Source organism: Cryptomeria japonica, chromosome 5, assembly GCF_030272615.1.
Source record: "Cryptomeria japonica chromosome 5, Sugi_1.0, whole genome shotgun sequence".
Taxonomy (NCBI): domain Eukaryota; kingdom Viridiplantae; phylum Streptophyta; class Pinopsida; order Cupressales; family Cupressaceae; genus Cryptomeria; species Cryptomeria japonica.
Window position 1 is genome coordinate 223,401,599 of NC_081409.1, and position 282,398 is coordinate 223,683,996.

Below are 282,398 nucleotides of genomic sequence, written 5' to 3' on the forward strand. Positions count from 1 at the left end.
CAAGCTCATATCTGTGTATAGAGGAGATGAACATGTTCAAAGAGAAAAAGTGGATAGTCTAAGAGGACAACTTGAATCTATGAGGATGAATGAAGGTGAGAACATAACCTAGTATAGTACAAGACTAAAAGAGATTGTCAATCAAATCAAAGGAGCAGGTGGAACCATTGAAGAAAAGGATATAACAAGTTGTTAAGAACCCTTCTACCAGCTTATGCAATTCGAGTCTCTACAATCAATGAATTGAGGTCTATACCTAATATGCCAGTTTCTTTAGATGCTACTATTGGTAAGATACATGCATTTGAGCTAAGTAACTTTGATAACAGTGGGTCATCGGTAAATAAAGTTGAATCTGCATTTAGTTCTTTTCATCTTGATAAATCTAATGATTACAATGAAAGAAAGTATAAGTACTCTGAAGGAGATCATAGTGGAGCAAGTGAAAGATTTTGCAAGAACATGGAGGAAGTACACTTGAACTGTATGAGGAAATCAGAAAGCAAGAAGAGTTTGAAGCACTATTAGCCAGAAGGTTACCGAGAGGCAAAGGTAAGTATAAAGGAAAACTACCTTTGAAATGTTTCAATTGTGATAAGATAGGACATATGGCTTCTAACTGTCCTGACAAAGATTCTACTAAAAAGAGAGATTACCGAGATGATAGATAGAAAGATAATCATTACAGAGGACACTGAGACTTCAGAAGAAGAGATAGAAAGTCATGCTTAATAGCCAATGATGAATCCAATGATGATAAATCAGATGAAACTGATACAGAGGAAGTAGTTTATGTGGCTATCAAGGATGGATTAGATGAAGAAAGGTATGAAGAAAAAGCCCTTATATCTCACATTAATACTAATGATTCTTGGATCATAGATAGTGGATGCTCACATCACATGACAGGTGATAAACACAAGTTTGTTATGTTAGAAGACTATGATGGAGGCTATGTAAGATTTGGTAATGATGCACCATGTCCAGTAAGAAGTAAAGGATCCATAATACTTCTTGACAATGCAAGATGCAATGATGTTTATTGGGTTGAAGGTTTGAAATACAATTTGTTAAGTGTAGCACAACTAAACAATACAGGATATCGAATAGAATTTTTGAAAGGAATAGTCAAAGTTCATGACAAGCATGGAAAGTTAGCTGCTACCGAGACACAAACAAAAGGTAACACATTTCACCTTGATTCAATTAGGAATAAATGTATGTATGCAAAGATAGATGATACCTGGTTATGGCATAAAAGGTTTTGTCATGTAAATTTTGATAATCTGATCAAAATAAGCAAGAAGCACTGAGTAAGAGGTCTACCAAGTTTGGAAAAACCTGAGAATGGTATGTGTCGAGGATGCCAGATGGGTAAAATGGCAAGATCAAGTTTTACAAGTAAGTCTTACACTTCTAAGGGAATTTTAGATCTTGTGCATACTGATCTTTGTGGTCCTATGAAAGTTGAAAGTTATTATGGTGATAAATACTTCATATTATTTGTGGATGATTACTCAAGGATGATGTCAGTAATGTTTTTAAAAGAAAAATCAGAAGATTTTCAAATGTTTAAATGGTACAAGGCAAGAGTTGAAAATGAAACAGGAAGACAACTGAAATGTCTTAGATCAAATAGAGGAGGAGAATTCACATCTGATGAGTTCAACTTATTCTGCAATGATCATGGTATAAAAAGACAAGTCTCTGCATCGAGAACTCCACAGCAAAATGGAATAGCTGAGAGAAGAAACAGATCTATTGTGGATTGTGCCAGAACCCTGATGATTGAAAAAAAAGTGCCACAAACATTTTGGAGAGAAGCAATAAGCACTGTAGTTTACACCCTGAACCGAGTACAACTGAAGAAAGGTACTTTGAAGACACCATATGAAATCTGGTATGACAAGAAACCTAATGTAAGTTATTTTAAAATCTTTGGAAGTAGATGCTATGTACACAAGGATGATAGAAATGACAAGTTTGATCAGAAAAGTGAAGAAGGAACATTTCTTGGTTATTCTTCTAAAAGTAAAGCATTTAAATGTCTGATCAAATCATCTAACAAAATAGTAGAAAGTGCAAATGTGAAAATTGATGAATTTGCAGAAAGAAATGATGAAGAAAATTCCAAGGAACCAGAAGATTATGATGAATTTGTCTATGTTCAACCAACAAGTCCTACTGAGAAACATTCAGAAGGAAATGAAGAAAATATCCAGTTACCGAGTGATGAAGAAGATCATACAGAGCCTACCGAGCCTATATTAGCCAAGTATGTCAGAAGACATCATGCACCAAGTCAGATTATAGGAGATAAGGATGATCTAGTGATGACAAGGAACAAACTGAGACAGAACACATGTCTGATATCTTAATTTGAACCGAGAATAGTGAAAGAGGCATTTAAAAATGAAGATTGGATAAATGCTATGACAGAAGAGATTTATCAAATCAAGAAGAATGACACATGGACACTAGTCCCAAGACCGAAGGACAAAAATGTAATCAGTACAAAATGGATTTTCAGAAACAAGCTGAATGAAAAAGGAGAGGTCATTCAAAATAAAGCAAGACTAGTTTGCAAAGGTTATGTCCAAGAAGAAGGAATTGACTATGGAGAGACTTTTGCACCTGTGGCTAGACTTGAAGGAGTAAGAACATTGTTGGCATATGCTGCTTATAAGAATTTCAAGGTATATCAAATGGATGTCAAATCTGCATTTCTGAATGGTATATTAGAAGAAGAAGTTTTTATTGAACAACCTGAAGGATTTGCTGAAGACAATAATAAAGATCAGGTATGTAAATTGAACAAAGCTTTATATGGTCTGAAACAAGCACCTAGAGCATGGTATGAAAGATTGCACTCTTATTTGATTAAGATTGGTTTTATAAGAACAACTGAGAACAACAATATTTACATGAAGAATGATGAAAATGGAATACTGATCTCAGCCATATTTGTTGATGATATTATATTTTGTGGAAATGACTCTCTATGTAAGAACTTTGGAAATGAAATGAGCAAAGAATTTGAGATGTCATTAATCGGTGAGATAGAGTATTTTATAGGTTTACAGATACTGCAAATGAAAGATGAAATTTTCATTACTCAATCCAAGTACATAAAGGAAATCTTGAAGAAATTTGGAATGGAGGATTCAAAACTAGTAAGTACTCCTATGACTACCAACTGTAAACTATCAAAGAATGATGAATCTACATCTGTTGATGAGACACTTTACCGCTCCATGATTGGAAAGTTGCAATATGTTGTTCACAACAAGCTAGATATAGCACATGCAGTAGGTATAGTTGCAAGATTCTCTGCAGATCCTAAGGAAACACACATGACAACAATCAAGAGAATTTTTAGATACTTGAAAGGCACTAAAGATTATGCCTTAGTATATCAGAAAAGAAATGATTTTGATTTAAAAGTTTATACTGATGCTGATTGGGCATGCAACATTGATGACAGAAAAAGCACAAGTGGAGGAGCTTTCTTTTTAGGAGAAAGACTAGTGAGTTGGCTTAGCAAGAAACAAGGATGTGTTTCATAGTCAACAGCAGAAGCTGAATACATTGCTGCAGCATTGAATTGTACCAACATAGCATGGATCAAACAACTATTGGAAGGTATAAATGAGAAAGTTACCGAGCCAATAAATATATTCTATGACAATACTAGTGTCATTAACATTTCAAAGAATCCTGTTATGCACTCTAAGACAAAGCACATCTCTATCAAATATCATTATCTTAGAGAAAAAAGTGGTGTTGGAGTATGTTAGCACAAAGGAACAAATAGTAGATATCTTCACCAAGCCACTAACAAGGGACACTTTTGAGTATCTCAGAGGTAAATTAGGGGTCCTACCCCTATCTTCTACTCACTGACCGAGTTCGGTGAAAGCATCAATTTGATGACTCTACAGAATATCTTTTAGGAGTTGATGTTGATTTACACACTTTAGGATGTTTTCTAAAGGTGTGCAGGAAACAATACAGGAAATAATACAGAGAATAGGAATTGAAGACATAAATACTCTGACTAAGACTAAAGTTGACACATAACAACAGGAAATCACTTCATACAGGAAGAAATTAAGTTTTAGTTCTTTACTTTTTGGCATTGTTGTCAAAGCGGGAGAAGACTGGAAGAGAAGATTGGAGAAAAGCATAAAAGAAAGAGGAGAAGACTAATGTATGGGGGATAATTATGATGATAGAAGGAGAGAATTTCAGCATAGTAATCCGAATCAATTAGGTCAAATCAATTGGTTTTGCCATCAATGCCAAAGGGGGAAATTATTGGCATTTGGCATTATAACAGACAATGGGAGATTGTTGGCATTTCAATAAGGATATTGAGAAGGTTGTTGATGATTATGTATATAACTGACTAAGGATGTTTACTGTCTTAATATTATTATTTTGTCATTGATGTCAAGAAATTGATTTTCTAATTCAGTATGATGTTGCCATATCTTGAGAAGTATGATTTGATGAGTATAAAGATGTCGGTAAAAGACACAGAAAGAATATGATGAATAAGGGGAGAAATAAGTTATTCAATGGGCAAATATTACTGAGCTAGACAATGATGAGATCATGATGATTAGATTGTTTTGATATCCTACATATGTTATTGATTGAAAGGTTAATACTATACTATGTTACCGAGCAAAGAACCTAGTCGGTAAACCCTAAGGTTATCGCTATCAGTTAATGAAGGCAGAATGTATACCGAGTGAAGTTTAGTATTCACTGAGTTGTAACTGAGTTGTAACCGAGCTGTAATAGAATACATTAAATGATTACATGCATTATTTAATAAAGGAAGCCGATGAGCTAGCTATGATTAAATGATTGGTATGGCGTGAATGAAGTTTGTTAAAGAATCTATGGCAAAGGAAAATCAACAGGAAGATCTACAGCTTAGATTGAACCGCAATACCCTAGCAGAAGTTCCAAGAAATGTATGCAAGTTTCGAGGCAGGGTAAAACATTTTTCAGATCGAAGGATACATTGAACCTGGTCAAAGTTTGAAGATCTGATGGCTATGATTGATCATGGGAAATGTGATCAAGGAGATTAAGCGGTTGGTGAATTGTTTATAAACAGGGAACTATTGATGAACAATGTATGCGAGCAAGTGTATGCACAGGGATGCTACATAGTGATTACTAAACATAGAAGCTTGAAGACCTATTTTGAATAACATAGTATAGAGCCCAGCAGATGGACAAGATTAGTTCTATGTCTATATTGTATTGAGCAAATAAGAATCTGCTTTAGCATTTTAGATGTGAAGTTGCAGATAGATTTTTATTACTGTTATTTGTGAAAGTGACAGAAAATCTCTTAACCGAGTGGACTTAACAGTCTTATTTGTAAAACCCTCTAGCAAGGTGACATTCTGATTGAGTGTTTGAAATCCATTAACAAGGTCACTTCTAACAAGGTGAAGATCCTAACAGATCTGAGGGAAATCCCTTAACTGGGTCACATCTAGCAATGTGTTTGTAATCTTTAACAGGATTTGCTTTTAACCGAGCATACTCTAGAAGAGTATATTTCTTAGTGGGTCTGAAATCCCACAGTGGTTTTTCCCTATTTGGGTTTCCATGTTAAATCTGGTGTTATGAGTGTTATGATGTTTATATACTTTTGAGTTTTCATGTTTATCAGTTTTGGTTATATTACTGAAGTATATATTACGGAGGTTGAATCTGATGTTTTTATGAAAGATTAAGTTTGTATGATTTACCCCCCCCCTCTCATCTTATTAGCTTGACATCTGTACTTATCTTTAAGTATCAAAACTATCAATTAGCTCAACAACAAACCACTACAATGAATGAAGAAGCCACATATATTGATTACAACAAATTTGGTCCAAGGGAAGAGACATGGTTTTGTGATACATAAGGTATTTTTCATATTGTATTAGTTGTAAAATTAGGGTTTTACCAATTAAGTTAATAAAACAATGAGTCTTACCTAAGGAACCAATACATTGAAAAAGGGGTAAATCCTGTAAGGAAAGCAAGTGTGGAAATTCACTTCCCTAATGTCAATTTGTAAGGGAGAATAGACTAGTGTATACAATTTTTCAACATTTACAGAATATGGCACAAGCATGAGCATACACAAATAAACAACATAGAGATATAACACATAGAGTTAACTTGGGAAAACCCTTTTGGGAGAAAAACCCACCAGCAACAGATAATCGACTTTATTAACAGTATGTCAAAAACAATACAATAAATTCCAGTCTGCAGACTTCCTTCACTCTATCATACAATAGTTCCATATTAACATACAATAATTAGATCACACAACAGTTACAGAACGCTTAATAGCTATCGTAACTTGTAACCCTACATTCAATTCACATTTAGCTTCAAATACCAAACTTTTTGATGGTTCATCTGAGCAACTGCACCAACGGCTTGACATCTAACTGTCTGCCTGCGTCAGTCTGCATTCATGGAAAATCAATTATCTCACATGCAACAAGGAGTCGGGTTGGTTTGTATTCAAATACACCATCAGTCGCATCCTTAGTATCTGAGAGTTAACCTTTTTGGATCTTGGTTTGATCTCGCTCCCACAGTTGGTCTCTGCTCCGTCGACCATCGGTATAGCTTTCAAACAGTAAAGAAGATCACTCAATGATACCCGACCACCAAAGGCGACTCCATTGAGTCATTGGTAAAACATGTAAATTGTTACTCCGATCTTCGATAGACAAGAGCGGTCTCATCGGCTTATCGGATCAAGCACTATGAGGTTACTCTGATCTTCGATAACAAAGAGCGGTCTCATCGGCTCATCGGATCAAGCACTGTGAGGTTACTTTGATCTTCGATAACAAAGAGTGGTCTCATCGGCTCATCGGATCAAGCCCAAAAATGCTATCCCGATGAGCGAAGCACTCCGAGACAGAACAAGACGGACTTATCGGGACTTTGACATAGCCTTCAACATATTAACCTGATAGTCGATATTGACCTGAATGCCTAAGGCGACTTCATCAGGTATCGGCTTAACTCCAAACCGGAACCCCCAATATCTGATGTCAACTTAGACTGCCTAAGACAGCTCCATTGGATCATCAACACAACTCCGATGCAGTCTTCCACTCTTCTGTTCCATCGATGTAGGCTATCCCAATGAACCAGCACATGTCAAGTGAATTAGAGGCACATTTCCAACAAACTCCCACTTGATGAGGAATTCACTGGACTGAATACCATTTCAGACATTATTGAGAGATATGGGTATGAAGACCCATAGAATTTGAACACCACCTGAAGTTGTACGTGCTCACTGGTTTCGTCAAGGCATCTGCAACATTTTCCAGAGTGTCTACCTTGTTAAGATAAACTTTTCCATCTTCCACCATGTCATGAATGAAGTGATACTGAACATCAACATGCTTTGATCTGGCATGGAAAGTGGGATTCTTCGCCAAACATATGGCACTATGATTGTCACTCCAGATTTCAACTTGCCCTGTATCAAAACCAATATCTGAACTCAAATGCTTAAGCCGGACTGCTTCTTTACAAGTATGTATGGCTGCCATGTATTTTGCCTCTGTAGTGGACAAAGCGACTACAGCTTGCCGCTTGCTCATCCAACTAATTGTTCCACCATTCAAGACAAAAATATATACACTAGTGGATCTCCTGTTGTCAATATCCTCTACCCAATCAAAATCCGTATAACCATGAATGCTGAGAGTTCTCTTTGAATCCTTCAGATTACCATGATAACACAATGCAAAGTCTGAAGTACCCTTTAGGTATCTGAACACTCTATTTACAGCATCCCAGTGCAGCTTTCCTGGATTCGACATAAACCTACTAAGTACTTCCACTGGTTGGGCTATATCTGGTCTTGTATAGATCATATAATACATCAGACTACCTATAGAACTTGCATAAGGTACACTTTTCATGTCTTCAATCTCTTTTGGAGATTTCAGATTGTCAAACATAGAAAACTTAGTTCCCTGCAAGATGGGAACAACCTATGGTTTACAATCAGACATATGAAATCTGTCAAAAACATTGGTTATATACTTCCTCTGGCTAAGCCAAAGTTTCCTCTTAGATCTATCTCTTTTTATTTCCATTCCCAGAATGTAATTTGCTGGTCCTAAATCCTTCATTTCAAATTACATAGAAAGCTGAGATTTTAAATTTGAGATCATACCTTTTGTGTTTCCTATGAACAACATGTCATCTACATACAAAGCTATGATAAGGATCCTATCACCATCAGTTTTGTAGTAAACACAATGATCAACTTTTGATCTCACAAATCCCAAGGACAAAAAAAATGTATCATACTTTTGATACCACATTCTGGGAGACTGTTTTAAACCATACAGAGACTTCTTGAGTTTTCATACTAGATGTCCTTTACCTTTTTCCACAAAGTGCTCAGGCTGGGACATATAAATTTCTTCTTCAAGATCACCATGAAGAAATGTTGTCTTCACATCCATCTGCTCAATCTCCCAATCATATGTTGTTGCAAGTGACAAGATAAATCTAATAGATGTCAGCTTAGCTACAAGAGAGAATATTTCCCTATAGTCAATACCTTCTTTTTGCGATTACCCCTTTGCAACCAGTCTTGCTTTGTACTTGTCAATGTTTCCATCTGGACCATACTTCTTTTTAAACACCTATTTGCAGCCTACAGGCTTTCTGCCTTTAGGCAATGGCACCAAATCCCAAGTTTCATTTTTATCCAATGATGACATTTCATCATTCATGGCTTCCAACCAGGAATCTGAATCAGACATTTCAATTGCTTCTTTGACAGTCCTAGGCTCATCAGTATCTGCAAGTAAAGCATAAGCACAATTAACATTCAACATAGAATGAATGTACATATTAGGTGTCTACCTATTAGGTTGTCGCCTCTCTCGAGTAGATATTCTCAACTCTAGTGTTGGGGCTTCTTGAGGTTCCATAGGAGGCTCATCATTGCGTTCTTCTTCAGAACTACTTGAACTATGTGAACTATCCTCATCTTCAAGTATCTCTAGAGACTCTTCTTTGGATGGAGGAATTTCAACCTCAGCTTCTCCTTTCTTTTCTATATTATGATCTAGTGACATAGGCTTCAGCTCATGAAAAATCACACTTCTGCTATATACAACCTTACCAGCCACTAGATTCCAAAGTTTGTATCCTTTCACACCAACTCCATAGCCAATGAAGATAGATTTCACCACTTTGTTGTCCAATTTAGATCTATTAACATCAGGCATATGAGCATATGCCTCTACACCAAAAATATGAAGGTTCCTTAAAGAAGGTTTCTTACCAGACCATGCTTCAATAGGTGTTTTGTCAGCCAATGCTGAAGTAGGAGAACGATTCAGCAGGTAACATGAGCATGAACTGCTTCGGCCTACAATTTTTGTTCCAGCCCAACTCCGCTCAACATGCTTCTTGCTTTCTCCATTAGGGACCGATTCAACCTTTATGCAACTCCATTCTACTATGAAGTGTAAGGTACAATCTTATGTCTCTTAATTCCATGATCAACACAGTACTTGTCAAAATCTGCATTACAAAATTCACCACCATTGTTTGTTCTTAAACATTTAATCTTTCTCCCAGTCTGATTTTCAACAAGGTTCTTAAACTCCTTAAACTGACTGGACACTTCTGATTTACTTTTAAGAAAGTACACAAATGCCCTTCTTGAATAATCATCTACAAAAGATACATAGTATTTAGAATTAGACAAAGAAGGTACATCCACTACACCAAACACATCAAAGTGAATATAATCCAAAATATCAGAAGACTTATGAGAACTGGAATAAAACTGAACTCGGTTATGTTTTCCATATATGCAGTGTTCACAGAAATTGAACTCAAAACTACAATCATCCAAACCTTCAACAAGATTCTTATTTATCAAGACTTTTAATCCTTTTTGACCTATGTGTCCTAACCTACTATGCCAAAGCATTGTTTTCTCAGTAGAAAGTTTAGCTTCCAATGAATTAGCATTATGCATCATTACAATTGTCTTAACTGACTTTTTAGAGGCCATATTACAACATATAGGTTCAACATTTAACTTATATAAAGTACCAAAATGATCACACTTTGCCAATACAATGGAACCCCTAGTCATCTTGCAACCACCAGAAACAAAAGTAACTTGTACTCTAGCATCATTAAGTTTACTTACAGACAAAAGACTTATTGCTAGACTTGGTATATGAAGAACTCCATTGATTCCCTTCACTCTTCTGTCTGGGAATTGAATTTTAATTCTGCCTCTCCCTACAATCTCCAATGTAGAATTACTAGCCAAATATAACTTTCCACCAGCATACGGTTCATATTTCGAGAACCACTCCTTATGGGAGGTCATGTGAAAAGATGCACCATAATCTACTAACCAGGTGTCATCTGAGGTAGGTACTGCCAGGGCTGCTACAAATGCATCTGCATCACTTTGAGAAGATTCTGTGTCAGAATACTTCTTCTTCTTCTCCTCCTCCTTGCAATCCTTTCGAATATGCCCTTTCTGCCCATAGTTCCAACACTTCACCTTTGACTTCTTGTCTAGAGATTTAAATCTCTCTTGAGACTTGGACTTATTGCCTTTCTTCTTGTCTTTGTCCTTCGGTCTGCCTCGAATAGAGAGTGCATATTTTGTCATCTCAGAAGACTTCTTTCTCATTTCTTCTGACAAAAGAGTATTTACCACAGTATCCATCTTGAACTGGGTCGTAGTACTACCGATAGCCATCACCAAGTGTTCCCAAGAGTTAGGCAATGAATACAATAGCAGCATGAAACATTCTTCTTCTTGGATGGAGACACCAACAGAAATTACCTGTGCAAGAACCATATTGAATGCATTTAAGTGATCTTCCAATGGTGTTCCTGCATCCATCTTTAGAGATTACAATTTATTCCTCAAGGAAAGTTTATTCACCAAGGATTTGCCTTGATAAATATCTCCTAACTTATTCCAGAGAAGATGTGCAATCTTCTCCTCATGGACGTCTAATAGAACAGAATCAACAAGACATAGCCTGATTAGACCCCTTGCCTTTTGGTTTGCTAAATCCCAATCTTCTTGCTTCATGCCTAAAGGCTTAGAATTTGTAGTCACAGAACCCCAGAGATCTCTATCAACCAACAAGTATTCCATCTTGAGTTTCCATAGTTTAAAACTGGAACCATTAAACTTCTCCATGTCTATGTGCCCCGAGGTGCTTGCCATCTCAAACTATAAAACAAGTAGACACTCTGCATGACTCCAATTGAAACAGAACTGACACAAAAAACCAATCCTACCCAACAAGATTAACAAAATGGGCTAAGCTCTGATACCACTTGTAAGGAAAGCAAGTGTAGAAATTCACTTCCCTAATGTCAATTTGCAAGGGACAATAGACTAGTGTATACAATTTTTCAACATTTATAGAATATGGCACAAGCATGAGCATACACAAATAACAACATAGAGATATAACACATAGAGTTAACGTGGGAAAACCCTTTCGGGAGAAAAACCCACCAACAACAGATAATCAACTTTATTAACAATATGTCAAAAATAATACAATAAAGTCCAGTGTGTAGACTTCCTTCACTTTGTCATACAATCGTTCCAGATTAACATACAACACTCAGATCACACAATAGTTATAGAAAACTCAATAGCTATCATAACTTATAACCCTACATTCAGTTCACATTTGGCTTCAAATACCAAACTGGTCGACGGTTCATCTGAGTAACTGCACCAATGGCTTGAAGTCTAACCGTCTGCCTACATCGGTCTGCATTCATGGAAAATCAATTATCCCACATGCAGCAAGGAGTTGAGTCAGTTCGTATTCAAATACACCGTTAGTCGCATCCTTAGTGTCTAAGAGTTAGCCTTTTTGGATCTCGGTTCGATCTCGCTCCCGCAGTCGGTCTCCGCTCCATTGGGTCATCGCTAAAACATGTAAACTCTTACTCCGATCTCTGATAGACAAGAGTGGTCTCATCGGCTCATCTTACCAAGCATTGCAAGGTTACTCTGATCTCCGATAATAGAGAGCGGTCTCATCAGCCCATCAGATCAAGCACTGCGAGGTTACTTCGATCTCCGATAACAGAGAGCGATCTCATCGACTTATCGGATCAAGCCCAAAAATTCTATCCTGATGAGCGAAGCACTCTGAGACAGAACAAGATAGACTTATCGGGACTTCAGCATAGCCTTCAACATATTAACCCGATATCTGATATCGACCCAAACGCCTAAGGCGACTTCATCGGGTATCGGCTTAACTCCAGACCGGAACCCCCAATAGCCGATGTCAACTCGGACAACCTAAGATAGCTCCATTGGATCATCAACACAACTCTGATGTAGTCTTCCACTCTATTGTTCCATCGGTGTAGGCTAGCCCGATCAACCCGAACATGTCAAGTGAATTAGAGGCACATTTCCAACAAATCCAATAGATCTAGCTACAATTGAATTAGAAAAAGGGGCTAAAATACAAATTAGATTTACTTGTTTTGTTTACTACCCCCTTTTAGTTGAAATTGGATTGAATTGGAAGGTTTATGATGAATTAATAGATAATTGAAATGAAACGAAAATAATTAAATACTACGAGTATCAAACAGAGCCACATACAAGAATCTAAGTGGAAGAAGATAATCAAGACTTGTTCTTGAAAGTTTGAGTTGATTTTCTAGGATTGGGTAGGTAGGTCACCCTAATCCTTTAATTCTAAGGCAGACAGGTAGGATCTATTTTGGATTAGTTAGATGCACTATATTTAGTGTTGAAAGCTCAAGAAAAATTTATGGGACCGAGTAGGTATATAGATTTCCCTAGTCCTTCGCCTTTCGTTCTGTTGAAATTTGAACATATTTGTCATCGTCAACTCTGTCAAAATTTTTGATTACAACTCTTTAGTCAATTCCCTACACATAGAAAAAGAGGGAAAATGTTGTGGATTGGGATTTGCCTTAGGTCAAACCCTAGTTTAGGAATTAACCTTGAATCGAATAATGTAAATACTAAAGTAAATTCTAGGAGATATACCTCAAATCTGCATGGTTGATGAGAAGATTGATGATACAATGCTCTTTATATATGATCACAATGGTTGAGTGTAACAACATGAAAAACATATGAACATGAAAGACTTAATCAAGCACACATGCTTGCATGAAGATTGATGTAATTTTTCTCCATAATGCTTGAAAGATAAAAAAAGTCTTCAATGCCAGAAAATGCTTGATGATGAATGTTTGACAGATGCATGAATGATGAGCTATGATAGTGGATGGAGTCTTCTATAGGTCTAAAATGAATTGATAGGATGCATTTATATAGGGTTCCCTGGGTGAATTTACTGATCAGGTCAACCTCCAATGATAAAATTGAGGAACGGGGAACAAAATCCACTAGGGAGGGGGAGTGTCAACCAATTTTTAAAATGGGTCATGATTAAGGGGGACAAGGGAACCATGGTTCCATAGTACTAAAGGAACATAATGGACCACTAAGATGGGGGGTGAATTAGTGGTAATAAAAAATTTAACTTTCTAAATGATTAAAACAGTAATAATAGTAATCTAAAACTATGAGCACAGATATTCAAGCACATTAACACACACACATAAAATGCAAGCCAGTAACACAAGATGTACAAGAAAAACCCACAGTGGGGAAAAACCTTGGTGAGAAATGTTGTTGGAGTCTTCTTCTCCAATCCAACCTCACAAATAAAACCTATTACAATGTTTAGGGCACCAACCCAATGAGCACCAACCCCTGAAGTTTATGGGCACCAACCCCTAAAGTTTATGAGCACCAACCCCTGAAGTTTATGAGGACCAACCCAAAGGAGTACCAACCCCAAGCTTTACGAGCACCTACCCCTACTCTGAGCATCCACTCAAAGATTTACAATGACTCAATAAATGAATTGATACAATGAAAAGCCTTGTTACAAAAGAGTTTTGTAAAACCTTACTATTTTGTTGTTGGCTCACTGTGTTATCTGCACATGAGATTGTGACTCTTCCCTACTCTCAATCTCTATTCTCTACACTCTGTCTTTTGCTATCAACCTCTTCTGCCAACCTTTTGTTCTCTTCTCTTCTTTGCACATTGCTCTTTGGATGTAGCTCAGTCAATCTTCTTTCTCTTCCTCTCACAGTGTAAATAACCCACTGTGTAATTGGCCTCGACTTTGAACTATGTCTGGTTGTTTGTCTCTTCTATTCACGACTGCATTATACTATCCCTGCTTGGTTCAATCCTCTTTCTTTGCACTTCTCTAAGTGACTACCTTGTTATTTCTGCTTCTCATCAACTTTCCTTTGCTTCTTTTTGGATCTTTCCTCACTGTTGCACACTTCACTATTCGATTGCTTCTTTGCAAATTTTTCTCTACCCCTTTCTCTTTTCTACAACTACTTCTCTGTCTCACTCTACTCTCTAACAACTCTACCATAGTTTTCCAACATTATCTAAATGCACTTAACTCATTTTTTTATCACAGGTGTTGGTGTAAATAATTATTCATCATGGATATTATTACACTTACTTAAGTTTACTTAGGATAATGCATTTCATAGTATTTTGGATATGAGACACTTGGGTGTTTGTGTCACATTGGGATAGTGTGTGTAGGAGAAATTCCACCTCTTATGGTGTTGATCTTGTTATTACACTATCATATCCACTTATTGTGGAGTGATAATTCCACCTTCGGTGGGTGATCCACCTCATGTGGAATATTATATTATTTCTCCTACCTACCCACACCTATTTCCTACCTACCCTTGTTTCTCATTAAGCCACTTGTCATATTTGTGTGCTCATACATCCATATGGCCTTGCCTATATAAGCAGGCCTCTATTCATTGTATTGGTTAATCCAGTTGATCATTTTTATATTGATGAGAATACAGTTTGTTCTTGTCATTCTATTGTCTCTTTTATGCTTTTCATTGTGCCCTTGATCTTGGCAAAATCCAACATGGTATCAGAGCTATTGGGGCTTCGTTGATCAGTTTTTGGAGACATCGTGGAAGGCTTCTATTTTCGGATTTGGGGATCTTCATTTTTTGGAGGCATCATACAACGATTTGGACATCACCGTTGAATCCGGGAGGCCATTTCCATAAATTTCGACTATAAAGTCGACCTATTTTGGTGAGGAAATTTTTTTTTCCAATTTTGCTACATAGTACGGATTTTCGGATTTATTATTAATTTTTCAAAAAAAAAAAAAAAATTCTTTTTTCTGAAATTTTTTTCAAAAATTAGAAAAATCAAAAAAAAATCCGAAATCGAAAAAAAAAGGGAAAAAAAAAAAAAAAAAAAAGGTGCATTTGTTTGGGGGTCTGCAGACCCCCCTCGTACACAGTACCTACCGTGCAGGATTGTGCAGGTACCCTACACGCAGACCCGTACTCTGTCCCCGCAGACTCGTACCTTCCTGCAGTGCCCGTACCCGTGCCGCAGACTGTCCTCCCGCGAGCCGCCGCCGGCGCCTCCTCCGCAGCGCCGCTGTCCGCTCCCGGCCTCGGCTCCTCCTCCGGCTCCGCCCGTCCGCTCCCGGTCACCGCCACTGCGCCTCCCGTGCAGCACAACCCCGCCTCCAAGCCACCCTCGGCTTCCAGGCCCACCTCTACGTCGCCTTCGGCTCCGACAGTCAACGAAGACCGGTGGCCGCGTCCGCCACGTGGCAGGCGGCCACTGGCCCGCGGGTTAAACCTGACACGTCGGCTTTTCCGTACAGTGACACGCAGAAAACCGTACAGACAGTCAGCCATTCCATACGCCACATCAACCGTACGGACGCGCACGTCACCTGTTGAATCAGCTCGCACAGTCAACATTTCCGTACAGTACGGAATACCCAGTCAGTAGGCCACATAATCTGTCCGTACAGTACGGACGCCCAGTCAGCAGGGAGGCGAAGTTTTCGTGACGGTCATACGGCCGTCAAATTTAACACAGTGTTTTTCTGATGTCAGCACCACATCAGCATTTTTTGAAAATTTTTAAACCCCTCTCCATTGGGCTTTTCAGTTTTGTAGTCCAACTTTGGAAGGCCATATCTTGCTCATTTTTGCTCCTTTTTTGGTGCAATTTTTTTTGAAATGGGCTAAAATTTCATGATCTTCACAGTGGTGTGGTTATTTTCTGATTTTGATGCACAGGTTTTTCGGAATTTTCGGATTCTCTCAGCTGTACCTGTCCAATCCTCAATTCTGCAACTTCAAAGGCCTCGTTTGAGCTCATACGACCTCCTTTTCAGGTGCCGTTTTTTTTTAAAGTGCTTATTTTTTCGTCTACTTTCATAATCTATGATCAGATTTCAGAGATTTTGAGTGATAATTGTACTTTCAGATATTGGTCTTATTTGGCCTATTAGGTACTTGTAAATTACTTGGATCTTAGTTAGATCTCTTGCATTATCAGTTTGAGTCTCTTTTGGCCTTCTTGAGGCAGTTGTAAAATTGTAAATCAGAAGTCCACTTTGCCATTTTTTGCAAGTGGCCCATTGTATACGCACTACTTATAAAGTGCCAAAATCATCACATTTGGGGGGGGTTCTTTGATTGAGTGAATTTGGGGGGGTGTCTTGTGTGATTGTGCCTCTCTTGTTCTCTTTCCATTCTTGTTGCAATGAGTCCTAATAAGTTTCCACCATTAACTCCACATAATTATGCATCATGGAAAATTAAAGTATGGAGTAAACTAATGGAAAAGGGTCTCACACACTACATAGATGGAACAATAACAGCACCACCTGATCCTAAGGCTGATCCTAATGCTCAATTGGAATGGCTCACTAAGAATTGCATGGCTCTTGGAACCTTACGCAAGTATGTATCAGATGACCTCATTTTCCACATTGAGAAGTGTAAAACAATTAAAGAGGCTTGGGATATGTTTCAGAAATTGTATGGACAAGTTGATGAAATCAGAGGCTATCAGATTGATAATGAGCTCACCAACTTAGATCCCAAGAATTTTGATACAATGCAAGATTATGTAACCAAAGCAAATGAGCTAAGAGCAAAGCTAAAGGATTGTGGAATAGACAAAAAGGATGCTCAATTGATATTCAACTTGTTGGACAAGCTTGCACCAGAATATGCAGCCTTTGTATCTAGCTTCCAAACTCATCGTTTGATAGTGGGGAGTTCTTATGTTATGCCTTCTTTTGAAGCTTTCACAGAAATGTTGATATTAGAACAATCTAAGTTGTTGAACATGGGGTTTCTCAAGTCTTCAAAGTCCAAGGCTTTGGTAGCAAATCAAGGAAGTCAAGGCAAAAATTCCAAAAAGAAGAAGAAGCAATCTAAGTCTCAACCACAACAGGAAAAAGGACAATCATCCTCTCCATCACAAGGTAATCTTCAATCCTCTTCCAAGAAGGGGACACCACCTAAGAAGGATAAACCAACTTGTGCATATTACAAAAAGTATGGTCATGATGAGCATCGATGCCACGCAAAGCAAGTTGATGAGTTAACCAATCTTCTCAAGAAAAACAACATCAACTTGCCATCCGCCTACACAAAGAAGGATTCATCTTCTTCTTCTTCCTCACAGTCTAAGGGAAAAGGGCAAGCATTTGTGGCTACAACAGGTTCTTCACAGCAATGGATACTTGACTCGGGTGCCTCATATCACATGGGTTCTACAAAGGAGCAGTTTTCTTCATTAGAGCCATCTAAGGTACCTCACATTTACATAGGTGATGATACACAAGTAGAGGTTGAAGGGAAAGGTTCCGTTGACATGGATGATGGAACATTTGAGAATGTTCTCTATGTTCCTAACTTGTCTACCAACCTTCTCTCCATCTACCAAATCACTCACTATGGGAATGGGAAAAAGGTTGAGTTTACACCAGATTCAGTTGTGGTAAAGGAACTTGATGATGATGCCTTGGTAGCAGTGGGACAAGTCAATGACAACTCAAGGCTTTATTCATTTTCCCACTTTGTGCCACGTTCACCTTCTAGGGCCTTGCTTACTCATTCAAATTCAGAAAGTAAGCTATGGCATGAGCGGTTTGGTCACCTCAACTACCGCTATCTACAGCAGCTCAGCACTAAAGACATGGTCACAGGTCTTCCTCGAATCAGCTTTTCAGAGGGTGTATGTTCATGTTGTTCCATGGGCAAGCATCCCGAAGAGAAATTTGATAAAGAGAAAACTTGGAGAGCTTTGGAAGTTCTTCAACTTGTTCACAGTGATGTAGCAGGTCCATTTCCAGCACCTTCATTTAGTAAGGCCCGCTATGTTCTTACCTTCATTGATGACTACTCCCGCTTCACTTGGGTCTACTTTCTCATTCATAAGAGTGAAGTATTTGACAGATTTCAGGACTTCAAGACTCGTGTGGAAAAGCAATCAGGGAAAGTGGTCAAGATTCTTCGTACAGATAATGGCAGGGAATATGTGAACAAGAGACTTGAGGATTTTTGTACATTTGAGGGGATTGATCTTCAGCATTCTGTTGCATACACTCCACAGCAGAACGGGGTTGCAGAACGCAAGAATCGAACTCTCAAAGAAATGGCTAGCTGTATGATTCATGCACGTTCTCTTGATCCTGCCTTTTGGGCAGAGGCTATCAGTTGTGCCACACACATCCAGAATCGGGTTCCTCACAAAGCTTTACAAGGTATTACTCCTTTTGAAGCTTGGGCTGGTAGGAAACCGATTGTGAGACATTTCAGAGTCTTTGGGTGTCCAGCATGGGCTCGCATACCTCCACAGAAATGCAAGGCATTGGAACCACAGAGTCGGCCTTGCATATTTGTTGGATATCCTGAGGGTGTTAAGGCATACAGATTGATGGATCCAGAGACACATGAGGTATTTATTGAGAGGAGTGTTCACTTTGAGGAAAGCTCTCCTAGCTTAGCCTCTCTACCTCCTCCACCTTCCTCCATTGTGGATAGTGATGTTAGTGATTCAGATGATGAGACTCCCTCAACTTCGACTCGCAGGGTCACACCTCCACAGGGTCCACTTGCAGTTGAGGTGCCTCGTTCTCCACCTCCACCTAGACCTCGTTGGGCTCGACAGACACTTGAGTCCGCGGGTTCTCTTGTTGGGGATCCTTCTGATACACGGAGAACTCGATCACAACATCAGGATCTTCCACATGCATTCATTGCTACCGCTTCCGATCCATAGACATTTAGGGAAGCATCAGGGGTTCCTGAGTGGGACCAAGCTATGGAGGAAGAGTATAGTTCCTTGATGAGGAACAACACATGGGATCTAGTCCATCTCCCTAAGGGGAGAAAGATGGTTTGATGTAAGTGGATCTATCAGACCAAGTTTGCAGTGGATGGTAGTGTGGATAAGTATAAGGCTCGGCTTGTTGCCAAAGGTTTCTCGCAGGTTGCAGGTGTTGACTATACTGAGACCTTTGCACCCGTAGCTAAGATGAACTCCATTCATTTGACACTTGCTATAGCTGCAGCTCATGGTTGGGCTGTACATCAGATGGATGTGAAGAGTGCCTTTCTTCATGGTGACCTTGATGAGGAGATTTATATGGAGCAGCCACAGGGTTTCATCCAGGATACTTCCTTGGTTTGCCAACTAAGGAAATCTATCTATGGCCTTAAGCAGGCCCCCAGGGCTTGGTATGCCAAGATGGATTCCTTTCTTCTCTCCGCAGGTTTCACCCGGTGTCATTCTGATCCGAATGTCTACATTTTGCGACAGGATGACTCTCACTTGATACTTGTGCTCTATGTTGATGACTTGATCATTACAGGGAGTACTTCATCCATCATTAGCAGGGTCAAATCTGCTTTGCATGACAGATTTTCTATGACTGACTTGGGTCTTTTGCACTACTTTCTCGGGATAGAGATTTCACAGTCATCTTCCGGGATTACTCTATCGCAGCCCAAGTATGCTCTTGATCTACTTGCACGCTTTCATATGGCTGATTGTAAGCCTGCCCCGACTCCTTTTCTTTCAGGAGTCAAGCTTGAGGCTCAGTGTTCTTCTCCACTAGTTGATGCCACTTTGTATCGTCAGCTTGTGGGTAGTCTCATCTACTTGACTCATACACGCCCTGATATTTCATTTGCAGTTGGCATGGTTTCCCGCTTCATGCAGGAACCACATGAGCTTCATTGGAAAGTTGCCAAACGCATTCTACATTACATCCAGGGTACACATCACTATGGGATTCACTATGCAGCAGGCACAGGACTTCGCTTGGTTGGTTACACAGACTCCGATTGGGCTGGCGATCTAGTTGATCGTAAGTCTACTTCTGGTTACAGTTTTCACCTTGGTTCGGGCCCCATTTGTTGGCAGAGCAAGAAGCAACATGCTATTGCTCTCTCTTCAACTGAGGCTGAGTATCGAGGCGCTGTTAATGCAGCGACTGAGACCATTTGGCTCCAGCAGATTCTCACAGAGTTTGGATTCCCTACTCCACGGCCGACAGTCCTACATTGCGACAATCAGAGTGCCATTGCTATCTCGAAGAACCCGGTCCAGCACCAGCGGACCAAACGCATCAAGATTCATATGCACTATATCCGAGAGCTCATCCAAGAGCAGGTCATTGATTTGCAGTATTGTTCTACAGCAGAGCAGGTTGCTGACATATTCACCAAACCTTTCACCGAGAGTAAGTTCCAGCCGTTGCGAGCTCTCTTGGGGGTGCGGGATATGTCATTAAGGGGGGTCAGTTGACTTCTCCTTCCTCTCTTATGGGGGGGACTTTTTCCTCTTTGAGGTTTTGTCCTTCTTCCTTGAGATTCTTTTGTTCATTCATCTCTCTTTTGGGGGGGAGTTTTTTTCCCACTGGGTTTTCTCCCTTTCTCCGTTTGTGAGAGATTGCATTGCATTGGTTTGCATGCATTTGCATTTGTGCATGGGTACCTAACATGGCCTCATAGCCGGGACCCATCTTGCATTGCTTAGTTGCATTGTAGACTTAAGTGCATTCCCCTAAGTTGCACTTAAGGGGGGGTGTTGGTGTAAATAATTATTCATCATGGATATTATTACACTTACTTAAGTTTACTTAGGATAATGCATTTCATAGTATTTTGGATATGAGACACTTGGGTGTTTGTGTCACATTGGGATATTGTGTGTAGGAGAAATTCCACCTCTTGTGGTGTTGATCTTGTTATTACACTATCATATCCACTTATTGTGGAGTGATAATTCCACCTTCGGTGGGTGATCCACCTCATGTGGAATATTATATTATTTCTCCTACCTACCCACACCTATTTCCTACCTACCCTTGTTTCTCATTGAGCCACTTGTCATATTTGTGTGCTCATGCATCCATATGGCCTTGCCTATATAAGAAGGCCTCTATTCATTGTATTGGTTAATCCAGTTGATCATTTTTATATTGATGAGAATACAGTTTGTTCTTGTCATTCTATTGTCTCTTTTATGCTTTTCATTGTGCCCTTGATCTTGGCAAAATCCAACAATAGGCCACAAGTCTACCTCTATCTGTTTCAACAAACCAACTACCTCAATCAAATCACATTTATTTCCCTACTCAATCAACTCTGCATCAAAGCATGTTTTCCCTCCAAATCTGCATTTTAAAAAGTAATTAATTTTGTCTCTTTGAGATCTGATTTGTAGAAGATTGAATTTTTCTTTCTTGGATCGAACATCTGCATTAAATGAATCTTCTCTGATTTCTTGAATGTTCTCTATACTAGGTTGATATGTTTTTCAAACTCAAACTTTCTAACATATTTTATTCAACCTCTATCGATCAACTCGAGCCCTAAAACCATTTGCAACTAATTCACAATTAATGAAATCTTCATCTTCTTGCATAAATTTGATCGAATACACCTGCCTTATTAAATGAACTCTCCAGTCGGTTACTAAATCTTCACAACTGAGATGGCAAGCAAATATATCATCAAGGTCTTCTCATTGGACCTCTAGATTTCTCAATCAGCTTTGATCAACTATCTGCGTAAGAAATTTATCTATCAGGCTACATACATAGCGTCAACATCTCCCTTCAAAGTCATATAGTCAACTACAATCAACCTTCCATGTGGACCTTTGTGCCTATCGGTCTGCCAACGTGTTCATAAAGTCATCTTCAACTGATCATACCATCTTTAAACTTTGTCGTTGCGGGATTGCAGAATGCACATCATTTCCTTTTTATTATTTCCCTGCAAGGTCCTCTTTTCATCCTTTTACTTTGTGTAGGATAGCGGGATTTACCTTCAGTTTCTTCTTTTGTCACCCCACAAGGTTTTCTTCTTTGACTCTTCTCGGTGTGGGATATCGGGGTCCGTCTCTCCCTTCATCCTATGTTACCCCATTAGATCACCATATAAGTGGAAATAGATTTGTAATGTGTGCTTCACTTCATCGACATACTTCTATGTCATTAGGTCAACCTTGGTCAACAACCCACATGGATAAATCACCAATCGGGTCCCATTAGATTCTTTAAAATATTCTTAGATGGTCAAAAAACTCACCAAGGATTTTATCATTGAGACTTGTTCTCCTATCACAACGAAGAAGAATTCCTATCGCTATAGCATCCATGATCTGTAAGGGACACTTTGGTGTCATGGAAAAGTGCCATGTTACACTGAAAAAGGTTACCTTAATGGCATGAGATTTTGTGCTCACAACAACCATGAACCCTTTCGCAGTTTCTCTGGCTGGTGATCCTATGTCGTTGTGACAACTGCAATGTCACAATGATAAAACCTTTATCACCATGACTCCAATCGGATGGTGAAGGGAAATAAAGGTCTTTCCAAAAGGCCTTCTCTCACCAAAATCCACCACACCATAAAAGCGGCCCCACACAAACATATCATTGCACAGGTGGACTAATGAACGCGAGCCAACAGGATGACGTGGAGCAAAATGGTGAAATCACATCTCTCTCTATGTGGGCCCTAGTGATTACACTTACTTCTCCAAGTGGACTAATGAATGCTAATGTGACAGTAAATGTGTCACATCAGAACCCTTTAGACTCCCTTGTGGGCCCCATTTTGATATAGCATAGACTAGCCGGTAAGATGGAAACTTTGTCATGCAAACAAAAGAACCTACACTGAAATACAAATTATATCGCCAAAACATAATTCTTATCATACCAAAAAAAAGAAAGGTGTCGGCAAGACACCGTTGCGGTCACACTAACATGCGAAATCTTTTTGCCCAGATCACAAGCTCATCACACCGAAAGAACTTATTTCGGTGTAATAGGGGCAACCAAAGGGAGAAATGGTCTTTCTGAAAGGGCAAGTCATGCCAAAAAGTCCTTTCTGCTAGTCCATCACCACGAGGCCCACACAACGAGAGACCCAACCAACCACCAACACAAAAGAAACACGGAGCACGAAGGAGAAAGGGCTCGCACAACCAATGCAAACTAGCCAACTGCTGACATGTGCACACAGCGAACACTTAAGCAAGGTGGGATTGACCAAGACCCCACCAAAGGGAGAGCATGTCTCAGAGACATCAAAGACCCCCTAAGCATAAAGTGAGTCTTGGTGAAAGGCAAACTCACACTGAAATCAAGATACATCGGCCAAACATCCACTTCGTCTCACTAAAAAGGAAACCCTATCAGTATAGCATATAAATGATTGCATAGCCTGAAATGAGTCACAACAATAGACCAAGACACACTGAAATAGATGATGTCGCTGAGACAGAAACACAATCATGTTGAAAAATAGCCAAACAATAGATATTTAACATTTCTCGACTTGTAACTTGCAGAGATCAAATTTGATGAATCCAACACATCATGAGGTCGATGTAAAATATGATTCCAACATTAAAGGACATGATTTTACCATGATTACCTCTACAATCCATGAAATATACTACATATTTATTCTTCTGTAACCTACAACTATATAGTGATAATGCTCTCTACATATCAATGAAATCTACTACAATCCATGAAATCTACACTTGCTCTCTGTGTAACCAATCTGACCCTCTTTGCATCTTTGAGGAATCTGATCTTCATCTTCTTGTGAGGTACATATCATGATGCATCTTCACCAATAATGACTTGAGCACAATCATCTATGCATGCCTATACATTGAGACTCCTGAACTATTGACATCAATCATCTTATTTGCAACCTGCAACCTTTCTTATATTTGCAACCTATAACTTCATCAAATCAATCCATGCACACACACATGTTGACATTAATGACAACCTCAATGCCAACAATCTCCCCCTTTGCCATTGATGTCAACACCAATCATCACTCTCCCCCTTTGACAATAATGACAAAGGGGTTGGCTACCTGTAAAAATCTATTTGAGATGTGCAAGGAAATGGCCAAGAGTGAATACCAAATAATAAACCTACTTATATGCAAATAGCATTCTCCCCCTTATATGTACATCCCTTACTAAAACCTTTTCAATCTAGACATAGCCTCTTATGACTCGACCTATGAAGAACCAATTCAAAAATATCCTATGACTTTGTAGAGCTGAACAAGGTGAACCATTATTATAATATATGTTGGACAAGATCCAACAATACAAAAATAAACTTTGATCAAGTCTGCTCAACTCCCCATGTGGTCCACTGCCAACATATGCATTTTGTTGACCTTGAATTGGAAATAATTTGTCTCCCTCTAAGAACCAAAACCAATACACTCCAACTATTCTACTTTCTTCCATCTGTCTTCTTGCTAACCTCTCCTCTAGACTACACATTCACCTTGTTATGCATGCACTCTCAACACTACTTCTTTGTTCTACATGCCTATTGCAATATTTTTCTTGTTATAGTCATATGTAATCTTTTAATATAGATCATCTTCACATTGAGAGTTTCCTTCTAACAAACTTCTGCACTTGTAGCCATGCTCAACCTTATTTATGTGAGTGTGCAACCACAAATAGATACCATTTCATAGAGGTCAATAAACCAACAATGTTAAAGTTTGATGTGCTATCAAGGCATAAACTTCAGCAATTCAAACAACTATAGAAAATTTAAAAACCTTTTAACTAACTCAATCATCAATTATGATATCTACCATCTCATCTTCTTCCTTGATGTATTCTTCTTAGATTTGGCCTTCCTCATAACCATAGCATCATGTCCATACACTAGTCCTTTTCAAAATTTTGGGGGTGAATGATGTGATCAATTTGTTTCTCCCTAAGGTCCATCTCCTTAATCTTGAGGAGATATCACTTGTGCATGGAATTCACAATGCCTACTCATGAACACATTCTTGCCATTCTCATTTCCTTGGCTGCACTTTCTCCTCCGTATTTGCTTAATCTCCCTATGTCTCTTGTTTGCGACATTTGGAGAAACATTTATTATCTTCCTTTTCTTGACCACCTTTGTTTTTCAATATTTTATTGTGTGGCCAAAATTGTTGCAGCTTTAGAAAACAATGTTCTTGCTAAACAAAGGAGTAGAGGGTTTCCTACTGAATTGATTTCTCCTCCTTCTCCAATCCATACCTTTTTGATTGGCTGATGGAACAAATGAACTTCTTGATAAACCAGATACCCTTTTATTTTTGTTCCATGCATATCCATGTCTCTCATAAGTTCTTCCTACTCTTTCATTATGACCATAACCATTATGCCTCACATTTTTGTTAAAAAGGGAAGAGCAGGGTCTCCCATATGACTGAAAAAATTTCTTTCTACATTCATGACTTCTATGACCAAGTCCATTACATTGATAACATATAACATTTACATTTCTTGGAGCAACAATAGAATTCTTTCTTACACAACTAGATGAAGGCATATGCATGGACCTACATTCTAAAAGCCTATGTTCATATGCATTACATCTTTGACACTTTATATTTTTGCTTCCAGAGAATATAACTTGACCTCTCCTAGATCTTTTCTACATTCACTTACTCTATGTGAATATCCCTTGCATGAAAAACAATAACCAAAGAAAAGGGACTTGTGACTTACAAATTTATTTTTCCACAAATGTGGAGATCTTGCAGGCATGTTTGCTCCATTTCTTCTTCTTTTTTTGTTTGCCTTGGGTTGAGAGTTTGCAACAGTCCTTCCATCTAATCCCTCCAGTCTCCAAACTTGATTAGTTTTGTGAGAAACAACATATTCCAGTCTTCTTCCAGCAAGAGGTCTTCTAAACTTTATTCTTGTGTCCTTATTTTGGATGAAGCCATCTTCAATCATCTTATCTTTTCCTTTTGGATCATCATAATTCTTTCTTGTAGAAACAACCTTCATCTTCATGTTTCCAACAGTTGTAGTCAGATCTATCTTCTTTCTTGGGATATTCCTGACCGTAACGGTTTGTCTGTTACCATTATCACTTGAAGAAGAAAAGTGTATTTCTTTCTTGGATGAGTCCTTGCTGGTAGAACATTGGCCTTTCTCATATCCAATGCCATTTATATCCTTTGAATGCATTTTTTTTCTCAACATCTTATCCAAAGCCTCAGTGCTACCTCCATATTTGATTCTCATCTTGAGCTCATCTTGGCACTTCTCCAGCTCTATTGTTAGCTTTTATATTTCATCCTTTAGAGTTTGACACTCCTTTTTTTTTGTCTCAACTTCTGATTCTAACTCCTTACATCTACACTTCTTAGTATCAAAATCTAATTTTCATTCTTCATTTATCCTTTTAGGTTCTTCCAATTTAGCCTTCAAATTAGCAATAGTTTTCTCTGACTCATGGAGACACTTATTCAACCGGTCTTTTTATTCAACATCAACATTATTATACTTTTTTTATTCTTTTCTCACTCTTCTGAGTTCTTCAAGTGCACTCACAAGTTCACCTTCAAGGTCTACCTCAGATTCAACTTCATCTTCCTCTTCATTGCTGCCAAAAGGGTCATGTCAGTTGGATTGAGATGCACTATCACAGCTTGATGTTTGTTCCTCACTTCATACCTCTTGATCCATGAGTATATGAGTTACCCTTTCATCTTCACTGTAGCTAAAATCTGATCTTCGCTTATCATCTGCACATTTCTCTTCTCCTTTATCTTCTTCATTCCATAATCAGATTCAATAGTGCTTTACTCTTCTCCATAGATTTTCTTCAGTCTGTCCCATATTCATTTTGCAGATTTACTTTTCTTAACCTTTGAAGACACTATATCAGACAAATCGTTGAGTATGACCTTCTTAGCTTCATCATTGCATTCATATTGTCTTTTAGCTTTAGGTTTAGCAGGAGAACCCATAGATCTAGAGTATCAATTCTTTACTAACATCCAAATATCATAACCTAGGGAGGACAGATAGACTTCCATTTTAGAACTCCAAATTAAATAGTTTGTGCCATCAAACCTTGGTACACTAGAAGAGGATGACTCATACATCACCATTGTGTTCACACACCAGAATTTACCCAAGATAGAGAAAGCTTATCTAACCAGGAACCTAGGCTCTGATACCAATTGAAGGAACACAATAGACCACTAAGAGAGGGAGTGAATCACTGGTAACAAAAACTTTAACTTTCTAAATGATTAAAATATTAATAACAGTAAGCTAAAACTATGAGAAGAGATATTCAAGCACATTAACACACATACATAAAATGCAATCCCATAACACAAGATGTACGAGGAAAACCCAGGGTAGGGGAAAAACCTCAGTGAGAAATGTTGTTGGGGTCTTCTGCTTCAATCTAACCTCACAAATAAAACCGATTACAATATTTAGGGCACCAACCCAAAGGAGCACCAACCCTTGGCTTTATGAGAACCTACTCAAAGGAGCACCTACCCCTACTCTTAGAATCCACTCAAAGATTTACAATGACTCAATAAATGAATTGATACAATGAAAATCCTTGTTAAAAAAGGATTTGTAACACCTTACTATTTTGTTGTTGGCTCACTATGTTATCTACACTTGAGATTGTGACTCTTCCCTGCTCTCAATCTCTATTCTTTGCACTCTCTCTTCTGCTATCAACCCCTTTTGCCAACCTTATGTTCTCTTCTCTTATTTGCACACTGCTCTCTTGTTGCAAGTCAGTCAATCTTCTTTCTCTACCTCTCATAGTGTAAATAACCTACTTTGTAATTTTCCTCGACTTTGCACTCTGTCTGGTTGTTGGTTTCTTCTCTGCACGACTACATTCTACCATCCCAGCTTGGTTTAGTTCTCTTTCTCTGATCTTATTTGAATGAATACCTTATTGTTTCTGCTTCTCAAAAACTCTCCTCTTCTCTGTTCTGGATCTTTCCTCATTGTTGTACTCTTCACTATTCGACTACTTCTCTGCAAATTTTTCTCTGCCCCTTTCTCTTTTCTGCAGCTGCTTCTCTATCTCACTCTAATCTCCAACAAATCTACCACACTTTTCTAACATTATTTGAATGCACTTAACTCTTTTTTTTTTTTTATCACAGTCTACATGTCAACCTTTATCTCTTTTTCAACAAGCAAACTACCTGTCAAATCACATTTACTGCTTTGCTCAATCAACTCTACATCAGAGAATGTTTTCCCTCCAAATCTGCATTTTAAAATTAATTCATTTTGTCTCTCTGAGATCTTATTTGTAGCAAATTGGATTTTTCTTTCTTGGATCGAACATATGCATTAAATGACTCCTTTGATTTCCTAAATGTTCTATGTCCTAGGTTGCTATTTTTTGTAAACTCAATCTATCTAATGCATTTCATTTTGCCTCTATTGATCACCTCAAGCCCTTTAACCATCTGCAATTGATTCGCCATTAATGAAATCTTCATCTTCTTGCATAGATTTGATCGACTACACCTACCTTCTTAAATGAAATCTCTAGTCAGTTACCAAATTTTCACAACTGAGACAACAAACAAATGTATCATTAAGGTCTTCTCATTGGACGTCTAGATTGCTCAGTCAACTTCAATCAACTATTTGGATAAGCAATTTATCTATCAAGCTACATACGTGGTGTCAGCATCTGCCTTCAAAGTCATATGGTCAACTACAGTCAACTTGAGTCCTTTGTGTCTTTCGAGCACCCAACGTGTCCACAAAGTCATCTTCAACTAATCATACCATCCTTAAACTCTGTTGTTGTGAGATAGCAGAATGTGCATCATCTCCTTTTTATACTTGCCCCACAAGGTCCTCTTTTCATCCTTCTGATTGATGCAGGATAGAAAGATTTACCATCAATTTCTTCTTTTGTCACCCTATTAGGTTTTCTTTCTTCTGCTCTTCTCGGTGCAGGATAGCAGGGTCCATCTCTCCCTTCATCTTGAGTTACCCTGCTAGATCACCATACAAGTGTACATAGATTTTTCCTATGTGTTCCACATCCTCAACATCCTTCTATCTCATCTGGTCAACCTTGGTTAGCAACCCACGTGGACAAATCACCAATCGAGTCCCATTGGATTCATTAAAATCTTCTCAAATGGTCAAAAATTCATCAAGGGTTTTATCACTGAGACTTGTTCTCCTATCACAGTGAACCAGAATTCCTATCGCTATAGCTTCCATGGTCTACAAGGCCCACTTTGGTGTCATGGTAAAGTGGCATGTTACACTGAAAAAGGTTACCTTATCGACATGAGATTTCGTACTCACAACGACCATGAACCCTTTCACAATTTCTCTAACTGGTGAGCCTATGTCATTGTGACAACTGCAATGTCACAATGACAAAACCTTTATCACCATGACTCCAATCGGCTGGTGAAGGGAAATCAAGGTCTTGCCAAAAGGCCTTCTCTCACCAAAATCCACCATACCATTAAAAATGGCCCCACATGAACATATCATTGCACAAGTGGACTAATGAACGCGAGCCAGTAGGATGACGTGGAGAAAAATGGCGAGATCACATCTCTCTCTCTGTGGGCCCCAATGATTACACTTACTTCTCCATGTGGACTAATGAATGCTGATGTAACAATAAACGTGTCACATCAAAGCCCTTTAGACTCCCTTGTGAGCCCCGTTTTGATATAGCATAGACTAGCCAGTAAGATGGAAACTTTGTCATGTGGATAGAAGAACTTACATCGAAATACAAAGTATATCGCCAAAACATAATTTTTATCATGCCAAAAAAAAGAAAGGTGTCGGCAAGACACCGTTGCGATCACATCGACATGAGGAATCTTGTCACCCAGACCATGAGTTCATCATACCAAAAGAAGGTATTTCAGTGTAATTCAAAGGGGCAACCAAAGGGAGAAAGGGTCTTGCTGAAAGGGCAATTCATGCCAAAAAGTCATTTCTATCAACCACCAGCGCGAGGCCCACACAATAGGAGACCCAACCAACCACCACCACGAAGTACAAAGGAGAAGGGGCCCGCACAACCAACACAGACCAACTAGCCACCAACATGTGCATATAGCGAACACCTAGGCAATGTGGGCCCAACCAAGACCCCACCAAAGGGAGTGCATATCGCCAAGACATCAAAGATCTCCTAAGCATAACATGGGTCTTGCTGAAAGGCAAAATCACACCAAATTCTAGATACATCGGCCAAACATCCACTTCATCTCACCAAAAAGGGCACCCTGTCGGTATATCATATACATGACTGCATAGCCCAAAATGAGTCCTGGTGATAGACCAAGTCACACCGAAATAGATGACATCGCTAAGATAGAAACACAATAATTCTGAAAATAGCCAAACAATAGAAATTTAATATTTCTCAACTTGTAACTTGTAGAGATCAAATCCAATGAATCCAACACATCATGAGGTCGATGTAAAATATGAATCCAATGCTAAAGAACATGAATTTCACACATGATCACCTCTGCAATCCATGAAATCTACTACATATCTATTCTTCTGCAACCTACAACTGCATAGCGATAACTTGTGTTATGCGCATATCATTGCAACATAGTGCGACTAACACGATGTGTTATGCATTTCTACATCTACACTTGTCCTATGTGCTGCCAATTTGATCCTCTCTACATCTTTAACAAATTTGATCTTCATCTTCTTGTGAGGCACATATCATGATGCATCTTCACTAGTACTGACCTGAGCACAATCATCTTTGCATGCCTATATATTGGGACTCCTTAATTGTTGACATAAATCATCTTGTCTACAACCTGCAACCTTGTTGATATCTACAACTGATATTTTCATCAAATTAATCCATCCACACACACATGTTGAAATCAATGACAACCTCAATACCAACAGGAAGTCAATAAATAAGGGGGACACAAACATGAGATGGAGTCCACCTAGCCATGTAAACTAATGACATCAAAGCTAGAATAAAATGGGGCCAAAATGGGCCTAAGGGAATGGATATAGGACACACTAAGGTAGTAAGACAAATATGAGGTGTAAATTGTACCAATTGCAACTTATGGTGCTGCATTTATCCCCCAATTTAACAAGAGGATGAACCTATGCAAATACTCATGGTAAAGTAGAAAGAGAGAGAGAGGATAAACTAGGAGCAAGATCAAAGGGAGATAAGACATCACTAATTTTGAGGAACCAAGCCCGCAATCTTAGGATCTTAACTCACATAATCACATGCAAATACAAAAAGAACAAAACAAATACAAAAGACACACATCACAAAGGGGTTAGTATTAAAAATAAAATCTCCAAGTCAACTAGTTGAAGACACCTCAATAATAAAAATGTCTCAGTTACTAATCTCATTCTTGGAATGCCATCACAATAACACAAGTGGTCACATGAAAATAGAAAGAGCATGCATCGAATGATGAACCATGATCGAACAAATAGAAAAGCTATGAGCTCATGGGGAGGAGAAAGAAGAGAACATGGATGCCACAAGCTAGCAAGTTGCATTATGCTACGTGATCCATGAAAAGAAAAGCAAGAGAGACTGTGAAATCCACAAGCTAGAAAGTTATGTTGTGCTAGGTGACCCATGGGACTGAATACCCACTAGACAACATGTTGTGTTATGTGATTTATATAGATGAGGAGAGTAAAAAACGTATAGCAAGTTGTGTTATGCAAGTTCCACTCAAACTAAAAATGTCGCACAATGAGTAAAGGATGGCTGAATGAAATGAAAGAAGAGATTGATTAGATTGAGAAGAATCAAACATGGGAACTAATCCCCAAACCAACAGATAAGAATGTTATAGGAACAAAGTGGGTGCTCCAAAACAAATTGAATGAAGAAGGATAAATGGCAAGAAACAAAGCTAGATTGGTTTGCAAAGGATATTCTCAAGCTGAAGGTATTGATTTTGAGGAGACTTTTGCTTTGATGGCTAGGAAGGAGGAAGTTACAATGTTTCTTGCATTTTCATCTCAAAAGAGCTTTGAAATGTATCAGATGGATGTCATGTATGTTAGTATTAACCGGTGACTGAGAGGGGGGTGAATCAGTCAGAACAATTTATACACAATTCAAACTAACCGGTTTGCAACTATCCTTCCAAATTAACTTAAAAATTACATTAACCATGAAAGAAAAGAACATCAAAGAAAAGAGATTTGTATACACAAATAAGAATCACATAACACTAGCAATTACACATGGAAACCCTCGGTTGGAGGGAAAAAACCACGATCGAGATAACCCGCAATCTCTTTTACTATAGTGAAAAAGAGTGCCCTGTTAAGAGCTTACAATTAGTTCCTTCTAAGAACATCACCCTGTTAGAAGTGACTGGTATCCGGTTAAGAATACCTTAGAACTTGTTAAAGTTCACCTTGCTAAAGGATTTTACAACTTCATATTAGAAGTGACTCTATTAAGAGATTTTACATAAAGAATCGGTTAAGGTTCACCTTGTTAAGGGATTTACAATGTTGCAATTGTTAGAAGGAAACAAAGATGATTGATCTGTCTGTTGACACTACTATTGTCTCATAGATCCACTTTGCATTCTTTGTTCTTCTAATCAGTGTCGGCTTCATCGATTCATACCTCCATCCCTTGCACTCTATTCTCTACACCTTTTACTCTCTCATAGATATTTTTCACATCAATAATAACACAATCAACATGAATGATGTGAGTATATTATCCTTTAGTTCTGGCACCAAATTTCCCTCCAAAAATAAAATGCAAAAATCTTTTATCGCGCCTCAAATTTCTCTCCAAAAATCATTCTGGGAATATCAGTTAAGACAACAGTTCATACCGAAAAGTTCGTCAATGGAAAAGGGAAGACTATCGGTTCAACTGGATGTTATCTAGATGTTTCCAAGTTTGTCGGTTTAGACTCTTGTGATGTCGGTTGTTGCCTATGTACCGGTCCAATTCTACCTAATCGATTACCTCATGTATATCGATCTATTTTCTACTTAGCCGATTGACCTTTTGTGTACCGATCTATTCACTGCTTAGCCGGTTGACCTCCTGTGTGCCGATATACTCACTGCTTAGCTGGTTAACCCCTGTATACTGGTCTACTCTCTGCTTAGATGGTTAACCCCTGCATACTGGTCTACTCACTGCTAATAGGAATAAGGACACTTGTTCTTTACTGGTTACCCTTTACTCCTTTACTGATGGATTGTGGAGACTTAGAAGATGATGTTGCCAACAATGACAACCATTTCACCGGTCATACAAAATGCATCATAATGCCAACAAACTCCCCCTTTGGCATTGGTGGCAAACACTGCAAAAAATGTGTCGGTTCTGACCCCTATTTCTAACCCCTTTTCATCTACCTCATAATATACAAACTATAAAAACTCCCCCTTTTGACATCAATGGAAAAGAATATACAAAAGGATTCATGAAAGTAAAGAAAAAATTTCTTTAAAATTTTCTTGAGTTGCTTGCAAAGAGGATTCCCATGAAGGCTTCACCTGTTTCATGGTGTTGAATTGTCCATGCAAAACTATAACAAAATCCTCCATATCATCGACTGTCTTACAGTCAAGTGCACTTATGAGGCACACTGCTTCTTTAACATTCCTTTGCATGAAATCAATAATCGATGCCAGGTATCACTGTAGCTCTAACAAGTTAAGAGCTCCTTTTTCCTCTTCTTCTTTCAACTTTTTGATTTCATGATTTAGTTGTTTGACCTTTCCACTAAAGGTCGTTGCTGAGCTTGTAAGAGGATCAAAAGAACCTATCAGATCTTGGATTTCCCTTTGAGTATGAGCTCTTTTATCTTCAAGGTCTTTGATTAAATCAGTAAAGCTTGATGATTTAACCAATAATCGGCCAACTTCGTGTAGTATAGTTTTGACCTCTTCAGTGTGGTTGGAGAGAGCAACTTTGCTAACTGATATTTGTTCCATTAGTTTTTCTCCTCTTATTGTTTCATACTCTCTTACTACAACCTTCTCTAGATCAGTTGCCTCTAAACCGATTGCTTTTACAAGAGTGCCCAACTGATCAATGATGGGTGTATTATCATAAACAACAATGTCAAGGATGAGGTCAGACAGATTTGTCTTGGTAGAATTGAGAATTATTGCTTTCTTTTTCTTTGTTTCAAGTTTTGTCTTTTCATCTTGAATTCTTGGTTTCTCAAAGAATTTCATCAATTGTTTAGGGGTCATCTTCTTTATGTTGATGACAGAGTCTTCCTCTTCTTCCTCCTTTGTTTCATCTTCCTTTTCTTCAGCCTCAACCTCAAAGCTGGCTGCGGTGGTGAGTTTTGCTTTCTTCTTTTCACTCTCTTTTTCTAAATCTAACTTCCTCTTTACCAGAGGAGTGTCCATCATTGTTTTCTTACTTTCTACTTTCTTTTCTTCCTCTGCACCTTTTTCTGACAAAAGAGGTTCATTGTCAATAGAATTTATTGTCACTAAAGTTCTGTGAAGTTTATCTTCATAAGGTATATCTTCAATTGTCACTTTATCTTCACTGGGATGCTTAGTTTGATCAACTCCCTTTATCGGTGTAAAATCAATATCAATAATTGATTTGGCTTTGACCGGTTGCTTAACATCCTTTGTCAGATTAGGAATATTTGACACAACATTTCCTATGATATCATCAACTGTGAAAATGTAAAAACCTTCAGTAGAGTCTTTTTCTTTACCTTTCCCTTTGTCAAGGGAAGCTGCACCTTGGTCCTGTTTGGTTCCCTTTGCTATTTCTTCTTCAACTTTCTTTTATTGGCTCATGATTATTTTCCACAGTGCAACACTCTCTTCATTTACAACTTTAATTTCTCCTACAACCACTCTCCCTGTTCTATTCCTTATTTTAAAATGTTGAATACATGCTTCAGCCACTAGTGAAGCTTGATCAAAGTCTAAATCATGTTGCACTTCCATGAGTGCTTTTATCATGTTCTCTTTCTCGATGGCTAGGGCTGTTTTCCATCTCCCTTCAATTTGATTCTACAAATCTGATGGAATTATTCCATATAATTTACTGGGAGTTCTACAAAACTTGTGCAAGTTCCAGATAAGTGCTTATTCAATTTTTCTTTTGTCCCATTCATTACAGAGGGAATATGTTCTCCCAATGCCAGATAGACCTCCATACTCTTTGATCCCATGGACCAATTCATCAACAGTTGGAGTTGTTTTTCTTCCACTTCTTCTGACTTCTTTTATTTCCATATCTGATTGGATGTCAGTGTTATCACCCTCCTTTTCATCCTTCTTGGGCTTCTTTTCAACCTTTGTGTCAACTTTCCCTTCACTCTTTTTCTTTCTTGCATAAGTTACTCCTACCAGTCTACCTTTACTTGGGGAAGATGCAGGAGTATCTGTATCCTTTTCCTTTGTGTATGGTGTGGCTTGCGAGATGCAGTACCCTTGGGTTTTGTCTTTGACATTTTCTTCTTTTCTCCTATTGTTCTTCATCTTTATTTTATTTGGCCCCTATTTTTTCACTAGTACTGGTGGAAGCAGTGGCACCGGATGCTTCACCTCCATATTTTTTGTCTAGGGTATCAATCATTTTTCTTACTCTCCTTTGTATGATTGGCTTCTTAAGTTCCTGTTTTATTTTGGAGCTTGCCTCCTCACAAGTTCCAAATCTCTTTGCTTTCCTTTCTACTGGTTTAGATAGTAACATGTTTGCATAAACTTTAATAATGTCTGCCCCAACCTCATAACCCATAGCAGATACCCAAAAGGTTCTAGGTTGAACCACTTGAATAATGCAACAATCAGTTTCTAGAAGAAAGCAAATGTTGTCCTTGTACCTCAGAACTATACTAGTTGGGAATCTTTCTCTTTTGTGCATTCTGATATGAAATTCCTTAAAATATCCCCACATTATTTCTCCAAACCTGTCTTCTAAATCCCTAATCATTTCACCTATCTGAACCATGATAGGTTTTTCTTCAAACCATACTATATTACCCTTACCGGGAAAGAATTTTTGCACATAGAAAAATATACATACCAGTAATGAGCCATATTTGAATGATTGCTTCTTGTCCTTCTTAATTCACTTCATGTTCACTAGAAATTGACTTCTGATCATCTCACAAATATCATATGTTGCATCCTCCTTGATGATTTGGTAGGCTACATGTATAGCACCGCTCGACACACTGTTCATGCGGCTTGATTGATAGACCCTATAACCCAGCACTCCAAAAGCAAACCTTACTTCTCTATCCTCAATGTGAGCAATTGTCATTGCTCTCCTATCACATCAGGATTGAGTTAGCCAAGGGACTTCAGTGGAAGATATTGTTCTTAGGGTTAGTGCTTCACTGGTTGCGCTAAACCTTGTCACTCTTTGAATCACATCCTTTCTGATCTTGATCGGTGCTTCAGCTTCCAACCATAAAAAATGATCATGTACTCTTCTTAATACATACCTAACCCAATCGACATGAAATTGATCAGGAAAATCAACAATATTTGACAAACCCTTGGTCTTCAGATGCGAATATTCTACCTTCAACAAATCATGATCACAGAACCCTATGAATTTATTTTGAATGAATTTGTCTCCAAGTTCTTCAAGCTTGCAATGGATGAAGAAGCTAATATCTTCAACGAATAACACACTGGAGAGCATAGAGGATAGGGCACCGATCATGTCGATCTCTCCAACCTCATTAGATGCAGCTTGAACTTGGATTGTGGTTCTTTAATTGCTTCAATCAACACAGGAGTCGACACAGAAGTTGCCATGATGACCTCCAAATAAAATTTTCACGAACAGGGTTTGAATACCTTCTCCTCTAGGATTTCCACTCACCACTATCACACTGCTTGATCTCTTCGCACAAATATCACTAGCAAGATTTTGATTGCCTTAGGTCACTCAAGAGCTCAAGAATGTTCACAAGAAAGCAAGGTAAATGAAATGTATTGTCATTTCCTTATTTATCCATTGAGGTTTATCGGTGCTTCGATACAATGGCTAGTTTGAACAATTTGCAACTTAAGATACACTGATTTACTTTTTCCTAGTTGCTTGTTACCGATATCGGTACACAAACAACATGTATACTAACCCGCAAGACATTTATCAAATAAGAGCTTTAAACAAACTTTTATGCATCTCAACTATGCAAATAGACATAACCTCATATCAGTCGAGGGGATTCAATAATGATCTTACCATATGTTCTCCTCCTGAGCATCGGTATGCCTAGTTTGAAGAGGATATGTCATCATCGGTGGATGATGACTTAGTTTGAGAAGGATTCTCTCCTTCTTTTCTTTCTTCCTTCTTAATCAATGTCTTTTTCATTTCATTCCTCACCTCTTCACCGTCTTCTTTCCTTTCAAATAATTTTGCCCTTTCTTCTTGCCAAACTGGTTCCTATCTTCAAACCAGTTGTAGGATTGGTTGATGCATCCTTTGGCTAAGTGAACGATCTTATGGCAATTGAAACATGCCATACCAATTGTCCTCCATGGCCCTACATTATTTCTGTAACCCATTCTCATTTTGCAATTTGTTGCACCATGACCAAAATTACCACAAGTGGAACAGGTGGCATTGAAATGATTACTCCTTTTATTAGGTTTAGCTAGTTTGAATGGTGAACTTGATGCATTTGACTTGAACATGCATTCTTCAGCTTTGTGTCCATATTTATTGCATGTAAAGAAATATCCATTAAAGCTTCTTCTATTAGACATGCTACTAGATCGAGATCTACACTTATAAGCAGTGTGACCATACTTGTGATAGTTATAGTGATAATCCTCAAATATGAAAGACTTCTTTTGACTGACTGGTTGATTTCTATAGACATCAGACTTATGACTCGGTTTACCACAATGATTGCAAGAAGGTTTAGAAAACTTCATACCTTTCATTCCTAAATTGTTCCTTTTATTATTCTTCATCCTTTTGGATTTAGATGATTCTCCAATTTCCATAGGACCTGTACTAGAGTATCCAAGACCAGTTGTCTCCTTTTTTCTCCTCTGAGCTTTTAATTGTTCATCTATCTTCTCAGAGCTTTCATTGAATTTTCTCCGCTTTTCATTTCTCTCATTTGCATCTTTCAACTCATTTTTGAGTTGTTCAATCTTTTTCATCATCTTTTCCTTTTCCTCTACTTTGTCATGCAGATGCTCATGCATGGCTTCATTCTCCTGAGTGAGAATTTTGATTTCTTCATCTTTTTCAATGATTGTATTATTCTCTCTTAGGGCTTCTTTAGCAAGCCTTTTGGATTTTTCAGATTTTGATACAACTTCTTCTACATCTCTTTTTCTTTCATCTGCTATACTACTGGCTTCTCGTATTTCAGTCATTCTCAGGGCGTGACTTTCATGCTCTCTTTTCAGATCTATGATTTCTTCAGTAAGCTTCTTGTTCTTTTCCATTAGTTCTGAGACTGCTTCTTCTGCTTCTTCAGATCCACTCTGCTTAGAGAGCTAATCTATGACATCTCGACTCTCACTTATTTGTAGAGATAGTTCCTTCCTCTTAGCAAGTGATTTTCTCAGTCTCTCCTTCAGCTGAGCAATCACTTCATTAGCTTCATCAATCTGCTTCTAATACTGGTATTCCTCCATGATCTTTTTCCTCAAGCTGTCAAACTTTTCTTTAGAGGACCCTGGCTCTAATACCAATTGTTAGTATTAACTGATGACTGAGAGGGGGGGTGAATCAATCATAATAGTTTATACACAATTCAAACTTTCAAACTAACTGGTCTGCAACTATCCTTCCAAATTAACTTAAACATTACATTAACCATGAAAGAAAATAACATAAAAGAAAAGAGATTTGCATACACAAATAAGCATCACATAACACCATAAATTATACGTGGAAACCCTTGGTTGGAGGGAAAAAAACACGGTGGAGATAACCCACAATCTCTTTTACTGCAGTGAAAAAGAGTGCCATGTTAAGAGCTTACAATCAGTTCCTTCTGAGAATATCAACCTGTTAGAAGTGATTGGTTTCCGGTTAAGAATACCTTAGAACTTGTTAAAGTTCACCTTGCTAAAGGATTTTACAGCTTCATATTAGAAGTGACTCTGTTAAGAGATTTTACATAAAGAACTGGTTAAGGTTCACCCTGTTAAGGGATTTACAATGTTGCAATTGTTAGAAGGCAACAAAGATGATTGATCTGTCTATTGACACTACTACTGTCTCATAGATCCACTTTGCATTCTTTGTTCTTTTGATTGGTGTCAGCTTCACCAATTCATACCTATATCCCCTACACTTTGTTCTCTACACCTTTTACTCTCTCACAGATATTTTTCACATCAACAATAACACAATCAACATGAATGATGTGAGTATATTAGCCTTTAGTTCTGGTGCCAACTTTCCCTCCAAAAATCAAATTTAAAAATCTGTTATCATGCCTCAAATTGCTCTCCAAAAATCATTCCAGGAATATAGGTTAAGACAACAGTTCATACCGAAAATTTCACAGGTGGAAAAGGGAAGACTACCGGTTTAACTAGATGTTATCTGGATGTTTCCAAGTTTGTCGATTCAGCCTCCTGTGATGCCAGTTGTCGCCTATGTACCGGTCCAATTCTACCTAACCAGTTACTTCCTGTATACTAGTCTATTTTCTACTTAGCCGATTGACCTCCTGTGTAATGATCTATTCACTACTTAGCTAGTTGACCTCCTGTGTGCTAGTCTACTCACTGCTTAGCCGGTTAACCCATGTATACCGGTCTATATGCTTAGCCGATTAACCCCTGTATACTGGTCTACTCACTTCTTAGTTGGTTAACCCCTGTATATCGGTCTACTCACTGCTTAGTCGGTCAACACCTGTATATCAGTCTACTCACCGCCGATAGGAATAAGGACTCTTGTTCTTTAACACTTACCCTTTACTCCTTTACCGATGAACTATGGAGACTTAGAAGATGATGTTGCCAACAATGACAACCATTTCACCAGTCATACAAAATGCATCATAATGCCAACAATGTAAACATTCTTGAATGAAGATTTAGAGGAAGAAGTCTACATAGAGTAGTTGGATGGCTTGTAGTTGATAGAGGAACCAAAAATAGTGTGCAGAATAAAAAATGCATTGTATGGCCTCAATCAAGCTCCTAAGGCTTGGTATGCAAGGTTGGTTAGGTACTTACTTCAACAAGGCTTCAAGAAAGGTACAACAAATATCAATCTTTACTTTAAGGTTGAGGAAGAAAATATTTTGATAGTGTAAATGTTGATGACATTATCTTTGGTGGAGATGATGGTGTATGTAAGAAATTTATAGAGGAAATAGAGAAATAATTTGAGATGTCAATGATTGGTTAATTATCTTTCTCTCTCAGACTTTGTGTTGCTTAGCTAGATGATGGTATCTTTATTTCTCAGGATAAGTATGTTAAAGAGGTGTTAAAAAGTTTGGTATGGAGAATTCCAAACCAATGAATACCCCCATGGCTATCAATTACCAATTGAGTAAGGATGATGAGTCTCTAGGACCTACTCAAACTCACTATAGGTATAAGATTGGAGGACTGTTATACTTGACTACTTGTAGACCTGATATTATGCATACGGTGTGTATGGTCGCCAAATTTCAAGCTAATCTTAATAAATCTCATTAAAAAACTGTTAAAACAACATTCAAATATGTGAAAGGGACTCCAGATTATTGTTTGTGGTACAAGAAGGATAGTGATTTCTCTTTGAAGGATTATATTGATGTTGATTGAGATAGTTGTGTAGATGAAAAAACAAGTACTAGTGGTAGTACATTTTTCTTGGGAGACATTAGTTTCTTGGTTAAGTAAGAAACAAGATTCAACATCCTTATCAACAATAGATCTTGAGTATAATGATGCAACATCCTATTGCACTTAGGTGATGTGGATGAAGCAAACATAAAAAGATATCAAGGAGATGTATGATGTGTCCATACCTATTATGTGTGATAATACAAGTGCTATAAACATATCAAATAATTTGGTGATGCATTTAAGGTCTAAACACATTTCTATTCGGTATCATTTTCTAAGAGAGAAAGAAGTTAGATTAAAATATGTTCCCATAAAGAATCATACTGCAAATATATTTACTAAGGAACTTTCAAAGGACAATTTTGAGTATCTCAAGTAGAAATTAGGGGTCATTGCACCTCCTCCTAATTAGGTGCATAAGTTGGTGCATCTATCTAGGAGGAGAAATTCAAGGTATATCCTTTATTTGTGTTTTCTACTCTTAGGGATAACATTTAGCGTATAAGTATGTAAGAAGAAAAGAAAACAGAAAGGGAGAGATAGTGCAGATGAATAAGAATGTAGAATCAAGTGAAGACATGTGCCATTTGTCCTTTATGTCAAAGGGGGATATAATACAAATACAAAGAGAAATAATATCAAGAGAATATAGATACAAAGAAAGATACTGTATAGTTGACTATTTTTGTCAAAAAGAGAGAGGATATAGAAAGGGAGAAGTACAATTGAGAAAGATATTGTAGATAATCTAAATTAAATTATATGTGTGTTTCCACCAATGAAAAAGGGGGATATTGTTGACAGTTTTTGTCATTGATCTCAACTTGTAGCTCATGTGGTGTCATTCGGTATGATGATAGTCAAAGTATGGGGAGATTATTGAAAGTTGTTGTTGGGTGTTGTCATATGGATAATGGTTGTAGATGCCTAGTGTTATGGATGTCCACCATCCTAGTGTCTGATGTCTATATTCAGTATGTTTTACTGATGTTGATAATGTGCTTGTTGGAAAAGATGGTATAATGTTGATCATATATTATTGAGATGAGGATTAGATGCATTAAGATGGGGATTAGAAGAATGGAAATGATATCATATTTATATGTGAGTATGAAGTACTAAGATGAAGATTAGAAGCATGGCAATAAAGTGGATGTGCTTGTGATGATCTTGTGTATGCTAGAAGATGTTAGTTTATGATGTTTTCAAGATATTTTGTTATTTAAAAGATTGATGAAGTAAGTAATTATAGGAATATATGTTGAAGATAGTTTGGGAGAATGCTTTGCACTGTTCTGGATTCCTTTATATTTGATGATATGGTCTTGTGGACTTGAACATAATATGTATGCTCTATGGACGTTGCACTCCTATATTTTTATGTCCACGGTGTTGTAACTGATGTGGTTGGTAATTGTAGTTTGTTGGTAGTCTAGTTGTCTGGTAGATTGGTCCAAAAAAATATGTGCATTTCTTTTCATCGATGTTTTTATTGATTCATCTTAGAGGACATTCCTGTAATGTTTGTGTTGTGTCATATATCAAGTTTTAGGTGTGGAAGTGTTATGGAAGAATAGATAATGATGTATTGTGTCTTCTAGCCTTCTAGAATGAAGTGTTTTGTATTTGTTTGTGTCACGCCAACATATTTTGATGTGATAATGAGAAATAATTATTTGGAAATTTTGTTGGGTTTTCAAGGAACGTCCTTATGTTCTTCACATGATGTTGTATGATCTTTTTGGTGCTACATTATGTTTGGTGTTATTTGTTCAAAGTAATTGCTCGGTTTTAACTGACATAATTTGTTCTCTTGCTTGCACTATGTCCTTAAGGGTCTATTCCTACATTAGAGATTGTGTTAAGAAGTATTTGGGTCCTACTTTTTCTTTTGAAGATCCACATTGAGTTAATTCATTTGGAAGATATGTTTTTGGGTCGATTGGTTATTTGCTACATGGTTTATGTACATGGTACCTTGTTGTATACTTTGGAGGACGTGTGCCTACATGTGTGATGTTTGGGACCACTTAGAAAGATGTAAAATGATTTTTTAAAGTCCTATATATCTCTTGGATTCAACCACTTTCACTATAATTATGTCTCGTGGCCGACTTGATCAGACTTATTCTTGTCCCTTGTTTTGGCCAACTTAATTTATCTAGTTTTTTATATTCCAGATCATTTACAAATATTTACTCATACAAGCATCAACATGAGACCATTAAAAGCATTTAAGAGAACAAAAATGACACTAATATTTTCTCATTTCGAACAACCACAATCATGACACTAATATTTAGCTCATTTCGAGCAACCACACTAGAATCAACCTATGGAAGACCAAGAGTCACAAATTAGAATCCACTTATTAGAAGCCACCTAAAAACTAGAAGCCAACTATGGAAGGCTAAGAGTCACAACTTTTAAATCCATATTATATGTCCCTTTGGGATTTGAACTTTGATCTCTGCAATGAGAACTCAATGCTTTAACCAATTGAGCTCAATCCCTTGGACAACTTAATTTATATTTTGTAATGAAGACAATGATATATATAGAAGATCAAATCAATGTGAATGTGTGATGTGAATGTATAAATTAGGGTTCTTACATGATCATATCAATTGTAGAGTATGTGATGCAAGGTTGAGGTAGACAAAGTGTGCGATGAATATTTTTGAAATTGGTCCCTTAAGACAAAGATTCAAGGGCAGCTTCATGCCTGGAGATTGCTGGAGGCAATATGTTGAAGGCTTATTCATCTTGATTCATATATTTATCTACCTTGATCAAAGGTAGTGAGTCTCCTTAGTAAAATATTTGTATCTTACCCTGAGATAATGTGTTTCAATTTGTAAGTCCCTTGTATCTTGCGTTGGGGTGGTGGGTCTCAACCTACAAGTCCTTATGAGAAGTGAGCTTCCTTGGCAATGTGCCTAAAATAAATATTGTAATCTTGTTCATATATTGTTAGTTAATCTCAACATGGGTTTTCCCTCTTTGAGTTTTCCACGTAAATCTAGTGTTTTGTTGTGTATGGTGTACATTGCTTATCTTTTATTATTGCCAATAAGATTGATATTATGTTAATATTGATTTGTGGCATAAAGTTAAGTGATTGATCAAGACCAATTCACCCTCTTCTTAGTCTTGGGGTGTCTTTAACAATCTTTAGAAAAATTAGAATTCATAAGAGTTGGTGTTGTTGCTAAGGATTATTTTATGCTTTCAAATCTTCTTTACCCCTTTCGTGTCCAACTCAAAGGTGTATTCTCCTTCAACATAGATGTTAGTGGCTTCAATAAATCAACAATATCAAGTATAAACCTTTGAACCAAGTTGATTCTACCAAGGAAAATTTGTAGGCCCTTCTTAAGAGCTAATAGAGGTAAATCCAATATAGGTCTTGTTCTTTTAGGATCAATGCTGGCACCATGCTTGGAGATCACATGACTAAGGATTTTACCTTCATGAAAAACTAAAATACATTTTTGGGTGTTTAATGATACACTATATTGTGTGCACCTTTCTAAAACCTTCTTCAAATGGGAAAAATGTTTCTTATCATCCTTAGAAAAAAATAAAAAAATTTATCTAAATAAACCAACTCTATCTTATGCATTGAACCCTTAAAATCCATATCCATGACTCTTTGAAAAGTTTCTCCAATATTGGACAAATCAAAAGGCATCTTCTTGTAAGTCATTCTTCCCCATTTGGTGGTAAAAACTATCTTATATTAGTCTAATTACTTGAACAAAATTTGATTATAACCAGAATATCTATCAAGTAAAGAAAGCCTCTCAAAATTTGAAAGAACTTGTTAGATTCGTTCAATGGAAGAAATCAAGTAATGGTCTTGAGTGAGACTTTGTCAAGGTCCTTGAAATCTACACACAATCTAATTTCTCCACTCTTTTTACTTATAGGTACTAAGTTGGAGACCCAAGAAGTATGTTTGATTGGAAATGTAATGCTATCCTCTATCAACCTGCTCAACTTCTTTTTCATATGTGGTTCATGCTTGGGATTAAGGGGTCTTTATTTTTTCCTTATTGGTTTTGCACTAGGTTCAAACTCAATAGTGTATTGGACAATTTTGAGGTAAAAACCTTTTAAATTGGAGTATTCCAAAGAAAAAATATCACCAAATTCTTGACAAGGCAATTTGAAATCTTCTTTTTCTCCATAGGTACATACCTTTCCTAGCTTGAGAAGCTTACCTTTGATGATTTTTACCTCTTCACAATACTCTTCTTTGAATTGTATGTTGTATTTTTCTTTTCTCACTTGGTCATTGAGTTGAAAATGGAATCTAAGGTGACTAATCCCCTTGGCAACTTGTTTCTTTTCATTAGTTGATTTAATCTTCATATTTTTGTTGCAATTTTCCTTGATTCCCAACTATAATCTCAACTTCTTCTTGGAATAAATTCATTATTTGTTCATTGTCAAACACTTGCTAATGAACATTTTTATCATGTATAGAAGGTCTTACTTCTACCTTAACATATTGTTGTGTCTTACTATTGTTGATGTAACTTGGCATGTCGTATTGGGTCCCTATTGCAGCTAACCTATCAACATCTTTATTATGATTTTTAGGTATGAAAAAAATTTAAAAGCATTCAATTCCTCAATTATATCCCATACCCTATTCTTATAAGACTTTAAAGCATCATTCCTTGTAACATGAAGGTCTCTTACCTAATTTACAATGAGTTCACTATACCCAAATACCTGAATACATTTGAATTTTCTCTCTTTCCCATTCCAAGCCATGGATCAAAGATTCATACCTTGCTATATTGCACTTTTAGGAGATAAAATAATTGCACCTCCACCTTCAGCTAGATTCATACCTTCATGAGATAAAATAATTGCACCTCCACTAGCACCATTTTTGCTCCTTAAGACAACAAAATACATCTTCAAATCTCCATTAACTTGTTGTTTAGATTGTTGTTCATCACTTTTTCAATGTTAGGCATCACCAAATTAGTTTCATGCATTAAATATACTTCGAAACCTACGTGTTCCACTTGTTGCTTTTTATTTTTTGACCATCTTTAGCTACCAACTCATCCAACAATATATCAAGTATGTCCTCTATTAGGGTGTTATGTTCTTGGGCTACAGATTTCTCTTCATGGTCAAACATTGTGTAGTTATAATTAAAAACACTTGGCACATATGTTTCAATATTGTCTTTTCCTATAGGTTCTAATTTATAGTCACTTTAGTGTCATACCTAGTTCTAAACATCATATGTGGCCAATCTAAAGATAGAAAACCACCAGTTTTAGCAATGAAATCCCTGAATAGACAAAGGGAAAATTCTTGTGGTAGCTCTACATAGATGAAATGGAGAAGTTTTGGCATGCATGTAAGGTAAGAATCAACCCTTTAATTAGTCTAATTGTGTTATCAAAGGTACCATAAATCCCTTTTCAAGTGGTTGATAATCTAAACCAGTTTGTCTATGATTTGTTTATGCATCACAAAACTACTTGCACCTGAGTCAGTCATATATTTGTGTACTAGATGATCACCAACGATCAAAGAGACATGAAAAGGGGATGGTTTGAACTCTTTTGTTTGTTATCAAACACTAGTCTTGGAAGTATTTGTGAGCACTACCTTACCTTAGGTTGTTCTTTGAATGACTCATTAGATGCACTTAGACTTGACACGATAGATTGGAGAAGAGATTTTTATCTTGGGATATTAAATGGGGAAACACTAACCTTTGGAGCAATAAGTCTTGCCATGATCTGATTTCTTGGCAAGATATGCATATTTTTTCTAATAGATGGACAAACAACCTCAGGAATTGCATTAGGCACTTGGTGTGCTTTGAGAGGACCTTTATTAGCATGTTATTCTATATCAATATATCTTTTCTTACTTCTTGTGTTGGTTACATTAAGTCGAATTTACCCCACAAAAATCTTCAACTTGCCAATTCAAGAGAGTTGTTGTTGGAGATTGTGGTGATTGATATTTATGTGTTGTCATTGATGTCAAACCTCAGTGGTGTGTTGTCATTAATGTAGAGTGTATACAAGTGTTAAGGATATAGTAAATATGGTTGATGATCATTCTATCAGATGTGTGTTGTCATTGATGTTCTTGGTTGGATGTCCACACTCATGGTGTTGATGTCTATATTTAGTATGATGTTTTTGATGATGTGTTGAGGAACATTAATGGTGATGAAGTTCATGATCGGATGTCATGACTTGTTTGTTAGCTGAGATGTTATTATAATGATATCATATTAAAATGAGGATTAGAAGCATTAAGATGATCATTAAAAGTATTACGATGAGGATTAGAAGCATGGTGTTCAAGTGCATATGTTGTTGATGATCTTTTACATGCTACAAGATACTGTTGTATCTCTCTTGTTGCTCCTAATAGAGAAAATGGTGCTGCAAAGGTGATTTGATCTCTACAAATTGAAGAAGTGTGAAAATGTAGGAAAGTGTCATGAAGACTATCTAGAAGAGTGCTCTGCATTCCTTTGCATTTGAAGATATGCTCTTGTGGTTTGGAGTCTAACTTACATGTTTTAGGGATGTTACACTCCTATCTTTCAGATCATTAGTGTTGTCGTAGAGGTTCTTCCGTAAATGCAGTTGCAAGTTGGTTGATTATTAGGACTAGTCTAGAAAATGCTTTGCATTTCTCTGCATTGTTGTTTTTTTATACTGTGTGTGTGAAAAGTGGATCGTATATGTATCTGGAATACACAACACTTCAATTAAGTCATTAGATTAGTAAATCAATCAACAATGAACAATAAACCATCACAAAGCGACCTATTGCTTCTAGTAGATGAGAGTTTAGTCTTGCTCTCAGATTTTTATATGCAATACCAGTGACTCGACAACACCTAAATGAAGGATTTAATTTGTATGAGCATTAAATTGAGCTAAAATGGATGCAAGATATGCAAGATTAATAAATATTAGGCTAACATGATTCAACTATGAATGAATATTTAAGCTAAATGATTTAACTAATATGCAAATATTATCAATATGAAATTTTAATGAACCTAGAGCAAAAACAACATAATAACAATATATTCTCCAGGGTCCCTGATTAGGAGATCAAAGCTTGAATTTATACAAAATTCAGAAAGAAACCAACGGCTGAGATCAAATGCTGATGAATGGTCAAGATTTTCCAAGAAGAAGCACAATCCAGGTGAATTGATGTGATTGGCTGCTTTTCTCATTTTTAAAGGAAAATGAACTAACATTAAGATAAAATCAGAAAAAAATTGATTTATTCTCTATTTCATTCAATTTTAAGATTTAATTGTTTTAATTGCTTTCTTTGAGATTTTTCTCAATTTATTAGATTTTCAAGACTATCTCCATTTGATTTCTTTTATCAATTTTTAATTCTTTTTTTCCAATTAATTCTTTTTTTGATGATTTAATGGCAAATTGATTTATTTAATTAAATATACTAGGATATTTAAAAAAATAAATAGGATAATTGTTCAAAATGATTTACTTGAAATGATCAATTAATTAAATATTTATTTAATTAATTCTGAGTGATTAATTTGCCATGTGACATTGATGATTTAAGAAATTAATTGTGTGCTCAAGATTGATTTTAATTGCCTTTGGTTAGGACCTTGGTGATGTTGTCGAGAGTAGGGGCCCATGGTTTAGATGACCATATTTAGGGTATTACATTTTCCCCTCTTTGAATTAATGTTGAGCAGTGCATTGGTTCATAGTTGATGTCTAAGAGATACCAGTTATGAACTTGATTGATCATGAAACAAATGAAGAGCGAGGTATTTAGTTTTTTTTTAAGCGATGAAATTGAACAGACTGATTGAAAGCAATAGTGATCCTGAACTTGATTGAACTAGGACCAATGAAGAGAAAATATACCGAACTTGATGGATCAAGAAGCAGATCTTACTGATCTAGAACTTGATTGAACTAGACACAGTGAGCGAAGATAAAACCGATCTTGAACTTGATGGATCAAGACACGACGAGTGAAGATAAACTGTCCAGCTTGATTTGGTGCAATGAAAATGAACACCTGCTTAGATTGAGCGTGTGATCAAAGATACTCTTTAAACCCTTGATTGAGTTTAAACGAATAATCAGCCTAATGAAAAGTGATGAAACTAATTAACGTTAAGAGAATAATTTAGATGAAGACATATTAGCTTGATTTGATGTGATGAAACTAATATGCCCCTAGAGATTGATTTGACTCAGATGATCAAGAAATCTCAACTTGAAATGAAGCGATGAAGTTGAGATGCCCCTAGTGATAAGGTCTTGTTTGATTTTTTGTAAAGATTAGTTGCTCGACTTGTAATGAAGATTTTGAAAGAAATTCTCGACTTTGAGGATGTGATCACTGATGATGATGATGTCATGAGTATGCCCCCTCGGGAGCGAAATCGAAAGATCCGCAAGTTGCGCAGTGATTTTAAGCAATTTGATAAAAAGATTAAGCGATTAATGATTTGAGCACAAAGAATGATTCAGAGGGCCATTTGAAGATTTAGCATTGATTGATGAGAAATTAAGCACAAATTGAAGAAAGGAATGAGTAGTTGATGAAATTGCTAAGTGGTCAACGTCATAAAATTTTGACTAGATAATTGATGTCAGATTTTGATTTCGATCCCAAAAATGGACTCAGGCCAGTCGATTTAGCTTAGGGTACAAGTTTTACGTCCATTGGAGCAAGTTGAAAAATTAGGGTTTGGGCTATATAAGGGGTTCATGTGTCATTATCAATTCATTTTCACCTCCTAAAGTTTGAAATTTGAAAAGCTCTTTGCGAAGAAAAATGGCTATTCCAATCTAGGAGCATCGATTTGAGTGCCAAAGATGACATAATTGACCACAGAACTATGACCCAGCGGTAAGTGATCAATCTTAAGCCTTTGCATTTCATAAATTTTGAATTTTTGTTGAATTTTTTGCATTTTATTTTCGTTCAAAGTCATTTGTATCATTTTGTCATGCAGTGAGACAATGTTTCTCGTACGACAAATTGTCCTCCGTTTGTTTTGTCGTATGGTCTTATAGGGTTTGTCATCTAGTTTCATCCCATGATTCATACGAGATTGTTCTTGGTTGCCCATTGTATCGTGCGATAGTATAAGTTTTATCATATGGGAATTTTTACTCGTGCGGATTGTAATCTTTACTCGTACGAGTTTCTGCTTGTTCAATGAAAACTCATATGAAAAACAACAAGCATTTTTCAAGGTCTAAACATCAATTTTTTATTTGGTATTTTGTGTATTTGGATTTGCGAGTATTTGTAACACATTTTGAGTGCAATTTGGATCACCTACTGACAATTTGTATGTTTGATTTTGAAGATTCAGTTGCCGATTTTGGGTACTTTTTAGAGATGTTGGATATCCATGTGAATCACAGAATGTTGACTGTGTTTGTTGAGCATTTCTATCTAGAGCATAACACCTTCCATCTACCAGTTGGAGAGATGATGATTACACGGGAGGATATGTACAGGATTCTGAGGATTTCACTTGTTGGAGACAAGGCCGACTATGATTCTACTCAGGGACCAAGTGTCTTAGCATTGAGACGGATATTTCATGATGAGACCATTCTAGAGCGCACCATCACTTGGGATGATATGATGAGTAGATACGGTGATCAGTATCCTCTGGCATGCATTTTAGCAGGTATTATCGATTGTTTTGTTATGCTTGATAGAGGAAAGCAAGGTTTTCTTTGTGGTTGGGTGAGGATACTTGAGAGACTATTGACTCATCTTGAGAGATTAGGGTGGGGATCATGTTTGTTTGCCCATATGTATCATGAGATGCATGAGATATCCTATAGAGGGGTGAATAATATGGCAACAGGTGTTTTGGTTTTGTAGACTTGGGCCTGGGAGCATATCCTAGTTTGTAGGCCGATTCTAGAGGATGCGCGAGAGGATGGTCAGCCCATTGTGTATAGATATTTAGGATATGTTACTCAGCCCCATCTGGGCAAGATGGATTATTGGAGGAGACAGCTGGATGATTTGATCATGGCAGTGTGGAGACCGTATAGGGGTCTGGAGTTGTGGGATGATTGGAGAGTTCAGAGGAAGGACATGTTCATGAATCGACCTCTCATTGGCCGATTAGTGTCTATCATTGAGCAGTTTGTAGTATCCAGAGTGATGAAGCAGTATGGGAGACCACAGGGTATATCTCAGGAGTTTACAACTTATGCCTGGTATGGAGATGAGGAGAGACAAGGATGGACCCTAAGACTATCATATGTGTTGAGCATGTAGGGCTAGTGGGGTTACAACAACAGAGATGAGATTACTTAGAGGATGTTGCAGATGCAGGGGTATTGCCCGAGTACAGAGATTGGTTCCAAAGACATCCTTTTCCTCAGTTTATGGATCCCAGAGAAAATGCACCTCTTATAGAGGAGGTTGAGGATGAGGCACCACCATACGCATAGGTACTAGGTTAGGTACAAAGATGCGGGAAGGTACAGGGACATAGAGTGGAGGTACCTAGATGGGCAGGAGGTGATCCTGAGGCTAGTAGCAGCAGAGTACTAGCTGGAGCTAGACAACGATAGAGAGGGGAGGATGGGTCTCTAGGGGTTGTTGGGGTTGAGGCTCGTGGTGCCAGGGCAGTAGAGGGTGGAGGTGAGGAGGAGAGAGAATCTCCTAGGTAGGTGAGGTAGCGAAGGGATGAGTAGGGAGGCGGAGAGGCTCTGAGAGAGCAGGGGGTCCCAGATGTGGTATGGTCTCTGAGGAATAGATTGATAGGTTTACAGTCATAGTTGATAGTGGCGTAGATGCAGCTTGCAAAGCAAGACCAACAGCTTAGTGAGGTCAGAGCAGAGCATGATGCTCTCCAGGGAGAGGTGTTACATCAGACGAGTCGGGCAGCTTACTATGTTGCAGCTTACAATGTAGCAATCCCAGTAGCACAACAGGTTGTTCCATATTCTCAGTATATGGCTCGATCGAAGGGAGCTAGGGCACCCAGACATGACGTTGGTCAGCAGGCACCACCTCCTCCACCTGGCGATGAGGGAGAGGAAGAGAGATAGCTTTGTTATATCTCCTAGATTTTGTTATGTACCCCATTTTTGTAGCCTATACGATTCTTGCTCTGATGAAACATTGTATATGACAGTTGATATCACTTGTACATTGAGACACTGAGATTATGATGATATATATACGAGCTCTTGATTTGATTTCATCATACTTGTGTTGATTGATTATGATATGTTTTTTCTATATGCTTTATTCTATATGTATGCATATTCTTTTCAATGTGGATGTATGTAATGGAGATGAATATGGATGTTTGTTTGTTTGTTTGTTTGTATTTTATTTCTTTTCATATGCAAATAAATGATGAAAATGAGTAACTAGTAATGCAAATGTTTATTTTTCTTCATGCAATAATATGAATGCAAATAAGTAATAATGAAATGTATGGATCTATATAAGATGCTCATGTATGCAGATAACATCTCAATACACAAGTACTCGATCAAAGAAATGATGATGAAACAGAGGCCACTTAGCTAAGAAATAATGATTGCTTCAAACTCTCATTCAAAAGATAAAGAGATCATTGTTATCATGTTGAAATCACTTGAAATGCATAAAATTTAGAATGAATGCAACCTAAACCTAGTCATTGGATTTGTAATGCTTAATTTTCATCATTGAGCGTTTTACAAACATAGTAGGCAAAATAGAGTTCCTTTCTTTTCATATGCAATATTAATTATCTTGTCTGCAATGACCCTTTGTTCGTTCATATCCTTGGATAGATTACGCATGCATCCGGATTGCACATTAAAGAAATTCCCTCAAATAGACAAAGAAATGAATCCAACCTCCCTGTAGCATACAAATAAGCAAAGTCGAGGTATGTGTGGTGAATTCACCTTGATGTGAAGGCAATTATCACAGACACCCAGCTAATTAGATGTTTCCAGATCATCAGATTCATTCCTACAAGAAGAAAACTAAGAAAAGTATTATGCCCCCAATCCTTGCTTGTCTTAGTCAAGATAGACTTCCTCGAGTTACTCAGAGGGAATAATAATTGAAAGCCAATATAAAAGACAACACACAAAGAAAATTTCATGTGTATCTCAAACAGTTTAGTGATTGTTTTTAGTAGTCTTCTTTTGCTTGTTTACTCAGTGATAAAACTCTTTAGTATTTAGGAGACAGGTGAATGACTCAAAGTGGATGACTGGGTACCACTGATAGAAAGATGACTTGGTTGATACTTCTTAGGACATGTAAATTGCTCGGTCAATTACCCTAAGACTATGACATTGATTAGTTTCAAGCCATGAGGGTTCCAAAAGAACCAGGATGTGACAAAAGCGACAAAAAGATATGTACAAGCAAAAGCCAAGATGCAAGAAAGTGGGAATGAAAATGGGAAATACCAAATTTACATTAATAGATGGAGTGATTGAGTACAAGAGGTTCCTATTTACCAGGTTTTCACCTACTTGGCAAATATTCTTTTTCTTTCTTCTTTTTTTTTGGACATTTTATGATTTTTATGATTTTTTCCAAGACATTTTAACTGTACAGGTTGCTGGAGTAGAGATTTATAAGTGAAGAATTTCTTCAAGTGGATGGTGTTGATTGGTTCATAGAGTTGTTTTCCTTCCGATGTTGAGATTTGATAGGTACCAGAGCCAAAGACTGCAGTAACAATGTAGGGACCCAGCCAGTTGGGTTCAAACTTCTCTTTGTTGTCTCGAAACTGTTGATTTTTAGGATTTTCTCTCAAAACAAGGTCACCAACCTGAAATTATCTTTATCAAACTTTCTTTTTATAACCTCTAGACATTCTCTTTTGATACACTCTCAGATGATCAAATGCTAGTTGTCGACGTTCATCCAACAACTCGAGTTCTTGCAATCTAGATTTTTGTAGTCTTCATCAATAACAAGACCTTGCAAAGAAACTCTTAAAGATGGTATTTCCACCTCAATAGGTAAGACTGCTTCGGACCCATACACCAAAGAAAAAGGTGTAGCCCCAGTATGTGTTCTGATACTTGTTCTATAAGCCCATAATGCAGGATTGAGCTGCAAATGCCAATCATTTCCAGATTTATTTACTGTTTTGTGTAAGATAGTCAACAAATTTTTGTTGGATGCTTCAGCTTGTCCATTACCTTGAGGGTAGTATATGGATGACCAATGTTGTTTGATTTTGAATTTTTCACAGAGCTCATCTAGATATTTTGTTTTTAACTGTCCTCCATTGTTAGTCACAATGGAAGAAGGTATCCCATATTTGTAGATGATATAGTTAAGGATGAACAAAGCTACTTGTTTATCGGTTGCTTTGATTAGCGGAACCACTTCCACCCACTTAGTGAAGTACTCAGTGGCAGTTATAATAAACTTGTGTCCGTTAGATGATGCGGAATATATTTGGCCAATGAGATCAAACGCCCATTGTTGAAAAGGCCAATGTGTAATGAAAGGTATGATATCCCTTGCTGGAGCATGTATGAGATTCCCATGTAGCTGACATTTCTCACAAGTCTTAGCAAATTTTATAGCATCTTTCTCCATATCTGGCTAGTAGTAGCCAACCCTTAGTAGTTTTTGAGCTAAAGTTAGACCGTTTGAATGAGATCCACAAATACCTTCATGGACTTCGGATAATGCATGTTGGGACTCTTTAGTTTCTAGACACCTAAGCAAAGGACTATCCAAACCTTGCCTAAATAGATCATTAGTGATGATGACGTACTGTGAAGCATTTCGGATAAGGTTCATTTTTCTCATTACGGGTAAGATTAGCAGGGATAATTTGGTTACGCAAGTAAGAGTAAATGTGGTTGTAGTGAGATGAGTCATGTCCAATAATAGAACAGATCACCTAAGACTCAGGAGAATCATAACCAGGACAATGTAACTCTTCCACCAGGAATTCAAAGCAAAAATTAGATTCTTGTAGCTGTGGTATAGATGCCAAGGTGGCCATAGCATCTGATGCTCTATTTGTTGATCTGGGAATCTGCTGAAATGATACAAAGGTAAAGTATTTCTTGAGATCATCAACCATTCTCTTATAAGGCATCAATTTCTCATCTCTAGTCTGATATATATCATTTATTTGGTTGATAATCAGCTGGGAGTCTCCATAGATGTGCAATTCAACAACCTTCCATTTGATAGCCAGCTTGATCCCAATTACCAAAGCTTCATATTCTACAATGTTGTTTGTGCAAGGGAAGAGAATCTTGTAAGCCTTTGGGATTGAATATTTTTTAGGAGTAATAAAAAGTATTCCAACACTAGAACCATGTTGAGTGAAAGATCCATCAAAGAACATCTTCCATGATCGTTGAGTAAGGTGTATGATGGATTCATCTGAAAATTCCATGTGCAAAGGTTGATTGTTTTCAAGTGGAGCATCAACAAGTTGATCTGTAATGACCTATCTTTTGATGGCTTTGCGTTTCACATATTCAATATCAAATTTTGTAAGAACCATGACCCATTTAGCAAATCTTCATATAAGTGTTGCTTTGCTGAGAAGGTATTTGAGCGAATCAATCTTAGCCACCAACTTAATAGAATGTGCTAACATGTAGTGTCTTAATTTTTGTGATGCAAAGATTAATGCCAAACAAGCTTTTTCTATGATAGTATAGTTCATCTCATATGACACCAAGGTCCTGCTGATATTATATATATCTCATTCTTTTTTATTTTCATGTTGTTGTGCCAGAAGTGCCCCTAGTGATGTATCTGTAGTTGATATGTATAGAATCAATGGTTTACCTTGAATTAGCAGCATCAATATAGGTGGATTAGAAAGATAGTCCTTCATTTGTTTTAGATGTTCACAATCTTCATCCCAGTTGTATTTGACTCCTTTTCCTAATGCCTTTGTGAATGGTTGAGCTTTATCTGCTAGCTGAGAAATAAAGTGTCTTATTGATTGGAGACGTCCTTGTAAACTTCTCATTTGACTGATATTCTTTGGAGGTGCCATTTCCTGTATGGCTTGGACCTTCTCAGGATCAACCTCAATTCCTTTCTTTGAAATAATGTAACCAATCAATTTCCCTGATGTCACTCCGAATGCACACTTTTTAGGATTTAGCCTGAGCTTGAATCTTTCCATTCTATCTAGTATGAGGCCCAGTTCTTGAATATGTGTGGATCTCTTCATGGTTTTTACTAGGGTGTCATCAACATAATCTTCCATATTTTTGTGCATCATATCATGGAAGATGGTGGTTACTGCTCTTTGGTAAGTTGCTCCTGCATTCTTTAGTCCAAATGGCATGACGTTCCAACAGAAGGTTTCCCATGCATAGGTGAAGGCTATCTTTTCTTGATCCTCAGGAGCTATTTTTGATTTAATTATAACCGGAGAATCCATCCATTAATGAGTACATCTCATATTCAACAGTCATATCCACTATTATCAATGTTGGGCAATGGAAAATCATCTTTCGGACATTCTTTGTTGAGACCCCTGAAGTTTGTGCAAACCCTAATATATTTGTCTACCTTTGATATAGGTACTATGTTTGATATACATTATGCATAGTCTATAACTCTGATAAATCCAGCTTTTAGCAATTTTTCTAGCTCAGCCTTGACTAGCAGTGCCACATGAGGATGCATCTTACGGAGTTTTTGCTTGACTGGTTTAACTCCTAGTGTAATAGAGGGATGATGCATGATGAGATCGGGATCTAGGCCTAGCATATCAGAGTATGTCCATGCAAAGTTGATCTTCTTTTCTGAAAAGAGGTTGCTGAAATCTTTTAACTCTTCTGCTGATAGTGATTGAGCTAAATGGATGATATGTGGTGTCTCTTGACTTCCAATATTTACTGGTTGAGTTGATTCAATCAATATTGAAGACCTTTCTTGGAAGTGACTTGGCAGCATATCAAGTATCTCACCCTTAGGTGCCTCAGAGAGGTTTTCACCCTTAGGTATTTCTTTTATTTTTACTATTTTTTATTTTGACACCGCCACAGTGTGGTTTTCGCCATCATATCTCTTATTTTTCATTTTTTTTTTAAATTTTTGCGACTAAGATGCTTGACACTTGTTGTTGCCATGTTCCCACTTTGTTCACTGGTGGAGGAGTCCATTTGTTCAACTACATTAAGATAGCAGGCTAATGTGTAGTCATTGGTATATTCAAAGGTTGGTTGTGAAGAGTACAGTCAATCAGTTCAGGATGTACCAAGGATAAAGTTTTAACAGGTTCAAAGGAGTTCACGGTATTATCATCATAACCTCGAGCCGACAAGTCGAGTTTCATAAGACTACCTTGTGTAAGTGTCTCAAGACCAGGAAGAGTTACAACACAATTATCGAAGTGCATGTTAATATTTAGTATCAGGGTTAGCAAACAGAATCTCGACATTCATGACAGAGTAGGATGGTTTGATGTCGAATAGGTATTGTCATAAATAGAGCTTATGTCAGAGTGATCAGAGTCATAAGATGAAGTTTTTGACTCTTCTTCAAGTGATATAGTAAAAGTATGTATAGTATCAATACCTACATCTTTGATGCTGCAAGTTCCTTCGTGATTTGGCTCATTGATTACTTGTATTTGACATACATGTTGACAAGACTGTGATGACTTTGTTAGTCTTTTTCATTTGTTCCATTCAGCTTCCTCTAGACTAATGACTGGCCCTACTTCTGTAGCTTCTAATTCTTCTCTTGTAATTCCACACCTAATCTATTTTATCTTATTAGAGGAAAATATAATAGGTGAATAATTTTCTTGTGTTCTTTCTTCTTTCAGCTGTTGTTCATAGCCTCCTTGTCCTTTTAGTCTGATTTCCTCTTTTTCCTTTTGCAGCTTTGAGCATATTATCTCTTGTGCTTCATCTATGATATCACTAGATTCTTGAGGAGTTTCTATAGTAGATGTATCTGAGAGATGATCTGGAACCCATTCATACTCATTTAAGTCAGTTTATGAATCATCTATTTGCGTTCTACCTATATATGTGACCAGAATGTTCAGTGGTGCAGAAAACTCTTTAATTCCTTCGATTTCTTCTCTCATGTCTTATGGGATTTCTACTCCTTGTAGTGTTATTGTTGATACAATCAGAACATGAGTATCGACTACTTCTCTCTTGATTGCCAATTCTTCTTGTTCATTTTCATACTCTTCCTGAGTTTGCTAAGTATTGATTTCCTGTGATGTTGAAGGTAGTATCTTTTTTCTCCACTTAAGTTGATGATGAGAAGTATGTTTCTGATTTGATGAATTTCTTGGATTGTATCCAAGTCCAACTTTATCATTTGTAGACTTAGTTTGTAGCTGAATAGGTTCCACAATACCTTCTTGACGCTTGCCTAGAGGACCGGTACCTGAATATCCCATGTGTTGAATCATCTTGTATCCTGGACCATATTGTGTCGGGGAAATTTCACAATGTTGTATTTCTTTGTTTTGACTATCTTCTTTGAAAAGCCATTTGAGAACAACATCCTCTTCTATTTCATCTACAAGGGAAGTAGAGGACTGTACAAAGAGCACATCATAAATGACATTTGGAGTTGAAGTTTGTGGCTTCATAACCTCTTATGGTTTTCCTGACTGTCTTGGCAATGGAGGAAGAGACATTAGTGAAAGTACAGGTTCTATTTTGTACCCATCCATGCTAGTATCTGTGATTTTCAATTTATTGTCTAAATCTTTCATCAAATTTTCTAAACTTTCAGCTGTAGAGGTTTCTCTGTTATGAGAAACAAAAGCATCAGTACTATGTGTTAATGCATTATAGGTATAGCTTGTATCAGCAGGAATACTGACTTCAACTCCATTATAAGGAAATTTCAAGAACTGATGATGTGTAGATAGTAATGCCTTCATTTCATGAATCCATGGCATGCCCAGTAAGATGTTGTATAAAAGAGGAAGGTCCAACACCTAAAAGATAACATCTCTTTCCACAGGTCCTACCCTGATCGGTAATAGTACCAAACCTTTAGAGTTTCTTTCTTCTTCATCATAAGCTTTGATTGTTATTTTCTTTGTTAGATCAATGACATTTTCAAAAAATCCCAATTGTGTCAATAGATTGTAGGTACAAATATTCAACCCAGCGCCTCCATCTATCAAAACACATTTGACTCGTTGTTTGTGGATCATAGCTTCGATGTGTAATGGCTGGTTATGCGGGTGATTCAATCAGTTACCATCTTCTTCAAAGAAAGTGAGATAATGAGGCGAAGTCAGGTGACCCACCATGGATTGAAACCGATCGACATCTAAATCTTTTGGGACATTAGTAGTGAGTAAAGCTTTGTCAAGGATCTCTCTATGAGCATAAGAGATCTTAAGCAGTTCAAAAATGGATATTTGAGCGTTAGTTCTTTTCAATTTTTCAACAATGATATAACCAGGAGAGGATTATGAAGCTAGTTGTTTAGATTTAGTTGTGATTGTATCGGGTTGTTTGTTTGAAGAAGTTGATAGGTTTGATGTTGTTTGAGCAGGAGTTGAGGGACTAGCTCCTTGGAGAGTAACCTTCTTTTGAGTGCGGGTCACAACATTTGCATTTTGTGCTTTATTTTGTTTATCTTTGATTATGATCACATTGCAATATTCAGGTTGGGAAGATTTAATTATGTTGATCACATTGTCATTGTTAGTGTAGGTGTAATTGACTTTGGCACCTCCCTTTGATTTTTAGGAATCACCTTGTTCATAAGCAGGTAAAGGATCTTTAAAAGCTTTGTGATCAGCATTAGTCATGTGATTTCCAACAATAATTTTTCCAGCATCGATGAGGTCTTGAATCTCATGTTTGATTTTCATGCAATTGTTTGTTGTATGACCCTTGTTTCGATGATATTCACAGTATCCATTTTCCCTCCACCATTTGGGTTTAACTTCTGGATCATATGGTCTAGAGTTGTTTGGTAATGTTATCAAATCATTTGCCAATAAAGTTTTAAAAGTTGATTCATATGATTCGTCTAGAGGAGTGAAATCATGTTTAGGCTTTGAAAGCCAAGGTTTCTCTTTAAACCACTCTTTTGATTTCTTCAGAGGATTTTATGATGCAGTTTCAACTGCTTTGAGTGCTTGTGTGCCACTAGCTAGGTTAAATATTGTGGATTTTGATTTTGCTTTAACAGTGTCTACCACTCCATCATTAACAACGTTTCTATTGTTATCATTTTTCGTATTTCCAATATTTGTTCTTTTCTTTGGAACTAGAACCTTGTTGTGTTTCTTTCCAAAGTGAGATATCTCCTTTCTTTATAAGCACGTCTTCCATTTTGAGGGCACTATCTACCATTTTGTTGAATGAAGGGTACACTTGAATTTGGATATTGTATTTGAATTCAAGGATCAAGTTATTGACAAAGATATCCATCTTCCCATAATCTGGAATAGGCCGCGAATATCTAGAGAACATCTTTCTCCAACGTTGAAGAAAAGTGAGAAATGGCTCTCTTGTTTTCTCTTTGGTATTGCAAAGCTCTATCATAGTGACTGGATGGCGAATGTTATAGGAGTATTATTGTAGAAACAATTCGATTAATTCCTCAAAAAATTTGATTCCCATAGGTAGGCTTGAAAACCATTCCATAGCTTGTCAAACTTAGGAATCTCCACATAAAGCACAAAATTCTCTGACATCGTCTTGAGGATCTGCATTTCCATCATATTTGTCAAACTTAGGAATCTCCACTCTTGAAGGAAATGGAGGCATGTAGAGATTTTTGTTGAATGTAAATGGGCATATTGTGTCCATAGAATATTGCTTTGATGATTTATCCTTGTTTTTCAGTTCTGTGATTTCAGTCTGTAACGCTTGTAATTGCTTGTTTACCAGCACTAAAGGTGTCTCTTCTTCTTTAGTGATGAGGGTTTTAATGTCATAATCAATAAGAAGTTTGGCACCTTGCTTTTCTAGCTCTAGAAAATGCTCTTCCTTTTCTCTAGACATGATGATCTTCATCATCTTTCGAAAATGTTTATCATTTAGACATTTATTTATAACAGTTTATGTAGGTTGAGAGGATTTAGAATCGCTTGATGAGGAATCACTGTTAGTAGCATGGGTGCTGAGGTTGTCATAAGTGTCGTGTTTAGCAACTTGTATTTCTTGCCTTGCTCCAGACATGGTGGGAGATAAGGGTTGATAAAAAATTGGTAGATTTGATGATGAAGCCTTATTAGAGACGGGCTCTTCTACAAACAATGGATTGTCGTTTGATGAAAAGGATGGTCCTTTACCTTTGTTAATTTTCTTGTGAGAAATTCTGGTTTGAACAAGCATTTATGACTGATATAACCGAGAGCTAGATGTGATGCAGAAGTCAAGATCAAATTGCAGCTAGTTGTTCATTTAACGTAGTGATTGAGAGAAGTGACTAAGACTCAATCTGGTTTCAAGAAAGATCTATCCTGTATAAGACGTGATCTAAGAAACTTAGGTTTGATAAGTAGTTGATTGAACTAGCTGAAAGGTGATCGACAAAATCGTGCAACACAATGGCAGGGGTACGCTATCAAGATTGTTTACGCTCAGGATTATGATGACCAGTTTTATGCTCATTGTAGATTGATTTAGGCAAGTTTGACTGTTCAAGACTGACAGAATCGGGAATTCGTACAACAGAGTTTTCAAACCCAGATGACAGTTTAGCAGTTCCTGGACGATAAAGACAGTTCCTTGTACGAGTTGCTTCCTAAACGTGTATGACATTTGGTGGCCTCCAGATGACAATCTATTGAGTATGAGTTGTATTCATATGACAGTATGTTAAAGGCCAGCTGACAATTTTTTAGACCTTGTACGACAGTTTATAAAGAGCCAGACGACAAACTGAGAGGATCAATTAAGTCTCATACGACAATACTTATGTAGCAGGATGACAATTTAGCATACTCGTACAACAGAGTTCTAGACATAGACAAGATTCTGACAGACAGAGTTTCAATGACTGACAAAGACCAGTTTTTTATAAGGATTAAGTTATTGATGACCGACAAAGACCAGTTTTGGACACAGACATATTTTGATCACTAAGTTTTTGATATTTTTGATTTGTTTTCTCCAGTTTCAGTATTTCAGTTTCATTTTCAGGGATGAAAACACCATAAACACGCAAGATGTATAATAACTTCAATCACATCATGCTAACCCTACGAAAGTTGACTTAGAGAAGAAAATCTTTTCTTATTGACTTAGGTACACACCCAATAGCTAATCAGAATACGGTTACTGAGTCTCACGCAATGGATTCTCAATGTCGTATTAGCCGACTCCAAATGCTAATGGGGGCACGATATGGCTAGTGTCTTGGGAGAGTTACTATCTCTCTTGCACAAAGATTATCCCCCTTTCAGAGGTGAATCGGGTAGCCTCTATCTTATAGTTCTTAGTCAGGAATTCCGTTCAAAATTACCCCTTGAAGTCACACAAGCATGATTGAGGCCTATAGCCCAACAAGGTACCGAAACAAGTTGTAGTCACATAAACGTGATTGAGATCGTGAGGCCCTACAAAATGCTCGATATGAGAGATCTCAAAGAGAAAACTCAAATAATCCCGTCCTCTGAGACTTTAATCACCAGAGGCCTATTTATTATAGTGAGTTGGAATGCTCAGGTCCAGCTATACTCACTTGGGTCGTTCTCATAGGGTGATTACTTTTCCCACTGTGACAGACCCACTAAAGGTACACAAATCTCAAAACTTAGAAAAAGCTTCAGGGGTCTATATTTCTGATTGTCTATAAAAGACAAGAGCATACTCTCCTACCTCTCAGATTTTTCTTCAAGCACAAAAGACAAATTTGTTCATTAACCAGATAGAAATTTAAGTGCCTAAAAAAATGAACTTTAAGGAATACACGATGTTTGGGCGATTCTTTTTAGGCAACCTACAAGAACAACGCATTAGTAGTCATTTTTCTTTTGATTCTTTGACAGGCGTATGTTCGACTGATGTATTCTTTGACAATCGTTCTGCAAAAAACCAGTTAGGTTGTGAAAAATCTCAGCAGACAGAAGACAAACCAAGGTTAGCGTCAGCATCAGTAAAATCCAAATTTTATTCACGAAAAACCCTGAAAAGTATTTTTTTTTTGAAACAATAAAACATAAATTCGTACAACAGTCTATACCCTCTCGTACGAGTATTCCCACCAACCCGAATGACAAAACACATAATCAAATATGCAAAGCAGAAACTTGTATGAGTATTCTTGCTGATCCGAATGATAAAAAACTGAAATACATAGAAGCTTGTACGATGCTTGGTAAATACTCATACGACCTTTTGTAGAGGCTTGTACGGACGAAACCTGAGAAATAAAAAGAAGATTTTGAGGCCGAAAGATTGAATTCTGAGCTCCACGGTGGGCACCGAAAATGTGTGTGAAAAGTGGATTGTATCTGTATCTAGAATACACAACACTTCAATTAAGTCATTAGATGCATGGTTAGTAAATCAATCAACAATGAACAATAAACCATCACAAAGTGACCTATTGCCTTCTAGTAGATGTGAGTTTAGTCTTGCTCTCATATTTTTATATGCAATACCAGTGACTAGACAACACCTAAATGAAGGATTTAATATGTATGAGCATGAAATTGAGCTAAAATGGATGCAAGATTAAGATAGATAAATGCAAGATATGCAAGATTGATGAATATTAGGCTAACATGATTAAGCTATGAATGAATATTTAAGCTAAATGATTTAACAAATATGAAATAAATAATATGCAAATATTCTCAATATGAAATATTAATGAACCTAGAGCAAAACCAACATAATAACAATATATTCTCCAGGATCCCTGATTAGGAGATAAGAGCCCGAATTTATAGAAAATTCAGAAAGAAACTAACGGCTGAGATCAAATGTTGATAAGCGGTCAAGATTTTCCAAGAAGAAGCACAATCCAGGTGAATTGATGTGATTGGCTGCTTTTTTTCATTTTTAAAGGAAATTGAACTAAAATTAAGATAAAATCGGAAAAAATTGATTTATTCTCTATTTCATTCAATTTTGAGATTTAATTGTTTTAATTGCTTTCTTTGAGATTTTTCTCAATTTATTAGATTTTCAAGATTATCTCCATTTGATTTCTTTTCTCAATTTTTAATTCTTTTTTTCCAATTAATTCCTTTTTTTATTATTTAATGGCAAATTGATTTATTTAATTAAATATACTAGGATATTTAATAAAATAAATAGGATAATTGTTCAAAATAATTTACTTGAAATGATCAATTAATTAAATATTTATTTAATCAATTCAGAGTGATTAATTTGCCATGTGACACTGATGATTTAAGAAATTAATTGTGTGCTCAAGATTGATTTTAATTGCCTTTAAGTAGGACCTTGGTGATGTTGTCGAGATTAGGGGCCCATGGTTTAGATGACCATTTTTAGGGTATTACATATACTACAACTTGGTGGACATGTTTATATTGTCTGTGTAGCGTCTCAATTCAAATTTTAGATTTTAGTGTCTCAGTTATATCTCATGACTGAATTTTTTGGGCTTCCAAGTATGAATAGCTCTATAATAGTTTGGTTGCACCAACTTGTTTTAGCATAACAATGTGAAAAAAAGTATTTGTAAATGTAGTTGAATGTTCATGGAATGTCTCTACTTGGACTACATGCCAATGGTTCATCTTCTTGATGCCACATTTTGTTTGGAGTTAGTTTTTAGGGTGTTTTGTGGTTGTTTGGAAGACTGGTCTTATTCTCCTACTTGTGCTATGCATTTTGGGGTATGTTCTAGCATGGAAGGTAGTGTTGAGTTGTGTTTGGGCCCCACTATGTTTTGGTTTGAGTTTAATTATGTAAATTCATGTGGTTGTTGTGTTTTTGGGCTGAGTGGTTTTGTGCTACACATTGCTTTGTTGTTGACTTAGGAGGATTTGTGCCAGGATGTTTGATGTTTTGGGTTCAATGGAAAGATGCAAAATTTTGTTTTAGGTCCACTTTTATCTCTTGGTTTGGACCACTTTCACCACAATGTATATTTGAGGTCTACTTATTAGGGTCATTATCGGTCCCATGTTCTAGCTGACCTAATTTGATGTTTTCTCTGCTTGCAGATAGTATATAAGACCAAATCAATTATAAGGGTGTAGATTGATATTGATTGTGAAAGACGTGAAGTTGAGGTAGTAAAAGTGTGTGGTGGAAGTATTGGAGCTGAAATATCTAATGGTTGCTTGAAGTAGCATGTCAAGAGCACCTACATTCTAAGGAGGTTGTTGGAGTTTGTGGGTTGAAATCTTATTCTTTGTAATTTAAATCTTCATCGTATCATGCTCTAAGATATTGATTATTTTAGTAGGCCCTTTGTATCTTTCTTGGAGGTAATGAGCTTCTTTAGCAAGTCTCTTAGGGATTAGTGTGACTCCTTAGGTAGTGAACCTTAAAACAAATTATAATTCTTGTTTCATATATATTGAGATATAGCTCTCATCATCGTTTTTCCCTTCTTAGGTTTTTCATGTAAATTTGGTGTTCTCTTGTGCATTGGTGTTCATTTCTTTATCTTTCATTACTATTGATATGTTTAAGGATATTGAATTTGAATTGAGCTAAAGGATTTAAGTTTTAAGGATATTGATTCACCCCCCCCCCCCCCGCCGCTCTCGGTATCCAAGTGTGTTTAACAATTGGTATAAGACAAAAGTTCCTCTAAAGTAAGCTTAACCAATTGAGGAAGGTCTGGGATGGCACAAGATGGATCATACAAGATACCTAAGTTTTATGGGACAAACTACACCTTTTGGAAAGTAATAATGGAAGAACATTTGTCCTCTTTAGGGTTTGGAGTTTGGAACTTAGTTAGGGATGGCTATACTCCTCCTACTATTCCTCCAATGGATTCAAGTGAGATTAGATTGTAAGAAAACAATGGCAAAGAAAGTAATGCAATCATGAGTGGTTTGGTAGATTTAGAACTAATGAAGGTGATTCATTGTGCCACTATTAAGGAGGTTTGAGAAAACCTTAACAACATTTATGAGGGAGGTGATAAAGTAAAGTAGATCAAGATGCAAAACTTCGAGTGCAAATTTAAAAATTTGAGGATGTTTGAGGATGAATATTTTGAAGTGGTAAATGAAATCAAAGGTATTGGTGGAGAATTGAAAGAAGATGTTGTGAGAAAGGTATTTATATATCTTCCTAAATCTTATGGTCATAAGGTATCTGTTATTGAGGAAATCAAGGCCTTTGAAAGTTGATGAGAAAAGGAGTGGTGTTGAAAAAAGTAAGAAGTATAGTACCCTGGAAGTTGACACATTTCCTACTAGCCAAGCCTAGTAGTCAAATTCCCCTCCCATCGCCTTTACATTCTCCTCCTCTTCTCCTACTCGATTCTTGATTGATTCAATGCCCTTCATTCCTATAGTCTCTTTCCACACTCATTCTATGTTATCACTATTTCAAATTTTGATAAAAACCTCACATCTCAATCCATTCATCATGACTTCTATCTCCATCCAACTCCTCTCCCTTTTTCCCATCACTTGAGGGCTTATTCTTTGTGCAACCCTTAGTTCCTCTTATGGTCTTCTCCACTTCATGTAGCCTTACAATGTATTCTTATCTTTGCATCCTAATTCATCCTCTATCTATTCCCTTGGCTAGATGTAATGACTTCTTCCTTCTTGATTTGGTTTCATCTTTTTTTCCTCCTCTAGTTTCTCCAACTCCCCTAACTACCACGAGCCATCTCTCCCAAAACTGACCAAATTAAAAAAGTTAAATGAAGAAAACAAAATATTTTGATGCTCATGCATCATATACATACATACATACATACATGTATGTACACACACACACACACACACACACACACACACACACACACACACACACACACACACACACACACATATATATACATACATTTATATCTGTATATCTTTATATATATATATATATATATATATATATATATGTATATGTATATGCATATACATATACATATATACATGTATATATATACATATATATCTATATAGACATATACATATACATATACATGTACATGCATGCATATATGTACATATACATATACATGTATATATGTATATGTATATATGTGTGTGTGTGTGCGTATATGTGTGTGTATATATATACACACACACACATATATACATACATGCATACATACATACACACACACACATATATAATATGTATATGTATATATATTCATATGTATGTATGTATGTGTAATATGGTGAAATGTGGGAACGAGAGATCAAGAGGAAAACTACCCTTTCCCTCTAAGGAGAGATGAGAGTTTCACTATGGATTTCCCTTCAAACACTTTTCACCCTGTTACATTGGAAGAGGAGAGGAGAATTCACTAGATTCAACCTTCAAAGAAGAAGATAGAATTCTGAGTGAAATGGGAATGATGAGCTAATCCCCTCTTCCTATTTGAAATGGAAAGGAATTGATTGAATTGTGTAGTGTAAAAGTGACAAAGAACTGATTATAACTTAATATCAGAATATGGGATGAAGTTGTGCCCCTGGATCTAGTAGTAATATGTCGAGACAAAGTCGCCCTGCGAATTTGACGAAGTTGCCCAAACCGTGGCGGGAATGTATACTATCCTCCGAAAAATCCGCGAAACGAAAAGGGTTTTTCCGCCTCTACAAATGGAGACTGAATCCGAAAGTACAACTGTGCACCTGCAACCTACACACATAAAAGAGAGGAAAATGGGTTGGGATTGGGGATTTGCCTATAGGTCAAACCCCATTTTTGGAATTAACCAAGTAATGAAAGAAAGTACTTGCAAGTAGATGTAAATGAAATACTGCATTGCAAATCACCTCAAGGGAGGTTGTGATAGCAATTTTGATAGAAATGCTTGTGTGGAATTGAATGTTGGAATCAATCTCCTCTTCAATGCTTGAATCCTTGACTTGAATGCAACACCTAGCCTCAAAGGGAGACTTGACAATGCTCAATGTTGGAAAAAAATGCTTGAATGATTGATCTCATGTAAACTTCCCCACTCATCCCACTTTTCCAACTTACCAAAATGAGAGGGAAAATGCAACTTAAATACTTGTCAATTAGGGTTAATGGAACTAATTTTCGTCGTAGGCCGACATCGAGGAAGTTTCCCGCTCACTGCACAACCTACAATGCATGCTCTAGGAAAGGTCATGCCCTAAAATAGGGCAGGAACAAGGGCGCCACACTCCTGTCCTACCCCTTTCTCCAGGGCAGAGTGCAAATAGGGTGGTGCAGAGGCCAAGGGAGAAGTAGATTGCAAGGGTTGAGCAGTCTTCGGTCTCCGATCAGGCTAGAGGATTCGATCTCGCGTGCGTGAGGACCCTAATGCAGTCGAAAATTGCTAGGGTCACACTTTTATGACACTACTGTATGTATATGTATATGTATATGTATATGTATGTGTGTGTATGCATATGCATATACATATGCATACATACATACATACATACATACATACATACATACATAAATATCTACATACATGCATATATATATGTATGCATGTATGTATGTACATACATACATACATACATACATACATACATACATACATATATATATACACACACACACATACACACACACACATATACATGTGTGTATATGTATACATATGTATGTGTGTGTGTGTGTGTGTGTACATACATACACACATGTATACATACATACATATATATGTACACACACACACACACATACATACATACATACATACATACATACATGTATATATGTATGCGTGTGTGTTTGTGTGAACATGTGGGGTTCAATAAGTATTACAACGTGTGTACTAGTTTCTTCATTGAATGCATATAAAGGTAGTTCTAAAAGATCAATAACAAGGACATAAGAATGCAAAACAAGCTCAAACGAGACATTATGAGGCCCGATGTTTCCTAATGTTAAATCACAAACCTAATGTTTCCTTTTGTTTCCCATGTTCATGATGATAAATGGCCCATCTTGACTCTTTCAACCCTCCTTGTGAATTGGAAACCACTGATCTATCACATTAAAGACTTCATGAAGCTTCACCACTATTGTAGCTCTCAATTGGTGTTGGAAAGTTGAACAATACAACTAGGGTTTCCCTTTGCATGATAACTAGCCTATGGTTGATAAACTAATTCAAGTTACGTATTTTTGCAAACAAAACCTAATCCTCATGTTGAGCTAGGTTACAATAACAAGTTTGTTTGAATAAAAAGCTTCCCTCCAAAGCTCCAAAAAGCTCAATGTGGCCTCTTTGCAAATTTGACTAATTCACCTAAACTCAAAGCCATAAAATAAAAGGGATGCAATGTGGACAATTACTTGAGGAAATTAAGAGAATAATTTCAAGAACATGAAATAAATACATGAGAATTTGTGACTCATCAATGAGAATAAAACATTAACCATTTAGATTGAAAAGATAAACACGGAAACACTAGCTATGGATTATCTTTCAAATACGAAACTCGAAATCTAATGAGGATTTTCGTCCTTAAAATATCTTAGAACACATGGGTTTAATCCAATAGCATGATGGTATAAAAAATCTTCAATATATCCATAAATGAGACACTAAACCTCTTTTTATAGCTTTGGAGGGAAAAAATGAAATAATAAAAAACAACTTGTTTTCCATCCAAAAGCCTTTTTGAAATACTAAAATGACTTTCATGTGCAAGTTCCTCTTTACTTTTTCCGAAGCTCTACATTTTAGAGGACATAAAGCAACTTAATAAATTATAAGACTCAAGTAAATAATTTAATGTTAAACATTACAAAATTTAGTGTATATTTTAAATACTACATCTGAGTTGCGAAAATAACTACCAAGACATTGGAATCCAATTTTGATCATGCCATGATGTAACTAAAGTAGTAGGACAATGGCGGGTACCAACTCAAAGAATTACTAAAAATAGGCATTGCTCTCCAAGAAGTTTGGAGAACATCCTAAGAATCTAAAAATGCTTCTAAAAGCATAAATATAATTTATTGTCCCAAGTAAGCTCAATGCCATCAATAGAAACCATGAAAGATTAAATTTATGCTCTCCAAGAACTTTGAAATTCTCTCTAACACACCTAGAAGTTCATGTGAAAGCTCACAAAACAACATTTCGAAAAATTAGAACATGGCAACTATAGAAGTTTATGATTGTTATAGTTTGTTCTTTATTACCATTCTAAGTTCAGTTACCATTAACAAAACATGGAAAGGAATAAAATTATTTAAATTTTATTACTACTATTTGACTATTTTAGTTTATTCGTCCATGTAGCTAAGCTTTAGGATATCTATCTTTGAATTACATCTTGTGTGCTTTAGTAGCTTATATTTTCCCGTGCTTTCATAAGAGTTTTTAAATACTTTATAGCTAGTATTTTTCTTTCCAACATACGCATCTTTTATTTCAATTTAGCATAAATGAGGTTATTTGAAGTCCTATAAATAGCTTTGAACACCACATTGGTTGACATAATAATTAATTGAATAAGGTACAATACTATTGACAACTCATATTAGTCATGTGAAGAACACAAATTTGGATTGAGAAAATAATTTCCTTTAGTAAAATGATGTTTGATAGAGGCAAGTGATTACATCCTTCCTTTGTAGGGTTGACTTGCATTGTATTAAAATTTTGTTTCACAACCATTCTAATGATCCAAATTGTTGTATTGATGAAGATTGCATCAACATAAGTGAATGTAAGGTATGTTGGTCACTTGTTGTCTAGAGGTGACCAAAATTGAATATAAAGATTTCCTTTCTAATGATATAGCTCTCGTAGTGTGGACGATGATGTATCTAAGTTGGAGTGTTACACTTGACCCCAACATATAACTTGCAATAATGTTGAGCGATGAACTTTTCAAGTTGGTGATTTGCTAGCAACTCATATTTCATAAATGCACGAGGTTCATTATTTTAGTTTGAGCTACTAGAGGATGGGCTTCCTTTTGCACGTCAACATGATGAAGAGGTATATTTGTTGTTACCATGTGAATTAGAGGTATTTCTCTATTGACTTATTTCACTCAAGGAGGTCAACATGCATGAAAATACATAGTTTAAATGTTAGGGCTGATCTATGTTTTCAAAACTTGCCCCCAAATGCTAAGGAAATAAATGATGCAATGCATGGTGATGGGGTGGTCTATTACTTGTGGTTGTCATGCAATACCAAGATTGATGATGGAGTTAGTCTTCATGTTCTTAGAGGTAATCAGAAGTTTTCGCTTAATAAAAGAAGGCTACACTCGCTAAAACTATGTGAAGAACATAAATTTGGATTGAGGGAAATTAGTTCCTTTGCAAAATGGTGTTTGATAGAGGCAATTGATTCCATCCATCTTCTATAGGGTTCACCCATATTGTGTTAAAAAAAAATTCACAACCATTCTTTATTGCCCCTGTGTTGTCATGTTAATTGTATGTGAGTTTGTCATGTACATATTTTGTTGGCATTCGTATGTTAGTCTCAATATTTGCTTTTTCCAAATCTTTGGGTCACCTAGAGATTCACATGATGCTTGTAGGAGGCATCCATCCTAATCAAAGCCATTGCTGGGACTCAAATTTTATGTGTTATTTTTTTCTTGAGTCCCTTTGTTGTTGGCCCTTGTTGAGGTTTTAAAATCTCCACTAGTTCCTGACAAAGTTTTCATGACCCTGTTGGTGTCCAACAAGCCTTTTGAAACTTTTGAAGTTAACAAGGAGGGTGCTTGTGTTTGTTGGTTTAGTTGGGTTTTAAGGTGCTTCAAGAACCACTTATGGCTCGTGCACCATAGAGGAGGCCTAATATTCAACAAAAGGGAGCTCACGATAAGGAGGAAAATAAAGTTTGAACAAGTCTGTGGTGCCAAATGCTTTGTGCACCTACACACCATAATGGTGATATCTAATCTAACTGACATGTCGTGATTGCAATCACCCACCTCCTAGAAGTTATTGTCAATGCTATTGTTCAATTTGAGATACCATTTTTAGGCAAGAGTACATTTGGGATGTGGATCTCCTTGGTGGTATAGTGCTGCAAACTATGGCTTGATGTCTTGCAACTAATATAAAGAAGGTTGTGGTCATTTTTAGTAGAGATTTGTTGACACGTGGTTTGCAAAAATCAGTGTGGCCACTAAGACTATTTAGAGCACAAACTTCAGCAATATAGACCATTTTGAGTGGATTTCATGTTCTTCAAAGACATACACAAATGCTTTATGTGACAAGTGTATATGAATGTCTCCATGGATGCTTATAGATCTTCAAGGGACTTTTCTCAGTTAGAGCTTCTCTTACCACACTTGTTGATACAATTGTAACATGAAATTGGTGAATGTAACAATATTCTCAATATTTTTTTGTCACCCAGGGTATCCCCGCGACTCAGCCCAGTGACACTGGTTTCCCATTATGGGGCTAGCTGAGGCGAGACTAGTCCCTGGAGATGAGCTAAGCAGCCCGTCAGCCAAGCCCATCGGTTGAATCCAAGCCCCAAAGTCGAACCCGAGACCAATGGGGAGCAAACCCACGGTCCAAGCCAACTCTGCTACCTGTCTAGGCTAACAATATTCTCAATATTACAAGCTTTGTAATGGCCTTTTTTGTGTGTCTTGAATGGATTTATGCAATATATTTATGGATGATTATGTTTTGTACATTGATGACATAAAATATCATCTTTGTCTTTTCAATTTGCTATTCAATTTTTATCTATGTTTATATACCTAATGAATAGGGAATCATGCACCAATCTCACATTATCAAACAAAACATAAATTGGTAGTGTAGGAATAGGAGTGGTTTTATACATCCATGACTTAGTAATATAACTAAAGATTTATCTTCAAGAGAGTTGCTCAACGAACCTATGTCATGTGGGTTATTCTTCCACAATCATTAATTATATAGGAGTTTTGAGATAGTTGTAATTCCTTCAATGATAAAATTCAGGACCAAATCTATAGTAGATTAGGTTTGACTATTGATTAGTTGATTGTCCATTTGTTTAACTAAAATATTTATTAAGGTGGTTGGTGTAATTAAGGTATTTTAACTTGGTTATTTTCCCCCTAGGTCCTAATTACACCTCACTTAAGCTTACAAACGAAACCACATAGGAGTAGTTGGAGCATCTCCACTTTAGGTGGCAATATCATGTTATCATTCCCACTTTATGTGGTGTCTCCACCTTTAGGTCCTTAATCACATTATCATATCCACCTTTCATGGTTGCACTTGTCCACCTTTAGTGGTGTTATCACAATATCACTTTTTCACTTTAAGTGGGATGATAGGTTATAATTTTTGTCTCACGTCATAAGATTATGACACTTACCAAATCTTATAAACTCCCATGTTCTCACCTTGACTATATAACCAAGGGGTCTCCTATGCACATTCATTGCATATCCAATTGATCCATTTTGTATTGCATCATTGATGAAACTACATTTTATTCTTGTCACATTATTTCTCTCGTGTTATTGTGCTTTCCATTAGGCCTCTAGATCTTGGGTGGCTACCTTCATAGCCAAATCTTACAAAAAAATACCCCTAGGAACACTCAGCTGAGTTTATGATGAGCTTGAAGAGCCAAAGATGAAACCCACTCTTGTAGAGTTTGACCTTTAACCCTCCACAACATGTGGATAACTTGTTTTCACTTCATGACAACTCTGACCTTGTGAGTGAGATTTAGTTCTAGGAAGTGGAACAACAATTTTGGGACCCAATAGCTCTTAGAAATTTCTTTAAAATATTAGAACAAAGAGAACATACAAGGTATAGCCAATTCCCTTGATCAATTTTTATCTATTGACAATGTCATGAAATCTATGAAATATTTGGTTTTTGCTAGATTTTGAGTCTTGATTTTTATAAGGTGTTGCTAAACATCATAAAAGGTGTCCCAAACTTAATGTTTAGGAGCAAGGAATCCATTATAGGTCCTTGCAAGTTTGCCTATGTTGCCTTAAAGATGGATAATTCCCCTATCCATGTTAATGTATCTAGGTAGATTTCCCATTCATACTAAGATATCCAAGAGGAACACCATATTCAAACAAGAAGTATCATGAATCTTTTCGAGCATGAAAAGGGTATTAGAGTGTTGTTAAATAGCTCTCTAATATAAGAAATGAAGGAAGGATTTGGACACTGTAGTTGTGGGTCACATAGGGGGTGTGCAAGAGTCTCTCTTTAAGAAGAGAAAACTAGATGTTGCGATAAAGTGTCCTTTTGGTTGAACCTTTAATAAAGGTAGGATGACCCATTTGGGTGAGACCTTGTCTCCGGTTCGAAGGTTTTTTTGGGCGAGATTGACCCATTTGAATTTTTGTCTCCACTTAAAAGATTTTTTTGAGCTTTTCAACCTCTGTGATTGTTGTTATGGTTCTCCCTTTGTTACAGCCTTGCAATTTGTTGCTTAGGAGCTTAATTGATTTTAAGGCTCATTTCATTGTTGGTTCTAATCTCATATTGTCCCTTTTCTCAATGTCCAAATTTTAAGATCCTTTCAAAACCCTCTTTGGATTCATAGCTCCAATTGAAAATGTTCATCTAATAAAAAGAACTAAAGCTAATACCACCTTGTTATATGTTTACCACAAACCTTTTCTTTTCTTTTATCTCATATACAAAAAGACAATCTTTATGGAGGCCTGGCACCAGCAATGTTGGACCTTATACAAGAATCTATTTGTATGGAAGACGAATTTCAAAAGCACATGGTGTTCCCAGCCATACAAAATCAACCATATCTCGCTGGGTTTGCGTACCCAGAGATCCTTTAGACCAGCACTCTGTGCCCTAGTTCTAGTATCGGAGATTCTAGATTTGAATTCTCAATCTTTAGTGTCAATTTTCAATGATGTTTTTTTTTATCTAAAAATAATAATGTGAACAAAGAATCTTGAATCTTGATGTGTTTGTTATTTCGAATTTTAAATTTTTAAGATTCATTTCTTTAATTTCCTATATTTAATGCTTTATAAAAACTAAATGCATTTTGCGGGACCCCTACTCACATCCATGCACTGGAATTCAGAAGTACCCCCAACATAAACACTAATAACTAGGGAAATAGCTTTGCGCTTCAATAACACTCAACTATTTCCATTGATTTTTAAACAAGAGCAATTGGGTTGGTAGTGAAATCAGACTCGATCTCCCTCTTGTAACATTTTCATCAATTAATTATACTTCGCATCTCTATAAAAAACTTTAACATATAGCATTTTTGAATTCTAAAATGGTTGGGTCAAGCAAGGCGAAAAAAAAATTGATTTATGGTGTTCCTTTTCATAAAAAATAAAAATAAATAAATAAAAAAATTTAAATGTGGTGAGTTAGAGAGGGACGATTGATGAAGAAACTTAAAAAATTATAAATGCCACAGAAAACCAAGAGAACTGTGGCAGTGAATTGCTTTCTTCAACCAAATAAAGTATTTAGATGCACAATAAGTGGACCTCAGCAAACTCTTAAAGAGGGACACAATACTCCTCAAAGAGCATCCTTCCACATTATTCATTTTTTGATGTGTTCTGCTTTGACACAGGAAAAATGATCTATGCATTGTTTCTTTTAACTTAAGAGAAATTTATACACATCCATCATAGACATCAGCTCTGAACCACACAATATGGAGCAGCAGATAAGCATTATGGTAAATGATTGTTTTTATATGCAATAAGCTCTTTAATACTCAATTCTATCTCCTCTTCCAAATACTTTGTGAAACATTTTTTACAATTTTTTGTTATCTTTTCATGAGCCAGGGTGCTTTTTTGCCACGCAATCCCCAAGTAAATCTTACAATCTGATGTTGGGGGATCAACTGATATGTTTTCAACTTCTCTGCGTACATGTACCTGCATGAAACCAAGATGAAATCCGATTTAGAATAGTTAAAGAAATTTGGAAGTTCAGTAAGTATACACATACACATGCGCAGCATACACATGCACATGCGCATGCGCATATACATACACATACACATACAATTTATCATAGGAATATTCCCAAACATTAAAGTGGCTAATGCACAAGAGCAGGTGATTTCACTGCCATTAAATCTTACTAACATAATAAACAATTTGAACCTAGAAAGTGCGAATTGTGCTGCTTATAAACATGGGAATCATAATAACATGGAAAAGTCAAGAGACCATATTATTCCCAAACATTGAAGTGGTTAATGCACAAGAGCAGGTGATTTCACTGACATTAAAACCTTACTGGCATAATAAACAATTTGAAACTAGAAAGTGCGAATTGTGCTGCTTCATAAACATGGGAATCATAATAATATGGAAAAGTCAAGAGACCATATAAAGTTGCAGCTAGGAAGCCTTCATTATAAAAAAAAAAAAGATAATATGGAAAAGTCAAGAGACCATTTAAAGCTGCAGCTAGGAAGCCTTCTTTTAAAAAAAAAAAGTTTTTAACGGAAAATATTTGTAAATAATACATTCATTAACTGTCTCGAGGGAATGTACTCCTTTATAGAAATGTGTTTTATACTCCACTTCACTTAAATAGAATACTCATGTAGGAGCATCCATAGTGTAGGGGCTATCAACCAAAAATATGTTTTCTTTTTAATTTCCTATAGTTTAGTTGAATAAATGTTGAAGGTGACTAATTTGAAACAATAAGGCCAAATATTTTAATAAAGTTTTTTCTCACTTTGTAATGTTGCTGTCTTGTTGTAATTTGGATTCATTTTAGTGACATTTACAAGGCAAATTAGTCGAAAAAAAAAGCTTTTCGTGAGAATCAGACCTCGAATTTGACGGTCAATATAGCCGTTTTTTCACATCTAGACCGCATATGACATTTAAAAAATTTATTGGACCGTATACATTGACATGCTATATTTTCATAGAACTGTATATATGACACATCAAATTATTAATAAACCGTAAAAAATTATAATAGGCAAATATATATTATATAGCATTATAATTTTTAATATTGATATATATCATTTTAGAATGTTTATGATAAAAATATAAATTTATTTAGAATGTTTTGAAATGGTAGAATATAATTCTTTCTAATTTAATTAAAAAAAGATTTTTGGGTATGAATTTAGAAACTTATTTTGTAAATTTAAGATTTTTACATATATTACTAATTTATAATTGTTTTCTAAATTTTTACATTCTTTTTATCTATATAAGATATCCATGCAATACCAATAATGAAAGGACAAGATTTTTCTTTTCAAAAAACAAATAAAATTTATGTTTGCAATTGTACTATTGTTTGTTAAGTTCGAGAGAAAATAATATATCGAATACTTTGTTTGAAGAAATGGAATTTGATTCTTTTTATATGTCAATAATTATGCTCTTATTTGTTTACACAACATACACCTTGAACAATTAGTTTTTTTTACATCTAATATTTATTTAAAACGTCACATGAAAGGCATTGCAGTGACCAAACCATCATTAAAAATTCATATGACAGGCAAGAGTGACCTTCAAATTCCAGACCTGATGACAACTTAACTACTAGAATCTTGTCATAATGCATAAAATTCAAAATGGGCACCCAAAGTCAAGTGGCCAACTTGTCATAACTCCTAGAATCTTGTAATAATGCATAAATTTCAAAATGGGCACCCAAAGTCAAGTGGCTTTGCTTTTTCTATTTCGGGTCCCAAGTAGAGTTATGGGGAAGTGGCCAACTTGTCATAACTCCTAGAATCTTGTAATAATGCATAAATTTCAAAATGGGCACCCAAAGTCAAGTGGCTTTGCTTTTTCTATTTCGGGTCCCAAGTAGAGTTATGGGAAGTCATAACTAACTCTGATTAAGTATAGAGTTATGTGGAGTCATAACTAACTCTTGATTTAGCATGTCAATGGAGGTAGGAAGGAAAATGATTTATGGAGAATTAAAAACCATTTTCTTCAGCTTTTGGGCATCTTCCAATCTTGGTGTGAGTTTTGGTGAGTCAATGTGCACACAAAATTGGCATGAATTGCAACTTTAAAAGTTAAAATCTACAACTTCTCTTTTTGGGTGTGGGATTTTTGGGTGGTATTCTACCCTTGGTTTTGGGAAACCAAAGTTGTTTTCCCCCTCATTTTTCTCTCCAAATCGAGGCCTTGAATTGACAATGGGAGTCTTTTGCAAGTTGCAGATTCGGGAAGCCTATTTTGCAACAAAAGACCAAGAAGGAAATTATTTTCCCTTGGTAGTTCTTTGACCAAGAAGAAGGAAATTGTTTTTCCTTAGTAGTCTTTTTTTCTTATGGCTGATTTTAAATCAAATTTGTATCAGATTTCAAATTGCTATGTATGCCTATGAGGTTGCAATTCAATGTGATACCATATTTGCTATGTAATAGCTCAATTTCAGGAGCATTCAAATAGTAAATAAGAGACTTGTTTTGTAGATTTGTCTTCCATTTCTTTGCTAGTTACATTTGAATGTTGTGGTAAGATAGAGGAGCACCCTACATCACATAGTTGAAAATCTCAGACTCGACAAGGCCCAAAAATGTGACTTTTCAAAAATTCGACAACTTAAAAAATTGCTTAATTTTCTTTTTTTCTGCAAAATTCAATGAGAAGATGCATCCAATACTTGTGATGAGTTACAAGGTGTGGAGTAAGTTGAGGTGGCGCCTAGTCATCTTCAACCCAATCACTTCATTCCAAGTCAAGGTGTCCAAATTCAGTGTACTTGACTCATCCAACAAGGAGGATAACTACCACATGTGGAGACACAAAGTTCGATGAACTTAACCTCATCATTCATTGGTCAAACATTCAAGGAAGGACATGTGTCTTATTTATTGTAATTTTATCATTGGCTAAGCATTAAATGTTATAAAAATAGTAAATTGTTTTTGTAAAACTAGAAGTAAATACTACATCAAAACATTTTACATCTTCCTCTTCCCAACTCTAGTAAAAACTAGGGGATAGGTAGAACTAGAGGGTCTAGTCCTAGAAGTCCATTGTGGTTCCCTCACCTTAAAATGAGGTTGAGGGTAGCCCCCCTCATAGGGGTCTGAGGGTGAGAGAGAGGTAGAGAGATAGGTCTAGATCTTGGGGGAGAGAGGAGACAGTGATATAGAGCGCAGTAGAGAGAGGGGATAAAGGAAGAGTGAGTGAGAGAGAGAGAGAGAGAGAGAGAATTCTAATAAAAGGTTATTGATTACTGAAACTTGACTAAGTCTGAAAATTTATAAGATCTTCTACAACATAGAATTTGCATTATAACTCCTAGAGATCTGAAACCATTCTCAAACATATTGCCAATATATACATGAAATATAACTTAAAGTATTAGTCACATTTAATTAAATGTTATATTTCATGTATATATTATGATGAAGAGAATGAGACTGGCTTGAAAAAAAAAATTAGATAATATTTTGATGCATTTGGGCCTCTTTTTTTTTTTTTATGTAGAAGAGTTTTTGCCAAAGAATCACGGAGTTTTTGTGAAAAACTCTACGAGTTTTCTCTCCAAGTTTTTAGCTGAAAAACTCGCTGAATACTCTGAGAGTCTTGCATCATTGCTACATCACATACCTGACAAACTCTACAATCACAGCCTTCGGATAACACCATCTACCAGTTTCACTATGTAGTTCATTTAGGTTGGTTCTTAGTTTAGAAATCATGATTTTCTTTTAAAGGCTAACAAGCTTGTCTTAAAATTTAATTAGAAGTAAGCACAATCTTGTTAGAAAAATGTATCAACTAGACAACATGCAGATCCAGCATTGCAGAACCTTCACAAGCTGCAAAATGAAACTATAGAAACCATGTCAATATTTTTATTATGTTTTATTTTTCAATTGGGAAACACTTTTTATGTTTGGTGGAGAAACTTTAACTTAGTACATTTCACATTTCATGATATTACACATCCCATGCTTGATTTAAGTAAGCACAATCTTGTTAGAAAAATGTATCAACTAGACAACATGCAGATCCAGCATTGCAGAAAGACCTTCACAAGCTGCAAAATTACAACCTATAGAAACCATGTCAATATTTTTATTCTATTTTATTTTTCAAATGGCAAACCCTTTTTATGTTTGGTGGAGAAACTTTAATTTAGTACGTTTCACATTTCATGATATTACACGTCCCATGGTTGATTTTCTTATAAAGGCTAACAAGCTTGTCTTTAAATTTAATTAGAAGTAAGCACAATCTTGTTAGAAAAATGTATCAACTAGACAACATGCAGATCCAGCATTGCAGAAAGACCTTCACAAGCTGCAAAATGATGACAACCTATAGAAACCATGCCAATATTTTTATTCTATTCTATTTTTCAATTGGCAAACCCTTTTTATGTTTGGTGGAGAAACTTAACTTGGTACATTTCACATTTCATGATATTACACGTCCCATGGAGAATTGAACCAGACATACCTGTGGAAGTGACATGCTCCAACCAACAAGCCATCACCTTGAAGATATTCCATCATCATTGTTTTGAAGCAGCTTGACCATACGATTCTTTCAATCAAAGAAAATATGTATTTTATGAGTATTACACTGCGTTTTAGACTTTGGATGACCTAGGAAAAACATTCATTTATTGTCACCATATATTATGACTTTAAAAAAACAGTTGTAGTTGCACTCACCTATATGATAAACTTGGTTGTATAAATATAGTAGTACTCTTATTACTGTAGTTTCAACTGGCAAACCCTTCTCCTATTTTGTGGAAAACAATTAACCAAGTACATTCCACATTTCATAACATTACATGTCCCATGAAGAATTGAACCTGATGGACCTGTGGGAGTGACATGCTCCCACCAACAAACCATCACCTTGTGGGCATTCTATCGTCATTGTTATGAAGCAGCTTGACCATACGATTCTTACAACCAAAGCAAACATAGTATTTATGAGTATCACACTGCATTTTAGACTTTCCATGACCTAGAAAAAACACTTGTTTACTGTTACCATATCTTGTATTATGACTTTAAAAAAGGTTATTGTAGTTGCACTTACCTATATAATGAACTTGGTTGTATTTAATAATAGTCTTACTACTAGCAATTTCCCCCTTATTTTTTCATCATTTGTAATTTTACCCTAGCAGAAATTTAATGAAAACCACAAATTTGCAATATAAATAGCGATATCCACACAATTATTGCAAAACAATAGTAATCAATTAAACACACAAACACACCAATGATCCAACACACACACATGGAATTACACAGCACATGGATTTAGATCTAAACACTAAATGTTGATTATCCTCACTCGATTACACTCGATTACAGCAATAGCATTACGTTGATATAATTCTGAATACAACAATATAACACACACAAATGACTCACTAAACTCCCTATAATGCATTGAAGCTCCAATGCACTCACTGAGTGAGAATGCCCTCCAATAGCTAAAGGGTAAGTTTCATAAATGAGTTTTATGTTTTTGGGCTCAAGAAGGAACTTGATAATCATGTCATTCCATCAATTGAGCTACCTCCCTTGGATAAGAAGGGAAGTCAATTTTGGTTCTTGAAGAGATCGTTGACATCAAGAAATGGAAACTTAGAAACATAACCATAATAGAATATTTAATCCGTTGGAATGACTTTTCACTTGAGGATGCCAATTGGGAAGGAGAGCAGATTCTGGAGCATCCCAATTTACAATTGCTACAACAGGGAATGGAAACTCAAAAACATAAGCATAGGATTTGTATACTGAGATTGTCAATAAATGGGTACAAGGCTATTGAGAAACTCTATTTAATCAACAAAAGGTATGGATCAAATGGCTCTACTTGGGAGAGCATTGTTATAACACCACCTATCACATGTCTATTGGGATGGCGCCAGTTATGGATTTGTATGGCTATGAGGCTCAGACTTTCATTGACATTGTTATTTCTAATAGAAAATTTCCAGGGGCCAAAGATTTGGTTCCACAAACTCTAGATATCTTAGAAAAAAAAAATATAAGGGTTGTGTTGTGACCTTTTCACACATCGCCCCATTGCTAGCAGGAACCCCCTCTTTTCCTGCTTTCTGCATTGTGTTGTGACCATTTCACACATCGCCCCATTAAAATGGGGACCCCCTCTTTTTGCTCGGTTTTGCCTGTTTCTCTCTCTGCTTTTAGGGTTTCGGGTTGGTGAGTCAGTCGTCTGGACCTGGGGTTAAGCCTTAGGGTTTCCGTTTTGATGTTTTTAAGCCAGAGTCCAGCCCATTTTTGAAGATTGTTGAGCTTCCTCTCGTAAGATGCAATTTTGAAATAGGGTGAATTTGTCAGGAGGTCAAAAGAGTCTGTCTAGGTTCAGTCGGAATTTTGAATGCAAGTCCGAATTTTTTGCCTAAGTGTTGATGATGGAATTTTGAAATTTTGTTTGAGTGATTTTGGCCAAATTTTGGAAATTTTGATAATTGATCCCAGGCATTGGAAATGGCCTAATTTTGCCTTGTGAAGTGACTGAAGTCTTAAAATCTTGGTATTTTGGCCTATGGAAGTGAAATCGCTCCTGTCCCTCAGCCAGGGACCAGGGTGAAAATGATATTTTATGCATCTTGGTTATTACTTTATTTCATTTGTCTTGTGCAGGGTCGCCAGGAGATGCAGTTGAACGCGAATTGGAGGTTTTGAAGATTTTAATCTCAAAATTGACAAGTTTTTTAAAAAGTTTAAGGTCAAATCGCTCATGTCCTTCAGTCAGGGACCAGGGCAAAATGACTCACTTAGGCCATTTTGACCTCATTTTGATCAAATTGAAACGTCAAGGACGCAATGGAAGGTGAAATCAACACGATAGAAGACCAGGATTTAGCCATTTGCAATGAAAAGTTCAACTCTTGCCCTCAAGGACAAAAAATCGCTCCTGTCCCTCACTGAAGGACCGGAGCTTGAAATCCAAAATTGCCTTGTCCTTGAAAGATTTGAACGATTTCGCGATTTTGAAAATAACAAGAGAGGTACATTTTATTCATTGAATATAATTTGATTGCACCTCGAAGGAGAGAATTGGCCCTAGAAGCAAAATCGCTCCTGTCCCTCAGCCAGGGACCAGGGCGAATTTTAGTGATAGCTCCCGTCCCTCTCCCAGGGACTAGAGCGATTTTCCTTATAAAACAAGTTTTGGGCAAAGATCAAGTAAGTGTTAAGTTTGAGGCAAGTGAAAGGAGGCATAACGAATCTATTGAAGATCATTTAGAGTTTGCAAGACACCAAATGAAGCCCATATTTGCCAAGTTCGCTCCTGTCCCTCTCCAAGGGACCAGAGCGATTTCTTCTCAAAACAAATTTCCCACCAAGTTGGAGCAAGGCCCACGTTAAAGATAAGTGAAGGGGAGCGTAATGAGCCCGTTGAAGACAAATTTGAAAGTTGGCAAAGCACGAATGAGCCTATAAATGAAAGTTCGCTCCTGTCCCTCAGTCAGGGACCAGGGTGAAATCAAGGTTATCTAATATTCCCATCCAAGTTTAAGTCGCTCCAGGCCAGGATATAAGGTGGCAATGATGTTTGGAACGCCTCGAAGAGAAACCAAGTTGCAAGGACTGCGAAAAGTGATAGAAATGGTCAAGTTAGCTCCTGTCCCTCACCAAGGGACCAGAGCGAAATGTCTAAGTATGCCTAATTTTGAGATGCCACTTCCATTTCAAACGTTCAAAAGGGAGTAAGGAACACCATTTTATACTTCGAAGGCAATTGCAAGTCGATATGATCAAGGATTAGCACAATGAACAAAATATCGCTCCTGTCCTTCAGTCAAGGACCAGGGCGATATTCATGAAATCAATCTTTTTCTTTCTAGACCACGCCAAGGCAAAATTTCACAAGGTCGAATATGTCTTTGGAAGGATGATGGACAAGGAACCAAACGTCAAAAGGTGATCAACTTGAGCAAAGATGCAAAATCGCTCCTGTCCTTCAGTCAAGGACCAGGGTGATATTCATTAAACTAGTCATTTCCTTCAAAAAACGATAGCAAGGCGAAATCATGCAAGGTCCGAAATGTCATTAGAAAGGTGATGAACAAGGAGTTAATGTTAAAAGTTGACAATTTGGAGCTAAAATACAAAGTTCGCTCCTGTCCCTCACCAAGGGACCAGGGCGAAAATCACTCAAATATCAAATTTGCCTTGCAAATAACAAATTAAATATGCGTAGAATGAATGGATGAAGTTATTTCTCGCCTTGTGACGTAAGTTGGCAACCAAAATGATCAAAGATCAAGGAGAAAAGTAAAGTTCGCTCCTGTCCCTCACCAAGGGACCAGGGCGAAAATGGTTCGAGAGACATTCATTCAAAAGATTGAATCGATCAAGCTCAAGGTTCCCAATTAAGATGCTAATTTGGACGTAAGGGAAGTGACTTTGAACGTAAAAGGCGTAAAAATCAAGATCAAAATGCTAAAGCGCTCCTGTCCCTCTCCCAGGGACCAGAGCGAAAATGCTTTGAGAGACATTCATTCAAAAGATTGAATCGATCAAGCTCAAGGTTCCCAATTAAGATGCTAATTTGGACGTAAGGGAAGTGACTTTGAACGTAAAAGGCGTAAAAATCAAGATCAAAATGCTAAAGCGCTCCTGTCCCTCTCCCAGGGACCAAAGCGATAAGGTTAATATCCATTATTCTCCCATGTTTTGGCACCAACATCATTTTCAAATCGCATTAAATGCAAAACTTCGATAAAATTTGAAATATTTAATTAAAATTTGCATTTAATAAGTGTGCACAAGACATTTAATTGATTAATTTTGCCTTTAAAAAATCGAAACTTTTAAATATGAAGGCATTAAATTAATTAATTATTATTTTAAATAAATAAATTGGGGCGCTTGGGTTTTATTTTTTTTATATTTTGTAAAAGTCGGCCTCCTCTTTTTATTTAAAATTTATTTATTTGCAAAAGTCGGCCTATGGGGATTGAAGAGGTAAGCGCCTATAAAGGGAGGTGTGATATCTCATTTTAAATCATCATTTTATCATCCTTTCATATGCGATTTGGAAGGCAAGGAGAAGTGCGAAATTCCATCCAAGGAGGAGTGCGAATTTTATTGCAAGTGAAGCGAATTTGTCCTCAAGGTGGTGAAATTAACTAAGGAGGCGCCTTTGCTAGAGGAGGATCGCATTGATACTTCAAATTTCGATTTTTGCCTAGGCGATTTCCTTATTTTGCATTTTTAGAGTTAGCTCTCAAGTGAGGTATGACGAGGTCTTCCCTTGTCTTGAATTTTGAATATTGATCTAAATTTTGAATTTCCTGTAGCTCAATCGAATTTAGGAAATGATAACTCGAAGACTTATCATGAAGTTTCCTAAATTCAATCTTTAATCTAATCTATGTTTATACATTGCAAAATCTATTTCTTATTATGAAATGTTGTGTAGGTGTTACAATGGCGACCCCAAAGGCGGGAGCATCCACCAGTCGTCCAGCTCTCATGAAGGAAGATCAGAAGAACGAAGAATTGGAGACCAAAATCGTGTCGAAGTGGAGCAACATTGGAGATACCAACTTGGGAAACTTCAGTACGAAGAAGTTTCGAGAGGTCCCTTACATTGGCAAGCCGTCACCTGTCGCAAGGAGAATAATTGAAAGTGGTATCATTAAGGCAGTCGGCTTCCCTCCAGCAATCCAGTGCCATGAGTTGATGATCGAGTGTGCTCGCCATTATGATCCACAGTCCAGATCGATAGTGTCCAAGGAGGGAGACACTTTCACTTATCTTTCAGAGGAAGCTATCAGTGAAGCTCTTCACTTGCCAGAACATAAAGATATGATTTATAAAAGCTTAGAAGGAGCCAGGTCCATGTACGAAGATGATCCAGACACTTGCCTACGCATCATCAATAAGAACTAGTTACTCAAGAGTCATCCTCGCCTAAGCAAGATTCCGAACACACCACATAGGATCGACTTCCAAGAGGAGTACAGAGATTTGATAACATTACTCAACCAAGTTACAGGGACTCCTCAAGCCTTCTATTTTGAGAAGTGGATGTTCTACTTCATCCAAGTGATAGTTCAGGGAAAAGGAACAATCCATTGGGCTAGAATGATTAGCCATTGCTTGGACGTACAGTTAAGGAGATTGAAGGCTACCAAGTCTTTCCACATGAGTTCATACATCATATATGCCTTGATCAGGAGCTTTGAGTATGCAGGACTACCTCACAGGGGAGTGATTGGAAGAGGGCCCGGGGAAGTCAAAATTTGTGATTCCTATGTTCACTTGCATCATCCGCCAGGAAGTAACTACAAGTTAGTCAATGATACATTCACGATGAACATCACCAGGACATTGCAAGGCGGGATTCACAACCGGCTATCTCAGGATGCACAAGAGCTTGTAAAGAGGTACGGTGCTTGGTTCATCCAATTTCAGAAGTTTACATATATTAGAGTTCATGGATGTCCTTCACCTCCCTACATGTTGCCGAGATATCCGACAAACAGAATAGTGTTACTTGAGGTAACAAGACAGTTGGCCGCTTATGTGAAAGCATTCAGACACAGACATGGAAATGGAGTTCCTGTGCCTATCATATTGGGGAATTCTGTTGAGGTATGTCCTAATGCTCTAGCCATGGATGATGCAGAGAAAGAGTTAGCTTTATATTCATTTTCATTCTTTGCCTTGAGAGAGAGCTTTGATCCATATGGGTATATAGAGGAGACAGTCGGAAGAAAATATAAGCATGAGTTTCAGATAGAGGACTTTGTGATGAATCTCTTGGATGACCTGGAAGTGAAAAGAAAGATGCATTCTAGATTGCCTTTAGACCTTATCAGAAAATGCAAAATTTACAGAGTGGCCGACCAAGCTTAGGACAGTGGCAGACATCTCCAATCATCTTATGATCGAGAAAGCAAATCAGTAAGGCTAGATTGGAATGAACCCGAGGTTGTGGATCTAGATGCTTTGATGGCTCTAGTCTTGTTTTGTACTCGCAGATGGGTTGATGTGCAGCATCAGAAGTTGAGAGAGCAAGGCATATCTATGACTTTCACTTTGGAAGAGAGACCAGTTGAAGGAGGAGCAAGTGTAAGTGAGGGTAATCCTAATCCCAGAAATGCAAGCGAAAGCAACCTTCGAAGTGTAAGTGAGGGCAATCCCCCTCCAAGAGGCTCGAAGAGGAAAGAGAGACCTGAGAAAAGAGAATCCTCCAAGAAGAAGCAAGAGGCCAACCGAGATCGTTCATCCGGCACATCTTCTCGACCTGAGAAGAGGACACTTGAGATAGAGGAGTCTATGGAATCAATGGTACAGAACGATAAAGAAGGACAGGCACCTCGAAGGTCACCAAGTGGGTCTCTCCAAGCTAATGAGCTACATGAAGATAAGGAAGATAATGAAGAAACATCTCCTCTCAGAGAAGAAGAAACATTGCCTAATGAGATACAGGTTAGAGAAACAAGGTCTGCCATTCCAGATTGGTTAAAAGAGAGACTAACAAGGGTGATTGTGATCGAGGACGAAGATAATGTGATTGATTTAGAGAGCCTTGTTGGAAATTCTCAGGGAGTGACAGAAAAGAGGAAAGCCACTAAGATGTCCAAGATGATCAGAGATGAGACAGGATCCAGGAAATTACAGATAGCTACACCAGCAGTGGACAAGTATGAAGGTGAGATCCTCGCAGAAGAATTTGATGTAGAGACATTTGAGCTTGGTCCACTCACAGCCGAGCAGACGTTGGATGATGCCACTGATTCATTTGAGGCACTTAAGGACAAGCTTAGAGAAGAAATGGAAAAGAATAGGAAGCTTGAGCGAGAGGTCAGTGCTTGGAGAGGCTAGTTTAGCCATCTCAATCAGCCTTTGAGGCGTCAGGATCCAGCAGTATCTCCTGCGCAGGCACTTCCCCTCGAATCAGTTGGCGAGGCAGAGAGAGTCAGGAGTTTGGTTTAGCTTATGAGCTCATGGATTGACAAATCCCATACAGTTGCTATTGAATTTGCAACAAGGATGATGCAGACCATTCACCGAGCTATTCAAGTTCTCGAGGTCATCCATAACCTAATGATAACTGTAGCTGCCTTTGCTCATACTAAAGATGTTATCATTCCTGTCTTGCAAGTAATCAGGCAAACATCAAGGAAGGTCCTAGTGCAAGAAAAGATAATGGATGGAGGACCTCATAGTTTACTTCAGTGGTCGACTTTACTCCAGATGAAGGAAGTTCTCTTCGAGGACATCAGTACTAGATGCAATCATGTTGAGGAGGTTATCCACCCGATCCAGGACAGAGTGTTTGAGGTACTACGTACTATTCTTGGCAGGAGGATCGAAGTTGAGACAGATGTGGATTTGCAGGAATTAGAAGATAGAGTCAAGGTCATCTTTTGCAAAGATGAGAATATTATTACAGATGAGCAACGGGACCAGATGTTTGCTACCATGCTCCTGATTGAGAAGACCAAGGAACTTGAACCTGAATGGGACGCTGCTCTTCTCAGGGCTTTCGATCAGGTCATCCACTTAGAAGAACGAATGAAGAATCTTCCCGAGATTCCAATTGCTGAGATCGAAGGAATCGTGTCTAGATTCATTGCATATGCTAAAAAAGAGCATTGGAAAGGAAATAAGATTCTAGATGAGAGGTTGTTATAGATGATGTGGCACCTTAATTGTCATTGGTCTATGTCTCCTAGATTTTCGTGCCAAATTTAATATTTGGCTATGCATTTAATATTGTTCGGTAAAAAGGGGGCTATTTGTAATAAACCTTAATTAGGGTTTAGGTGTCATAATCTTGGCCATTGATCTTATTTTGATCCGGACCGTTCATTGTAATTGAGGATGCTATATATACCCTCATTTCTTTTCATTTTAAAACTAGAAACTAGAGATTAGATACCAGCATTAGTGATTAGAGATTAGCAATTTGATAGAAGTAAGTATTTTGTAGCAAGATTGAGCTTTGAAGAAGGAATTTCAAACAATTGTTGTTCATGATGGCTTTGAGATCAATAAAGTATTGAAGTTATGGTGTTTTATTGCAATTCTTGTGGTTATCTTCATGGTTGTTCGTTTTCTTGAATCATTCTCAATCAAAATAGTGTTTTAATTTGAAGGACAAAGTGTTGGACTTGATCATCGGTGAGGTTCACTTTCCAAACCACTAGCTTCTTGCTGACTGTAGGAACGCCTTGCGTGGTCAACTGGATCAACTTGAATCACTTAAACTTTCAATCATTGTTGTATCTTGGACATGTGCCTTTGTGGTAGTGTTTATGATCCTTGATGAATTGAAAAATCATTTGTTACCTTAGAAGATCGCATCAATTTCAATTGAGTTGTTACTTTATGGCAATATTGAAGTTGGTAGAATCTTGCCAAGTCTCGTCCACATTGAGTCATTCTTAGGATTAGATTAGACTTTATCTCTTGCAAGCCCTACTCTTTTGATCTTTTTTTTTTTTGAGAGCTTGTTAGTATTAGGAGACCCTGTTCCTGCAGTTCGGATTTGGCGTAAGACCCCTTGATGAAACAGCAATCACAACGACCACTGGTGCTTGTCCACACATAGAGACCCTACTTAAAAGAACATTGAAGTCACCCTAACTGATCCTTCTTGCGATATCTTCAGCAGTTAGAGATTTTATTCAAGAGAGGATAAGGTACCCTTGGGTATTTTATTCTGTGTATGATTGTGTACAAAATACACGTCAACAAAATTGGCGCTAGAAGGAGGGCAGTACTATCATACCTCGATCATTATCAAGCTGTTCATAGATAATCATATTCGCAAGGAGTTGTGCAGGACTTTTGTCCCTCCTCCTACGCTCAACAGAATTGGCGCTAGAAGGAGGGCATGATCTCGATGAATGCTTAAAGAGCTAGACTTCAGTTTCTATCAATTTCTGTTTGCAGGAGTCATCTTAAAGATTTTTTTACCCTCCTCCACGCTCGACAGAATTGGTGCTAGAAGGAGGGCGGTGATCGCGATATTTGTTTGAACAACTAATCCTATCAATCTGCAAGGAGTTATCTAGGACTTTTGCTCCTCCTTCACGCTTGACAGAATTGAAGCAGACGAAAAGTGAGCAAACACGAACTCTTGAATCCAAGGAAGATCAGTGGAAAGCTTTTTCTCAAACACTCGACGGAAGGTGATCGTTGGGTCATCAGTTGGACTTACGCAAGAAGGAATCAAGCTGAAACCAGTTGAACGTTCAAGTTGAATCTGAGATATTCAAGGTCTCTCTTATTCCAGAAAATCAAAAAAAAGTGAAAAATAGAAAATCCAAAAAAAAGTGAAAAATAGAAAATCCAAAAAAAATTGAAAAATAGAAAATCAAAAAAAAAATCAAAAAATCAAAAAATCAAAAAGAAAGATTTCTCAATGGAGCGGCAACAATTTCACGAGGAGCAACAAGTTGATTTTCCTGAACTTTGGTGGAGATTAGATACACAACTTTATCCACAAAGATTGTCCGAGTTCGCAAGACCAGGGCAGTGTCGAGTCCACAAGACAGAGGAACATGATGAAATGCATTGCTTGAAGTACTTATCAAGGATGGAATCGGCAGCGCAGGGAAAAATCTTCTTTTGGGATGTCCCAAGGCCAGAGACAGAAGAGGGCAACTTCAGTGTCCCAGAGAGCAAAGATCCTCTTCTAAGCTTCATATGGATGATCGAGAGTCAGCTCATTTTGAATGGCGAAATGCGTTTAGAGAACATATTGCTACCATTGTGGTGTAGAATTCACAACTCACCTCACTCTGAATTTACTTGCTCAATATGTGAAATGGCTATCAATCAAGTCAGAAACCAGTTTGGAATGCCAACTTTGTCCGAGGAAGAATGCATTATGAACAAATCTTGGGGTGCACATCTCGCAGCCGAATTTAGGAGAACCTATGAACAAGACATTGTTCCAGCATCTAAATGTGAGAAGGATCAATTGTACGTTGACGATACAAATGCACCTGAGGAACAATGTATTATAGTGGATAGCTCGCCATGCCTTGCACCTGAAAAAGAATACCATGAAACAAAAGTTGAAGAATCAGTTGAAAATACTCAAGCAATGATAAAGGAAGATCCAGGAGTTGAACAAGCAATTAAAGAAGACGACTCATTCCTTGAAGAATTCTCACTTATGCTACAAAAGGAAATCCTTGAGGTTGAATTGCAGGAGTTTTCAAATGGCCTCATTGAAGAAGACAATCAAGTTGACATATTGAACAAAGAGATACAAATCATCACAAGTGAGCCCAGGTATGAAGAACAATTCAAAGGGGCGCTTGAAGATTTCATCACCATTATGCTATTTGAGGAAGTGTTGAAGGATCTTATAGAAGAAGTACAAATGGAATCACTGCCAAATTTTTTTCTAGATAAGCAAGTTATTGTGAGTGATATGATCCATCATCAGCTCCGACCTCCCGAGGCTATTCTTGAAGAAGAAAGGCCACCTGAGATTATCTTTGATCCACTAGAGGAGATGTTTGAAGCTCAATCCATCAAGGAGACTCTCATTTTTGAAGATATGCTCACAAAATTTCATGAAGATGCTTGGTTTATGCAAGATTTCTCAGTGAAAACAGAGAATCTTGAGCTATTCAAGGGGGCGCTGAGCTTGTTTCAAGAGGAACTTCCTAATCAAGATCAACATGTTGTGGATACTCGTGGAATAGTTCATCATCAATGGCGACCTCCTGAAGCAGCTGGTGACCTCACTTCCGACAATACAGTGCCATCTGAGCCTGAAATATGCCAGGTTGTCTCTTTCCTTAATCCTAGCTTTGAAAGTTATTATGATTTTGATTATGGGGATTTTGGGAAAACAACTTGCATTTGGATTGATCATGGTCCTAACGAATTACCTCAGTTGATCATTTTGAGTGAAAACTTGCTTGAGTATGAGAAATGCATGGTGAGAGTTTGTCTTTCTGTGTTTAAGGATGAATTTGCCCGACTGAGAACCATCACGTTTGCCATGCTCCTGTTGCACAACCTGAGAAATCATGTAAAGTCATGTATATATTTTGCTTCTTTGAGTCGTGTCGAGTCTAGGACTCTTGTATATAGGTTTAGAATAGGTTTTCTTTTCATGTTTTTAGATTAGAGGTCTTTTGAGCCTTGTTCTTAATTTGCCTTGAGTCATTTGACTCATGATCTAGTGTGGCTCAGGTAGTTTAGTTGTTTGCTTTCTTTAGATAGTTTGCTTTTGGTGTGCGCTTTAGCTTAGTTTGCTTTGAGTCAGTCCATCGGTCGGTTTGCTTTAGTTTAGGTGTCTTGAGTGGGAGCCTCCATTTTGTGAGAAAGGTGTTTGTGTTGTTGCTCACACACTGGCAACATCCTGGATCTTATGTTAGACTCATTTCTTAGATATCTATTCATGAAGTGTTTGGAATCCGAGGTTGTTCCTCTTCAGCTTTATCATCTGATCAGGACTTGTATTTGACTTGGAAGGGAATCATTTTCTGTGTCTTGATGCCGACATCTGTTGATTACTATATCTTCACACATTAATAGACTCCGAGTCATTATGGTTTTCAGGCAAAGCTGTGATTGGTGAAAAATCCAAAATCTGACTTCAGCGCCACCGCAATCCTCAAACCCTAGTAAGCTTCACTACTTACGAGCCAAAGGAATTGACGAAGTGAAAAAGCAATATCAAAAGGGAAAAAATAAAATAAAAAATTAAAAAATAAAAAAAAATGAAATGAAATGAAATATCAAAATTGGCTAAGGGGAATATGCGAGTAACTCCATCGGGGCTATAGACGCCTGGCTGGCACTGGAGCAATGTTCGTGAGCTTGCGGCGATAACCTCGTCGGGACTATGGACGTCTGACTGGCAGCGAGGCTCTATCCAGGATGCTTTTGAAGTTCAGATAAACTACGTAGCTAATCACAAGGGAACCTGAAGGTTATAATTGTCTTGTCGAGTGGAATGAATACACTTGCACACACCTGGGTAATCAAAGACTAAGTGTCTAGATTTGGTTAAGGATTTTCCTTCCACTTTGAGTACATTTTCTAATCTCCTGATCAGCTAGGTTGAATTTTCCGGAGGTTCTAGGTGTCGATTGAGTCTTTATCTCTGAAATGTTTCAGGAACATTTATTCAAGGTGGCGCTAGATGTTGTGACCATTTCACACATCGCCCCATTGCAAATGGGGACCCTTGTTTTTTTTGCTTTTTAGGGTTTGTTTTTTTGGTCTTTTAGGGTTTTGTTAGCTAGCCTTTGCATTTTGAGTGTCGCCCAGGTGATCACATGGATAAGCAAGTCCGGCTTGAGTGATGTCTTGATTCTGAAATTTGGCTAAGTTTGTCCTGATCCTGAAAATTTGGCTAAGTCTGAAAGTCCTGATCCTGAAATTTGGCTAAGTCTGGAATGTCCTGATCCTGAAATTTGACTAAGTCTGGAAACTGAAAAACCTCAAAAAACTAGATTTTGCAATATAACTCCTGGAGGTCTGAAACCACTCTCAAACATCCTAAAAGTATATATGGAATATAACTTAAAGTATAAGAAAGAAGAAAGATAGAAGGAAATGTCACTTATACTTAAATGTTATATTCCATTAAAATTGTCCTGATAGAGAGTTCGAAAAGTCAAATTTTGCTCCTGTCCTTCACTGAGGATCCAAAGCGAATTTCGCTCCTGTCCCTCTCCCAGGGACCAAGGCGAAGCGCTCCTGTCCCTCACCAAGGGTCCAGAGCGAAAAAGCTTAGTGGAGTCATTCCTGGCCTCGTTTGGACAAATTGAGACATCAAAGGCATGATGGAGGACAAAATGAACATGATAGAGCATCCAGACTTGATTAAGGACGATGAAATGATGAAGTATTTGTCTAGAAAGGTAAATTCGCTCCTGTCCCTCACCAAGGGACCAGAGCGATTTTATTCATATACACATTTTTTAGACCTTGTTTGGACTCAAACTTTTATTCATGGCGTGTAAAGAGATGATATTTTCCTCAGCAAAGGAAATCTGAAGTGAAAAGTAAAAAGATTTGGCCCTGAGAGCAAAAATCGCTCCTGTCCCTCACTGAAGGACCGGAGCTTGAATTCCAATTTCGCATTATCCTTGCAAGATTTAAGTGGTTTCGCGATTTGAGGGGGCCAAGGGAAGTATGTTTTGCCCGTTGAATATAACTTAAGTACGCCACAATGAAGAAAATCGGCCTAAGTAACAAGTTCGCCCCTATCCCTCTCCAAGGGACCAAGGTGACTGGCTAGGGCACTCCTGTCCCTCTCCAAGGGACCAGAGCGATTTTCCCTCAAGACAAGATTCGGGCAAGAGAAAAACAAGTTTTACGTTTGAGGTGGGTGAAGGAAGACGCAATCGATCCGTTGAAGATAATTTTCGAAGCTAGCAAAGGACGAATTGGCTTGTAATTGCAAAAGTGCTCCCGTCCCTCACTGAAGGACCGGAGCTTGAATTTCAAATTTGCACTGTTCTTGTAGGATCAAGACAATTTTATGATTTGAAGAGACCAAGGAAAACATGATTTATCCATTGAATATAATTTGGAAGGCTAACAAAGGACGGATAAGCTTGGATTTGCAAAATAGCTCCTGTCCCTCACCAAGGGACTAGGGCGAAAATGCTTTAAAGTGCACTCATTTCAAAGATCGAATAAATTGAACTCGAAATTCTAAGTAAAAATGCCATCTTGGAGGTCAAAAATGAGGTCTTGGACGTAAAAAACAAGAAGTGTGAGGTCTAGAATGAGATCGCTCCTGTCCCTCACCAAGGGACCAGAGCGATCTTGTTAATAGCCATTATTTTTCATGATTGGGCGCCAAATATCCTTCAAATTACATTAAATGCCAGATTCGATAAAACCTTGAAATATTTTTGGCATTTAATAAAAGCGCATGGTATTTAATAATTAATTTTGAGCCTAAAAAAATCGAATTTTTTAATTATAAAGGCATTTAAAATTAATTATTATTATTTTAAAATAAAATGGGAGCGCTTGGGGTATTATTTAATGTTTTTATCAAGTCGGCCTCTTCTTTTATTAATTTTTATTTATCTTTTGGCCTATTTTTCCAAGTCGGCCCATGGAAATAAAATGGTAAGCGCTCTATATATTTGAGGCATGTTTTTCATTATTCAAATCATTCACTCATCATTTCAAGTGCGATTTGGAAGAGCAATTTGAGGAGCGAATTTCTACCAGGAGTGGAGACTAAGAAGGGCGAAATTCATCTTGAAGGCTATTGGAGAGGCGTATTTCTTGCTAGATTGGAGGATAAATTCCAGATGTTTTGAAGGCATTTGAAGGCGAATTTCCAGATCTTGAAGAAGCTAGTGGAAGATGGAGTTCTTTTCCAAGCTAAAGGGGGCACATTTTGCTAAAGGGAGTCTTGATCTACATTTTGCCTAGCGAATTCTCCTATTTTTGCATCATTTTTTAGAATTAATTCCCAAGTGGAGGTATGGCGTAATCACCTTGGCACCATTTTTGAAGATTTAAATTTTGCTTTGAAAATCCTAAATTAGGAAATGATAACTCAAGATTTATCATGAAGTTTCCTAATTAAAATCTTGAATCTTCCTTTTAAAGTTTAATTTTTTCAAAGATATATTACTAATTTTGAAACGTTGTGTAGGTACCAAGATGGCGACTCCCAAGCTCAAAAGATCCACAAGTCGGAAGACTCTCCTCAAGGAAAATCAAGCCAGATCAAGGACGGTCAAGCAAGGACAAGGGCGACCTCCTCCAACCTAGCATCGACAAGGACGGCCTTCTTTGGACTAACGTCATCAAGGGCGACCTTCTCCAATCCAGTATTACAAGGCGAGGTACATCATCATCTTGCACATCAAGGACACAAGAAGTTAGAACAAGGGTTCGTTGAAGAAGCAGATAGTTCCAGAAGAGTTAATTAAAGATAGCTTCTCAACAACATCAAGTTGAATATCTACCAAGTTACAAGTGTCAGATGAGGTGGCATCCTAGTCATCACTCCTCCAGTCAGTGTGGTCCACCTCAGCATTTCCAGATTCAATGTACCTAACTCATGGAAGGTGGCGCAAACTCCGATGTACCTACCCCAGCTATCCATTGGTGGAATTTTCTAGAGAGGACATGTGTCCAAGCAATACAATTTTATCATTGGTCAAGCATTAAATGTTATGTAATGGTTGTAACAAACCCTAATTAGGGTTTTCATTGTTGAATCTTGGCCATTGATCTCGAATTGATCTAAGCCATTGATTTGTATTGAGGGCACTATATAAGCCCTGACATTTCATTTTGTAAAGGCAATTAGAGAGGGTTAGAATAGTTAGTAAGCAGTTGGAAGTATTAGAATAGCAATTAGAGTAGAGTAGAGAGAGAAGGCAAAGATTGTTGCCAAGATGTTGTTGTAAAAGACTTGTAACTTCATTGAAGAAATGGTGAAATTTATGGGTCGATTCGACAATTTGCATGGTCTTTATACTTCTCATGTTTGATTTCATGTTATTAGATAAGAAGGAAGAAATATGTTTGATTGATGGTGGAATTCGTATATCCATACTACTAGCAGTTTGTTGATTGCAGACTTGCCTTGCGTAGTCAACTGGAATCATTCAGCTTAAGCTTAACTTCAATTGTCGCTTCTTCATTGATATGCATCAACCTGATGGTGTCTATGCCTGCAGTGATGATTTGAACATCATAAAGCTTTCCTTCGAAGATCGCACTAGCCTTGTGGAGATGGTCCTGCGATGTCAAAACAAGACCTAGTTAGAATTCCATCAAAGATCATTCATTGCTCTTACATTCTTAGTATTAGGATTAGATTCTTTCCCCCCCTCCTCTTTTTTCCTTTTTTCAAATCTAAGCTAGTGAAAATCCTGTGTTCCAGCAATATTCAAAGCAAATCAGAAGTTCAGGCATCAAATGTAAGTCCCCTTGTGATTCCAGCAAATCACATCATACCACAAAGAGCTTATCCACACGTAGAGACCCTACATAAAAGAACATTGGAGTCACCCTGATTGATCCTTTTTTTGCGATATCTTCAGCAATCAGAGACTTTATTCAAGAGAGGATAAGGTACCCTTGGGTATTTTATTCTGTGTATGATTGTGTACAAAATACACGTCAACAGAATTGGCGCTAGAAGGAGGGCTCTTTTTGAACCAAGTAATCCGAAGGAACAGTACTATCCGGAAAATTTACCAAAAAAAAAGGAAGAGCACATTTCAAGCATGATCATGGATCACGATGGTGTTGCCACATGAAGGGTTGAATCAAGTAGTGCAACCTAATTTGCAGATAGGCGACATTCAAGAAGATATCGTTTTAGGGTTGAATCACTTAGCGTGGAACGTAAGGAGAGGTGAAGCTGAGTATAACAGAGTGAGAATCATCTTGGAACAAGAAGAAGATAGGGCTGAAGAACACCGAAGAGTCGCAGCTAGAGAGCTTCGCAATCAAAGGAACCTACAATAATCTTCGCAAGACTTCACGCTGGATCGCATTGGTTCTTTCTCGCCCAAGAAACATCAAAGACTATTAAGGTCAACACCAAGCATCAAGAATCTAAGTGAGCTTCAGTTTACTTCAAAGGCGAAGCGAGTCAAAAGAGAAGATACTCCCAAGGAATTTGAACTAAGATTGGAGGAATCCCTTGACTCATCACAAGCTCCGTCTCTTCAAGAACAAGTACAAGAGGCGATTCAAGCCAGTATCCAAGCAATTTCTCAGACAAAAGGCCAGGCTAGTTCATCAAGCCCCTCGACAAACCTCCAAGCCTCAAAGAGTACGATGGCACACCATGCTCCTCCTCCTCCTCCTCCTGCTCATGCACTTAATGGCGCAACTTGGCTAATCAACAATCCATCACCGTTGGAATTTGCGGTCTATCATGATATGCCTAAGAATCCAGAACACTTTTGTTCAAAATTCAATGTCAGCGATTTCAATCGTACAGCAGAGGATCATATCAAGATGTTCGAGGATCATCTTCGCAACAGACAAATCGAATATGGAGATATAGCATGTAGGCTTTTTCCCTACTCATTGGGAGAAGAAGCGTACTTCTGGTTCATTCATTTGCCTATAGGGTCAATCAGGACTTGGGACGCCATGAAGGATGCATTTATTGCTAAGTTTGGTATACCAACCACACCAGCTGAGTTGTATAGACAATTTGTTGAGGTTCGAAGGAGAGAACATGAACCAATCACTTCCTTTAACAACAGGTTTCACCGCGCATACACGATGTTACGGCATCCTTATCTCATTGCGGACCCAAGGGAAATCTACTATGGGGCTTTAGATCATCTCACTGCTATGTTTGTAAGGACGCATCCTATCCCAAATGATCTAAACGCAACATACGCGAAGGCTATTGAAGTTAGCAAGCACATGGGACAGAATATTACAGGGCCACTACTACACATGGGACCTGTCGCAGCTCCAAATCAAATGCAAACGGTGGGAATGGCATTGGCTAACCAGACTCCAGTTATGAATCCGATTCCACAAGCAACATATCCGAGCGTGTAGCCAACAAGTCAGTTGGTCCTTCATCCTGGAGTTCCAATTTCACAAGCTCCACCAGCACAACCTGTGTATCTGCAAAATGCAACAAACTCGTCAAGAACACAGGAAGAAAAGGACGAAATGAAAGAGTTGATTGAACAAGTCAAGAAACTGTCAACCGAAGTAACTCATTTAAGGAACCAAAATAATCAACTCCAAAATATGCAGAGGGCCAACCACGGCCAACATGCGAACAATCAAAATTTCCAAGGAAATAACAACCAAGGTTTCAGGAATAATTATCAAGGAAATAATAACCAAGGCTTTCAGAAGAGACCATGGAATACGGCTCCCAATAATGGAAATGTGGTGACGCCACTAGATAACCCGCCAAATTCTCAGAACCAAGAAAATCATTCTACCAGTAAAGTGTTTCTAGCAGAGGCGGCCTTGTCCAGTTGGTGTAGACTCCACAATACGAACCAACATTCTAAGTTGCAATGTCCTGAATTCAAAATCGCAGCCGACATATTCCAGCAGGAAATGCGTAGCACTGATCCACCTGAAAATCCACCAACAACTGGATATGAAATGGTCCCAACTACACGATATGATCAAGCCATGATTGTGGAAAGTTACGGATATTCACAAGAAGAAGATAATCAAGCACAAAATGGGAGATTTCCACCAGAATCTGCTAATGGACCAATGGTACCCCCAGGGTCCCAGTTCCCACCTGCATCTGCAAATGGACCCGTTGAAGACTCAGAATATTATTTTCCACCTTTGAACAACAGTGTCCTAGTCAAGGGAATAAAAGAGGTATTCCACCAATCTTCGGGAGGTGTGAACCAAAGGGTTTATCATAGAAGTCAGAGAAATCAAGAACCCCTAACTACATCGATCCCTCCGAACAATTTCTCTACTCCTCCAGATCCACAAGCCAGCAACAATCCAGAATATCCACAAGTTACGCAAGGATATAGACAAAGGAATATTGCACCCCCCGTGGGCAATGATATGAAAAGATTGGCCACGTTAGTGCTAGAAGAACTCAAGAAAGTTAAAGTTAGCCTACCACTCTATGAGTTGCTCAAAGTTTCAGAAATCAAAGATGCAGTGATCAACAGTTTGAGTGAATCTAGTACAGTAAGGTCAAATGTTCAGGACCCGGCCAACAAAGCTCAAGCTACCATCAATGTTACCCAAGAAAAAGCCGATAACAAAGGGCAATCTGAACAAGACAAATGCATGGTCCAGACCATAACCTTCCCAGCCAAAAGGGAAGATATGCTGGAAGGAAAGGTGTTACTCAAAAGGGGTGAGACTAAGAAAACTCAACATACTATCAAAGAAGGCCTCACCACTAGCCAGATTCTTCCAGAAAAGGAAGTTGCCATTAAGAAAGATATGGTCAAGAAAGGAAAATCTCCAAACAAGACCGATCACTCAAAAGAAGAGGGTCTAGTAAAAGACAACAATCCAAAGGTCAATGAAGTGAAACATCAAGAACACAGTGGGGATTCGTCATCTCTTTCCCATGGAAAAGATGAACCAGCCCCGTTCCTGCTGTCAGTCAGAATTTTTGGGAAACTATTACACAATTGCCTCTATGATTCAAGAGCTTCCAGCAACGTGATGCCCCTGGCTGTCTGTCAAAGGCTAGGTATAACTCCCACTCCTACCAAAAGAAAGGTCACTCAGCTAGACAAGACAGAAGTCCCAGTCATGGGCGAGTTGAACAACATCCACATGCAATTAGCCGCGGACTCGAGGGTTCAAAACTTCATAGACATATCAGTAGTAGATATTCCAGATTCATATGGGATGCTCCTGAGTAGAGATTGGTCACGAAAATTGAATGGATATGTGTCAACTGATTTCGCACATATGTGGCTACCATGGAGAGGAGTCCCAAATCAAATCAAAATCGACAGCACTCCTAGATTGAGACTTATGATAACCGAGTATGGGGAAGACAATGAAGTCCTATTCTTAGAATCTGATTTGGGGACATACAAGCCTAAAGTGGGTGAGGTCCTGATGATACAAAACATACAAGATAAAGACGACCAGCAAGAAGTGATAGAATCTACAGAAATTGTCGTCGAAAGTGATCAAGGATCCAACCAAGAAGATGATGGAATGTTTGAAAATTTCCGAAGGTTTGTACATAGAAACATACAGCAAAGTGTGCAACTTGGTAACTTGGCGTCAGTTCGAGATCTGCTCCTTCCAAATTGGTGTAGAATACATAATGCCGTCCATTCAAAACTATCTTGTGCTTTATGTCAGACCGCATTAGAACAGGTATACAAAAGAGCCCCGCAAACGTTGATTATAGAAGAAGTTCAAGATTCAGAGGTGGAAAGCTCTTCAGAAGATGAAACTCTATCCGACGCATCAACCGAAAGTCAAAGAGACCAAGAGACGGAAGATCTAGAAAATGCAATATGGACATTAAGGTTCGATGGGTCTAAGTCCAAACAAGGATCTGGAGCCGGTTACGAATTAATTAGCCCGACAGGAGAAACCTACCTTGCCGCTCACAGACTACAATTTCCTTGCACCAACAACGTAGCTGAATATGAATCTTTGATTCATGGGTTATTGTTAGCTATCAAAAGGAAGGCAAAAATACTACAAGTGTATGGAGACTCAGAAATAGCTGTAAGGCAAATCAGGAAGCAATATGTTTGCCATGACAAAAGATTGACCAGATACCGGAACCAAGTCTGGGACCTCATTGAAAGTTTTGAGGCCTTCAACATCAATTCTATATATAGGCATCAAAATCAAGTGGCTAATTCCCTTGCGCAAGCCGCTAGCTCTTTGATACCATTAGCGATGGACGGATTGAAGAAGTTCATAGTAGAATTAACATCAGTCCCTTCGGTCCCGGATAACATCACCAATTTTCAAGTTTTCGAAGACGACAAGCACAGAATGGATTTCCTAACCAACACAGATGTCTTCCTAGCCCAGATCATTGATGAAGAAGAAGTGGGAGAAGCAGAGTTTGATGCCGAAGGAGTTTTGAATTTAAAGACAAACACTATTCCAAAGGGAATGGTAGAATTAGAAAGAATTTTTGATCCTGACAAATTGAAAGAGATGAAGAACCACAGCATGGAGGGAAACATGTGCGACTCCATCAACGTAGGTGACGACATACAAACTAAGAATGTGTTTATTGGTAAATCTTGCACCGCAGCTGAAAGAAATGGAATCCTGAAAAACATGAGAGATTTTCCAGATGTCATAGCATGGAGTTATGAAGATCTCAAGACTTATGACACTACAATTATTACCCACACAATCCCTTTGAAGCCAGGAAGTAAGCCATTTAGGCAGAGGCAGAGACCAGTTAACCCTTTGTTGGAACCCCTAATATATCAAGAGGTTAAGAAGTTGCTCTCAGCCAAGATCATCTTCCCAGTAAGGCATTCGACGTGGGTCGCCAACCTGGTACCTGTCAGAAAGAAAAATGGAGAGATTAGATTGTGTGTTGATTTCAGAAATCTCAACCGGGCTTCGGAAAAGGACAATTATCCGCTACCATCACTGGATGAAGTATTGCAAATTGTCAATGGGTCACAAATGATGTCTTTTCTGGATGGATACTCAGGTTATAACCAAGTTCTGGTCGAGCCCGAAGATCGACTAAAGACTGCTTTTACCACCAAATGGGGAACATTTGCGTACAAGAGAATGCCTTTTGGACTCATCAATGTCGGGGCCACATTTCAGAGAGCCATGGACATCGCTTTCAGAGACTTAATCAGAAAATGCATTATTATATATATGGATGATATCACAGTTTTCTCCAAGCAAAGAGAAGATCATGTGGATGATTTAAGAAGAGTCTTCCAAAGATGCAGAAGATATGGTGTATCTCTCAACCCGAAGAAATGCATGTTTGGGGTAACAGAAGGAAAACTTTTAGGACATGTTATTTCAGAAAGAGGAATCTCCATCGATCCTGAAAGAGTAAAAGCTATATCCACTATCAATTTGCCGGCTAGTAAGAAGGAACTCAAATCATTTTTCGGCAAGATTAACTTTGTCAGAAAATTCATTACTGGATTTGCTGAAATAGTCAGACCCTTGAATGAAATGCTGAAGAAGGATGCAAAGATTGAATGGTCACCACAGGCCAAAAGGGCATTCGAGGAGATAAAAACGGCAATTGCAGAAGCGCCAGTTGTGATCAGTCCTGATTACCTCAAGCCCTTCTATCTATATTCCTTCGCTTCTGACTACACTTGTGCTGCTATCCTCACCCAGAGAAGTGAAGAAAGGGACGAGAATCCAATTGCATTCATGAGCACCCCGCTAAAAGATGCAGAACTCAGGTATCCCAATATTGAGAAACAGGCATACGCGCTGGTAAAGGCTGTTAAGAAATTCAGACATTACCTCCTAAGGGCCAAAATTTATGCAATAGTACCAGATGCAGCAGTCAAGACTCTTCTCATGCAGAATGAACTAGGAGAAAGAAGAGGAAAGTGGGTCGCCATTATCCAAGAATTTGATATTGAAATCCAGCCCATGAAACTTGTTCGAGGACAAGCTTTGGCGCAAACATTGGCAATTGATGGACCTGGATTAGTCCAACAAATTTATGAATTAGAGGATGTCACTCTCGATGAATGGTACAAAGATATTGTGACATACCTACTTAACAATAGATGTCCTGCTCGCATGACACCCACGCAGAAAAGAGCACTAAGAATAAAGTGTCAACATTATATGCTTCAAGGATCCGTTCTATATCGCAGAAATCACGAAGGTATATATCTGAGGTGCGTTGGCAAAGATGAGGCCAAACAGATAATAGAACATTTTCATTCCAAGTTTGGGACCGGACATGGAGCCAACCTCGCAACAGCTCACCAGATCCTGAGAGCAGGATATTACTGGCCTACACTTTTCAAAGACACATTTAATCATATCAGGACTTGCCACACATGCCAAGTCGCAGCCTTCAGAGAAAGAAATCCGGCCATGCCATTGAACCCAGTGATTGAAGCTAGACCATTTGCCAAATGGGGAATGGATTTTATTGGTGTCATCAACCCTGCATCTTCGGCACAACACAAGTATATCATCACAGCTACTGATTATTGTACCAGATGGTCGGAGGCACAAGCTCTCAAAGTATGCACTACTGAAGCTGTAATCAAATTCCTGGAGGAAAACATCATCACAAGGTTTGGGTGTCCTTATGCTTTGGTTTGCGACAATGGCTCGGCATTCACATCATTGAGATTCTCGAATTGGGCTTTTGAATATGGAATAACCCTCAAATTTTCATCAAATTATTATCCTCAGGGTAATGGGTTAGCTGAGTCAACTAACAAGAACTTACTCAGCGTTATCAAGAAACTGCTAGAAAGAAGTCCGAGAGAATGGCATACTCAGTTGAGATTTGCTCTATGGGCAGACAGAATCAGGACCAAGAACGCATTAGGAATTTCACCTTATTTTCTGGTTTATGGCCAAGACCCAGTCTTCCCCATGCAACTCAGGATCCCGACCCTGAGGTTTATTCAGGAATACATGGAAGACACTGATGCTATTCAAGCCCGATTAACACAATTAATGAATTTGGAAGAAAAGAGAGATCAAGCATTGGAGAATTTTGCAAAACACCAAGGAGTGGTGAACAGATGGTTTGATCGGCAAGCTAGAGTCAAGGCATTTCGAATCTCAGATCTAGTCTTGTACTGGGACAAAGCACACGAAAAAAGAGGAGAACATGACAAGTTTGATAAGCTTTGGAAAGGCCCTTATCAAATTTCAGAGATATTGGGAGAAAATGCATTTAGGTTGAAGACTTTAACTGGAGAAGACATCCCATTGCCTATCAATGGGAGGTATCTCAAACATTATTTCCAATCTTAAGATGCCCAAGGCCTTCCCTTGTACATAGTTAGTTTAGTTTGCTTTCGTTGTTTGTTTGCCTTTTCTTTCGCTTTGGTTTGCCTTTCGCTTTGTTTTCGTTCGTAGTTTAGGAGTTTTGTCTTAGGATTAGTTGTTTTGTCCTGAGGGGTATCCATTTGAAATTGGGTGGTTTTGTTATATAGCGCTCTGACTTCCCGCTAGATTGTTGGTTGCACTTGGACAATCATGAGGTCTTTTGGAACTACAAAGGGAGTTTCTTTTAGTAAAGCTTTGAGTCAGGACGTATTTGCAATGAAGCAAGATTAGCTTATTGAGCTCACGTATTTTTGTCCTCCAGTTATTATATCTTTTCACACTTATAATCTCCGAGTCATTGTGTTTTCCAGGCGAAGCTGTGATCGGTGAAAAATCTAAAATCTGACTTCAGCGCCACCGCAATCCTCAAACCCTAGTCAGCTTCGCTACTCACAAGCCAAAAGAATTGACGGAACTGAAAAGCAATATCAAAGAAGAAAAAATGAGAAATTGAAAATGAGAAAAAATCAAAAGAAAAGAAAATGAGCTGACAAAGAAATATCAAATTGGCTAAAGGGAATATACAAGTAACTCCATCGGGGCTATAGACGCCTGGCTGGCAATGGAGCAATATTCGTGAGCTTGCGGCAATAACCTCGTCGGAAATATGGACGTCTGACTGGCAGCGAGGCTCTATCCAGGATGCTTTTGGAGTCCAGATAAACTACGTAGCTTATCACAGGGGAACCTGGAGATCATGATTGTCTTGTTGAGGGGAATTAACTCATTTGCACACACATGGGTAACTGTGGACTTGATACTTTGTTTCAATATGATGGTCTCTTCTTGTAAGTGTTTCTTAACTCCTGGTTTTGTTAAGGGAGGTTTTCTGAGTTTTCTTTAAGAAAGATTGATTCCCAAATGTTTTTCAACATTTCTCAGTGGTGTCGCCAGATGTTGTGACCATTTCAAACATCGCCCCATTAAAATGGGGACCCCCTCTTTTTGCTCGGTTTTGCCTGTTTCTCTCTCTACTTTTAGGGTTTTGGGTTGGTGAGTCAGTCATCTGGACTTGGGGTTAAGCCTTAGGGTTTCTGTTTTGATGTTTTTAAGCCAGAGTCCAGCCCATTTTTGAAGATTGTTGAGCTTCCTCTCGTAAGATGAAATTTTGAAATAGGGTGAATCTGTCAGGAGGTCAAAAGAGTCGGTCTAGGTTCAGTCGGAATTTTGAATGCAAGTCCGATTTTTTTGCCTAAGTGTTGATGATGGAATTTTGAAATTTTGTTTGAGTGATTTTGGCCAAATTTTGGAAATTTTGATAATTGATCCCAGGCATTGGAAATGGCCTAATTTCGCCTTGTGAAGTGACTGAAGTCTTAAAATCTTGGTATTTTGGCCTATGGAAGTGAAATCGCTCCTGTCCCTCAGCCAGGGACCAGGGCGAAAATGATATTTTATGCATCTTGGTTATTACTTTATTTCATTTGTCTTGTGCAGGGTCGCCAGGAGATGCAGTTGAACGCGAAATGGAAAGCTTTGAAGATTTTAATCTCAAAATTGACAAGTTTTTTAAAAAGTTTAAGGTCAAATCGCTCATGTCCTTCAGTGAAGGACCAGGGCGAAATGACTCACTTAGACCATTTTGACCTCATTTGGATCAAATTGAAGCGTCAAGGGCGTAATGGAAGGTGAAATCAACATGATAGAGCGCCAGGATCGACTCGTTTGCAATAAAAAGTTGAACTTTTGCCCTTAAGGACAAAAATCGCTCCTGTCCCTCACTGAAGGACCGGAGCTTGAAATCCAAAATTGCCTTGTCCTTGAAAGATTTGAACGATTTCGCGATTTTGAAAATAATAAGAGAGGTACATTTTATTCATTGAATATAATTTGATTGCACCTCGAAGGAGAGAATTGGCCCTAGAAGCAAAATCGCTCCTGTCCCTCAGCCAGGGACCAGGGCGAATTTTAGTGATAGCTCCCATCCCTCTCCCAGGGACTAGAGCGATTTTCCTTATAAAACAAGTTTTGGGCAAAGGTCAAGTAAGTGTTAAGTTTGAGGCAAGTGAAAGGAGGCAAAACGAATCTATTGAAGATCATTTAGAGTTTGCAAGACACCAAATGAAGCCCATATTTGCCAAGTTCGCTCCTGTCCCTCTCCAAGGGACCAGAGCGATTTCTTCTCAAAACAAGTTTCCCACCAAGTTGGAGCAAGGCCCACGTTAAAGATAAGTGAAGGGGAGCGTAATGAGCCCGTTGAAGACAAATTTGAAAGTTGGCAAAGCACGAATGAGCCTATAAATGAAAGTTCGCTCCTGTCCCTCAGTCAGGGACCAGGGCGAAATCAAGGTTATCTAATATTCCCCTCCAAGTTTAAGTCGCTCCAGGCCAGGATATAAGGTGGCAATGATGTTTGGAACGCCTCGAAGAGAAACCAAGTTGCAAGGACCGCGAAAAGTGATATAAATGGTCAAGTTCGCTCCTGTCCCTCACCAAGGGACCAGAGCGAAATGTCTAAGTATGCCTAATTTTGAGATGCCACTTCCATTTCAAACGTTCAAAAGGGAGTAAGGAACACCATTTTATACTTCGAAGGCAATTGCAAGTCGATATGATCAAGGATTAGCACAATGAACAAAATATCGCTCCTGTCCTTCAGTCAAGGACCAGGGCGATATTCATGAAATCAATCTTTTTCTTTCTAGACCACGCCAAGGCAAAATTTCACAAGGTCGAATATGTCTTTGGGAGGATGATGGACAAGGAACCAAACATCAAAAGGTGATCAACTTGAGCAAAGATGCAAAATCGCTCCTGTCCTTCAGTCAAGGACCAGGGCGATATTCATTAAACTAGTCATTTCCTTCAAAAAACGATAGCAAGGCGAAGTCATGCAAGGTCCGAAATGTCATTAGAAAGGTGATCAACAAGGAGTTAATGTTAAAAGTTGACAATTTGGAGCTAAAATACAAAGTTCGCTCCTGTCCCTCACCAAGGGACCAGGGCGAAAATCACTCAAATATCAAATTTGCCTTGCAAATAACAAATTAAATATGCGTAGAATGAATGGATGAAGTTATTTCTCGCCTTGTGACGTAAGTTGGCAACCAAAATGATCAAAGATCAAGGAGAAAAGTAAAGTTCGCTCCTGTCCCTCACCAAGGGACCAGGGCGAAAATGGTTTGAGAGACATTCATTCAAAAGATTGAATCGATCAAGCTCAAGGTTCAGAATTAAGATGCTAATTTGGACGTAAGGGAAGTGACTTTGAACATAAAAGGCGTAAAAATCAAGATCAAAATGCTAAAGCGCTCCTGTCTCTCTCCCAGGGACCAGAGCGATAAGGTTAATATCCATTATTCTCCCATGTTTTGGCCCCAACATCATTTTCAAATCGCATTAAATGCAAAATTTCGATAAAATTTGAAATATTTAATTAAAATTTGCATTTAATAAGTGCGCACAAGACATTTAATTAATTAATTTTGCCTTTAAAAAATCGAAACTTTTAAATCTGAAGGCATTAAATTAATTAATTATTATTTTAAATAAATAAATTGGGGCGGTTGGGTTTTATTTTTTTAATATTTTGTAAAAGTCGGCCTCCTCTTTTTATTTAAAATTTATTTATTTGCAAAAGTCAGCCTATGGGGATTGAAGAGGTAAGCGCCTATAAAGGGAGGTGTGATATCTCATTTTAAATCATCATTTTATCATCCTTTCATATGCGATTTGGAAGGCAAGGAGAAGTGCGAAATTCCATCCAAGGAGGAGTGCGAATTTTATTGCAAGTGAAGCGAATTTGTCCTCAAGGTGGTGAAATTAACTAAGGAGGCGCCTTTGCTAGAGGAGGATCGCATTGATACTTCAAATTTCGATTTTTGCCTAGGCGATTTCCTTATTTTGCATTTTTAGAGTTAGCTCTCAAAGTGAGGTATGACGAGGTCTTCCCTTGTCTTGAATTTTGAATATTGATCTAAATTTTGAATTTCCTGTAGCTCAATCGAATTTAGGAAATGATAACTCAAAGACTTATCATGAAGTTTCCTAAATTCAATCTCTAATCTAATCTATGTTTATACATTGCAAAATCTATTTCTTATTATGAAATGTTGTGTAGGTGTTACGATGGCGACCCCGAAGGCGGGAGCATCCACCAGTTGTCCAGCTCTCATGAAGGAAGATCAGAAGAACGAAGAATTGGAGACCAAGATCATGTCGAAGTGGAGCAACATTGGAGAGACCAACTTGGGGAACTTCAGTACAAAGAAGTTTCGAGAGGTCCCTTACATTGGCAAGCCGTCACCTGTCGCAAGGAGAATAATTGAAAGTGGCATTATTAAGGCGGCCGGCTTCCCTCCAGCAATCCAGTGCCATGAGTTGATGATCGAGTGTGCTCGCCATTATGATCCACAGTCCAGATCGATAGTGTCCAAGGAGGGAGACACTTTTGCTTATCTTTCAGAGGAAGCTATCAATGAAGCTCTTCACTTGCCAGAACATAAAGATATGATTTATAAAAGCTTAGAAGGAGCCAGGTCCATGTACGAAGATGATCCAGACACTTGCCTAAGCATCATCAATAAGAACTGGTTACTCAAGAGTCGTCCTCGCCTGAGCAAGATTCCGAACACACCACATAGGATTGACTTCCAGGAGGAGTACAGAGATTTGATAACACTGCTCAACCGAGTTACAGGGGCTCCTCAAGCCTTCTATTTTGAGAAGTGGATGTTCTACTTCATCCAAGTGATAGCTCAGGGAAAAGGAACAATCCATTGGGCTAGAATGATTAGCCATTGCTTGGACGTACAGTTAAGGAGATTGAAGGCTACCAAGTCTTTCCACATGAGTTCATACATCATATATGCCTTGATCACGAGCTTTGAGTATGCAGGACTACCTCACAGGGAAGTGATTGGAAGAGGGCCTGGGGAAGCCAGAGTTTGTGATTCCTATGTTCACTTGCATCATCCGCCAGGAAGTAACTACAAGTTAGTCAATGATACATTCACGATGAACATCACCAGGACATTGCAAGGCGGGATTCACAACCGGCTATCTCAGGATGCACAAGAGCTTGTAAAGAGGTACGGTGCTTGGTTCATCCAATTTCAGAAGTTTACATATATTAGAGTTCATGGATGTCCTTCACCTCCCTACATGTTGCCGAGATATCCGACAGACAGAATAGTGTTACTTGAGGTAACAAGACAGTTGGCCGCTTATGTGAAAGCATTTAGACACAAACATGGAAATGGAGTTCCTGTGCCTATCATATTGGGGAATTCTGTTGAGGTATGTCCTAATGCTCTAGCCATGGATGATGTAGAGAAAGAGTTAGCTTTATATTCATTTTCATTCTTTGCCTTGAGAGAGAGCTTTGATCCATATGGGTATATAGAGGAGACAGTCGGAAGAAAATATAAGCATGAGTTTCAGATAGAGGACTTTGTGATGAATCTCTTGGATGACATGGAAGTGAAAAGAAAGATGCATTCTAGATTGCCTTTAGACCTTATCAGAAAATGCAAAATTTACAGAGTGGCCGACCAAGCTCAGGACAGTGGCAGACATCTCCAATCATCTTATGATCGAGAAAGCAAATCATTAAGGCTAGATTGGAATGAACTCGAGGTTGTGGATCTAGATGCTTTGATGGCTCTAGTCTTGTCTTGTACTCGCAGATGGGTTGATGTGCAGCATCAGAAGTTGAGAGAGCAAGGCATATCTATGACTTTCACTTTGGAAGAGAGACCAGTTGAAGGAGGAGCAAGTGTAAGTGAGGGTAATCCTAATCCCAGAAATGCAAGCGAAAGCAACCTTCGAAGTGTAAGTGAGGGCAATCCCCCTCCAAGAGGCTCGAAGAGGAAAGAGAGACCTGAGAAAAGAGAATCCTCCAAGAAGAAGCAAGAGGCCAACCGAGATCGTTCATCCGGCACATCTTCTCAACCTGAGAAGAGGACACTTGAGATAGAGGAGTCTATGGAATCAATGGTACAGAACGATAAAGAAGGACAGGCACCTCGAAGGTCACCAAGTGGGTCTCTCCAAGCTAATGAGCTACATGAAGATAAGGAAGATAATGAAGAAACATCTCCTCTCAAAGAAGAAGAAACATTGCCTAATGAGATACAGGTTAGAGAAACAAGGTCTGCCATTCCAGATTGGTTAAAAGAGAGACTAACAAGGGTGATTGTGATCGAGGACGAAGATAATGTGATTGATTTAGAGAGCCTTGTTGGAAATTCTCAGGGAGTGACAGAAAAGAGGAAAGCCACTATGATGTCCAAGATGATCAGAGATGAGACAGGATCCAGGAAATTACAGATAGCTACACCAGCAGTGGACAAGTATGAAGGTGAGATCCTCGCAGAAGAATTTGATGTAGAGACATTTGAGCTTGGTCCACTCACAGCCGAGCAGACGTTGGATGATGCCACTGATTCATTTGAGGCACTTAAGTCCAAGCTTAGAGAAGAAATGGAAAAGAATAGGAAGTTTGAGCGAGAGGTCAGTGCTTGGAGAGGCTACTTTAGCCATCTCAATTAGCCTTTGAGGCGTCAGGATCCAGTAGTATCTCCTGCGTAGGCACTTCCCCTCGAATCAGTTGGCGAAGCAGAGAGAGTCAGGAGTTTGGTTCAGCTTATGAGCTCATGGATTGACAAATCCCATACAGTTGCTATTGAATTTGCAACAAGGATGATGCAGACCATTCACCGAGCTATTCAGGTTCTTGAGGTCATCCATAACCTAATGATAACTGTAGCTGCCTTTGCTCATACTAAAGATGTTATCATTCCTGTCTTGCAAGTAATCAGGCAAACATCAAGGAAGGTCCTAGTGCAAGAAAAGATAATGGATGAAGGACCTCATAGTTTACTTCAGTGGTCGACTTTACTCCAGATGAAGGAAGTTCTCTTCGAGGACATCAGTACTAGATGCAATCATGTTGAGGAGGTTATCCACCCGATCCAGGACAGAGTGTTTGAGGTACTACGTACTATTCTTGGCAGGAGGATCGAAGTTGAGACAGATGTGGATTTGCAGGAATTAGAAGATAGAGTCAAGGTCATCTTTTGCAAAGATGAGAATATTATTACAGATGGGCAACGGGACCAGATGTTTGCTACCATGCTCCTGATTGAGAAGACCAAGGAACTTGAACCTGAATGGGACGCTGCTCTTCTCAGGGCTTTCGATCAGGTCATCCACTTAGAAGAACGAATGAAGAATCTTCCCGAGATTCCAATTGCTGAGATCGAAGGAATCGTGTCTAGATTCATTGCATATGCTAAAAAAGAGCATTGGAAAAGAAATAAGATTCTAGATGAGAGGTTGTTATAGATGATGTGGCACCTTAATTGTCATTGGTCTATGTCTCCTAGATTTTCGTGCCAAATTTAATATTTGGCTATGCATTTAATATTGTTCGGTAAAAAGGGGGCTATTTGTAATAAACCTTAATTAGGGTTTAGGTGTCATAATCTTGGCCATTGATCTTATTTTGATCCGGACCGTTCATTGTAATTGAGGATGCTATATATACCCTCATTTCTTTTCATTTTAAAACTAGAAACTAGAGATTAGATACCAGCATTAGTGATTAGAGATTAGCAATTTCATAGAAGTAAGTATTTTGTAGCAAGATTGAGCTTTGAAGAAGGAATTTCAAACCAAAGTTCCCAGACTTGGACTCGGCTCGGACTCGGCAAGGCCGACTCGACTCGTGACTCAGCTATGACTCAGCGACGACTCGGCTATGACTCGGCAAAATAAAAAACCCTTGAAATTTAGAGATTTTTAACGATTTAAAACTTGTTTCATGCACCCATTATTGAATAAAGCTTAAAGACACTATAACATCATCAAATAGAAGGGAATTTGATCACATACATAAACATACATCCATCACATGCGTAGAAATGTAAATTGTAGCTGAAGGAAATAGAAAACATAGATATATAGAGTTATAAATGTTGTCAAATGTATATAAAATCCATGACATCAAATGTTCCCAAACATATATATAACTGTAAACAAAAACAAGTCTATGGCTCAGGCTCTAGCTCATCCTCAGCCTCAGAGTAGCCTGTCTGCCTCCTACAAATGCGTCTAAGGTAGGTCCTGGATGACTGAGAAGCCATAGTCTCTGCCCGTGAGGTGCCTGTGCCGGATCGTGCTCTATCCTCCTCCTCTGCCATAGCCACAGCCTCAGCCTCTCTGTCTGCCTGGTCAACCCACTCATGGTCCTCCTCAGTGAAGACGGGATCGGTAGACTCAGTGATCCACTCAGACTCTGGATCGATCTCCGCTAAAGTGATCGGAGAGGAGTCAGTGTCCAAAATCTGTCTGGTCCTAAGACGGAGGTTGTAATGAACAAAAACAAGATCATTCAACCTCTCCACAGACAATCTATTACGCCTCTTCGAGTGGATGTGCTCGAACATGGACCAATTGCGCTCACATCCAGAAGCGCTGCATGGCTGGCTCAAAATACGGATGGCAATTTTTTGAAGGTTTGGGGTTGAGGGCCCAAACATTTGCCACCATCTATCTAAAATAACGAAAAAGAAAAAAAAATCAAACTCATTTCCAACTTTAAGGCTAGATTATAAAATCAAAAATTAAAATGCATAAGCCATAAACTTAAGAATCTTAAGTTTACATATATTTCTACCTGGCTGCAGTTGTGTTCGAGCCTCTATGCACATGCTGCTTGAGAAGATTGCCCCTTCTCGATTATTATATTTATCCAGCTAGAGCGTTGTACTTGAGGCTGTGCCATCAGTACACAACTTTTGAACCACTGTATACAGGCCACTAAGAACCTCCTCATCTGCCTTGAAGTCATCACGGAATCGAAATGCCGGATTGAGGTAATAGGCTGCTGCATGGATGGGCCTGTGAAGCTGGTTCTGCCATCTCCTATCAATAATCTCCCAAATGGGGCCATACTTATCCTCATCTCTTGCATATATGGACCTAATGGCCTCCTTGGCCCTATCCATACCCTCATATATATAGCCCATAGAGGGCTTCTCCCCATCAACAACTCCTAGGAGAACTACGAGGGGCTCAGTGACCTACACATAATGTTAAACAAAAACAATTACGTCACAAATTAAATTAAAAAAAAAGAAAAATTGCAAAGTTAAATTGTTAATAAATTAAAATTAAATTACTAAATAGTAGATACTAGATAGTAGATACTAAATGTTAAATTGTAATAAATTTACCTGCACGGTTTCTCCACAGGGGGTCCAAAAACCTGGCTCATCAAAAATGCAATTTACCACATCTATCCCTACAGTGGTCGTCGCATAGGATGCGGAAGTCCACTCCTCACCAACAAACATACGCCTCAAAGCCGCCTTTGATTTTATCAAGGATTTCAGTGTGAGGAAGTTTGAGGCAAACCTCGTGAAACCAGGACGAGCCAACTCCTTTTGCCCCGTGTATTGCCTCATAATGCTAAGGACCAATGCATGATTGTAGATAAACTTGCTGATATTTTTGGCCCTTTCAACTATTGATTTCACCCATTCAAGCTTACCAATATCCTCCAACATGAGGTCAAGGCAATGGGCCGCACAAGGAGACCAAAAAATTTTTGGGTGCCTCTCCATCAAAAGTTTACCTGCAGCAATTTTAAGTTAATTAGAAATTTTGATGTGTTAAGAAAATTTTAAATAATCATAGATGCCTCTCCATCAAGACTTGAAAAGTTCAAAATTTACCTGCAGCAACATAACTTGCTGCATTATCTGTCACCACCTGCACCACATTTTCTTCCCCCACCTCTTGTATGACTTCCTCAATAGCCTCACATAAGTATGTGGCATTTTTCACATGTGAGGAAGCATCAATAGATTTCAAGAACATGGTGGATCCTGAAAATAGAGTTTCAAACTTTCAACAAATCAAAATTTAATTTATTCAATGCATTTAGGGAAGTACAAATTAGAATAAATCATGATCAATCACCTCCGCAGGAAACAAGAAAATTTAGGAGTGTTCTATTCCTCCTATATGTCCAACCATCTGTCATGATGGTGCAACCCTTTTGGCTCCAAGACTGTCGGTGGTCCTCTAGCTCAACTTTCATATCCTCAACCATTTGTAACAAGAGGGGGCCACTTAACTCAGCATCGGTAGGGGCTTTAAACCCCGCACCACAAATGGTTATGGAATCTACCATGCCTTGCCAATAAGGAGACCTGTCACAAATAGATTATGATTAGACAAAGTAGAGTTCAACTTCAAACTATAAATTTACTTTTAAACTTAAAGCAATCAAATCAAAAAGAATTACCTGGCTGCAATAAATGGAATGTTGCAAAAGTACCAAAACTTGCAAATTTGTTTTCTTGCAGCATCATGAACCTCTTTGTTCCAACCCATGCCCTCAAGCGAGGGTTGTGCCCCAGGAGTACTACGCGGCACAAAATAACTATCCAACCTGGATTTCCGAACTCTAGGGCCAAAGATAATAGTGCCACCAGGAGGAGTAGAAGTAGAAGCACTAGCACTAGCAGAAGCACTAGGGTGAAAGGGAGGCATGGAAGAACCCTCTCCAACACAGCCTACGGATGTGGATGCGGATGCGGATGCGGATGCAGATGCGGATGTGGGTGCATGGGAGCCAATAGCACTTAACTCTTCCAATTGCCTCTTCTTAGTTAACTTTTCTTGTTCATGTGTTTCTAATTGGACATAACAGAAACGTTTTGCCTCAGGAGTTTGTTTTTTGCATACCTCAATATCATGGCCAGGTATGCCGGCAATATGGTATTTAAATCTATTGATGCCACCAAAATTAATTTCTTTACAAAAAAAACATTTTGTTTGATTTTTTTGTCTGCCAATAAAGTCTTCAGTATATTTCCAAGCCTCATCCTTTTTAGGCATTGTGAAAGTGAATGTTTTTTAAACGTGAAGGCTGCTGCAATAAGAAAATTTAATAAAGTTATAAACTAATAGAAAAAATCAGCAAACCCTACTTTAAAAAAAAATAAAATTGTAAATACATGTTCACAATTTTTTTCTAAAAAAATGTAGGGTTTGCACTTTGCCATTATTCTACTTCTCTCATTGTAATTAAGCTAAAAAAATAAAAATATTCAAGATTTGGAAAGTTAACTGTTAAACTAAAAAAAAATTAACAAACAAATGAAAAAAATCCATTAACATACTTAAAAAAACAAGCAAAATCTACCTTACCTCTTTCAAATGAGTTGAGAAGTCTTGCTTTGGACTCCTTGATGCTCTCAATGCAAGCCTATGGCCTCCCCAATGTGATTTGTGGTCTCCTTGATGCTCTTCTTCCTTGCTGGTTGCAAACCTATGGCCTCTTGTTTTCCTTCCCCCCTCTCACTTTTCCTCTCTTCTTCTCACAACTAACAATTAGAAGACCTTTTAGGGTTATACCAAAGAGAAAGGGAAAAAAAACAAATAAAAAAGCTCTTATTTTTTTTGTTTTTTCAAATCTGAACTGTCCCTATCGCGCGGCCGAGTCCGAGCAGCGAGTCAGGAAAACTCGCCGAGGTTGGCTCGACTCGCAAACTCGGCGAACTCGCCTGACTCGCGGCGAGTCTGGGGACTCTGTTTCAAACAATTGTTGTTCATGATGGCTTTGAGATCAATAAAATATTGAAGTTATGGTGTTTTATTGCAATTCTCGTGGTTATCTTCATGGTTGTTCGTTTTCTTGAATCATTCTCAATCAAGATAGTGTTTTAATTTGGAGGACAAAGTGTTGGACTTGATCGTCGATGAGGTTCACTTTCCAAACCACTAGCTTCTTGCTGATTGTAGGAACGCCTTGCGTGGTCAACTGGATCAACTTGAATCACTTAAACTTTCAATCATTGTTGTATCTTGGACATGTGCCTTCGTGGTAGTGTTTATGATCCTTGATGAATTGAAAAATCATTTGTTACCTTAGAAGATCACATCAATTTCAATTGAGTTGTTACTTTATGGCAATATTGAAGTTGGTAGAATCTTGCCAAGTCTCGTCCACATTGAGTCATTCTTAGGATTAGATGAATATAAAGCTAACTCTTTCTCTGCATCATCCATGGCTAGAGCATTAGGACATACCTCAACAGAATTCCCTAATATGATAGGCACAGGAACTCCATTTCCATGTCTGTGTCTGAATGCTTTCACATAAGCGGCCAACTGTCTTGTTACCTCAAGTAACACTATTCTGTCTGTCGGATATCTCGGCAACATGTAGGGAGGTGAAGGACATCCATGAACTCTAATATATGTAAACTTCTGAAATTGGATGAACCAAGCACCGTACCTCTTTACAAGCTCTTGTGCATCCTGAGATAGCCGGTTGTGAATCCCGCCTTGCAATGTCCTGGTGATATTCATCGTGAATGTATCATTGACTAACTTGTAGTTACTTCCTGGCGGATGATGCAAGTGAACATAGGAATCACAAACTCTGACTTCCCTGGGCGCTCTTCCAATCACTCCCCTGTGAGGTAGTCCTGCATACTCAAAGCTCGTGATCAAGGCATATATGATGTATGAACTCATGTGGAAAGACTTGGTAGCCTTCAATCTCCTTAACTGTACGTCCAAGCAATGGCTAATCATTCTAGCCCAATGGATTGTTCCTTTTCCCTGAACTATCACTTGGATGAAGTAGAACATCCACTTCTCAAAATAGAAGGCTTGAGGAGCCCCTGTAACTCAGTTGAGCAGTGTTATCAAATCTCTGTACTCCTCCTGGAAGTCAATCCTATGTGGTGTGTTCGGAATCTTGCTCAGGCGAGGACGACTCTTGAGTAACCAGTTCTTATTGATGATGCTTAGGCAAGTGTCTGGATCATCTTCGTACATGGACTTGGCTCCTTCTAAGCTTTTATAAATCATATCTTTATGTTCTGGCAAGTGAAGAGCTTCACTGATAGCTTCCTCTGAAAGATAAGCAAAAGTGTCTCCCTCCTTGGACACTATCGATCTGGACAGTGGATCATAATGGCGAGCACACTCGATCATCAACTCATGGCACTGGATTGCTGGAGGGAAGCCGGCCGCCTTAATAATGCCACTTTCAATTATTCTCCTTGCGACAGGTGACGGCTTGCCAATGTAAGGGACCTCTCGAAACTTCTTTGTACTGAAGTTCCCCAAGTTGGTATGTCCAATGTTGCTCCACTTCGACACGATCTTGGTCTCCAATTCTTCGTTCTTCTGATCTTCCTTCATGAGAGCTGGACGACTAGTGGATGCTCCCGCCTTCGGGGTCGCCATCGTAACACCTACACAACATTTCATAATAAGAAATAGATTTTGCAATGTATAAACATAGATTAGATTAGAGATTCAATTTAGGAAACTTCATGATAAGTCTTTGAGTTATCATTTCCTAAATTCGATTGAGCTACAGGAAATTCAAAATTTCAAAATTCAAAATTTAGATCAATATTCAAAATTCAAGACAAGGGAAGACCTCGTCATACCTCACTTGAGAGCTAACTCTAAAAATGCAAAATAAGGATATCGCCTAGGCAAAAATCGAAATTTGAAGTATCAATGCGATCCTCCTCTAGCAAAGGCGCCTCCTTAGTTAATTTCACCACCTTGAGGACAAATTCGCTTCACTTGCAATAAAATTCGCACTCCTCCTTGGATGGAATTTCGCACTTCTCCTTGCCTTCCAAATCGCATATGAAAGGATGATAAAATGATGATTTAAAATGAGATATCACACCTCCCTTTATAGGCGCTTACCTCTTCAATCCCCATAGGCCAACTTTTGCAAATAAATAAATTTTAAATAAAAAGAGGAGGCCGACTTTTACAAAATATAAAAAAAATAAAACCCAAGCGCCCCAATTTATTTATTTAAAATAATAATTAATTAATTTAATGCCTTCATATTTAAAAGTTTCGATTTTTTAAAGGCAAAATTAATTAATTAAATGTCTTGTGCGCACTTACTAAATGCAAATTTTAATTAATTATTTCAAATTTTATCGAAATTTTGCATTTAATGCGATTTGAAAATGATGTTGGCGCCAAAACATGGGAGAATAATGGATATTAACCTTATCGCTCTGGTCCCTGGGAGAGAGACAGGAGCGCTTTAGCATTTTGATCTTGATTTTTATGCCTTTTACGTTCAAAGTCACTTCCCTTACGTCCAAATTAGCATCTTAATTGGGAACCTTGAGCTTGATCGATTCAATCTTTTGAATGAATGTCTCTCAAACCATTTTCGCCCTGGTCCCTTGGTGAGGGACAGGAGCGAACTTTACTTTTCCCCTTGATCTTTGATCATTTTGGTTGTCAACTTACGTCACAAGGCGAGAAATAACTTCATCCATTCATTCTACGCATATTTAATTTGTTCTTCGCAAGGCAAATTTGATATTTGAGTGATTTTCGCCCTGGTCCCTTGGTGAGGGACAGGAGCGAACTTTGTATTTTAGCTCCAAATTGTCAACTTTTAACATTAACTCCTTGTTCATCACCTTTCTAATGACATTTCGGACCTTGCATGACTTCGCCTTGCTATCGTTTTTTGAAGGAAATGACTAGTTTAATGAATATCGCCCTGGTCCTTGACTGAAGGATAGGAGCGATTTTGCATCTTTGCTCAAGTTGATCACCTTTTGACGTTTGGTTCCTTGTCCATCATCCTTCCAAAGACATATTCGACCTTGTGAAATTTTGCCTTCGCGTGGTCTAGAAAGAAAAAGATTGATTTCATGAATATCGCCCTGGTCCTTGACTGAAGGACAGGAGCGATATTTTGTTCATTGTGCTAATCCTTGATCATATCGACTTGCAATTGCCTTCGAAGTATAAAATGGTGTTCCTTACTCCCTTTTGAACGTTTGAAATGGAAGTGGCATCTCAAAATTAGGCATACTTAGACATTTCGCTCTGGTCCCTTGGTGAGGGACAGGAGCGAACTTGACCATTACTATCACTTTTCGCGGTCCTTGCAACTTGGTTTCTCTTCGAGGCATTCCAAACATCATTGCCACCTTATATCCTGGCCTGGAGCGACTTAAACTTGGAGGGGAATATTAGATAACCTTGATTTCGCCCTGGTCCCTGACTGAGGGACAGGAGCGAACTTTCATTTATAGGCTCATTCGTGCTTTGCCAACTTTCAAATTTGTCTTCAACGGGCTCATTACGCTCCCCTTCACTTATCTTTAACGTGGGCCTTGCTCCAACTTGGTGGGAAATTTGTTTTGAGAAGAAATCTCTCTGGTCCCTTGGAGAGGGACAGGAGCGAACTTGGCAAATATGGGCTTCATTTGGTGTCTTGCAAACTCTAAATGATCTTCAATAGATTCGTTATGCCTCCTTTCACTTGCCTCAAACTTAACACTTACTTGATCTTTGCCCAAAACTTGTTTTATAAGGAAAATCGCTCTAGTCCCTGGGAGAGGGACGGGAGCTATCACTAAAATTCGCCCTGGTCCCTGTCTGAGGGACAGGAGCGATTTTGCTTCTAGGGCCAATTCTCTCCTTCGAGGTGCAATCAAATTATATTCAATGAATAAAATGTACCTCTCTTGTTATTTTCAAAATCGCGAAATCGTTCAAATCTTTCAAGGACAAGGCAATTTTGGATTTCAAGCTCCGGTCCTTCAGTGAGGGACAGGAGCGATTTTTTGTCCTTAAGGGCAAAAGTTCAACTTTTTATTGCAAACGACTCGATCCTGGCGCTCTATCATGTTGATTTCACCTTCCATTACGCCCTTGACGCTTCAATTTGATCCAAATGAGGTCAAAATGGTCTAAGTGAGTCATTTCGCCCTGGTCCTTGACTGAAGGACATGAGCGATTTGACCTTAAACTTTTTTAAAAACTTGTCAATTTTGAGATTAAAATCTTCAAAGCTTTCCATTTCGCGTTCAACTGCATCTCCTGGCGACCCTGCACAAGACAAATGAAATAAAGTAATAACCAAGATGCATAAAATATCATTTTCGCCCTGGTCCCTGGCTGAGGGACAGGAGCAATTTCACTTCCATAGGCCAAAATACCAAGATTTTAAGACTTCAATCACTTCACAAGGCAAAATTAGGCCATTTCCAATGCCTGGGATCAATTATCAAAATTTCCAAAATTTGGCCAAAATCACTCAAACAAAATTTCAAAATTCCATCATCAACACTTAGGCAAAAAAATCGGACTTGCATTCAAAATTCCGACTGAACCTAGACCGACTCTTTTGACCTCCTGACAGATTCACCCTATTTCAAAATTGCATCTTACGAGAGGAAGCTCAACAATCTTCAAAAATGGGCTGGACTCTGGCTTAAAAACATCAAAACGGAAACCCTAAGGCTTAACCCCAAGTCCAGACGACTGACTCACCAACCCAAAACCCTAAAAGTAGAGAGAGAAACAGGCAAAACCGAGCAAAAAGAGGGGGTCCCCATTTTAATGGGGCGATGTGTGAAATGGTCACAACAGAACCCTACAGAGCAAGCTGCTAAAATAAATAAACAATGAAAAACCGCTACCAAAACCCAGCAAAGATGACTAACACCAGCAAACCCCAGCATAGCCACACCACAACAAACAAAGCTACAACACCAAACTATAGCACAGAAGAGTAATTATCGAGGGTATAACAAGCACATCCAGCCAACTTTCAGGGTTTTGAAAGGTACCCCTAACCTTCATTAACAACACCAGATTACAACATATATTCATACAATTTGAATCTGGCCAGTAAGGGTTTTGAGAGGCTCCCTCAACCTTCAAACTGGGTTTTAAAATGGTACCCAAAACCAGCAACCAGGGGTTTTGCCAGGCACCCTCAACCTTAAATGAAGAGCTCAGAAAACGAAACACAAGACTTTCCCTTAACCAAAGACAGTAGAAAGACAGGCTGGGCCCTTTAAAACTATTAGCAACCAGCCTGCCTGTGGGATAATCCAGGAACCCACAACTAGAAAAAGGGGGATCAAAGACCCCAAAAACCAGAAGGAAGAAGGGCAACCCATGATACAACAAAAAGGATCCAGGCCAAGAGACTAGTTGGGAGTCTGGGAAGATGAACTTCCAAACCCACCCAAGGAGACACCTTTGAGAGAAGAAACAGGCAGCCATAGCCAACAACAAGAGGAGCACCAAAAGTCGAAAATCCCCAACATTCCATCTCTCCACCTCTACAGAACGAAGAATGAGGCAGAAAGACAACAACCAGAGCTCTCTACCAGCAAGCAGAAACGAGTCCTTTCCCCTCCACCAAATTTCCACCTCCATAGAAAATAGGGTCACCTCTAACAGACAAGGAGGGGAAAAGAACAAGAGCCAGGAAACCCCTCTCAAAAGGTCACACCAAAGAAGACTCTCCACCTCAATAGGAGAGTAGCCCAACAAAGAAGAACCAAAAAAAGAAACTCCTTCGAAAAACCAGAGCGCCTTGGTTCAGATTTGCAATAAATCCTCAGCACAAAGGGAAGGAGAGAACACAATACTGCAAAAGAGCTTCTCCACAAGAGATCCGCCAAGGTCCCAGATCTTCTCAGACACCTTCCCAGACACAAGCAGGAGAGCACCAACCACCAAAGAGAGTAGAAAAAAGGCCATAGACATGAGCCACCGCACACCCCTGATGACCAAAAACAGAGGCCACAAAAAACCTACGCTGCAATACTAGGTAGGAAGCCTTAGAAGGGGCCACCGAAAATGGGACCCAATCCACAGGGAGACCCACCCAAAACGTCTCCATCGCTGCCGCAGCCTCCACTCCTTCCTCCGCACCAAACTCCTCCACCCACCAGTCCAACAAAGAAGCCACAGGGGCCAAACCATGAAGAGTCCCATCAGACAGAGATCGCGGCATGGAAGGAGAAAGGAGGGGGGGGAGGAAATCATCCTCATCCGCAGCACCGTCTTCCCCATCCTCTACAACTCCTTCGTAAGAAACCCTCCCCGTTCCCGCTCTCCCGCTCCTGCTCTCCATTGTTAATGAATAAGATCTGCAACTGTGTTATTGGCTGCTTGTCCTCATAAATTTATCTTTTACCAGCCATGCTCGTGTTTCCAAGATTAATTATTTTCATCATCAAGACTGATTTTTTATCAAGTTTGTGCATATTTTTTAAGGATTGCAACATGTTTTTTGAAGTTAATTTATTAGTTAGAGGTTGTCTTCAAATTTGTGACTTCCATTGTTGACTGCGAAGGTGTCCTCAGACATATTTTGTGTGAAAACACAACCTTTCACACCTTTCCTTAGTCATTGCTGATCCAGTATACTCCTTTGCACTTTAGTTTGCACAATTTCTAAGCATAAGGAGGTATTAATAATTTTCATAGAGGGTTTCCATGCCCTAGCGTTGTCATATTTTGAATCTAATTGTCAAAATCTCCCAAGAGTGTGGACTATTTTCCTGACTCCATGCTCTAATTAGCTAAAATCTTTAGAAAGTCAAGAATTTTATCAAGAACATTATTTATTTTCCAAAGTCTAACTTCAAGCTTCGTACAGGTGCGATGTCGAAGTCCGGATTTAAGGAAAGGAAAGAACTACTGAAGATGCTGGAGACTGGATTCTATTTGGATTCTATCTAGAGCTCAAGATTCCATCCAGATGGAAGGAGATCATAAATACAAACATGCATTTCCTAAACTTGAACTAGATGCGATAGCGGATGTTCGGAGTCGGAAATCAGGTTCCTTCCCCAGCATATGCGAACATTATGAAGAGTGGTATTTTTCATGTCGTTGGATTTCCACAATCCATACAGTGCAGTGAGTTTATCCTAGAGTGTGCACGATGTTATGATCCGCTCACGCAAATGATCAAAACTCCTAAGGGCATTGTTATTGCGTACCTTGCTGAGGTGTTCAGAATTCCACGCGAAACAGATATGAAGGATGTGACCAACGATGAATATACAAAAAGATACACGCAGCAGATGGGTGCATGCAAGAATATGATAAAAAAGAGTGGATGATAGAGCCTAGGTCTCATCATTCCAAGGCTCCCAAGACACTCATGTGCATAGACTTCAAAGAGGAATATAGCGACTTGATATTCCTACTCATAAGAGTGATGGGGATGCCACAGAGAGCAATATTCAATGGATGGATGTTTTATTTCATCCAGGATCGTCTTAGAGGGACATTGGTAAATTGGTCTAACTTCTAAGTATAAGTGATAATATAGATTTCCAGCTGATGAATGTAGAGCGGTCCAAGTCATTCGCCATAACTTCTTACCTGGTATACCTGCTTGCATGGTTTGTTTCATACAGAGGATTGATATGCAAAGGTGAAGTCGAGAATGGGCAAGGACAATTCAGGAGTCATGAATGCTACCCCCAACTAAGCATGTATAGAATTGAAGACTATAAGAGAGTGAATGATGCATTCACTATGTACATCACACGGATGCTGCAAGGCGGAATCCACAGAAGATTGTCCAAAGAGGCAACAGAGCTAATAGATAAATATGGATCGTGGTATATTTAGTTTCCCACTTTCACGTACCTTAGGATTCATGGGTTTCAATTTGAACCCTACAGACTTCCTAGGTATCCGTCCGACAGAATGATCTTGTTGGAAGTGGTGAGACAGCTTCTAGAATTTGATGCCATTCAAAGAGAGAAGCATAGGACAGGCATGACATTCCCTATTTCAGTTGGGAAGACATCAGAGGTTTGCTAGTCTGCCATAGCCGCCAGCATTGCAGGTGAGGAGCTTGCATTCTATCAATTCACAACATATAAGAAAAGAGAAAGATTTGATCCAGATAAGAAAGTAGGAAGGATCAGGGGAGAGAAGTTCATTCACAAAGTAGACATAGAAGATTATTGGGCCAACCTGATGGACGAGCAAGCAGTGAAGAGACGAATGTGGTTCAGAATGTCAGTGGATTTCAGGAGGAAGTGTGGACTTTTCCTCATTCCTGATCAGGTGTTAGACGACAGAGATCATACGCAGCCACAGTATGAGAGTGAAATGAAGAAGGCAATCTTATTGCCTAATTGGTCAGAGTCAAAAGAGATTGACCTAAATGTATTGATGAGAGAGGTCTTGAGTTTCTCCCGTGCATGGGTAGATATACAGATGAATAAGTTAGTTGATATGGGTGTTCCCTTCACTTATGAAAGGATGAAGCCGGAAGAGTCTATTTCCGAAGATGATCAGAGGACTATCAATGATGTCAAGATTTATGCAGACGAAGAGAGTCAAGCTCCCAAGAGAAGAAAGAACACGCAAAGAGAAGTCAAGGCCAAAGAGAAGAAGATTGAATAGGTGAAGAAGAAACAGAAGACTATCATTCCTCCACCTATCATTCCTTCACCACCTCTCAGTGTCTCATCAATTAAAGTGATGCCCCTTGACCCCACCTTGGTGGCGCTGCCCCCAAACCCCCGTTGAAAAATATGGGGGGAAACTGTGTCGATAGAAGTAGGGAAAATTTAACCTCCGAGACTGACACTGATTGAATCGACTAGGTAGATATAGAGGTTGAGACTGTAGCCATGGCAGAGGAGTGGAGAGCACGAGTAGAGACAAGAGATTCAGAGGTAGATAGTGACACAGATGTTCCTAATGTTGGTGAGCATGGCATGGTGTCACAGGGAGCGGCTATGGCTATCAAATCATCCAGGACCTACCTTAGATGACTTCACAGGGGGCCGGAGCCGAAGGGTGCATGCTCCTCTGAGCCATAGGCTTGTAGTTGTCTTTACCTTTGGTATTTGTATGGAACATTTGATGATGATCATATGATAACATGGATTTTTTATTCCATGAGTTTTGTAATATTGTATACATTTGACAATATTTATAAATCTATGTTTGTTATTTCCTTCACCTACAATTTGCGTTTATGCTTATGTGATTGATGTATACTTGTGTATGTAATCAAATGAGCCGAGTTTGATGATGTTATTGTATCTTTAAGGTGTATTCAATAAAGGGTGCATGAAACAGATTTTAAATCTTTAAAAATCTCTAAATTTCTCGATTTTTTCACTTTCCCAAGTCCAGCCGAGTCTGAAGCCAAGTTTGACTCCAAGTCCCGAGTCTAAGTCCGGGTTGGCCTTGCCGAGTCCGAGCCGAGTCTGAGTCCCGTTTCTTTGGTTCCAACCGATAGCAGCACTTGGTTAATTGATAGTGGCAATTCTCGTCACATCACAGGTTATAGGAAACATCTTTCAAACTTGGTGGAAAGAAAGACCAATCTTCAAGTGATAATTGGAGATGATGCATGCTACTCGGTAAAAGGCTCTGGATCCACCTCTCTCAACTTAGAATCTGGCATCCCTCTCCACCTAAGTGATGTCTTGTTCATGTCGGGAATCAAGAGGAGCCTTGTCTCCATTTCAGCCTTAGAAGACAAAGGTTATCAAGTTGCATTTTCAGAAGGGAAAGTTCTTGCTTGGCCAAAGAACTCTAGCATCAAGACAACACGTGTGATTGGGAATTGGCATGAAAGTCTATACAAGCTTTCCATCCATCCAATTCAAGCTCTCCTACATGACTCTACTAGTTCCAGCAAGCTATGGCATAGAAGAAGACTTGCTCATTTGCACTACAAGGCTCTCCCATCATTGGAAAAAATAATTAATGGTGTCCCTAAGCACAGTCATGAGCATGATGGCAGTTGTAAAGGTTGTGCAATGGGTAAAAATACTAAAAGTCCATTTCATAGTAGTGAAAGTAGGTCAAAAGAAATATTAGACCTTGTACATTCTAATTTATGTGGTCCAATGTCAATGGCATCCCTAAGTGGATATTTGTATTATGTAATTTCCATAGATGATTACTCTAGGAAGACTTGGATTTATTTTTTGAAGTCCAAAGAGTTTGAAGAAGTCCTAGATAGGTTTAAAGAGTTTAAGGCTCAAGTAGAAAACTTGTCTAGAAAGAGGATTAAAGTCTTAAGGTCTGATAATGGGGGTGAATACACTTCAGCAAACTTTCGTAGTTTCTACATTGAGGCAGGAATTAAGAGGGAGTTTTGTGTCCCTTACAACCCACAATAAAATGGAGTTGCAGAAAGAAAAAATAGGTACATAGTTGAAGCAGCTAAAGCCATGATTCATGACCAAGACTTGCAAACCTTTGCCTGCGCAAAAGCTTCCAGAACAGCAATATATGTTCATAATAGATGTCCTCATCGGATATTGTAGAATATGACTCCAGAAGAAGCCTTTTTAGGGGTTAAGCCTAAAGTCAGTCATTTGAGAATCTTTGGTTGTCCAGTGTATGTCCATGTACCTAAAGATAAAAGAACCAAGTTGGAAGCTTCTGGCAAGAAAGGGATATTTGTGGGCTACAATGAAACTTCAAAAAGCCTACAGGATTTACATTCCAAGATAGAAATAGATAGAGGTTAGCAGAGATGTTACATTTGAGAAAGATGTTGCATTCAGGAGATCTAAAGGTTCATGCATGGAGATAGAGGATGATGACCCGGAAACTCCTCAAGACATGGATGTTGATCATACTCTTGAGATTCAGAGGGAGTCCACTGAACTTGTAGAGACTGTTGATCCAATTGAACCCTTGGAACCTACTCATGGTCTGAGAGACATTGTCATAAGCAAGAAGAGACCTCTTTGGGCTAGGAAAACTATGCAGGAGGCAAAAAAGTTTGCAGCTCCTAGAGGCACATTCAGAGAAAGCAAAAGACCTCAGAAATTTTCAAGCTATGTTGCAATAATGAGTAATATCATTGAATTTGAACCTTCCAGCATTGAGGAAGCTTCAAGTCAGCATGTATGGAGAGATGCTATGGATGAAGAATATCAATCCATTATTAAGAATGATGTTTGGGACATTGTTCCAAGACCTGAAGGTAAATCAGTTGTATCCTCCAAATGGTTGTTCAAGATCAAGCATGCAGTAGATGGAAGTATTGAGAAATACAAAGCAAGATTTGTAGCTAGAGGATTCTCTCAAAAGGAGGGAATAGACTATGAAGAAACATTTGCTCCAGTTGCCCGTTGTACTTCTATTAAGACCATTATTGCCATTGCAGCAGCAAAAGGATAGAAGCTACATCAGATGGATGTGAAGACAACTCTTCTCAATGGGGTAATTGAAGAAGAGGTCTACATTGAGCAACCTAAAGGCTTTGTGATTCATGGGAAGGAGTCCCATGTTTGCAGACTGAAGAAAGCTTTGTATGGCCTTAAGCAGGCTCCTCGTGCTTGGTATGAGAGGATTGGTCAATATTTGATGGGCTTGGGGTTCTTCAAGAATGATGCAAATTCAATCTCTACTTCAAGGTAATTAATGGTGATGCTCTAATTTTGGTTCTTTATGTTGATAACTTATTTATCACTGGAGAAGATCATCTCATTGACAAATGTAAGAGGGAATTATCTTTTGAATTTGAGATGAAGGATTTAGGTCTTATGCACTACTTTCTAGGATTAGAGGTATGGCAAAGACCCAATGAAATCATACTAAGTCAAGGCAAGTAAACCATTGATATCCTAAAGAGTTTTGGGGTGATGGACTGCAAGTCCATGTCTACACCTATGGAAACAAACCTGAAGAAGTTGAGGGAGTCTGCAGCTAGTTCAGATTTGGTAGATCCTACTATGTATAGGCAGTTGATTGGTTCATTGATGTATCTAGTCGATACTAGACCTGACATTTGTTATGCAGTGAGTGCTCTCAGTCAGTTTATGTGTGGACCAAGACATATTCATCTAGTTGCAGCAAAACATATCTTGAGGTACTTGCGTGGCACAATAGGATATGGTTTGAAATATACTTCCAGTGTAGACTTGAAGTTGCAAGGTTACACTAATTCTGATTGGGTTGGAAGTGTGACTAACATAAAGAGTACATCCGGCTGTTGCTTTAGTTTGGGGTCTGCAATGATTTCTTGGTGCAACAGGAAGCGGTCTTCAATGGCACTAAGCACAACAGAGGCAGAATATATTGTAGGATGTGTAGCAACTCGAGAAGCAGTGTGGCTTTGAAAGATCCTTGCAGGATTGTTTCGACAAACATTGGAGCCACCTATTATTCATTGTGACAATCAAAGATGTATGAAGCTATCTGTCAATCCAGTGTTTCATGACAAAACAAAACATGTTGAGATCCAATACCATTACATCAGAGATATGGTACAGAGAAAGTTGTTTAGTTGAGATATATTTGTACTAATGAACAGACGGCTGGCATTCTCACCAAGCCCATTGCCAAAGTGAAGTATGTGCATTTTCGAGACAAGCTTGGAGTTGTAGAGAATGAAGCCCTTGCTGAGAGGGAGTCTCAGCATCAGTGATTTCTTGAGATGTACTTTAATGCATTCTTCTTTGTGAGAGAGAAGTTTGAGGTGAAAGCCCTTGTACCACCCTCTGGGAGTAGCCATGATGGATGTCATCTCGAGAGTCTTCATGACAACATCACTTGTGTTTATTCACCCTCTGGGAGTAGCAATGGTGAACGTCATGATGAGATGACGATATCACGTTGAGTGACTCCGTGATGGACACTTGTGTACATGTCCATAGCCATACATGGGAGTAGACATGATGGATGTCATCACGTTGAGTGCCTCTGTGATGAACTCTGGTTCAGCCTCTGGGAGTAGCCATGGTGAATGTCATTCTATGACATAGATATCAAGAAGGATTCCTCCCTAGCTAAGAGGGAGTGTTGTCAATTGTAGCAGCAGGAGTATCCTTGACCGACTACAATCAAATATGCAATTAGCCTTTCGGCTTTGCATATTTGTATATGCTGATTTAAATAAAACGATTTGTTAGCCAAAACATACTTACTTTGTTAAAGGGCCGACTTGGTAAAAGTCCGCCACCCTCGAGGAAAGACGTGTTGACACCAAGTCCGCCACCCTTGAGGAAAGACATGTTGATTGGAATAGAGATGACCCTTGGTGAAGAGGCACCAACGTATGGGTATAAATATAGATTGGTTCTCTCTTCATTGCATCGAATAGATATAGGCTTATAGCAGATCGAATATTATCTATAGCAGTCCGTATTCATCTACAGCAGATCGAATATAATCTACAGCAGTCAGCATACATCTATAGCACTTTGCACTTCTATGATAGATCGGGCATCATCTGAAATAGTTTGTGTATTCTCAGCAGACCGATTCAAGGAGTGAAGCGATTTACAGTGAAATTGTAAACGCATCTTATTGTACCTATTTGTTGAATATAACAAGAGATCTTATTGCTGGGTTTTTCCCTTCATGTTGGAGGGTTTTCCCAGGGTATATGCTGTGCAAAATCTGATTGAATTGTCTTATATCTGCATTCTATTAATCTGATCATAAAATTAACAATAAAAAACCATCTTATGCTTGTATTCCTTCATTGGCTACATGTAAAGGAGTTTCCCTAGACATAAGCATGAAAATATTGATTTTTCAAATCGGATATGGTTAGGTGCATATAATGGTCATATTCAAACTCAAATAGCATGAGCATTGAAATCATTTGATGAATAATGTTTCCATACAATAATGGTTTTTTTCCCTCAATTTAAGCTTGCATTGATGTACATCACAGACTAAAAGATCAAATACTTTAAAAATTAAAAAAAATAATGAGTGAACCTTCAACAATATGTTTGTTTTTGTTTCATACTACAATTACAATCTAGTTCCATGCTAGAGATCAAAACATTATATAATTAAACGGAAAGCATTTAAGCTAAATACAATTGTCTTGTTTGAATTTAAATTTATAATATTTTAAGCTATTAAAGAAAAGGAAGTAAGGCCAAGAATAAGACTACAGAACAAAAGTTACTTGTTTAAAGAAAGGTAAGCACAGAACCTGAAAATGATCTCCATAAGGAATAGCTTGAAGTGTAATAAGCTCTGCAATAGCACAAACTTGTGCGTCATCAGAAAGATTCCTCTGCTGAATGCGTGTAACTTGGTTGTCAAAGTGACAAAAGCGATGGTTAAGTTTGTAAAATTGCTGCCGCTGTGTCACTCTTGGATTATCACCTACTTGCTCCCATGGAGTTACCATATAATTCAAGCAACCCATCTTGTTCATTATCTTTTCATCAAGGTTTTCTTTATCATATAAAGAGACTAACGATTCAACCTGTAATAGTTGATAAGAGCATAATGATTCTCCTTAGGTATGAATTATTTGGCTTATTTTGAAAGAAAAGAGAAAATCATCAAACAAATATTCTACTAAAGAAAAATGCAAATTTCTAATAACATTTTCCTTCCAATAGTAAAAAATAATTTAATTTTTGACAAAATTTACAAGTCAATCTTCATGATTAACTGCTAGTGTTAGTAACATTCTTACTGTGACAGGGAGTTTTTCCGAGTAAACTTCTGACATATTAGCCTCTTCTAATCCTATAAATGTTTCAGTATCATCAGCTTGCTTCTCTTCTGTTACAAAATCTGAATCTGCATCTGCAATAATCTCCATCTGCTGTTCAAAGCTGAGCGTGCGACTTCTCCAGATAGCTGACACTATCCTATGCACACAGTAGTTTATATTGTTAATAAAGAGCAAGTCTTTGTAAAGGAGATAAGAAGTCAAGAATGCCACCAAAATATTTATTTTCTTAATATTGGAAAGACGCAAGCTTGACCATGCATATAAATAAGGGTAAACAGATTGCAAATTCAAACTATCTAAGCACATGAAATCCTAAACCAAGCTTCTCATACTCTAATGCTCTCAACCTCAGGACAGTACAATGTGTGGGCACAAAGAAAAACATCTAAATGTACCTTGGAAGTATGAAATAAAAGAACATTTATGTAAAATGTAGAAGGGAAAATGAACAAAGAACACATATCATAAAGAGAATGTGGGTCAATACAATAATTAAGGCTGCAAACACATGGAATTTCAGGTAAAGTCGACAGTCACGTGACAAAAATTCCTTTTTGGTAATTTCTACATAGTTGATATGTTTTAAAAATATGTACCCACATGCATAAATGGCCAAAGAACCAAGAACACATAACAAAAAGAAACTGTTGTTGTACTCTAATAAGTAGAAAGATTATCCAAAGGAGTTGTAAGTTGTATACAAGATATTTTGTTTGATCCTATTAAGGTTTGACATATCTTTTTGATAAGTGCTTTTATTAGAGCATCATTATTGAGGTGTAAATATGAAGTTCCTTCGTTCTCTTCACTTAATTGCTGTTATTAACTTCATGATGTGCATTATGTCTAGCTTCTTTGAAAATTCTCTCCCAAACCTTCACTTATCTTCTTTATTACAAAAGTTCTGTTAGCCTTCACTCTAACCCCTTTTCCTTGCCTTGGTATTCCGACATCAAGCTAACAATTGAATCTTGGCCAGCATTATGAAAGGTTGGTAAACTTGTCACAGAGCATCTTTTCAATGTTGAACGAGGACAAATTGGGGCACCCATGTTTGGGTGGTCAAATATGACAAGCTATGACATTGTAAGTTATGTATGAAAAATGCTCAAAATAGCTAGGAAGACCAAGACCAAGGAGGGATGCTAGATTTTGGACCAATGCATTTGGGTGCCATCCTCTCATGGGTTTGCAAATGCTTTTCCCAAACCATTCATGCTTTCTAGTTTGTACGTCATCTATTTATTTGTGCTTGGAGTTGTAGTTTGTATAGTTGATTTGCAAGTAAAAATATACTGCCAGAATTACTCTAGATTTACATGTTGGTGATACTCCCATAAAAGCTTTCTCTACAAGCGTATTGTAAAATGTTTGATTTGCTAATTAATACATTGGATTGCTTTGGAGTTTGGTTCCATGTTCATATATGCTTCTACTTTCTATAGTTATAAGGATTTAAAAATTTGTAAAATACTCTCCTCATTAGATTGGTGTAGGAAGTGTTTTCGCATACCTCACTTCCTTTCAATAATGTAAGGAGTCATTTTTCCTTCATCAAATTAATAGTTGTGGTGCATATATATAGTAAAACTACAAAATGATAAAAAACCTTCTTTCAGAACCATTATTTGGCAATTAAAAAAAAAAAGTCTAGTTTTTCATTGGCAAAAAAATCACATACAAATTGCTACATAGGGCAACATTCAAGCTGACAATTGTTATGCAAGTCAACAAATGTTGTGCAAGCTACCTGTTGATGTGTTTTTTATGACTACATCGAACACAGAATAAAGTTGCCTAAACGGTCACTTCACTCTCTCTTGATCAAAGTGCGGCCATATGCTAAGATTGCAAAAAGATCAAACGGCTAACTCCAAGGTTCCTTTATGCTTCGGACGTGACCCAGTTGGCAGATGTCATATGCTGGTAATCCAAGGGGCCTTAAGTCTGGATAGTTCTTTCACTTCTTTGTTGTGGCTGGAACTCCATCATCAGATATAGCGATTTTGTGATGCTTTCGCTTCGAACGAACTAAAATGAACTGAAAATAAAGGGGAAAGGGTTTAGAAGGATCTAAATCTACTCCTAAGGGTAGTGATATCAATGAATAGTGCTCTGGTGGACAAATTCCAAATAAACCAAGCTCTGCTTCGCCAAGTTTGACTACAACTCCGCAAGAACCGGTGAAATCTTCTCAGGATATTGAAGGATTTTCACATTGAGAAAGTGCATTTGAATACCCAACACGGTGCAATCCAAACGACTATTCACAACCGAACTTAGCATAAATTTTGGGGTTCAGGCTAACTTTATATTGCAACTTACAATTAGCAAGATGCAAAAAGTATGAACCATGGGAATTCATCAAACACCATTACATTCTCCATTGAAATCAAAGCACTTTATCTAACAATTGAGAAAATAAAATTCTACTCTAAGTGAGGAAGGTGAAACCATGCAAGTGTTGAAAAAATAACTTAAGTGGACACCATCAAAGAACAATGTTTCATTGTTATTATCTCAAAACTTATCGCAACAATTTCATACAAAGATCCCTCTTTTACAAATGAGGGGGGGTCACCCCTTATATAGGCCTCGGGCCATGATTACATGCAAAACCCTAATTAGGGTTTTTCCTAAAAGATTCCCCACTCAAGATGCAACAAGGTGGGAATCAACTATTAATGCCCACTAAGCCCATATACAATGAATTCAAACAATCCTAAAATGGCATCCATTCATGCATTAAATGCACTCCATTACATCAAATTTGCCCAAAATACTATCAATATTCCTCAAGCAGACATAAATGCCCATCATTCTCCATGCGACAACTACATGCGGCAGGAATATGTCATAAAATCATTAATATGGCAGCTGCATGCAAAATATTCTTCATGCATTCAACATGCATAGACTGGGCCGCCACTAAGTCAACTTTCCATTTTTTCAAATTTTGGAGGGAAATTAGGAGATTCTTCAAGATTCAACTAATTTATCCACTTGGCTTGACTTTTCCTGTCTTGGAAGGAATTTTCCATGCCTTTTGACCATCTCCTATTTTTTAGGATCTCCCAAAAATTTAGGACTCGGGTCCCATTAGAGAGAGAAATCTCTCACGATTCCAAATCTGTAAAAAATTTCAGATTCTGATATGATTCAATGTCTAAAAATGGAAATTTCAAAAAATTTCCCAAGGGGATTTCTGCTTTTCATTCCTCCTTGACCCCTTGGATTTTCATGCCTTAGACAAATTTTCAGTTTTCCAACTTAGGCGTGGAATTCATCATTTCTATTAGAATATTTAATTATATTTTAGTCACCTATATTTAGTTCCTTGTTTAATGGTCATTTAGCTTTTTAGTTAATTAGTTTTTAAGCTTTATTTAGCATTTAGCTTTTTCTTTTTAATTAATTAGCTTTTAAGCTTTATTTAGCATTTAGCTCTTTAATCTTTTACTTTAACGTTATGTTCTAATTATAGAACATCGTCTTGTAACCTCTATATATACGTGTGTATATCGTTCAATGTAATCATCCGATTATTGAATCATTCATTCAATTTATTTTTCATGGTATCAGAGCATGCAAATTAAAAATTTCAAAAAATTTTATTATTACAATTTTTCAAAGTTTTTTTTGAAGAGATTTTTTTAAAACTGTTTTTTTTTTTAAAAAGCAGATTATTTTCTCTTCTTGGGCAGTTTTTTTTTGCAGGTTGACAATTTTCCTAGGGTTCCTGCAATTTTCGACTAGGGTTTTGACAAGTCGAAATTTTATTTTGGTTGCAGATTCTTGGTGGGTTTTTCGAGAGCTCAACTGGGTCGTTGTCAAATTTTTCTGGGTGCACCGTTTTCCATGCCTCGATTTTTGAGCCGTCGGATCTGCATTCTGTTTTCAGATTCTTGGTGGGTTTTTCGAGAGCTCAACTGGGTCGTTGTCAGATTTTTTTGGGTGCATCGTTTTCCATGCCTCAATTTTTGAGCCGTCGGATTTGCATTCTGTTTTCAGATTCTTGGTGGGTTTTTCGAGAGCTTTTCTGGGTTGGTCTCAGATTTTTCTGGGTGCCTCGTTTTCTGTGCCTCAATTTTTGTGCCAACAAATTTGCCTTGGAATTTAAAAACAGTTCACAATTTATGCTATTTTTGTGGACGTTGGGATTTTTGCTCTTTTTTTTGGGCACCATTTATGCTGTTTTAAGTGTGCAAAAAATTTTAATTTTTGGGTTTCTTCCAAACCTCAAAATTCGTGCCAGAATTCTCTTATAGGGTTTTAGATTTTTCAGCAACTGTTTCTATTCTGATTTTTTTTTAAATCAGATTCTTCTGTCTCTTGCTTTCACTTAGTTGACGTCGATCAACCTCAATTTCCGTGATGGCATTATTAACCAACATCATGTTGGAACACAGTCAGAAGTTCAACGGCCGCAACTACAACACCTGGAAACAGCGTATGCTTACCATCTTTGAGTATCGTTGCCTTGATCAGCTTGTTTTGGGCAAGGAATCTCGTCCTACAACAACAGGTGATGATCAAGACAAACATGATGTGAAGAATCGAGAGGTTGTCATGCTTATCAAACTCTCTGTCACAGATGATCAACTCCCACAGGTGCCTTCAGGTAAAACAGCAAAAGAGATCTGGGATCTTTTGAAGGATCTTCATGAAACGTCCGACAAGAGCCGAGCTTTCTTTTTGAAGAATATGTTGTTTTCTATCATGATGGATGAGAAGTCATCTATCCAGGCACATCTTACGAAGATCAAGGACATCCGTGATCAGTTAGAAGCTATAGGCCAAACCATGGTGGAAGAGGATATGGTAGTGATCACACTGAAAAGCCTTCCCAGATCCTATGAGCATTTCATTGATACGCTCAATATCTCCTCTACTAGTGTTGATTTGAAGTTTCCTGATCTTTGCAACAAGCTGCTCCAACAGGATCGATGGAAGCAACAGTTTGGAAGCAGCGCTAGTTCATCCATTGAACAAGCTTTCACAGCCTCAGCTTCACATAAGTACAAGGGTAAGGCTCCATCCTTCCAGCAGAAAGGACAAGGTCAAGGTCAACCTCAACAATCTTCCAAAAAGAAGAGCTTACAGTGTTCCTACTATCGTATATATGGCCATTTGGTGAAAGATTGCCGGAAATTGATAGCATCCCAGCAATCCAAACAGGGAGGGTCCAAGCAGAAAGCCAATTCTGCCACGCATCCTGATCAGAAGGAATCTGCCTTCTATGCATTCATGGCCCAAACCTCCTCTGATGATGTTCAATCATCAGCCTGGTACATTGACTCTAGAGCCTCTCGACATTTCACACATCGTCGGGATTGGTTTACAGAGTACATGCCTTTCACTGATTCAGTGATCTTTGGTGGAGGTGAAGAGTATACTGTTGTCGGCAAGGGCAACGTTCAGATTTCATCTGGTGGGAGGGATTTAATATTCCTCAATGTATACTTTGTAGCTGGTATGAAGCTCAATCTACTGTCAGTCAGTCAGATTATGCAGCATTCACCACAGCTGGATGTCGTCTTCGGGTTGCACAAGTGCAGCATTGTTGACAAGGAGACTCGCACTACAGTTGCAGTTGGTATTGAGGATCATGGTCTTTATAGACTTGTTGATTCTACTAGTTCTCAGGAGCTCGCCATGGCAGCTAGGAGTACTTCCATCAGCACTCTTTGGCATCAGCGATATGGGCATCTCAATGTCCACTATCTCTCTCAGTTGGTTCGAGAGGATCTAGTCGTAGGATTACCTGAGATTCAAACTCAGAATCATGGAGTTTGCGGAGCGTGTCAAGCTGGAAAGCAGCATAGGACTCCGTTTTCAGATGGAGACGCTTGGAGAGCATCCAAGGTCTTGTAGCTCATTCATGCAGACATCTGTGGTCCCATGAACACTCCATCAGTCACTGGATGTAGGTATTTTCTATTATTTGTTGATGATTTCAGCAGACACATGTGGGTTTATTTTCTTAAGCAGAAATCAGAGGTGTTCACCATGTTTCAAACGTTTAAGGCCTTAGTGGAAAAAGAGTCTAGCAGTCAGATAGTCACTCTTCGGTCCGACAATGGAGGGGAATTTTGTTCTACAGAGTTCACCAACTTTTGTGCATCACATGGCATTAAGCATCAGCTTACCACACCTTACACCCCACAACAGAACGGTGTTGTTGAGCACAGGAACCGTACAGTCACTGAGATGGCTCGGTCTATGTTGGAGCATAGAAATGTTCCACAACACTTTTGGGCGGAAGCGGTCTTCACTGCAATCTACCTTCTGAACCAGTCTCCCACAAAGGTCGTTAAGAAGATGACTTTGGAGGAAGCTTGGTCTGGTAGGAAGCCCAAAATCAGTCATTTGAAAGTTTTTGGCTCTACAGCTTATGTTTGGATTCCAGATGCCACGTGCACCAAACTGGATCCAAAGAGTCAGAAATTGATGTTCATCGGCTACAATGACAACCACAAGGCATATCGGCTGGTTGATATAGACACTAATCACCTCATATTCAGTCGAGATGTAGTATTTGATGAAGAAAGAGGGCCTTTTCAACCTTCCTCTCCTGATTTGAGCACTGAGGATCACCCTCCAAAGGTTGTAAGTATGGGTGTTTGTCTTCCCTTAGCTCCACTTGATGGGAGGGATTTAGTTGACTCTGAAGTTGTGGGGTCTACTAGGCATGACATTGCACCCCTTGACTTTCCTCAAGATCTTCTCGATCCACATCTAGAGGAGCTTGCTCCAGATATTCCAAGCACTCTTCATCCTGTAGCAGATGTTGGTACTTCTACTCTCCAACCTAAGTGGTGGGCCAAGACCATTGGTGATCTTCATGATGATGAGCTCATTGAGGGTAGATCCGTTAGAGGTAAGAGCCAACAACACAGTTAATTTTGCTCTTATGGCCAACATTCACAGTATTTATGAGCCTCAAACATATACAGAGGCTAAAGGTGTACCTGAATGGGAAAAGGCTATGGCAGCGGAGCAACATAGTCTTCTGAAAAACAACACTTGGGTATTGTCCGATCTTCCTCCAGGAAAGAAGCCCATTGGCTGCAAATGGGTGTTTAAAGTCAAGTATAAAGCTGATGGAAGTCTTGATAAGTACAAGGCTCGATTGGTGGCAAAAGGGTTTTCACAGAAGGAGGGCATCGACTATGAAGAGACATTTGCACCCACAGCCAAGATGAGTACCATTAGGCTTGTCCTCGCTCTCTCAGCTCAATTTGGATGGAAAGTCCATCAAATGGACGTCAAGAGTGCCTTTCTCAATGGTGATTTGCAAGAAGAAGTCTACATGACGCAGCCTCCAGGTTTCAAGGTTGCCGATAAGGAACACCAGGTATGTAGACTAGTCAAAGCACTCTATGGCCTCAAACAGGCTCCTCGTGCATGGTACATCAAAATTGATAAGTACTTGATTGATCAAGGCTTTCAGAGGAGTCCTTCAGATCCCAATTTGTATGTCAAACATACTAGTGATGATATTCTATTTCTAGTAGTCTATGTTGATGATCTCATCATTACTGGCAATGCAACACAACTGATCATGCAGGTCAAACAGAATTTGTGTCAACATTTTGATATGACAGATTTGGGACTTCTCCATTATTGTCTCGGTGTAGAGGTTTGGCAGACTGATAGCCACATATTCATTTCTCAGTCAAAGTATGCCAAGAGCCTACTAGATAAGTTTCGAATGCAAGATTGTAAACTTGCATCTACACCTATGGAGATAGGGCTCAAATTATTAGCCAAATCAGATTCACCTGTAGTGGATGAGTCTTCATTCAGGCAACTAGTGGGCAGCCTCATCTATCTCACCACCACTAGACCCGACATCAGTTATGCTGTGAGCTATATTTCTCGCTTCATGTCAGCCCCAAAAGTTGAACATTGGGTTGCAGCGAAGCGTGTGCTTAGATATGTGAAGGGCACTCCTGATTTTGGCATTCTGTACAGCAGAAGCAAAGATCCTAGGCTGGTTGGTTTTACAGACTCAGATTGGGCAAGTTGTGTTGATGACAGAAAGTCAACTTCTGGGTATGTTTTCAGCTTGGGTATAGGTGCAGTCACATGGACCAGCAAGAAGCAACATGCAATAGCTCTTTCCTCGACCGAAGCAGAGTATCGGGGAACTGTTAAGGCAGCATGTGAAGCAATTTGGTTACGTAGGATGCTTGCAGACATGCAAATGTCTCAACCAGGACCTACTCCCTTGTTTTGTGATAATCAAGGGGTTCTAAAATTAGCCAAAAATCCAGTCTTCCATGCGCGGACAAAGCATGTGGAGCTTCATTGTCATTTCATCCGCCAGCATGTTGAAGATGGATCAGTGATACTACAGTACATTCCTACAGAAGATCAGACTGCAGATATCCTCACCAAGTCCTTGAGCCCGGCAAAGTTTCTCAAATTTAGAGGGCAGCTTGGTGTGATAGATAGCATGACCATTAAGGGAGGGTATTAGAATATTTAATTATATTTAGTTCCTTGTTTAATGGTCATTTAGCTTTTTAGTTAATTAGCTTTTAAGCTTTATTTAGCATTTAGCTTTTTCTTTTTAATTAATTAGCTTTTAAGCTTTATTTAGCATTTAGCTTTTTCTTTTTAGTTAATTAGCTTTTAAGCTTAATTTAGCTTTTAGCTCTTTAATCTTTTACTTTAACGTTATGTTCTAATTATAGAACATTGTCTTGTAACCTCTATATATACGTGTGTATATCGTTCAATGTAATCATCCGATTATTGAATCATTCATTCAATTTATTTTTCAATTTCATCCTTGGCCATGGGAGTCTTCCGATATTCTTGGGCGTGGAATCATCTTGGAGGAGAAATTTCATCATCATTTAGACCTTCCTTTCCTGTCTTTGAACTTGGGCACTGAAGTGGCTTGATGAAGGAATTCATCCTTTGCACATTTTCCAAAGCCTAGGCATTTTGGCGCCCTTTCATGTACATTGGCGGAATTTTGGCTTGAGGGAATTTCATGTTTTTCAAGTTTTCCAAGACCTTTTACCTTTTGCGCTTTTCATAGCCTTTGGGCGCTATTTCTCAAGGAAGGAGGAATTTCTCATTTTTCAATCTTTCCATGAACAGTTCATTTTAGCGCCCTCCTCTAGTCTAGGGCGGATTTTTGCATAGGTGTAGGAATTCACACTTTGTTTCATCCTTCCCTGACTACTCCACTTTGGCACCTTCATCCTTGCCTGGGCAGATTTCCATGCTTGTGGAGGAATTTGATGATTTCTACCAAGTTGGTCTCATTCTCTTCATCAGAACATATATATATTCTTATACTTTAAGTTATATTTTATATATATTGGCAGGATGTTTGAGAGTGGTTTCAAATCTCTAGGAATTATAATGCAAATTCTAGGTTTTAGAAGATCTTTTAAATTTTCAGACTTAGTCAAATTTCAAGTCATTTCCGAATCAAGATGACATTTGTGGATTGATGTGAATTTCCAGACTTATGATTTTTCGAGCTTTCCGTTTTTGGAATAGGAGTTCCATAAAACCATTTTTTTTATCCAACTTGTTTGCCTTCTAACTCTTCCGGATTTAGAAATTATCTTCAGGAACGTTCATTCTTCAGCGTCTTCAGGGATGAACCTGCCAAAATAGATTTTCCCAAATAGTAAGTGTTTCAAAATATTAGGGTTTGGACATAATATGTCAAAAAAGCACTTACTAAAAATAGTAAGTTTGATTTTGGGCAAAATTAGACCAATCCGAGAGGCAGTGAAACTTACTAAAAATAGTAAGTGCTCAGAATGCGCTTGAATTTTACTGGGAGGTTCCTTGAAGGGTCCTAACTCCAGTTCTACGTTTAGTTTTTCCAAAACCCTAAAAGAAATCCCTAAAATCTAGGACCAAAGGGAGAAACCCTAAAATTGACAAAACGAGCCCTAGACTAAACCAAATTCGCTCAAACAAAAAAGTAGACTTGATCAATATGACCCCCAAACACTTGCAAAGCAGAGAGACTGACAAGGCTGCTGCAAAAAGACCCAAAAAACAAAGCCAAAAGACCGGAAGGGCCTAAAAAGTAGGGGGTCCCCATTTGCAATGGGGCGATGTGTGAAAACGTCACAACACTACCAACTGTACAAGTTATTGTTAAACTAGACAAATACTATGTAAGATGTCATGCAAGCTGCTAGTTGCTGCAAAAGTAGTGACTATGCAAGTAGTCATTATTCGAGAAATTATGTGTTGTGTAAACAATTGCTATGCAACTTTCTTTGATAAATCAAGATTCTAATTCAGATTTGTCATGTTCTGCACATTCCAAGGCAGTGGTGAGTCATTTTTCAAAGTGGTTTTGATTGGTAAAACCTATCTAGGTATATGACATAATTATATTTTTTCCTCTTAATATGTCGCAATGTTTTTATATAATATTTTAGTATAGAACTTTAATCACTTCATCCCTTTTTCCACTAGTATATTCTTCTTTTTTCCAGTCTAGCCTCTAGTAGATCAAAAACAAAATGAGGCTTTTGACATTTGAGAATGGGTACAAACTTTCAATTGGGGGAAGATTTCCATAACTATGAATAGAATTACGTAAAGATTTTTGGAATCTATCATCACAAATAAAAGTAGATAGGTAAATCATACAATTTTGTATAACACTCACCAAAATCTTTCCTTTTTCTTATGTGCCAACACCAATAGACTGTAACCTCATAAACTTGGAAATATTTTGTCCTCTCTCTGGCTCTTCTCACATTTGACAAGTCTCTTTTTAAGCACATTTCACTAAAACTTGGCATCATACATTACTTGGCAGAAAAATAGAAGATGAAAAAATGTAAATGTCCTTTTCTAATATTTTTGTATACTAAAAAAAGAAAATGTATTTCCTTTCTATGCAGTAACAGTTAATAAACAAAAATACTAAACAACAACGATGCAATATCAATATTTAATACTAAAGCCCTTCGGCACATCACATTTTATTATTGCAGCAATTTGGCACTCATAAATACTGATAGGAACAATAAAATTCAACTAATATGAAAAGAAATATTCAATTAAACCCTTCTATAATCAATATTCAAATAACACAGACTAATATGAGTAATAGAAAAATACTAAACTCACAAGTATACTACTAGGGTACTGCAAAAATTAACAACACCAAAAATAAGTTAATTACATTGCAACTAAGATAAATAACCAATTCGTACAACAAAAACTCATATGTTGATACTTGATACACTACTGTTATAAATGTTTATCTCAATGACAAGATATTTTAGCAGTGGTATTGTAATAGCAGCACAAAATGGTACTATAGTGGCAGTATTGTAGTAGCAGTTAAGAATAGTACTATAGCAATACTATATCAAATCAAAAAATGGAAAAAACTACAATTTTCTTTGCACAACTGCAATTCTTAGTCGAAATTACTTCAACAAACACAAGTGCTTTTGTCCTCTACTCTTTCTTGGAATTCAAGAGAGTTTTAATCCTGCAAATTTCTAACACTCCAAGCTTTTTTGTCCTTAGGAAATGTAGATAAACACAAGTGCTCAAGCTATAAGATAAAAGGGGGGTTTTGATTTTCTAGATTGGATGATTTCCTTTGAACAATTATCTGCCTTCTATAAACTCAATTTTCTCCCCTTGTAATTTGAATTCTCTTTTTTTCTTCAAAATTACCTCCAAAATTGTACATTCACTTAAAACAATTTGATAAAATATTACATAAAAACTTATTATGTCCAGTTTAGACAGCCCACTTTATAATAATGATATTTCAGTTGTCCTTTCACAGTGTTTTAAAATAAAGTTACTAGGACCCTAGTCTAGAAACTCTACAATTACTTTAAGGAAACATGCATAATTGTGAGTCAAAACCTTGCCAAGTAAATAATAGCAATACTCAGTCATGAATACTCGTCAAAACTTGCTGCAAGTCTAGTATAAATAATCACTACATTTGTCAAAAAATTGCTCAGCTTGTAACTTAGGATTTGACTTCACCTAATAAAGTGATAAAATGCCAGAGTGATTCCATTTGGATATTTAAATTTAACATTTTTGAGATGCTGCAAGGGTTTCAGTTCACATTTTTAGGACTTCAACTATTTGACACTACCGCAAGTTTAACCATTTAGGGTCTCCTAGTCTAGACTCCAAGAAATTCTTTAGCTTTAGTCACTCATTGATAAGAGTATTAAGTGAAAAAATATGTTTATATCCTGCATATACTATTTGATCAGGTTTTGTTGTTAACTAGGTATGATGTGATTTCAGATAAGCCCATATTGCCAGGAAGTGCAACACCATTTAAGAGTAATTTTTGTGGCTGTGAACCTATTGTAGATTCTTGTCCTGATTTCTTAGTTAATCTTTTCATATCACTGGCACTAGATGGTTAACAGCTTATATTATGATTACAAACTAAAGGATCTGATACAATTAAGGTTAAGTCACTGAGGGGTTTCTATGAATTAAATGTCAAATACCCAAATTATTTAACATTATTTCCTAAAAGAAATAGTAATAATGTTCAAATGTGTCATGCTCTATAATCATTGTTGCTATCACTGGGTACTTGCAAAACTCGTGAGTACTTGCGAGCCAACAAGCTCAGCAAGTTACTCTTTGTATTACTTGGTGATGAGTTTTGCAAAAATTCTCAGCAATTTTACCATAAAATAGTAAAATACCCATGAGTGATCTATGTAAAAGCATTCAAATTTAAGTTCAAAAATTGGAATGTTAAGGATTTTGTCTTTCTTTAATTCCTTAGGCAATATTCAATGCTATTAATGTGTGCTCTCTTAGTTATTTCTGATTATGAACTGAAACTTCTTTGTTTGCAGGTATAGATAATATTTATTGATTTCGATATATCTTCAGCATGCTTCACGGCATATATATAGGCATTGCCTTGTAAGATCAAGGCATGCCTTGATCGGACATGTCCGATCAAGACATGTCTTGATCAAGGGTGGTGCCTCTTCATAAAGCAAACCGATAACTATCGATTAATGTCAATGCCGATACATAACAAATGCCAATCGGTTTGTGATTTAATGCGGTTTGATTATCATTGTAACCGATAATAAATCGGTTAGATTCTAATGCAATTTATCATTAACCGATCACTAATCGGTTTATTCTTAATGCTATTTCGTGGTAATCGATGGTAAATGTAACCCGATTATGGATCGGTATAAGAGCAAAAATATGTTAAGACGATAACTATTGTAGTTATCATATGACAACACTAATTAGTGTTGTCATATGACAACTAGAATAGATATGCAGAACCGATTACAATCACAGCATATATAAATGAAATCACTACATAGCAAATACGATCATATCTTGATCAATGATAGAAATGCTTATAAAGATGATTATGATGTCTACCATTAGTATGTAGATTTATCGATAGGATAGATGATTGAATGAGAGACTTCATTTATCTCTCACTCAATCATTTATCTTACTAAAGCTACATTGTTTCAACACTCCCTCTTAGCTAGGGAAGATAAATAGAGATCTATGTAAACATTGAAATAATCATCTAATTATATAGCATCACATTTCTCATAATAGAATGTATTACATGACTTCGTAATACAAAAGATCAAGTCACATATGCTCGTGACATGATGTATCACATAACACGTGATACAGAAATATATCACATCATCTTGTGATATAGAGATATCACATAGCACGTAATATCAGTATCGCATAACACGCGATACCTTGGATATAAAATAATTTGAGAATATCGAATTCTCTTATATCCAGGTTATGGTATGTGCACTGACATTACGTCACATAATGTCTACCATAACATATCATGGCACATCCATGAGCCAAGATGATATCAAGTCAGCATGATATCAACATTACAAGATCTTTGCCTTGTAATGTTCAGTACAAGTGTTCATTATCTAAAAAGTCGTCACCTCTTAGAAATGGACACAGGGGAAGGAGCCCATAAAGTCATAACACAACAAAAGAAGTTTACACATTAAACATCTTATATATTAGTATAGATTATAAAGCAAATTACAATTCAATCATACCAAGTCCTTTCCTGAAGTGTTCAACTTTTACTCTAGATAGAGGCTTGGTCAATATGTCTGTTGTCTGGTCTCCTATATTGATATACTGCAACTGAATCGCATTCCTATCCACCATGTCTCTCACATAGTGGTAAGGAATCTCTATGTGTTTGGATCTATCATGAAATACAGGGTTCACGGAGAGTTTTATATAGCTCTGGTTATCACAATGAATTATAGTAGGCTTCAGTGGCTCACCGAATAATCCCACAAGTAGTTTTCTAAGTCATACAGCTTCTCGTGCAGCCATGGAAGCTGCGATATATTTGGCCTTGAAAGAACTCTGAGCTACTGAAGACTGTTTCCTGCTAATCCAAGATATCATGGCTGAACCCAAACTGAAGCAGCATCCTGAGGTGCTTTTCCTGTCAGTCACACTTCCAGCCCAATCTGAATCAATGAACCCATGAAGATCCAAATCAACTTTCTCATACTTGAGTCCATAGTTAAGAGTACCTTGAAGGTATCTCATAATATGTTTCACAGCCATAAGATGTATCTCCTTAGGTTCACACATGAACTGGCTCAAGGCATTTACTGGATAACAGATATCAAGTCTAGTATTGACCAAGTACATTAATGATCCAATCATCTGTCTATAGAGAGCGAGATCTACCAATGGGGAATCTACTGCTGCCTCCTTCAATTTATGAAGATTAGTTTCCATAGGAGAAAACATGGATCTATAGTTCATCATACCAAATCTCTTCAATATGTCTAAGGTGTATTTCCCTTGATTAAGCACAATATTGTCAGAGTTTTGCCAAACTTCCAATCCAAGAAAGTAATGTAGAAGGCGTAAATCCTTCATATCAAACTCCTTTTCAAGGTCTTTCTTACATTGTCCAATAAGGTGATCTTCTCCTATAATCAAAAGATCATCAACTTATAAGATCAATATCAGCATATCACCTTTGACCCTTTTGAAGTATAGATTTGGATCTGCATCATTCTTTGAGAATCCCAATCCCTGAAGATAGTTGTCAATTCTTTCATACCAAGCCCTGGGAGCCTGTTTTAAACCATATAGGGCTTTCTTTAATTTGCACACATGTGTTTCTGCATTGTGGATCTCAAACCCTTCTGGCTGTTCTAAGTAGACTTCCTCTTCAATTTCACCATTCAAGAAGGCAGTTTTCACATCCATCTGATGGACTTTCCAACCTTTGGCTGCTACAATGGCCAATACTACTCTGACTGAGGTGTACCTAGCAACTGGAGCAAATGTCTCATCATAGTCTATCCCTTCTTTCTGTGAGAATCCCCGGGCAACAAATCTAGATTTGTGTTTCTCTATGCTACCATCTACGGCATGTTTGATTTTGAACAGCCACTTGGATGAAACAATGGATTTCCCTTTTGGCCTAGGAACAATTTCCCACACATCATTGTTAAGTATGGATGTATATTCTTCAGACATTGCATTTTTCCAAACTTGATGTTTAAGAGCTTCCGGTACACTAGAGGGTTCTGATTTGGAGAGATCATTCATAAGGGCTACATAGCTAGAAAATCTCCAGGGCCTCTTACTTTCTCTAAAAGTCCCTGAAGGAGCTGCAAAGTCCCTTGCATCCTCCATTGTTTTGTGAGCCCATAGAGGTCTTTTCTTAGGGATTTCTTGGGGAGGAATCTGTACTTCATTTTCTTTTGAACACTCCCTCTGAATCTCAAGAGTTGGATCCTCTTCTAGGTCTGAAGATGGAGCATAGGTTTCAGCCTCAATTGAGTATTTAGACCTTTTGAAGGCTATGTCTTCTTCAAATATAACATCTCTACTAAGTTCAATATTGCTATGTCCAGGTACAAAAATTTTGTAAGCTTTAGAGGTTTCACTATATCCAACAAAGATTCCTTTTCTTCCAGAGGGTTCTAGTTTTGTCCTTTTCTCTTTAGGTATGTGAAAGTAAACAGGGCAGCCAAATATTCTAGACTGGGTGATATCTGGCTTTATCCCGGTGAAGACTTCTTCAGGGGTTATGTCTTCAATGTGGGACTGAGGACATCTATTTTGTATGTAAACAGCAGTGTTGGAGGCTTCTGCCCAAAGGTGAGTTTCTAAGGTCTGATCAAGGAGCATGGCTTTGGCTGCTTCTACAATGGTTCTATTTTTTCTTTCAACAACCCCATTTTGTTGGGGGTTGTAAGGAACAGTGAACTCCCTCTTAATCCCAACTTCTTTACAAAATTCCCTAAAGATGTCTGAGGTATATTCCCTCCCATTATTAGTTCTTAGGACTTTTATTTTCTTTCCGGAAGAGTTTTAAGAGAGGGATTTGAATTCCTTAAATCTCTTGAGAATCTCTTCAAATTCTTTACGTTTAAGGAAGTAGATCCAGGTCTTCCTGGAAAAGTCATAAATGAATATTATATAATAAAGGAACCCTCCTAATGATGGTACAGACATTGGCCCACATAGGTCAAAATGAACTAGTTCCAAAACATTGCTCGTTTTCCTAGAACTATTCTGAAAGGAACTCTTAGTATTTTTGCCTAGGGCACATCCCTTACATGTACCGGAATGGCATTGTTTTAACTTAGGCAAACCAATTACTAATTTTTCCATTGAACATAAAGCACGAAAGTTTAAATGAACTAATCTTCTATGCCAAATTTCATTAGAATCTACAATCTCATGAAGTAGGGCTAGGGTAGATTCAGTACATACTTCATACAAATAGCCTTCTCTATGTCCTAGGGTTATAGCCTTCTTGATGGAAGAGTTTTGTGGCCATACTAGAACTTTACCATTCATGAAGGTTATTTTGTACCCATCATCTTCAAGTGCAAATATGGAGATTAAGTTCCTCTTGATGCCAGGAACGAATAGGACTCCAGTGAGTTGGAGAGACATGTCTGTCTTCAGCTTAATGGTGCAGGTACCGACGCCTTTCACTGGATGTGTAGAGTCATCACCAATGGTTACTTCTTCATTAGTTTCTTCTAACAGGGAATCCAATAATTCTCTATACCCAATGATGTGTCTTGAAGACCCACTATCAATGATCCAGGTGTTAGATTTATTGGATACTTAGCTAGAGAGGGAAGAGTAGAATACATGCTTCTCGGAGTCATATTCTTCCCTTTTCACTTTTGCAAATGTAGCTGCTTGTTTGATTCTATCCGGACATCTTGCTGCATAGTGTCCATATTGATCACACCTAAAGCACTGAATGTGAGAGTTGTCTTTCTTAGATGATCTTTTCTCATCTCGGTTCTTTCTCTTCTTGAAATGTTTCTTCTTGCTTTTCTTGTTGGAGTTGGTATTTAGAACATGGAGATCTTCATCTATGTTCTTTTGCTTGATCCCCTTTTTATTTAACCTTGACTCCTCTTGAAGACAATCTGCTCTTAGCCTATCAAATTTTGGATATTTAGCCCTTGCACTAATGCCTTGGATGAATGTTTCCCATGCACTAGGAAACCCATCTAGACCAATGAGCGTTAGCTCTTTGCTCTGGATTTCATATCCAAGCGTTGCCAGTTCATCCCTTAGGGCTGATATCCGCATAAAGTATGCATTGATTGACTCTCCTTTGTTCACACTTATATGATTTATTTCCCTTTTTAGAGCCACGGTTCTACTTGTGTTGTTTATCTCGAATGCACTTTCGAGTGCTTTGAACATATGGTAGGCAGTCTCATGTTTTGTTATTATTGGCATAATGTGATTTCTCACTCCATCGACTATGATCTTCATGGCTTTTTCATTTCCCTCGATCCATGCCAATTTGTCAGGTTCATTCTCAGGTTCTTTAGATTCAACTTTTACAAATGATTCAACTTTATTCTCTTTTAGAATCATCTTAATTCTGAATTTCCATGCTGAGAAATTGTCGCCTCCTTCAAGTCTATCCTCAAATCTGATAGCGTAAGCCATGGAAATGTGATGTCTATATCCTCAATTTGAACTTCTTAAATTTGAATGCCTTAGGTTCGATCACCTTGGCTCTGATACCATGTAAAAGTATTCAAATTTAAGTTCAAAATTGGAATGTTAAGGATTTTGTCTTTCTTTAATTCCTTAGACAATATTCAATGCTATTAATGTGTGCTCTCTTAGTTATTTCTGATTATGAAATGAAAGTTCTTTGTTTGCAGGTGGCTGTAGATAATATTTATTGATTTTGATATATCTTCAGCATGCTTCATGGCATATATATAGGCATTGCCTTGTAAGATCAAGGCTGCCTTGACCGGACATGTCTCATGACATGTCCGATCAAGATATGTCTTGATCAAGGGTGGTGCCTCTTCATAAAGCAAACCGATAACTATCGGTTAATGTCAATGCCGATACATAACAAATGCCAATCGGTTTGTGACTTAATGCGGTTTGATTATCATTGTAACCGATAATAAATCGGTTATATTCTAATGCAATTTATCATTAACCGATCACTAATCGGTTTATTCTTAATGCTATTTCGTGGTAATCGATGGTAAATGTAACCCGATTATGGATCGGTATAAGAGCAAAAATATGTTACGACGATAACTATTGTAGTTATCATATGACAACACTAATTAGTGTTGTCATATGACAACTAGAATAGATATGCAGAACCGATTACAATCACAGCATATATAAATAAAATCACTGCATAGCAAATACGATCATATCTTGATCAATGATAGAAATGCTTATAAAGATGATTATGATGTCTACCATTAGTATGTAGATTTATCGATAGGATAGATGATTGAATGAGAGACTTCATTTATCTCTCATTCAATCATTTATCTTACCGAAGGTACATTGTTTCAACCATAGAAACGGGACTCGCCCAAACTCGGCGAGTCCGAGTACGAGTCAAGCCTAGTGAGTCCCAGGGGCTCGGAACTCGCCAGACTCGCCGAGTTGGCGAGTTTGGCCCAAACTCACCAAACTCGGCGAGTCCCAAGCCCCAGACTCGGCCGGCGTCAAGCCAAACAAAAAACACAAAAAAAAATTATTTTGCAGTTTTTTAAGTCCGTTTTTTTTTTATAATTATCTTCTATCCCTAAAAGTGACTTTCATTTCATTCACTTGCAAAAAAAGGAGTAAAGTGAGTTGGGAAGAAAAACAAGGGTGCATAGAAGAAAAACCAGCAAGGAGGAAGCTCAAGTTTTCTTCAATTTGTCACATTGCAGCTACATTGTGTTTCGATTTGGTGCATCAAGAGTTGGATAGGAAGACTTTGCAGCTCGTTTCAAGCTTGTTGTAAGAGGTACGAGTGTTTTTTTGAAGATTAGTTTGTTTCTTGTAAGCAAAAATTGCATTTTCTATTCATTTTTTGAAAGTTTTACATTTTCTTTCAAAATCTTTTGTATGTTTGTATGTAGCATGTAGTATGTAGTTGTAGTGTTGTACTATGTAGGGTTTGTAAATTTCTTTTTTTTTAAAGTAGGGCTTGGCATTTTCTTTCAAAATCTTTTGTATGTTTGTATGTAGCATGTAGTATGTAGTTGTAGTGTTGTACTATGTAGGGTTTGTAAATTTCTTTTTTTTTAAAGTAGGGTTTGACAAACCCTACTTTCGTTTTTTTGAATGTATGTAATATATATTAATTTTATTTTGTTTTGTAATGTTTTATTGCAGCAAACTTCACTTTATTATTTGCCTCAACTTCAAGTTTCACAAAACTATCCTAAAATGTCTACTTTAGCTTCTAGACCCCCCATTAGAAAGGACCCTGCTTGGAAATATCATGAGGATTTTCCAGGGCAAGGAAAGGGGCAAACAAAATGTATGTTTTGCAAAACAATATTCCATGAAGGTATATATAGGTTTAAATACCATATTGCAAGTGTGCGTGGACATGATACCGAACCATGCCTAAAAGCAGTCCCTGAGGCCGTACGTGAATGTTATGTAATGGTTGAAGAGATTGAAAGGAAAAAGAAACAAAAGGAGGATCGAGCGGCCATTGGGAGAGAGACAGTTTTAGGAAGAGGGACACAGTTAGGTTGTGTTGGAGGCCCTTCTTCCTTACCTCCATATCATCCCACTCAGTTTGCTACTGTTGGTGCTTCCGTTTCTGCTTCTGCTTCTATAAGTGGCAGTGCCACCGCCACTTCTCATGCTCCTAGCACTAGTAGTTGTAGTGGGAGTGCTACCATTGGACCTAGGATTCGTAAATCTAGGTTGGATTCCTTCTTTGTGCCTCGCACTACTCCTGGGTCTCAACCGTCACTTGAGGGCATGGGTTGGAACAAGGAGGTCCATGATGCTGCTAAAATGGCAGTTGGCAGGTTTTGGAGCTATAGCTGTATTCCATTCTTTGTAGCCAGGTGAATGTTTTACTAACTTTTATGTTTGATAACTTTGATTGTTTTAATTTTTATACTTAACTTATCTCATTGAATTTTTATACTTAACTTATCTTATTGAGTTTCTTTGCGACAGGTCTCCTTATTGGCAACAAATAGTTGATGCCATTACCATATGCGGGGCGGGGTTCAAAGCCCCTAGTGAGAGTGATTTGAGGGGACCCATTTTGTCTCAAATGGTGGATGATGTGAAGAAGGATTTAGATGAACAACGCCAGATATGGAGCACTAAAGGTTGCACCATCATGACTGATGGTTGGACAGATAGGAGAAATAGAACTCTCCTTAATTTTCTTGTTTCTTCCACAGGTGATTGATTAATTTTAGTTTCATATAGTCTTTAATTTTTTATTTTTTATCTAATGGTTTATTGAATGATCATTGACCTAGCTTTATTTTTTTATTTCAGGGGGCACCGTTTTCATCGAGTCCATTGATGCCTCCGCCCATTGCAAGAATGCCACCTACCTATGTGAGCAGATAGAGGAGGTGATTGAAGATGTGGGTGAGGAGAACGTGGTACAGGTGGTGACCGACAATGCAGCAAATTATGTTGCTGTGGGTAAATTTTTGATTACAAACTAATTTTGTTTGCAAATTAATTACTATCTTGTAGTTTGTACCTCCATTAATTACAATTTACAATGCAACAAATTATGTTGCTGCAGGTAGACTATTGATGGAGAGGCACCCATCTATAGTTTGGACTCCATGTGCTACTCATTGCATTGACCTCATGTTGGAGGATATTGGAAAAATCCCATGGGTCAAGAGATGTGTAGAAAGGGCAAGAAATGTCTGCAAATTTGTATATAATCATTCATGGGTGTTGGCTCTTATGAGACAATACACAGAGCAGAAGGAGATAGCTCGTCCAGGAATCACAAGATTTGCCACAAACTTCCTCACATTGCAATCCATGCTTAGGTCTAAGTCTGCCTTGAGACGTATGATTGTTGGTGAGGAGTGGTCATCCTCATCCTATGCTACCACCCCTGCAGGGAAAGATATGGCAGACTGCATTTTTGATGAGCAAGGCTTTTGGGTCCCTTGTGATGAGATAGTGAAGGAAATTTTTTTATAAATTCTACAATTTAACTTCATGTTTTATAACTTATTATATGTATTCTCTTTTTTGCTCATTTTTTTGAATTACACAATATTTTCAATTTTGCAATTTGTTAAGCCCTTGGTGGTTTTGTTGCGAGTTGCAGATGGAGATAAGCCCGCAATGGGCTATATATATGAGGGCATGGATAGGGTGAAGGAGGCCATCAGATTCGTCTATGGAGGAGATGAGAGCAAGTATGGTCCCATTTGGGAGATCATTGATAGGAGATGGCATCATCAGCTTCATAGGCCCATCCATGCGGCAGCCTATTATCTGAATCCGGCATTCCGTTTTATCCCTTCTTTCAAGGCTGATGTGGAGGTCCTTAATGGGCTATATGCAATCATGGAGAAGATGGGACCTGCTGGTACTTCTCAGATAGACCTTTTTCGAGAGCTACAGTTGTTCTCAGATGCACAAGGGGAGACCTTATCTCATCCTGTCGCCAAAGACGGTAGGACAACTATGATGCCAAGGAAAAATAAATTGTAAGGCTTAATTTTAGTTTTATTCAATACTATATTGTAACTTGTTAAATGAGTTCATGAGTGAGACTGGTTTTATTTATTTTTCTCATTTCAAACTCAGATCATTGGTGGAAATTTTTTGGCCCAGAGACACCAAATATTCAGAAGTTGGCCATTCGCATCTTGAGCCAACCATACAGCGCATCAGGTTGTGAGCGCAATTGGAGTATGTTTGAGCACATACACTCCAAGAGGCGCAATAGATTATCTGTGGAGAAGATGAATGATCCCGTCTTTGTTCACTACAACCTCCGCCTGAGAATGAGAAAGAATGCAATAGTTGACATGTCTCCTATCATTCTAGATGAGGTTGATCTTGAAGCAGAGTGGGCCAATGAGAATCAGATAGCTCCTGGGACTCCTACAGCTATATTTAGTGATGATGACATTGATTGGATCGACCAGGTAGATATAGAGGTTGAAGCTATAGCCATGGCAGAGGAGGAGCAGAGAGCACGAGCAGAGACAGGAAATATTGAGACTCAGAGTGACACAGTTGTTCCTGATGTTGGTGAGCATGGCATGGTGTCACGGGTAGCGACTATGGCTGCTGAATCATCCAGGACCTACTTTAAACGCCTTCGCAGGGGGCCAGGGCGAGAGGGTGCACGGCCCTCTGAGCCATAGGCTTGTACACTTGTAGTTGTATTTAGTATTTACTATTTACCTTTGGTATTTGTATGAAACATTTGATGATGATCATATGATGACATGGATTTTTTATTCCATGAGTTTTGTAATATTGTATACATTGACAATATTTATATATCTATGTTTGTTATTTTCTTCAGCTACAATTTGCGTTTATGCTTATGTGATTGATGTATACTTGTGTATGTAATCAAATGAGACGAGTTTAATGATGTTTTTGTGTCTTCAAGGTGTATTCAAAAAAGGGTGTCTGAAACAAGTTTTAAATCTTTAAAAATCTCTAAATTTCTCGAGTTTTTCACTTTCCCGAGTCCAGCCGAGTCTGACGCCGAGTCCCGCATCCGAGTCCGAGCCGAGTCCGAGTCCCATTTCTTTGGTTTCAACAATCTAAAACATTGCGATTTAAAAAAAAAAACTCATTGAAATCCCTATAATGACTTATTATCACCAACAATTTTAGAAAAACATTATTTAAGGCATGCAACAACTTGAAAACTTGTTGAAATCCCTATAACAATTATTTTTTTCACACGTAGTTTTAAAAAATCATTGATTTAAGGCATGTGACAATGATTTGTGGTTAACAGACCTCTGCAAGAATTTTTTTGGGTGGTTAATGCTTACAAATAAAGATATTGTGGAGGATGTTGATGTTATTGTTTACAAATAAAGATTTAGAATTGTTTATTTTTTACTATATTTTTACCATTTATTTTTTTAATTAATATCAAGTATAATATAATTTATATTATAAATTTTAAAAATTTTGTTATGTTATTTGAAAAACATTGAATGGATTAGTAAAATATGTAACATATGATTATGTCTACTTTTTAATATATATTTTTTCTTTGTTAAAAATCAAAGTTACCCCGAGTTTCCGGGACGGGGACGGCAGGGGACAAGGGGACGCGTTTCCGAGATGGGGACGGCAGGGGACAAGGGGACGCGTTTCCGGGACGGCAATTTTTTTTGCCAAATTTGGGGACGGCAAGGGACGGCTATATAAAATATAGGAAAAATTTAAAATATATAGGAAAATTTCAAAATTCTAAATGTTCATATGAAAACATGGATAAAGCATGCATACATACATTATATTCATATGAAAACAATAAAACATGGATATAACATGTGTATGATACTATGAAAAGTTGAAAACATTTTAGAATGTAAATTTTGAACATACAACATTGTTAATACTCAATACACAATATGCAATTATGCATTCATAAATCAGAATTTCAAATCATTCACATTGTCAATATGCATATCAATAGACTCGGAGGTTAAATTTTCCCTACTTCGATCGACGCAATTTCCCCCCATATTTTTCAACGAAGGTTTGGGGGCAGCACCCCCAAGGTGGGGTCAAGGGGCCTTGCACGCTCCCTGTGTCAAAATGCCCAAAGGCTACACTGCTGCCATATAGTTTCATTGTCAAAATTATGAATTAAATTAATAAATTTAAAATTTAATTAATGTTATCTTTCAATTTTTTTAATTTTTAATAACAATTTGAATTAACAAGGGGCCTATATTAGAAAATTTAAATAAAAAATTGAAAATACAACTTAAAAAAAAAATTTAATATTTTTTAAGGGCCTTAGAATGGGGGAAGTTTGGCCGTCCCCGAGATGGATTGGGGACGTCCCAGCCGTCCCCAGCCGTCCCCGGGATGTACGGACGTCCCCCACAGCTAGGGCAGGTGTCCCCCCGTTTCGAGGACGTCCCCTCAAAAAACAGGGCAATTTGGGGACGGGGGGAAACGTCCCCTGGCCGTCCCCAAGTCCCCAAAACGTCCCCGAGATGGGGACGGGGGTTTCCAGGTCAGGGACGCGTCCCCGGGTAACTCTGTTAAAAATCAATTTTATTTAACTGTGTAATTTAATCTCTTTCTTTTATTTTTTATTTTAAAAAATAAGTTTATTTGAATATCTTTATTTGAAATAGTTTTCTTTAATGAATTTACAATTTGTCTTTTATATTTATATGAATATTATATCCTTTTTGTTAAATATGAAATAGATACTTTATAAGTGTTGAATGACTTATAGAAAATGAAAATAATTACATTGTATTAATCTTTTTTAAAGGATAATACTTATCAATGTTATCATCACTAACATATATGTAAATGGTATTTAAATTTGATGGAAATCAGTAATATGTTCTATAAATTCATTAATTTGTTTTTGAAGGATATTTTCAAAACTTTATGTATTTTCAAATGTTCGATAAAATTGTCGAGTTATTGCTAGATTTTTCTCTGAGATTTTTGTTGAATTTTAATTTTTTAAATTTTTTTGGGTCTAATGAGTAATTACCGAGTAGTTTTACAGCTATTCTCTATACCATTAATGATCTTATATAATTTCTGACAATTTGTTCAAAGATTTTCCTTTCATGTAATACAATTATATAGTCTTCCCAGAATTTATTATTAGTAATCACGACCCACCAACATATATAACAGCAGCCTATGACAAGGATTTTTAAAATTTTAATGACTATTGGCTACTGACAATCATTAACATTTTACAAATTGTTGTCATGGAATATCAACTATTTAACAGTCACTAAAAAATTAAAATTAAACAAGGATAACTTGTTAATGATGATTTTATTTTGAGATACACCTGCAATATTACTTCTTTTTTTGTATTATATCCCTTTTAATCAGTTTGATTTCCCTTTTTCAAAAAGAATATGCCATCCATGACTACAACTAAGAAAGGTGGCAAGCCTAAGGACCCTTGTTTGAAACATGGGATAGAAGGTCCAAAAAAAGGAATGGTTATTTGCAACCATTGTTTTAAAGATATGAGAGGAGGTACAAATCATCTAAAATATAAACTTGCACAAGTTCCTTGCAAAGATGTAACTCTAGAAGTTCAGAATGAGATGATAGCTCTCCTTTCACCATTTGAGTAGAAGAAAAAAGGATAGCAAAGGCAATGGGAGCCTCACCCGCATTTCAAAATTATACAAGGTCAAACATTGGGGGAGATATGGGAGGCTCTTCTTCGATTAGGCCACAGATATGAGGATTTAGCAGTGGGGGAAGCCATAGTTCTAGCTTTTCTGTTTCTCATAACACTACTAGTGTGCAACCTTCATTGGAATGTACTACATAGAATAGAAAATTGCATCATGAAGCAAAGTTGGCCTATACCAAAATTTAAACTGCAATGGTATTCTCTTTAATGTGGCTTCAAGTCCTTATTAGGAGTTGGTTGTATTGACCATGGTAGTTAAGGGTTTTAAGGGCTCAAGTATTTATGAATTGAGTGGCCCATTATTAGAAAGTGAGGCCCAAAACATTTATAAGCTAGTAGAGGAACAAAAACAAATTTGGAAAAGAAATGGCTAAAAAATTTATCTAGTAGGTGAACAAATGCCAAGAATAGGACACTCAATAACTTTTTAGTGGTTACAAGAAGATATTTGGTCTTTTTGAAGTCAATTGATTACTCCAATGAAGTAAGAAATGTCAAAACCTTGTATAATTTATTGGTTAAATGGTGATAGAGGTAGGAGTGGATAACATTATCTAAATAGCTATGTACAATGCATTTGCATATGTGGCAGATAGTAGATAACTAGAAGCGAGGCTCCTTACATTATTTTGGTGCCCTTATGTCACCCATTGCCTTCACTTTCTCCTTAAGGGATAGGGAAATTAAGTTAGGTGAAGAATGCAATGGAAGATGCAAGATATATTACAGCGTTACAAGCCTCACTAAGACCTGCCTAGACTAGGCAAGTGCTGAGGCGAACCAACCTTAGTGAGTCTGGGAGACTCAGCAGCCAGGTACTTGCCAAACTCACTGAATCTAGGCGAGTCTCAAACCAGGGACTCAGCCATTTTAATTATTAAGAAAAAAAACTTCAAAATTTCAATGCTTGTTTTGTTTATAACATGCCCATCCAAGATTTTAAAAACTATGAAAATGGTCTGTGCCATGAAGGTCTGTGTAATGAGTACACGATTAAACTAAGAGGGTGGTGGAGGGGAGGGGAGGGGAGGGGGGGGAGGGGCGGCATGAATCAATATAACAATAAACTTTTACCATTGTCAACTTTATATCATAAGCATATTTCTTCGTCTCATAAACATATACATTGCATATTATTCAAATAGAATCTAATTATCATGTATCACAAATAGAACACAAGATATCCGTGGAAACCCTAACGGGAGAAAACTATGGCAAATTAATGCTTTTATATAAAATCTTCTTTTACAAAGTTTGTAGGAACCAAACCCTCATTCAATTTGTAAGAACTTTCCCAATAGAGGCACCACCCCCTCATTCTATTTGTGAGCACCAACTCACTAGAGGCACCAGCCCCTCATTCAAGTTGTCTTCACAAGAGTTATAACTCTCTTCTTCAAGCTGTCATATTATTCCTCTTAAATCTGCTTATAACCTGATCATAAATCTGCCATGAATGCTTTCACAAGCCTGCTCATACTTCCTCTCTAATTCTGCTCATAAGGCCTCTACTCCAAAGTGGCTTATATGTCTGTTCTACTTTTGTTGCACATTGTCTTTAGATCTGCCTATGAACGTCCCTTTATTCTTGTTTTCACAAAATAATACTCATAACTCTTCCATAGATCTGCTTATATATCTTTTCTTTTTCTTCAGATCTGCTTGTGTTTTTTATTTATCTTTTCACTCAATACTTGCACACACACACACATATTCAATCACACATAAAAATTTTAAAACACCTTTATGAAGAAAGGTGAATTGCAAAAGACATTATCTTTCACTATAGATGCATCCTTACAAACTCATACTCTTTCATTTAAACATGCACCCTTTGCAAATGCTAATCACCACTCTTTATTTTAATTGTTGCCATTGGTAACGGCTTCTCTTTTAAACAACTCACTGTCTTTTCATATTTATTTCAAATTATTTCTACTAATCGTTGCTAAATGGTCTGTTGTCTCTGTTATATATTTGGCTGTCATATTTGCTTCTCCACATTTGTTTATATTAATTTTGTTGTATGCTTTGCCGTTCCAAGCTTAAAACCATGTTCATGTGGTATGCCATTAATTGAGATTCACTCCTATGGCTTTTCAACAATTTGTATTGTGGCACCTGTGACATCTAGATAGGTTGAGGTAAAACGTTTCCCTAAAAGAATACCAAACTCCTCAGCTGATAGCTGTTCCAAACTCCTTCGCCTTTTCATTAAAAAATACTCTTCATGGAATTGGTGGCAATAGGTATCAGAGTTATCGCCATTCGTGTAGTAGAATAAAACAAAATATCAACATTTCATTCCACGATTTGTTCGCTTGCCGTCGGGCTGCCTTTGATAGGTTACACTTTAATTATAAATATGTCAATCAATGCTTATTGATTATAGGTATATCTCTTCATATAATTGCTCATTGATTATATGTATATCTGCTCATTGATAAGTTACAAAGTCGCTTCCATATCTTTCTTCAAAATAGATCACATCTTTAACAAGATTGTCATTGTATGAACTCCCTTACCATACTAAATGCCAAAATAAATCTTTGTCTTCCATCAAAGTTGCTTCAAATATTTTAATTCATCGCTGCATATTAATGATCTTAGTGAACATTTCTAATTGCTGCAAACTTTGAATATATTAATTGCTCCTAGTAATGTCTTGCTATTTGTTCATTATGTGAATCGTGTAATAATATTTCATTATTCAATGATTGAGTCATTACAAAGGGAGATGTAGTCTCCTTATATAGAGAAATAGCAAAGAAAGATTGTAAAAAAGAAATAGAAATATACTAAAACAACTAAAACAACTAACTGAGAAATTAGAAACTACCTAATAGACTAAATATTCCTAAATGACCATTAATATAACATTAATTACTTTATTACCCTCCCTTAATGGTCATTTTACTAACTACCCCGAGAAGACAAAACTTTCAAGTCATTTGGCCACGAACCAATAGAAGGCTGACTCCTTAGAATGATTGCTACATGAGCCTACTACTAAGACTCTCCCTAGTTGGACTTTTGATCAGCTAACTACTTTCCGCAGAACCTATGGAAATGACCAAGCTTCCCACGATAGTGACAGGTGATATTCTTCTTGAAGCCATATCCTCAGATGTGCAATGTCCTTTTTGCTAAGTGGATGCGCCTTGGCCTTTATCTGTGGCAGTAAATGCCTATTCCATACTAACCATGTCACTATTGTTACCAAACTACTATCTCCACCGATCATCTTGTTGCAATAGCTTATTGCACAACTCATCAAACTTCAAGTCAAAATCAATGGAGGTAATGTTGAGCGTCTCAATAAAGTGTTCGTAAGAGCGTCGTAGACTCTTCAGCGTAATCACCACCATGTCCTCCTCTTCCATCTTGTGACCAATGGCCTCCAATTGATCGCGTATATCCTTGATCTTCATAAGATGCTCTTGCAAAGACATTTTCTCATCCATCAGAAGGGAAAACGTCATATTCTTCAAAAAGAAAGCTCGACTTTTATCTGACAATACATGGAGACTTTTGTAATGTCCCCTTCTCACTGATGTTCTTTCAGAGGTCCATTAGCCTATTCCTGAGACCCGTAGGCTAGGTGGAATGAGTAATCAGGGTCTAGCATCGATGAAACGAGGACTTACTATTTTTAGTAAGTCAGGGGATGACCGTTCTGGTGCCATTGTCCGACCGAGCACTCCTTGCTTTGCCTCTAGACGCGATGATCATATTTTTCTGAGCATTAATTCTTGACTTACTATTTTTAGTAAGTGGCTGGGTGGCACATTTCTATTTTTGGCAGTAGACAGGGGTCTGAATTTTGCAGCAGTTTGTGGTCGTCTGGGCTCAGTTTCATCTTGGAGGTGATAATGATCAGTACGGGAGACATTTGCAACATAATTAAATATTATTTCCTTTCCTAAGGTTAATATTTAATTAATCTATTTATTGGCTACTGGTCTATTAAATTTGGGATTAATGCCTGTTTAATCCTAAATTTGAGCGAAATTCAATTGTTTTATGGGATGTGAAATATTTTTAAAAGGGATATTATTTCACTTTACATCGCCATTTTTGTGCCTAAGTGTCCAACGTGGGTCCTCCCCCTTCTTGGGCATGAGTTTTGACTTAGGAGAATGGGCGCTACACTTGGGTCCACATGTGAGTGGAAATGAAATTCAAATGCAAGCGTGAAATTTGGAGGGATGTCATTTGAGTTTGATGAATGAAGTTATAAATATGAGGCTTGGGTTCCCATTTGGACCATCTTGAAAATCAGTAATGTTATGCTGCCGGATTGGCGACAGAACTTGAGGCTTCGGAGTGCGTCTCCCTAGTGCTACCCGGTTTCGTACTTGAAATACAGTACCTAGCTGTGCCTTGTATTCTTCTATTGTTTTCAGAGCTTTGCCATAGACATCTTGGTGTTGCAACGATTCTGGACTTGCTGGTTTTGCTTGTGGCTGAAACACATTTTTGCTCACATCTCTCTGCTGGAGCGTCTGATAGTTATGGGTATTATTCCTATCTTCCTTCCCAGCACTGGCAAATAAGTTTGTAAGTTTTTAGCACATTTGTTTGAGTATTGATTTAATTATGCAAAATCGAAATTCCTAGTCTAGGCGTGGGTTTTTTGGGTTGCATTGGGATGCGTGCAAAATAAAAAGAGGGTTGTTTGGGGTGTGGCTGTGATTGGTTGTCATTGTATTGGATGTATGGTGGGATTGGGCTTGATTTGAATCAATTCGGGTAAAAATTGAGTGAGTTATGAGTATTTTCATGTTTTCATGGGCTACTGGAACTGTACTTTCAGCCTGCAGAGCAGTGTAACAGAAAATTACAGTATTGTGTAGAAATCTGCAGTTAATCTTCTCATCTCATCTCCATATTGTAAGGATTGTTTCAGTAGTACTGAGCATCCCATTCTATCTGCTTTTATTTGTAATTCCCACTGCATAAGTGGAAGAGGCTGGCTTGCCGCCTTCTCAGTTTTGTCATTCAGTTTTCTTTGATAAATAGTCCTCCCGCTGAAATATGCAGTAGAGTGATGTTTTAATGTAATGTCCTCCCGCTGAATAAGTGGTCGAGTGATAAAGTTCAATGTTTTGGTCCTCCCGCTGAAATATGCGGTAGAGTGATTGTTAATGTAATGTCCTCCCGCTGAAATACGCGGTAGAGTGATTGAACTTCTATTTTTTGTAATCTTTCCCTTGGTCGGTTCACCGCCAAGAAGTTTAGTTTCTATCCTGCTGGATAAGCAGAAGGGGATGGCTTGCCGCCCATGCAGTTGTAATGTTCAGTTTGTTTATTGATGCTGACGATCCCCAGAACACCGTATGCTCTCACCCTCCCAGTCTGGGCTCTCGGTGAACAAAAGGTGGAAGGGTTCCCTTTAGTTGTTTTGCTTATTACTCTAACCTTAACGGGTAATTGTTGTGGATGAATTGCTATTGGCCTGAAAAAAAAAAAAAAAAAATTAGTGGGATATTACAGTGGTATCAGAGCTGGTTTTCCTGCCAGCCTGTGAGAGTCAATGGGTTCAGAAGTCTCCATGAGTGATAGAGACGTCAGACACTACAACAGAGAACAGAAGAGACAGCAGTTTCAGATTCCTATAGTGCCTGAAGAGGACACATTTTCAGAAGTACTGAGAAACAGAGGGAAGAATTTAGATACCTCAGATTCAGTGGATTCAATGGCAGATAAGACTACAGAAACAAATGAGGCACCCGACAAGAAGGCAGAGAGGCAATTCAATGCCATGATGGACATGATGTCTTTACTGCTGTCAAAGCTCAACCAGAACGTTGTTGGGATTCCAAATCAGCCCAACAATGGACCGGAAGCCAGCACTTCTAACATTCCTGTAAGCAATGGAAATGGGAGCAATAACGGGAGTAACAATGGAGTTCCAGCCCCAAGGCCTTTACAACCTGTCTTTTTGCCCAAAGAAGTACAACAAGCTGAAACAGAGATACCCACAGCTGATGAGATAAGAAATAGCTACATGGAGTATGCTTCCCTTCCTGGTGAGATCCGAGATATCCTAACTCTGGATCAATTCATGAATCAGAAAATGAAAAGAGGACGGAGGAATGACTACAAGTCTGCTGCCCCAAGGGATTTCCAGCAAGCTCTTGGAAGAGTGACCTTAGCACACTTTGATGGGAGCGCTAAGGGTACTGCTAGAGCATGGGTACAGAAGTTGGACAATTACTTGTCCTTGAGACCGATGCCGGAGGAGGATGCCATCAAGTTTGCTACCTTGCACTTGGATGGAGTGGCCCACGAATGGTGGTACCATGGGTTGGTCACCCTTGGTCACAACTTAGTCACCACCTACGCTGATTTCACCAACAAGCTAATTGAGAGATTTGACACCAGGGATCCAAAGGTGAAGTTTAGAGAACTTGCACAACTGAGGCAGCAAGGTTCCTTGGACACTTACTTGACTGAATTCCAAAACCTGTCAGTCATGGTGAGTAGCATCTCAGAGAAGCGACTGGTTGTCCTTTTCACTGAAGGACTTGAAGAACCATTGAGAGGATGGGTCAAAGCTTTTGATCCGCCCACACTGGCAGAAGCTATAAAAAAATCCAGAAGTATGGAGTTGGCTGCCCCTAAGAGTAAAATTCAGTCCAAGCCTTTCCCCTTCAGAAAGGATAAGAAGAAGTTCACTAATCAGACCAAGAGGTTCCCTCCGCGAATGGATGATGGGCTCCGTCAAGAGCTCCGGAGAAAGAATCTATGCTATTCTTGCAGAGAACCTTGGATTCCTGGGCATAGGTGCCATGGAAAGGGGAATTTACATCAAATGGAAGGCTATTCTGGAGATGGATCAGATTCTGAAATTTCAGAACAGCAGACTGAAGTTGAGGACAGCGAGTATGAAGAGGCTCCTGAAGGGCCCGAATTTGGGTCAGAAGATAGAGGAGTGGTTGCTCAACTCTCGAGCATTCACAAGAATGAGTCTTTCAGAGTTCGGGGTGTGATTGGAGAGCATCGTGTCATAGCTCTCATTGACACAGGTGCAACACACAACTTCATTGATGAAAGAATTGTTGCAAAAAAGGGACTAGTGGCAGAGGAAGTTGAGGGCTTCAAAGTCATGGTAGCGGATGGCTCCACTATATCCTGTAATAGAATGATTTCCAACATGTCTCTGAAGTTGGGAAATCATGAAATCAGAGATGATTTCTTTGTGGTAAGCATTGGAGGGACTGATGATGCAGTCCTCGGGATTCAATGGCTGAGATCTCTTGGTGAGATCACACTAAACCTACAAACCATGGAGCTGAAATTCATGTCTGAAGGGAAAAAGGTAGTTTTGAGAGGAATGTCGCATGGGGGACTTAAGGTTGTATCCTTGAAAAGAATGGAAAGGCTGATCCGCCATAATCAGGTGGAGTGGGCAGCGGAGTGTTTGATAATGCCTTCCAATCCATTGGTGGATAAGGGCAATTACTCCTCAGACATTTCAGCAATGGTCAAAGATAAGAGCAATATTGTGGTGATACCTTCAGAACCACAACAAGAGCACAGAAAGTATCCTGAAGACATTCAAGCTTTGATAACTAAGAGAAGCAAGGTGTTCGAAAAGCCACCTCCTGGCAGACCTCCTGAAAGAGGTGCTGAACACATTATTGAGCTTGAGGAAGGAGCTAAGCCAATCATGACTACTCCTTACCGATACCCCAAGAAGCAGAAAGATGAGATCGAGAAAGCAATTCAGGAATTGCTTGACATGGGCTACATCCGGCCTAGCAAAAGTCCCTTTGCTTCGACCGTTGTTCTGGTGAGAAAGAAGGATGGGACCATGCGCATGTGTGTGGATTATAGATCGTTGAACCAGAAGACCATCAAGAATCGGTATCCTATTCCGAGGATTGATGAGCTCATTGATGAGCTGCATGGAGCCGTGTTCTTTTCCAAAATTGACCTCAAATCGAGGTACCATCAGATTAGGATGAGAGCTTCAGATGTGGAGAAGACTGCTTTCAGGTGCCACTTTGGGCACTTTGAATTCTTAGTCATGCCCTTTGGTTTGACGAATGCTCCTGCTACATTCCAGTCATGCATGAATAGGATCTTCCACGAACAGTTGAGGAAGTTTGTGTTGATATTTTTTGATGACATCCTGATTTTCAGCAGATCATGGAAAGAGCATCTTCAGGAGTTGGATGAAGTGTTGGGCATACTAGAATCTGAATCCCTATTCGCCAAGGAATCCAAGTGTGAATTTGGGATGGAAGAGTTGCTCTACCTGGGTCACATCATCAGTGCAGGTGGTGTGAAGGTAGACCCTGAAAAGATTAGGGCTATCATCGATTGGCCTACTCCAGAAAACATAACACATCTGAGAGGATTTTTGGGATTGTGTGGATTCTATCAGAGATTTGTAAAGGGATATTCTTAGTTGGCTGCCCCCCTTACAGATATTACCAAGAAAGGGGCCTTTGAGTGGTCCGAGAAGGCACAGACAACATTTGAGCAGTTTAAGAGGATCATGAGCTCCTGCCCAGTTTTAGCATTGCCCGATTTTACCAGGCCATTTGAACTACAATGTGATGCGTCTGGAGAAGGTGTTGGTGCAGTCCTCATGCAGGATAAGCACCCTATAGTTTTTGAGAGCAGAAAGTTGAGAGGTCCTGAGAGACTATACTCCATTTATGACAAGGAAATGCTTGCCATAATGCATGCACTTGCAAAATTCAGACAATATTTGGTGGGAAGTAAGTTCATTGTCAAGACTGACCACAACAGTCTTAAGCACTTCATGCACCAGAAGGATCTGAATGAGAGACAGCAGAAATGGGTGAGTAAGCTACAAGCTTACGACTTCGATATTGAGTATGTAAAGGGGAAAAACAATGTGGTAGCCAATGCCTTATCACGGAGGCCCCATTTGAGCTCACTCTGCGAGCTTACTGCTGGTTGGAAAGAGTTATTGCTTGCTGATTATGCCAAAAATCAGTTTGCAATCAGTCTTGTAGAGGGTACTTTTCATGATGAAAGGTACAAATTGATTGAAGGATTGATATTGTACAAGGGAAGAATCTTCATAGTACCTGAATCTAAGTTAAAAGAGAAGATTTTGCAGACCTTCCATGACATTCCCCTTGCTGGTCACCAAGGTTATTTCAAGACATACAGGCAGATCCGGGAGAGATTCTCTTGGAAGGGGCTTAAAAATGATGTTTTGAAGTACATTAAAGAGTGTCATACATGTCAGAAGAACAAGGATGAGCACACTCTACCTGCTGGTTTGTTACAACCCTTGCCTATTCCCGGTCAAAAATGGGAAAGTATTTCCATGGATTTCATCACGGGGTTGCCTCGGGCTCAAGGAAAAGATAGTATTTATGTAGTGGTGGACAGACTTACAAAGTTTGCTCATTTCTTCGCCATTACCAGCTCTTTTACAGCAGCACAAGTTGCTGAAGCGTTCTTTCGAGAGGTATTCAGACTGCATGGTTTACCGAAGAACATTGTGAGTGATAGGGACAGCAAGTTCCTAAGTGCCTTTTGGCAGGAAATTTTCAGATTGTGTGGTACTGTGCTCACTCCAAGCACCAGTTATCACCCCCAAACTGATGGACAGACCGAGATAGTAAATAAGTGGGTGGAAGGTTATCTCAGAAACTATGTCTCGGAACAGCAGAATACTTGGGTGAGGTGGCTTCACCTAGGGGAGTATTGTTACAATTCTTCTTATCACATGTCCATCCGGATGTCACCATTCATGGCACTATATGGTTATGAAGCTCCTAGCTTCGCAGACTTGGTATTTGGTGATAGCAGAACCCCTCAGGCGAAAGATATGATGCAGCAAAGTCAGGATATTATGAGAATCTTGAGGGACAATCTACAACATGCACAGAATCAGCAGAAGTTGTATGCTGATCAGCAGCGTATTGAGCGCACCTTTGAGGTGGGCGACATGGTTTATTTGAGGCTCCAGCCTTACAGGCAGTCTACTCTCAAGAAGAGTGGGGTTGAGAAATTGAAACCTCGATTCTATGGGCCTTTTAGAGTCAGTAGAAGGGTTGGAGAAGTGGCTTATGAGTTGGAATTACCGGCAAGCAGCAGGATCCATAATGTGTTTCATGTGTCTCGCCTTAAGAAGGCTTTGGGACATAATGTAGTTGCTTCAGTTGAGCTACCTCCACTTGACGAGGAGGGAGAGTTGGTTTTGGTTCCAGAAGCTGTCCTTGAATTCAGGGAGCGAACTTTGAGGAGAAGAGTGATCAGGGAATACTTGATCAAATGGAAGAATCTACCAGCAGAGGATGCTACGTGGGAGAATGAGGAGATTCTATTGCATCCAGCCTTATAGTTGCTTGAGGACAAGCAATTTTGGGGAGGGCGGACTGTAATGTCCCCTTCTCACTGATGTTCTTTCAGAGGTCCATTAGCCTATTCCTGAGACCCGTAGGCTAGGTGGAATGAGTAATCAGGGTCTAGCATCGATGAAATGAGGACTTACTATTTTTAGTAAGTCAGGGGATGACCGTTCTGGTGCCATTGTCCGACCGAGCACTCCTTGCTTTGCCTCTGGACGCGATGATCATATTTTTCTGAGCATTAATTCTTGACTTACTATTTTTAGTAAGTGGCTGGGTGGCACATTTCTATTTTTGGCAGTAGACAGGGGTCTGAATTCTGCAGCAGTTTGTGGTCGTCTGGGCTCAGTTTCATCTTGGAGGTGATAATGATCAGTACGGGAGACATTTGCAACATAATTAAATATTATTTCCTTTCCTAAGGTTAATATTTAATTAATCTATTTATTGGCTACTGGTTTATTAAATTTGGGATTAATGCCTGTTTAATCCTAAATTTGAGCGAAATTCAATTGTTTTATGGGATGTGAAATATTTTTAAAAGGGATATTATTTCACTTTACATCGCCATTTTTGTGCCTAAGTGTCCAACGTGGGTCCTCCCCCTTCTTGGGCGTGAGTTTTGACTTAGGAGAATGGGCGCTACACTTGGGTCCACATGTGAGTGGAAATGAAATTCAAATGCAAGCGTGAAATTTGGAGGGATGTCATTTGAGTTTGATGAATGAAGTTATAAATATGAGGCTTGGGTTCCCATTTGGACCATCTTGAAAATCAGTAATGTTATGCTGCCGGATTGGCGACAGAACTTGAGGCTTCGGAGTTCGTCTCCCTAGTGCTAACCGGTTTCGTACTTGAAATACAGTACTGTTGACGTGTACTTTATACACAATCATACACAGAATAAAATACCAATAGGCATCTTATCCTCTCTTGCGAAAATAGTCTCTAACTGCTGAAGATCTGCAAAAAGGATCAGTTAGGTAGACTCCAAGGTTCTTTTAGTAGGGTCTCTACGTGTGGACAAGCTTTTTAGTGGTATGATGTGATTTGCTGTTTCCTCCAAGGGGTCTTACGCATTCTAAAGCTCGAAGATTTTACTAAACTAAAAGGAACTTTCAAAAAATAGCAAAAGATAGGGTTTAAAGAGGTCTAATCTAGCCTAACCCTATGAATGACTTAGTATGGACGAGACTTGGCAAGATTCAACCAATTTCAATTTTGCCATAAGATAACAACTTAATTGAAATTAGTGCGATCTTCTAAGGTAATAAAATGATACTCAATACATCAAAGATCAAGGACAATACTACGAAGGTACATATCCAAGACACAATGATAATCGAAGATTAAGGACTCAAAGTGTTCTCCAGTCGACCACACAAGGCGTTCCTACAATCAGCAAGAAGCTAGTGGTTTGGATTACGAATCGTACCAAATATCAAATCTCACACTTAGTCTTTCAAATTAACAAACTAATTCGATTGAGCACGATTCAAGTGTATCAAACAACCATGAAGATAACTCAAGAAATTTGCAACAAAACACCATAACTTCAATATTTTATTGATTTCCAAGTCATCATGTACAACAATTGCTTGAATTTCTCTCTTCAAGACTCAATCTTGCTACAAAATAAAATTGCTTCTAACTCTAATCTCTCTTACATCAACTATTGACTATTATCTGACTATTACTCTATTATCTCCTATGAAATGAAAAATGGGAGTATAAATAGCATCCCCAGTTACAATGAAAGGTCCAGATTAAAAGTAAATCAACGGACAAAATTATGACACCTAAACCCTAATTAGGGTTTGTTACAAATGACCTCCTTTTTACTGAACAATATTAAATACATAGCCAAATATTAAATTCGGCACAAAAACCTAGGAGGTATCAACCAATGAGAAATAAGATGTCATGTCATCTGTAACAACCTTTCATCTAGAATCTTATTCCCTTTCCAATTTTCTTTCTTAGCATATGCAATGAATTTTGTCACGATTCCTTCGATTTCTGTGATTGGAATCTCGGGAAGATTCTTGATACTCTCTTCTAAGTGGATGACCTGATCGAATGCATCTAGAAGAGCTGCGTCCCAAGTAGGTTCAAGTTCCTTCGTTCTATCAATCAGGAGCATGGTGGCAAACATCTGATCATACTGCTCATCTGTAATATCTGCGTCCTTGCGAAAGATGATCTTGATTCTATCCTCAAATTCTTGCATATCCACATCTGTCTCGACCTCGATCCCTCTGCCAAGAATGGTACGAAGTACCTCAAATACTCTGTCCTGGATCAGATTGATCACTTCCTCAAGTTGGCCACATCTAACACTGATGTCCTCGAAGAGAACACTCTTTATATGGAGTAAGGTTGACCACTGAAATAAACTGTGAGAATCACCCTCCAAGATCCTCTCCTGTGCTAAAATTCTTCTGGATGTATGTCTTATTACTTTCAAGACAGGGATGATAACGTCCTTGGTATGGGCAAATGCAGCTACTGTTACCATCAATCTGTGGATTATCTCAAGAACTTGGATAGCCTGATGAATGATCTTCGTCATCCTTGTAACAAACTCTATGGCCACTGTATGAGATCTATCCATCCAACTACATGTACGCTGGACCAGGTTCCTGAATCTTTCTGCTTCATTGATCGATTGAAGGGGCAATGCCTGCACTGGTGATATAACTGGATCCTGGCGTCCCAAAGGTTCATTGATGTGACTGAAATATGTCCTCCATGCACCGACCTCTCTCTCAAGCTTTCTATTCTTTTCCACTTCTTCTCTAAGCTTGTCCTTCAATGCCTCAAATGTGTCGGTAGCATCATCCATTGTCTGCTCTGCTGTGGATGGTCCTAACTCAATAGTCTGTACATCATAATCCTCTGCTAGGATCTCACCCTCATATTTGTCTGCTGCCGGTGTAGCTATCTGCAGTTTTCTGGATCCAGTCTCATCTCGAATCATCTTGGACATCTTTGTAGCCTTCTTCTTCTCTGTTATCACATGTGAACGTCCAACAAGGCTCTCTAAATCAATTGCACTGTCCTCGTCCTCTACTACAATCACCTTGGTTAATCTTTCCTTCAACCAATCTGGAATATTTGATCTTGTTTCTTGAACTTGAATTTCTTTATGTACTATTTCTTCTTCTCTGGGAGGAGATGTCATTTCATTATCTTCATCTAAATCATAGTCTTGGAGAGATCCATCTGATGAAACATGCTGTGCCTGTCCTTCCTCCTGCCTGTCATTCTATACCATAGACTCCATGGACTCTTCCACTTGAGTTGTTCTGTTCTCTGGTCTAGAAGAAGTACCTGGTGTTTGATCTTTGTTGGCACCTTGCTTTTTCTTGAAAGACTCTTTCTTTTCTGACCTTTCCTTTCTCTTCGAACCTCTCGGATGGAGATTGCCTTCACTGGCACATCGAAGGTTACCTTCACCTGAATTTCTAGGATTAGGATTGCCTTCACTCACACTAGCTCCACCTTCGGCTGGTTTCTCTTCCAAAGTAAAAGACATAGCTATGCCTTGTTCTCTCAACTTCTGATGCTGAACGTCTACCCATCTGCGAGTACAAGACAAAACTGGTGCCATCAAAGCATCTAAATCCACGACCTCGGGCTCATTCCAATCCAACCTTATTGTTTTGCTTTCTCTATCATAGGAAGACTGGATATGCCTGCCATTGTCCTGAGCTTGGTCGGCCACTCTGTAAATCCTGCATTTCCTGATGAAATCCAAAGGCAATCTAGAATGTATCTTTCGTTTCACTTCAAGATCATCTAGGAGGTTCATCATAAAATCTTCAATTTGATGCTCATGTCTAAATCTTCTACCGACCGTCTCCTCTAAATGTCCATGTGGATCAAAACTCTCTCTCCAAGCAAAAGATGAAAAAGAATACAAGGCTAACTCCTTCTCTGCGTCATCCATGGCTAAGACATTAGGACATACCTCAACTGAATTACCCAAAATAATAGGTACTTGGACTCCATTCTGATGTCTGTGTCTGAATGCCTTCACATATGCTGCCAACTGCCTTGTTACTTCAAGTAACACAATTCTGTCTGTCGGATATCTCGGCAACATGTATGGTGGTAAAGGACATCCATGCACTCTAATGTAAGTAAACTTGGGAAACTGAATGAACCAAGCACCGTACCTCTTGATGAATTCCTGGGCGTCCTGAGATAATCTATTGTGAATCCCTCCTTGCAACGTCCTCGTGATGTTCATCGTGAAGGTATCATTGACTAACTTGTAGTTTTTCCCTGGCGGATGATGCAAGTAGGCATAGGATTCACAAGCTTTGACCTCACCGGGTCCTCTTCCAATCACTCCTCTGTGAGGTAGTCCTGCGTACTCAACACTCCTGATCAAAGCATAGATGACGTATGAACTCATGTGGAAGGACTTAGTAGCCCTGAGTCTCCTCAACTGTACGTCTAAGCAATGGCTAATTATCCTAGCCCAATGTATTGTACCCTTTCCTTGAACAATCACCTGGATGAAGTAAAACATCCACTTCTCAAAATAGAAGGCATGAGGTGCTCCTGTAACTCTGTTGAGCATAGTAATCAAATCTCTGTACTCCTCCTGGAAATCAATCCGGTGCGGTGTGTTCGGTACCTTGCTTAGACGGGGACAACTCTTGAGTAGCCAGTTCTTGTTGATTATGCTTAGGCAAGCATCTGGATCATCATCGTACACTGATCTGGCTCCTTCAATGCTCTTATATATCATGTCCCTGTGCTCTGGAAGATGGAAAGCTTCACTTATAGCTTCCTCTGAAAGGTACGCCAAAGTGTTTCCCTCATTGGACACAATTGTCCTGGACTGTGGATTGTAGTGACGGGCACACTCGATCATCAACTCGTGGCACTGAATAGCTGGAGAAAAACCGGCCGCCTTGATGATGCCACTCTCTATTATTCTCCGGGCGACAGGTGATGGCTTGCCAATGTAAGGAACCTCTCGAAACTTCTTCGTGCTAAAGTTCCCCAAGTTTGTATCTCCAATGTTGCTCCACTTCGACACGATCTTGGTCTCCACTTCTTCGGTCTTCTGATCTTCTTTCATGAGAGCCGAGCGGCTGGTGGATGCTCCCGCCTTCGGGGTCGCCATACCTACACACCATTTCATTATGAGAACCATATTTTGCAATGAATAACGTTGATTAGAGAGATAAAGTTTTTAGGAAACCTCATGATAAGACTTTAGAGTTATCATTTCCTAAAAACGACTGAGCTTACTGAAATTCAAAATTCAAAATTTCAAAACTTAAAATATGACGAAGAACAAATAAAACAATGAAATCAAATCGCCATACCTCAATAGAGAGCTAGCTCTAGAATGCAAAAAGACAAAAGATCGCCTAGGCAAAATTGAGGTATAGATGATCTTCAACGTTATCTCCTCAAGATATTAATTTCACCACCTTTGTCTTCAATGTGATCCTCAAATTCACCTTTAACGTGGTCTTCAACTCTTAGCAAATTCGCTCAAATGAAGGTCTTTAAGTATCGCACCACCTTTGATTGCTTACGTCACCTTGGATGGAATTCGCACCTCTTCAAACACACTTCGCACTATCTTTGCTTTCCTCAATTCGCATGTAGAAGGATAAAATAATGATGTGAAAATAATAGTTTTCACCCCCCTATATATATAGCGCTTGCATCTCTCCATTTACTAAGGCCGACTTGGTAAAATATAACAATTTCAAACGATTTTTAAATGATTTTTTAATTAAATAAAAAGGCCGACCTCCATATATGAGCGCTCCAATTCGATTTTTTATTAACTAATTAATGATTAATTAAATGCCTTTAGTTTTAATTTATAAATTTCGATTTTTTAATAAAGGCAAAATAATTAATAAATGATCAACGCCATATTAAATGCTAATTTAAATAGGATTTTCAATTTTATCGAACTTAGCATTTAAGGGAAATTTGAAATGTTTATTTGGCGCCAAAATTATGAAAACGAAAGGGACGTACCTCATCGCCCTGGTCCCTTGGAGAGGGACAGGAGCGATCCATGATTTTGTCATGTTTTCAACGTTCATCTCCTTCCCTTCCACGTTCAATATCGATCATTTTGATGGGTCCTTCGAATTTGATTGCCTTGCATGTGCGCATAAGTGCCTTTGGGTGTTCATCGCCCTGGTCCTTGTCCAAAGGACAGGAGCGATCTCCATGTTTTCACGTAGACCTCGCATTTTTGATCTTCGATCCTTCATTGTAGAGCGAATAACATCTTTGTTCGTTCCTTCTATGCTTGTTCCATTTGTTTGCATATGGTGTTTGGACATTTAGAGGGATCATCGCCCTTGTCCCTTGGAGAGGGACAGGAGCGATCCATGTCTTTCTCCTTAATCTTGGCAACTTTAAACTTCAATCTTCGTTGTGATGTCTTCCAAACGCCGTCCTTTACCTTGTTCATCCTCGCCTTGCCTTGACTGTGAAGGATTATGAGTGCTTTTGATGGGATCGCTTTGGTCCTTGTCCAAAGGACAGGAGCGATATGAGCTCTTTAACTTGACTAGCAACGTTTGGACGTTCAAAACACTTGCATGTCCTCTTCAAAGAACGCCTTGGACCTTGCATAACCTTGCGAAGCTTTGACTTGGCATGAACTTAGAGCAAAACGAAGAATCCAAAGCAAATCGCCCTGGTCCCTTGGAGAGGGACAGGAGCGATATGGTCTCTATGTTTAATTTGATGATCATTTTACGTTCAAAATCCTTTTGTATCACCCTCTAATCATGCCATGGACCTTTTAAGACCTTGCAAACCCTTGATCTTACGTAAATCTTGCATGGAATGGCCAATATATCCAACATCGCCCTGGTCCCTTCCTGAGGGACAGGAGCGAACTAGGTCTTAGGGTGCAAATTTCTTCATTGTGATGACCTTTAAGTGCTTGTGCTCGATGAAGATGCCTTAAGATGTTCTTGCCACCCTTCGTCTTGACTTAGATCGATTTCAAACTTAAGTAAAAGGCAATATAACCATTGTATCGCCCTGGTCCCTTGGAGAGGGACAGGAGCGATCCATCTCTTGTGGCCTTCATTTCATTTTGTCAGGTTCCAAATTTATATTCAACGGATTCGTCATGCTCCACTCCATTCATCCATGCCTTGATATCGTTTGCAACTTGGCAAGAAAATCAATTATAACAAAAATCGCTCTGGTCCCTTCCTGAGGGACAGGAGCGAACTGGGCATTTTGGGACCCTTGTGGACGTTTAAAAATCTTCAATTTGTATTCAATGAGTTCATCTCACGCTCTTCCTTGCCTTTGGACGTAAACTTGTCTTGATTTTTGCCTGGATTTTGCCCAATGAAGGACATCGCTCTGGTCCTTGGGAGAGGGACAGGAGCTATAAGGTACTTCGCCTTGGTCCCTTGGAGAGGGACAGGAGCGAACTTTGCATTTTGGACCATTCTCCTTTGTGATAGCACTTCAAATTATATTCATTTGGTAAAGCATCTTCCTTTGGACCTCTTCAAATCATCAAGTCAACGAAATCTTGCAAGGACAAGGCAAAATTTGATTTGTAGCTCCGGTCCTTCACTGAGGGACAGGAGCGATTTTTCTCCTAGAGGCGTTTCGGTGCTCATGAAAATCTTCAATTTATATTCAATGGAAAGATCTCGCCGTTCTCCATCACTTCCAATTTGAAATTCGTCTTGACTCTGTAGGAATAGTGAGATATTTGAAAATGAGCTCCCGTCCTTCAGTGAGGGACAGGAGCGATTTTGCTCCTACAGGCCAAAATAACATGATTTTTCACATTTTAACACTTCACAAGGCAAAAACAAATCATTTCCAATACCCAGGACCAAAAATCAAAAAAGTCAAAATTTAGTCAAAATATTCAATCGGACAAAAATTCACACTTCACTCTCAACACTTAGACAAATTTAAGCTCTGCATCAACATTCCAATTGAACATTAAACCATTTTGGCGAATTCATTGCATTCAAAATTTGCATCCTAGAAAAGGAAGCTCAAAAGCTCTCAAAAACGACTGGATTTTGGCCTGAAAAGACAAAAATAAAAACCCTAAGGCTTGACCCTAAATCCAGACAACTAACTGACTAACAAAATCCTAAAAAACGAAGCAAAAGGCGAGCAAAAAGAGGGGGTCCCCATTTGCGATGGGGCGATGTGTGAAATGGTCACAACATCTGGCAACACCACTGAGAAATGTTGCAAAACATTTGGGAATCAATCTTTCTAAAGGAAAACTCAGAAAACCTCCCTCAACAAAACCAGGAGTTAAGAAACACTTACAAGAAGAGACCATCATATTGAGACAAAGTATCAAGTCCACAGTTACCTATGTGTGTGCAAATGCGTTAATTCCCCTCAACAAGACAATCATGATCTTCAAGTTCCCCTGTGATAAGCTACGTAGTTCGTCTAAACTCCAAAAGCATCCTGGATAGAGCCTCGCTGCCGGTCAAACGTCCATAGTCCCGACGAGGTTATCGCCGCAAGCTCACGAACATTGCTCCATTGCCAGTCAGGCGTCTATAGCCCCGATGGAGTTACTCGTAAATTCCCTTTAGCCAATTTTGATATTTCCTTTTAGCTCATCTCTTTTCTTTTGATTTTTCTCATTTTTTCATCTTTTCTTTTGATACTGCTTTTCAGTTCCGTCGATTCTTTGGCTTGTGAGTAGTGAAACTCACTAGGGTTTGAGGATTGCGGTGGCGCTGAAGCTAGACTTTAGATTTTTCACTGATCACAGCTTCACCTGTAAACCATAATGACTCGGAGATTATAAGTGTGTGAAAATATAATAACTGGAGGACGAAAATACGTGAGTTCAATAAGCTAATCTACTTCAATGCAAATACATCCTGACTCAAAGCTTTATTAAAAGAAACTCCCTTTGCAATTCCAAAAGACCTCATGATTTTCCAAATGCAACCAACAGTCTAGCGGGAAGTCAGAGCGTTACATAACAAAATGACCCAATATCAAATGGATACCCCTCAGGACAAAACAACTAACCTAAAACAAAAACACCTAAACTAAGAACGAAAACAAAAAGCAAAAGCAAACAAAACGAAAAACAAAACAAACAAACGAAAACAACGAAAGCAAACTAAACTAACTATGTACAAGGGAAGGCCTTGGCATTTTAGGATTGGAAATAATCTTTGAGATATCTCCCATTGACAGGCAACGGGATGTCCTCTCCTGTTAAAGTCTGCAACCTAAATGCATTTTCTCCCAATATTTCTGAAATTTGATAAGGGCCCTTCCAGAGCTTATCAAACTTATCATGTTCTCCTCTTTTCTCATGTGCTTTGTCCCAATACAGGACGAGATCTGAAATTCGGAACGCCTTGACTCTTGCTTGTCGATCAAACCATCTCTTCACCACTCCTTGGTGTTTCGCAAAGTTTTCTAATGCTTGATCTCTCTTTTCTTCTAAGTTCATTAACTGTGTCAGTCTGGCCTGCACTACATCAGTATCTTCCATGTACTCCTGAATGAATCTTAAAGTCGGAATCCTGAGTTGCATGGGGAAGGCTGGGTCTTGGCCATAAACCAGAAAATAAGGCGAAATGCCTAATGCGTTCTTTGTTCTAATTCTGTCTGCCCATAAAGCAAATCTCAATTGGGTGTGCCATTCTCTTGGACTTCTCTCTAATAATTTCTTGATGACGCTGAGCAAATTTTTGTTTGTGGATTCTGCTAACCCATTACCCTGAGGATAGTAATTTGATGAAAACTTGAGGGTTATTCCGTACTCAAAAGCCCAATTTGAGAATCTCAATGATGTGAACGCCGATCCATTGTCGCAAACCAACGCATAAGGGCATCCAAACCTTGTGATTATGTTCTCCTCTAGAAACTTGATTACAACTTCAGTAGAACAAACCTTAAGTGCTTGTGCCTCTGACCATCTGGTACAATAATCTGTAGCTGTAATGATGTACTTGTGTTGTGCTGAGGATGCGGGGTTGATGACACCAATAAAGTCCATTCCCTGCTGGACTAATCTTGGTCCATCAATTGCCAATGTCTGAGCCAACGCTTGTCCTCGAACAAGTTTCATGGGCTGTATTTCAATATCAAATTCTTGGATAATGGCGACCCACTTTCCTCTTCTCTCTCCTAGTTCATTTTGCATGAGAAGAGTCCTGACGGCTGCATCGGGCACTATTGCATAAATTTTGGCTCTCAGGAGGTAATGCCTAAATTTCTTCACTGCCTTTACTAATGCGTAGGCTTGCTTTTCAACATTTGGATATCTCAGTTCTGCATCTTTCAACGGAGTGCTCATGAAAGCAATTGGGTTTTCGTCCCTCTCTTCACTTCTTTGGGTGAGAATGGCGGCACAAGTGTAATCGAAGGCGAAAGAATATAAATAAAAAGGTTTGAGATAATCTGGACTGATCAACACTGGTGCTTCTGAAATTGCAGTCTTTATTTCTTCAAATGCCCTTCTGGCTTGTGGAGTCCATTCAACCTTTGCATCTTTCTTTAACATTTCATTCAATGGTCTGACAATCTCGGCAAATCCGGTAATGAACTTTCGGACGAAGTTGATCTTGCTGAAAAATGACTTGAGCTCTTTCTTGCTTGCTGGCAAATTGATAGTAGATATGGCCTTTACTCTTTCAGGATCGATAGATATTCCTTTTTCTGAAATGACATGTCCTAAAAGCTTTCCTTCTGTGACTCCAAATATGCATTTCTTCGGATTAAGGGAGACACCGTATCTTCTGCATCTTTGGAAGACTGTTCTCAAGTCGTCCACATGATCTTCTCTCTGTCTGGAGAAAACTGTGATATCATCCATATATATAATAATGCATTTACCAATTAAATCTCTGAAGGCGATATCCATAGCTCTCTGGAATGTGGCCCCGGCGTTTATGAGTCCAAAAGGCATTCTCTTATAGGCAAATGTTCCCCATTTGGTGGTGAAAGCAGTCTTCAGTCGATCTTCAGGTTCGACTAGGACTTGATTGTATCCTGAATATCCATCCAGAAAGGACATCATCTGCGATCCATTGACGATCTGCAATACTTCATCTAATGATGGGAGCGGATAGTTATCTTTCTCTGACGCTCTGTTGAGATTTCTAAAATCAACACACAATCTGATCTCTCCATTTTTCTTTCTAACAGGTACCAGGTTGGCGACCCACGTCGAGTGTCTTACTGGGAAGATGATTTTAGCTGTGAGTAACTTCTTCACTTCTTGGTATATCAGTGGTTCCAACAAAGGGTTGACGGGTCTTTGCCTTTGCCTAAATGGCTTGCTTCCTGGCTTCAACGGGATTGTGTGAGTGATAATTGTAGTGTCGTAGGTCTTAAGATCTTCGTAGCTCCATGCGATGACATCTGGGAAGTCCCTCATGTTCTTCAGGATTCCATCTCTTTCAGTCGCTGTGCAAGACTTTCCAATGAAAACATTCTTAACTTGTGTTTCATCACCTAGATTAATTGCATCACACATATTTCCTTCTACATTGTGATTTTTCTTTTCTTTCAGCTTGTCAGGATCAAAAATCCTTTCTAATTCCACCATTCCTTTTGGAATAGTGTTTGTCTTTAAGTTCAGGACTCCTTCAGCATCGAACTCAGCTTCACCCACTTCATCTTCATCTATGATCTGTGTTAAGAAGACGTCTGTGTTGGTTAGGAAGTCTAGAATGTGCTTGTCGTCTTCGAAAACTTGGAAATTGGTAATGTTGTCTGGGACTGAAGGAACTGATATTAACTCGATTGTAAACCTCTTTAATCCTTCCATTGCCAATGGTATTAACGAACTAGCGGCCTGTGCAAGTGAATTGGCCACTTGATTCTGATGTCTATAAATTGAATTGATATTGAAAGCATCAAAACTTTCAATTAGATCCCAGACTCGATTCCTGTACTTGGTTAATCTTTTATCATGGCAAACATATTGCTTTCTGATTTGCCTTATTGCAATTTCTGAGTCTCCATATACTTGCAGTATCTTCGCCCCCTTTTGGATGGCTAATAGTGATCCATTAACCAAAGATTCATATTCTGCTACGTTGTTGGTGCAAGGGAACTGCAATCTGTGAGCGGCAAGGTATGTTTCTCCTTTTGGACTAATCAATTCATATCCAGCTCCAGATCCTTGTTTGGACTTAGATCCGTCGAACCTTAATGTCCATATTTGATTTTCTTGATTTTCTATCTCTGGACTTTCATGACTTTCATTTGATGTGTTGGATAAAACTTCATCTTCCATAGAACTCTCGGTCTCTGTAGAGCTCTCATTCTCTGAATCTTGAATTTCTTCCACAATCAGTGTCTGTGGAACTCTTTTATATACTTGCTCCAATGCGGTCTGGCATAAAGTACAAGATAATTCTGAGTGGACGGCATTGTGAATTCTACACCAATTCGGAAGAAGCAAATCTCGGACGGATGTTAGGTTGCCAAGTTGCACACTTTGCTTGATATTTCTTTGTACGAATCTTCTGAAGTTTTCAAACATCCCTTCATTCTCTTGATCGGATCCTTGATCGCTTTCAATGACGATCTCAGTTGACTCCATGACTTCTTGCTGGGTATCTTCATCTTGCACACCTTGTATCATCAAGATCTCCTCCACTTTGGGCTTGTACGTTCCTAGGTCGGACTCTAAAAATAGGACTTCATTGTCTTCCCCATATTCAGTTATCATCAACCTCAACCTTGGGGTGCTATCAATCTTGATCTGGTTCGGGACTCCTCTCCATGGTAACCACATGTGTGCGAAATCGGTCGATACATATCCATTCAATTTTCGGGACCAATTTCGACTCAGGAGCATTCCATATGAATCTGGAATATCCACTACTGATATATCTATGAAATTCTGGACTCTTGGATCCGCGGCCAATTGCATATGGATGTTGTTCAATTCTCCCATGACTGGAACTTCTGTCTTGTCAAGCTGAGTGACCTTCCTCTTGGTAGGTGCAGGAGTTATTCCAAGTCTTTGACAAACGACCAGGGGCATCACATTGCTTGAGGCTCCGGAATCATAAAGGCAATTGTGTAATAGCTTTCCAAATATCCTGACTGATAGCAAGAACGGTGCTGGTTCATCCTTTCCTTGAGAAGGCACTGAGGTTTCCTCACTTGATTCTTGATGTTTGATTTGATTAATCTTTGAATGATCATCTTTTGCTGGACTCTCTTCTTTTGAGTGACTGGCTTTGCTTGTAGATTTTCCTTTCTTAACTACATCTTTCTTGATTGCGACTTCTTTTTCGGGAAGAACCAAGTTAGTGGTGAGGTTCTCTTTGACTGTAGGCTGAGCTTTCTTAGTCTCGCCCCTTTTGAGTAATACTTTTCCTTCCAACATATCTTCCTTTTTAGTTGGGAAGGTTATAGTTTGAACCATGCATTCATTTTGTTCGGATTGTCCTTGGGAATCGCCTTCCTCTTGGGTCACATTGATAGTGGCTTGAACATTTGACCTTGTTTTAATGTAATGTCCTCCCGCTGAATAAGTGGTCGAGTGATAAAGTTCCATGTTTTGGTCCTCCCGCTGAAATATGCGGTAGAGTGATTGTTAATGTAATGTCCTCCCGCTAAAATACGCGGTAGAGTGATTGAACTTCTATTTCTTGTAATCTTTCCCTTGGTCGGTTCACTGCCAAGAAGTTTAGTTTCTATCCTACTGGATAAGCAGAAGGGGATGGCTTGCCGCCCATGCAGTTGTAATGTTCAGTTTGTTTATTGATGCTGACGATCCCCCGAACACCGTATGCTCTCACCCTCCCAGTCTGGGCTCTCGGTGAACAAAAGGTGGAAGGGTTCCCTTTAGTTGTTTTGCTTATTACTCTAACCTTAACGAGTAATTGTTGTGGATGAACTGCTATTGGCCTGAAAAAACAAAAAAAAAAATTAGTGGGATATTACATGATATTTGTTTCGATGCCATGGATTTCATATTCCATGAGTTTTGTATGACAATGTTTATATATCTAAATGTGTTATTTCCTTAAGCTATAATGAGCATTTATAATTATTTGATCAAAGCAACTTCTATTTGATGAGGTTATTGTGTCTTTAAGGTTTATTTATTAAAGGGTGCATGAAACAACTATTAAGTCCTTAAAAATCTTCGAATTTCTTGGGTTTTTCAATTTTCGAAGCCGACGCCAAGTCCAAGTCCGAGTCCAAAATTGGCTTGTCGAGTCTAAGTCGAGTCTTGTAACTATGATATTACCAAAGACATCCTACAATCACACATGGATCCTAAACCTCATGAATGAGAACACCAATGATAAGAAGCTCATGCGTTCAAGAGTCACACATTTTGCTATTAATTCCCTTACCTTGCAGAGTATAACAACTACATTGCCCAACTTGAAGCACATGTTTGTGAGAACAAGAAACTTGAAGCAAAGAGCATAGTCAAGACCATCTTTTATGATACACTTGTCAAGACTATGTGTGAGATCATCAAGGTAAAATTTTGATCAAATTTTTCTTTTAAAAGAAAAAAACAACATTAAAAGTCGTTTTTGTAATATGTTAATATTCTAATTTTAATTTTACATATAAGACCAATTGGGGATCACAACCTCCATGACTGGTCATCATAATGAAGCTATTACAAGATTGGACTTAAGACACCAAAGTCCCTACACTTCAATCTTCTATTAGACTATATACCTATCAGGCTTTAAGACAACAAAATAGCCATTTGACAATTAAAAAAAACTACTACTTCTTTGAATGAAGCCTCAACTATTCATCCTCACGTCATCATTCTCCGATTTGGCAATCCACACAAAGGACCAATTAGCATCTCTAGCATGTGGAATCCCTATAACAATTTTTAAGAAATCGATGCCCATCTTCATCTTTGAGAGCCAAGATTTACTATTAGATCCCATAACATGAATAACAAATGGAATACACAAACCCTATCTCAATCATTTTCACACACCCTAGCTCTTTCCCACTTTCAAGCAAAGCCACACAAAAAATGGAAGCTACATCGAAATTAACTCAATATCTATAGGAAGTAATCATATTATTATCTCCAAGCACCATTTTGTTGGAGTGAACCATAATTGCGGACTTGGTCTTGAAGATCTATCTGAGCCTAGCTTCTGTAATTTCTCTTATAAATGCCATATGTCAAGTCTTTGTAGAAAGGCATATATGGATGTGTTCATGGTTAAGTGGTAATACACAGTGAGGTGTGCAAGATGGAAAGTGGGGATTTGTAAGTGTAGGAAAATAATTGCTTGACATGTAGGCATACTTTGCATTACTAATTCTCATACTTGAACAAGTGATAACAGATTCACATTGTGCCTTCATGATTTCATTCTACTCCTCATGGCTGGGAGAGAAACTCTACATTATCACACCTCATGTCCAAAAACGCCAATACATTTTTGCCCAATTTGCGATATGATCGGCCAACACATTGGCCTCACAATATACATGAGAGATTTTATAATCCTTGAAGCAATCTAAGGTTTCAATGATTATTGATAATATCTTATTTAACTTCCAGTTCGAAGTTGTTTTGCAACATATGGTGTTGATTGTAATAATTGAATCACTTTCCAGGTGAATAAACTCCTTTTTAATCTTAAACATGTCTACAAACTTAATAAAGCTGCTTAAAATTCTGCTTTGTTGTTTGTTCCATCTATGAGTCTTTTTGTTGCCATTGCCAGCATATTGCTATCTTGGTCCTTGATTACACAACCAGCCCCTAACTTGCCTAGGTTTCCACAAGAACCACCATGAAAAATTAGTTTTATCCATTCTTCATCTAGAGGAACCCATTGTGCATCGCCCCTCACATTGACCTTCGGATTAACTTAACTAACCCCATGAACTGGGGGGTTTAATTTTTAATTTATTTATATTTTCTAATTTTTTTCATTCACTCTTGTTTTAGTTGTTAGAACCATTGATAGGGCTTTGCAATTGGTGCATGGGTATAAAAATCTCATGGGGTATCTATATGAGGCCATAGATAGGACCAAAGAAGTTATTCTATATTTGTATGGGTTAAGTAAACCAAATATGAACCTATATGGCACACTATTGATCGAAGGTGGAACCAACATATTCATATTGCTACCTACAATTTGAACCTCGAGTTTCTCTTCTCCCCTTAATGTAGAGTGGATGTCGAGGTTATTCTTGGCCTCAAAATGAGGTTGATCCCTATGACAACCTTCAAGATCTCATACACAATGAGTTACAAAGTTGTAGAAGGGTAGAAAAGGCATTTTATTCAAATTTATGCATTCATAGGAGAGAATCTACAGTCAAGTAAAAAAAATGTTTTATTTTGGTTTTAAAAAATTTAACTTCTAATTTATACTAAAATTCTTGCAAAGTTATAGATGTTATCCTTGTAGATTTGTGGTGGGCAGAGTTTGGTGCCACAACACTTAATCTTTACAAGCTTGTCATCCACATTATATCCCAACCTTGTGGCTTTTATTTATTGTGAGTGCAATTGGAGTGCTTTTGAGACCATTCACAAAAATAAAGTACAACAAATTCACTCAAAAGAAAAGAAGCAATAATCTGCAAAAAAATGCGATCATAAATGATTAATCGTGAATCATGAAGCCAACTAATTTTTATGCTGAAATAATAATGATTAGCAAAAAAAATGCTGACCAAATTTTCAATGATTTTTCGTGTTTATATTTCCAAAAAATTGGCAAAAAAAGGTGAAAAACTTGCTGCAAAAACCTGCAAACCCTAAAAATCCTGTGAAATCACTATATAGACAGCCCCACGACATTCTAACAAAGAATGCACGATGGGAAAAGGCATGATGACAATTTGTAGAGGAGGTGCAATAAGAGTAAGTAGAGGAGGCACAAGGTGCGCAATGATTCGTGAGAAGAAGCTACAAACTCATGACATGAGGAAAAGGTAGAGGTGATGTTCACAAATTCTTGTGTATTTCTAGCAAGATCTCTCTAAGATGAAGTGGTAGTCACACAAAATTGAATCATGTTATTATGCTAAGTCTTGTCAACAAGTTACAAAATACATATACAAGTCTTTTGAGAATATCCATTTTGTTTTAATAGAGTTTAGAAATATTTTAATCTTTTCATAGAAGAAGGTATGATCGAGCACATAATTCAAGACCACAAATAATCTAAAATCACAATTTTTTTAATTGTTGATAACCAGAATAAGGGCTGTGTTTACATATATAAGTGCCGAGTAGAAAAAACCACAATCCTTATAGAAAAAAATTATAGAGCAAAAAGGAAGCAATATACATTGTTGATGCATTAACTAGGTGTAAATTCATTTTCCCAAGAAAATACTAAGCGAAAAAATATATCTTAATAAAAACAAGATTTCAAGTACGATGTAGTTTTTACTTTAACAAAGATAAGTTAGCAAATTCAACATTTCTTTTTGAATTACAAGAGCCACAAGAATGAACCCAAAATATAGCCTTTTATTCAAACTTTTTCCCTTTCATTGTCTATTTTCCATCTGCATCTCTAGTTAGATCTAGCTAGCCACACTAATAAATTATTAATATGCAATCCTATATGGATGTGGATGCTCTAATATTTTCAAATTTAGTTTTGTGACCATCTCCTCAGAAACTAGATTATCAATACTTCCACTATCAATGATCACATTACAACACTTACCTCTTGACTTGCACTTTGTTTTGAATAAGCTCTTCCTTTGGGCTGGTCCTCCTTTTCCTTCATCTCTCAACAAGGCTCTTCTAACAAAAACGGTTTCTCCTCTTTTTGCCTCTTCTACATGCTTAGATCTAGCCTCCTCATCTACATGGGAAACTCTAGCATATCCTCTAGTCTTCTATTTGATCCTCCTTGATTTTGATGGTAGTCATAAGCTCTATGTCCTTCACCAAATCTGAAACATGTTCCTTTGAAACCTTCTCTTTTGGCTCCTCTTCCAAATCTTCCTCTTCATCTTTGGTATCCATCATTTTGGTCCCTAGGGCGGTATGTATTTTCACCCTTGTTATTGTGACTGGAGCTTGCATCCTCATTCTTCTTTTGTTCATCTTGTCAACCTCCATAAGATCTGCCACGAGTTCTTCCTCCATGACCTCTTCCTCTTTGCTTGCCCTCAAATCTTATATTCAACTTCTCTTCTACCTTCACTACAAATTGGTATGCATCTTCAATAGTGGTCAATCTAACCAACCTTAGTTATTCTTAGATATTGGGTTTCAATCCTTTGATATATCTAGCTACCTTTTCTTTATTAGCCTGTATGCGGCCAGCTCCGATGATAACCTTGTAAACTCTTTAGCATATTCTTTGACTATTCTACTTGACTGCCTCAAACTTTGCATCTTCTTCAAGAGCTCCAACTCATTACCCACTGGAATAAACTGCCTCTTCAATTTTTCCACTATTCTATCCCATTTGGTTACCTTTTCCTTTCCTTTTTGATTTCTCTCTAATTGCACCATTTGGTTACCTTTTCCTTTCCTTTTTGATTTCTCTCTAATTGCACCTCCTTCTACCAAATTCCAACATGACCCTTAAGCTTGGTCTTTGTAAATCTGACCCTCTCAAGATCTTCTATCTCTTCATATTCAAATTACTCTTCCATATCATTAATCCAATCTATTAGTTCTTTGAGATTGAAACTACCTGAATATTTGGAGATATCAATCTCGGGTCTCTTCCCAATTTTTGTTTGGCTTTTAACAATCTTCTTGTTCAAGTTCCTCTTCACTTTCTTAGATTCTGCATCAACTTAAGGTACAACATCTTTGTATTCACTCTCATCTCCTCTTCTAGGTTCAAACCCTCTTCTTAGTTCCTCTTGGATTGCATTAATCTGCCTTTGCAAAGCCCTAAATTCTTCCTTTGTCACTATATCTCCCAACACGGTCTTTTTGTGGAGGCTTCTTGTTTTTCTCCTCTTACACTATGTACGAAACTTCTTGTGCAAAGTTGCCAAAAATAAGCAATTTTGCTTTCACCTCGAACAAAAAAACCTCTAGATCCTAGTGCAAATTGTCTCAACCTTCGACAATCAATCCACACACAAGAACAACAACCAGCTCTGATACCTCTTGAAATGAGTTAGCTCAAACAAAACACAAAAATATAATAACACAGATTTCACACATGTAAATATTGATTCTTTATTGAAAATATGACTGATTACATAACAAAAATATGACATGCAACATGCAACAAATAGCAACACATCACAATGTAATTCCCCTTGCTTCTAGAGCCTTTTGCCTTTCTGTAGCTACCCCCTCCCCTGCAAAAACCGAACTGAATTCGACCCTTTTCCCCTTTTTTGACAAGGTAACATTTTTCCCTCCTTTTTCCATGCCTTGGGATATGCAGAAAAAATGCCCTATTGGGTTTTGGTGCTTCCAAGTGTATTTTGAAAATTATAATTTCCCTCCTAAAAGTAGTGCAACTTTTGGGAGTCAACTTTTGACCTAGGCACCCGATTGAGCCCTTTCTTTTAAAGGGAAGATTTCAGATTGTTCTCATCCGTGATATTCCCAGATCAAGAATTGATCGGAGATTCATCAAGGTCACATTCAATCATTAAAAGGTCCAAAATTCAAGTTGAATATTTTTTATAGGATTTTTGAACCTTGAAACATTAGTATCTCACTATCTGCAAATGATCTCTGGCTAATTTTTTTAACCCTAGGCTAATTTTACAAATTTAAAGCTCCGGGTAAATTTTCAGGTCTCCACATTCTCGAATGCAAAAAAATTGAACATAAAAACCCTGTAATTTTAGTCCTTTTAATACATCTTAGAGGAATGAGCTTCACGAGTATCAATCAAGATTCAAAACTATCAGAAATTAAAGTAAAACATGTTTTTGGGTGATGCAAGATTGCTCTTACACCTTTGGATGCTCCTACATCACAAATTTATCACGTAAGGAATACAAAAATTAGAAAGGGAACAATTTGAAGAGGAAGAAACAATTCTAGCTCCTGCAAAGGCATTAGGTGATAAATAATGAATAACAAAATGAAGCCAGCTGGAACCATTTTGTGATTCCATACCAAAATAATCCATAACACAATAATCATTAAACATAATTTATTCAACTGCAAGTAAAAGTTTTATAAAAGGAAACCTGTATGCTGGTCCAAAATGAACAAATGATTGGAATTGGAATTTACAACGGCCTCTAGAATCCAAACTCTTGGCATATTGGCAAGCATCTTTGCCTCGCCCCTTTTTTGTGAATACTAAAATTGATGGATTGAGCAGCAAGCCCACTGAACTAAGACCAGGTGATGTCTCTTGAACCTCATCGATATCATCCCATAAAATCAAAAACTTTGTTTTGTGTCCAAAGATATTTGAATAAAACCCTAGCATTCGTGGAGAGAGAAAAAGTCGACCCTGCAATTAAATCACTTTTCAATCCAATTAGATGTGTATTTTTATGCTCCAGTCTAAACACCACAAATATGAAAACCGTATGCATATTATAGGAGGCAATTTTAATTTTTATTCGTAGAAAAGAACTCAAGTTCATTCACAACACAAGTGTTAACTGTAAATGCTACATGGATGGCCTTTATGAGTTATAGGAAAACCAAATAAACTATTGACACATTTACTTACTAAAAGTAGTGGAAAATTCCTAGCTTCAGATGCTAATAGACTGCAAGCAACCTGAACTACCTTATTCAAGAACAAAGAAAGTATTCGAGCCTAGGAAAAAAAATTAGAAGTTTGATCTTAGCTATATTATTCATGAGAAGAAGAATTATCAAATAGTAAAGAATCTTATAGTAAATGTGAAAACTATTTGATATTGATTCTGATTTATAAACTTGGATCCATAAGTTTCAAAAACAACAAACACATATAATTAATAGAAATCAGAAACACATTTATTCAATGAGAAATGTGAAAAGAAACGAGAGCAGTTAAAGATATCAGCCAACTAATCCACAAACCACTTAGATCAATCAACTCATCTACGAACTGCCTCAAATTTTCATAAAAAGATAACTTTTCAATACTAAAACTGGAACTTAGGCATAGCCAACTCAACATTTTATTTTTTATTATTGGATTGTTGTATTTTTGCTACAGGTAAGTTTTTGCACATTGACGGCCAATGACAAACAGAAGAAATAAACACACCAGCTAACAGAAAAGAAAATGAACAAACTAAAGGTTCACAAATTTTGGAAACTAAATATTATTCATTTTGGTATGTAAAGACATGGTCATGGATGGGCCAATTGGGCTGAAGGACTAAACAAAGGCTCTTGATTTTACTTACTGGTTGGATGCTAAATAATTCTGAGATGGCAGGTAATCGTGTATGCGACAGTCAGCAGCCAATAAATAATTATAAAAGAGCCCTCTATTCCCGTGAAAACTTGAAATGGTTCCACCTACAAACAATGCTTAATAAATTAAGCCCTAAAATAATAATTTAGGAGTTCTAATACCCCAGAGTCCCACATACAATACTGAATCCTCATAAAGTGACCTACAAAAAACAATCAGACAAATACATTACAAACATTTTTTCCTGGATCTGACAGTGACCAATTGTATTGCTCTTCAAACAATTCAAGGTACATGAACTTTTGGAGAAACAAAATATAGGGCAGATATAGAAAATGTTAAAATGGAGCGTCAATATTGCACAATGATCAATACTTTAATGGAACCTGTAACCTTTGCAGCCTCCAAGTCCATAACATAACTAAAAATATGCATAGAAGGTTTGCTTGGTCAATGATTAGATGTCATTTTTGGGAAGCATTTTGGGATATGTTTGACATTCCTTTGAATAAATCAATAACACTATCCTCAGACGAATGAACAGACTAAAGTGGTTGAACTGTGAAGACATACTATCTAGTTATTGCTAATGTACTACGATCTCACCTTCACATTTGAGATAATATCTAAGTACATTGAGCATGCCTACAACATAACTATTCATAGTTCTATGGGGCTAGGCCTTCCCAAATATGTAATGCATTTTTCAGCTAGTGAATTCATTAAATATTTGGAATGGACTCTTTAATTATTCTTCTACATTTGTTTTCTATTTCCATGGTATGTTCAACACAGCTTTCATAAATGGATCCTTTTACTAATTGGTTCACAATATGTCCTCTATGCCACTCTTGGGCCCAAAGGATCAAAAAAAGGTTTCCTTTCTTTGCTTTAGTGCACTCTTAGTTTTTTATTCGACATCAATGATTGTATTTCTCCTAGACCTTATTGACTTTGCACTTTATTGTGAGGTCTCATCATTATCCACAATTATTTGTTTCGTCTTTCAAAAGACTTTACTAATCTATTCATAGGTATCCTAGAAATGAAAGGTCTTACAAAAATATACTACCAATTGAACCAGTCTCTAGTACCCCATCAAAAATCTTGATAAGCATACCAAGCCCTTGGATCCTCGCCAAGGGTAGCATTAAACTGATTCACCTAAAGATTTGAATCCATTTCTATCACCTCCATTGATGTGCAAATACAAGTTTCCAAATGCACCTTTGACTTACCTAGCCCTTGTAATGCAGCATGTTCTACTTCCGTTAGTGCAAATCTTTCTATTTGTTGTTTTTGGGCATCAATATTGCTCTTCATGGTTATGGGAGATATAACCCCCTTAGAATACGGATTTTGGCTTAGCCTAAAATCCTAAATCTAGAGGTGGGATTCCCTGGATTGAAATGTAGAGAGAGAAGCTTGTGTGTGAGCTTGAGAAAACTTTCAAAGTGTGGAAAGAGAAAGAGCAGAGAGAGGAAGAAGACTTCTTGTGTGGGAGACACAAGGAGACTAGAGATTTGAAGTATTGTAGGAAAGGAATAGACAACTGGTGGGAGTGTCATGGAAAATTGACCTATGGTGGATGGCAAAATGCGTTAGTGTTGTTCAGTTTTCAGAGTCGTAGCTAATTGCTAGGGATATTTGTTAGTAGTCGATACATCATTGACCAGGTAAACCTTCTACGCATATTTTTAGTTATGTTATGGACTAGGAGGCTGCAAAGGTTACAGGTTCCATTAAAGTATTGATCATTGTTCATTAAAGACGCTCCATTTCAACATTTTGTATATCTTCCCTATATTTGTTTCTCCAAAAGTTCACATAACTTGAATTGTTTGAAGAGCAATACAATTGGTAACCATCAAATCCACGAGAAAATGTTTGTAAAATATTTGTCTTATTGTTTTTTGTGGGTCACTTTATGAGGATATCTAAAAATATGCATAGAAGGTTTACTTGGCCACTTTATGAGTATATCTAAAAATTTGCGTAGAAGGATATCTAAAAATATGCTGCAACTCGGAGTGGCAATTATCAACATAGTCAGTGATGACACAATCAGGCAAAAACAATGCAAGCCACAAGAGGAACCACCAGGGAAACCACCACGTGAAGGGAATGAGGCCAATGATCCAATGTTGCTGACCGTGAGCATCGGGAGGAAGCCAGCCATCATCAAGATGGAAACTATGGGGAGGCAATTGACAAACAACATTGTTGACAAAGGCTCAGGAGTAAACATACCGCCAAAATATACTTGGAAAAGCCTCGTAAGACAAACACTTTGGTCATCGACCTTCTACTTGGTAGGTGTCGACAAGCATGGCATCAAACCATTGGTAATATTGATGGCACAACAAGCAATGATCGGGACACAACAATTTATTTTGGACTCTATAGTCATCCCATTACAGAAGAGGGTGTACGACGCACTCCTAGGGAGGGATTGGTTGATCACCGCCAAGGCAAGCCACAATTGGAAGTGCAGCACACTCTCAATCGAGAGTGAAGGGAGGAAGTACATCATCGACCTAAGGAATCAGGCGGTGAGTGAAGAACTGGCATCCTCCAACTCAAAGTTTGAGGATGGAGATCCAAATCCCAAAATGGATGAAGGAAAATAATGGAACCTAATGAGGAAGGTGTGCTTGAGCTAGAAGACTACTCTGAAGATGAAATGAGTTCCTTGAATGGATTATTCCACTGGCAAATGGAGGACTGCAAGGTATTTTCGTCAATGTGTAATTTTCTTGAAGCTACAACTCTTGGTGGAGAGCAACCGATGAAAGCATGTAAAGTTATTGACAATACATCCTAACAAAACGAAGATCAAAAATGGAAGAAAAAAGAAAAGGGGATCGAACAAAATGAAAAGATTGAAGGCAAAAAATTATTTTGGAGCAATAAAAGTGAAAAGAACAAAATTAAATATGGATTAAAAGGCACTTTATTAAAATATTGTATATGGTGAAGGTAGGAGAAATTAATGAGTCAAAATTAAAAATTATTCTAAAGTGTTGGGCTAAAAAAATAAAGACAAATGAAAAAATTAAAAAATAAGGAGTTGGTCAAACATTTTTCACCAGCATTATATAAACCACTGTTGGCAAAGGTCATTCTCATTCCAAGAAAACAAAATTGGCAGCCTACAATTCCTTGAGAAACCTCTTGCACAAGTTGGCAGAGTACAACTTGGTAGTGTACAGGCTGGCAGAGCACGGCTTGGTAGTGTACGAGCTAGCACAGTACGGCTTGGTAGTGTACAGCTTGACACAGTACGGCTTGGCAAAGTACAGTCTGATAGAGTACTATTTGGCAAGCTCTTGGCACAAGTAGTCACCATACAACAAGGTCCTCAACACATATGGGTCATTGTTTCCATACGACATCAAAATTCCCCTCACCACTTAGAGGTCACTAATACTGTATAATATTCGGGCCCTCTCCATTCTGTACAACAGAGCTATGCAGTATAACAATGCCAGGTATGCCCTTTGCACTTTGTCTATTCCGTAAAGAAGCATTCTGGAAGTCTAAAGTTAGCATTGGAAGTACTTTTGGTAGGTCTCTTGGACATCATTCACCTCATACGGCCAGCAGTAACTCCCTTTGTATGGCTTCTTCACTTGGCACAATGTCTTGGCATATTGGTATGACAATTCCTTGTGTTACGAGTATGACACTTTTTGGTATGGCCTCACAACCTCGGAATGTGTAATGTACCCAACTTAACCTTACAACGTTAGTACTTCTTCAATTTTGTGAAGTCTCTAAAAGAGACAAAATTGCAAAATGAATCGAAAGGTCATTAAAGGAAGTAGACAAAGAAGTGAATGATCTATTACAATCATATCTTTATAATCCAGACTCAAAACTATAAATTAACAAATTATCATACCAAGCTGATCGATAAGAATGATTAAGTCATTGTGAGAGGTAAAATGTATGATTGGATTGTGAGAGGTAAAATGTATGATTGGAGATCATCATGCTTAATACGGTTACATGAAGTTGACCATCGCTGCATATCGACCATACTTACAAAGAGTAATCAACACGACATGTTGTCAATGGACAATCGGCAAAGAGAAGGGTTGGATGATCAAAGATACCATAAGCATCACTGTGAAGAGCAAACCAGATCGAGAATCAATTGTCATCAGCAAAATCAAAGATATCCAATGCAGAACCATTACAATACAAATCGTTGATCAATGAAGAATAACAGCAATATCAACCAAAGACAAGGAGAATCCATATCACAATCAAGAAGGAAGAAGACTAAACAAACATATGTATAGTCACCAAGCAGAATTAATGGTGAAGATCATCATCGGTCATCAATATTTCAAAGATCAACCGGCTAAGGCATGAACTGATCATAATAGAAGATAATGATTGGACCGATATCTAAATAGCAGTAATAATCAATTATCATCCACAATCAATATCATAAGAAGAAATACGGCATGGAATAAACAGTGATCAATAAGAATAATAATGACTACCTATGTTAAACATAAACTAATGTCCTTGTGAAAAGACATGAAGACAATCCATTGTCAATGATTAGCAATAATGAATGGGTGTGTTGACTATTGTATACAAACACGAAATGGATTAATGCAGCGTTTTGAAGTATTATGGAGTGATGCGATTAAGAAGAGACATGAGTCATGTCCTTTACACGTGATTCCTCATCCCAAGTACAAGATATAAGAAGGCAGTTCTATTATTCAATTCAAGGTATCGAAAGTTGTTTTTAATTTTATTCTTGTATCCCAATGTGGATCTGCTCATTAAAAGCATCTTTTGGCTAAGTGTCAAAGCAGGTTGCATACATTTCAGGATTAAAATAAGATACAGCACCACCATTGCAAGCTAATACAATCATATTGGAAACAGCACCATTAATTATTGTTGCAAGCATATAATTTAAGATTAGGGATAGCAACATATCACAGTGAGTGATATCCTCATATACCTCTGCACATTCACAAAGACACATATAGAATAGCAGACCACCGTATCATTCTAAGAAATATTTGGAAGGTAATTTCATTAGTTTAAGGACCAGGATCAGACACAGCAAGCATATCAACAAGAACATTGCAAATTCATATCGGATATACCAGGAAAACAGAGATAATCATTCGGTTGCATTGCGCCTAGCGCATATACATATATATATTGATCAAGATCATTTTATGCCTTATTGCTAGATCCGTGATAGCATTGATATTGACTTCATATCATTATATTATAAGTGGGAGATCATTGTGTATCAAATCATTATTGCATTGATTATCTTTATTTACAAGTATTTACAAAGAAATTGAGGAAAGAAGTCTCTTGCAATTGATTCTTATGAGTTAAATGTTCCTACTTCATAAATAAAAACATAAGGGGACACTACAGTGGTATCAAAGAATAATCTTGCCATCTTGTGGGATAAACTACATAACCGCCACATACAACTTGGGTTAACTATTCAACCCCTCCAAATCAAAGATCAAACAAAAGTTGCAGGTCTGATCTCAGCCATTGCAGCAGGAACAAAGGAATCAGCAAAGACGTTATTATCAATGGTATGCTGTATCATTTCAATTCTATTTACATTTACAATATATGGGAGATTCTGTTGGGAACAGTATCACGTACCTGATTTAATCAGAATCACATTTAAGGTATGTCAAACCCATATACATTAAACTCGGCAAATACATTAGTTTAACAGTAGTTCTCAGGAGTGTTGCTTAGTATCATAAAGAATAAAGCATCTCAGAAATATTATGACTATTAGAACTTTATCAAAATCATTACTGCATACTTGATAGCATCATAATATTATCAGCACCTTAATATTTTAAGGATATGATAGAAGTTATGTTTAGTAGTAGTTCATCTTGTAGGGTGAGGTGTGAAATGTAATGAAGGGGTGACGAGGGGCTCATAAGTAGGCCGTTCTAGAATGACCAAAGTGGCATCTAGAACCTTGAGGGCCCTTACACGGAGAAGTCAAGGAACCCAGTTACATTCTCTACCTAGCCCCACAAGACATGGTTATTTTGGGAGAAATAGATTTGAGGGGTAAGCAAACTGCCAAGTGAAACAAGAAGGTTGTAGAAGACAACTTCTCTTGGGCTTGGTGTAGAAATGGTTCCAAGAAAACCCTTCCTATCTCTTTCCCCCACTCTTATGTGTTGTAATTTTAGCTAATAATGAGAGTTGTATCTAACCCTACCAAGTAAGTTGGATAAGGCCTGCAGTGGAATGAACCTATGTTACATCATACAAAGGCACTTCTTGTGGATTAGTTGCTCCGAGAGATGGATCGGATCCTAGATGGATGTCCCCATCTCCTGTGAGCCAAGTGAACTATGTCTATTTGTGTATGCTTTGTGTCTTCATGCATTCATGTGTATATTTTGTGTTTTCAAGTGTATGCTCTGTGTTTGGCTCTATATTTTTTTTATGAATGAATCAAAAGGATATAATTTATTATGTTTTGAAATTCATAGACATGAGTCATGCTATTGTGCAAACATGGGTCAATCCAAAATACGATAAGAGAAAACTTGTTATAAAATCATGAAATGTATATGCAATTCATATCATCATTCGTATGAAGAATACCCCATAATGAATATATTGAGTCAACTGCCATAATAGTGATATACGGAAGTACAAGAAGGGAGAAGGGTGATGAGGTCCTCCTCTAGGTACACCACCTCATGGTAGTTGACCGATGGTCCCATGAGGCCAAAGGGGTGTAGACAGAGTCCACCGCTCTTGGACTTAGAGGAAAAGGACGTTCAGGACACCCTATTTTATCTTTCTAAACTCTATCATGATTGATTATTGAAGGAATTCCAACTGCAAGAGAAGGATAAGGATGGAAGTGATGAAGGAGAATGGTCATAGGATACCTCCCTATGTAGACCACCTTATGGTAGTTTGACCAATGGTCTTGTTGTGCCTTGCACACACTCCCCATCGTCAATAGGGTCCCCCTTTGTTGCCTGCCTCTTCGAGGTCTCGTAGGAGTTTTAGTTTAGTTTGTAGAGTTAGGTGCAATATAAAATTGATCTGGTCAAAGTATGCCATGGGATTTGGGAGAAGCCTCTGCGTTTGGTCTCACAATGCCAAGTTGGATCCTAGAAGAAGATGAAGCTTTTTAAAGGGGGAAATTCGAAATAGAGTTGCACCATTATCTCTCAAAGACAATTTTCCTTCAAAGGAAAAATGGCAAAGTAAATAGAAAAGGGACAATTTAAAGTCTACGTTCGCATCTTGTCCAAAAGATACCGAGTTTGAGTCCATCCCTAGTCTCACATTTTACCTCTAATGGCCGAATTTCTCCCTTAGTCGCCAAAATAAGTGAAAAGGTAAAAAGAAAAGTGGAGGGGCAAAAATTTGCAAGAAGACGTTTAAAGTCAAATTCGCACAATTTCGCTCACCAAGCCGAGTTTCACCCTTTTCTTGAATCGGCTAGGTATATAAGAAGGAAAGAGGGAATCAAGTTTTCCCGGTTTCCCGTACAAAGCCAAAAATTTTCCTTAGAGACCAAGTAATGGAGTAAAGAGGAAATACAGAAGGGCATGATAAAGTGCTAATTCACTTTTTGCAATTTGCCTCATAACACCAAGTTTTCTCCCAGAAAAAAAAAAATTTAAGCGAGGTGAAAGTAATAAGTAAAAAATTTCAAGGAGACGTTTTTCAAGTCAAATTCACATTCTCCCTTGCAAACCCGAGTTTGGCCCCTTAGAAAGGCGAAAGTAAAATAAAAGGGCGTTTTTTAAAAAAAAGAGGTCTCACTCGCAATTTGGCTAGCAAAACCGAGTTTTCTTCAGCGAAAGGCGACGGTAAAAAGTGAAACAAAGAGAGCCCCCCTAGTCATAAGTTCGCATTCTCTCTTGCAAAGCCGACTTTTTCCCTGGAAACAAAGAAAAAGGTATTAAAAAAAAGAAGGGTGTCGTTCATAAAAATTGCGCAACTCACATTCTTCCTCAAAAACCCGAGTTGTTCCTGTTATCACTTGGACCTGCACCCCTGTTTGCTAAGCTATCAACTCAGCAGGCCTGTGACACATGGGAACCCTCCTAGGCCTGTGGGTTGCCTAAAAAATGGAGTGAACCTCCAGAGTAAGCTGGTTCTTTTCAGATTCTGCACCTAACTAACAATTTCTTCAGGGAAAAGAGTAAGGAGGAGAAAATGTAAAACTAAAACTTGAATCTAAGGTGATTGCACCAGATGGTATTCTCTTTGGAATCTATCTAAGCAAAAGACACACAGTACAACAATGATAATAAACCCTTTTTTACACTGACCAACAACTCATAACCCTTGCATCAATGCTTCATAAACAGGCTCGATAATCACAGTCCTAAGAGGGAAAAAATCCTTTTTTCACAACCTAAGACTATTAATCATTAAAACACAGCTTATGACCTGCAAGTAGTATATGTATTTCTGCATAAGGCATCAAAAGGAGATGTAAATTTTAAGGGGGGCAAAAGCCAACCACCAAAGAACTGACTAACCCTGAAGATGCAGTAACAAAGAAAGATGAGAAGTAGAGCAGCAAACCAAGCTATTATCCTTGCCAAACAGGTATCACCAAGCTTTATAAATCCTGAAAATGTGTTACAAAGACATCCATTCTTGCAGAGAGAACCAAAAAATTACAGTCTGCTCCAAGATGAATGAATCAGAACCCTTACAAAAATAAAGGTTCCCAGTATATATGCCTTTTTCCAAAGTTATCAAGAAGACTCCACCTCCTCATTTTAGGTCGAGCAAACTCAAAAACCCTACTTTTTGGGCCTCAAAAATATCTCAAAAGGGATAAACCTGAGCCAAAAGGCTAAGTCATCCATTCTGCAACCATAAAACCTCATAAATGCAACATAAATGACCCTGAAATGCCCCTGACAGGCCTGCAAGCCCTCATAAATGCAAAAATATCCCTCCTACTGCCCAAACAAAATATCTAATAAAGTGATTTTTTTTAAAAAGATTTATTATTCTCTGGTCAGACATTTGTTTGACTTTATTTTCATTTATATTTAAAAGCTTTAATAATATAAAAGTAATAGAATTGTTTTAATTAAAGTGACAAAAATAAATAAATCACTTTAATAACACAATTTTATTATTTTTATTTATTAAATAATAAGATGTAATAAAAGATATATTTAATAAAAGTGTTTGATTAACACTTTAATAAATAAAATTCTTTATTATATTTTATTATTTTTTAAATATAAAACAAAATAAAATCAAACCTATGTTTGATCAAAAAATAATAAATTTTTTAATAAAAAGAAAAACTTTAAAAAACATTTGTTTACAAGTCTTAGAGGGCGCATTTCTTGAGTTTTGAAAGTTAACTTGCTAGGAAAATTGCAAGGGGGACAAAGTGATAAAAAAATCACTTAGGAAGCCAAAGATTTTACAAAATTTTTAAAGTGATTAAAATCACTTGGAGGCATATGCGAACCTCAACATGGCCTCCATGCATATTGCGTGGCATAAGCAGGGAATAGAAATGATTTTTTAATGAAGACATTTTTAGGGAAACATAACCCTAAAATCTTCATTCGCCTCTTCACTTTTGCTCTCGATAATTCTAGAAACGGCTCTGCATCCTTCTGGGCGCCGCTTAGGGTTCGAAGGAAAAAAAATCACACATTCTTCAGTCTGGGCGCATTTTTGAGCGCTGGGCCTCTGTTTCTCCTACGGTCGGCTCTTCTCTCTTCGTATTTGCTGGTTTCGGGCTCATTTTGTGGAGCCGCTGTGAAAATTGTTGCGTTTCTGAGCATTTGTTGGATGTTCGAAGTGACTCCTTGCTTGCTGGGCGCGATCCCTTCACTTTGCATCCATCATTTTGCACAGGTCCGCCATTCTTCACCGATTCTGGGAGGAAAAAATGCTTTTTTAAAGTATGCATGGCTTTTCTCTCTGTGTCTTTCTGAAATCTTTCATGTATTCGAACCTGCTCGGCATTTGCTTGCATTTTTTGTAAAAATTGACTTATGTGATCTGTTGCATTTTCTGTAAACTTTTAACTCAGCACTGCAAAATTATCTTTCCCCTTTCTAATAATTATGAGAAAAATACTTCGAATACTGTGTTTTCCATTTTTCTGAGCACTGTATTGAAGCTTTCGATGAGAACTCTTTGTCTTGAACGGGTAATAGCAACATATAAATGTTTCACTTCACTGCACAAAAGATTATGCTTGATATTGTCAAACTTGGGATATTGATTTTGCTCACAGCTGTTGAAACCTTTCTGATTCATGAAGTCATATACTACCCGCCACTTCATGCCCAATGGAGAGCCACTGAAAAAATTATATAGCAACACATCCTGAAATTCAAGTCCTTTGCATTCAAGTATAGTCAACACAAGAGACTGCTTCCCCACTTGCTCAAGGACCTGGACTTTCTGATTATCATCTCGTACTAATATTGCTTGTTCAGCACCAAACTCATACTTTGCACTTCCTATGCTTCCTCCATTACCAAAAATAGTGGTAATAATATTTTCCTCTTCCCTAGTATCCAGAACTGTTGGAGCTTCTCCATATATTAGACTGGTTTCTGGGTTCAATTTATCTACAGCAAAAGGAAAGAAATGATACAGCACCTCCATGACACTTTGGGTGATTCATAACTAATGACTGCAATCAAAGTGCTATGATGGTATGCTGCTACTGTGAATGTCTTATGATCTTTGAAATCACCTTTCTGCTGCTCTATATGTGCTCTTCTTGGCTCTTATTGGTGTCTTGAATAAGGTTCACTAACATTGTTATTTTCCCTTGAGGGACCTGTGACTGCTCTTTTACTAACTTTCCCATAGTGTACTTGGACTGTATTCATCTTTAAAGGTCACTGAGACTTTGTGTACCAAAACTATGCTTGCTAGACACAGTATGAAGACTGTGACATACATCATTTGTCCTTAAAGCTTTTCTTCTCTGTCAAACACCATGGCTGCTCATACTCACAAATAGCCCTTTACTGTGATATACATCATTGTGACTATATTCTATGTCACAAGGTCTTCTTTGTGTCTTCATGATCTTAATGCTACAATTTGATCTCATTCATTGTCATCTATGTGTGTAGTTGCCCTATGATTGTGTCAAACCCTTTGGGTGCAAGACTGTTATGAACATATGACTGTCTTTCTCTCTTTATATTCTTCCTCTCCATTCATGCCACAAATGTCTTATTTGAAATCCTTTGAGACTGTCTCAAGCCTTTATAACTGTATTTACCCTCTTCATAGATGCTCTGTCTACACTAGCCCATGCAGCCCTTGATTTCTGCCTTTGTTTTGCAACTAGTGTTGATATCTCTGTATCTCTGTCTATCAATGTACAGTGGCTCGTGCATAACTTCAATGCCTAAACTTCATATTCAAACTTTTTATTTCTCACTGATTGCAAGAAAGTGTCGCCTTCCGTACCTTTCTTATGGGATGAGATTGTCTAGCACACTGATCTTTGAAGTCTGAACTGTCTATATTACGATCATAATGATCCTTATGACACAAATTCAGTGATTCCTTTCTTCCTTTCTGTGGCTTGTTTTCCGGAGTTTTACCACCCTTGCAATGAATTTCTTGAGGTTTGGAATGTCTCCTGAGAGTAGGATTTGACCACTGCCTTCTACGATTAGACTGCTGAAATTTCTACTCCACATCTTCATAATTATTTTCAAGGTGATCATTGTTCTCAGGTGACTGAGAGCCATCCAGAGAATGTAAGGTACTATCACTCCTATGCTGCTGTAGCTTATATGGATGCATACCTACAGGATTGGAAGTGTAAGTTTTATCAATTTCATATAGCATATCTTCACCAGGATCATCTAGAGAGTGTAGGGTAGCTTCATCCTCATTCTGGTGTGGCCCAGGTGACTGATCTCTTATAAATCTGACTTTATCTTCAAACAATCGCTGCCATTGTTTTGCAACTAGTACCACAATCTGAATATTTTCTGACAGTAACTCCACCCTCTGTTTTGACAAAATCATCGGTATAGAATACCCCTGCTCTATTCTCATTTTTTGAAGAGACAGTTCTAAAATGACCTGGTCTATTGGGCATAGGAAAAGTACTATCTGCACTATTATCGTAATCAGGATAAAGACTTTTAATTTCAAATGGAATAATGACTAGAAATTGAATGTCTTCTCCCCTTTATCACCAGCCCTGACATGATTTGATTGTACGAAACCTTGATTTTCCTCACATGAGCTGGGCTCAACCCTTGTGGGAGCCGCATTCGTCTCCACTCATCTTAGTGAATTTTATGACCAGCAAACTGTCCTTTTTTCTTTTCCTGCACATGAAACAAACCTGTTAGCAAAAATGCATATTCATGGTGACTTTCCTTTGATCTGATCTTTGCCTTTTGGAGATTCCTTCATGATGCGAGCTATATGCATTCGATGTATGTAGGGATCATATATATATATGCGTGCATTTGTACATATGTTAGAAATGCAGCCAGCTATTGCTTAGAACAAAATGTTCTAACACATTGTTTGTTTCAACTTTTTGCAGATATCAGAAGGAAAACATCAACGGACCAGGGTGGAGCAGCAAGACAAAGGCTACGACGAGCGTCTCTCAACTGTTCCAGTCATTCAGGCAATGACTGGTTCCATTTTTGACATGCCTTTGCCTCATTTCTTTTTCTTTGTACTTGCATACATATATGTATATTTCCTTTCTGCATTGGATGTACGTAGCTAGTCCCACGGCTCCTTGTGTGGGACGCAATTTTGAATATGAATAAAATACTTTTCTTTTGCAATGAGATGTTTTTCTTTGTTGTTACAGAATAAAAGTACTTAGAAACATCATCTTTAAAACACCAAATAGAGAATAAGTATACACTAGCTTTCTTTTGTTCATGCTAGCATTTCTCAACCTATTTTTCAGCCAGGAGCGAAAAATAGGTAACAGTTCCCGAGTTGTGTGTCGAGCCTACAAAGGGAGGTGAAAGATAATATAAAGAGGGGCAGAAATTTGCAAAGAGATCGCCATTCGCACAATTTGCCTCATGAAGCCCGGGTTTTCTCCTTTTAGTGCAACCCCAGGTTAAGGTAAAATGACAAAAGAGGGCAAATCCGGGGTTTTTTAGCAAAAGTGTGAACTTTTCTTCACAAATCATTTCTGCATTCTTCCTAAAATCATTGAGCCTTCACCAAAATCCGATCGAAGCAGGGCAAGGGAGGCGTTTTGGCAGAGAATCCATTCTTATACCTCTCTATTTGTGTCGGATTTCCTCCTTAGGCCATGAGTTGCATGATTAAGCAAAAGGGGCGTTGTGAAATTCACATATTGTTTTACCTCTCAAGGCATTGTTCAAACAGCAGAAGGTTAGGAGTATAAGTCGCACCAACGAGCATTTGCAACAAATAGAACAATTCAGCCACTTTCAAGTATGCCCAAGTCCCAGATCAGCTAGTCGACTATGGGGATTGCTTGCAATCCCACGACTATGAAGCAATGAAAAACCTCTCACCATCAATCAACTAGTCTCAAGTTCCAATCATTGATTTGGAAGCTATAATGGAAGGCCCTAGGAGATACACAGATTCCTAGCTATATCAACAGATTCAGAAGTTAACCCATGATGGGATACAATTCACCTACAACCTGATGGGAGGCTTCGAATCTCACTCGTCAGAAGACGAAGAGGCATCAAGTGCTGCGAAGGAAGAAGAAATGGAGAGGAGGCCCAAAAAGAAGAGAAAGAAGACGAAGACTAGTAAGGGAACATGAATATCAAAAAGGTCTAGGAAAGATCCATGCCAGTCGCCTGAGGCCCTTGTGCGGGAAAAGATACCAGTAAGAAGGCCAGCTGCTGTCACCTCATCAAAAGATCCTGACTCAGTTGAAGATGTAGTTGAAATGGAGCGTCTACTTACTCCTCCCCCGAAAATTGATTTGGTTGTCACTGAGGCAATCGATTCCCAGGAGCCTAATGTGCAAAAGGCGAAGACACAGATCATCGATCTGGATGAACTTGAGAATCGAATCCAGGAAGGGGAGATTGTGCCAAATGAAGAGGTAAGAAGGCAAGAGGACACACATGAGGAGTAGGAGGAAGTAGGTGATATAAAGAATGATGACGCAGCTGAACGGGATAAGGAAAAAAATAAAAATGAGGAGCCCCACGAAACTGAAGAGCAACAGGTATTGGAATTCACTCAACAGTTGCTGAGTGAAGTTGGGGAGAATTCAGCTGTGAGTAAAGAGCAAGATACAGCGCCAAATCAGCCTCATTCCATGATTGATCAGCTACGGATAGATAGTGAATCTGCTAAGGCATCAGGAGAGTAGGGCAGAGAGATAGCAGTCACTTAAGGGCATACTGTCCCTCACGAATGGTTACAGACCGAGCCCGGAGGAAAGCCATTGTGAGGCCACTAGTAAGCCTAGAAGACCTATTCTCTCGAACAGGAGAGCCTCAAACTAAAGGTAAATAGAAACTGAGGACATATTCCAAGATTACCAAGGATGCTCAAAAAAACTGAACATACATATTGCTACTCCGCCTGAAGGCAAATCAGCCAAGGAAGTTGCACTGGCCGATTATAGTGTTATGTCAATCCCACTGGGAAAGGCGACAAAAGAACAAGAAGTGGAAGAGTTCAAGGACTCCGTGCAGACCATATTGCGCCAGCTGGAAAGGATGGCTGCCGAAAGAGAAATGTACAAGCCTCATGCACTGCAGGCTGGAAACTACATAGATCACTTATTGAAGCCATTGCAGCACGCTAATGAAGCTTATGACCCTCCTCTGGAGCTGGCACAGAAAACAACGGCAGAATTTGAGAGCGTTCAAGACACAGCCAAGGCAACCAGGGAATGGATGGAGGATATTGCAAAGATAGGAAACCAATTAATTAATGATCTGGTTTACTGGGGAGCGGGATGCAAAGAGGACCTTCAGGACAATTAAGGCACTCAGGAGCAAAGTTGAGGGGACACGGGAATCAGTTAATAAGCTATTGCCCATCATGAAAGCACTATTCTGGACTCACTTATCGATTCCTACAACACAGCAAATTTTTGAACCTCAAGATTCTGACACCTTTGAGGGCCGGTTTTGGATTTTGGTGTTGAAAGGTGATGTCATGGACATCATTGATGAGGGATGGGAAGATAGTGAAGCAATCCTGCTTCATGTTTGGAATAACTGCGCAGCTATCTTGAAAAGGTTGGCTGGTGAATGGAGACCAGATATGGACGCAGACGAGTTCAGAGTGCGCTGGAGGAGCCAAGTGAAGAAGGAAGGGGATACATACACTAAAGATGATTTAACATGCGCCAGCAGATTCCACACGGCCATCCAGGATTATAAGACCAATGGGCTTGATTGGCTTCAGCAACTAAAAGAGGTAGATGATCACTGTATAGATTTCAGTTTCTAGATGAATACCCCAACTATGTCTCCTCTTCACGAAATTAAGGCCGTCTACGTGAAGTTTCAAGAGCACGTTCGAGCAGAGCGGGTTGCAGGCCAAGACATTTGGAAAAAGTACCTAGATGGAGAAAATGATTTTTTATTGTAAAGGGGAAAATATCTACTTTGGGATAATAAAAAGTGCATTCCCAAAGTTAGATATTTCTCCCCAACTACCAGGGTACTCTTTTTAGTTTTGAGCTCCGTGCAATGCACTTTTTGGGGGGACAGTTGTATGGTAGGTAGTTGATTAGTTGCTTGGGAGGTATGTCCCTTATTAACTAGGTATGGGTAGTCATACTTTTGGGGAAGAATCTGAGCCATTTGTATTATCTGGGCCATTCATCCAATTTTGAAATTCTATTTAAAGGGACTAAATTTCCTTATTTTGTAACTCTAGAATTGTTGCAAAAACTCTGTAGAAATGTTTACAAGTTTTATGGAATTCCAAGCTATTCATATTTCTTGTGAGTGCATGGTTTTCTCTTCTTCATTCAAATTTTTGTAACGCATTTTATTATACATAGTGTATTTGGGAAAATATTTAATAGGGATTTCTAGTTCATACCATTAAGGATTTGTTGATTGTCAATCCCTTTGTATGGTTAGTCTGAACATATTCATGCATCTAGTTCGGCTGCTAAACACTTTGATGAATGTATATTTTAGATTTTGTATTAGTGTTTAAAAGTTTGAAAATCCAACTTTCCTTTGCAGATTGCTCCAAATTATACTAAGTTGTGTTTAACTGGCGAAGTATAATATGGTAATGTTCGGATCCCCATCTATTTGCCCACATAAGATATTTTAGTTAGATTAGTTAATATTTGCTTCTTTTTCTCTCTTTCTTTCCTTTTTTTTAAAAAAAAATTGAAATTGCAGACCATAAAACAACATCATGCATATGAATAATCTAATGAAAGCAAGACCTATAGAGTCTTAGGGACCTTGTATGAACTCTGAAACTCATTCTATCTGTAAAACGTAAGTCCCCCTTGTGTCTACCAGCAAGACACATCAACTTCTGAGCCATCCCACAGTCAAGACCTAGCGAAATGAACCTTGAGGTTGCTTTCCAGTGATCATTTCAGTAGCACTGGAAATTCCTTACGCAAGAGAGATTGGCATTGCTATTGAATTCTATTTTGTGTTGATCAGAAGGAGTTGAAGTCTGACTTCAGATGCATCAACAGGTCCCATGAAGCCAAAGGGGCTTTGGCATTGACTCTGCTTGTAGGCCTAGGGTAGAGGGTCTCTTGGACACCTTATCATTCCTCTTACTCCCACTTTCTTATGGTTGAGTTCCTATAAGGAGTTGGACAAAACTATGGTTAGGTTAATGTTTCTAACCCTAAGTATAGAATTTATGCTTAATTGTTATGATATACTTAAGAAGAAATTGTATTTAGCATATTATAATAAGTCATAATTAATTTATCTAAGTTATGCAACATTCATTATAATAAGAAATATGTTCCTCTAGAAATGATTATGTATGTCTGCATCATAAGTGCACCCTAGTGGAGGAAGCGTATGGATGTCATGAAGGGGTAACGAGGGGCTCTTAAGTAAGCCATCCTTGGATGACCAAAGTGGCATCGAAGCTTGAGCGGCCCTTACACGGAGGAGTCAAGGAACCCGATTGCATTCCCTACCCATTCCCCCACAAGACATGATAAATAAGAGAAGTAGATTTGATAGGTGGGCCGATGTGAGCCAAGTGAGGCAAGAAGGTTGTAGAACGCAACCTTTCTTGGGCTTGGCGTAAAAATGGCTCCAAGCAAACCTTCATCTCTTCCTCTCTACAACTTTTATGTATTTTAATCTTAGTATTTTACCTAACCCTAACCATAAGATGAATATTTATTTGTATTTGCGCTTATGCTTTTTATGCAGGATTTACATACAAGAGTTCATTTTGTTTAACGAATGGATCAATTGGATCTACATGCAAGAGTTCATTTTGTTCAACAAATTGTTGATGGGATCTCAATTTGATTCTATGGTTGAACCAAATCTTCTCATGGATCAAGATAAGGCAAGCCATGTCATCTATTTTGGTTGGAGGAAGAATCATCAGACTACTGAAATCAGAGTAGCACAGCATCTACATGATGTAAACAAGTAAGGATGATTTGAAAATTCAATTCTCAGTTAGAGCTCGAAGGTCGATCATGGATATAGGATCCTTAAAATGTATCCATGTAAAGAATCCATGCGACATTGATGACCTGCTTATAGACAAGCACTACAAGATCGTCATCCCAGGAATCATCATGACAGTATAAGAATACTTGTGGGCAAGCATTTTCCAAGAGGGGGAGACTGTAATGTCCCCAACTTTAACCTTACATCGCTAGTACTTCTTCAATTATGTGAAGTCTCTAAAAGAGACAAAATTGCAAAATGAATCGATATGTTATTAAAGGAAGTAGGCAAAGAAGTGAATAATCTATTACAATCATATCATTATCATCCAAACTCAAATCAATAAACTAACAAATTATCATACCAAGCTGATCATTAAGAATGATTAAGTCATTGTGAGAGGTTAAGAGTGTGATTCAAGGTCATCATGCTTAATACAATTAGATGAAGTCAACCATCACTGCATATCGACCATACTTACAAAGAGTAATTAACACGACACATTGTCAATGGACAATTGGCAAAGAGAAGGGTTGGATAATCAAAGATACCATAAGCATCGCAGTGAAGAGTAGACCAGATTGAATCAATTGTCATCAGCAAAATCAAAAATATCCAATGCAGAACAATAACAGTACAAATAGTTGATCAATTGAAGAATAACAGCAATATCAAATAAAGACAAGGAGAATCCATATCGTCAATCAAGAAGGAAGAAGACTAAACAAACATATGTATAGTCGCCAAGCAGAATTAATGGTGAAGATCATCATCGGTCATCAATATTTCAAAGATCAAACCGCCTAAGGCATGAACTGATCATAATAGAAGATAATGAGTGGATCGATATCTAAATAGATCGATATCATAAGAAGAAATACGGCATGGAATAAACAGTGATCAACAAGAATGATAATGACTATGTTAAACATAAACTAATGTCCTTGTGAAAAGACACGAAGACAATTCATTGTCAGTGATTAGCAATAATGAAACATAAAGTAATGTCCTTCTGAAAAGACACAAAGACAATCCATTGTCAGCAATTAGCAATAATGAATGGGTGTGTTGACCATTGTATACAAACCCGAAATGGATTAATGCAGCGATTGGAAGTATTATGGAATGATGCAATTAAAGAAAAGACATGAGTCATGTCCTTTACACGTGACTCCTCATCCCAAGTACAGGATATAAAAAGGCAGTTCTATCATTCAATTCAAGGCATCAAAAATGGTTTTTATTTTATACTTGTATCCCAAATGTGGATCTGCTCATTAAAAGCATTTTTTGGCTAAGTGTCAAAGCAGGTTGCATACATTTCAGGATTAAAATCAGATACAGAACCACCATTGTTGCAAGCTTATACAATCATATCAGAAACAGCACCATTAATTATTGTTGCAAGCATATCATTTCAGATTAGGGACAACAACATATCACAGTAAGTGATATCCTCATATACCTCTGCACATTCATAAAGACACATATAGAATAGCAGACCACCATATCGTTCTAAGCGATATTTGGAAGGTAATTCCATTAGTTTACGGACCAAGATCAAACACAGCAAGCATATCAACAAGAACATTGCAAGTTCATATCGGATATATTAGGAAAAACAGAAATAATCCATTGATTGCATTACACCTAGTGCATATACATATATATATTGATCAAGATCATTTTATGCATAATTGCTAAATCCGAGATAGCATTAATATTGACTTCATATCATTATATTATAAGTGGGAAATCATTGTGTATCAAATCATTATTGCACTGATTATCCTTATTTACAAGTATTTACAGTGAAATTGAGGAAATAAGTCTCTTGCAATTGATTCTTATGAGTTAAATGTTCCTACTTCATAAATAATAACATAAGGGGACACTATAGTGGTATCAGACTTGGCAACATATATTTTTGGTACGACTCCCCAAGGTTGTACAACACCTTCCTTTGTTCCTGGCTTACCATACAACATCTTCAAGAGCACTCCGTATGTTGCCTCATCTACACCGCACAGCTTCTCATTTATTAAGTATGGCAACTTCTAATACGGCCATCTTTTTTGAAGTGGAGAGCATGACTTGATCAAAATTTTGACATCGAATCTCTATTTTTTGGCTTCGTCAGCATTATTTTTGGTGTCTTAAAAAATAAGAAAAACGATGTGTGCCATGGAGTTTTGCGTGGTTCTAAAGGTCTTAATTTGGACCCCTCAACCCCGCGAGGGGCGTTGCCCCTCAACCCTGCAAGGGGTAGAGACCCTTGACCTCGCTGGGGGCGCTGCTCCTTGAGCTTGCTGGGGTAGTTGCCCCCAGACTCCCATTTAATTTGTCCAATACACTACAAGTTTGGGGTTGCCAATACAAGTCATTGCCTATACTCTTGTCATTAGTCTTCCCAAATATTACTTGATGTTTACTTGTCATCTGGAAGATGAATTTTTCTTTTGGGGATGATGTAGTCGCGTACAATGACTATTGTTATGTTCGATAATATTGGATATCTGCCAATGCATTAATTGTTTGTCTTAAGTGGGTTGTCACTCTTCGATATTTATAAGCGTCGGTTGGTTGACAGTTGTGTTCTTCTTGGCAACTGTCGAGTCCTTTATATATATTGTATATGTCAAGGAAGGGAGGAAAAAAGAGTGGACAACCAACAATATATTATTATTTCCTATATTTAATTTATCACAGTAAACAACCAACAATAGCGACTCTTGAAAATCTTCTAATATGGTGGTCAAAAATACTTTTGAAATCAAAAAAGGAAATCTATTTGTTATAATAGAAAGCCGGAATGAATTGATTTCATGAGTTCTGAATGAATTCTAGCTATCCTCATATACTTTCACTTCTTCTTCAGCTTGGTTGATTGAAACTAAAGATGGATATTGAATTCTTTGTATGGTCATCTACTTTAAAAGGAGCCTTTAAAAACCTTAAAGATCTAAACAAATGTGTTGGTATGTTTAGAAGGTGACAGAAAGATGACAAAAATATATGCGTGCAACTTTTAATTTTTGTCAATATTTCTCAAATGTTGACAAAGTCTTCTAATAAGTGTGCCTATGCTGAACCGGACTTTATCTTTAGTGTGACTTTCCTTTTACAACTGATTCCTTCTACTTGATGACAAGGCATTTAAAAATCACTCCTTTGTTATCTATTAGTCATACTTGTCTTTTTATGGTGTGTTTTCCTTCATCTAACCACCAGTTCGTTAGGTCATCTCTTATGAGTTGTTTTCTTTTCTATTGGGCACCTATCTTTTCTAACTACCACCATTCATATCATGACTAGACATTTGAAATAGAAAAGGACAAATCTCTTTAATAAAGTGCACTACATTTGTTGATTTCTATGTCATGTTTCATAGGTGTAATTTTCTTACTTTAGTTGCCTATTTGGTTTTATTCTTTGATTCACTCGTGAAAGGTAAAATAGTTAACCCTAAGTGTATGGCGGTTCAGTAGGTTTGTCCCATAGGTTGACATGATTAATGCTTTGATACCAATTGTAATGTTCCTAAATTGGGATATACTTGATTTTTACCCAAAGTAACAATTCCACAACATAATTTGTTTACAAATAATATTCTATAATTAAAACATATAATAGCTATTGAAAATTTTTAAGTAAATAAGCAATTAAGTTAAAAGACATCTCATTATATATGGCAGGTGACTAAAGTAAAACAACTTTGGCTATCCAAGTAGCAATTGTACATATAGAACAAGAAAAGGGTAAGGGTGGTGGTCAGCCACAACAGTTATGGCATCAACTAGCATAGCATAAAATTAATTATCTTATGCTATGTACATCAAATTGTATAAAGGTGAGCATTCCATTGCTGGTGCATTTCTTCTATTATGTTATACACAATCATGACAGCAGGTACTATCAACCCTAGGCTCTACACTCCACTAATAAATATGAAAGGGAAAAATTCTAGGCACAACAGTTGAGAGTGATGGTCCACACATAACCTCGCCATGACCACCATTAATCTAAATTTACATACATAGTCCATGTGTACATAATATCTCATTTAATCTTATATTTATTTAACACATGATAGTGTGTAAGTACAAGTCATGACAAGATGGAACACTAAAAACGGTCAGTTTAGCAGCATTATAAATACTGGCACCTTCTTTGGAAGCTAAACAAAATTCAATATTCCTTTATTTGAACAGCACAGATAAAGCTCACAAGCTTTAGCTACAAGTGAGGACTGATTACAAACAGCACATGAGGATGAATCCGTCCTTACCATAATTTTCAATTACTGATGATTGAATATCTCCCTAATTCTCTAAGGTACTTAGAAAATTTGATACTAAAAATAAAAATAACACAATTCTTTTGTATCCTAGCTGTTAAAATTTTGATAAGCAAATGGAAAAGGATTGGTTGAATGCATCTTCTCATTATATAAAGTACAAAAAGGGCAGAGCATCAACCTGCAAATGAATTTTGCGCTTTAGAGCACACGCAAAGTCATTAATAAGAAATTCTTCAGGAGGAAGAGAAAACAATCGCTGGAATGATAAATTCTTCTGTGGTGACCGTCGAAGAATCTGCATAATTTCAGGGAATCAGATTACTCCTTTAATGTCATAAACCATTCATGTTCGAAAATTCAATAAGCAATGTCTGTATGTCAAACCTACTAAATCAACATCCAATTTTCTGACATTCCAAAATTTCCAGTGAAGAAAACATGTTACAACCTTAAACAGAATACTCCTGTAATGGATGGATGTTATTCTATCTTTTTATGTTGGTCCTGGTCCTGTTTTCTCTTTCTTGAAAACAATTAAAATTTACTATTGACATTTTAACATTCTATTCACTATATTGTGTATCGAAGTGTAATCTCTTTTCTGAAAATTTAAAACCTTTGTCTATTTCATCAGAATAATTTGAGAATGCATAAATCAATATAAATAGATAGGTGAACAAGTATAATTTTGATAGTAAAGATACAAGTTACAAAATTCCTTCAACCAGATTTTAGCAATTAAGGAAGATGCAGAAGGATAGTACTTAGATACCTGTTAAGCTAGAGTTTTAAAGGAGCTGTCACATAAGTATAACTGAGGACATGAGCAAGTTTTGAATCAGATATTTATTGCTAAGATTTCGATCACAAAAGAATTGATGCACTAGATGTTATGAGACATAGTTAATCCTAAAGAGCGATGCATTGTGCACTGACAACTCCCAAGAGTTTCCTGAATAGAAGGATGCCCTTCCATGCTTTAAGTGCAGCAGCAAGTGCTTCCATTCAATTGTTCCAATTTCTCACATGAATGGAGCCTTCCAAGGGGTTAAATTGCTTTATTATTTCATATCTTCTCAATGCATGATATTACAAGATCAGTTGGTTGAGTGCAGCACTCTCTTGTCTGAGTTGATCAACATTGAGAATTAAATTGATTGCATCTGTACAAGTCAATACACATTCATATAATTGCCAAAGAAGCCAGTCCTTCCTTGTTTTTTATGCAACTAGAAATTAATTATTGGTTGTCCTTGAGGACTTGTAAATTTCTCAAAACAATATTAAAAGCCTACTGAGTTTGGGCCTGGTGGACTGGTTCAAATTCAATTGGATTGAGAAAGCCATTCGGAGAATAATTTATGTTTACTTGAGTAATATGAATTGAGGATTCCTTGTTAGTGAAGTGTTCACTAGGGTGGACAGAAACTCTCAAAAAAAAGTGTTTGACATTATAGTCCACATTCTTTCTTGCTGTTATGTATGTCAGGAGAGGTTGTTGGGTGTCTTGGAGGACATTGGCTGGAAGAGAGGGGTGTTATTATCAAGAGTTATGGGAATATGGAAACTAATGGCCAATGGGTTGGGATAGTGAAAGGTGAGTACTGTCTGGTTCATGAGAAAATCTCTGCAGTCAAGGTAACTTCGGTGGGAGTTAATGGATTAGTCAAAAGCCAACTTTGCCTAATAGCAAGAGTATTTCAGTCTCCATCTAGAGAATTACAAACAGGTTAATAATCTTCTTAGGCTTCATCATCGAAGATAATGGTGACCAAGTATTTCAGTCTCCTTTATACCAGAGAGAACAACTTGATGAGTATTGCAGTCTCCATCTAGAGAATTAAAATATCTTCCTTTTTGTAATTCTTTACAGGCTGGTATTAATAGACACACACGAATAATATGGAGGCCTCACAATTGTAGATATTTCAAGTAATCTGAGTTTTCTTCTAATAGACATAGTTGCTTTGGTTTTAGTACTAGCATGTCAATAAATATGGGTAATGTTAAATGGAGAAAAGACAGTAATATCTCAAAGTAGTTCGTAGTAGTTACAAAAGCACTATGAATAGATTTTCTGAAAGTGGAAAAAAGAAAGGAATATAAACACACCTTGAAACGGAAACCAGTATAATACACAAAATTTCCTATGTGATTTATTCTTTTGTGAAGAAATAATTTTCCCATATACAGTCCAACAAGTAGCAATAGCTAAACCAAGTGCTTGCAATGAACATATGTAAATATGTTATTTTAGAAGCTCTTAGGGAAGGCAAATATGACACAAGTCAAAACATTGGAAGGCATGGATTGTGGACATGCAACTTGGGATATCATATGGATGAAGTTTCTAAAATGTTGTATGATCTTATAAATAGCTATTACCAAATCTTCATTCAATCACACTACACATATGGTTACTAAATTTGATCACATAACACTCTAGAAAAAGAATCTGAAGTGCCACAATTTTCAATGATGGCAGTAAATACGACATAGTATAGGGTCACACAACAAAATCAGAACACTATATTTCCCATTGATCTTCATGATTTAGAATACATACTCCTTTCTGTTATGGGCATAGATATACTAACATGCCGTGGGATTCAATGTCATACCAATAACAACATATTCCAAATTTATTCCATGAAAAATAAAATTTGCAATTCCCTACTTGACAAATACTGGTGATTATCACAAATAGCACTATACTACTATATATGATATTATCCTATGCCATGCACCATGCAGAGTTTTGTGATACCACACAAGGAAGTTCAAGATTTGGCAAAGACACACAAGAATGTTGTTAAAATATCACACTACACTAGAGGCCTTGTGGTAATGCCTATAAGCGTTAGACACCCAATAGAGTGATACAAGAGGTTTTGCATTATTGCATATGTCACCTAGGTCATTTCTAGATTCATATATGTGTTATATACCACTTAAATAGCCCTAAAACGCCTCTAATATGCCTAAATAAGCTATAAAGAGGATATGTGTCATGAAGGAAAAGATAATTTGTAGGAAGAAGATAACTAAGTGTTATTATGAAAGAATATGATGGAAAGGTATTACAAAGAGGCACTAAGAGACCACATAAGGAAGGGAAAGGAAGGAGATAAGAGAATGAAGCACATATAAGTGAGTGTGAAAGATATATGAGAGATTATGAAGGATATATAATTATATGGGTAAGGGGAGAAGATAGATGTGCAGAGAAAGAGGAAATAACTAAATGAGAGACTATATAAAAGAGAAAATATAGCTATAACACCCAAGCATATGTGACATGTATATCAATACTTGAGGTATGAATGCATAATGAATATGAAAGATATCTGATATGAGTAAAGAGATGAATGATTCTATCTATAATGTGTGTATGGATGTAAAAAAATTTACTTATAAGTTGATCTTTCACACTTTGTTTTACCCTCTTACTGTATCACACTAGGGTTAGTTTCTCTAACATATATAATCCAAGCCTTGGATCTGTATTTTACTTTCAACATTTGGTTCTACTTTCGAGAACCACTATGTTGGTACATACGAGGAAACTACAAAATTTGGAAGAAAGTTGTAGGAAAGAATCCTCTACAGAGATCAAGTATTAACAGCAATTATGATAGGGATGGAGATGTGTAGTAGAACATACTAGGTACTAACCCTCCAAGGGGGTTAGGCACCTAGGGGTTGACAATGGAAAGGCTAGAGATCTAATAATACATGACCATTGAGACAAATCTAATTTAAATGCTTGGAGATAAATAAAAAGGAAATTAAGGATGGATAAATTAAATCAATTCAAACCTTTATGGCAAAAGGGAATAACATGAGAGTACAAAAACCTATTACTAAAATCAAAATGGATTTGGAAGAGAATAAGAAAATAATCATGGCAAAGTAAAAGAATTGGGAAGAGAAAATGGGAAAAACAGATCCAAGAAAGAGAGGGCTGATACTGGAAAAGGATAGATCAGGTACAAAAGGCATCAAGAGAGCATGCCACAAGGGTTGTGGCTAAGGAAATCCCTAATAATGAATAAAATGAAAGCTCAACAGAAATAACACTCGCAAACATAAGAACCAAAGTAATCAATAATCCAAAGCAAAGAACAATCTAACCCAAAAGATAGGGCAATTGAAACAATATGAGGCAGTTGTGAACTAAGAGGATTTTGACCCCCTTTGTAGGCATACTACAAATGTGGTTGCTAGAGGGAGGCCTAGAAGCACACAAGCACGGCTTGAGAGGATGTATATAACCCTTGGACTATTGATCGATGAAATTCCAAACTAGCTTTAAACAATGGTTACAATAAACAAATGGTTTGAGGAGTTGGTAACCCCAATTTATTGTATGAGCACACCAAATCTTGATGTAGACCAAATAGATACTAAAATAAGTATGATGGAATACAAAAAAAGGAGGAACAAGTTGTTAACCAAGAAATAGAAGATGTGATTCAATAATAAAATGAAAAATGTCACCAAAAAGAGTTTGACATAAAAGAATTGAAAATAATATATGAGAGCAATCCTCAAGTTGAGGAAGAAAATGACTCAAGGCCCATTAAAGATAAAGCAATTACTAATGATGTGTTATCAACTAATACATCCACCAAGTCGAAGAGACACTATGAATTGATGAATACCCCAAACCAAGAGTCATCCCCCATGCCATTGAAATGAAGAAAAGTTTCTAAAGAGAATATAAGGAGTGAATCCTTGCTTAGACTAGAGGAAGTGAGAGCAAGAAGTAATTGTGTAAGAGATTTCTAAGAAATATTGTGAAGTGAATTCTTTGATATTTAGTTGCCTGCAAATAAAGGCAAAGGAGGTTAGTCATGAAAGAAAAGAGTGAAACTATGCAAAAGATGCCTAGGAAAAAGAAAGGAAGGGATCAAAGAGTGAAAAATGGATCAGGAGAAAGGATAAACCCTAAACAGTACAAAGCTAGATCAAAACCATCCTAACCTCATGCAACTATGGTCAAACATAAGACCAAGCTCCTATTTATGGTAAAGACAACAAGGATACCAATGAGCATCACTTTATCTTGAAATATCACTAGAGTAGGGATGGCAGTGATGATGACCACCAAATTATATGATTTCATGGAAAGCCTAAAGAATGAATCCATTAGGCAATAGATTAAATAATGCCCTAAATATGATTAAAAATGGAAAAAATTAAGCAATTTATTTGTGACAAATTTCCACTCATTTGATGTACGAAAAAAAGAATAAGTAAAATGAAAAACATAGCACAAATAAGGGGGAATCAATAAAAGATTATTACCAACAATATAAAAATGTGGTCAAAAAATTAGAAAAATACTTGACAAAAAAAAAAAATTGAGTGGTTTAATTCAAGGTTAAACCCTTACATATGGGGAAAAATGGATAGAAAGACTCTCTTCATATAAGGATGTAGTGGAATTGGCCACTAGAATAGAATCCTAGTCATTGAGACAAAAGAAAAATTCAATAGGAAAAAATGAAATTGAAAAGCTTAAAATAGAGCTAGAAAACTAAGCCTTAAGCATGAAATTCTCGTGAAAAGTGAGAAGAGAGACTTCTCTCCCACCCAAAAGAAATAAAATTTGGTAAATTCATTGTATTAGAGAAGGGCGGCTAAGAAACAAATGCACAATGACTGAAGCCAGTAGAAGGGTTGCCACAATAAGGATGGAACTTTTGAAAGCTCTTAAAAAGATTATGTTGATTGCAAAATATGTGGCAATGGGACAAACATGAGACTAATAGTTGACTGATGTTACTTGATGAAGAAGATGGATATGAACGAATGGTTCGTGGAGTGAGGAGTGACCAAGGAAGAGTCTTTAATAGATAGGGGTATGGCTAAAGCACAAGGTTTGGCCATAAGAGCATTAAATGGGTATTTGACACATGCTACCAAGAATTGCAATGGAGAACAAATCCAAGACCAATCAATAATATACACCATGTTGTACCACAAATTCAAGTTGTAGGCCCCTTCAAGAGCTACCAAAATGACTATTCAAAAGGTGGTAGAGGAAGCTATAGCAATAACAATAGAAGTGGCCGAGAAAGAGGAAAAAATCAAAGGCCAACATGTTACCACAACTAGGGCACTATGCTAACGAGTGCAGGAGCAAGATACAGAGGAAGACAGTTGTGGGTTTTGTGGTGATACTACACAATGCATTTATTTTCCCAAAGTTGTACAATTCTACAAGAATGGACTAGGACTAAGAATGTAGAGAGAATAACTATCTAGACCAAACATACCATGCGATGCCAAAGTATTGCTAAAAATACCAAAAGAGGAACATAATGCAAGGCAGTGTAAGAAAACAAAGATGGAGAGCATATGTGAGACACAAGAAACCTCAATGATAGAAAAAAGTCTAGAAAAGGAATATAAAGAAAGAAAGAAAGAAAGAAAAACTTAGAAGGCAGACAATTGAAGAGATAAATAAAAAGAAATCTAAAGCAGCAATAATCTCGAGGAAGAATTGATACAAGCAAAAGGAAACAAATCTTAGAAAAACCTAATGAAATTGAAATATAAGAATAGAAATATCCAAGTAAGGGGGAACACAATTCATTGATAAGGAAGTCCAAAGAGCTAATTGAGAAAAACTAGAAAGAAGAGGGCAACAAGAGGGCCTGTTTCTTAGAAAAAGAGGTCTAAAGACAAAGAACTGGGAAATTTGGCAAAAGAAGATTTACTAGGGAAACTTAAACAATTTTCTAAATACTTGAACAAACAAGGAGCTAAACAAAGAAGGTCCCAATTTATTAATGTGATAAAAACACAAAACAAATGGAAGAAACAACCGATACTACTAGAAGTGAAACTTAATGGAAGAATGGTGAGGCAAGCCTTACTAGATTTAGAAGCTGATATCAGTATCATGAAAAAGAATGTATGGGAAGCATTTTGGAGAGACAAGGCTGAATGAAACACCATACCAAATTGGGGTTAACCCCGCAGTGCAACGGCAAGTTGCACCCCACTGTTGATAGTGGGTCATAGGTTCGAATCTCTTCCCGAGCGATGCCCTCATGCTGGTTCCCCCTGTTCGTGCCTTGGTGCGTGCTTGGATCGTTGTTCTGCCTCCTCCCCTGTGATCGATGCTTCCCCTGCGTTGGCGTTAATGCCCCTATATGCTTGCTGGTGCCTTCGGTGATGTCTTCCATGCTGTCCAAGACCCCGTGACTGTTGGTGCGATGTGATTCTTCCTCGGTGCAGCTGTTGTGCGAACCTGCTACCAGCTGGAGTGATAAGGTGTCCTAGTGGAGGGATAAGTAGTTGATATAGAGCGATAAGGTGGAGTGTGGAGAGATAAGGAGAGGGAGATATAAGGCACATGGAGAGATAAGGAGAAGGGAGATATAAGGAGTATTATGGAGAGATAAGGAGACAAGAGTTATAAGGAGTAATATGGATCTGATGGATTGTTAAGCTGCTTGAGACTTACATTGGATGCGTTAATGCCTCAACTTGTTCACCTCGAGGATGGGGTCCCCCTTTGTGACCCCACTGGTTCATAGCTCTGGTCAAAAGCGTCTATATTGGAGGGGCGAGACCCCGTATTGAGTTAGTGGTACTTAGTGGTACGCTGCAGAGCAGCTGAAATTGTAATACATGTTACCGATCAAAAAAAAGAAACACCATACCAAATTGGTCTAGCCAATGGAAGTCCCAAATGCTCATTAGGAATGTGGAGAGTAGTATACTTTTTAGGGATCAAGACAAGAGTAAATTTCAAAGTCAGAGATATGCATAAAAGGACTCTTGACATATTCAACATCATTTTGGATACATAATGGTTAATGGATAACAACAATATATTTGATGTTGAGAAGAAAAGCTAATAATACAATGCAATGGAAGAGTAGTACACATTACATTCAACAAAAGTAGTGTATGTAGAATAGATACATACCACAATTGATGATGTGGAAGGAGATGAAACAGTTAGCGAACTCTATAGAATTGGTAGAATCCCAAGAAATGAATTGAATGGTGAAGCTACATCAAAAGGAGAAACAATTGTAGAAAGTGATGAGTTATCAACAAACACTAATATTGTGGTAGAATCTTGGGAGTTCAATGAGTTGAAAAGAAGGATGAGGAAAGCCCTGAGTATGAAAAAGATTCCTAGAAGAGCGCCAAGGAGCACCAAAAAGGAGGAAAACCTACTCCAAATGAAGAGGGGAGATCGCATAAAGAGGAGTACCAAGTGTAGACGTATAAAAATGACCATATTCCTAAATGAATATTTTATGTTCATTTCTCTATTTAATTAAATCCCATTTAATTAAAATACCCGCATTCCTCTATTTAATTAAGTAAAACTACTCAATTAAATTCACTATACCCATTTAATGAATAAATCATTTTATTCAATTAAATTCCCCCTATCCACTTTTAATTAAATACAAATTTAGTTAAATAGTTATCCTAAATTGAATAAATCTAATTTATTTAATTTCCCCAAATTGCAACCAAATTGAATTAAATTAACTTTATTTCAATTAAATCCTATTATCCCTCTATCCACTTGCATTTTCCTACATCTCCCACTTGCATCCTAAATCCTATTCCTAATTCCTTCTAGACTCTTCTAATCGCTTCTAATTAGCCTAACCCATCTTCTAAACTTTGTCACATCCCTAAGCAAGGGGAGGTCACTTCTCAAATTCCTCAAAGTCTTTGATAACCATTAAAAGCTTCAAGCCTTCAACCACTTAATTCCTCAAAGTCTTTGATAACCATTAAAGGCTTCAAGTCTTCAACCACTTAAATCCCCAAAGTCTTCATAACCATTAATGGTTAACTCAAACCCTCTTACATGGTTAAAGAATTTCTTTTAACTCAACCTTCATCCAACCCAAGGGTCTCATCAGGCATTTAATGCTTTGACCATGATTATCTCTTAATCATTTGCACAAGGGTTTATCCTTGGATTAACTCTTAATCCAATGGGTAATCTTAATTTAGACTTGACCCTTACCTTCTAGATAACCCTAAGGTCTTCTTAGGTATTTAATGCCTCCAACCCCTTTTCTCAACCCAACCCTATGTTGACACTTGTCACCATTTCATTGGTGCCAATTACAAACATGGATCCCCAACTTTCAAACTCAACCCTTGATCAACTCTTTCAATCCTGACCATCCATTACCCTGTTTTTACTATAAATAGAGCTCTCATTCATCCATTTTAAACATCCTCCAAATTTGTAGTATCACACTTATACTCAAATACATTCAAGCTTTCATATCTCATTTTATGCTCATCATTTTAGCCTCTTTTAAATCAGGAATTAGTCTAAATATGCATGTTTAGAATAATTTCTTTATCATTTTAGCTCAATCATAGACTAATATATCATGTTAGGATAGTATTTATACTAACCTTGTCATCTTATAATCTAGTTTATTGCATTTTAAGATCATGCATAGCTTAGGATGCATCTCATACTAAAATCTATCAAAGCATCCCTCGTTCTTGCATTTGCCATCCCTAAAATAAACTTGATGCGCTACTTAAAACTTCGTATGCGCTAATCTATGCTTTAGACGCGCTAAAACGCTAAACCCGATTTTTAAAAATCAAAAAACGACTAAAAACGATCAAATCCGAAATCACAAGAGGGTCAAAAATGTTGACTTACTGGTGGTCCATACGCTACAGGTCTCCGGTACCTCCGAACGCGCTCGAAACGGTGTCTGGAATACGGAATAGGCATTTTCTCTTCAGACCAAATTCTCTTTCTCCAAAGTCAACAAAGCACAAATGAATCAAATCAAAGCTCTTTTCCCCTTTTTATAGGAGGAAAATGAAATTAGGGTTAGCCAAACGGACATGTACTATGGTCGCAGTCTCCCCTATACCCTACACGCTATACATTATCGGGAGATGAATCAATTTACACACATTTTACATCGGCGAAATCCTACACATCCAAGCAACTCATCATATCAAATCAAAAAATTTCAAAAAAAATGATTCATCTCCCGAGGGGGCATCACCATCAAAATATCGAATCTGGGGCATCACGCATCAAATCAAATCTGGGGCACAACTTGCAAATCAAAAGAGCGACACAAAAATTGCATTTGATCACCAAGCATAAGGAAAATTGAGGAAAAAAGTAGTGGACGGTATTGCAAAGACATTTATAGTAGATATAGAGATTGTTAAGACTCTAAGAGTACAAGTGAAGGAAACTTATCATAATAGATAGAAATTGTATGGATAGGGATGGAGTGGATAACCAAAGAGACACATAATAAGTTTTTTTGAAATAGCATACTACACTAGAGGCTTTGCAGTATTGCCTATGGGAATTAGACACTTAGCAAAGTGATACAGAAGGTTTTGCAATGTCGTATATGTCATTTGGATCATTTTTGGACTCATATATGGGTCATATACCACCTAAATAACCCTTAAACAACTCTAATATGACTAACCTAAGCTACAAAGAGGATAAATATCATAATGAAAATGGTAAATTCATGGGTTTGTGTAATCTCCTCCTTCATAGTGATGTAGTTTTGAAATTTTTATAATTTATATTTTATATAAGTACTTTGTAATGTCCCCTTCTCAAACCTGATCCTTTCTGCAACCGTTGGTCTCTTTCTAGGAAGCTCGGAGGCCAGTCGGAGGGTAAAATTAGGGTTTCCTATTTTTGAGGAGGTCTTTTTGGATGGGTTCATCGTCGGCTTTTTCTGATGGTTCAGAGGGCTTCGCAACGATGTCTTCATCTCAGTTTTTGGAGCAGTTTTCAGAATTTACTATTTTTAGTAAGTTCTATTTTTGGCAGGGCTCGCGTGGCATCGGGCAATCTCTACATCCTGTTCAGTTAACTCCAGGAGCATGGTCAGGTTCTAGCTTCAGATTTTGGAGTTGTGTGGTCAAGTAACTTTATTTTAATTATATAATCATTATAATTATAAAGTTGCTTATCCCCCCTTGGCCTAGTCCAACAACTTAAAAACATCACTTAAAAGGGGGACTTTATGGGTGGCGCCCTCATGGAGGATTTAATTAATATTTTATCCTTGGCCAAAGTCAAAACATGGCGAAACTTACCAAGGTGATATTTTTATATTATTTCATTGACTTTTTGGCTAGGTGTGATGGCGCCATGTTGAGGAGGGGATTAGGGTTTGCCTTGGAAATCGAATTAGGGTTTTGAGGAGGCAAGTGAAGCTATTTATTGGAGTCTTGGGAGGATTGAAGGGATCTTTTGGCAGAATTTGTATTTGGGCAGCCGTCTGGCTCTGGACATGCTTCAAGGAATGGAAGCCTTCTAGCATAGGCATCTCTTCTTGCTTGAAAGATAGCAACTAGGGTGATTATATTCTCTATGTAATTGCATTTAGCCGTAGTTTATCATCAGAGTTTTCATTGTAATCATTTAGGCTTATAGTTCATTCAGTTTTCTGCATCTAGAATTCCCGCGACTAATTTCATGTTTTGTTCACAACCAGAAAATACAAAAAAATTGCATTGTGGGTATTAGTTCTTTGCATTTGCCTCACCTAGGCGTTGCATTTCCTAGGGTTTCAGCAAGTTTGGTTCATGCATTTATTTTTAATGACAAATCGTATTTTGCAGCCAGCCGTACCATTTTAAATGCATTGGAAATCGTGCCATTTTTCATTGTGAGGGTTTCGCAGTGTTGTTTGAGTCTTTTGCAGGTTTCCACGTCACCAAGGCATTTTGCAACTAGTTTCCGGAGGAAAGAAGATTGTACGAGGAAGAAATGAGCTGTTGGCAGTGATCCATGGGTTCGCGGTTGAATGTGCAGATTTATGTTGAATCAGAAACTCTCTTCTAAAAGGGGAGTTGTGAAAGAATTTCTTTTGATTGTAATCTGACCAGTAGTACTGGCAGTCTTGAACTGTGATCTTGGTTGTAATTGTCAAGCTAACCAAACTTATCTTATCTACCTCCATCCTATGGTAGCTCCTCTCCCTGTTGGGATTGAAAGCACATCCTGGATGTCGAGTGTCTTTTCAGTTTCTGCAATCAATTAAATTCAAGCATTTAAGTTTCACTCCGTCATATGGTAGCCCCTATCCGTCTGGAGTGGGTAGCACATACTTGGCGTTGAGTTCCTTCCAGTTCTAGATTTCAGGGACCCTCTGACCAATGCTCGCCATCCCGGCGCCATACTGGTTAGAGTTCTTTGCATAAGCAACTAAGATCCTCTGACCAATGCTCATCCACACGGTGCCATTCTGGTTAGGGTTGCTTCAGCAAATCAAATACTTTTTCTCAGAACTAATTGATCACTCATATAGTTGTTGTAATTAAGTTGATCAAAAATTTCAAAAAAATTGGCTGGGGATATTTCATACTTTTCTTTATGTAATATCAATAGCACTATATACTATTTTTTTTCAAGAATGCAACAATTGGGGAACAACAACCAATATCCAAAACAATCTACATTTAAAAATATATAATATCAAATCATGTTCGAACACCCTTCCAAAACGCATGATTAGGGAACAAACACCATTGTCAGCAACAATGCAAGCAAAAACTAAATCAACTCATTATTGTACATCTTTCCCAACACTCATGACTCATTTCTTACTCTAGCTTTACAACATTATCCTATTCTTTATTCATGGCCAACTACAACAATCAGAAATTCCTACCATATCTATCCCACTTTTAAGATTAGTTGTTCTCATCACCAACCGCTAGGTTAAGAACTTGAAGATGGCATAATGCTAGTTTTGACTCCCGTCTTCTGAAAGGGAAGGTCACTTCAAAGATGATCAAAGTAGGTAATTGGTGGCCTCCAGGAGTTTGTGAAGGAGATGACAGCATTGAAGAAATATGGAGCTGGGGAAGCTCTAGGAGTTTGTGCATGATATGATGATGCTCAAACATTTCCCTTAAACATCCTCAAGACTTTTTGTGAACAACTTTGTCACTATCGATTCATTATCCTCCTCAAGCCTTTTAATTCTTTAACCGTGTATTGCCATCCTAATTGTGCATTCCTCTACCGTCATCCACTTCTCCAATGTTGATACCATGTGTTGAATCTTAGCAAGATCAAACTCGAAGTTAGCTGCTTTGTTTCTTTCTTCTTATCTTGATCTATTGATTCCTAGCACTTTGCAAACATGCCTCTCAAGCTCATTGAGTTACTTTTCCAAATCTACAACATATAATGTGATATCAAAGATTCTTCACTTTTCCTATTTTTACATCATCTTGGCCAATTCATTCTATTTAATACTTGTATTTCTCTTTAAGGTCCAATATCTTTCTATTTATGAATCTCACCATGGCAATGGTGTTTCAAGTGCAGGTTTAGGCAAGCTGCCTAATCTATTGCTCCCAATACGGTCAAGTCATCCACCTACTCTACCATCACTCTAGACTCTATAGAGGATTAATGGACATTGTAACGAAAATTGGTGTTCCTTAAATAGTCCAAGAAATAATTCTCTCACATATGTATGGAACTTAAATAAGACCTTTTCACTATAGCCATCAAGGTCTCTACTCTATTTTCCATTGGGCCATGTAAAAGTTTCAAGAACAAATCCTTGAACATGCATGCAATTAAAAAATTTGCAAGAACAAATCCACCAACTCATCTTCGCCTCAAAATGAGCCAGCAAGTACCAATTGTTTGCTCCATATGTGTATTCATTAGCTTGGGAATAATCTCTAAGGATGTCTACTCTAATTTCCCCTTTTTTACATTCAATCCTTATACAAGAGTAGTTGATCCAGACTTTGTACCTATGTTGATACCATCATCATTACCCATGTCAATGGAATTCCCTACAACTTGATCCTATCACTCAAGCCTACTATATGTCTTTCAAGTTAATGCTTTGTCTTATTCTATTGTAACTAAATCTACCCATTATACTCTACAAACCCATGGGCACCCTAATGTAATGTCCTCATTTTCAAGTTCTCTTGTAGTGCAATGTTGGCTTTCTAGGTTGGTGTCAATAGAATCAGAAGACTATTTTGATGTCGCCAAAGTGTTCAAACAAACTAATGGAGATGAACAACACTTTTTGGAGTGATCTCGAACTTGTTTGAGACTTACTATTTTTAGTAAGTGTCAGTTCAAACACTGATTGGTCAGTTGGGAATTTTGGGTGACTTAATATTTTTACCAGTTACTCTTTATAGTAAACGCTATCTTTGGCAGTTGGTCATAGCTTCGGTCTTCTCTTAGCTTCAGCATGTGGTATCTTCAATTTCAAGGTTTGGATATTTTGGCTATTTGTAGCATATTACTATTTATAGTAAATGCTAGTTTGAGTAATTGGTCTCAATCTCAACCTTTCCTCAACTTTAGAGTGCAAAGTCTTTAGTTTTGGGACTTGGTGAATTTCCTCAGGATGGGAAATACTATTTATTATTTCACTTAAATATTTTAATAAAGTGACTTTATCACTTTAGTGAAATAAAGTGGACGTCAAGTTAAGGAGGTAAAATAATATTATAATATCATTTGTGTGGCCTCCTAAAGTGAATGATATTTTAAAGAGCAAAAAATACATTTTTTTAAAAGTAGCGAAAAAGCAAAAAAGCACTTTCCAAAAAAAAATAGTGAAAAAAATGAAAAAATGCTTTTCCAAAGAAAATGCAAAAGCAAAAAGAGTTTTCATTAAAAAACAACAAAAAAGATGCTTTTTCCTAAAATAGCTCTCAAAAGCTATAAAAGGAGGATTGGGGCTCTCATTTGAATATAAGCTAAAGATAATTATTTCTGATATTTTCTCTGATGAGAAGAAAATTTGCGTGGTTTCTAGAATTGGTTCAACTCAACCTTCCAGAGGAAAAAATCCCTTCTGAAGAAAATTGGCTATGGTAGTGGAAAATCTACTCTGGCTGATTGTTGGAAATGTCATATAGGTATATCACATGTGCATTTAGTTGAGATATTTTGGTGATTTCTTTCAATTTATGAAGTGCAGGTTTCAAACAATCTTTCCTGGCCTTCTCACAAAGACTTGAGTGGAAGATTAGTTAATTTAAATTTTATGCTAAATTATACTTATAGTAATTTATGTTGAACTTTAGGCTAAATTTTTCTTCTTTAATTTATATTAATTTATGCTGAATATAGGCTATTTTTTGTGTTTAAGTATTAAAATTTTGTACTTTCACTTTGTACTGTAGTCTCCTCATGAATGCAACTGAAAGGGCAAGGGTAGTAGTGGAAGAAGAAAAGAATGAATGTAAAAACTATGGTTGCACTATTGTTTCAAATGGGTGGACGGATGGGGAAACTGGACCATTATTAAATTTTTGATAGCTTCACAAGGTGAGGTTTTAATAAATGGTAAAGATCAATCAAAACAAAACGGATGTAAACAACAACCAGGAATATGACAGTCAATGGTCATGAAAGGAAAGAATTTACTTCATACAAACCACTCATCTGCAATCTTATTACAAAGGTGTATTCCCTCTGCTCACGTAGAGGTGAAAAATTCAAAGACAAGAATCAAATAGATTTGAAATAAGTAAGCATAAAATACAATTAACAGAAACAATCTAGAAACAAGGGTTTTGTTTGAAATTATATAACTTTGAACAACCAGAATTCAGCATAAATGCCCTTCTATTTGGCACCTGGAGACAAAAAAGGAGAAGACAAAGGTGCAAGAAAACACCACCCTATACTAACCTTTTTGCCAGCTTCCTTTTCTACTTTCTGAATATAATGATTGACATGGTCAGAATCTTTGGTGTTGATCAAACAGATACGCAAATGTAATTTTGAACCTTGCAACTGTGTGTACTTTCCCTCCAATTGCACCCACAGATCTGCCAGGTCTTCTGAAGATTGTTTCAAAAAGTTTATCTCAGCATGCCCTAGTGACTCTGCTTCTGAGAAGGGTCCTTCAAAATCAAAAACTTCAATATCCATTGTTGATGGTGCATCTTCCGTTGCATCAAACTCAAGTACCTCTGTTCCCACAAGTGGCATGACAGAGCAAGAAACAGTATTTGAAAAGTCATGTTTCAGAATTTGGTACCATAGAAACTTGTTAGAAAAGACGTATGATAATGCCAAAGAATAAACAAACCAAACATCATGGATCAAGGTTGAACACATGCATTCAGTGCCCAAGATTTCCCTGGAGAAACAATCGTGAAGCAGAAGAGAGATTTGATACCATGCCATTCTGGGTTCAATGTATTTAACTTCACTGAGCTAGTACGGGTCTTTCCGTTGCAAGTAAAAACAACATAAGGATCACGTGTGCCAGTTTCATCCAATGGAGAAAGGTTTTCTCCACAAACCAATGTCACAGTTAAGAGCCACCCTTCACCCTGTGCTTTCACGCCATGATCAGAACCTGGACAACAATATCACAATAGAATAACAGGGAAATTTTAACATTGGCCTTCGTTTTGTAGGATGCAAGATGAATTGCTAAAAATATTGCCATCTCACCCAGTGCAAGAACACTGATAGAACAACCACAAACAAAAAATAGACAGACAATTCTATGTGCAGGCAAGAATGACATAAAAGTTTAAAAACTATGAGATTTAAATATCAATGAGGCTTGTAAATTCACCACAAATAATGCATTATCTGACTGTATGAAAGAAAATCCAATTTATGAGATGACTAAGCTTGATACCCTCAATGCAGAAATTAAATGCTTCTGTTAAAAACACCTCTGCAAACTCTGGCTTGTAGGAATGTCTGGATCTGCTTGACAACATGTTCCAATTGCATTGCAAGAATTGCTGAGGTGATGAATTCTTCAAGGGAGTCTGGCAAGTCCAAGTAGAAAAATCCTAAGACCTTGTTTATCTTTGTCCAAGGAAAATAGATATGTAAGAGAACTATTGCTAGTGATATTATGCATGCAAGCACTGGGAAATTGACAAAATATCCCTTTGCTAGCTCCCAGTCACTTTGAGGCTGTTCCTCTTCTTCAGAGGCTGTTGATGTGGGTTCATCAATGCACCTTGCATAATTTGCTAACACATCCACATACTGTTTGTAGCTGTCATTCAATCCCTGTTGAGCAGCATTCACTATTATGGACTTCATCATTGTACCTCTCAAGAAGTTGATGCTCCATGATATAAAGAGATGCGCTGTTTCTTCTCCCGATGAAATGATGGGGCCTGGTCTTATACAGAATTGAATTTCAATTTGAAAATTAGTCCCAAATGGAACATCAGGTGTGCTAACTATTGACTTCACTAGAAGAGCTCCTTTGTCAGCTCTCAAATACATCTGTTCTTCAATTGCTTTCACACAGCCTATCATCTTTGTAGGAGCCTTCATGTATGTCACTGTACGGTGAGGAAGTTCATTCTCCAATTTCTTCCATGGTCCCTCCAAAAGATCTGTTGTGTTTTGTACTATAGCAAGGTCCTGTACAAACTGTGAGCCAGACATAAAGAGAATTGCATTCAATCTGCCAGCAGTTACTGCATAGGACTGATCAACAAGTATTCCCCCTGCCAAAGGAGCAATCATTATATCATCTCTTGGATCACCTTTGGGATCCTCTTTGAAAAAGGATGAAGGGATCAAATCTTTTTCATCCTCAGAATTGTCACTGGTTTCAGATGGCATTGAAGAGACAACTGATTTAACTGGAGAGGTCCTGGTCGACTTTGCAACACTTCGAGACCTTTTAGAAAATAATGATGTTAAATGATTGACAAAATGTCGATGAATACGTCCCTTTTTTCCAGATGATGAGCTTTCTTTACCTGGCACTGCATCATTATCTGATGACAATAAGGATTCAGATGAACTTATTCGAGAATGGACAGGAACGTTCGGGGTACTTGCTGCAAGCTCTGGCTCTGATATTGTGGAAATGGATACAGATTCATCTATACCATTTGATGACGAGGGAGTATTCAAATTAGATTCAGAGTTGGAATAACTCCTTCCGTAAAGTGATAAGCCCATACATATCTCTCCTGCCATTTGAAGTCACAATTATCAGTTATCACTCTAGGAATATACTCTGCAGTTGTTCAATACACGTCATTTCTTTCTATTTATTATTAACTGTACCATCCACTTTCTCAGTTAAAAATACCTCATAATTATTTAAAAACACACTATTACTTCATGTTTTTCACTTTCGTTATATGGTTACATTTGTGCAATTCTACCTAGAGCAGAATACCCTTTAACTCTTTACAATTCACAAAGTGCCAAAGAACTTAAACATGTATTTACATTTTTATTACCATTTAACTAAGGTAGAGTCATATACAATAATATTTAGTAGAATACATAGAACGATATTGAAAGGAGATGCCCAAGTTTTCAGCCAAATGTTAGGAAACTTAAAGAGAGTGAAAGAAAAATTTCTTCTGATCTTTTGTGAAATGGATGCTTAAAACAACTTGATTGAACCTCCAACAATGCTATTTTTTTGAATGACTAAACGATTGTTCATTCTATGTTCCCATTAGATTATGAACCTAGATTAACTCTGCAGGATTTTGAACCCGCTACAAAAAGCTTGCACAGATAAGATTTATTTTCTTCATCTGTAAACACTGCCATTACTATGTCAGATAATTATGCTATCTCCACACATATGATTATTGTTTATGATTTACAGAATTAATATCATCCCCTTTTCCAATTAAAGGTTTCTCTTCTCAAGTCAAAAGATGTAGGAAAGTTACTGCAAGAATTTGGCACTCAGTACCTACTCTGGCAAGGGATTGTTGGTTGAAAATTTTGTACACTTGGGGAAATATACAAAATTGTGGTTTCAACCACAGCACAAGAGTAAAAACTCTCCTAATTAAGGGAAGGCTCCCCCTATCTAACTACAACTTTGAAAATAAAATAGGATGGGACAGCAATCTTTCTTCTTCCTTCAAGAAAGACAATAGAAAAGGATAGCGATTGAATATGAACAGCAGTAACCACTTTCAAATGAAATGAGAGAAAGGAAATGAAGTTTCCTGAAAGCGCAAAGACTTCCATCACTTCCTTCGGGACGAGACAACAATATCAAGCTCAAAGACTTGATTATATGAAGTCATATCTACCCTTTTCTATACTAATGCTATAAAGAACAAGTTATGACAGCTCAAAGACTGAAAAAACGCTATTCTTTTCTTCTTTAAAACAATGAGTAGTAGTGTAAGCTCAAAGACTCACAACTATTTCCCACAAAATCTATTCCTAAATTCTCCTAAGAACAAGTGAAAGCACAAAGACTTGCAGCTTCTCTTAACAAAATATTTAATTTAATCTATATTAAACTCAACTACTTGCAGCACAAAGACTGCAAATCAGATGTGATTAAGCTCTTTAAGAACACTTGCAAGAAAGATAATATAGAACACTAACTCAAGAATGTAGCACAAAGACTCAAAGCTTGAGCAATTTCCTTCTATTCCTTTCAATTCTTGAATTTACACATGAAAGCTCAAAGACTTCTTTGCTGTAAATTTGGCAGAGTTTTTGCTTGCTTTCCAAAAGATAAAGATTACAATAGACCCCTCAAGTATTTATAGATAGGGGGAGCCTTCCCTTAATTAGGAGAGTTTTTACTCATGTGATGTGGTTGAAACCACAATTTTGTATATTTCCCCAAGCGTACAAAATTTTCAACCAACAGGGATAATGATTGGATAAAATGTGTGAGGTTTCCATTTAGCACACAGATGAGTTTCACAGACATTAAGATAAAACGATTGTTAGAGTGAGGAAAGCAAAAGAAAACCCAACAGGATTCAAACTTCAAGAAGCTACACAATGTTTGAAAACTGAATCTTGAAATGAATTGAATTAGAAAACAGCCAGTAAATTTAAACCATGGCTAAGAAAACTTGTGCAATATAATTGAAAAGGAGCGAGAATTCATGGATGCATGCACTGGTTCATAAACCAGCATGCACATTCAAAATATTATCTCCACCACCTAAAGAGAAATTAAAAATCAGACATGTTTTGGCCCTCCCAGATCTTAATGGAAATCTCAAGGAAAATCCGATTGTCTGAGGACTTTAAGGACTCTTTCCTATGGATTTTCAATTTGGTAGGTGATAATCCTTTGAATGACATGCCTTTGGAGCTTGTCAAACAGGTTTTTCCTAAGGTTGCCTTTTGAAGTAAAGGTAGCCATGAATTAACTCAAGAATGAGATGTCAAAAGGCTCAAGACCATCTACCAGCAGAAATTTTACAAGATGTGACATACCAGCATATTTAAGAATGTGACAGGACAGGCAAAGAGGCTTGTCAGTGCATGCTTTATCAAGCTCATCCACAAAGGTTTCAAAATGGAAACCATACTTTTTATAAGATAGTTAGAAGAGAGAAAACTAGATTTAGTGAAGGCAGCATATTCTTAATAACCTTATAACAGCTTGGAAGAGCATTTAATGGGCACGTGACCCAGACCAAAAGGTGCACTCTTTGAAGATAGATTTTGATAAGGCCTAGGACAATGATAGAATAGGTTTTGTCTTTCAATAAGTCAGATTAGTTGACTTTCATTCCATTTTTCACAGAGCTGTGGAGACTTTCAGAAAGTCTCTGTAAGGATTAGTTTAAATGAATTTTTTTTCATACTCCATTCAATTACAAAGGTATATTCAACAAGAATGTTGTTTAGCTCCTTACTTTACTTCTATATAATATTGTGGACACTCTTGGCTATTTGTTAAAGGCTGCAGGAGCGCAAGGTCAAATTAGAGGGATCTCCTTGCTAGACGTTAAAAACTTAGTTAATGTTCATTTTGCTAATAAATCAGTTTAAACTCTTGAACTAACGAAACAATCTGTTAAATATGGTATTCCTTGCTAGGATACTTCTGCAGAAAAAGTCCTCATCAGACAACAAGAACCTCCATTTTGGCTGAATCAAAGATGCAACCTAATTAAATCAAGTGAATTCATCCACTATTTATGTATACCTTTTAATGTTCTTCTCTATGTTACTGATCAATAGAAATGGATATTGACTAGGTTTGATAATGGGTTTCAAATCTAATGTAGGAAAGATCTTGATTATCAATACATCTTAACAGCAGGCCACAAAGATTATTCCTTTCTCTTCCCCTTGCAGGCATCTTATAGAGTTGTACAGAAGATGTGGAGAAGCCTTACGTGTGGCAAGCAAGGATGGGTGAAAAGAATTCCTTTGTTGGCTTGCAACATCTGCACTTTGCCAAGGGATTAAAGAGGTTTAGGACTCCCAACCTAACAACTTGGGGCGATGTTCACACAGAATAATAGTTTCTGCAAGTTATAGATGTTAATGCACCATAACAGATCCTACTGTCATTGGATTCAAACCACTCAGCACATTCCAAGGAATCAGAGGTCCTTTTCAAACTTAAAAAATTGTTTGAAAATTGAAACACAAAAAAACTAACTCATGGGGACACTCCTGATCAAAAGAGTTTGGGCAGTTTGGCTGTTGGTTCCTGATTGCATTCATTGGTATTTCAAGGGGCCATAGGATTCTTGGGATATAGCATCATGGCCTATCTGGATGTTTGATTCCCCATGTGGTCAACTTGGACATTTATCTTTTTTTGACAGAAGATAGCCTAGAAAAGGGCTTTTTTGTTAGAATGGTCTCTTGAACTCCTGCCCACTGGCACATACTGGACCAAGCCAAAAGTTATGAATCATGAAGAAACCAGCCTCTTAAGAGCTCTATTGATGATCCTTGAATTCTTTCTATTTAAAATGCAGCTTTGGGGGGCAGGTTCAAGTTGGAGACATTGAGAATGGAATGATGGAAGGGAATTTTATGACTGGTTATTTATGACTATGAGGAAACAAATCAGCTCTTGCTCTGCATTTGAAAAAGTGATGGCTGTAAAATTTAATGATCCCTGTCTGGAAAAAGAAATGTCAGTCTACTGTTAAATCAGCTTAATATCAAGCACGAGTTTTTAAGATGGCTAGTAGGCCAAGACTTAGAAGTCAATTCAAGGCTTCAGAAAATAGGTCTTAGAAATTCCTTATGCACTCTTTGCAGAAAAGAAGAATCATTTGGTCACATATTAGAGAAGTTCATCTGCCACAACTTTTTCAGCTTCATTATAACCTAAAAATAATCACTTTTTAGTTTTTATTACTCCCTTTTCTTGGTGGGGCCCATTCCTTGTGAACATGGATGATCAGAGGTAGCTGTAAACATTTATGGCATAAAATTCAAATGACTGGTATATATTTCCTGAAGAAATCAAGAGGTGAGGCAATTTTTCATTATCATTCTACGTTTACGAGAGTTGAGTGTGATGTCCCTTTTTTGGCTAAGATAGGAAACCCTGGACAATTACTTCAATTTCCCTTCTACTATGTCAATTGAATACTTATTTAAGCAAGTAGTGGGAGATAAATCAAAATCAATTGCAATTCCTGATGCAATTATCAGTAGCAATGTATCAACAACAATGTCTGATATGACTATTATGAAGTATGCTATGTAAATGTTTCATTATCACTTATAATGATATGCAATATCTGATATACACTTCGATTATAAAATCATTATTTATTGCTTCCAGCAATGGCTATAATATCTGATCAATCTGATTATGTATGCAATAATTGATGAGAGGATGTCGCCAAGGGCGATACAGATTGCTATGTGATCTTTCTTTATGATATATGCAATGGAGTCTAATATGTTGCTTATAGCAAAAAGCTTGCTGTTTCTGATATGTAATTAAATACTTGCAATGTATAAAGTAGTGATCGCTTTGGAAGCAATATGGTTGCTGTGTCGAATAGGGATATAAATACTCGCAACAAATGCTGATGCTGTGTCTAATATTCCTATGGTTATAGCTTGCTATCCATGATGGATGCTATCTCTGATATGCCAATATACACTGGCTCCAAATGCCAAAGGCACGTCGCTCTAAACAGAGCAGATCCGTAAAGGATGAAATAACAAAGAGAAAATAATCCACAATGATGCTGATTGAAGTGATTTCGAATGTCTTCTTATATGTTGCAATTGGAATGACAAGTCATGTCCCTTCCTCATACTAATCCCAACTCTTGAAGATGATTATGGTTGTCGATTAGACTTCTTAATCACTGCCCAATGAATGATCTGATTGTTATTGCTGTATGTAATTGAATGTCACTTTATATCTCATAATTAATCTTCTTAATAGTCAGTGCTTGCTAATAACTAAACACTTCCGTGTCTTCCCACACTCGATGATAATACCATTATCGATTAATATTTACGTTTCCATTAATCGCTGTCCTCATACCCACATACGATTAGATTCCTTGTATGGTTGATGACTTTCATGATTGATCTAATCGATGTTGGCACTTTTCTTTCATCATATATGTCATAGGCGATTTGAATACTTATCTCCAATCTGCATATCATACCATGCTTGATACCTTCAGAGTCTAATCGTTATATATTAGTCTCTAAAGATAATATATCAAGTTTCTTCAATGCTCATTATTTGTTCCAAGCTTGATGATCGATCTTCTCATGTCTTACCAACTACTTGTGTCATTGTCTGGTCTTCCTATGTGATTGTTCTTGGATATGCACTGTAATAATCTTGTTAGGCTGCTTACATTTCTATACCCCTACTGTTTGTATTTAGTCATAGTCTACTATTCTTTTCCAATTTTGTCTCTTTAGAGACTTCACAAAATTGGATTCCTAGGATGACCGAACGGGACATTACATTGAAGTTGTTAAAGAAGTCTCTCACTCTGTTTGTCTGCATGGCTTTCTATGGATGTCAAGTCTTTGCCTCTGAAGATGCAAGCTTAAAGGATTTTACTTCTAGCAATTATAAGAAAAAATGTTTGCTGAAACGATGCCATTAAACTATGTAATTTGCTCTTCTCAGACAAAATGTAAGATGAATATCCTCAAAAATAGAAGAATCTTGATCAACGACAAACCTCGTCTGATGAGAATTACCCTCACAATTATCTACTCTCTTATAATTATCTACAAAACTATAAATACCCTACAAGTACTCATGACCAGGCTTACAAGGGTCTTACTGATAATTACCAAATTGAATTATGTTTTCAAACTTGAAAGTTTTGGAAAATTATGTTTTCCAAACATTTAATAGTGACTTTTTCTTTTTCTGAAGTGCTTGTAATTTTTCCTTCATTGTCATTAAAGGTTCTTCAAGATGCTGATTAAAAGCTGTCTTATTTTGCTGTATTCCCCTGTTTTTTATTCCCAGAAGGACCAGAACCATTCATTCATTATAAAATTACATCATAACATCATGGATGTTTCCAGAAGTCCCAAAAGTTCCTCAAATGTGACCCAGAACTCTCGCATTATGTAACTGCTCTAAAAAGAGCTCCGTAACCAATAAAAAACAAGAAAAAAAAAATTCAACTCAAACTAATACAGCATTTGAATAGCATGTATCAAGTTTCATAAACTCTGAAATCAACAGTCAAACCTCCAACTTTAATCTTAATCCTATCACAACTGTCCAATGGCAACCTATTTCAAGTTAGATGCCAAAATATTGATTCCCAATTTTAGCATCATATCTAACAACAATATTTTGGGTTTTTAGATTGATAGTCTGTTGATGTTACTCTCTTAATTTATTAGGTGTTTCTGTCATGTCCCCATTTCCTTGAGGCCAACTTGCAAAAAATAAACATATAAATAAAAGTGTCTAATAGCTATTTAATAGAAAATATAAATAAAATTTGGTGCCCAGGGTAACAGATCAGCCTAGACCTATATGTTTTCACATGCCTCATGAGTTTGCTGATCGCTGGGGAATATGAAGAGTTTTTGGACGAATTCCTTAGTGGCATACTAACAGGAGGAAACTCATGTTGTATCTGAAAGGATGTTGGGACGAAAACCCTAACCATCCTATTGACATGGCTAAAGTCGGATTACCAACTCTCTCTGGTCAACGCAAAATAGAATTTGGAGTATCCTATCCTCTCTTGCATAAGGAATCCCTAATGTTGTTTTAGATGATCAAAGGAGACAACCTCAAGGTTCCAAATGTCAGGTCTTGACTCCGGGATAGCTCGGCGATTGATGTGTTTTGTAGGTAACACAAGGGGGGCTTACGTTTACAACAAGTTGGTCTACATCCAACGATGTTGCGATTTTCAAGTTAGGAAATAAAAGCAAAAGAGAAGGGTTTAGGAGACCTAAGGACAGTGACAATAACAACTAATGCAGCGGGTAGACAGATTTCAATAAACCAATTCTTGTTTCGCCAAAGACACCCTCACAACTCAACAAGAACGGTGCAAGCTCCAAAGGATAAATGGATTTTCAGACTATGGGGATTCATCCAAGCACCCAATTCTGGCACAGCCTAAGACAAATACTCACAGTTGAACTAGGCACATTTTTGGGTTCAGACTAACCATGCATGGCGACCTACAATCAGCAAGTTCCTAATGGTATGAACCAGAAATGCATCAAATACCCCCCACATTTTGCCATTAAAACCATTGAACTCTACTTCTAACCAGCTGAAAGGAAACCACGCAAACAAAAGAAAATCAAAATAACAAACACCAGATTTCAATGCTCACATATTGATTTTAACTGTTATTGCAACAATTTCTTATAGCTGCTTTATTCTACTCCTAATCTGCTAACTGCTAAAATCTATCTAGTTTTTAACTCCTAAAATTCTAACTACTGAAATCTAACTTCTAACCTCTAAGAGTCTAAAATCCTAACCCTTTACAAGAGAGAGGCCTCTGCCTTTTATAGATTTTACAATTTGAATCAAAGGCCAGGATTGACTACATCCAATGGCTCCGATCTGCCTTCTAGAAGCTTGGCGGCTTTAACCCATGCCTAGCTATCTTCAATTGTCTTCCCAACCACTTTCCCAGCTACCGACCACTATTTGACATCAATTTGGTCAATCAGGTAGTTCAGGCATAACTGACCTATGTCCCTTTACTTTAAATACATTGAAGGGGCCCGCAGGTAGCTATTTACATTACAACAGTCCAGTTCTAGAAACTGATTTTCTGGAATTAATTCCAGTTGTGTATTTCTAAGTTTGCACATTTTATAGCACTCTGTGTTTTTTTCTGTCTTCAATCTTGTTGGTGCTTCAACTTGTCATCCGTTGGTGGTGCGTTTTCCCGTGATCGTCATTTTGATCTTGCGCTCCTGCATCTTCACTTCTTGACTTTGATCGTGTTGACGTATTTTTTATGACGATGTCTAACACAGAATAAAGTTCCCAATGGTCACTTCAGTCTCTCTTGAGCAAGGTTAGGCCGTATGCTAAGATTGCAAAAAAGATCAAACAGCTAACTCCAAGGTTCCTTTATGCACGAACATGACTCAGTCGGATGATGTGTTTACTAGTAATCCAAGGGGCCTTGCACATTCACGAAGAAGATTAAGCAATTATGCTAATTCAAGGATTTGGTGCGAATGATATAGCTTTGAAAGAACAATGTTTTTTGAGATTTTTCGGATTTAAAATATATTGAAAGTAAATGGCAAAAGGGTTTAGAGAGCTAAGCTAAGTCTAATCTAGTCCTAAGAACAAAGAGACGGGATCACTTATGCAAAATCAAACCACCCTTCGCTTCGCAGCATAGCACAACTATATGAAGGTGGTGCAATCTGTTGGCATTTTTGATGTTCATGTTGTGATTGTCATTGATGGACACACACTTGCATTAAGATCCTCTTTATATGTATGAGTTAGAGCACAACCGGTATTTGTTCCAACCGGTATGTTGTAGGTATGTTGTATTATAGTCTTTAGACTGTTGATGTTTTGCAGAATGTGTTTACCGGTCTGAAGCGGCATGTTGACCCCCAGCGGTTCGTGGATACCAAGCGGTATGAGGGATTAAAGCGGCATAACACATTTTTACCAGTCTTCATTTTGACAAACCGGCAACCGGTATTTTGTATGAACCGGTAATACTCTGTGATGAGTTACCAACCGGCATTTTGTGATGAGTTACCATCCACCGATTGTTTGACGGTGCCGACACTATAACAGTGCTTTTTGTATCGTGGTACCAAGTATGTCCAGGTTCATTGAACCCAGGAAATTGTAATGTAATCCTATTGGACCGACATGAAATCAAATTCCTTTATAAGGACATCATGTCTAGGGTTTTAGGTTGTTGATGAGGTCGCAGCAAAGAGTTTATGTTGTTGCTAGGGTTTAAGGTGGTTGAGGAGTTGGAAAGAATATGAATGTGTAGAAGACTGAAGTAATGCAGGAGTGCATTAAGAACTAGCTATCAAGGATCTAACCGAGCAGTCTGTGCTATTAGATAGATCAAACACTTGTTGATTACTCACATCTTTGACAAGTCTATAGCCCTTAACCGGGTAGGCCCAAAAGCCTTTTTGTAAATCCTCTAACAAGGTGGTTCACATTTTGTGGATCTAAAATCCTCTAGCAAGGTAGTCTTTAATCGGACTTATCTCCTAACAGAGATTGAGATTCCTAACAGGATCTGTTCTGATAAAGAACATTGTAAGACCTTAATCGGTCTAACCTTAACCAGTCTGGTTCCTATTCTACAGATAGTGACTTGTGAGTTCCATCTCACCGTGGTTTTTCCCATTTGGGTTTCCACGTCAAATATCTTGTGTTATGGTGTTTGTGCTTTTGTGGGTAAATGCATTATTAGCTATTTGGTTTGCATGTTTGTTAACTGGTTTGTCTGTTATACTATTTTACCGGGTTACTGCTAATCTTGTAAAGTGTTTTAGTGTGAAGATTTTTTGCATACTAATTCAACCCCCCCTCTTAGTATTCATCACAATCTTTAGGGATTGTGAAATAAAATTTTCAAATCATCAATGAATGCCATCAATTCGAACAACATCCACCTGATAATCGAAGTTAAGTCCACACATAAAATAGGCTCAGACTAACCTTACACAGTAGGCAACAATCAGCTGCAAACCAAAGGTATGAGCTCGGATTTTACAACAAACAATCCTATCAAATCTCATTCATTTAACAACTTGAAAACAAATCTAATGTAAATGAAGAGAGTGAGACCATGCAAGCTTCAAAACAACACAAGAATACACCAACAATTGAACAATGTATTAAGTAACTACTCAAAAACTCTTAGCAACAATCTCTTTAATCAATCTCTCCTCCTTTTACAAATGAGAGGGGTCACCCCTTTATATAGGCCTCTGGCCATGAAGACATGCAAACCCTAATTAGGGTTTCACCCTAAAAGATTCTCCACTCAAGGTGCAACAAGGTGGGAATCAACAATTAATACCCATTAAGCCCATATGAAATTAATTCAAATAAGCCCAAAATGGCATCCATTTGTGCATTAAATGCACTCCTTACATCAAATTCGCCCAAAAAAAATGAATATTCCCCATGCAAGTATAAATGCCCATCATTCTCCATGTGACGGCTACATGCAGAAGGAATCTGTCATAAAATCATTAATACGGCGGTTGCATGCAAAAGATTCTTCATGCATTCAACATGCACTGACCAGGCCACCACTTAGTCAAAATATTCCATCAATAAATGTGCCACCACTACTCAGTCAAGAGATTCTCGTCCAAGAATGGACGACCGTTATCCCGCTCATTAATTTCATACGTGATGAATTTAACGATGACGGCTTCCAGTTCTCCTACAGAGACACTTGGCACACTTTGAATGTCAAACTCCATCAAGGTGATTTCTTCCTCGCTCTTAGAAAAGAAGTTTTCCCACTCCACCATCATTTTCTGTGTTTTCTTCATCTTGCTAGAAAATGAAGAAACATTTGCAAAATGTTCCTTAGAAAATAATCCTACGAAGAAGAATTCGTGCAATTGGGATTTCAGGGAGTTTACTATCACTCCATCTTCACTCAGCTTCTTTGCGAACAATGCTTCAATCCCACTGATAATTTCTTCCTGCACCCTTCTAATTGAGTCTTTCAAAGTTAAAGACTCCATGCTAAACTTTTCAAAGGTATTCCTTCCAGAGCTAACGGCACAAAACCATCGAGAAAAGTCATAAACCTCATTCTCCTGAATTACTTTCCCATCAATTACTGTTTGCTTCGGAACTTTCATTAAAGCCCTGAGTCGCAGAATGGTTAAGTCCTGATAGATGTGAACGTCCTCCCATAGACCGTCCGCTACCTCTAATCTGTTTAGAAGGGCAACAAATCTGGAATGAAGACGAGCTAAGTCTTCAATGAACTTCCCAGCTGCAGTAAAGACATCTTCCACCCATTCCTTGGAACTCTGGGTCATTTCCCTGATTACTTTTGTGTCATCAACGACCTCCTTAGGGAGAGAAGAAGGAAGAATGAATGAGGGATCAGCTTCTCTAAGCGGCCGCTTTAGACTTCTAATATATTCACATAAGGCCCTATTTTTTTCCTTCAGCCTTTTATATTTTGCCTTTGTTTTCTGCATCTTTTCTCTCATGGCCAGGGAAGATCCTTCGAAGTCTTCTATTACCTACCCGGTGGAAGCATGCCTTAGATCAACCTGTCTAATTACATAATTTTTATTCTATGCACAACCCATGATGAGTGAAAAAAGTCTTTCATACAAGACTCCCCTGTTTTGTCTGATTGTCGATGCTTTATAACAATTCACAGTGGTAAATCAAACACCATTCTTTAGATACAACTTAAGGGATGGGTACAGAAAGTTATCTAAACCGCGAAGTCAAGACATAAAAGGAAAAATATGTTAAATCGAGGCAGGTAGAATCGATGTCCTTAAGGAAGCATAATCCTAAGTGCTTTTGAAAGAAACTACAAGAAACAAAAAAACAAACTACAAAACCATATTACTCTAATTCAATGGCTATAATATGCAAAATTATTGAATGAATACAAACAAGAAAAGGAAATTTTCCCATAGTCAACATATAGGTGAAACTCTACTCAGTAAACAACAATTAAAAATAGTATTAAGAGGCTGACATGTGGCAAGGCTCATGATGTTGATGGGCCACAGGAAAAATAACTAAAAGGGAGCTGGAAACTTTGGGACTATACATCAAATGAACATTCAATAGTATCACTTAGTTGAGTTCCCAAAAGAATGGGCAACTAGACTAGTATACCCTTATTTAAAAGCAGGATGTCAACAACCCCTCAAACTATCTACCTAATAATTAATATGTTCAATCCCCTCTTTTCAAAATGATTTGGGAGTAAGTGGAACATAGAATCATCAGTTGAGCTGAAAACGAAAGTGGGCAAAAAGGTAAAAAGCCTTCAGACCAAAATATTACAGAGTTGCTTTGTAGATTTCAGAAAAGCCCTTGACATGGTTCTAAAAATCAAATTACCGAGTAGAATGGAGAAGCTGGATATATCAGATGAATATAGACCCTAAACTTAAAGCAACAGTCTAGGCTTTATTAATAGGTCTGCAGTGAAACCAAAATAAATAAAGCCAATAGAGTGCTCCACAAGTGACATCAAGGCTGCCCATTGCCCCTCATATTATTTGGCCTATAGATTGACAAGCTGAAAGAACAGATAGATGAATTAGCATGCAGAGACGTCAAATTGGCCGGTTTTGTGACAAAGCCACTTTCATATGCGGAGTATCTCATTTTGAATGCAAAAATGGCTCTCAATACTAGGGAACGCCTGGAAGCCTTTTAAACTCTTTTTAAAAGTATGGATCCAAGAAAATATCTTCAAAATTAAGGTCTCGTCCATCTATCTGCAACACAAACAAAAGTAAATAAACTCTTTTTAAAAATATACTACAGGTAGTGTCATATACAATTACAAACTCAACTGGGAGTAATTCGGAATGTACAGAATGCAAGGAAAATGGAAAGCATCCTATGTGCTAGAAAAGGAGTGACGAATATAGGATCGGAAGACAACCAGAGTATTGTTTGTCTTACTTGCTATACTAGAATTTCCCGACGGATATGAGGTCTAAGTCAGCAACACATTGGGTCTGAAACAGAGACAAATAGGGAGAATCCAAAAGCATTTATATACTTTTAGAATCAAAGCTTCATACACCTTTATATATAGGCAAAAACCATGATCTATTTCCTCGGATGCTTAAGAAAATGAAAGGCATTGAGAATAACCGACGGCCTACAATGGTAGTAAGAGAAGAGTCGAACACGTGGATGAATATATGGGCCATCAATTTATAAACTACCCAAATACTAATCAAGAAATTAGAGAATATGCAAGTGAAAAGTTTAAGTTGGCTTCTGGACAAAAATCTTGGAAGAAAACAACGATTATAATTCAATGAACTCACATATGAGCACCTTAAAAAAGAAAAGTCACACAATAGCGTAGATCACATGGAAAGCAAAGAGCGGTCAGATGATAGCACTTACGGAAAGTTGGGATAAGTAATCACATTTCGTCAAAACTTTATAGATAAACTGCACAGAGCTTTTGTTTACAAAAGATTGAAACAAGTCAGTAAAGATTATGCCTGCTAGTAGAATCAAAGCTTAATACGATGTCTCTTGATTTCAAAATCCTTGATCTAAAGATTGTGCCCGTTCACCGTACCAAAGCTTAAAACAATGTCTCTTGGCGTCAAAATCGTCGATCTAAAGATTATACCTGTTGGTCGAACCAGAATGCCACTTCATCCTGATCAATTATGTGTGTATTGACATCGTGCCAAGTACATCGATAATTGGAGAATTGACCCTATGCTTGAACTCTTTGAATAGATGAACTTGTGAAGCATGGAAATTCCCATCAAAATTAAAAATTACAGTTCGAGAACCCAAAAACCTTTTGATCATGCTACCCTTGATTCACTCTTTGTGCACACTAAGCTTCCATCAGAACACATTTCAGCTTTGAGGTGGCACTGACAATTTTGGTTTGATGAAAATTGAAATTCAAAAGTTTCTGAAAAATGTGTATAATTGGTTTTCATCGGCATTTCCATTCACACTCCATAATCCGTCATCGGGATAACCACGAGCAAAGAAAAGATTGGTCGGGATAAACATATAAAAAAATACGATTGCAGGAATAGATCATTACAAAGTTTATGGCGAGAGCTAATGAATTCATTTCCTTAACCGATTCAGCTTCACTACAATGGAAATCAACTAACAGTAAAAAATAGAGAGAAGAGTGACAAAGATTTAGAAACCTGAAAGGAAAGTCTTGGACTTTCTGGTGCGGGAATTCAAGGCGAACCAAGAAGGAGCAACAACTTGCTTGTCTGCATTGAAAACGAGAGCAATTGGCACCCTCACATGCCCGCCAAATCCATGATCTCCTTGAACAGTGACGACCACCTCAGACTTCAAGTCATCTACCTTGAAATAGAAATCCTCATACCATGGAAAGGACGCTGCATTTGCATTTCTGGTCTTGGCCTTCGTATGTCCAACCTGCAACCGCACAAATGCCTCTGAAACCCCACTAGGAAGTCCCCGCGCCTCCAACACCTGCACTTGTAACTTCATTTCTGCAATAACTCACTCTCATTTGCTGCCTGTGTTTCCTGAACGCATCAATTGTACTTGGCCATCCGCCGATTCGACCTCACGACGTGTCACTACTTTAGCAAAGGAAGGTGGTTAACTTTTTCTAGTTTATTTGATCTTTTGAGACCTTTAGAGATGCTGACACCTTGTTTCATTGACTTCTACAACATCTGGAGGTGGCCCTAAATCTGAGGACTCTGCATTTTGCTGTACACAATCAAATAATTTGAATCGGTGGATAATTTTTTTTTAAAATATCTTGATATTTTTATTTTTTTATGAGAAGAATAAAAAAATATAATTTTTGGCATAAGTTTTCTAGAGTCTATGATATATTTACAAATTGCTTTTGATAAAACTGTGTATGTTTTTTTGTGTCAAAAGACATACTTCCACAGTTTTTTTGAGAAATATTTTGTAAATATAATTTTTATAATTTGTTAAGAGGGTTTTTATATCACATTCATATGATTGATGGTTTAGTCAAATTTATTTCCCATTGATTTAAACTTTAAATTGAACAAGCAGCGATTTCTTTAAACTCATTTAAAATTGAATAATTTCACAAATAAATTAAAAATTTATTGATAATTTATTAATATTCTTATTAAAAAAAATTATTTTTTTAAATATGACTTAATACTTAAAGAATAATTTTAAATAGATAATGTTATCAAAATATTGAAACATTAAAAAAAATAAGATTTAAGATTTTTTTTGCACATAAAGTCTAAAAAGATCTTTAACATCTTGCAATCTTATCTGAACTTACTACTTATTACTTTAAATTTAAGATGAGAGAAAATTTTAATGCTTATCTTATGATACAAAGATATTATTTATTATTTTACTTTTAAAAGTTTAAAAGTTTTTATATTTTTTTAATTTTTTTTTATTAACACTATAACAGCAATAACAGCAACTAACAGCAAAAAGAGACCAAGTCTTAGAAATCAAAAATAGCAGAGAGGGTGAACGTCGAGCTACGTAAAACCTGCATATGAAATTTGTTAAGGCCCACAATTTGGGCATCCTAGGCCTCCATCTTGCTAGCCGATTGACATCGACCTTGATAGCGTGCAATTCAAGCACAGGACTCAGGTTCTCAATCCTCTATGCGATGTCCAGCACGTCTGTGCGCAACTTTTCCATTTGCTCTAGAGTAGGGACACCCTAGGGGTTCATAGCAGCCATGTCATCAATAGTCTTATCCATCTCCTTGGCCACATCTTCAACAGGTCACCTATTCCGCCATCTTTAAATCTGGGTCCAAGTTACAAGAGTCTAGGTCTTTGTTATCGGAATTTTTCTCACCCATGACACCCTCAACATAGGCCTGGGTTTGCATCTCAGAATTGCATGTGTCAGAGGCACCAACAATGGTTGGAACCATGGGGTCCCTAGTCTTTAATTGTTATGTAGATAAAAAATTCTTTTTAAAAGTGTTATCTTTAATTATAGAGAGAGTGGAGTTACAATTATATATTTATTCGGTTAGAATTTTATCAATTTATTTTTTATATTTGTATTTTTTATTACTTAAAATAAATGATAAATAAAATATTTTTTTAATTGTTATGTAGATAAAAAAATTCTTTTTAAAAGTGTTATGTTTAATTATAGAGAGAGTGGAGTTACAATTATATATTTATTTGGTTATAATTTTATCAATTTATTTTTTATATTTGTATTTTTTATTACTTAAAATAAATGATAAATAAAATTAAGAGAATACCATCGAAAAAATTTAAAATTTTGTGGAGCATTATAGAAAAATGGTATATGTCAATTGACTAAATAGTTATAAAACAAAATATAAAGATAAAAGAGGAAAAAAATGTGGTAAAAATATATATATTTTTGGTGATCAAAGTGTATAATAGAGGATTAATTATTTAATTTCTATTTAACAAATCAAATGATATTTATTTTGGTAAGTGAGATGAGTTTAAATAGTAAATTATTAAGATTTACAGTATAGAGTCATAAAAAACAAAATTTGATCTTAACATAAAAAAATTAGGACCTCTCTTTTTAGCCCTACATACAATAGAGAAAAAATATCAATCATCATTAGGTATTAGTCCTCCAAATTTCTGAACTCTCTTGTGAGTAATATTATAAAGGCATTATGTCATTTTGTTTTCCATGAACAAGATAAGCATTGTCCTATGTAGTTTATAAAATCATCTAAATGGAGGTTAACCTTTATTTGTGACACATAACACTATCTACTTTCTTATTGTAATATTCCTATCATATAAATGGTTTGTTATATCAATGTGTATTATTTTTCTTTTTTAATGGATTGACCACCAAATCATTTTGAGACCAACCTCACTTTTGAAGAAGTGGAGGAAGAAAAATTAGTGATAGCTGGAACATAATTGTGGGAAAAATGCTTCAAGTTTTTGAGAAAAATACTAAGGCTCTCTCAAGAAAATTATCGACCAAATCCACCTACAATTGAAGGTTGCTTTCATCTCTAGTGCATAAATTTCACTCATAATATTAGATTGTTGGCTTCTTATAAGCAAAAAAAAACTATCTCCAAGCACTCCATAGTTATATAAGTTGTCATTTGATTTTGTTGTTTGTGTCAAGATTTGGTGCCTAAATTTTCTATTTCTCAAAATAGTCATTAAGTGATATCTTGAGCATACGAAATTGGACATTAGATTTTAAATAAATAATAGATAGAATGTGTAGTGTACTACAAAATAGACTAGATTACTTTTCACTTAGATGAGTAGAAAGAAGCTTATACTTGTTTGAGCACTTGTAGGAGAGAGATTTTGGATGTGATTGTATCAACATTTGGATGAATTTATGAGCGCAGATTTGTGAGAATATATATTTTTATGATATTGACATGATGTTACAAGTTATCAGATTCAATGATTGTTAATATAGGTTTACAAGTACTTTTAGAGAGTGGACTTGATGGAAATAGGTGCACAAGTTATCTTCTAGTTTGAGGACATGGTTGATACACATGTGACACTAGGAGTCTTGGTTTAATGAGATTTAGGTATAGGTGCAATGATGGTGATGAGTATGATATAATGGATATTCATGTATATTTGAGCATTGGTGTGACATGGTCATGTATGTAGTTGATAGGATTGCATTGAAATATTATATTGATTCATGATTACAAGTGGTTGTCTAGTTTAGTGTTAGGAGGTTGTTCTTATCTCCTAGACACTTATTGGTTCTTATACTATAGCTACTCATTTATGGATTTGTGTGGTAAATCTAATCCATAGATGATATATGTTTGAGTTATGAGAGATTTATGTTATCTTATTTAGTATCTCAGTTTGCACTTTATTAGTGTGACGGTGGTTTTGCGAGTAGTTGTGATCAATATGTAAAACATAAATTAAGGACCCAAACAATGAATTTAATTCTGATTTTACAATGTATTGACACCTCAAAGTAAGCAAAGGAATGGACTAAATAGATGAAAAAAATAGTGTTCTCTCACCGACAACTCTTTCTTGCACACACAAGATGTGTGTGGTTATACTCTAATGGATTTATGCTTGAGAGATAATATATAGTTGTTCAAACTAACATTGTGACTTTGCATTCATGAGCCTCTTGAAAATGGATTACAAGAGTTGTCATTTATGGATTAGAGGGATGATGGATAAAGGGTTGAGATTGATCTAAAAGATCAATGTATAAGGTTGCTTGAGAGGATTGAGAGAAAGATAATCCTCTAGGTGTCACTTTGTGATCAATGCACCTAAAGAGATCTAAGATTAAAGGGAATTGGACGATCACAATTGTCTTGGAAAAAGATAAGATATGAAAATCAAAAAGGACCTTTTTGGAGGTCCAAAAAGTCCTTTTTAAGTGACATATCAAGGATTGGAATTTTCTTAGAGAAATATATGGATGGAACTTGATGAGAGTATTTTTGGGGAATTAGGATGCATGGGCCATGTACATGCATGAAATGTGAAAATTTGACCATAGCTTAAGCATGCTTAGAAATTTGAAAATGAATCTATTATCAAACTAATTAACTTTAGTTAATCAATAACTTGGGGTGGAAAAAGAAAAATTAAATAAATAGTTTGCATCTATTTAATCTTTGGAGGATTGTAATATGAAGAGTGGCCTCAATTAGATAATTTTTGAATTTATTTAATTAAGGGTGGACTATAGGGGAAAAGAGGATAAATGATTAAATAATTGATTACATAATTTAATTAATGCTATAAAAAAGAGGGAAGGTTATTTAAATAATTTATTTTTATTTAATGAATTCTAGAAGGGGATAAAATCAAGTGTGGTTAGGATGTGTTCAATTTTAGGTTTCTATACTTTACCCCTATTTGAAACAATATTGTGATTAAATGAAGCAATATCATTTCAAAGAAGAATAAAACATAGTAGAATTAGAAGAGATGGAACTAGTGTTAAAATGCCCCAATCATTGGAATGATGGAGGTGAAAATGAGGAGGGACATGTTGAGAAAAGGTTGTCATTGATGTCAAAGGTGTTGGTCAGTTCTATCCTTGCTGTGAAGACATTCGAAATATTGCAAAACAAAGCATCTGCAGTTTGAAAAGATAGAGTCAAGTATGTATCTCAATGTTATCAACATGGTCTCATTTGAGTTTTTTTAATTACCTATCACATATGATTTTTCCCAGAAGTATATATGGTATGTTTTTTATGTTGGTTGCTCAAAAATAGGATGTACACTCATTTGCACTATCATGATGTTTGGCTTCGCATTCTATTGCAATTGAGTATTATGTCTTGTGTTTTGGAACTAAACTAAATTTGATCATGATGTATCGGATTCTAGAGTTTCAAAGGCTAAGCTTTTGTAGACAAAAAGCTAGAATTGACAGAGTGTTCACACTGTTTTTTGGGTCATTGTGTTCATGTTCTAGTTTGGTGTGCCAAAGGATTGTAATGTGTGCCAACTAAAGGTAGCATGTTGTTGTACATGGGGCCAACATAATATGTGTTAGGTAGTGGGTAAAAGTCAATGCATAGTGTGTCCCTTCTTCTATGTAATGTGTGGACTTTTGAACCCAACCTATACATGTTTGGTTGAGGAATCTTCTTGTAGTTGACTTGCAAATGGTTTAATAATGTTCTAGGATGACTTGTGAATATTTGAATATTTTGACATACTATAATATAAAAAAAATTGAATAGTTTTTCACTTATACCAAGACAAGTGAAGAAAGATATATTAGGCTACTTAGCATCAATTTCTGAAATTCAATCTACTAAACAAATATACTAATGGTTACATTTTCAAACCATCCTCCATAAAGGTCATAATTGGATGATGAGTAGATCCATATTTCATTTCTCAATTTGTACTTACACTTATTTTTGTTAAAAAATTACACTATTTTTAGAAGAATTTAACCCCCAACCAATAGTGTCTAAATAAAAAAATCATGTAAAATAAATAAAATATGTAATTTTACCTTTATTATACTATAAGTCTCACTTCCAAAATGATAATTAAGTATTTCATAAGAATACAATAGGAATGATTTTTTTATCCACAAAAAAGTGTGATATAAATAATAGATGAAAAAAGATTCTTTTTAAACCTTGAACTAATCCAATAATGATAATTTCTTGTGTACCATGTTTTTCATTCCTTTATAACCCCATATAAACATATACATGCACATACACATACACATACATATAGACATACATACATATTCACTCATCTCAAGTCATTTTTTTCCTTCATAAAAACTAGAAAATCTTTTGAGTGTAGCTTATATATACCTCCATCAAATCAACTTTACTTTTTCATCATAACTATAGCCACGAATATATCTTCATAGTATATTCATTTCTACTAGGAAACATCCTTGGCACAAGCCTTGTTCCAGGTTTGTCAAAGATATTGTCCACCTTTAATTTGGTTTGATAGAAACATTTATAACTAACTTCCTTCTTATCAAGTGATAAATCAATAAAAATGTAAGTTTTGTTCTATATTGAAGCATCATAGTTGACCTTCGTGGTTGCCTTCCATGCAAAATTTCCTTGTGCTTATATATTATAAGAAGGCTCACTCACATTGGTAATGAAAGGAGAACCATCATCACCAATGTGATTCATATTCACTCTTGTTTTTTATTAAGTAAAAACAGGTTTTAAGGGACCCAAAACCCAATTACATAATGAAAGATAAGCATGAAAGAGACGAAACAAAACAACTGCAAAAGACCAGCACAAAAACCAACAGCTAAGAAAAAGACAGCAAGAAGCCAACAAGAAGTTGGCCCCAAACCCAGCATTACAAATTAATTGAAAACTTTAATAGATTCCTCAGCATTCTGAACCAAGAGCATCATTGCCTTGGCCGCTTCGCTCAGGTCTTTGCTTTCCTGTCTCAGCTAGCTATCTTTCGTTTTGGTCTCCATCCCAATAGTGTTCTACCTTGTTCTATGCCTGGGAATCTGGTGGGTGGAGCTGGATGTTGGTATATCTTCAATGATTACCAGATTCTTATCCTGGTTTTTCCTTTCCAAATGATCCACCAAAGCATTCATGTTTTGTGATGACACTTTAAGGACCTGGAGACTATGGTTCATAAAGCTTTTCAGAGCCTTCTCGGTGCGGGCAACCCGGGTGTTGATGTTGTCTTTATCCTCCTCAACCTGTTCTTTCAGAATTTTGATAATATCCTCTAGGTGTTTCAAATCCCCTTTGGTCAGGTCTTTTTCCAGCCAATCCTCCATCTCGATTTCCTCCTCAGCTTCATTGATTTCCGTCTCATCATTTTTTTTCCCATAGTTTGTGTCCTTAATCAACTTATTAATCTTGTTTTCCAAATCCCTCTATTTACTTTGCATGCTAGTTATGTTGTCGACAACCCATTTCTGGAAGTTGAAGGACTCCAGAGTATAGTTATGGGCGGTATTCAAGATGGTGTTCGCAAAATCCCTACCCTATTCAATGCCCACAGAGTTAGGATTTGAAGTAAAATTCAACATGTCCAACTCATTACACCTTAAACGACATTTTAAAGTTCTTTATTACTATTTTGATATCCTTATTAGAATTGCATATTTAATTGAATTAGGTTTGATAAAATCCAAATCAACATTATTACCAATATACCCAAGAAGCAAATCAACCTCACTATGTGGTATTTAAATATTTGTATCAAACCTAAAAAACATTGAACATATTTTGTATTCTTAGTGTTAATGTAAAAAGAGGTATTATCAAAATAGTTAGATTTTGTCCTACTTAGTAGAGTCTTATTCACACTACACTTAAGCTCACTTAGAGGTTATCTAGACTTTTTCTCACCTCATGTAGACTCATCAAGTTTCCTAACACTTTTTCATAGAGTCTTACATTTGTTTCGTACTTGGAGGGGTAGTTAGAGGTTCACTCCTACCTTATCACGTCTTCTTGCTTTCCTTTGTAAACAAGCCTCATCTGTACACTTTGTATTGCATGCTTATGATATTTCTCATTTTGCACATTGCTTGTCTGTGGACAATTTTGAGTTAGCAAGCAGATCTTGACTATTCCAACATGGTATCAGAGATTTCTCTCTTTTAAAGGGGGGTTTGGTTCCCATTAAGTTTTTTTCTTTTCTCTATTTATGAGATTTTCATTTGTATATGAGTACCTTATCATTTGATGTTATCGGGACTTATCTTTGTAGTGATTAGCTTACTCCCTAAGTATCAATTAAGAGGGGGTGTTAGTGTGAAAAGGGGTATTATCAACCTAGTTATATTTTAGCCTACTTAATAGAATCATATTCACACTACACTTAAGCTCACATAGAGGTCATCTAGACTTTTGTCTCACCTCGGGTAGACTCACCAAATTTCCCAACACTTCATCATAGATTCCTACATTTATTTTGTACTTGGTGTGGTAGTTAGAGTTTGACTCCTACCTTTTGACCTCTTCTTGCCTGCCTTTATAAAAAAACATGATTTGTACATTTTCATTACATTCTTATGATATTTCTCATTTTTCACATTGCTTATTTATGGAGAGTTTTGAGTTTGCAAGAAGATTTGTTTTCTCCAACACTTAGTACTATGTGAAACCATGTCTTTAACACTCAACACACTTTAAAAACTATAATTTTATTGTTATTTTTATCCCAATATCTCTTATTACATGTTATTACACATCATGTGATGAATCCACTAATTGATTGTGGGATTGATCGTGCAATTTTATAAAACATCATCTACGCATCTATAAATAATATTCATTATTGTTGAACATGTAATTGATCTTTAAAATAATTTGATACTTATATAACAAAGTTGAAATTTTCATTGCATGTAGGAACTACTGATTTTCTTAGTACGAGTATAAAATTTAATTATGGTGGATAAATTTATGTGGAAACTACATACGAGGTATAATATTTTTATTAAAGTAGCATGGTAAGTGCCCTGATCCTAAATATAAAGGACAAAACAACCACAATAAATCCAACAATTAAAGCCCAAGAACAACCATAAATAGTAAACTAGTTGAACAACCATCAAACTATCAGCCTTAATCCATAGTATTGATCAAAATAAAACAATCGATACTATAGCTATGTTTACTATAAACTAAATAATCCAAACTATAGCCATATAAACTATAAGCTAAACAATACAAATTAGAGCTAGAAATACTAAAATATATAAGTATTTTGAGCATTGAGGCACAACAAGCTGTAACTAAAACACTAGACATAAACCAAGATCGAACTGATAAAAAAATAGCATAAAAAACATCAACTTTTGGTAGCATTAATTAGGTTCCAATTCTCCTAAACTGCAACCAAGGACTCCTTCCATCCTACATTTACCACTATGTTAGTATTCTTTTAAGCATTCTTGTCCTTAGGAGTCTATCATTTCTTCTTTAGTTTTTGATTAAAGTAAAAGCAGGTTTTGAAGGGGCCCCGAAACCCTTTACAAAAGGACCTTACAAGATAAAAGCATTAAGAAACCAGGGGGAACAAACATTAGAAAAACCAACAAAATAAGTAGATAAAACCAGCTAAAAGCCCCAAAAAACTAGCCAGACCCGACAAAAGGAACTAATTTATATTTTTTCAGGGCATTATCCAAGTTACTACTAATCCCATACAGGTCTTTGATATTATCCCTAAGATTAGGGACAACCTTAGCAGAAGCAACAACAACTTTCTTAACACTCACTCTAGTTCTCTTTGTTGCTCCACCAGGTGTAGCTTCTCCACTTCCAATCTTGATTGCATCTTCATCCATGTCAAGGTCCACCACCAGTTTGGGAGGGCTGGAGTTATCGAGGACCTTCAAAATATCCTCCAGGTTCTTTGTAACTGCAGACAAGATATTCGGGATAATACCCAGCAGGTTTTTCATCGCCACTTTCCCTTCTTCCAGATAGTCAATCTGAGTTGCCATTTTTTTAACTTTTTCCTCCATTTACTGCTTCCATTGCTTCTGATTCCTATCATCTTCCTTCCTTTTCTCATCCATCTGTTTCCCATTTTTTTCCAGGTTCTTCAATAGTTCATATGTCCATCTGTCATAACCCAATCTAGCCTCAATGAGTTTTTTAAGGTTATCCAGGAATAACCCTTCTCCAGAGCTTTCCTTATCCTCACTCAAACTATCCTTAGCCGTATCCTTCTCGGGTTCCTTGTTCTTCTCCCTCTCAGAGTTCAAATATTTTTCCTCATTATCCTTATCATCCAAATCCACCATGGATTGGCTATTGTCGTTGCCTAAGTTAGCACTGTGAATTGGGTTATCATTATCGAACTCGTTATCACCTTCTTCATCCTCTGCACACACATCCTCATATTTCCAACTATCCTCACCCTCTGACTCGTCCGTTTCCATTTCACTGCCCTCTTTTCCAGTTTCCTCTATGTCATTCTTTTCATCATGGGCTTTCATCCCAGTAGCACTCTTGCTTTTTTTTCTAGAAGTAGCCTCCTCCTTGCTGGGTTCACCTTCCTGCAGCTTTCTCTTGCCTTTCCTTGGAGAAGTGGATAACCTCTTGTTTTCCTGCATGGCAAGGATTTTATAGTGCTCATAAATGAGCAATAGGAGCCCACAATGGAGCACCGGATTCAAGGGATTCTTTTTGTGTTTATTGAATAACCTAGAAAGGGACCTGAAGAGATAGTAGGGTAGGGAGACCCTTTTCTCATGCCTGAAGTGGTTTAATAACACAAAGTGATAAGTGTGGGCCTTGGAAAAGCAGCCTTCAACAGTTATGTATTCCATTATGGCATTCAAAACCCAGCCCTAGATTTTCTTGATATTGGAGGCTTCATAATAACCCCATGTGGCTTTTCCGATTTTAGCCCTCTCATTTTCCTTCTGCGGGAAAAGATTTACCACATTATTGGAAACTTTAAGATCTCTAAAAAAATTGAGCCCTAAGTGGGGCATACCTATCATAGTCGCGATGAGGCTCGCGTCCAATTTGAACCTCACACGATAGATTTTAAAGGACCCATTACTCCAATTTTCAAAAATTTTGGATACTGCGAGATTAACCCTACCTTTGTCGTAATCAACCAGCTTCTCCATGAAACTCGTTAGGGATCCTTTTTCTAGGTTCGCCCAAAATTTCAGTATATCCTTCCATCTAGACGTGTTGTCTGGTTCCTCCCTCCTTAAATCACCTCCCATATTCAATTTCAGACTTTCACCTCTATTCTTCTGCAGACTCAAAACTTTCTTCTCGTTGTCTCTCGAGATTTCGAAAAAGATGACCCACAAAGTGTACGAAGTGATATCATATTTGATTGGGATTCCACCACTTTGGCAAATAATCATTACCTTTTTGTCAATGCATAATTTACTCATATCAACTATCATGATTATGCGATCCTTCTTTCCCTGTAAATCTATCCTTTCTAAGGAGCTCTTTAATACTCATATTAATGTCTTCCCCATGCCAAATTGTTTGAGATTTGGAGTTAATGCCTAGGTTCGCCAGATAGTCCGCCACCATATTTTTCTCTCTAAAGGCATGTTCTATTATTATTACTTTAAAACTAGCAATAATTTCCCTAGCTTTCAAAATAATGTTTTCAATGGACCACGATGGCTCAGTTTCCCCCTTCAAACACTTAATAATATTAAGTGAGTCTCCCTCAAGCCATAATTTATCATGATTTAGGTTCTTAGCAATAATTAGAGTATTCAGCGCAGCTGAGGCTTCAGCGAAATGACTAGTTTGACTCCCCAAAGGACCAGCAACCGCCACTAGGCAACTTCCAGCAAAATTCCTCACAATGCTCCCATAACCAGCTTTACCCGGATTCCCGTTAGAAGCCCCATCAAAGTTGGCCTTTATCCATCCTTGAGGTGGAAAACACCAAGCAAGACCTTCTTTGCCCTTCTCCTTATTAGATTTGGTAGTGGAAAGGTTTCACCTATCATTGAAGTCTTCTTTAGCAACTAGTCCATCATCAATACCATTGATGCATTCAAAGATACTCCTGTAAATTTTATCCACCACCACTTCAGGGTTGGCACTTTTATCCCTAAAAATCTTGTTGTTGCGCTCTTTCCAGATATTCCAGATAACATTAGGGAAGGTAAGTTTCCAAAGCTCCACAATCTTTGGGTTGGAATTAGGGCAGTGCCATTGCTGCCAGGATTCCCCAAGAGAGTTCGGAAAAACCCAACTCAGCTTCCACCTACTTAAAATAATTTTCCAAATTTCTTGGCTGAAAGTACACTGATGGAGAATATGGCAAGCACACTCTTCTTCCCTGCAACAAAGAGAACACCTATTAGAAAAAAAAAATCCTTTCTTTTGAAGGTTGTCCAGAGTTAATACCTTGTTTTGGATAAAGATCCAAAAAAAGATATTAACTTTAGGAACTAACTTCTTATTCCAAACTTTAGCCCAAATAGGAATTTCTTCCACAACTTTATTTTGGATAGCCACAGCTGAGGACATAGAATAATTCCCATCTGAGGTTTCCCTCCATATCAAACTATCCTCTTTGTTGTCTCTCAGAATTTTAGAAGAAAGCTCAATCTCAAGAAAATTTAACCCAGGACACTGCTGGCTAAAATCAATCCATTTCCCATTTCTCCAGTAATCTCTGACCAAACGCCCATACCTGCTTTTGAACCAATCTTTCCAATCATAAAGGATTGGAATTTCCTCCAGGGGTTTATCCATAATCCATCTGTCTTCCCAAAATCTTATACTTCTACCATTCCCCAGATTCCACATTCTTCCAGCTGCAACCCAACTTTTAACCGATTGAATTGCATTCCATATTGCAGAACCTTCAACAATAAAAGATTTATCTAAAAATTCTTCCTCAGAAGATTGCATGTGAAGATATTTATTTCCCCATATTAAATTCCACTCTCTTTCCTCCCCTAATTTGTTTAGCTAATAAGGCATTATTCATAGAGCTTATATTCCTTAAACCCAACCCCCCAAAGGCTTTAGGAGAGCATATTTTATTCCAGGCAATAAGGGGAATTCTATTCTTGACTTCCACTCCTGACCAAAGAAACTTTTTTTGGATTCTTTCAATTGCTTCCGCAAACTTTCTAGGGATTTTAAACAAACTGAGGGCATAAACAGGCAAGTTTTGGAGAGTGGCTTTGAGCAGCATAACCTTGCCCGCTTGACTAAGGACTGCCCCTTTCCAACGTACCAATTTGGAGTTGAATCTGTCAACCAACTTAATCCAAAAATTATCCGCGGGCTTAATACAAAGGGGAAGCCCCAAATAAGTAGAGGGAAGCTCAACTATTTTACAACCATAAATTCTTTCAATCCTTAATTGTCTTTGAACAGGGGTATTGATAAAGAACAAAGAGCTCTTATCCCAATTAATTTTTTGACCAGAAGCAGATTCATAAATATTCATAACATTCTTCATATTTTTAGCTTCCCTAATGGTAGCTTCCCCCATAGTGATTGAGTCATCAACAAACTGTTCATGAGTAAAAGTAAAATTGGAGGAAGAAGGTTTCAGACCTTTGAGATTGCCTTCTTCCACATTTTTAAAAATAAATCTACCCAAACTTTCAGCTAAAATAGTAAACAAGATTGCGGAGATGGGATCCTCCTGTCTAAGAACTCTAGTGCTTTTGAAGAAACTTGAAGGGGATCCATTGACAATAACAACCGAAGAGGAAGTTTCCATCAATTGAGAGCAAAGTTGGATAACTTTTTCTCCAAATCCAAAGGCTTTCATAATCCTTAAGAGAAATTGTCAATTCACTCTATCATAATCTTTAGCCATATCTAACTTAAGAAAAAAACCTTGATTATTAGCCGTCGTTAGAGAATGAATATTTTCATGAACTGAAATTATGGAATCCAGAATCTGTCTACCGGGGACAAAACCATTTTGTTGGGCAGAGATAATTCTGGGAAGAATATCTAGCAGTCTAGAGGTAAGAACCTTAGACAAAATCTTGTAAACAAAGTTGCAGAGACTAATGGGTCTAAACTTATTAAGAGAATCAACTCCGGAGATCTTCGAAATTAGGACAATGAAGGTCACATTTAGTTCTTTTAAAAGCCTTCTAGAACCAAAGAATTCTTTAACTCCTTTATAGATATCAGTCTCCACAATATGCCAAAAAGATTGGAAAAAGAACATAGGGAAACCATTCGGTCCAGGAGACTTATCTCCCTGAAAAGAGAACACCACCTTTTTGATTTCCTGACTAGAAGGAATTTGGGACAAATGTTTATTGTCTTCCTCAGTCAAGGTAGAAGGAATATCTTGCAACAGGAGGTTTTGGTTACTAGCGTCTAGGTTATCCACTTCTCCCAGAAGGGTGCTAAAATAGTCCAGAGCTTCCTTTCTTATATCATTATCCTCCGTTAAAATCCCTCTATTACAGGATAACCTGGATATCCTATTAACTGCCCTGTGCTTAAGAGCATTTAAGTGAAAAAATCGGGTATTTTTATCACCTTCCTTCAAGTACAAGGCTCTTGATCTTTGTCTCCAGAAAGTCTCTTCATTAGAAATAATGGTATGGTATTTAGACAACAGACCATTTTCCACAAACCTCAACTCTTCAGAAAGCCCATCCTCTTGGATTTTATCTTGAACTTCTTTTCTTTTCAGTTTTAATTTGAATTGTACTCTTGAAGATATCCCCAAAGATCTCTTTGTTCCAAATTTTGATGTTAGCCTTTATAATATTGAGTTTTTTAGCTATTCTAAATAGAGTCATTCCCTCAACCTCAGAACTCCACCAATCTGCAACACAAGCTTCCAGAGAAGGATGGGATAACCACACTTTTTCAAATCTAAAAGGGAAATTTCTCGTAGCAGGAAAAGAATTGGCAGTGAAAGAAATAGGGTAATGATCAGAACCAATCTTGATAAAAGACGCCAAAGAACAACTATACTTTGATAACCACTCAAGAGAAATTAAGGTTATGTCTAACTTAACTTGAATAAGATCAACTCCAATTCTTCTATTAGTCCAGGTATAGTTAATCCCTTGGAGATCCACATCCATAAGAGCTTGATCATTAATGAAATCCATAAGATTTTGTTTACCATCAAGCTACAAGGGAAGGCCTCCCATCTTCTATTCCTCTTTATGCAGAGTATTGAAATATCCCATTATTATCCAGCTTTTATCAGCAAAGTTAAGTCTGTCTTCAGCAAGGCTTCTAGAATATTTCGCTCCCAGTTTTGGTATTAGGCGCATAGACATTGGTTAAAACCCAGAAAAGTTATCCTTGATATGCTCAAGTTGCACAGAGTTCCTATTAAATTCAGAAATAATTTCCTTACCTTTAATAGTTTTCTGGTTCCAAAAAATCGTTGTTCCTCCAGAGGCTCCCTCCGAACTAGATCCTATAACTCCATTATTTTTAAATATTTTAATCCTTTCCACTTTATCCTTACACATCTTACTTTCCTAAACAAGGACCACATCCGATTTATGATCTCTTATAATATTACGTAACACATCCTGCTTATGAGGGGCATTCAACCCCCTTATATTCCAGGAAATTATCTTCATACTTTAACCGAGGATAGGGCTGACTCGATGGAACTCTGTGTTCCATCAACACGGTTCTTCCAACTTTCTTGTTCCCTCTGATGTTTTAGAGAAGGTCTCCCCTGGTTTTTGTTTTGGCTTCCAACATCTGCCTTTTTCATATTCTTGCTTCTAGTTGTGATACCTCCATTGGGTCCCTCCTTATTTGATTTTCCCTCTTGCGTACCAAGAATCCTAAGATTTCCTTCTAGGACTTCCATTTCCGCACTATGTGATGGGGTTTTGCATTGAAATGGCTTTGGACTTCCATTGGTTAATATCAACATAGGCTCAAGATCAAAAAGGTTAAAATCTTGAGCTTCATTGAAGTCTTCCTCACTTGCTTTTGTATGAGATGATGCAGACACATCGTCATTGGAACTTTCCTCTACTTTCTCCTGACTGACTGGCCCTACCTCCTAGTCCTCTAGATCATTTTTATTATTTACCTCTATTCTTTGCTCATCTTCTTTAGTACTTTCTATTTGATTATTAGAAGAGACACAAGCAGGTTTTTCATTATTACTATTCACATCCTTCTTCACCTCCTTTTCTAGCTCAATCACTTCCTTATCTGGATCACACTCTACTGATGGGTCTCCTTTTTTCTCTTCCGTTTGCCATTTCTGCTTCACACTGCTATCATTCTTGTTGTTCTTACCCTTCTTAAGCAAACAAGATTTTGCCCAATGGCCCGATTTTTTGCAATGAAAGCAAGCAAACGGGAGCGATTCATATTCAATCACTTGGGTCCATTTCCCTAATTTAGATATAATCTCAATAGATAGGGGCATGTCCGTCATTTGATTAACATTTACACAGATGCGAGCAAAAACTAACCTTGATTTAGCTGCAGTCATTGGGTCGATTGAGAGAAGTTCCCCAAAAGAACTCGCTATCCCCTTAACGACTTCCTCGTTCCAAAACTCCAGCAGAAGGCTCAGGAGGCGAGTCCACACAGGCACTGACACAAAAAATGACTCGTCGAGAGAAAGGTTTGGAGCCCATTTCTGTAGAGCCAAAGTTGACTTGTCGAACATCCATGGACCTTCACATAGAGCCTTATTCATATCTTCTTCAGAGTTAAAAGCAAAGGAAAAAAAACCCCAGGCAACACCGCCACATCCACTTGACCCTTGAGAACCCATTTTCTCCTTATAAAATTCCTAACAACATCAATGTTAGGCCTAAAACCAGCAAATCATCTGACTAATGTCATAGCTAAACCAGAGACAGTAAGATCTACCAGCTTATCTGGAACATAAATAGCAACCACCCTTGTAACTAGATCAAAAATATTTTTAACTTTCGGTAGTCCTATTTTAACCAGCGGCTTCACTCCAAAAAGTGAAGACCTTTTTTTTTCCTTACCTCTATCGTGTGGGTCCCCGGTTTTGGAATCTTTATCTTCCATCGATTTGACTGTCTCCTTGTCCTCTTCTATACCTTGGGACGCTTGGAAGCCTGCTTGATTGCCAATTCCACCCCCAGAAAGACTGCCTTCCCCAGGGAATCCGCCATTCCCATATTTGAAATTTGGGATTCCCGCTCGCCGCTCTCCTTGCCGCTCCGCACCCATGATTTTTTATTCATTTCTTCTTTAGTTGTTTACTACTCTTTTCTTGTCTAGATACAATTCTCGTTATGGCTTTTTTCATTATGCCACCCATAATAGAAATAAGATTATTGATGGCATTCTCTATTTTTTTTGAATTTTTGGCTATTAATAGCCACTTAAATCTTTGAATTCAAATTTGTCATGTGGACATGAAGGTCATCCACTTGAAGTTATGTCATCAAAAGCATTAACATTATTGTGAGGATCTTGGGTAACCATGTCATCCTTTGTCTAATCCTTGATATCCTCATTTTGATCCCTTTCAATGTCAAGCACCTTCTTATCCCTATTAGCAATGTCTTCATCCTATCTAGAGTTATTATCTTCCTCCTGAAGATCCTCTTCATCCATCTCTTGTTTACTATCCTCGTTAGGATAAGACTCTTCACTATCCTCATTTTTCATAGGATTAAACTTTTCCTTGATGGACAAATCATCTTCAACTTCATCATAAGCTAGTTCCTTGCCTTAAGTATCTTTTCCTTTCTCCTTGGAGGTTGCCTTAGCTAGACGAGTTGACCTCCTACCCACTGATTGAGTAGTCCTAGTAATACCCTCCTTTTCAATTTCACAACCCTTCTTATCACCATCTTTGTCATCAATAATGTTAATTGTCACACTCTTATTTTTAGGCCCCTTAAAATTCACCTTTCTTATTTTTGAAGACCAAGGAAGAAAGGGCAAGGTTTTTCATTTTTTAGGGGTAATTTTTAAATTATCATTTTCTTGAGGATCAAGGATAGAAACCAAGTTCTTTTGTATGTTTTCTTTCCCAAAGAATTACCTCTATCTGAGGAATGGGGTTGACTATCAACATGCTCAATTTTAATTGAGCTACCTGGGGGGGAGGATTGTCAAGAAGTTTCACATAAGGGTTTCCATACGGATTGATAGCTAACACATATTTATAAAGGACCATTTATCAAACCTTGATGTAGGGGAGGGGAATCACCTTTTTCAATACTCTATTGCAAGGAATAGAATTGATAAAATAAAATGTTCACCCTTTCATTATATTTTGCATGTTTAATAGTGGAAAATGGTACCCATGAGCAATCATGTAATGATCTTCTAAAGTGAAATAATGCATAATATGAAGACTTACTAGGGCATAAGTGGGAGGTAAGTTGATTCTATCCATACCCATTTTGAAAATGCTCCAAATTGTCACCAACTTCAAAGAATTTGTCTATAAAGCTCTAGTATTCCCCCATACTCTTCGTCACAATTTTCACGCCCTCACACTCCAAACTATTAGCTCTTATGAAATTATTTGAGGAGTCACAATAAATTGAAGACTGCCAATAGTCACCTAAACCTTGAACCCCAAGTTAACAAAACCTTGAGGTGAGGAAATCATTAGAGCCTTGCATGGCCTGAAAGAAGGGCATAAACCATGCCCTGCCAAACAAGTCCCAAAGCTCCATATTTTGTTGAAGGGTGTTGCAATTAACCAACTCATATCTCTTCTTGGGATCTCCCATTATACCCATCTCTCTAAAACTAGTCATAGAGTTAACCAAAACAACTTTCCCTGAAAAAACATCACTCTCTTTAGAAGTTACAAAAATAGCAACTTCACCATTTCTAATATAAATGAAACTTACCACTTTAAAAGCTAAAATCTAGCTATTCAACCATCAGGAAATGACTGTAAAGATTAAAAAAATTCAATACCCTCAAAATTTAAGCTTTGTTGTATCACCATACCCCTTATCAAGTTTATTAGTATGAACAAAGATAGTAAAGAGGTTGTTAGAATTATCATTTCACATGTGAGAGAGGATGGACTTCCCATAGCTAATACCACCAAAAGCATTTGAAGTGAAAAAAAAATCAGTGTCGTCATGAAATATAATAATAATAAAATTAACCTTCACCATCAACGTACAATTTACACAATTAAAACCATTAAATTGCATAACTTTATCCACCATAATTATATCATCTGCCTACATAGAATCATAAGTTAAATCAATCAAATCCTCTCCCATATTTATTATAATAAATTTTGTCCATTTTTCTTTCATTTGAGATTATTTCTTTAATTTGTGATGAAATAGTATTATAGTCCCAATAGGCCCAATTTTAATGATTCAAGGCTTCATTAGCAACAGTAGCAGCCACACCATTTCTTTCCTTATAAGTATGTACAATTCTAAATTGAAGAAAGCTTTTGATTAATGATTCTCTATCATCCATTACATCTCTAATCCCCCAAGGCCCAATCACAACCTCTTTAGGAATATCAATTATCAATTTCGAGTCACCTTCTAGAACAACCTTATATATACCCAAATCCTTCATTCTTTTAATTCCCCATCAAGCAGCCATTGCTTCAACAATATTATTAATAGACACACCCAATCTTTTGGCATATCCTTCAATTATCCTCCCAAGATGATCTCAAGTATCACTTTCCCCACACCAACTAATCTAGGGTTCCCTTTAGAGTAACCACCAAAAGTACACTTAACTCAACCACTATCCAGAGAAATCCAAGTAGTATTTTTTCTAATGAAGTGGTTGATCCTATTTATTATAGTCACATCCTTCTTTAACCCTCAAATTTTTTTAATTATTAGATCCTTATAAGGTGGCATATGTTTAGAATAGATATAAGCACCTACATTGATATTTTCTTGAATTTGCTGTTTGATAGCTATAAACACTTCTTTATTGTTTTTATTTTAATCTCTAAATATTTTGTTGTTTCTTTCTTTCCACAACTCCTAGGCCATAAAAGGGATAATATATCTCCAAATATCTATTATGATATTATGAGATAAGGGACACATTTTCCAACTTTGAACAAACTACTTAAGAGAATTTGCAAAAACTCGGTCTATCAAGAGTAAAGAAAGGAATTGGGAGCATAATTCATGAGCATAAGGATGGTGGAAGAAATAATGATCAATGTCCTCCATATTATCATAACAAAGAGAATATATCTTCATAGATTAAAAGCCTTGAACTATTAATATTATCAACAACAATAATATTATTATTAATGGTTGTTCACAAAAAATAATTGATTTTGGGCATGAGTTTAGCATTCCATGCCTTTTTTCATTCGAATGAAATGTGAACCATAAGAGGAATTTCCAATAAAGAATAAACAAATTTAATAGAAAGACTTACATAAGCGAGTTTGGTTCAAATCCACTCATCCTCCTTATTCTTGGAATAGAAGAGACAATCTCTTATTTGATGATGGAGAGTTTGAAGGGCAGTGTACCAATTATGTTGTCTTCCACCTCTTAGCTACCTTCCACCATAAAGTTGTTCTCGGAGATCTTTCCATTTAGGATTGCCACCTTCTCACTAGATACAATCATGTATTTTTATACCATAAGATCTTAGCAACCTTTTTTTGATGTGGTGTAAACCATTCATGGAGAATAGAGGTAGACCATTATTCCAAACATAATCCCAAAAATTTGTTTTCCTCCCATTCCTCACTCTTCTTCTTGCCCCTTGCCTTATAATATTTTTAATTTTTTAAATATTATTCCATGTGACTGAGCCATGAGATAATTCTTTGGCATAAAGAAAGCACTTGTGATCCTCATTGTTCAAGTATTTATCTTTAAAATTTTAATCCAATCTTTTGCTCCTAGAAATTGCCATCCATTTTTAGCAAGGAGAGATTTATTAAAAAGCTTTAACCTTATGATACCAAGACCCCCAAAATATTTTGGGACATAAATTTTATCCCAACAAACTAATGCAATCTGAGAATGCTCTTCAATCCCTATGCATGGGAATCTCCTTTGTATCTACTTAATTTTATTACCAATAAAAGTAGGAATTTGAAATAAAGATAAATAATAAACCAGAATATTTTGCAATGAGACCTTTAATAATTGCAACTTCCCTACCGACATAGAAGTTTTCCTTTCCACCCTACCAACTTCTTTTGAAACCTTTGAATAATTTGATTCCAATAATTATTACTTGGTTTCTTTGAAATTAAAGGAAGACCAAGATAGGATGTCGAAAGAACAACAAACTAACACCCCAAATTACCCATAACTCTTTCTTTTCTCAACTAATCTGCATTAGTGGAATAAAGATTGATTTTGTTATAATTAATATATTGTCTTGAAGCCTTTGCACAATCCTCAAACATAGTCTTCAAATTCTTAGCTTCAATAACAGAAGAATCTCCAAAAAGAATAGTACCATTCACGAACTATTGGTGAGATTTTGGAGGAAGAGAAGAAGTAACCTTTATCCCTTTAAGCAACCTTTGTGTTGGTATTTGACTGAACCAGTAAAAGATTGATTGGTGAATGTGATGAAGACATTGAGATTCATGTTTGATGACTAAGTCTTGTGTTGTCATTGATGGCAACAATGTTTCATCTAAATCTTGGAAGCCACCTGGTAGGGTATAACCAGTATAGAAGATAGTTTACCAGTGAACCGACAGATAGGTCCTCAACCGGTAAACAGGAACAAAGTTGCATTCATGGAACCGGTACAGGCGATTGATGAAGAGTTGGATGATGCGATTTTAAAGAAATTATGGAGACAGGTATTTGGAGCTATGTTCATGACCGCATTGGCAGATTCGACCGGATAAGCAAGATTTGATGTACGGATCAAGCATTCTGATGAACACTTAACCGATAGTGATAAAGTCACTTAAATCAATAAACCAACACAGGTTTTGTTTTGTTTTTAGCTTGTTATGTCGGTGGCCGACATAAGTTCGGTGTGCAATGTTAGTTTTTCTAGATTCATTGAACCTAGGAAATTGTTCCAAGGTTGTAGTCGACTAAGTTGATGTCTATAAAAAATGTGATGCGTTATGAGATAGACATGCGTATGTTGATGAGATCGAAGGCGAATATTCATATTCTGATTGTGCGATGATTAGTGAAACTCTGTATTGATGTGTTGTTGAAGTTTTGAGGATCTGAAGCGGATCTTATCAGACACTGAAGTGTTACATGAAGATTATTTGAACTGTTGTTTTTCTAACAGTTACAACAACAAAATCCCTTAACCGGGTAGGTCCTGACAGGCCTTAATTTGTAAATCCCCTAGTAGGGTAGCTCTATATCAGAGTCTTAAATCCTCTTGCGAGGTTGATCCTAACAGGTCAAAGCTCCTAACAGGGCTCATCATATTAAATCCCTTAACCAGGTGACTCGTAACCGGGTCTGCTCCTAACAGGGCATATTTGTAAGACCTTAACCGATCAATATTTCTATTCTGCAGATAGTGAATCTTGTGGGTATTAACTCCCACCATGGTTTTTCCCTTTTGGGTTTCCACGTATAAATCTCTTGTGTTATGTGGGATTTTTTTTATTGGGCATTAGCTTATGTGGTGATATTCCTCTTATGCTTGTTAAGTTTTAAGTTGTTTAAGTTGGTGATCAGATTCATATTGTTTTTGCTTGCACTGATTCACCACCCCCCACTCCCAGTGCCTTATAAGTTTATCAATTGGTATCAGAGCCAAACTTCTTTGAGGCTTAACCGCTTGAGAAGTATTCCTAAGGTAGACATGGGGGATATGAGTTATAGAGAGATGTCTAATAAAATTGCAGAAACTGAGGAAGCCCTAGAAACATTGAGAAGCAAGTATAAAGCTTCACTTGCTAAGAGAAGATAGCTAACTGAACAATTGTTGGAGGTTTCTGAGAGTATTTCTTCTGATGAAGAAAACATAGGCGCATTGATTTGAAGTGGAGAAATTGAATGATGAGAAGGCTAACTTGAGGAGAGAGCTAGAAGCCCTAACCATTTGGATGAGTCGGGAACTTGAAGCAAGGAGGGCAGTAGAAGACAAGATCAAAGAGAAAGAAAATGAGATCTTTAAGATAAATTAGAAAAATGGAACTTTATATGCACACTGGCATGAGGAAAAAGAAGAGATAGAGGGAGAACTAGATATAGAAATATCTCTTAGAGAGACTCTTATGAAAAGGAATGGAGACCTTACACAAGAACTTGTTGATGCTAATGAGAAGCTTGCAAAGTTTAACAAAAGTTCTACCATTCTTGATGAACAGATTCAATCTCAAAGAAATAAAGGTGACACAACTAGATTTGGTTACAATACATTTGAGAAAGATGAGTCTTCTGGTACTAAGGACAACATACATGAAGGTAAATCTGTGCCTAAGATTCAGAAACCCACCAGTAAGAAATCCTATAAGCATGTTTGTTTCAACTGTCATAAACTAGGACATACTGCTAATGTTTGTAGAAGCAGATCTGATGTTATTAATGCTTGGACCTAATACATATTCATGATATAAGCCTAGAACCTTTAATGGTTATTGTTACACTTGCAACATGCATGGACATAGAGTTGTTGAGTGCAATTATGGGGCAAATAATCTAACACCTCGCATGAGTTAGAGGTGTGTTGGTGGTTGGCAAAGAACCTTAATGACCGAAGAAGTCCTAACTGGCAGAGACCCTATGCTAACTGGTCTAGTCCCTATGAGATGGAAAAGAGGATGAATGTGGTTTGCACAGTATGTCATAACTATGGTCATGTAGCTATGAACTGCAAAAGAAGGATTGGTAGAGGCAATGTTGGACCTTCGAGAGCATCTGGTATGGATTGTTATCATTGTCATAAACCAGGACATATTGCAAAGTTTTGTAGAGCTAAGGTGAACCAACTGGTAAATCAATCTGTTGACCGAAAAGGGAAGAAGAAAGTTGATGTGGAAGAGACCAGAGCTGAAATGAATAGAATTTGTAAAAGAAAGATGATGGAAAACCAAAGACAAACCATCTAAAGATCCTAATTCTTCACCTAGTGTGGAGAACCCTTCACAAACAAACTAAGTTGTTAAAGATTTTAGGAGGAGCTTAATGTTAGATCTATTTCAAAACCCCCTGAAGCACCATAAGGTATGTTTTGATTAATTAAGAAAAACAGGTTTTCGGGACCTGAAACCTTTAACATAGGAAATTAAGATAAGTCATCAAAGAGTCCAGAGCATAGAAACTTCTTACAAAACGACTGACAAAAAAGCCAGCAAACCAAAAAGACATCAAAAGAAAGAAACAACAAAGAAACTAGGAAGGCACAACACAGTTATAGTCTTCAGAAGGTCCTCCGCCTTTTTCACCAACTGGTCATAGGTTGCTGCAATAGCTTTGAGATCATCCAGGTCCTTATTAGGCTTCTTTTCTTTCTTTTTACCTCTGATTCTAGTTCTGGGTCCTTGAGCATCTCCTGTGCCTTCAGTGTCAGGGTCAATATCTAGGGTATCCTTCTCCTTGTCCAATTTGCTGGTGAGAGTTTTAGTATTGCCAGTAGAAACCTTCAGGATGTCTAAACTTTGCTATGCAATACTCTTGAGGCAATCCTCAATTTTGCTGACTTTACTGACAGTGCCCGATATAGTTTGATCCATATTGTCAGCAAGAGTTTTCCTCTCCAACAAGTCTTTCTCTATTTTTTCAAATTTGAGGTTGAAGGAGTCTCTTATATTTTCATCTTTTGCAATAGTGTTTTTCAGATCCTCAATATAATCAGCCATAGTCTTCCCTTCCCCAGTGTTGATAGTTTCCAGAATCTGAATTTTGTGGCTGAGCTTCTTGTTGTCATCCACATCTTTCTTGTAACTAGTTATTAAGCACTCCATGGTATCCATAAAACCTTTCATACCCTCAGGAGGAGGGTTCGGGGGAAGATCAATCTTACCGGAGTTGTCATGTTCCTTTTTTGGAGTGTCACCAACAGTAGTTGTGTCGTCAACCCTATGAACCTCTCCAATGGTCACCTTCTCCAGGTTTTGTTCAGCTTCTGAAATCTTTTCCTGCTTATGAGTCTCCAACTCCTTCACATTCTCCACCTTTCTCTTATGCTTGTTTCTAGTCTGAGTATGGACTTTAGTTTTCTTTTTCAGAGAACCCTGGGGTCTCTCCTTCTCTAAGTCTTCAGAGACCTCCTCCAAGGAGGAGGAGCTAATCTGGAGGATTTTTCCTTTAGGTTTTTTGCCCTTTGAGGAAGAAGGTCTAGTTTGCATATATTTCCTCTTCTTACCAATTTCAAATTCTGAGTCATCCAAACTCTCCTTAGAGTCACTCATTAGGTCACTGTTAGAACCCTCATCCACAGACAAAACAAAGTCCGACCCATCCTTCTCAAACTCAATAGAGGGTTGCGAGCGGGCAATCTGATTAGCCTTGAGATGGTTGTAAATAAGAACCATTAAGCCTTGATGCATGTCAGTGTCCCCCATAGGGTTCTCTTTATAGGCCTTAATGGTGGCATTCATAGAGTATAATAGAAAATAAGGAAAGTTAACCTTCTCATCATGCCTAAAATGATTCAGTAAAACAAAATGGTAGCCGTATACTTTAGTAAATCTACCATCCAATGTAATATAGTGCATTATAACAAAGAGGACCTCCCACCATGGTTTAACAAAAGCCCTAGGGGGATAGTAAGTTTTACTTAGCTTCACCAGGTGTTTTTTCTCCTTGTCGGTTTCAGGATATATGTCAATGGCCTCCTTAGTCACTTTTCTGTCTCTATAGAAGTTGCTTCCTTCCCTTTGGAGACCTGTGGTTTGGGCGATAAGATCTTCATCTATGACAACAGACTGGTCTCCCATCTTCAAAGTGCCCTTTCTCTAGTTTTTGTAGAAGAAACTGGTGACCGTGCCATCCCGTCCATGGAGTCTCTCCATGAATTTAGAAAATCCACCCTTCTGCAAAATACTTCAGACCTCCTCCTTCTGCTTCCATTCCTTGCAGCTGCTAGGTTCGTATAGACGTCTATTTCCGCCCATGTTTTTGTTGTTCAGAGCAGAAAAATGAAACTTGCAGAGAGTTTTAGACATACAGTTTCTCGGAGCTACCAAATTTACCCAGAAAGCGTGGGAAGTGATAGAATGAGTATTATAATAAATGATGTTGGTATTATTATAATAACTCGAGGTACTCCATTTAGTATGTTTCATTATTGTTTTATCCATAAAAAATCTTTGGAGTGCTACTATATCGGTCCTTAAAAATGATTAGTCTGACATCCTCAAAGAGTCCTTGTTCTCCCGTCCACGTAATCATTTCATCTTTATTGACCACCGCATTGGCTCCCCAGTCAGCAGACCCATTGGCTTCATGGTAGATATGAGATATGTAACTTTTTTCAAAAGTGCTAATAAGGTCTCTAGCGGCTTTTATAATATTATTGATTGACCATGAGGGCTTAGAGGTCCCCTTGAGACATTTAATGATGTTGTTTGAATCCCCTTCAATCCATATGAAGGGGAAATTCCATCTTTTAGCAAGGAGAATTCCTTGGAGAGCTGCCATTGCTTCTGCTTTGTGGTTTGTTTGACTCCCTATTGGGACCACAGTCATTTCCTTGCATAAACCTTTATCATCTCTAAGAATAGCTCCACAACCCGCAGGGCCCGGATTACCTTTTGCAACACCATCAAAGTTGACTTTGAACCAACCATGAGGGGGAGTTTGCCATCTCGCTTCAAGTCTTTTGTTTTGCTTGGCGTCAGAGCTACCAGCATTCTTCAAATTCTAGGAACTTAAAATATTAGCTTCCAAGGGGTTGGTCGAAAAACAGGGACCCCCAATGATCCCAATATTCTCCACAATCGCCCATTGTATTTTCTGGAACACAATATCCTGATTGAGGGATGTGTCCCTGAAGATACGATTGTTTCTTTCTTTCCATAATCCCCACAGAATGTGAGGAAGTGATAGCTACCACAAAGATCTCAAAAAGGAGTTAGACCAATGGATATTCCAGGAGTAGAACAACTCACTGATAGTTTTAGGAAACACCTAATCAATGCTAAAACTTTTAAGAAATCTTTCCCAGACCGAGGCAGAAAAGGAATAGTGGATGGCTAGGTGGTCCACTGACTCTTCCTCCTTAAGACATAGAGCACATCTATTAGGAAAGGCAAAATCTCTACCCTTGAGGTTATCTAGGGTCAAGATTTTATTTTGAAGTATAGTCCAATAGAAAAAGTTGATTTTGGGGGTCATACCCTTAATCCAAGGTTTATACCAGAAAGGATTAACATGAGGGGTGGAGGAGAGAACACCATACATTGAAGAAATTGTAATGATACCTTTGGGTTCATATTTCCAAATGAGGGAGTCTTCCTCTTTGTTCAACCAGACCGAAGACAGGTGGATCTTGAGCTTTATGAGGCTTGGGTGGATACTTTCAATGTTTTGTCATTTATTGCCAGTCCAATACCCTTCAACTAAGGTGCCAAAAATTCCAATATAGGAGGGAGCATGAGGGGCCCATTTAGGGAATTCAGTCAAGGGTTTATCAAAAAGCCAGGGGTCTTCCCAGAATTTAACTCTCCTACCATTTCCAACTTTCCATATAACTCTTTTAGCAATGCTTTCTCTGCACTTAGAGGCATGATTCCATATATGGGACCCATTAATACTAATTTCTGAATTGATAAAAGAAGAAAGAGAAGAGGACATAAGAGAGTACTTACTTCGCCAGATTTTACACCATTCAGTATCTGAATGGAACATTCTCCAGACTTGCTTGGACAAGAGAGCTTCATTTAAGGTTCAGATTCTTCTCAGTCCCAAACCTCCTTTACTTTTTGGTCTGCATACCTGATCCCAAACCACAAGAGACATTCTTTTCTTGTCCTCAAGCCCTGACCAAAGAAATTTTCTTTGAATTTTCTCAATTGCATCAGCATACTTAACTGGAATTCTAAAAAGGCTTAGGGCATAGATCGATATGCTTTGAAGGGAAGCTTTTAGAAGTTGAAGCTTTCTAGCTTGACTCAAAAGGGCTCCTTTCCAACTTGCTAATTTTTTATAAAATTTATCCACTAATGAGCTCCAGAAAGGATCAGGAGGTGCAATGCCCACGGGGAGGCCAAGATAGGTCGCATGAAGATTAGTAATCCTACATTCCAGGATTCTGTTGATTCTTTGTTGTCTTCTCTCTAGAGTATTGATGAAAAAAACTTTGCTTTTGACCCAATTAATGAGCTGACCAGAAGCTAAGGCAAACTTACAAAGAGTATTCTTCAGGGTTCTAGCTTTGGAGATACTTGCTTCCCCCATGATAATAGTATCGTCCACAAACTGTTGATGGGAGCAAATAAGGTCAGCAGAAGAAGGTTGGAGTCCCTTAAAAGATCCTTGCATTACCATATTTTCCATGGACCTACCAAAACATTCTGCCATAATGATGAAGAGGATAGGGGAAATGGGATCCCCTTGCCTTAGTCCTCTCGAAGCTTGGAAGAAGGGGGAAGGGGAATCATTAACAAGAACAACAAAAGAGGCTGAAGTAATAAGTTGGCTGAAGAGGTCAATACATTTAGTGGAAAAACCATAAGCCATAAGAACCTTCACAAGAAAAGGCCAGTCAACCCGGTCATAGGCCTTGGAGAGATCAAGCTTAAGGATGAGACCCTGCTTCTTGGCCCTAACAAGAGAATGAATATTCTCATGTATAGTTATAATGGAGTTAAGAATTTGTCTCCCAGGGACAAAACCATTTTGTTGATGATTAATCAAAGAAGGAAGGACAGTCAGAATTCTGGTGGTAAGAACCTTGGAAATAATCTTATAAAAAGAGTTGCATAAACTAGTTGGTCTAAACTTGTCCATAGAGTCTACACCTTGGATTTTGGGAATGAGAGCAATGAAAGTACCACTAATTTATTTCAAAAGTCTTCTAGCCCCAAAACATTCCTTGACCCCATTGGAGACATCTTTCCCGACTATGTCTCAGAAATCTTGGAAAAAGAACATGGGGAAACCGTCTAGACCAGGAGCTTTGTTACCATCAAAGGAAAAAATAGAATTTTTTATTTCCAAGATCGAAGGAATGGAAGAAAGGGAGACATTCATCTGTTCATCAATGAGATAGGGAATATTTTGAAGGAAAGAAGATTGAGCATCAACATCCAAACTGTGATCCCTCCTAAGAAGATCTGAAAAGTACCTTTTAGCTTCAATCCTTATTCTTCCTCCTTGACTAACTCCCCATTATCCAAAATAATTTTGGTTATCTTATTAGCCGCTTTATGTTTGATAGTCGACATATGAAATTTTTTTGTATTCCTATCTCCTTCCTTTAGCCAAATGCATCTTGATCTCTGCTTCCAGAAAGTTTCCTCTTTACCAACGATTTCATGGTATTTTTTAAGAGTCTCATTTTCATCAACAATGGACACAGTACTGAAACCATCCTTCTGAATTTGGGCCTGCATTTTTTTAAGGTCATCTTGAACTTTACCTTTAGCCTCAAAGATATTCCCAAAGCTGGATTTATTCCCCAGTGTTATATTGTCCTTAACACTTTTAGGTTTCTTTACAACTCTGTACATAGCAGTTCCCTCAACTTGGATACTCCACCATTTCTGAATATTACAGGTGATATCTAGGTGATGAGTCCACATTTTTTCAAATCTGAAAGGAAAGTGTCTCCTTCTATTAATAGGGTTGGCAATGAAGGTGATAGGAAAATGATCTGACCCAACCCGGATGTGGGTAGACATAGAACAAAAATAATGTCTGTACTAGTCATCTGAGATGAGAGTCCTATCAAGGTGAACTTGGATAAGATCATTGCCAATTCTCCTATTAGTCCACGTGTAATTACAACCCTGTATCTCCACATCGTTGAGAGCTTGAGTGTTAATAAAATCCATTAGGGCCAGCCTACTTTCCAACTGAGAGGGGCTTCCTCCAAATTTTTCCTCCTCTCTCAAAGGAGTATTAAAATCCCCCATGACCAACCAGCTAAGATTTTTGAAGCTATCCCTAACTTCTATAAGATTTTTCCAGAAGGAATTTCTAGCTTTCAAGGTATTGGGAGCATAAATGTTAGTGAGAACCCATGAAGTTCCATCTTTTAAATGTTCAAATCTAATGCAAGAGAAAAAAATTTCTTGAATAAGAACATGGCCTTTGACACTATTAAGGTTCCAAATGGTAGCTATGCCTCCTGAAGCACCTTCCGAACTACCACCACTGATATTACCATTTTTGAAAAACTTCAAAGATTCAACTTTTTCTCTACTCATTTTGGTCTCTTAAATAAGAAAAACATCAGGTTTACTATCCATTGTCATATTCCTAATGATATCATGTTTATGAGGATTATTAAGTCCCCTAATATTCCAAGAGATAATCTTCATAGTTACTTACCAATTCCTAACTCCTTAAGAGTCTTATGGGTCCCATCTGCAGTGTTCTTACTGGCCTCCTTGTCTATTAACTTTATGGTTAGAGGTTCTACCTGGGGAAGAGGAGATATACCCAACATCAACTTGAGTTATTATGCTGTATTTCCTTAGTTGAGAAGCCGAGGGAGTGGTTCCTTTCTTATTCCTGTATTTTGGTATTTTCCAATCAGCTTCTTTCTCTAGAGTCGCTTCTGGGTTACTGAGGATTCTGGAAATTTCATCTTCATTACCCCAGTTAGGGATTCTGGAACCATTTAAATCACTATTTACAGTTTTTGAATTTTGGTCTGAATCTTAAAGGTTCATACCCAGTATTGCACATTTTTGGGCTTCTTGCATTTCATAAATTGTCATGAGTGGTGAAGAGTCAGTATTTTCTTCTTGGGAGCCAGGGATCTCCCCTTCCTCAAGTTGATCCTCTATCTTTTGTGTATCCTTACCCGCATAAGTGTCAGCTACCACTTCGGTTGTGTCATTTGAAGATTCAGTATGTTCTTTCAATTCCTCTATTCGAATCTGCTCTGTAACAGAAATGTTTACTTTGGTAGCCTCATCTCTCAATACTTCCTGGGTTGGAGGATTGGAGATAGAAGTTGAGGACACTTCCTTATTATCCCCCAATGATTTAAAACAATTATAGTCAACGTCCTTATTCTTTGAGTTTTTAACTTGCCATACCATTTTTTCAGGAGCCTTTTTACTTTCAACCTGGGGTTTAGTCTACTTGGGTTCTACTTTCGGCTTGATTGGACAAGATTTTGCCCAGTGACCTAATTTTTTGCAATGGAAGCAGGCAAAGGGGATAGATTCATATTCAATTTTCCATTTCCATGTTCCTAACTTTGAAACTAGATCTATCTGTTATGGCATATTTCCATCATGGGCTATCCCTACACAAAACCTAGCATGAGTGAGTCTCCTTTTTGAAGCTGTGACTGGGTCTATAGAGAGGAGTTCACCAAAGGAGCTTGCAATTCCTGAGAAGATGCTTTCTGCCCAATATTCAAGAGGCAAACCCGGTAACTTCACCCATACTGGGACTTTTGCCAAAAGAGAGTCGTTCATGTTCAGATTCCGGTGCCATTTCCGAAGAACCAAAGTTGTCTTTCCTACCATCCAGGGACTTCCACAAAGTGTCCTTAATTTATCTTCTTCACATGAAAAAGTAAAAGATAGGAGGCCTTTAGGCAAAGCCTAGATTTGAACATTACCCTTTAGAGCTCACTTTCGTTTGACATATGCCTTAACAACTTCGATGTTTGGACGCGAACCCATAAATTTGCCTACCAAGGAATTCGACATACTATTTATATTATGATCCAAAACCAGATCAGGGATAGAGATAGTGAAATTTCCACCAAAAGGATCAAAAATATTCTTGACAAGGGGTAAAGAGGATTTACCAGATGGTTTTGTTCCAAAAAGGGATGACCATTTTCTAGGTTCTTTTCCGATCTCCAAAGTCTCTTCACATGGGTTGGGCCCCCCGCTAGACCCCTCCCCCTAAAACCCAGAACCCTCTTTCTTCTCTGGCAAAGTACCGCCAGTTTGTGAAATGTCAACAACCTTCGGAATGTTCGAAGGCTTGTCCTTCTCTCCCATGGGGCGAGCTCCTTCGTTTTGGCTACTCCCACCATTGGAACCAGAGTTCCCGCCTTGCAGAGAATTTGAATTTTGAATTCTCCCATTGTCACTTCCTACTCCTCCAAGCTCTTCAATTCCACTCTTACCATAAGGTATGTTAAATCTGCATACTTTGATGTATTATGATATTAAGAAGTGATTTTATGATCAAACCGATAGGTTTGACGTGTTATGAAAACCGATAGTATGTTGGAAGATATTTTAGGGTTTTACCGGTAATGGCATTTAATATGATAGATAATGGGCAAATAAAAGGAACTTTTTGAATGTTATTTGTCACATTGCATTCTTGTGAGCACACAAAGAACAAATAGAGAAGAGCAAAGCTTGTGTATGCAACATTTGAACAGACTAATAGAGAAAAGAAAGCCCTAAGGGCTAGCGGCAAAAGGTCTAAGGGTGTTGGTACTTCAACTTTCAAATCTTCAAAGAAACCGGTAACTAAGCTCACACCTCTTAAAAATTTAATAATAAACATTAAAGAGTATGGTTTATTGACTAGTGAGAAGAAACTCTATGATAAGTTTAGTGAGGATGAACAAAGACAGATAGAGGATGCAGTAGTTTTTATGATGAATAAATTTAGTAAAGCCCTAATTGAATTACAAGGGAAAATTCCAAATTCATTGTATAATATAATTGATGCTAGATGGTAGGCAGCCATGAAACAAGATAGAGAATACATTGAATATTTTCTGAAAAATTTGCAACCTGAAGCTACTAAGGAAGAGCTAGATGAAATTTTTGCTAAGGCATAGTCATCTTTTAGGTCGAAGAAAAGGTTAACAAGAATGTTAATTGGTGAGACCCAATCAGTCCATGAGGAGACTAAACAAATTTTGAAGAAGGTACTGGTTCTAATTCCGAATGAAGAGGAAGAAGTTAAGGAAGATGAACCAACGAGGTTTAAGGTTGAAGATCTTCCTAAAGGAGTCAAGATAACTAATTTTGAGCCTGATGAAATAGTGATGGGAGATCAACTGGTTAACACACAAACTGAACCTATGATTATCCCTGATGATGAAGATACCGATAATAATGATGATGTTGATGCTATCGACAATGTAGATATATAAGATGTTGATGTTCAAATGTTTCATAAATATGATAAAGAACAAGGACATGAAGAAAAGAAAGATGAAGAAGAAAAGAAGGATGAGGAGCCACTGGTAGTAACTCAAATTGTTGATACACAACCTCCACCGGTACAGGAAACTGAAAAGGATAAGGAAAGTGAAGAGAAAGAAGAAGTGACAAAAGATAAGCCTGGAGATGCATAGAAGAAGACAAAAGAAAAAGAAAAGGAAGAGGAAGAGGAGAAAACTGAAGATAAAGAGGAAACAAAGGAGAAGAAGTCAGAGAAAACTAAACCTAAAGTGACATCTTTGTCACTTGATTCCAAAAATAAAATTGTATATGAAGATGATGATGATGCTATAAGCATCAAAGGACCACTAGACATGGAAAATTTAAGCTCAACCCAGTTGATGGAGATTGCGACTACCATGCAATCTCGAGCCAAGAAGAAGAGAATAAAAGAACAATATAAGGAGGCTTTGACAATAAAGAATGTTGTTGAGATTTTGTCAAGTCTCCTACCGGAGACTAATACTGATAATTTTGTTACTCCTATTGACAAGCTTGGTCAACTTGTTAGTGATGCCGAAGAACAGATGAAATCTTTTGAGGATGCAACTTATGTCAATGTTGAGAAAGATTACAAGAAAAAGAGAACAAATCACTTAATGACTGAAATTGATAAAGGGAAAGTTGCTCTTACTATCAATAAGGACTATTTGAAAGAGGCACTTGAAACCGAAGGTAAAATCCTCTCAATTGTTTTTAAATTTTCATTGTTTTTTGCTGATTTGAAGGAGGAGGAGGAAGCTGAGCAAGAACTTGAAGTTCTTAGTGAGTCATTCAAGCCTCTTAATGACTCTGCTATCAATTTTGAAAGATCGTTTATAGAACTTCAACATAAGCTGAAAGCTTATAAAAATGAATAGGTTAAGAGGATCATATCATTGCAGGAATTACAGACACAATTGATATTGAAGGTAGAAATCTTGCAGAGAGCCTATAGAGAATATGAAGCCATCCTTGCAAAACCGGAGATGAGTACCATAGATTCCATGGAGGAGTTTGTTGGGCAGGTCAGGACACATGTGGAGATAACCGACACTATTTTGGAGACCTGGCATAATGATGTGAAGCAATTGAAATCTCATTTTAGTGATGTTTTTTCTAAGATTGCATTGTAAAGACATTCTTATATGCTAATGCAATTTTGATGCACATTTTGATATCACATGTATTTATCTTTCAAGTTTTTACTTCTTTGTTTAGCATTGTTGTCAAAGGGGGAGTAATAGTTGAAGAGTCGGTCAAAGTTTTGTTGTAATTATAATGGGGAGTAGTAGTATGAGTCTTGTAATGGTTTAAATTTTTGTAATAGCATGTAATTGCTAAGGGGGAGTATATGTCATGAAGTTAATTTTTGTTTTTGCACACTTAGTTGACAAAAAATTTCCTAAGTGTTGCCATCAATGCCAACGGGGGAGAATGTTGGCATTTGACTGAACTGGTAAAGGATTGATTGGTGAATGTGATGAAGAGATTGAGATTCATGTTTGATGACTAAGTCTTGTATTGTCATTGATGGCAAAAATGTTTCATATAAGTCTTGGAAGCCAATTGGTAAGGTATAACCGGTACAGAAGACAATTGACCAGTGCACTGACAAATAGGTCTTCAACCAGTAAACAGGAACAGAGTTGCATTCATGCAACCGGTACAGGCGATTGATGAGAGTTGGATGATGTGGTTTTAAAGAAATGATGGAGAAAGGTATTTGGAGCTATCTTCATGACCGCATTGGCATATTCAACTAGACAAGCGAAATTTGATGTACAGAGCAGGCATTTTGATGAACACTTAACCGGTAGTGATAAAGTCACTTAAATCGGTAAACCAACACAAGTTTTATTTTATTTTTAGTTTGTTATGTCGATGGCCAACATAAGTTTGGCGTGCAATGTTAGTTTGTCTAGATTCATTGAACCTAGGAAATTGTTCCAAGGTTGTTGCCGACTAAGTTGATGTCTATAAAAAATGTGATGAGTTATGAGATAGACATGCGTATGTTGATGAGATCAAAGGCGAATATTGAGATTTTGATTGTGTGGTGATTAATGAAGCTTTGTATTGATGTGTTGTTGAAGTTTTGAGGATCTAAAGTGAATCTTATCAGACACCGAGGTTTTACATGAAGATCATTTGAACTGTTGTTATTCTAATAGTTACAACAGCAAAATCCCTTAACCGGGTAGGTCTTGACAGGGCTTAATTTGTAAATCCCCTAATAGGGTAGCTCTATATCAGAGTCTTAAATCCTCTTGCAAGGTTGATCCTAACAGGTCAAAGCTCCTAACAGGTCTCATCATATTAAATCCCTTAACTGAGTGACTCCTAACCAGGTCTTCTCCTAACAGGGCATATTTGTAAGACCTTAACCAGTCAAGATTTCTATTCTGTAGATAGTGAATCTTGTGGGTATTAACTCCCATCGTGGTTTTTCCCTTTTGGGTTTCCACGTATAAATCTCTTGCATTATATGGAATTTATTTTATTGGGCATTAGCTTATGTGGTGATATTCCTCTTATGCTTGTTAAGTTTTAAGTTGTTTAAGTTGGTGATCAGATTCATATTGTTTTTGCTTGCACTGGTTCACCCCCCCTCTCAGTGCCTTATAGGTTTATCACTATGATCTAGCTTCTTTTGAATATTTCTCCCAAGGACTTTAACCACAATGATAAATAGATAGGGGGAAAGGGGATCACCCTGTCTTAACCCACGACCACAAGAAAAAAATCCCCTAGGGACTCCATTAGTCAAAACTGAAGAATTGAGAGTGGTAACATAGATAGTTATCAACTTAAGGAATATCCCTTTAAACCCACATTTGTGCAACACAACCAAGAGGAAATACCATAACACCTTATCATAAGCTTCTTAAATATCTAATTTTAACACCATCCCCAATCTTTTACTTAATTTCATAGAGAATGATTTCATGAGTGGTCAAGGCAACATCCAAAATATGTCTTCCTTTAACTAAACCTTATTGGTTATCTATTATAATGTTATTGAGAACATCTTTCAATCTGTTCACTATAATCTTAGAGAAATATTCTACATTGTGTTACATAAGCTTATAGGACAATACTCTTGCATAGTGGAAGCATCTTCTTTTTTAGGGACAAGGGTTGTGGAAGTAGAATTTATGTGATTTAGAAAATGACTCAATCTAAAAACAATATTTGGCAACACTTAGGAGACATAAGGAAGCAATATTCTAGAAGCCTTGGATAAAAGAAAGGGGAAATCCATTAAGCCCTCGAGCTTGAAAAGCACCAAATGAGAAAACAACATTTTCACCCCCTAAAGGAAAATAGGTTTCACTAGGTCTTTAAGGTCCTGATTAGTTATAACCTTAAGAATAACTTCAAGTAACTCCTCCATTTTTGGAACTTCAAAATTTGATTTTTTTTTTGAAAATTAGAGAAGAATGAAACATAACATTAACAATCTATTTTTCCTCACTCAACATAGTTCCATCTTCTTTCACTAATCTCCTTATTCTATTTCTACTTCAATGTTTCACAGTAGACTTAATATTTATGTCTCCTTTTGTTGGCCACTGGATTCTTGATTTTTGTTTCCAGATTACTTTCTCCTCTTTATTAATTTAGACTGTAGACACCTAAAATTGTCTCGCGCCCACAAACGCTAATTTTACTAATTATTCTCCTTTATTAATTAAATAATTTTAATTATTTAATTAATTTACCTCGTTCTTCTAAATTAACATTATTCCTCCATTTTAAATTCATAATTCAAATTTCCCTCTAATTAACAATCAATTAATCTTTAATCATTTCCCTTCTAATATTAATTAAATAATTTTATCATTTAATTAATCTCAATTATTTACTTTAATTAAATTGTCTTTATTACTTAATTAAATCAATTTCTATTATGTTTCCATAGTTAAATAATTATCCTAAATTATTTAATTAACTAACAATGTCTTCTCAAATTAAATAAATATTTTTATCTATTTAATCTAATTTGTCTCATTTCATTTCCCTCCAAATTCAGATTAATTTCATTTCCCTCTTATTCCAATTTCATTTCACATTTTTGAAAATGAAAATTTCCTCCAAATTTAATTTCATCTCAATTTCCTATAGCACATGTTGAAAATGAGTAATTGTCACTGACTCTTAATTCCCACTAGTGAGTCATCAATCATGTGAGATTTTGCCAAGATCAAGAGCTCAATGAAAAGTACAATAGAGAGACAAAATAGATGATAGGACTAAACTATATTCTATCAAGATGAAAATATTGATCAACAGGATCATCAAAAATTACATACAATGAATATGAGCCTTCTTATATAGGCAAGGCTATATGGATATGTGAGCACACAAATATGACATGTGGCTCAATAAGAAACATGGGTAGGTAGGAAATAGGTGTGGTAGGTAGGAGAAATAATAAAATATTCCACATGAGGTGGATCACCCACTGAAGGTGGAATGTAGCAACAAAATAAGACCATAAAAGGTGGAAATTCTCCTACACACACTATCCCAATGTGGCACAAACACCCAAGTGTCTCATACCCAAACTACTATAAAATGCATTATCCTAATTAAACTTAAGTAAGGTGTAATAATATCCAACATGAATAATTATTTACACCAACACCCCCCCTTAAGTGCAACTTAGGGGAATGCACTTAAGTCTACAATGCAACTAAGCAATGCAAGATGGGTCCTGGCTACAAGGCCATGTTAGGTACCCATGTACAAATGCAAATGCATGCAAACCAATGCAATGAAATCTCTCACAAAGTGGGGAAAGAGAGAAAAACCCAATGGGAAAAAAACCCTCCCCCAAAAGAGAGATGAAAACTATACAAGATAACTCTCATAGAAGAAGGAGAAGGACAAAACCCCATGTGAGGAAAAAGTCCCCCTCATATGAGAGAAAAAGAAGAGAGACTAGATAGCCCCCCCTCAATGTAGAATCATCACCAATGATAGAAGCTCGATGATGAATGAAGAAACTGCTCCGCAAATGTCAAACATCTTTCCTCCCCTTAGGAAGAAACAAAAACAAAGGTGTATCCATGGAGTCTCCCCAATCATGAAGGGAAGATGTACGAAAAAAATCCATGATGAATGGAATCTCTGAAAACTGCTCAAGTGTCCCCATGTCGATGTTGAAGGAAACCCCCTCCAAAGGTGGTAAATTGCTCCACACTGTTGAAAAAGGCACTCGAAGATATAATGGAAAAGAATGTAGAACAATATCCAAAGTCTCACATGTCTCCTTGAAGAATAAAGATTCCTCCTCCAACTGTTGTACAAAAGTATCCACAATCATGTCAACCTCAAAAAAATGATCATGTAGAGAATGCACAAGAGGTTCAGAGTGTTCCCTCGCAACAATCAAAGAAGGATCATCTTCATCGAAGAGAAGATGAATGTCATCAAAAATGTCTCCCAAATCTACAATGTAGGACTCCACAAATAAACCTGCAATGTATGTCAAGTAGTCATCCCAATCAACTGAACCTGGAAGACAAGTAATATCCTGCTGCACTGAATCACAAGAAGGCAAAACTGTCGCACTAGCTGCATCATCAAGTGCAATAGGTGATGTGATATCAAGAGGAGGAGATGAAATGCAAGGCTCAAGAATGGGGTCACATGTGAGAACACCCAAGTTCAAGTACCCAAAGTTCTCCTCAAAATATGAATCATCAACATAGGAAGATTCAACCTCATCAATAGGACCAAAATGTGAAAAATAGTACAAACGAGATGCATGATCAACCACCCCAGTCGCAATGATAGCTCCATTCTCCAAGTCTCTAATGATAACTGAATCAGGTGTGAACTCCATAGTTTTCTTAGTTGCCCCATGTGTGATTTGATAGATGGAAAGAAGATTGTTTGTCAAGTGGGGTACACACAACACATCATTGAAGGAGTTATCCCCAATGGCAATAGATCATTTCCCAATCACATCCATGTATGTATGATTGCCCATCAAAATTTGCGGCATGTGGCAAGGCTCAAATGAAGATAACATAGACTACGAAGAAGCCATATGATGAGAAGCCCCTGAATCTAGAAGCCATCTCCCTTAATCATGACTTGTAGTAGCACAAAGAGCTTGTCCCTTTCCTTTATCTGTCCCAAAAGATTGATCCTTTCTTTTATCCTTTTCCTTGGAAGAAGAAGCCGATGTAGACATTCTAGAAGGTAGGTTGATTTTGTTCTTCTCAAGAAGATTATTCAACTCATCAATATCCTTCTTGTAACAATGATGTTCATCATGTCCCGACTTCTTGCAATATGCACAAAAAAGTTTGTCCTTATAAGATTTCCTCTTAGGTGAGGATGTAGAATCACCTTGTTGTGGAGAGGAGGATTGTGCTCCATCTTGTTTAGACTTAGGTTGCTTTTGGTTCTTGCATTTTCCTTGATTGCTTTGATTCTCAACCACCAAAGCTTGTCACTTTGAAAATTTGAGAATCCCCATCTTGGTCAACTTAGATTGCTCAAGTATCGACATCTCCGTGAATGAATCAAATGAGGGAGAAGTGTATGAGGAACCTTGAGCTAACCTATGGGTGTGAAAGATAGATACAAAGGCTCCATACCCTGAAGGAAGCTTCTCCAACAAGTTATAAACCAATTGAGCATCCTTTTTGTCAATTCCACAATCCTTTACCTTTGCTCTTAGCTCATTTGCTTTTGTGACATAATCTTGGATTGTATCAAAATCCTTGGGATCCAAAGTTGTGAGTTCACTATCAAGATTGTATCCCTTAATCTCATCAACTTGACCATACAATTTCTCATAAATATCCCAAGCCTCTTTAATTGTAGTACACTTATCAATGTGAAAAATGAGGTCATCTGATACATACTTTCTAAGAGTTCCAAGTGCCATAGCATTTGTAGTGATCCATTCAATTTGAGCATTAGGATCAGCCTTAAGATTAGGTGGTGTTGTTATAGTTCCATTTACATAATGAATGAGTCATTTTTGCATTAGTT

At 37.5% G+C, this 282,398-nt stretch overlaps 2 protein-coding genes across 2 annotated transcripts; both read right to left on the reverse strand.

Annotated features, from left to right (window-relative positions):
- Positions 1-75,626: 75,626 nt before the first annotated feature.
- LOC131031075 (C2 and GRAM domain-containing protein At1g03370) lies at positions 75,627-242,923 on the reverse strand. Its single transcript, XM_057962102.2, has 9 exons — positions 242,421-242,923; positions 227,000-228,271; positions 226,489-226,671; positions 225,996-226,279; positions 210,468-210,584; positions 187,161-187,432; positions 130,902-131,079; positions 130,407-130,685; positions 75,627-76,118 (listed from the first exon to the last, which is right to left on the reverse strand). Exons 1-9 carry the CDS (start codon positions 242,737-242,739, stop codon positions 75,909-75,911), a joined length of 3,114 nt encoding a protein of 1,037 aa, XP_057818085.2. The 5' UTR covers positions 242,740-242,923; the 3' UTR covers positions 75,627-75,908.
- LOC131031076 (uncharacterized) lies at positions 112,557-115,607 on the reverse strand. Its single transcript, XM_057962103.2, has 6 exons — positions 114,933-115,607; positions 114,605-114,837; positions 114,358-114,510; positions 113,857-114,257; positions 113,298-113,703; positions 112,557-113,174 (listed from the first exon to the last, which is right to left on the reverse strand). The coding sequence occupies exons 1-5, from the start codon at positions 115,526-115,528 to the stop codon at positions 113,377-113,379; spliced, it is 1,710 nt and encodes a 569-aa protein (XP_057818086.1). The 5' UTR covers positions 115,529-115,607; the 3' UTR covers positions 112,557-113,174; positions 113,298-113,376.
- Positions 242,924-282,398: the final 39,475 nt, after the last annotated feature.

Excerpts from the sequence above, each read along its gene's own strand:
- LOC131031076 (XM_057962103.2), bottom strand. The coding sequence starts at position 115,528 with ATGCCTAAAAAGGATGAGGCTTGGAAATATACTGAAGACTTTATTGGC. Across the intron at positions 114,838-114,932 it reads ATTCCATTTATTGCAGCCAG|GTCTCCTTATTGGCAAGGCA; the intron begins GTAATTCTTTTT and ends TATTTGTGACAG. Across the intron at positions 114,258-114,357 it reads AGCAAGTTATGTTGCTGCAG|GTAAACTTTTGATGGAGAGG; the intron begins GTAAATTTTGAA and ends AAATTGCTGCAG.
- LOC131031075 (XM_057962102.2), bottom strand. The coding sequence starts at position 242,739 with ATGAAGTTACAAGTGCAGGTGTTGGAGGCGCGGGGACTTCCTAGTGGG. Across the intron at positions 228,272-242,420 it reads GTCCAAGACTTTCCTTTCAG|GAGAGATATGTATGGGCTTA; the intron begins GTTTCTAAATCT and ends TTCAAATGGCAG. Across the intron at positions 187,433-210,467 it reads AGCGCAAAATTCATTTGCAG|GGTCGACTTTTTCTCTCTCC; the intron begins GTTGATGCTCTG and ends ATTTAATTGCAG.